This window comes from Callospermophilus lateralis, chromosome 9 (genome assembly GCF_048772815.1).
Source record: "Callospermophilus lateralis isolate mCalLat2 chromosome 9, mCalLat2.hap1, whole genome shotgun sequence".
Classification (NCBI taxonomy): domain Eukaryota; kingdom Metazoa; phylum Chordata; class Mammalia; order Rodentia; family Sciuridae; genus Callospermophilus; species Callospermophilus lateralis.
In genome coordinates, this window is record NC_135313.1 from 79,105,847 (window position 1) to 79,349,639 (window position 243,793).

A 243,793-nucleotide genomic window follows, 5' to 3' on the forward strand; every position below is an offset into this window, starting at 1 on the left:
TATTACCTAGATAGGCTACTATTGTTTTCGCAGGGTAAGGATTAATGGGCAGGTGCTTTGCTATAACCTGCCTGAATAAGAAATAGAGAAATTATACATGATTCATTTTCTTACTTCTCTGTACTGACTAGTATTAATCACTGTGCCATCTTACATTTATAAAACAATTTTCAGTTTCAATGTGTTTTCCTATCTGGGATTACGTTTTCCTGGATCTTTTACCTTTGATGGGTCCTTCCAAATAATACACAACTCCACTGTTTTTCAATTTTCTGATGCCCAAACCCTATTGGGGTGGGGTAGGGCGTTGTATCAGTGGAATACAGTAAGAGGTAGTAAACTAATCTTGGTGTTTGGAGACAGACATGGGTTCAACTCTCAACTGAACCATTTGCTATATGACCTTGGATGAATTACTCTATCAGTTTTGTCATATTTAAAATGAGGGAAATATCAGCTTGTATCAATGGCCTTTGGGAGGACTAAATAAGATGTAACTTGGGCTAGGGATGTAGCTCAGTTGGTAGAGTGCTTACCTTACAAGCACAAGGCCCTGGGTTCAATCCCTAGCACCACATAAATAAATAAATAATAAGATGTAACTTAAGGATCTCATTCCTAGCTAGCACCTAGCAAGTACTCAACAGCTTGAACAGGTATTGATTACTATTACTAGCATCTATTTCTACTCTGCATTAAATATTTTCTTTCCCTGTCTGATTTATTTTATTTAAAATATTTGGATTCCGAAAAGCATGGAGGAAGTGGGAAAATCAAGAAATATCAAAGTTAGCCTCAGAAGGTACTGTATCAGTTCAATCTCAGATACTTTCTATCCTCAGGGCCTTACTTGAGTAAACAGTACACAAAAATCCATCCATTTCCTTTCTGTTGAGTTAGTGTGAAGTTAATAGGACTTTGTATAAATCCAGTATTCATCAGTTGATATTCCAATACTTTAAGCTTCCTATAGCTAAGAAAATATCTCAAACAAATAATGTCCTTTATTTACTGTGGCAGCCAACCTCCACAGGGCCCCCAATAATTCACCTCCTGATATTCAGACCTTTGGAAGTCCCCACCCCCAACACATACACTGAGGCAGAGATGGTCAATTACATGGACAGTTAGAATTAGACTGAAACAATGATGTGTGACTTTGGAAGCTAAGTCAAACTGGAGTTTCTTCCTTGGTCTCTTGGATCACTTTCTCTGGGGAAAGCTAAGAACCAGGAAGAAACCTACATAAAGAGGGACCAACATTCCAACACCAAATGCCACCTTATATATCATAAATCCTCCATCCCCAGAACCCATTAGATGACTGCAGCCTGATCAATATCTGCCTAAAACTGCATGAGAGATTTTGGTCCAGAACTGCCCAGCCAAGCAACTTCAAATTCTTGAATCACAGAAACCATGACAGATAATGAATGATTACTGGGTTTGTTTTTTTTTAACCTCCAAATTTTGGAGTTCTTTTTTACGTAGCAATGACTAATCATTGTGGTAAAAAGGGTAATTTAGCAAGAATATGAATTGGAGTAACTTGTCCCTTCACCATGTAGCTACATAACCTAAAGAACGTGGCCAAACAGTGATGGATGAACAACACAGCCCTGTTCTACAAATGGAAGTAGTTTTAATGTAGAGACCACTCTCATATTCTAAGCACAACTACTTCACACCTGAATAAAGGATCAAAATCCCACACTAATGTCAAAAGTCTTTAAAAAATTATATATTTGGGATTTCATTAAAAATGTAAATTCCTTATATGAAAAACTGTAAATAAACTAAAAATCTAATAACTAATGAAAAAAATTATCAGCAATGTAGGATAGAAAGGGTTACTACTCTCTATGTAAAAATAAAGTATAGAGCAATAAAAAAAAAAAACATTTAACAGTAAGACAGAGAGTAGATGTATCTGAGAGATTCAAATTAAAAATGCTCAGTCCAAAAACTGAGCTCTTGCAGGGCATGGTGGCACACCCCTGTAATCCCAGCTCAGAAGACTGAGGCAGGAGGATGTGGAGTTCAAAGCCAGTCTCAGCAACAGTGAGGCACTAAGTGCACACCTGTAATCCCAGCAGCTCAGGAGGCTGAAACAGGAGAATTGCAAGTTCAAAGGAAGAGTGAGACCTGTCTCTAAATAAAATACAAAATAGGGCTGAGGATATGGCTCAGTGGTTAAGTGCCCTGGTACCACCCACCCCACCCCCAAAATCTGAACTCTAGAGCACTCTAGCATTTAGAATAAGAAAGAGGAGGATTCAGCAAACACCAAGGAGTGGCCACTGAGACAAGAGGAAAATAAGAAAACTCTAGAGTCCAGGAAACCGACTACCAAAGAGAGTTTCAGTCCACTTTCTGTTGCTAGTAACACAATATCACGGGTTTATAACACAGTTATAAAGAAAAAAGGATCTCTCACCATGCACAAAACTTAATTCAAAATGGATCAAGGACCTAGGAATAAATCACAGACTCTGCATCTAATAGAAGAAAGAGTAGATCCTAATCTGTATCACGTGGGATAAGGCCCCAACTTCCTTAGTAAGACTCCTATAGCATAATAATTAAAACTAAGAATCAATAAATGGAATGGAATCAAACTAAAAAGTTTCTTCTCAGCAAAAGAAACAACCTGTGAGGTGAACAGACAGCCTACATCCTGAGAGCAAATCTTTACCCCTCACACATCAGATGGAGCACTAATCTCTAGGGTACATAAAGAACTCAAACAGTTAAGCACCAAAAAAAAAAAAAAAACCACAAATAACCCAATCAACAAATGGGCCAAGAACCTGAACAGACACTTCTCAGAAGAGGATATACAATCAATCAACAAATATATGGAAAATGCTTATCATCTATAGCAATCAGGGAAATGCAAATCAAAACCACTCTAAGATTTCATCTCACTCCAGTCAGAATGACAGCTATTATGAAGACAAACAACAATAAGTGTTGGTGAGGATGTGGGGAAAATGGTACACTCACACATTGCTGGTGGGACTGAAAATTGGTGCAGCCAATATGGAAAACAGTATGGAGATTTCTTGGAAATCTGGGAATGGAACCACCACTTGACCCAGCTATCCCTCTCCATGGACTATACCCAAAGGACTTAAGAACAGTATACTACAGGGACACAGCCACATCAATGTTTATAACAGCACAATTCACAATAGCTAAACTGTGGAACCAACCTAGATGCCCTTCAGTTGTTGAATGGATAAAAAAAAAAGTAGCATATACACACAATGGAATATTACTTAGCAATAAAAGGGAACAAAATCATGGCATTTGCAGGTAAATGGATGGTGTTGGAGAAGATAATGCTAAGTGAAGTTAGCCAATCCCAAAGAAACAAATGCCAAATGTTTTCTCTGATATAAGGAGGCTGAATCATAGTGGGGTAGGGAGGGGGAGCATGGGAGGAATAGATGAACTCTAGATAGGAAAGAGGGGAGGGAGGGAAAGGGAGGAAGCAGGGGATTAGCAAGGATGGTGGAATGTGATAGACATCATTATCCAAAGTACATGTATGAAGACACGAATTGGGTGTCAACCTACTTTATATACAAACAGAGATATGAAAAATTGTAGTATATATGTATAGTAAGAATTGTAATGCATTCCACTGTTGTGTATTTTAAAAATAAAATCAATTTAAAAAAAAGAAAGAAAGAGAAAAGGTTTCTTTAGCTCACAGTTTCAGAAGCTGGAATTTCAAATGTCGTGGAGCCAGCTGTGGTGAGGACCCTGTTGCAGGTGGTAACATAAAGGCAGAAGCACATGAGAGAGGAAGAAATCACAATTATGACTTCTGTATTAAGCCTTAAGGCACAAGATGAGAAGCCAGAGAAGAATGTAGGAGTCAAATTCAGGCTCTTATACCAACTCACTCTTGTGAAAGCTAACTCAGGAGCTCCATGAGAATTTTCTTAATCTTCTAAGGGCAGTGCCCCCACTGACCCAAGAATCTCCTGCTAGGCCCCTCCAACTCTTAGTCTGGGCACAATGGGGAACAAAGCTTCTAGCACATGAATTCTTGGCAGACAAACCACAGCAGAGAAGGTGATAAAATATGCCAAAGCCTGCTTACAACGTCAATAAGATGAAAACTGAAAGCGTATTTGATTTTGCCCCACGAACCACTGTTCATGGCACATGATCCAATTCCTTTTCCTTTCGTCAATGAATGCTTGAGGACCCATCACACAGTACTTCTTGAACTTAGTTTTCATCCTTTTGTGTTATAACCAGCAATATGTTATGACTGCTTATGCAGCTTGTCCAAGTTAAATCCAATAGGAGGAAAGAGTTGAAGAAGTCATATTAAAATCCATTAAGTGTCAGAATATGGCACACCAGCAAATTAGTGATAAATATTAGGACACAGCTCAAAGACTTCTGACTAATAACTACAATAATAATTTTGACTTCTTTGCACCTACAGCAGTCCGGATAGAGTAGGTTGTGCTGTCATAACAAACAACCCCACAACCTCAGTGATCTGACACAGTCTACGTTTATTTCTTGCTTACTCAAAGCCCACTGTGGATCTTGGTACCTGTCCCAGATAACTATCTTCTTTGTGTTGTGTTTGCTCTCCAAACAGCTCTAAACTGTACAAACACATTTCCATAATCACCACAGCAGAAAAGAGAGTCCTAAAGGGTCTCCCACCAGCAATTAAATGGTCTGGTACGGAAGTGACTCATGTTCAACCACAACCCACTGTCCAAACGCATCACCTGCCCAATCTCAGGGGGAATCAGGAGAAGAATCTTCCCATGTGATTAAGTAGATAGTAGATGAGCATGACAAGTCTCCCCACAGCAGGGTTTCAGTTCTTCAAAGGATATGACATCTAATCATACATTTGACCACCAAGACTGCCCAATAAGGTAGACACAGACATTATCAGAATCTCCCTTTATAGAAATTGGGGCATCAAAAGTTTCATCAACTTACCTAATTAGTGGTAATATATAATTTAAATCTCTGTAATGAGGATTGCCTCCCAGTTTTATAAGCTTTCTTTCCACTAGTCCACCTTGACATTAACTGGTAGAAAAATCATTTGGGTCACTAATATCTGAGGTTGTTTTGGCATATACAAAATATAAAGAGAATAGAACACTATATAATTCTCTAAGTACATTGTGCAAAATAGGTCCCTTTGAAATAGCTGAGATCAATCCTTTCAGACATATTCTTGGCAATGACTAGCTAATGCCTCAAATGAAAGTCAAAGGGGCTTAGAATGGAAGAAGGCTTGGGTTTTCCTAATAACACTTGAGTCTCCTGTCTCTGCATCTGTCACTGAAGATTAGCCCTTAGAATAGGTATGTGTGAACTTCCTTCATGTTCAAGATGAACTCTAAGTTTCAACATTCCCTACAGTTCTAATTTGCAGGTTGCTGACAGCCAGTTTTAAGGAGACCAGGCTTTATGACTTCTGTGTTAAGCCTTAAGGTACAATTTCATCCTCCCAGATATGTGGGGTCTTGGTGTGGTTTTATGGCAACAGGAAAAAGCTGCACTGGGAGATTTCTTTCTCATGAGTTACTTCATTCAGCAGCACAAAAATGCCAACACTTTTTTTCCAAAACAATGTATACCCAACCCCTAGATTCCTAGATCAAAATGAAATATCACTTGGAACTGAGATAAAAGAATTACTTAGAATGATAAGGCTTTTCTCCAAAAATGATATATTCAGAAAGAGAGTTCAAAGAGCAATTAGCTAAACTCTTATTTTCTTTCTTTCAATCCTTAAATTCTATACTATAATTCTTAATTTAAAAGTTGCGGGTATGTGAACAAAGTACTAAGCAAGAGCTTCAACTGATATCAGGTCAAATCCTTGAAGTTCTGACCACAATATCCTTTTCCTTGGTTTATTGTTTCTGAGAAGAGAGGGAAAGGAAAGGAATTTCTCATGTCAAGGTAATTGGCACAGGTGGCTGGGGTGTGGCTCAGCGGTAAAGTGCTTGCCTCCCACGTGTGTGTGAGGCACTGGGTTCAATCCTCAGCCCCTCATAAAAGTAAATCAATAAAATAAAGATGCTGCATCCATGCACAACTAAAAAATATTTTTTAAAAAAGGATAAATGGCACATATATCCAAATCTTACAGTAGTCAACCAACTACCATTCCAATCCCAGACATGGACAAGCACATTCAGTTCAAAACTCAGCATGTTCTTCTCCACACTTATGTAGTAAAGACACTTATATTGTAAAATTAACTTAGTCTCCCAAAGAAGGAACCCTACAGCTCATTCCAGGAAGTCCTGGAAACTCTTCTCTGAAAAATGGATAATACTTAGTCTTTGACTAAATGCTGCTATGGTTCTTCCGACCACGTAATAAAAGAATATACCAAAAAGTGTTTATAAAATTGTATAAAACTGTTTCCAAAAACTCACTTTTTGTCTTTGTCAGAAAAAGCTCTACTCAGAGATGTAGCATGAGCCTTCAAAGAGATAAGTTAGGTCACACCATTATCTTTCTTGAAATGTCTAAATGGTCTCCATCTCCTTATTTAATAAGAACTCAAAATTCTTACCATATGCACAAAGCCTTATGTGATTACCCAAACTCCGAATACTGTCTCTCTGATCTTACTTCCTGCTGTTCCTTCCCTTAATTTCTTACCACACCTCATAGCCTCCTTGCTCTTCCCCAAACATACTAAAACCAGACTCTACTCTTATTATTACATAGCAGCATTTATCTTTCCATTTTCCTGTAGTGTCCGACTTACAGATAAACACTTGGTGTACTGCTTCCCCCCCCCCCACTTCTGCTTTCTGCTCAAATGTCACCTTTTCAAAAAATTCTTCTCAGACACTCATATATTATTCTACTCTATTCCATTTTCCATGCTGAGTTTTGAACTGAACGTGCTTGTCCATGTCTGGGATTGGAATGGTAGTTGGTTGACTACTGTGAGATTTGGATATATGTGCCATTTATCCTTTTTTTTTAGGTATTTTTTAGTTGTGCATAGACGCAGCATCTTTATTTTATTGATTTACTTTTATGTGGTGCTGTTATCTCTCCTTTACTCTGCCTTATTTTTCTTCAAAAGCACACATCACTACCTGACACATTACTATTGGTTTATTGTCTGTCTCCACCCATAGAATGTAAACCCCTTAAGAGGAAGAATTTTGTCTTATTTGCTTTTCTACACTTGACACCTATTTCATTGTCCATATTTAAAAAGAAGTCACTGAATAAATGAGGGAAGGGTCTTCTCTGAATACTGGATGATACTTAGTCTTTGACTAAATTCTGCTAAGGTGGTTCTGGCCACAATAATAAAAGAGTACCAAAAAGTGTTTATAAAATTGTTTAAAACTGTTTCCAAAAATTTTAACTGCCTCTAAAGTTCAAGATACATATACAAAAATATCCAGCACTCAACAAGGTAAAATCCACAATGTCTGGCATCCAGTTAAAGATTACAAGGCATAATAAGGAGCATCAAAAACAACCATAATAAGTAGAAAAAAAATGATCAACTGAAAACCCCAGAATTGGCACAGATGTTAGACTTAGCAGACAAGAATATTAAAACTATTATAACTGCACTCCATATGTTCAAAAAGTTAAGCAGAAATATATAAAAATTTTAAAGCCCCAAATAAAAAAAAAGGCTACAAAAGAAAACCAGTGTCTGAGATGTAAAATACAACAGACAGAATAAATGACTAATTAGACATTACAGAACAAAAGATTAGGAGTTTTAACAATAGAATAATAGAAGCTATCCAAAATGAAACAGAGAGGAAAAGAAATTTTAAAATTGAGAAGAGCATTAGTGAACTGAAGGCAAACTTTAAGCAGTCTAAAATACATGGGATTGGAGTTCTCTTTAAAATAAAAGATGGGCAGTTTAATAATAATAATAATAGAAGGGAGATAAGCAGAGCAAGTGGTTAAAGGAGTGGGGAGGATAGGAACAAGGAAGGTAGTAGGAAATGACATTCATCAAATTATGTTATATGCACATACAAATATGGCATGATTAATCCCACTATTATGTATAACTATTATGTACCAATAAAAACAGTTTAAAAAAACTAAGAATGGGGCCCAGGAAATTTTTTAAATTTGATAAAAACTATTAACTTATAGATTTAAAATATTTAATGAACTCAGAACACAAGAAAAAAATAAAATTATAGTGACTTACATAGTAATAAGACTGTTTAAAACCAGTTATTAAAATAAGAAAATCTTTAAAGCAGCAAAAGAAGAAGGGCACATTATACACAGAGGAACAATCAGCAAAAGGACAGCAAATTTCTTTTATCAGGAACAATGTAAATAAGAAAACACACTGAACATCTTTAAAGGATTGAAAGAAAATTATCCCAAAATTTTATACACAATAAAAATTAAATAAAGACTTTTTCAGATATACAAAAGCTTTGAAAATCTGCATTAAAAGAACTATCAAAGGGATTTTTTCAAACAGAAACTGTCACTGGGTGGAAATATGTTTCTACATAAAGAGCACCAGGAATGCCAATTACATGGATAAATATATATGATTTTTCTTATCATCTAACTCTCTTTATTAAATAATTGACATAAAATAATACTAGTGTATTGTGTTTCTTGCATATGTATAAGTAAAATGTAGGACAAAATATTTAAAAGACTGAAGAATGGACTAGAAATGAAATTATACTATTATAATGTTCTCTCACTGTGATGTGACATAATATCATTTTAAGTGCTCTACGATAATTTAAAAATGTACTACAAATTGGAAACTAGCCATTAAATTAAAACAAAAAGGTCTAGCTAATCAGCCAACATAGTAGCTAAAACAGAATCATTAAAAACAACTCCATCCAAACAAAAGCCAGAAAAATACGTAAAATGGGGAGCAAAGAACAAAAGTAAGCAATAGAAAGTAAGTAGCAAGATAAAAACTTAAAAGTAACCAAATTAGCCATCACAATCATTCTAACATGGAGACCAGAGGCTGACATTATTAGCCAGATACAAGAACCAACAATTCACTGTTCATAGGAAACACACTTTAAACATAAACATAAAAAGGTTAAAAACCAAAGGAGAAAAAAGGATATTATGTGATATCACTAGTCAAAAAAAAAAAAAAACTACAGTGACAATATTGACATTAGACAGCATACATATCAGGACAAAAGATATCTCCAAAAATAAAAAAAAAATTCATAAAGATAAAGTGATTAATCATTAAGAGAACATAACAATGCTAAACATTTATGAACCTAAAAAACAAAAGTTTCAAATTATATGTAACAAAAGCTCACTGAACTTCAAAAGGACATAAATTTCTAATTAAATGTGGAAATATAAATACTTCACTCAATATTTAATAGAACAAACAGAAAAACAGTAAGGATACACTATCAACCAACTTGATTTAACTGGCAATTATAGATCACTCCACTCATCAAAGGAAGAATCTGAATTCTTTTAACATACAGTTGGAACCCACCAAGCTAGAATGTATTCTGTGCCAGAAAAGAAACACAAAAACAAAAAAAAAGCCTACCTAGGTTAAAAGATTCAAATCCTCTGTGACTACAATGGAGTTAAATGAGAAACCAGTAACAGAATAACTCAGCTCAGGAAACCCTCAAGTATTTGGAGACTAAACACACTTCTATATAAACTATGGATCAAATATATTTAAAATATAACTAGACATGCAAGTGTAAACAGGAAACATCAGAGTCTGTAAGACATTGCTAAACAGAACTCAGTAAGAAATTTGTAATGATAGAAAAGTAGAAGAAATTGATCCTCAAAATAAGAAGAAAAGAAATTAAGGGTATAGAAGAAACTAAAGAAATAATGAAACCAAAAACCAATAAAGATAAAACTAAAAGTTGGTTCTTTGAGAAGCTCAATCATTTCATAACCTTCTATACAAATTATTAAGAAAACAAGAAAAAAACAAATTATCTATATTAGTGTTTGGCATAATGTATTCTTCAAATATCAAAAGTATAAAAGGGAACAAAATAAATGGAAAAATTCTAAAAAGACATAATTCACCAAAGCTTACTCAAGAAGAAATTAGTAACCTATGAATATATTGTAACCTATAATAAATTGTATTTGTAGTTAAAGACCTTCCCATGAATAAAACATTGGACCCAAAAGGCCTTACACATGTATTGTACCAAAGTTTAAGGGAAAAAAAATTTTTTAAAAAAGTGTTTGTTCTACACAAACACTTCCAGAAAAATGAAAAGTAGAAAGCATTCCCAACTCATTCCACAAAACCAGAATTACTCTAATACCAAAAGCAAAATAATAAATTATAAGAAAACTGCAAACTAGCCAGGTGCACTGGCACATACTTAAAATTCCAGTTACTTAGGAGGCTGAGGCAAAAGGATCACAAATTCAAGGTCAACCTCAGCAGATTAGTAAGACTCTGTCTCAAAATGAAAAAATATTCAACATCTCTAGCAATTAGAGAAATGCAAATCAAAACCACTCTAAGATTTCATCTCACTCCAGTCAGAATGGCAGCTATTAAGAATACAAACAACAAAAAGTATTGATAAGGATGTGGGGGAAAAGGCTCACTCATACATTGCTGGTGGGACTGCAAATTGGTGCAGCCAATATGGAAAACAGTATGGAGATTCCTTGGAAAACTGGGAATAAAATCACCCCACTTGACCCAGCTATCCCACTCTTCAGTCTATACACAAAGGACTTAAAAACAGTATACTACAGGGACACAGCCACATCAATGTTTATAGCAGCACAATTCATAATAGCTAAACTCTGGAACCAACCTAGATGCCCTTTAGTACATCTACTGAAGGGATAAAGAAACTGTGGTACATATACATAATGGAATATTATTTAGCATTAAAAGAGAATAAAATCATGGCATTTGCTGGTAAATGGATGGGTTGGAGAATAGAATGCTAAGTGGAGTTAACCAATCCCAAGAAACCAAATGCCAAATGTTTTCTCTGATATAAGGATGCTGACTCATAATGGGGATGGTGGACATTGGAGGAACAGATGAATTCTAGATAGGGCAAAGGGGAGGGAGGGGAAGGAAGGGGCATGGGGGTGGGAAAGGAAGTGGAATGAGATGGACATCATTACTCTAAGTACATGTATAAAGACACAAATGGTGTGACTCTACTTTGTGAACAATAAGAGATATAAAAATTTGCTATATATGTGTAATATGAATTGAAATGCATTCTGCTGTCATATATAACAAATTAGAATACATTCTTAAAAAAATAAAATGTGCAGAAGGCAAAAAAAAAAGGACTGAGGATGTAGCTGTATGGTAAAGTGCCCCTGGATTTAATCAAGAAAGGAAGGAAGGAAGGAAGGAAGGAAGGAGAAAGAAAGAAAAAAAAAGAAAACTACAAACCAATATACTTCTTCATGAGCATAGATGTAAAAATTCTAAACAAAATACTGTAAGATGATAATACATCACAACCACATATTTAATTGTGATAATACAAGGTTGGTTTAAAATTCACTTAAAAGATAAAAAAAAATACACGTTGTTTACCATACTAACAAAAATTAAAAACATGATTATCTCAAGAGACACAGAAAAGTCATTTGATAAAATTCAACATCCATTTCTGATAAAAACTCTCAGCACACCAGGAACAGACTGAATGCTTTCCCCTCTTATGAGGAAAAAAGATGTCCACCCTCGCCTCCTCTGCTAATCACTGTACAGGAGGATGTAGCATGATCTTGCAACGATTCAAGCCCAAGAAATGAAAGGTACCCACACAGAAGTAAAACTGTCTGCATTAGGGATGCATGATCATCTACAGGAACCCTGAATCCCCCCACAACTGCCAATTTTAATAAGTGATAGTAGGAAGGTTGACAGATATAAGACCAATATACAAAAAAATCAACTCTATTTAAAATTGTCAGTACAAATTATCAGAAATTTTGAAAAAAAAAATCATTTAAATGTAGGCGAAAACCTTGATTATTTTGGTTAGAGAAAGATTTCTTAGTTGTCACACCAAAAGCGAGATCCATTTTTCTCACTGTGGTATATAGATACAATGGACAATTACTCACCCTTAAAGAAGAATGATATTATGGCATTGGCCAGTAAATGTATGGAACTGGAGAATATTATGCTAATTTAAAATAAGCCAATCCCAAAGAACCAAAATAAGCCAATCCCAAAGAACCATATGTTTTCTCTGATATGCAGATGCTAATTCACAATAAGGTGGGAGAGAATAGAGGTATTTGGGGACTAAACAGAGGAGACTGAGAAGAAGGGAGGGAGCATGGGAGTAGAAATAAGTGTAGAATGAATCAGACATTATTACTCTATGTGCATACATTATTACATGACCTGTGTAACTCTACATCATGTACAGCCAGACAAATGAGAAGTTACACTCCATTTATGTATGATGGGTCAAAATACAATCTGTCATGTTTAACTAATTAGAACAAATAAAAATATTCAAAAATTCCTATGAAAATGCAAAGAAAACTAGGGTAGCCCAAACAATCACTTGATTTCAAGTCTTAATGACAGAGCTGGGGCAATCAAGATGGCACAGGCTCATACATTGGGGACCTTAAGGGGTCCAGTAATAAAAATGCATTGGAAATTAACTGAGTGACTGATTTCTGACAGATTTCTCACCATTCAATGGAGAAAAGGACAAATTTCATAGCCACAGTGCTGGAACAATGGGATGTAAATTTGTAAAAAGTTGAACTTAGATCCTTTCTTACCCTCTAAGAGAAAAATAACTCAAAATAGATCATAGACCAAAAGGTAAACCTGAAATTATAAAACTGCTAGAGGAAAATACAGGGGAAAAAAGTCTTGATTACTTTAGTTAAGGGAAGATTTCTTAGTCATCACCCTTCAGTTAGGAGAAATTTTTCTTGGTTGTAAAGCAAGATCCTTTAAAAAAAAAAAAAAGTTGATAAATTGAATTTCACAAAGCTAAAACTTTAGTTCTTAACTAAAAGCTTTTAGTTTTTAGTTACTGCTAAAAGTGTATAAAGACAAAACAAAGACTGAAAGAAAATATTTTCAGAGCACATATCTGATACAGGATTTGCCTAAGGAATACATAATAATGCTCAAAGCTAAATGAGAAAACAATCCAACTTTTCAAAAGGGCAAACACCTCACCAAAGAAAGCATACAACTGGTAAATATCACATGAAGGATGCTCAGCCTCAATGCCCCATTTCAGTGGGGAAATGCAAGTGGAAACCACAGGACAAGAGGTTCACACACCATGTTCTGGTGAAGGTATAGAAAACTGGAACTCTCAACGCTGCTTGTGGGAACATGAAACAGTAACTTGGAAGACAAGGTGGCTGTTTATCAAATAGCTAAGCCAATTTAATAAACTGTCACACTGTTTACACAGCTACCATATGATCCAGCCATTGCACAGTATATATCCATACAAAGACTTTTATACGAACGTTCATGGTAACTTTGTTTGTAATGGCCCAAAGCTGAAAACAACCCCCAATATCCAACAACAGGTGAGTCGCTAAGCCAAATTACAGCATACCCACACAATGGAATGTTGCTTAGCAGTAAAACAGAATGAACTAATGATATACACAACATGCATGAATCGCATGATAATTATGCTATGTGAACAAAGCCAGACACAAAAAAAGTATACACCGTACCCTCAATATAAGCAGAAACCACTTTTGTTCCAGGATAAGGGGGCTGACAGAGAGGGACAGGAGGTAGGGATTTCCAAGGGGCAGAAGACAACATGAATGTGTTCATTCGTATTAATGGTGGTGATAGTTGCACAGATGTATGCATATGTACAAACTTTGCAAATTGTACACTTTAAATATACACAGTTTATTATAGGTCAATTATATCTTAAGAAAACCTGTTTAAAAAATAATAAGATGAGATGGCCTATTTGAGGCTGCCCTTTGGCCAATCTGAATTTTGGCCTCATTGCAAAAATTTCTTGAACAGCATTTAGGAACAGACTGACACTGTTAAGCTTAATGCCCTGTGAAATAGTCTAAACTAATTGCTTCAAAGGCCTGTGGCAGCAGTTTTCTGAGATTATATCAGATGACATGCTTTTTTTCTTTATGTAAACATAAGCTGACGTTGTCACTGGACGCCAAACAATGCTCCTACTGCAGTGATCTCAGCCATTCCAGAATGACAGCTGGATGTGTTATTTCACCAAAGAGGACTGAGAACAACGCCCTGAGCTCCCTGGGTTGGTATTTCACCTATTCCTTTACAGTGTAGCTTCTGCAGGAAAGTGCTCAACAGAGAAGGCAGATTTGAATCATTTGTGGATTGGCTGGTGTGTGTGCACTTGTGAGCGAGAAAGATGGACATAGAAAATGAATGAGATGGAGGGACATACAAAGAGACCCCAAGTCAAGGGGCAATTAATAAACGTATTTCGCTTCTGGAACTTTCTGCCTTTAATCCAGTCATATCTTCATTACAGGGAAAAAAATATATGGGTGCTATTGCCAGACTTTTAAATAGCTCCCTCTCCTACATTTTGCAATCCTACCTCAGGAATCCATGGAGTCTACCAGTCAATTTCTTAGCTTTTGTTAAGAGAACAAGCACACCCAAAAATGTGCACTCTTGTGCATTTAAACAGAAATCCCTCCAATCACAGTGCAAATGATTCCTTTTATATGCTTCTTAACATAAATTATCAGCAACCTATATTACTCCCTTTCTCAGACTCAACAATTCCATCTCACACTGGGTCTCCCTATACTGTATCAGTGCTGCATACATTCAGTCCATTCCAGTGGTAACCTGGATTTGACTAAGCAACAAAGGTGGTCCAGCATTATGATTGACCTACTATTTTTAAAGGATGTTTTTATATATACTCATGTCTTTTTAAAATATTCCTCCACTTCTTTGAAAAGAGAAGAAGAATCCCTTGATAAAGGTAGAAGATAATTCTAAAAAGAAAAAAAAAAGAAAGAAAGAAATACAAATGAACACTACAGCCATAGGTAAATGCCTGCAGAATTTTCTGTAGAAGTCCTAGGTCTAGGCGCAGTTCTCTCTGGAGGCTGGTGTGTCTAACTAAGACATGTCTAGCACTTGCTGATTATCCCTTTTGACAACTGGTATTTCCTTCTTGGCTGGTGAGTTGGGCTAAATGAAAGTTAAGAGGAAATAACTGGTTACATGTTATCATGTGCACCACCTGTAATGATCTCATGTCATGAGAGTTCCTGCCCTCCAGGATCTCAGAGTCTGTCACCTGAGACAGGAGGCCAAGATGGGTTCAGGGTTCACATAAAAGTCTGACCTACTCTGAAGCCTTCAGAGGAAGCATCAAGGCAGGGTGCTCATATGCAAACTAGAAACAGGTGCTCACTCTGGGCAGATGAGCCTGGTCATGAACATGGCATAGAGAGAGAACAATACTTGTGTGATTATTTGACAAAGACCTTCCTTTCCCCAGGCCAACAGAGCCTTCTGCCAGGCAGCACATGAGTTGGATTTTGGCCCCACTTAACCCATTGGCTCAGTGCCCTTGTGCACAAATACCAGTAGTGGTTTGCCAAGCATGACCTAAGCTTTAGTAATTCCACTAGTTACTACTAAATTCATAATTCAGTGACAATTTTTAGGGCTACTTGTGGTGTCCCTTCCCCACCAATCCTAATTCCTTTTCATTTCCAGCTTTTGGGCTCTGTAGTCTCTCAACAGTACTTCTATGGAGATCCACAGGGTAATGAGTATACTGAAGAAAAGAGAGACCTTAGCAGTTCCCTTGAGAATTCCAGATGTGCTCTGGCTTTGGTTCATCTCTTCCTGCCCTTGAAAGGCTGCATGAAAGGCTGGCTCTGATGGAGAGTCCCCTGTGCGAAGATGGCTAGGTTACTGACAGTTGCACTGACACTGAATAGTTGAATAATTAGCCAAATTTGAGATGTACATCTTTTGCCAATGGCAAGCTAATGAATGTGAAGTCAACATAAGTTATTGAAAGCAGCAGAATAACAACAGGGTCTATTGTTTAAGTAAATGACTTCTGACTGTCTGAAGACACACAGCTCTGCCCTGCAAAAACAGAACACCTACCAGGGTTTGTTCAAACAACAGCAGTGTAGATTTAAAATGCCACAGAGAGCTGGGCAGCAGGAGGGCTCAGGAGCAGTATTAGCACAGAGAGGAAGCAGATTTTTATTTGTTTTGCTTCTTCCATTCTGAATGCTGGGTAACTCCCAACCCAGCCTGCATGATCATTTGTAAGAGGATTCTAAGACTTTTAGTAAGTTCAAAGAAGAATTCATTTAACCTCCTACAATAACTCCATAATGCTATCATCTGAAAATATTCATAGTAATAAGACAGAGTTGGTTCACAAACACCAGTGGGAGTTGAGGCAGGGTATGAAGAGGAACTAAATTTGTCCAAGAATAGGGTACATTGACCCTATATTCTTGGATGGGAAATCTCCTAAAAGGTCCTCTAGCCTAGTTGTAGCACCCACTGCCCATGGGTGACATGGCAGGGAGACACAGGGGAAAAAGTAAGGGTTCCCCATGCCCAATCCCTACCTACTAAAGGTCAATGTCCCATCCACAGCAGCAGACCAGCCCTCTGCCTGCAACTCTGGCCATTCTTCTATTAAGGCCAAAGGATACCAACCTGAGACCTGCATTTAGAAGACCCATAGAGCTGCTTTGCAATAGTAATTTTGAAAGAGAGAAAAAAAGTCATCAAAGCCAAAAGCAAATTGGCCTCAGCCGCCCATGAGTCAATGTCAACTGATTAGCAGTGACTGGTTTGTCCCCTGAGTTGAGAAGGATGCTGGACCCAGACCCAGGCCCAAAGGAATGATGACAACTTTAAAATACAAAATTCAGCCCAGTTTAGACTGTGATGTACTCCACCGCAGCATATCCCTCCCTGAAGCTTCCAAAAGACATTAATAATCAACCTTTTCCTAAGAAGAAGTTGATTTTTTTTAAAAAAATGTTCTCTTTAGAACAAAAATGTGAAACTGAACATAAAGAGGACAAATTGCTCACACAGCTCTGAGATAGTGGTATGACCACTCCTGAACACATTTCTACGTAAGGCCTGCATGAATCTAGGGAAATAACTTCTGGCAAAGCCTCTGGCCCCCTGTTTATTAAATGTCACGCTGCTGTACCAAAAATAAGCTTACAAGCAACCTAACGCTAACACAGGAAAATCAGGTGTGGTCTCATCTTAAGTACTAGTTTCTCTTTTAATTTGGGGAAAAATAGGTTTTAAAAGTCTCTGGGTTTAAGACTGTATTCATGAATATCAGCCCACCATAAAAGAAACCACTTGATCCTACACCATGCATTTCCCTTGATGCTACTCACAGAGCTCTGAGGAGACCTGAGATGGACCTGATGACACTCTGATCATTAGGAATCACTTTAACACCCAACAAATATAGCATTTGACACTCTTAGGGTTCCAAGTTAGAGGGATCTTAGAATACCCATTGCCTCCTGCCAGCCCTGCTGTGATCCTACCTTAGGCAGTTCAGAGACCCACACTGTTCTGCAAGAATAGATGGAAGAGAAGTGCTTCTGTTTCTTCTGAAGGGACTAATTTGCCCTCCCCAGTCCAAAGGGTCACAACAGCAAAGCTTTTTTTTTTTTTTTTCTTGTGGATTTCCCTAAGTACAGGCAGAGGATCTTGAAAAGTCTCAGCTCATAACCAGTTGCATGCGGAGGGTGTTAATGGTCAATGGACATCAGGAAACATTTACTTAAGCAATTGTTTTGGCAGCCAGTCAAGAATGCAGGAGGCCTTCTGAGCTACTGATCATTGCTGTGACAGTTCAATATGTGGGAAAGGCATTCCAGCCTTGTGAAAGTGCAGGACGTGCCCTACATCACAGTCCTGTCATCTCACATTTGTCCTAAACTTCCTCAGTAAAGCAGTATGATTAAAAAAAAAGAAAAAAATATATAGCCATACATAAAATATAAAACAACTTTCCAATGTCAGTGGATGAGCTTAACTTTCAGAAGCAATGTGAGAAATCAAACCCCGTTTTTGGTCATGTCCTATACAACTCACACAGGGAAAACAGATTTCAAAAACACAGTTCAATGTCAGTCTAATAATATAAAAGTTAGAGTGACTTCAGAAAATTAAAGTTTTAGAGGTTCATAATGGAATCCAGGATGTACAAACATTGGTACTTACAAGGATGTGCTAAAATCATTCAGGGAGAGCATGGGGCTAGGATTTGCAGCTTCTTGGATTTTCCACCTCAAAAAGCAAACAAAAGACAAAGTTACAGCAAGTAAAAATTTTCAATGTCTATTTGCAAAATCTTTAAAAGATACCACCTCAAAGTAATCAGAAATGCAGTATTCAACTCCTGATTAAATTCATTTTGTTTCTGTGCACTAAAAATCACTTGGAGACATGATAGAATGACCAAATAGCTCAAAAACCCTGCTGATGCTTAAATTCAAGCACACTTGCACTTCCAACTGATGGATCAACAGACATTGACTTTTCCCAATGTTGGTAAAGCAATTTAATTTACAAAAGAGGCTGTTTATATTGCCTACTGTGTAATTTTGTATGTGTCTCTGATGATACCTGATCCAAGAATGCTACCTTCTTTCATTATAGTTATTTACTGTCACATCTACTCTACCTTCTGGAAGAAGGTACAAGGATCCTAAAACAGATGAACTTGTCACTGCTCTGGGAATGACAAGCTTAATTACTGTCCAGCTGAGATCTTTGTGGCCAGACTCTCATTGGATTGCCAGTTCAGAGAATATGGGATGCTCAGGAAAAAAATCTGGAATTTCATAAAAACAGCAGATACTTCTTTGTAAGTTTAATTGAATGTTCTTTCTTTTGTCTGACCACCCAAGGTATTCCTGTATATGATGTGCACAAATGGATGTCCCTTTCTAACATCCTGCTGAAAAGACTGCAGCTGAGGCAGACACAAAGTCCAAGAAGAGTGCCTACATCTGCACCTGTTCCTTGATGGTCTCATACTTGAAGGATTTTCGAAGCAGCCTTGCCCTGCACTTGCAGCTGGAGAGGTTTCCTTGAGGGAGGTTGAGGTAGAGCAGAAGACAACAGTGTCCACAAGACTTTCAGGATTGACCTTTCCAGTAATGCACAGTTCCCATAACACTATCATCATCATCATCATCATCATCATCATCACCCATGTGTTACTATTTTTGAGTAACTGTTTATTTGCAAGAACCTGAAATTGGCAAGCATGATTGGTTGCCTCCCAATTGAAGATGGAGATTAGCTCCATGTTTTGAGATCTGACTCAAAAATACTCCTATGAAAACAACTGGAGTTTTAAAATGACACTTTTTTAAAAATTTAAAATTTAAAACATCTGATCTTTCATCTCTTTCACCTCCAGCACTAAAATATTCAGTTTGCTTCCTTCTCTCGATGGGACTTTTACCTGCCTCCACCAAAGAACCTCTCAGTCAACAACTTGCTATCCTTTTCCACCTGCAGAAAGTCCAAGGAAAAAAGAAAAGAAAAAGAAAAAGAAAAAAAAAAAAAACTAAGAGGGGAAAAAAAAATCAACCACCCAGGGATACAGAGAGGTTTAATTATTGCCTGGAAAGCAACACCCTTTCACAACATCTTTAGGACTGATTTTCATAATTACATACTGATTGAAACTGGGACTTGCAAAAGGGTAAACTCATTTCCATATTAATATTAACTAATGATTAACATGACTCAGGACCCAAGTTCGGGATCTGAAAGCATGGACTAGGTGGAAATTAACGAAATTAAACCTATCAGTATAATTTGCTACCTGTTCTCTCAAATGATTTTTCATTCATTAACTAGCAAATGAACTTACATTGGCTTTAGGGTAACTCACAAGAACAGGAATTCAGGCAGCGACCAGGGAGCCATGACAAACAAGACCTCTTCAGACTCACGGACTCCTTCCTCCCCTTTCTTCTCTCTCTGAGGCTCTCCTGCTTCTTTTACTGCTTTTATTTTCATTTTTATTTTTTTGGCCCATTCTCTCTCCCTCTCCCTCCCTCGTTCATTCCCTCACTCTCTTCCTGTCTCTGTCTCTGCATCTGCAAGTATGTCTCTGTATCTGTGTCTTTGTGTGTCTCAGTCCTGTCTCGCTCCCTCTCTCACCTTTCTCTTTCTTTACAACCAGCTCACCTCTCACCTTCTAGTCACACCTGCTGGCCTGCCTTCACCTGATTCAGAGCTCTTGCTCGGTCCTCTGCTCCCTCACATGACCTCATCCATTGCTGTGCCTCTCTCCCACCCCACAGAATCCAATGGCTTCAGCACCAAACACAGAGCAATAATTAACCAAACTAGCTAAGAGTCAATAGTTTTTTTTTTTTTTTTTTTTTGGTTCAGCCCAAGTGCATACAAATCATTAAGCATGGCTGTGCTTAACCAAGCTCCCATTTAGAAGGCGGGGGAAAAAAAACAGATAAAATCGTGCAATAATTTTCACTGGGAATCAAATGGCTTCAGTTATAATCATCTAGGAAAGTGTCACATTGTACTGCACACTAACGTTTTAAAAAGAAAACTGCCCTTTCAACTTTCACCTTTATCTTAATAAATCAGCTATGATTTTCAAGCCATACTCCTTTTGAAAAAAATTTTTGATGTTTTTTGTGCAATATACAAACATAGTAGTGGGGTCCATTCCAGCATATTCATAAATGGCTATAACATGGGGTCTTCTCCATTTTAATTTCCAGTACTACTTTCTTCCCTTCACTCCTCCCTCCCCCTGGTCCCCTCTTCTACTCTAATGGTCTTCCTTCTATTATTTATTTTTAATTGATGCATTATATTTATATATATAATTAGAATGCATTTTCATATATTCAATAAAAATAATAACTCAATCAATAAATGGACTTCGTTCCCCAGTCCTTCCCCTTTCCCTTCCTTCCTTCTTCCCCTTTCTTCCTCACTTCTACTCTATAGATCTATTTTTATGAATTCCCTTTTTTAAAAAATTTTTTAGTTGTTGTTGCCCTTTATTTTATTTAATTTATTTTATATGTGGTGCTGAGAATCAAACCCAGTGCCTCACACATGTAGGCAAGTGCTCTACCACTGAGCCACAACCCCAGCTTTGGCTTCCACATATGAGAGAAAATGTTTGACCCTTGGCTCTCTGAGTCTAGCTTATTTTACTTATCATCCAAGCTGTATTCCTCTAAAATAAAAATTCTTAGAAGATTTTAAAAATCACATAAGCTATCAACTCAAAGTGGATCCAAGTGGTCTCTAGGGCATTAGACTAGAGACCCTGCACCTACTAGAAGAAAACATAGGCCCAATCTCCATTATGTCAGTTAGGAATCAAATTCCTCAATAAGACTCTGAAAGCTCAAGAAGTAAAATCAAGGATCAATAAATGGGATGGTATCAAACTAAAAAGCTTCTTCATAGCAAAGGAAACAATGAAGAACATGAACAGAGAGCCTACAGAATGGAAGAAAATCTTTACCACCTGCACCTCAGATAGAGCATTAATCTCAAGAAAAGAACTCAAGAAAAACTTAACACTAATAATAATAATAATAATAATAATACCCAATCAATAAATGCACAAAGTAACTGAACAGATATTTCACAGAAGAATAAATATGAATGATTGACAAAAATATCAAAAAAAATTCAACATCTCTAGCAATTAGAGAAATGAAAATTAAAATGACACTGATATTCCATCTTACTCCAGTTAGAATGGCAATTATCAAGAATACAAGTAACGAGGGGCTGGGGATATACCTCTGCCGGTAGAATGCTTGTCTTGCATACACAAGGCCCTGGGTTTAATCCCTAGCACCATTAAATAAATAAATATAAATATTTATAGAGAGAGTAACAATAAATGTTGGCAAGGATGTAAGGAAAAGATTCACTCATAAATTGCTGGTGGGACTATAAATTGGTGCAACCACTCTGGAAAGCAGTACGGAGATTTCTCAGAAAACTTGGAGTGGAACCACCATTTGACCCAGTTATACTACTCCTACTATTTACCCAAAGGATGTAAAACCATCATACTACAATGATATATCTACATCAATGTTTATGCAGCTAAATGCAGCTCAATTCACAATAGCCAAACTGTGAAACCAACCTAAGTGCCCTTCAACAGAATGGATAGAGAAAATATGGTATACACACACAATGGAATATTTCTCAGCCGTAAAGAAGAATGAAATTATGGCATTTGCCAGTAAATGGATGGAACTGGAAACTATCATGCTAAGTGAAATAAGCCAATCCCACAGAGCCAAAGGCTGAATGTTCTCTCTGATATGTGGACACTGACACACAATAAGGGGCAGGAGAACAAAAGTTCATTGGATTAGACAAAGGGGAATGAAAGGAAGGGAGAGGATGGGAATAAGAAATACAGTAGAATAAATCAACATAACTTTCCAATGTTCATATATGAACACACAACCAGTGAAACTCCACATCATATACAACCACTAGAATGGGATCTTAATTAGAATAAGTTATACTCCATGTTATCTATGTCAAAATAAACTCTATTTTCATGTACATATAAAAAGAACAAATAAGAAATAAAAGAATTCTTAAGAAAATTTTTAAACATCACATAAGCTAGAATAATTATATAAAAATAATTTATTATTTGATGGCTATTTTTGGAGCTGCTTTACTTGACATCTGCCTTGTTCTTCTTAAAACCCTTTGATAAGTGACAGAGCAGTGCCAAGCAAGCAAAGCAACCAAAACATGGTGATGGCTTTCAGCTCTCTCATTACAACCAAGTAGCAAGTTAGATGTACCTATTGACAAGATAAGAAATGAAATTAAGGAATGCAAATGGCACTCATCACCATATTTTTCTACAGATGTCTAGTTTAAAATATTTTTAAAGTCAAGTCTTCACAAAGAAGATTGCATCTGAGAGTTGATGAATGCTCTCAAGATCACCAGTCTTATGGGTAATGTGTCACTCTACAGTTCTAACACAACCTTACCCGGAACCTAATCCCCAAAAGGTTAGCAGGGGAGCTAAGTCTCCTTAGTAATCAGGAGGAGTACAGCCTCCTTACCAACTATTCATTTCCCCCAGACTGAGGTTCAGGGTATTTTTCAGACAATCCTTTGGATATTTGGTTTGGCCAATCTAATCAGGATTTTTATATACAAAATGTTTTCCCAAGACTATGCCCATGCCTTGGTTTTCCACATATCACATGGATTTATTCAACTTTTCATTGTGGGAACTAGAATTCCATTATCAAAACGTCATGCAAATTTATTTAGTAAAATTGCATGTTGATATTCAAGGGTGCTTGAGCAATTAAAAAGGAAAAAAAAACAGTTTTACTTTATGTACTATTTAGTATGTCTAATAATATTTATTCATTCACACCAGGGACCAAAAATAACTAAATCAGTACAAAAAAATGAAATGGATAATTATTTCCTTATTTGCTGGACAAAGTCTTCTCATACATTATACATGTTTATTTTATCCAATTATGGCCCAAACACTTTACACAAACTGTAATATCAAAGAAACATTGATAAGAAATAAAAATTTAAGAAAACTCATCATAATTAGACAAAACTGATATAAAAAGTAACTGATAAGAATCACAGATAAAGAGGCAAATACGTCACTAAACTAGTAGAAGAGATGAAAGTATAAGAAATAATTCGAAGTGACCACTTAAATTCAAAGTGGAAAATATATTTTAATTATTTAAAGTGGAAAAAAAATCAAAGCTCACAGCCAAGAGCTGAAGTAGTAAAACAAAATGCAGATTCATGATATATGCAAGAAATGTAAAAGAAAATTCTGAGGGAAACAGAAAATCACAAATTCTTTTTCATAGCCATGAGTGATGAAGAAAATGTGGTAGTAGAATGTACACATAGAAAGAGAGAAAAAAGAGACCCAGTCCTGTCCAGACAATGAACAGTGAACTGCGTGCAGCTCAAAATGTCAGAATTTGATCTTTAAAGGTTTGGTACATGAGCACTTAGAAAAAAATCAGAGCTCTTTGGACATCACCATGGGTCATCCCAGGAAAATGAATGTCAGTATACCCTACTTCCTTTCTGAATAGTGTTCCCAGCCTTATTAGTGGAAATGTTGCTGATATCTGAAAATTTATCATGAAGTCCCGTTAGACCAGAGCCTAATTCTTCCTCAGGCTTCTACTCCAGCAGACCTGTTGTACACATCGTGTACAGCAATGTGTGGAACAATCCAAACTGTATGTGGACCAAGCCAGCCTACACCAAACATCTGCTTGAATCTTTGAGACCAGTTTCTGTCACCATGTGCCGTATCCCCACTTCTTGGATCTCTGTCAAAAATATAAACCCATACCTACCCATTCCCAAACCTTCCCTATCCTTCCTTCTTTGGGAGCCGTCTTTCTCTGTTCCTGGCCCCTCCAAACTTTCCACTATACCCTTTGGCAGCTTTGTTTCAGGTAAAACATCCCTGAAGCATCCATTGGTCTTCTTCAGAATACTGTTTCCAACTTCTGACTTCAATTGAAGTTTGTCTCTCTCTAGAAATACTGCTTCTTCCCCTGCTGATGCCAACTTCTCTCCTCTCCAATCCTAAGATATGTGGACAGTTTGGCTTTCCGTGACAGAATCCTCAAGGTAGCAATGGCTTTGTAAGATAGCATAATGTATTTCTCCCTCACCTACCTTCTGGAGTGGCTTCTGCCTCACGGTACAAGAGGGCTGTCATTTCACAAGAGGGTACAAAAGTACTGAAGTTAGCAAGAAGAAAGAGGGCTTGCTTTTATCCTTAAGGAAGCTGTGTGTCAGTTGCATGCACCGCACCACATCACTTATATCCCATTGCCCCAAACTTAGTCACATGGCCACACCTTCTTGCAGATAGTCCAGGAAATGTCCTACTCTGAGTTTTCACATGCTCAGCTAAAAATCGCATTGGTATTGTCAATATCATGGGCTCCCATTTGGAGTCTCTGCCTCGGAAGTAAATCTTTGACACTTGGGGCTGCTTCCAGAACTGCATGTCTCTCTTGGTTTACAGAGATTGCCTCATCATGTCCACTGACTCCCAAATCCTGTTGTCATCTAAGACACAATCGTATGGTATGTGCAGACAGCCTACTCAGAGCTACAGCAGCATAATGACTTAATGTCCTCAAAGCTGAGACCTCTGCTTCCCCTCCAGCTCTGCCATCTCCTCCTCACCCACAGGCTAGATCCTGTCATCACCCCTGACATTTTGGGCTTACCCCACACATACCACCAGTCCCAACTTCTTAACCTTCTTTCTCATTCTCTACCTGTCACACATCACGACCTCTAACTCCCTGATAGCTACATCTCTCCCAGTCCAGCAGGCTTCTCCCTGTTCCACTCAATCTTTTTTCCCTTCCTCCTTCTATCACCCAATCTGAACACCCCAGTTGCTCACATAAACTATCCCCAGCAGCCCAAGTCCCCACGGAAGCACAACTCACCTTACCAGCACACCTCCATCCTGAATCAATTTTTTCTAAAGCAGCAGGTCCTCAAAATTGGCTTAAATTTGTCATGGTGTTAAAACTATCTTTTCATGCCACTTTCTCCTTTCCTAAAACACAGGCTATAACTTCTCTAGATTTTACCTGAAGAAGTGGAATGGTAATGTGACTCACGAGCAGCACCTCATAAACATTGATTGGTTCATGGGTGAGAAGATAGATAAATGAATTGATGAAAACAATGTAACCTGGACTTAAAATACCTACAAAGATTTGTACACATGGATCTGCTTAGAAAAAAACAAAGAATGAATACAAATTATGATGAATATAAGCCCATGGGATGCTAGTGAAAGGTAGAGTTCATGACTTTATGTTTGGATTTGTCGCACTCAAAAGTAAGAATGAGGAGCTGGGGGTGTAGCTCAGTAGTAGAACACTTGGCTAGCAAGTGTGAGGCCCTAGGTTCAATCTCCAGTACTGAAAAAATAGTTGGGGAGCATGGGACAGGAAAGATGGTGGAATGAGATGGACATTGTTACCCTAAGTACACGTATGACTGCACATATGGTGCGATGCTGCATCATGTACAACCAGAGAATTGGAAAGTTGTGCTGCAATTGTGTACAATGAATCAAAATGCATTCTGCTGTCATATATACCTAATTAGATAATTAATTTATTAATTTTAAAAAAGAAGAAGAATGAGGACATAGTTGTCATGATTATTAAAAATACCAAAGACCTGAAACTTACAGTGAAATAAATATGGTATCCCAAAAATAAGATCCAGAGTCCTCAATAGACCAAAATAATAGCCCAAACCTTTAATCAATTTTCTTTTTTTTTTTCTTGCCATACTGGATATTGAACCCAGGGCTTTGTGCATGCTAAGCAAGTTCTCTACCACTGAGCTACATCCCCAGCTCACCTTTAATCTTTGTATACATACATATATATACATTCCACATAAATAAACTTCATATTTCAGTATTTATATGCAATCTCTTTAGTCTCTTATATAATCTTTAGATATATCAATATATATTTATTATATCTTTAAATACATATATAAATGTTTGTATTTATACATTCGTATATTTAAGTAAGGATAAAGATAAAGTCCTTCATTTCATTTAGGTTCTTTACTTAGATCTGAAAGCCCAATTTCAGACATGGAAACAAAATGGAGTAAACAAAATTATACACATGAAAATACATATATAAGTTTTTATTTCATTGCAAAGTTCAGTATCAAACAAGAACTACCTAAGAGCTAATGCCACTTTGTCCTACCTTAATAGACATATGGCATCAAAAACTGGGACATAATTTATTCCATGTTCAATTATGCTTTGCATGTTTAGTGCAGGGCACCCACATATATTCAGAATAATCTGAATAAGCCAGAACAAATTCCAAGAAAAGTAACCTCACAAAATTCATGGGAAAGATATGTGTATTAATCATTGCTATATCTGTCCCCACACTTAGCCCAGTGACATTGCCAAATACTCTATAGTTTGACACAACTCATGGTTTCAAAATGATCAATGCTTATCCCAAAATAAACACTTTGTTGAAATATATTAAATCATGCAATAAATAAAGACAAACTCTTATTGCTGTGCATCAAGTTTTTAAAGATTTAAGACCCTTTCATTTTGCTTTATTGGGTCCTCTGCCTGAATTATCTCTCCTGGTGGCCTGAAAGCACTTGTTTAAGAATAGGGTATTCTTCTAAACTAACTAAGATATTATAGTATCTCAGTTTGTATAATTTTATAAGCAAAATTTTGCTAAGTCTGTTTTAATATGAATATATTGCATGAAGGAACTAAGAGTATTGACAATATTAGCAAAGATGGTTTCCATTCCTAACAGTCTACGAATTCTTCTGAGCCCCCAAAGAAGTTTACAATGAAAATGTATGATCCAGAAAGGCTGATTCAGTCATATTACTTAAGTACACATTGCTTTCATTCTGCAATAAGTCATAAGTCATGTGATTGTCTGGTCCCCTGGAAATTATATCTGAACCATTCTTAGAAAAGCAGTCCACTTGCCAGAAAAACAATATAACTGCATGTATATCCATGTTACGTTAATGGCTTGGGCTTGACTCGGACCCTGGAGAGGATAAACTCATATATTTCTAGGTACAAAGTCTTTTTTTAAGGATATCACCTGTTATCAGCAATTTCCATTGCAGCACAGTACAACACATAGGAGCACATGGCAGAGGAACCCTGCTCACCTTGTAGTGGCCAGGAAGCAAGGAGAGAAACAAGAAGGGGCTGGGGTCCCAAAATCCCCTTCAAGGGTCCAACTTCAGAGACCTACTTCCTCCATGAGGCCTCACCTCCTAAAGATTCCAGTATCTCTGAAGAGTGTCACAGGTTGGTGAATAAGCCTTTAAAATAGAGCCTTTGGGGGACATTTAAGATCCAAACTATAACCCAATTATTTTGATTTTTTAAATGGATTTATTTTTCAATTCTTTTTATTGAGCCAGTTATGTTTTGAAATAAAACATTTTTAAAAGGCTAATAGCTACAGAGTGAGCAAGGCTGCACAATTAAAACCAACCAGCAAACAAAAAACCAGGAAGTCATTAATAGACAAAAGAAGCTCTCAGGAATTTACTTCCTCTATTTATTCAAAATGAATGCTTTTCATAAATCTCCCACCATCTCCACTGAAGCATAATATTTCTAAGCCATAAATAGAGTGTGATCATCCAAGAAAAAAAAATATATTAAGATCAGATGTAAGAATTTTAATTACTTCACAAATTCCAAGTAAAGTAACCTCACAAAATTCATTTGTTCATATCAAGCACATAAAGGTCTACAGGAAAACATGATTAGATCAAAGAGCTGAGTTATGAGTTGCAGGAGATGACTGGCAAGTACTTGGCAGGCATGATATCAATCTTTTCTCCAGAACCTGTGCAGACACAGAGAAACCCAGCTCTTCTCACTACATACAGAAGCAGCCTCACCATCCTCAACACAAAATGGCAACTGGCCCTTTCCAGTCTGAAGTAAAATATATTAGCCAATCTAGAGTGGGACTCAATAAATGTCTATACTACAGAAGGTGAGTTAATTGCTGGGAATGTTCTCTATCCGTGTTTGTTAACACTTCTTGCCAAATGGCTCTCCTGGTATTTAAAACAATGTTCACAGAATTTTGAATGTGCACACAAGCACACTTAAAATATGCCAGGGTCCTGTCTACATGCTTGGCACACATTCTATCTCTTAGTCTTCACTGCATTAGATGCTGGTATTATCACCATTTTAAGGCACAGGAAACTGAACCTTCAAGAAGTTAAGTAGCAGCCAGGCTGGTTGGCACGTGCCTGTAGTCCCAGCACTCAGGAGGCTGAAATGGGAAGATCCCTTGAGTCCTGAAATTCAAGACCAGCCTGGGCAACAGAGCAAGAACCCCATCTCCAAAAAAGAAGGAGAAGAAGAAGTAGTTAAATACCTTCTCAAAAGATACCCAAGTAGAATTATGTGGTAGCTCTCTCAAGTTCTCACTCAAAAACTGTGCTCTTAGACACTATGCTGAACTATCTCCAGAGCCCTTTGTTCTCAAAGGCTCAAATTATCTATATTATAAAACTACTTATCTTTAACAGAAGAATTTCACAAACTCCTTTTATCCTCATGTTTCTTAACCCTAATATGGTTACTCACTATTGTGAAAATCCTCTAAGTTGTCCACACCATAACACTGTTTAGCTGTTGCACATGGTTCCAACATGAAATCTCTTAACATTTGATCTAAATCTTACTAAACTATTGTATATAATCAGAAGAATTTGTTCACCTAGACGACAAACTTTAAGGAGGATGTCAGGTGGTAGAGGTACAGAAATGATCATGTTCTTACACTGTTAAAACATAATGGGTGCCACCAGCAAGAAGCATGAGATGAGGCAGTGTGACTGGGATTTGCCCATGAACATTAGAACTTTCCATGTAAACACCGGTCCAAAGAAGAAATCCCTAACCAAGCCAAAAAGACAAGAGTGTGCTCACACAGTTAAATTTTGAAACTAAAAAATAAAACATCTTCAAACAAAGGAACATTTATTATATTCATGTATTTGTTCATGTTGCTCCTTCAATCAGCATAACCATACCCTGGGATGGTGAAACCCAGCCTACACTAGAGTTATATGGTAAGCTGTTTTCTAGATGTCTTAGAAGGTTCTAGAAGCCACCCACCATCATAGGGAAGGAGGAGCTCAGGACACACCTAACACCCACAGAGAATACACCAATTCAAAAAGTGGAAGGTAGGGGACATGGGGCAGGGGAAAGCCAGGAGATAAAACAACCTGTTCTTAAGAAGGCTGAATGTGGGCGAGAGATGAGAGGGATAAGAAGTCAAAGCATTAAATTATTTATCTGCAAAGAGAGTTGTGGGGTGACCATTACCACCTACCTAATGATGGTGCAGAATTGCCAGCCCTGCCAATAAAGAAGCATTTTTTAATTCCCTTTGCCCAAGAATCTCCAGAGGCCCATGTTTAAAATGCAAATTGATAGACTTTGTTTCCAAAGATTCTGATTCAGAAGATACAGTGTATCGCCCAGAGATGCATTTTTAAAAGCAATACATGTGATACAGATATGGTGGTACTAGGTTGAGAAGCTATGGAATTTCCCTGGGGCATAGGTCCTAATTCCACCAGCTGCTACCAAGTAACTACCCTAACTATCTGTGGTGAGACTCCACAAATCAGAAGGATTTACATAATCTGTTTGCGAGAGAAGTGTATTATAACCATTAACCTATGGTTGACTGACTTCTCCTTTCTCCACACGCCTAAAACTCTAAAACACTACAGATGAAAAAGATAGCACTAGTTAAGTACTTTCTTTCTTGCTAAACTCAATTATTGTAGATGACATTTTAACCTTACTATTGTTCTTTTTTCTGGTACTTTTTTGTTGCTCATCAGAACAATTTTTAGGAAGTTTGCTTTTAAGTCTAAGGTACTCATATATTTATGATTTTTAATATTCAAAATAAATGTTAGAAAGTCTCTCTATATCTCTTGTTAAAGGCTAAGTTGTATGTCCCAGAAACATATATGCCAAAGTTCTAATCCCTATGTACTCCAGAATATGACTGCATTTGGAGATGGAGTCTGTATAGAGGTAATGAAGTTAAAACAAAGTCATTAGGGTAGATTTTAATTCAGTCTGACCAGTGTCCTTATAAGGTAAGGAAATTTAGGAAAGCCAGTTATAGAAAGAAAAGGATACAGAGAGAACATGACCGTACACAGGTCAAGGAGAGAGGTGGTGAACAGATCCTTCTTAACAGCACTTACAAGAAACCAACCCAGCCAACACCTTGACCTTGGACTTCTGGCCTTCAGAACTATAAAAAATAAAAAAAAATAAAAAACATTTCCGTTGATTTAGCCATCTGGTCTGTGGCTTTTGCTATAGCAGCTCTAGAACATCTCCCCAGACAGAAAGAGAAGCAATTCTATTTCATCTACACCTTCTTTAGGTCAGCATCTGACTGCTCTCTCCTTGTCCTGATTCTGAAGAGCGGCCAGGGTCACTCAGACATGACACCAAGGAGTTGACACTGAGAAAATGAAGGAAGAAAAGAAGCATCTACTTTTTTTGTTGTTGTTGTTATTGCTTTCCAATACTTGAAGCCAATGGCCCCAGCACTTCTCAATTTCCTGGGGCTCCCTTTCTCCTCCTGGGTCTGGAGGGCAGATGGGGTCTTGGGAGAAAGAAGTGCAATATTCACATATCCAAAAGCTGGCCCACTTTTCCTCTTGCTTTTCATATCGGGGAATAGTGGATGGTTGCTTTCATTGTCTAGATGTAGCCCACTCTGGTTTCATTATTAGGAGCTGTGTACAGATAGTGGTGAACAGTTTCCACTGGACAGGCTCACACTGGGGAAGTGTCCTGAGTACAGGAATAGGGGAGCACATTCTAGAAAGGTGATTTTGGGAAGAACATAGATCATGGTCCACCTTGGTCAGAACTCTTCACCAAAGGTACATCCATGTGTTGAAAATGCCCTTGCCTGAGAACAGCTTCCTGGTAACATTCTGGAATTTGATGGAACTGCTTCTACCGGCCCTCTCTCCTGTTGCCTGCATTAACCAAGAGACTGTGATGGCCTAACTTCCCCTCACGGGCAATCCAGTCCCCACAGAGAAGTGGAAAAAAAAATATATGGGAAAATAAATGCGCAATTCTATAGAACCAACTCTTCCCATTCCAATGGGAAGCAGGGGCCAAAGTCTTCCCTTCATCTTTTCTTTGTTCAGGGTATGAGTTCCTCTGTATAAGCTTTACCATCAATCAGGGTAAAAAAATAATAATAATAATTATAATAAGTTAAGTGGATGTGACACACCAAGAGGTCAGTGGTCACACAGAGGCATTTTGAAAATGTATTTTCTAGCTCTGTCCACTGAACAGATCTAAAGTGACTTCATTAGCATGGAGCCCACTAGCATCCTGATCTGGGGTTCTAAATGCATTCTCCACAAAAAGGAACCAGGGCTTCTTGGAGTGATGCCTGATTCCAGAGCTGGGATGGGAAACATGGAAGATGAACAGGGGGCATCTGGTGATACCAGAAAACAAGGAACTATCAGTCATGGGGGGTTAACTTCAAGGACAAGTAGAGTGTCAAAAACAATAATGATCATAATTCATTAAAACACATTAAATAGAAATTGTGAATGCTAGTGAGACTCAGAAAAAGCATGAGCAAAGTTCTTTACAGAAGAATCCCTGCATCTCAATGCAGAAGAAATTAAAGAATTACAAAATCTCCATTGTGCAACTTCAGCAGAGTAGCTGATTCAGGCAGGGATCAAAGAAAGCTTAAAAAGTGGGTTGAAAAGTTGTTGGGAAACAACATACTTGTACTTTGCCAAATACCACCCCACGAACTCTTACTAACTGCAAAGGAAAAGTGTGTTTTCATGGTGGAAAGATCCAACAGTCGTCACCAACGGTCAACCGTTCAGCATCAGCACATTCTGAGAGATCAGGACCTTAGCCATCTGAAGTTCACAGCCTCACCTGTGAGGTGAAAGGTTTAGCCTGAGTCTGTTCTTGACTGTAAGCCTACTTTCCAATCTATGGGAAATATAGGATACATAAATGACACCTGAGGAAACCAACAAGAAACTCAAAATGGGGGGCATCCTCCAAGGAAACTAACCTAGACTTTCTAGAAAGTTAAAAAAAAAAAAAAAAAAGTGTGCAGGCTGTTACAGGTTAAAAGAGATTAAAGAGGCATGGCAACCACATGCAATGAATGAACCTAGTTTGCATTTCAGTATGGAAGAAAACAAAAGATTTTTTGAATGAACAGAGAAATTGGAAAATGCACTAGGTATTCAATGATAAAAAACAATCACTGTCAATTTTCTTAAGTGTAATATTACATAATGGTAATCTAGGGAAAATGGCCTAATTCTTAAGGAGATGCATTCTGTCACAGTTAAGGATGATATGATTTGATGTCTGAAATTTAGAGAAAGAAAGAGAGAGAGAATGCTGTTTACTGGTGCAGCATCCAGGCATGGGATGCATGATGCTCTCTCTTTTTTCAGTAACTGCTCTGCAGGTATGTATGCTCTACTGTGCCATTTTGTTCCTATTCAAGGATACTTTATTCAGTGTCCCATACTGTAGCCCTGAGACGTGTTTCAGTATTGGCTGCATTATGTGACAGCAGGAGCGTCAAAGTCATGTGCTGTCACTGAGTTTCCTGAACAGAGGCACAGCAAGGTGCAGCTGGGCAGTCAGGGAGAACTGTTCCACACCCTGAATTCCTTATTTCCTGAGGGCAATGGGGTAGAAAGGGAGGTCTGACTGATGGCTGTACCCAGCCAGGTTCAGCTGACAAGCTTTTCCGGCTGCCTTACTGCAGGATAATTATCAACCATACAATGAAAGTCTACCCAACCTGGGACTTCCACTGAGACATGAAAAGCCCCAAATAATTTCAAATAATAACAATGACAACCATAGTTCTTGAGGTCTCACCAAGGGACAGACACTGCTCTAAATGTCTTATACATACTCTAACTCGTGGATTTCCACATGGGGTTAATTTTTATCAGAGTATCATTAAGTACAATTATCACGGACTAAACAAAATACATATGCACATAAAGGCAGAAATAATAATTTTCCATATGGTTGACAAAGTTTAAGTCATCTTTGCTTGAAGATGCAAGAGTTCACATGGGAAAGGAGAGGCAGGTTCACTATTTCTCTCCTAAAAACCATTAATTCACACACCCCCAATTCTTGTGAGTCTAGGCATCCATAACCATTTATCATGAGAAAGAATCAAAATCTCAGCTTGCTTCCTGATATGGGTCCTGCCTACCATTGCAATCAAAGCAAGAGAAGTGAAGATATATGACCTCATCCAGCCGTTCCTCCCTGGGCACCCCTAATTGGCCATGCGGCCACTGCTCACATCTCTCTTTTCACACGTAACTGTTAGAAAATTCAAAAGACTAGACCAGCTGCTTCCTTCCTCAAAGTTACTGCAGACAATTATTAGAGAGAGAAAAAAAGCTTCAATATCCTATGGAGATAGAATAAAGAGGGGTGGGGAAACCTTCCAACATCATATGTGTGAGAGCAGTGAATAAATTACATGAACAATTGTGGGGAAAACAAAAGTGAGGAAAAGCCATTCAGAATGCTACTCCAATACTGAACTACACAATGACCATATAGAAGACAGAATTTTTCATTATAAAATGAAAAATTTTATAATGGGATTCCATACAACAGTTGGAATGGATGAACCATCACTACAGGCAATAACATGGATGAAGCCTCAAATAATGTTCACTTAAAAAAAGCCAGACACGAAAAAACACATGTTCTGTGACTATATAGCATTTTTTTTGACATTTTTAACATATTTTTAAGTATGTACATAAAATTTCAACCAAGCCTCTCTCCCAAAATGATGCTGACAGAACTCAGAAGGGTGGGGAGGTGGTAACTAGGAGGGAGGATGACAAACGGATTTACCCGTGAGGTTCTAATCCTTTATACAGATGCCAGTTGAAATGGGTGTATTCAATGTGTGAAAATCCATTGAACTGTATTCTTAAATGTGTATTTTTTCCATATGTATGTTATACTTCAATAAAAAAAATTACTTCAAATGTGAATACAATTTAATAGTCTTATGCCAAGACATCTCTGACTTTTACTTTTGAAATGACCTCAGAAATGGTGATGTTATATAAAATCATCAACCTAAAGACAGTGAAGAGCTCAAGGCAATTTGGAGGCAACATCTAAGTCTAAACGTAAAGTGAAATTAGACACAGCCCTTGCAACAGGGAACAAATAACTCTGCAGGAATTAGCGAGAATTGCTGGGAGAAGTAATTGCAAAGGCCTTTGATCTTCTATTATATCTTCTATCTGGGATCTCAAAGAAGCCAGTAAACAAGCAAGGCCCAGCAGTCCCTGGACAAAACCACTTGCCTCGGCATCTTTTTAGAGCACCAGGCCCAAATCCAGTCACCTTGGTATGGTAGAAGCTCAGTTCAGGGAAGGACCCAGAGATTACTAATGTCCTGATAGAAAAACATCATGACCTAACCAGGATATACATCGATTAACTTCTGTCCCCCTTTTATAAGCAGAATGTCAGTCAGAGGGTAAATCTGTGTGTCCTATGGTGGCATTTTCTAATGTATGAAAGAAAGAAAAGAAGAAACAAACTGCAGAGAAAACAGCCTGTGAACCCCAGACCTCCCAATTCTATTTGACCTTCTTGCCTAGCATGATAGATGAAATAGCATCCCCCACCCCCAAAACGAACAGGCTGAAGTTCTCACCCCCAGAACCTCAGAATGTGACTTCATTTGGAAACAGGTTCTTTGAAGATGAAAGTAGTTAAAATGAGAGAAGGGCAAGCCTAATCCCACATGGGTAACTGCCTTCACAGACACACACACAGGCAGGACACTGTGTCAAGACTGGAGTTGTGTTGTCACAAGCCAAGGAAATACCAGAAGCCACAAGAGACCTGGGGCAGGTCCTGTGTAGTGCCTTCAAGGGAACATAGCCCCACCGGAACCCTGATTTCAGCCTATCCCCCAGAACTGAGACTAGACACTTCTGTGGTGTGAGATCCCAGTTTGTTTCTTTGCTTTGACAACTCTAGCAAGCTGGCATATCTACACGTCCTGTCCTGGCAATGTTAACAGACAAAGCAGTGCCATTCTTACCTTAGTGATTAAGAAACGTGGACAGAGAGGAAAGCAGATTGTCTTAAATCACAAAGTCACTAACTAGGCCTAGAATTCAGGAATCCAGACAGATTCTGCACAAAAAAAAAAAAAAAAAAAAAAGTTGTTAGAAGTAAAGAATGAAAGAAATGATAAGCTCGCCTTGCCTGGAGGCCCATTAACTCCTCTGTCTGACTTGGCTTATGTTGCTTCTGGGTGAAAGAATGGTGGGGGCCAGCATGCGTTCCTGAAGGTGCCTCCCAGCCTTACAATCTAAACCAACACCAGCACACCTTCCCCATAGGCCTGCAATTCCCACTGTGGGAATGAATTACTTTTCAAATACCTGAATCTGCTAAAAAGAATGTGGTTACTGAAAATGAGGCAGGAAAAAAAAAAAGAAGAGAATATGAATAGAAATGGCATTTTAATAAGTAATGAGACTTCAAGGGAGGCTGATAGTTCAGAATCACTTCTGAACTCTAATACAGAATTAATCTACATTGTCTTCTAAAAATGTCAGTCCAGCAAAAACCTTACACAATGGTGTCCATTTCAAACGCAGCCACAGAGAATAAAAGTCAGCTTCTCAACATTAACATGAGGGTGGGTCTATGAGTTGAACTCTGGCATGCATGTGCTGGTTATGGTTGAAGTCCAGATTGCATTAAACATCAATAATATCCACATTAAATTTAATATCAGCTGAAACAGTATTGCTGGGGTTAAATGCTACGAATTGGAAATCCACTCATTTAAAGAATACTAATTAATACCTGCTACATGCAGAATACCAGCCCGAGCACCAAAAGATGGACTGGAGGTGAACAAATACCAGCCGAGAGCCGAGCTTGCAAACTGCAGTTCAGAGGCAGCTGGCACTGTGGTAACACACACAGTTGCTCTTCCAAGGTGAAAACTGAGTAACAATAATCTTAGAAATTTCCATCTGTTCTTTCAAGTTTTGAAAGTAGCCAGAACTCCGATAACTATCTGAAATTAGTACCTGTGGCTGGGCTGGCTCGTCATAGGTGTAGTGTTTGGGAAGAAAGCTCTCTTGGGTTCTGTGTGGCAACCACAGAAGCAGACCAGGTTCAGCTAGAGAAAGCCAAGGTCACTGATTTAATCCTCAAAGGACCAGGTAACTTCAAGAGACTGGACTCTTTACTCTGGCTGACAACACTACATTTTAAGGTATTGGTTTACAGAAAGGGATTAGGTGTTCCACAATGGAGCCAATATATCCAAAGCGTTTCATGGAGGCTGGGGAGGGGGAGGAAAAGTCAAGTGAAGATCTCATTGCAGAAGGAGACACTGGGCCTCCACCAGGAATCATGACACCTTCCTGGAGGAAGGTAGGGAGGGATGGGAAGTCACAGCAGCACTCCCTCCACTGCCACAGTGGGGTGTCCACAGTACTTCAGGGACCTGACACTAGCCTGACGTTATGACACTGTGACCTGACATCAGGAGAATGTTGACTGTTGTCATCATCATGTGAGTCCTGAGACTACCCTTTCCTACGAGAACCTAACAGTTTAGAAACAGCTTCTCTAACAATTCAGCCCTTTGGAAAGAAGTAGCAGGTTTTAACCCAAAGCTGCACCACTAGGACTTCTTTCTCAAGGACACCAGACCACTTTCAGACAAATGACAAATTGGAAGAATAGATGGCCAGAATGATTAACTTCAATCTTTACATGAATAAATTTGAAATCTGTCCATTAAGAAGGTGTTTTGCAGGACAAGGGATTGCACACTGTATTAATGGAGTGGCTTTCATTATGGTTATGGGTCAGCTCAAAAACGGGGCAATTAGAGATCCAAGATGGCAGGCCAGAGGGAGGCAGAATTCTGTGACACTCCATAACCTGGGACTCAGGTAGTGAGAATACTGCTTCTCTGCAGTGATATTCCTGCCCCCACACAGTCACCATGCCTTGCAGGGTTCCAGGCCTCAGTTGTCACAGTGGGTCTCCCAACTCACCCACACAGGACAACCAGGTGCCCAAGTGGAACCATCAGCATCAGCACCCACACAGAATTTTCGGTCACCCACCTGAGCAGAAATCCTTAACACCACTCCACGCAGGACACCCAGCAGCTATCCACACACAAGAACTCCAGTATCCACTCCTATGTGGAACCCCATCTACTAACGTGGGGCTCCTCTGATCACCTCCATCTTGGGACTCTGCAGCAACTGAGATCGTCCCCTGTGAACCGTAGCCTGCCTTCACCTGAGAACTTCACATAGGCTCTGAAGACAGCCGAAACCACATGCTGCATGCCACAGAGCTGTCTCTGAACACATCATCCGCGTCCAACGCCATCAGCCAGCTCCCCCCACCCAATGCGATACCCCATTACTGAAAGCAGCTGCCTCCATCTTCAATCACCTTCATCACCATCTTTAGTGGGGGCAACACCCAGTTTAGAACTACAGCTGGCCAAGGTAAAAAACAATAACGCCTCAGATCCACAGTGCTAGAAGGGAAGACCCACAAGCAACATGAAAAGACAAGGGAAGAAAGTGTCTCAAACAAGTCAAGATACCACATTATTAGAATTCATAGCCAGCACAGCAGCAGAAATGACAGAGAAGGAGTTCAGGATGTACATAATTACAATGTTCGGCAAATTAAAGGAAGATGTAAGAGAGCAAACAAATACAGGTAGTAAAAGATCATTTTGACAAAGAGCTACATAAACAAATACAGGAAGCAAAAGATTACTTCAATAGGGAGATAGAGGTTCTAGGAAAAAAAAAAAAAACCCAAACAGAAATCCTTGAAATAAAAGAAATAATAAACCCAAATTAAAAGTTGAATTGAAAGCATCACCAACAGATTAGACCACTTGGAAGACAGGACCTCAGACAATGAAGACAAAATATATAATAATCTTGAAAAGAATGTAGAACACACAGTGAAAATGGTAACAAATCATGAACAGGATATTTAAGAAATATATAATAGCATAAAAGACCAAATTTAAGAGTTATTGGGATAGAGAAAAGCATAGACTTCCAGACCAAAGAAATGAACAATCTATTCAACGAAATAATATCAGAAAATTTTCCAAACATGAAGAATGAATTGGAAAATCAAATTCAAGAGGTTTACAGGACACCAAAAGTACAAAATCTCAACAGATCTACACCAAGGCACATTATAATGAAAATACCTAACATACATAATAAGAAGAGAATATTAAAAGGTGCAAGAGAAAGGAATCAGATTACATATAGGGGAAAACAATTAGGTTATGTGCAGATTTTTCAAACCAGACCCTGAAAGCTAGAATATCCTAGAACAACTTATATCAAGCTCTGAAAGAAAATGGATGCCAACCAAGAATCTTATAGCCAGCAAAATAAAGCTTTAGATTTGATGATAAAATAAAAACCTTCCATGATAAATAAAAGTTAAAAGAATTTACAGCAAGAAAACCTGAATTATAGAACATCCTTGGCAAAATATTCCATGAAGAGGAAATGAAAAACAACAATGAGAATCAGCAGAGGGAGGTCTCACTCTAAAAGAAAAACCAATCAATGAAGAAACCAAGTCAAGTTAAATAATAAAAACATTTAAAAAAAATGGCTGGAGATACAAATCATGTCTCAATAAAAACCCTGAAGGTTAATGAACCTAAAATCACCAATCAAAAGATATAGACTAGCAGATTAGATTAAAAAAAAAAGACTCAACAATATGCTGCCTCCAGGACACTCATATCATAGGAAAACACATCCACAGATTGAAGGTGAAAGTTTGGAAAAAATCACACCACTCACATGGACTGCAGAAGCAAGCAGGGGTATCCATCCTCGTATCAAATAAAGTAGACTTCAAGCTAAAGTTAATCAAAAGGGATAAAGAAGGACATTTCATACAGCTCAAGGGAACCATACAGCAATAAGACAAAACAATTATAAATATATAAGCGCCCCCAAAATGGAGCATCTACGCTCATCAAACAAATTCTTTTCAAATTCAAGACCACAACACAATAATTTTGGGTGCCTTTAACACATCTCTTTCACCACTTGATAGATCTTCCAAACAAAAGCTGAACAAAGAAACTATAGAACTCAATAATACAATCAATTACTTAGACTTAACTGATATACATAGAATATTTCACCCATCAATGAGCAAATAAACTTTCTTCTAGCAGTAGGATCTTTCTCTAAAACAGACCATACTTTATGCCACAAAGCAACTCTTAGCAAATACAAGAAAGTAAAGATGCTACCCTGAATTCTATCAGATCATAATGGAATGAAATTAGAAATAAATTAAAAAATAAAAACTACTCCAACACCTGGAGACTAAATAATATGCAACTGAATGAACAATGGGTTGCAAAAGCCATCAAAGAGGAGATTTAAAAATTCTTAGAAGTAAATGAGAACACTGATACAACATATCGAAATCTCTGGGACACTATGAAGTACTAAGAGGAAAGTTCATTGCATGGAGTTCATTACTTAAAAGAAAAAGAAGTCAACAAATAAATGACCTAACATTGCATCTCAAAGCCCTATAAAAAGAAGAACAAATCAACACCAAATTCAGTAAAGACAGGAAATATTAAAATTGGAGCTGAAATCAAAAGAAACAACTGAAAAAAATCAACAAAACGAAAAGTTGGTTCTTTGAAAAAATAAATAAAATTGACAAACTCTTAGCCAAGCTAACAAAGAGAAGGAGAGAGAAAACTCAAATTACTAAACATATGTAATGAAAAAGGAAATATCACAACAGACACTACAGAAATACAGAAGATAATTAGATATTATTTTGAAAACTTGTACTCTAATAAAATAAAAAATATTGAAGGCATCAATGAATTTATAGAATTACATTATTTGCCCAAATTGAATCAGGATGATATGCACAATTTAAACAGATCAATTTCAAGTGATGAAATAGAAAACACCATCAGAAGCCTACCAATCAAGAAAAGCCCAGGACCTAATGGATACACGGCCAAGTTCTACAAGACCTTTAAAGAAGAACTAATACCAATACTCTTCAATTTATTTCAGGAAATAGAAAAAGAAGGAGCACTTCCAAACTCATTCTATAAGTCCAATATCACTCTGATTCCAAAACCAGGCAAAGACACATCAAAGAAAAAAAACCTCAGACCAATATCTCTAAGGAACATATATGCAAAAATTCTCAATAAAATTCTGGCAAATCTAATATAAAAACATATCAAAAAATAGGGGCACCACAATCAAGTGGGATTCATCCCAGGGATGAAAGAAAGAAATGGATGTGCTTCTGGTAAAGATTTGCTCCCATACAGAAATCAATAAATGTAATTTATCACATCGATATACTTAAAGAATCATATGATCATCTCAGTTGATGCAGAAAAAGCATTCTACAAAATACAGCACCCATTCATGTTCAAAACACTAGAAAAACTAGGGATAACAGGAGCAAATCTCAACACCGTAAAAGCTATCTACACTAAGCCCCAGGCCAACATAATTCTAAATGGAGAAAAATTGAAGGCATTCCCTCTAAAAACTGGAACAAGACAGGGATGCCCTCTTTCACCACTTTTATTTAACATAGTTCTTGAAACACTGGCCAGAGCAATTAGACAGAAGAAAGAAATTAAAGGAATACGAATAGGAAAGGGAACTCAAATTAGAACTATTTGCCAACAACATAGTTCTATACCTAGAAGACCCAAAAAAATTTCACCAGAAATCTTCTAGAACTAATAAATGTATTGAGCAAAGTAACAGGATATAAAATTAACACCCATAAATCAAAGGCATTTCTATATATCAGTGAAAAATTCTCTGAAAGGCAAATGAAGAAAACTACCCCATTTACAGTAGTCTCAAAAAATAAATAAATAAAATACTTGGAACCAACCTAACAAAAGAGGTGAAAGACCTCTACAATGAAAACTGCAGAATGCTAAAGCAAGAAATCAAAGAAGACTTTAGAAGATGGAAAGATCTACTTTGCTCTTGGATAGGCAGAAGTAGTATTGTCAAAATGACCATACTATCAAAAGCACTATACAGTTTTAATGCAATTTCAATCAAAATCCCAATGATATTCCACAGAAATAGAAAGCAGTCATGAAATTCATCTGAAAAAATAAGAGACACAGAATAGCTAAAGCAATCCTTAGCAAGAAGAATGAGGCAGGTGACATAACTATACCAGACCTTAAACTATACTACAGAGTGATAGTAACAAAAACAGCATAGTATTGGCACCAAAATAGACTGGTGCAGAATAAAGGACACAGAGACTTACCCACATAATTACAGTTATCTTATGTTAGTCAAAGGCACCAAAAACATACATTGGAGAAAACATAGCCTCTAAAACAAATGGTGCTGGGCTGGGGATGTGGCTCAAGCGGTAGTGTGCTAGCTTGGCATGCGTGCGCCCCGGGTTCAATCCTCAGCACCACATACAAACAAAGATGTTGTGTCCGCCGATAACTAAAAAATAAATATTAAAATTCTTTCTCTCTCTCTCCTCTCTCACTCTCTTTAAAATAAATAAATAAATAAATAAATAAAACAAATGGTGCTGAAAAACTGGAAATCCATATGCAACAAAATGAAATTAAACCCCTATCTCTCATCATGCACAAAACTCAACTCAAAGTGGATCAAGGACCTAGGAATTAATTATGAGAGACCCTGCATCTAATAGAAGAAAAGGTAGGCCCACATCTCCATCATGTGGGATTAGGCCCCAACTTCCTAAATAAGATCCCTATAGTACAAGAATTAAAATCAAGAATCAACAAATGGGATGGATTCAAACTAAAAAAGCTTCTTCTCAGCAAAAGAACAATCAGTGAGGTGAACAGAGAACCTACAGGATGGGAACAAATCTTACCACAAGCACATCAGATAGAGCCCTAATCTCTAGGATATATAAAGCACTCAAAAGCCTTAACACCAAAAACAAATAACCCTATCAATAAATGGACCAAGGAACTGAACAGACACTTCTCAGAAGATGATATACAATCAATCAACAAATATATGAAAAAATATTCAACATCTCTAGCACTTAGAGAAATGCAAATCAAAACTACTTAAGATTTCATCTCACTCTAGTCAGAATGGCAGCTATTAAGAACACAAACAACAAAAAGTGTTGGCAAGGATGTGGGGGGAAAGGCACACTCATACACTGCTGGTTGGGACTACAAATTGGTGCAGTCAATATGGAAAACAGTATGGCGATTCCTTGGAAAACTTGGAATGAAACCACCATTTGACCCAGCTATTCCACTCCTAGGTCTATACCCAAAGGTCTTAAAAACAACATACTACAGGGACACAGCCACATCAATGTTTATAGCAGCCCAATTCACAATAGCTAAACTGTGGAACCAACAGATACCCTTCAGTAGATGAATGGATAAAGCAACTATGGTGTATATACACAATAGAATATTACTCAGCATTAAAAGAGAATAAAATCATGGCATTTGCAGGTAAATGGACGGAGTTGGAGAATATAGTGCTAAGTGAGATAAGCCAATCCCAAAAAAACAAATGCCAAATGTTTTCTCTGATATAAGGATGCTGACTCATAATGGGCATGTGGGGGGAGCATGGGAGGAATAGACAAACTCTAGATAGGGCAGAGGGGAGGGAGAAGTAGGGAGCAGGTATGAGGGTAGGAAAGACAGTGGAATGAGATAGACATCATTACTCTAAGTACATGTATGAAGACACAAATGGTGTGACTCTCCATGGTGTACAATCAGAGATATGAAAAATTGTGCTATATATGTGTAATATGAATTGTAATGCATTCTGCTCTCATATATAACAAAGTAGAATAAAAAATAAATTTTTAAAAAATGGGGCATTTAAGCCAGGCATGTGGGTATGCTCCTGCAGCTTCATTTACTTGGGAGGCTGAGGCAAAAGAATCCTTGAGCTCACAAGTTCAAGACCAGCCTTGACAACACAGAGACCCTGTCTCAAAAAATGGTGCAATTACAGTGGCATGTGTGCAAGTAGATATGTTCAGGTCACCAGCTTTAAAGAATAAGATACACAAAAAGGTAAGGATAAAAACCTTCAAAGCCACGCCCTTCAATCACTTTAAAAAAAGGGCTGAAAACAAACACTTCCAAGAGTTGCTCCAACAGAGTCCTAAAGAGATTGTTTAAATTACAGTTACCACTTTCTCACTACAAGCCACACTGCCCTTAAGAAAAAATAAAATGTAAGAAATTAAGATTTCTAAACACAAAGAGCACAAATTTTCAGAGTTAACCTGTTATGTCCAGGTAGCCAGGTAAATCCTATCAGAAACCAAAGCACACCTCCGGAAGCTTCTGGGAAGCTGGAAAGTCTCCCAGTTCTCCAGAGTGTTCTAAAAAGACGTGACTGGGGGCTGCTTGTGCACTGGGCCCACGCCTAGTCAGATCTTTTTAATGAAAAGTGACTTCCTGGGAATTCAACATGAACCTCCAGGGAGCTCTGTGGCATTGTACAGGACTGGCTGCTCAGCTATCCATGGCTGTCCATCCTAGCTGGCTGGCAGTTTGGCTATAGCCAGAAATACAGTTTGTCATTACTGCAAAATACGAATGCAAAGTATATGTGGGGAGCAGGGGCTGCAAACTGTGTTCCTCCTGAGGTAGGAAAGCTTTCACTTCTCCCTCCCCAGGCTCCTCTTCTCTCCCTCCTGCCTTAATAATCAACTCCAGCCCCGGCACAGCCTATCCTTGACCCTCTGTAGGTGAAGAATCCACAAAATCTCCTTGAATGACTTAGATTTAAGATATCCATAATAAAAATCCTCCACTGAACAAAGGTAGCCAAAGTTTTTATCCATTTTCACCCTGGGTCTTTTTTGTTTCGTTTTTTTAATTGAAATGAGGATATTTCCCTACTTTTTAAGGTAATATATCCTCATTATAGCTAATTTATTTGATCCAAAATGCCTTTTAAAAATTTTATCATATACACACGACCACTGATAACATTTCCTTCCTTTTCCATAATTTTTATTCTGCTTCATACCTAATTCAAAACGTATCCTAAATATTCTTATGGTTGTAAAGCAGTTCATTATATGGATGGACTACAATTTACTTATCCATTCTCTTCTTTTTAAACAATTAACTCACTGTCAATTTTTCCTTATTATGATAAGTTACACTTTAATGAGCATCTTTATGCCAATTCTTTCTCTATTTGATGACCATTTCCTTAAAAAGAAATTTCTAGAGCTAGAATTACTCTAGGTATAGTCACTCCAGATAGACAAATTATTTTAAAGCTTTCAATAGTTTACTGTCAAAGAGTTCTCATAAATGTTGATGTTAAAGGCTGACATTTCATTTTCCCATATTTAAAAAATCCCTCTTCCCCTCCCTGAGTTCTTCTGCAGGGCCTCCTCTCTCCTACACCTGCCTGGCTCCTCCCTCAACCTCCAGTCTCAGCAGCAGGGAGCTGGACCCACTTCCAAGACTTAGGGAGTCTCATTTGGAAGACTTGCAGTTTTGTTTCATATTTACTTTTGTTTTCTGTCTATTTTTTCTCAACCTTTAAACCTGCTATAACATACTCAGGAAAGTACTCCATTAACATTGCTTTTTAAATTATGTAGACTACATGATATCTAATCTCACCTGCTTTTTAGAATATAAGACATTTAGTGATTAGAGACATTTTTATTAACTATCTACTCCTCTCCCACTCCCCACACACAAAATAAACCTAAGATAGTGTTGTGACCAACTTTCTCTCTTCCTTCCTTTGTAAAATTTTACGTAAGTTCCCAGTCAAATACAGGTCATATTAAAATTATTCACATTAGTTTACATGAAAGCTTTTTCTATCAGAAGAGCTTTCAATAATTTCTGCCCTCTAGTCCTTAATTTACACAAAACAGTTTCCTTTCTTCTTTTCTCCAAAAGAACTTTTGACAACGTTTGAAGAGTGTAAAATCATGGTTTGCTGGTTTTCAGGATTTTTCCTGCATCTCATTAACTATTTAATTTCATCACTCCAACAGATTTAACACAAACACATACATCAAGTCTAAACTGATTGCTCAGAAATGCAAAGTTAATAAACTGGACACACTGTAGAACACAATATGAAACCACAGCCTTAAACATACACACCCATTAAAATAGAAGTGGTCAGTCCAATTCTGGATTGGCTGTTTCTAGATTTTTCTATTAATATTTGTTTATTCCTCATTCCATTAGGACCAGGGCTGCCCCCAAAAGGAAGCAACAGCAAGTGTCAAAGGTTTAAAAACAATTTAAAGGAAGGGAAAAAGAAGGAGGAAAATTTCTGGTTTTAAAAAAGTCAAATCACCAAGTCCCTTAAGCCCCTTAAAATGTGACTATTCATTAAGAAAAGATCAACATCATGGATCCAGCCACAAAATAATCCTTCAGTAATGATGTGAACAGCAGAGTTCTCCTTCCTTCCTAAACCACCTCTCCTTTCCTTCATTCCATGGGGACCTCACAGTCACTCTGCTACCGCAGGCCAATGATGTGAAATGATGGATGGCAATGGCCTCTCCAACTTACATGTGCTCTAAATCACCTGCTAACTTATAAAATGTTGCTTCTGACTCTGGAGGTCTGGAGTGGGACCTAAGATTCTGCATTCCCATTGGATATGGTCACTGCTGGACACTGGAAGTTTGAGGACCAGACTCTGGATAGAAGATATCTACACTACAGCCTTAGGAATCTTATAATTACAGGTTTATAATAAAAATTTCTAAAATATAGTTATTCATGATTAACTAGTTCATCTTGTTTTATGAAATACAGTCTTGGTACCTAAGGGCAACTGGTTCCAAGAGTCCCCATGGATACCAAAAGCCATGGATGCTCAAGTCCCTTATATAAAATGGTATAGTGTTTGCATATAACCAATGTCCATCCTCCCATATACTTTAAATCCTCTCTAAATTTCTCATAATGCTGAATGTAATGTAAATGTATCTAAGTAGTTGTTATACTGTATTGTTTAGGGAATAGTGACAAGGAAAATACACGTTCAATACAGATGCAATATTTGTTTTTCAAATATTTCCAATCCCTGGTTGTTTAAATCTGTGGATGGGGAACCTGCAGATATGGAGGACCAACTGCACAAGGTCCTTAAAAAGAGAAAAGATATCCTTTGTTTCCTTAAGATGACTAATACTGATTGAGCATACTACATTATAAATTAACAAAATATATTAGAAATTGGTAATACAGATGGTCTTGAAGAAAGAAACCAGCTGCCTGAAAGAGGACGAAGGGGAGGGAGAATTCCCACTATACATTCTTTTACAGCTTTTAAATTTGGAGTCACATGCGTGAATTACCTATTCAGAAAATAAATTGTATTTTAAAATTTTAAAGCAATTTCATAGGCTATTCCAGAAGCTCAGTAAATGTTAACTCAAATTAATCCATTTCTCAGGGAAGTAAGTGGTAGGCCCAGGGAGACCACTTTCCTTAAATAAGTTAACATTTTTCTTCAAAGAGGGATTATCCATTTAGCCACCTTCTAGGATCGTGTCAATATTCTATTTTTGTTATGACATTTTCTCAGGTTGATGACTCGTCTCTGGGACAAAAAGGGCCCAACTGCTCACCCTGACTCACAGGAGATTAGAAAAGCCTCCACATTGTAAGTCAGGTTCCCATCACTGGAAACAAGGGAAAGCCAAGAAGGCCTTATGGCACCTGAATCTCTGCTCTGTAAGTTTGGGAATCCAGTCTGTGCTATAATTGTTCCTATTAATGGCACTGAAGTTGGCATTTGAGCTTTATATAAAAGTAACTGCAACTAAGATCAAAAACCAAAGGAGAGGAAATTTGAGAATGAGAGAGAAAGTGTGTGTGTGTGTGTGTGTGAGAGAGAGAGAGAGAGAGAGAGAGAGAGATATCAGAGAAGTGACCCAACAGCTGACCCCTGGAGTAAACATTAGCCTGCCCGTCTGACCTGACCCATGCTGACCTGGACTCACCTGCACACTCACCGGTCTCCACAACACATTCTTCTTTTCGTAACTTGACTTGGCTCTGTGAGTCTCTGTAACTACTACTTGCATTTGCAATTTTGGAATTAATATTCTTAAATTCTTGAGACTTATCTGGGTTCTGATCTTCTAGTGAGTCACCATCAAGCCAGCTGCACCAGGTCTACTGAGGCTTCCTTCCCCACACCCCTGACTTCGGCCCTCCTGCTCCATTTACACTGCCGTCAGCTGGGGTCCCGTCCTCTCCCCCTCTGGTGGCCTGTGCTCATAACTGAGAGCATTAGCAACCTAGGCTATGGGAGGATCAGAGACAGGCAAGTCCAGGCTGCAGGGGACCCCAGTGCCATCCTCCAGCCCAAAGAGTTTTGACAGTGGTCCAGCACGTGTGCCTATGGGAGCACAGTCAATCATGCCCGCTGCAGCCTCCAAGTTCATTATCCATGGAGACCTGACAGTGGTACCTGATAACCAAGAATACCAGGGATGAAGAAAGGAGGTCCTGGAAGGACAGTGGATCTTCCTGACTCTGCACTCAGCATAGAGCCTCAAACACCCACAGAACACAGCCCAGAACCAACACTGACTCCTGCCAACATGGGCTGGACTTGGGCGGCAAGAACAAGGCAGTTCCAGGGACCCATGAAGCAGCCAAGTGGGCTGCAGATCAGGCCAGGTTACAGTGCAAGCGGAAAGCCCAAGAAGAACCTCAGAACTAGAAGCAAAACAAGCACTGTCTGGGTCAAGGTGAGAGTGCTATTCTGTGCACATGCCCTCTCTCACCAAGGGTTGGAGCCGGTCTCCTACCTGCCAGCCGATGGGGGTATATCTGCCAACATGCCTCTGCCCCCATCAGTGATAGATAAGGAACCCACAGATACTGAGCTGGACCTGTCACTGAAAAGCAAGAGGAGCTACTGTGCTACCACTGCACAGGGCTGGAGAAAGTACTCACAGGTGCCAGCCCGCACTCCCTTGTAATGTCTCACCAGCTTCTCTTGTCCTGCTGTTGTCATCATCATTCTAACCTGTAGTGACATACCTGAAGACATCACCTCATATTATTCTCCAGCCATGCTGGCCCTTTGATGTCCCTTGAACAAACTAGGTAAATTGCCACCCCAGGGCCTTTGCATTTGCCATTTCCTTCCTACAAAGTTCTTCCCATGGGTACTTTCACAGCACTTCTTCCTTAAATCTTCACTCAAATGTCTCTGCTTCCCAGTCTCCCCTGTCTCCAAACTTCCACAATACTGTCTACTCTATGGCAAAACTTTACACTAAGCAATAATGCCAGCCTCTCTGGACTACTAAGATAATATTAAATGAGATAATTTGTGCTTAGAAAAGCTCTAGGATGGTCCTCAGCCCTTGTTGAATGCTTAATAAATCACAGCCATTATTATTATTTAGTATATATACTTCATAATATATGTACTGACTCAAGTCCTATATCAACAGCTAGATTATAAGCAAATTGAGGGCAAAGAACTTCTCTCATTACTTTGGAATCTTCCTGAGTCCTTAATACAGATTTCTAATAATTATTAACTGCTTGAAACAAAGAATTTCAACTTTTAAAAGTTCATTTGAAAGATTCGTTTGAAAACCTTCGGAACCTCTGTTTAACTTCAGTAATTCCAACCCTCTCCCTCTTCTAGGACTGACCTGCAAACACAGCAAATCCCTGAAAATAGCATTTATAATAGGAACTTTGCTATAGCATGAATACCAAAGCCAAAATACTATATAAAAGATCAAACAAATATTGACTCAAAGAATTTTCCCCAAGGCAACTGTTATAGTCTTATCTTGAATAGAATGTTTGCACAGTTAATTAAGTATTGCTATGGACTCAGCAAAATCCCGGGCAGCCCCTGCCAAGCTGAATTCTACATTCCCACCATCTTATCACTATTTACAAAGCCACGCACAAGTCCCTCTCCTCCCGTCCCCTCACCTAGCAGCACTACTAAGCTGGGCGTGGGATTAAGTGATAAGTAAGTCATACACCTTTTATCCGTGGACAAAAGATAATGGAACCGCAGTGCCAAAGATTCCATTTACCTATCCCACGGCAAATATGCTCTGTCATTACCCTCCCAGAAATCAATCAGGCTGCATCTGTTACTACCTGTTGACTTCCTGGAAATGTATGAAATAGCAGAACTGGGAGGAAAGGGGCGTTTACTGGTTTCACGGAACATGCCCCAAGACACCAAATGCTAACGAGCGTTTACTTCCTAGGTGTTGCTAATCATGAAACCTGGCAGAAGACGGGAGCCTCAAAATTCACCCCAAATCCCCAGATCATTCTGTGCAGTGGGTGGACTCACTACTAGCTTATTCTGGGTTGCCTCAATTGTGGAGGAGGTCAATTATAAGAGAAGGAAGCCAGCAAGAGTGATTTACAACCTTTCGTCCAATAGCCCACCTGCCACACTGGGAAAAAGAATTAGATGAGATAATCTACGCCTCAAAAATCTCCAGCAGTCAGATGTGGTGGAGCACACCTACTATCTCAGCAACTAAGGAGTCTGAGGCAGGAGGATGGCAAGTTCAAGGCCAGCCTCAGCAACTTAGCAAGACCTTGTTTCAAAATGAGAAATAAAAAGGGCTGAGGATGTGGCTCAGTGGCCAAGAACCCCTCGGTTTAATCCCCAGCACCAAAAAAAAAAAAAACCCTAAGACAATGCTCAGCCCTTGTTAAATGCCCAATAAATCACAACCATATTAATATTGAGCATATATACTTTGTATTACACATACTGACACAAGCCTTATATCCACCACTAGTTATAAGAAAGTTTCCATTCAGCCATTTTTTCTTGACTGCCTCTGATGGCTCAAGCAGTCTTCCAGCTGCTGGGAATATAATCAGGAATAAAGTCTGCCATACCCTCAGGAAGGGTATATTCTGGTGTGTGTAAGATGAAGAGGTGAACAAGATAAAAAATAGATAAATTTGACATTGTTAGATAATTTGACATTGTTAGATATTGATAAGCACTAAGGAAAAGAGAAAAAATAGTTGGGAAGGAGGATAGGAAATGTCAAAGAGCCAAAAGAAAGAAGTGAAATTATCAATGGGCAGCCTGGGACATCCTCAGTGAGAAGCCAATATTTGAGTCCAAAGGAGGCGAAGGAGCTTCCCCTGCAGAAAAGCAGGCATGGGCATCCCAGGTGGATGAGACTTCCATGCCAAGATCCTACGGCAGACCATCAGTGGCAGATCAGGAGCACTCAGGGAACCAGAATGGGTAAGTCTAGTGTTCAAAGGGAGAGATAAGAAATAAGATGTGAAAGGAACAGGGAATGAGACCATACAGAACCTCGCTTTCAAACTGTACTCATTTATATCAATCATAGAAAAAAAATGTGCATTTACAAATTTTCATTTACTCAGAACTCCAGGGGTTATTTTTTTCCAAGAATTTTATATATACATACTTCAAGAGAACAATCTGCCAGAAAAAAAAAATGTTATACAACAAGCCAACATATTTGCCTGGGGAAAAATCCTAAGCTGCTTTTAATAAAAATGAAAACTGTTCATGCTTTGAGTGTAGACTCGTGCAAGACCAGGAAGAGGCATCAACAGGACAATGCAGCTCCACACCATGGGCAACGGGACAATCAGTGGTGCTGTAGAAAGATGTCCAGTTGGCTAGAAATAATAATATGCAGAATTACAGAGGACTGGAGTGTTGAAATTCACCACAGGGATGTATTTTAAAGTGTGGTAATGCCACAGAGTCTGGCAAATTTCAGAGCCAAGCTGGCTCACGCAATATCCAGACCACACATCTTCCCTGCTCAACCAGCTTCTCAACATAAATAAGATGCTATCAGCCAAGATATGCGACACAGCAAGGTTTGGGGTGGTAGCTGAAGATCTGTTGTCTTCCAATTCATTGTACTCAATCCTGTTCAACCCAGTTTCATAGGCAACGTGGTGAACAGTTTTCCATGAACACACATTCACAACCAACTCCACGGAAGTGACTGCACTGTTCTTTAGGTACACATCATCTGTCCCCAAGGCAACAAGTACAAACTACAGAACACATGGTGATGCTTATGTAACAAATTATTATTATTTTATTATTATTATTATTATTATTATTATTATTATTATGACTCAGTAGCCACAATCCTTCCCCACCAAGCTCTCCCGAGGCCACTCCCCCAACCCACCCACAAGTGGACAAATATTTTTGCTGGGTCTCTTCCTTTGGTTAGAAGTTATCAGAACACTAAAAAAAAGTCAGAAAGGCTAAAGTGATATATGTAAGAAAGAACTTGGATGGGGATGAAGCTCCTGGAACTTCCCAAAGGTGTGGAATGAAGACTAGAATGAGTTCTGAGGAGAGGTGATCCAGAACAATGTGAAGCAAGAGAGAGAGAGGAGAGAATCTTTAGAGTTGTTACTTAAAATTTTAAGACATATACAATGGATCATTTTTAATGTTCTCTGAAAGATGCATATTTTGGAGATATTTGTTGGTTACTTTAGTTTCTGAACTATGCTCCTCTGAGTGGCAAATTGCATCCATTACTCTTGGAACAACTAGACTTGGCAAAAGGGTCTAGTCCACAGACAGGAGAATGCACCATATTCTTCACTTGGCATAATATGTTCTGCATTGTCACAGGCAATGGTGCCTTCTATTAAAAAGCATGGCAAAGGTGCTACAGGGACAATCACAACCAGACCTCTCCTCACCCACCTCAAACACAAAAACCTATTGTTTCACAGAGGTTAAAAATCACACGCCCTCAAACTGCCTAAAATAGGCAGTGACGTCACTTATCTAGCATTTGTGATGGCTGAGTTCAACCCTCAGTACCACACACAAAAAAAAAAAAAAAAACAGAGACTTTGGCAAGCATTCTAACTTGCATTTCCAGTCTCAACAAAGAAACCCAAACAACAAAAATCTGCTAATCTGCTTCCTATACAATGGAGTGTCCTAATCATCTAGTTTCTAGGCAGCTGGCTAAGAAAACAGCACTTTCTGTCAAGATCATCAAAGTCTGATGATCCAGGCCTCCCTCTACCCTTCAGAAGATGATGCATCTGGCAAGTTTGAGAGAAGTGTGGTCACACATGGTTCAAAAGCAAAAGCTTTTCTGCCCTCCAGCAAGGTTCTGGCCAAAGAAGATTCATCTACAATACAGACTATGCCACACCAGTGGGTAGTCAATTAGATTTTTGCCATTGCACAAAGAAGATAATAAGGTCTTCATTCTAAGTGCAAACTAACTATTTGATGATTACACCAGAAATCTTTTTAAATTATTCAAAACTCAAAAGCAAAGATGATCTTTTAAGACAAAGAGTATCTGAATGGAGTTTCTTAAACCAAAGAAAATCATCGAAGACTATGAAAGTGCTATTTTGTGAAATCCAAGGCACTAGGCACAGAGGCTGTTCCATTCTCTGATTCACATGGTTTCCTACTGTCTTGATTTTCTACAAGGATCATAAATGATGCCTACAATCAGGAGGAAAAAAAAGTGCCATCTTTTAAATTATGCACAGAAAAGACAGAAAGAGAATGTACCTTTAAAACATTATTAACAAGTAGTATATCTGAGGGACAAACTGCTCTTTACTATTTACTTTTCCATATTCTGGGAAGCTTTCACAATGAAAATATATTAAATATGTTTATTGGGCTGGGGATGTGGCTCAAGCGGTAATGTGCTCGCCTGGCATGCGCAGGTTCGATCCTCAGCACCACATAAAAATAAAAAAAATAAAAATAAAGATGTTGTGTCCACCGAAAACTGAAAAATAAATATTAAAAAATTCTCTATCTCTCTTCTCTCTCTCTCTCTTTAAAAAACATGTTTATATTATTAAAATATCAAACGGCTAAGAAACTTATTAAGGGTCATAATATATAAATTAAAAAATGTGATCAGGAAAAAGCATTCACTGCTGATGAAGCTGCCTACCCCAGTTGAACAATTTAAATGTTATATCCCAGCCCTTCTCAAACTTGAGCGTGTGTAAGCACCACCTGCATGTTAAGATGCAGGTAGTGGAACCTGAGAATCTGCATTCCTAACAAGCCTGCAGGTGACACTGATGCTGTCAATCAATGGACCTTACTCTGAGAAGCCAGGTTCTATGCAACAAGAGGGGAGCAGAGTCCATCTAGGGTTCTCCCAGGAAGCGTGCCAAGCTCGTTCTAGACTGGGCAGAAAGTAAAGGAAGCTCAACATTCCAGCTCCTTCAGAGTGCTAAAGCAGAAGCTCAATTCATTTCTCTTCAGTCAACCCTTGGTGATTAAATACTTAGTCATGTACTTATAAAGGGGTCCATAAAATGAAAATAATCATGATTCTAGGACTAATGAGCTTGTTAGAGCCTCTTATGGAAGCAGCCTTTGGATCCACCTTGGCAGACTGCCTCCGCCCTCCCTGGAATTCTCCATAAACATCCCCAATCTCTTGGCAGTAGTTTTCAAGCTGTTTCCTGCAAAGACTTTGTTGGATGCCTAAGAATAGGCGATGTCTGCGAATTCAGTGTCTGTCACTCATTAAGGAGACCAAAGAAGACAAGCGTGCCCTCCACAAAATGACCACAACTCACCAGGCAGCTCTGGGAACAGAGGGGTGGAGGGGAGGAGAGGGAGCCTGTGAGTGGTGGAGTCACCCTGCCAACCTTCACTGCCCAGAGGCATCTTGGTCCTCCTAGGAGCAGAGGACAAGAACCAGTCAGAAACTCCAGGAAGCCTCACAAAGAGATGACCACACCTAAGAAATTACCCAGGCCCACACCCATCTTCCACCAGGTGAGTTCACCCAAGCCCTTGAGGGTGACCCTGGTCTTTCCTTTTACCCTAAGGAAGAAGGTACCTGGCTGCGGGTTCTATGCTGTGAGACCCTCAGAGAGAAACGAACTTAATTAACCATTCAGAAGAGCACTGAGAATTCCCACCAGCCACCAGGTCCCCAAACCCACATCTGCTATGTATTCCCAGTGCTGTCATTTCCTGCCTGCCATGAACTAATTACACACAGTGGGAATTCTGGAGTTGCCGGTTCTAATGTTTATCTGCTGTTAACTTGTTGTGTGACCTCAAAGATATGTCTCTCTAGTGCCTTTCCATCTCCTGCTATAAAAGCAAGATAAGGGAATGACATGCTTGACAAAGTGCCCTAACATAATACTGTAGTCACCTTATCCTAGGATGCTCACGGGATGCTAATTAACGTGTCTCTCCACTAAGGCCTTTCAAGATAACTGATGACATGCTGCGAAAAGCGTGGGATCTCATATCATATTTCCTCTTTGGCCAAATCAGGTTTCAGTGGCCAAGGCTACCCCTAAAGCTGTTGACAAAAGCAGTCTCCAGTGTGCTTTTTTGGTAAATCACTCACTTGGATTGACAGGATGCCCATAATTGTAGTTCTAATGACAGACCATGGCTTCGTGAGTGGAAGAGATAAGGAAAAATCCCTTTAGATTTCCATAACTTCCAACTTATTTTTTAAATTTTTTTATAGATGGACACAATACTTTTATTTTGCTTACTTATTTTTTATGTGATGCTGGGGATCAAACCCAGTGCCTCACCTGTGCGAGGCAAGTACTCTGCCTCTGAGCTGCAACCCCAGCCCAACTTCCAACTTCTAGCACTGAAAAGTTATTGTAAGTAAAGCAGGGCTTTGAAACCAGGTAAAAAGTACACTTAAGACTACTTAATGGCATAGACTGGGCTCTTCTGTGAGAGAAGCTGGTTCCAAACATTCTGAATACAGAACAATCAGTATAAATTGATTTAGTAAATTTTTGTGGGCATAGAAAAATATTCAGTAAGTGGTAATGATTATATTACCTATCTTTCAAGACCCCAGCCTTTTTCTTATACATTTGAGTATGCAATATATTAAAATTATAACATATTAATCTTGTATGTGTCACAAATTTAAATTGCCTTAGTCTTTTGCATCTTCATTTGTAGAGAAGCTTTAAATTTTAAAATATACCCATTTGTTCCTCTTTTCCTCATGAATTACCTCTTTTGCTGTAAATTGCTAGAGTTGTTATTCATGCACAAACCCAATTAATATTACAAGTTCCTGCTAATTTTTCTATAATTTGATTTGCAATATTCAACTCTCTGGAGTTTATTTTGGGGATATATCTCTTATTTTGTTTAAGCCAATTATCAATTAACTCATAAATAACTCTTAGCACTGAGCTGTATGTGTTGGGAAACCATTTTGATTCATTTTTTTAATATGAAAATCTAAAATCCTTAAAGCAAAAGCCAAATGTACCTATTTTTTAAAAAGAAATTTTAGCAAGTGATCATGAACAAATCAAATCCTCAAGTCATTTCAAATTCATTGGAGAATCAGCCCACTAAGCAATAATTCCTGTCTAAAATCAGTTCTTCCCATTCAGTAGAAGACTTTGAGAGTATAATTGTAGGGTTCGTAAGTATATGGTAGCTGAGTCACCAACCACTGTTTGAATTTTCTGCTTATTTCATGGGGAGGGGCTACTTCTTGGGTGGTAAAGTTATTCTGAGCCTGAAACCACTGTAAATAATACCCCTTGGTCTAAAAAATATAAATAAGTAAATAAAAGCAGAGAAGTAGAAGAATTCATTGTTTAACGGGGTCAAGATTTAGAGTCATTCTATTGATTTTTCTTCCAGATACGTCAGAAACCTGCTCTATACAAAATGTACTGTATAAATTTGCACTTGCTTTTAGGTTTTTAATTTCAACCTCCTGCCATTTCCATTAAGATAGAAGTTCCTGGAAAGCAAGGGCTTTGTTTCTTGGGGGGAGGGAGTAGGGAGAGAGGCAGGGAGAAGAGGGAGACAGAGAGACAGGGAAGGAGGAAGGAAGGAGAGAAGAAGAAGCAAAGGAACTGATTAATTTGTGAACTTGCAGCTACCTCTTTGCTGGGCCCTGCCACACCAGATTCTCTGTAAAGACTGCCCACAGACCCACTATTTTAGTATTTTAGTCGTAAATGATGCTTAAGGAAAAAAATATATATATCACTGAAGGTTTTCGTCTGAATCCGTGTCCCCTACTGAGAAATATGGACGGCTTTCTGCCATCAGTTCACACCCTGAAGCACAAGATATGATGATCTCTCTCTTCATTTGCATAGCTACGATTCGTCATTATCCAGCCCTATTTTTTACTCAACAAAATAGCATTGCACCATTAAGATTTCAGCATGTCTATTCTTGCAGTGACTATTTTGAATTGTGCCTTTCCGAAGCAATCACTTTAAGGGAAAAAAAAAGAAATCATCACTTCTAAAGTAGACACTTGGCTTGGAATAAGAACGTATACAGTGGGGGGGGGGTCATTTTCTTGTGGCGTTTTGTGCAAGGAAAGGAATGGTTAAGAGAGGTTCCTCTGGAGCAATACAGCCATTGGGGTTCCCAACTTTCTAATCCTTGCCTCTAATCCTCTTCCCCAATTAAGGGACTAGAGAAAACGCATTCATTGTCAATGGCACGATTCATTCATCTCATACATGGCCAATCACACTGCTCAGTGTTTTCCATGTTATTTCCAGGGCTGTGTTTGTTACCAAAAAATTTCTAGAAATGTACTTCCTTTCCATGTCCTGAGACAAATGCTCAATTTAGTATTCTGGCCTAATTATTAAGTGTAATTTTAGAGTTGTTGCTTAATTTTTAATCTAATAAAGTAACTGGCATTTTAAGAAATTTGATGTTTAATCTCATAATATATTCATATTCTCATTACATAAAACAGAAAGGCATAACCTGTAAGAATGTCCTCCTTGTCCCTGCTTCTCTCTTTTCTGCTGAGAAGAATGGGGACATTTGTCATGCAACATTAGGAGCCAGAGACGAGTAGGGAGATTATCTTACATGCTGGCAAAGGAATCATATTTGACTCCTCCCATCAGTGTCCTCACCCCACTCCCATGCCCTGAGGAGTCTAAGGAGAACTGAGAGGTAGAGTTACACACCAATACATGCTAACCAGCTGCCTCTCTGTCTTCTCTCCTGGCATTTCCCTAGGGATGTCCACTGGAGATTCAGGCTCACCTCTTGGGAGGCTCCCAGGGAGCTAAAAGCAAATGGCAAGGCATCTAGAAAAATGCAATGTCCTCAACTCTACTAAGAAAGCGGCATCTAGAAACATACGTCTTAGTCATTTTGTGTTGCTATAACAAAATACCTGAGGCTGGGAAATGTATAAAGATAAAAGATTCATTTGGCTCACAATTCTGATGGCTGGAAAGTCCAAACAGCATAATGCTAGCTAGCATCTGCAAGGGCCCCTGGGCTGTGTCACAGCATAGCAGATAAGCCAAAAAGGAAATGTCAGTGAGCAGAAGGGACCAAGTATGGAGTGTGACTGCACTTTATAACAACCCACTCCCCAAGAACTGACCCAGTTCTACGAGAATGACACTGCTGGTAGAAGTGCCCCATGACCCAGTCACCTTCCACTAGACCTTACAGCTTAAAGGTTCCACCACTTCTCAATTCTAGTACTGGGGACCAAGCGTCCAGCATACAAACTTTTGGGGGGACTAATCATGTTCAAACCATAGCAACATGTAAATAAACACATCCTTTATTACTAAATTTAAACACTAAGACCCTCTCATGACAATTCACAGCCATGGCACACCACGTTTAAGATCACACTGTAGCCCGGTAAGCCTGAGAGAGGCCATGCACAGCCCTGCATCGACTCCTATACTCACCTCCCATTTCTCAACGAATTTCACTGAAATACGTCATACATTTCATAAAATATTACTGGAAGGTCTCCTCACCCTCAGCTTCTGTGGAGACTCTCAATTCAAACACATGTTCTCCCCTCCAATGCACAGTCTCTCCCAAGGACTCGGAGGAATAGGACAAAGAACATCTTTGCTTGGCCCAAAGTTCAGTATTCAGATAATTGGGGAAGGCCGGGCGCAGAGTTTGAAGCTTGCCCCAGGAGAAAGCTGACTGTCACCCAGGGAAGTGCTGCAGACACAGGAGCCACCCAGTGCAGCCTGGGTGCCACCTGCTGATCCGATCCTTCCCCCGTCTCTGAGCCTGTGCCCCTTGCCAGGCGGACTTTGGCTGGTGGGAACCTAGGCCCCGAGCAGCCTTGCAGTTTCCCTCTTAGCCCTGACAGCTCTGCCAATGCCTTGGGAAGAAGAGCCACCCCCACGTCTGCTGCCCTCAACTGGGATCCCACATGGAGCAGATGCGAGACCCAACTGCCTATTTACCCAGGGCTCAGCAAGCCCCAGGCCACTCACAACTTCAGGAGCAATGACACATAATTCTTGTGCTAAGCCACTATGTTTGAGAGCATTTTGTTTAATGTGGCTTTACTATGCCAATAGTTAACTGATACACAGTCCAAGGAACCTGCTCATAGAAAATATATCCCCTTCCCAGAAAAAAAAAAAAAAAAAAAGAAAGCTAAATTTTAATACATGGCCATCATTATAACAGCTTTCAGTAAAGGTACTTAGTTATAGCTCACAACAACCCTATGAGACAGGTAGGATTTTTATCCTACTTTAAGGAGGGAGGCCACAGAGACATAGTAGAGTACACTGTCCACAGCTGGAAGTTGGTCACCTGGATTCTGAGCCTTTGCTCTAACTTCTCTGCTGAACGGTCTTGCAAGCCTCCCAGCTAATGCTGCCTAAAATTTTGCTGTAGGTTCCCAGGCCCTCAGGGAAAAAATCCAAACTGACCAGTCTGTTATTACAGGACTGAGTACAGTACTGAGTATTGAGTTTTACGGTATTGAGCACTCAAGGCCCTTCACAACCTGGTACCTCCTTATTCCATCCGACTCCTGCTCCCCACCTCTGCAGCTGCCACCTAACCTCCTCTTCTTCCTCCTCCTCCTGCCCAGCTTCCCGACACCTCCCTCCTCCAGGTCTGTTCCAACTCTACTGAGCCTACACTAAGCCCACCAGCTCCATCGCATCTTTGTTCCTTGCTGGGACCCTCTAGGTCACCCTTTAGGGGACAAGCCAGGGATGCCACCTGCAGGAAGCATATCCTACCCCCAGACACATGCCTGTTTCCATGCTGTTTCCCAGCCACTAGGAACTTTTTCACAGAGAACTGCCAACTCTGGGCTGCTCCAGCTCCCACTTCAGTGCAGCTGTGAGTCCTTAGGGACAAGACCTGGGTCTCATTCATCAGCCCAGTAGTTACTAAGCTGTCTGATCGCATCATAGGAACTCAATAAAAACTGGCTAAATTGAAAAGCAGGTGAAAGGACAATGACATGACAGAGAAATAGATATGGAGACAGGAGATTTAAATTTTTCATTTTTCAATAGCCAAGTCTTCATTTCTAATAAATGTTAATTAAAGTGCTCAACACCCCTGGGTCTCCAGCTAGGTATTCCTCCATTAGAAATGTTCCTTCATGACAGTTTCCTCTGCCAAACCTTCCCTCACAGGCTTATGTGTTCAGGGCGTCTTGGGACAGATAAGCAAAGACGCAGTATCTCCTTGAAACAGCAGTGGGAATTCAGGGCCGCTCCTTAAACCTTCACCCTGGCAACACAAAAAGACACGTACTGTGCTTCCAAAAGAGAGGGAAGGAAGTTTGTGGCAGAGGAAGGCACATAATTAATAACGTGAAAAGAAAAAAATTCCCATGTCAGGGAACAGTCAGATGAAGGCTCCACGTGGAGGAAAGGCCTATTCACCAGGAGCTATGGTGACTCACCGGTAGGCCCAGATCTCAGAAGCTGACAGGTGGTTATTACCGCCTTAACCTTAGAGACTGCCATTAAAAGGTCAGGGCTCGGTGGCCTCACAGCTCCTGCAGAGCACCAAGGAGAATGCAAGATGGAGGCTAAGGCTGCCTTCAAAGTCTCCGGTCTCCAGACCACCACGTCCAGTCTTGGAGAAAAAGAGAGTGCATCAGGCGGTTCCCAGAATGGGAGACAGAGGTCCTTCCCCACAGACAGCTTCCCAGTCACTAATGAATGGCATTCTGTCCCTGAGGAACACATTCCAGTATTACTAGAGAAAGAGAGGGCAGCCCCAAAATAATGGGCACCCCTTGATGCCTTTCACAGTCAGCCTGGAGCAGATGTCCAAGCTCCAGACAACTGGAATGTAAGAACCACATCACAGCTTTGGGATCTGGCCACCTAGTAGTTTCCAAGTGCCCTGTTTAGACAAAAGCTTATGGAGAAGACACCATTGCTGCTTCTTTTGGGGGACAGGGCCAGGAACCCCAGTTGTTGGGACAGGGTCAACCTCTGAGAAGGTTTGAGAGAGACTTAGGGGTTCCGTTTGGAAATCACATATTTAATCCAAACCTGTACTTTACAGATGTGAAAACTATGGTTCAGACGGGTAAGGTGAGTCGTGCAAAGTCCCACAGTCAGAAGGCAGGAGGACTAAGGACAGGGCTCCAGTTCCTGCCTGCCATTCCAGACACTCTTTCCTCTACATGGTGCCAACACCTTTTCAAGGAATAGCCCTCTACACCCTTCTCTGCCTCTCTCCCCTTTAGCAAGCCCCCAAGGTCAGTATTCAGATAATTAGGGAAGGTCAGGTACTGAGTCCAGGCGCAGGGTTTGAAGCTTGCCCCAGGAGAAGGCTGACTGTCACCCAGAGAAGTGTCCTCTTAGAAGATAAAAAGCTGCAGACACAGGAGTCACCCAGTGCAGCCCGGATGCCACCCTGCTGAACTGATGCTTCCCCCTGAGCCTACGGCTCAGACGGAGGTAAGAAGCTGGGTGACAGCCAGTGTCACAAGCATTTATCACATATAATAGGGAAAACTGCTAAAACCACCCATCCACCACCCACTCTCTCCACATCGGATCCCCAGCATGGTCAGATGATCAGAGGCCTGCGCTGAACTGGAACCTTCTCAGGATCCCCTTCGCATCTCCTTTCCCCATCTGCTGCACTTTTTCCAACACTGAATTAAACGACTGCCTGCGTTGCTGTAATTCTTCCATTTGCTGAATTTGTCCCTACGCAATATTAGTGTTTGGTACTAAAGTGCTGTTTGCTCCACTTTTTAATTTCATTTTAGAAGTCTACAAGGAGAGATGCCAACACTTAATCGTAGGGACTGGAGGGAACTCTACAAACTGCTTACAAGGCACAAACAGAGTGGTTATTTTCCTATTTCCCTTTTGATTGAATTGGCTTCTGTATCATATGCAATAAACAATGTGAACCAGAAAGCATTCTGCAGCTTTATCTCACCTCCTCACATAATCAAAGGAAAAAATACTTTGTAATAAAAAAAAGGAGAAACAAGAACTTCAGTTTCCTTTAAAAGTTAATTAAACTTGAAAGCTTTGTAGAGACCATTCATTTTCTTTTGTAGCCTAAGACCGTAAGGTTTGCCTTCCATTTTACCAGTGGGATGAAAAGAAAGTAACCTGATGTTACTTTCATCATCATCATAAATAGCATATAATAAAGCTTTAAAAAAAAAAAGTCTGTCTTTTTAAATAGAAAAATAAAAGTGGAAATGCACATACCATACAATTCTGAATTGACATATAAAAATACTAGGTAAGTTTTTAAAGATGTGACCTATTTAATTGCTTTAGTTAATACTAGTTTCCTTCTTTTCTGGAGAGATGACTTAATCGTAAGCATGCAGGTATGACTTTATACATCCTAGGTAATCCTCTGAATTGACAAGTTTAAAACAGAGTGTCCTCTTTACAAAGAAAGTTGAACATGCAATTAACCAGAACAGGAACCCTCCCTAAAGCCTTCTGGGTAGCTCAGATTTGGAGATGGATAACGTCCCCCTCCTTGTCAGTTCCAGTCACAAGCATCTATTGGAAGGACAATGCTGAGCAGTCTTTGCAGGCAAGGTGAAGCAGGAATCCTAGACGAGCCACATTGAAGACGATCATGAGGCTGGTGTTGGATTACCCGTGCCAGACACAACAAATGGAGCCAGGAGTGGGCAATGCATGGATTGCCTGCCTTCAAAGAATGTCCTGCATGTGTGTGTGTGAGTGTGTGAGTGTGCGCGTGTGCGTGTGTACGTGCGTGTGTGCGTAATTAAGCATTTCAGAGAAAGAAGAGTTGCTGATAAAAAAGTACAGGAATTGTTAAATAAGGTAAGTAATTCCTTTTACTGAAAAATACAGAGATGGACAAATAGGGCTTCCAAGGGTCTAGTTCTCAAAACTTTTGATTCTATAGATTAGAAGGTAAATGTTCCAACAGCTTATTGAGACCCCAAAGTGCAAATGTGGACTGTTTGCCAGAATATTTAACTTCCTAATCTCTTCCCCATGACCACCCAGGGGTACTGTGTTTAATTCATCTCTGTGATCCCATCACAGTACCAACAGCACACAGTGGGCACCCTGAAATATGAAAAGCAGGTGGAAACACCAGCGTTTTGTTTGTGCCTTTAAATAACAAACACTTACATGTTAGATAATGTCAGTCAAACTCCTCATCATCTAGATGTCACATGAATAGATTCTTCAACTAAAATAGTTTCTTCCTAGTAGCCACTATGCTGCACTCCCCATTGCATAAGTCAAGGGGAATTTTCACTGCTTCCCAAAAGGAAGCAGCCAGCAACTCCTGTTGTAACACCCAGATTCTCAGAAAATAAAAATGGTCATAGAAAAATAGCATAAATAATACTGACCATCGCATGAATCAGGAGCATCTGACGGGACAGGACAAGCTATCTGATCTCCCTGCTTCTATTCAACCCTGTACCGTAGTTTCCAGCAAAGGCAATTGGGCAAAAAGTAAAAAAACAAGCACACAGATTCAAATGAAAGAAGATAAACTGCCTCCATTTGTAGGTGATATGATCTGTATATGAAAAATCCTAATGAATTCACTAAAAACCTATTAGAGCTAATCAATGAGTTCAGCAAGTTTTCAGGATAAAAGATCAAAACACAAGAACCAACTGTATTTCTATGCTCTATTAGTGAAGAACCCAAAAATAAAATGGACATCTTCACTTACACAACATCAGAAAGACTGAAATTCTCAGGGATAAATTTAACAGTGGACATTTAAGACTTGTACATAGACAATTATAAAACATCATTGAAAGAAATTAAAAAAGACCTCAATAACTGGAAAAACATCTCATGTTCAGAACTGGAAAACTTAATGCTGTTAAGATGCAATACTTCTCAAAGGGATCTACAAATTCAGTGCAATGTCCATTAACACTCCAGCTTCTTTTTTGTAGAAATTAATAAGCTAGTCTTATGGAAATGTAAGGAACCTAGAAAAGTCAAAAGATTTTGAAAAAGAAGAACAATGCTGGACAACTTATACTTCCCAATTTCAAACTCCTACAAGACAAAAATAACCAAGACTGCATAGTACTGACATTAAGACAGACAAACTGATCAACAGAGTAGGAGCCAAGAGTCCGAAAGAGACCTAGACATTCATGTCAATTATTTTTTGTCAAGGTTATCAAGACAATTCGGAAAGAACACTCTTCAGCAAGTGGTTCTGGGACAGGTGGGCAGCCACATGCAAACGTGAATGTGGATCAAGGAAATAGTTATAAATCTTATTTCTGACAAGGGTCCAGTACCTTGTGATTGAGATAGATATATATATATACAATGGAAAAAGAAGTCACCCAGCTGAAAAATGGCAAAGGCTTTAAACAAACTTTCTCTCCAAATGATATACCAATGGCTAATAAACATATGAAAATGTGTTCAACACCATTAGTTATTAGTAAAATGTCAATTAAAACCACAAAGAGATATCTCTTCACACCTACCAGACGGCTAAAAACAAACAGAGGCAAATAGGCAGGAATAGGGATGCTGGGTATAGTGACACATGCCTGTAATCCCAGCAGCTTGGGAGGAGTATCACAAGTTCAAAGCCAGCCTCAGCAACTTAGTGAGGTCCTAAGCAACTTGTCAAGACCTTGTATCAAAATTAAAAAAAAAAAAAAAGAATTAAAAAAGGGCTGGGGATGTTTCTCAGTGGTTAAGCACCTCTGGATTCAATCCAGATACCAAAAAAAAAAAAAAAAAAATGAGAACACACTGGAACCTTCACATGTTGCTAGTGGGAATAAAAATGGCATACCTGCATTGTACTGTTTGACAGCTCTTCCATTCCTAATCAGATATCCAAGAGAACTGAAAACATACATCAGCACAAAAAACTCCTACATGGATGTTCATTGACTCATTATTCATAATAGAGTGGAAACAACCCAAATGTCCATCAACTGATAGAATAAACAAAAGATACATATTCATATAATGGAATATTATCCAGCCATAAAAAGGAATGAAATACTGGCTTATGTTGAACTTTGAAATCATTTTAAACCTTAAACTTTAAAAACATGCTAAATGAAAGAATCTGGGCACAAAACACCACATATTGCAGAAAGCCAATTGTATGGTACTAAGGATCAAACCCAGTGCCTCACACATGCTAAGCAAGCACTCTACCCCTGAGCCATAACCCCAGTTCTGAGATTTCTTTTGGAAGTGCCAAAAAATGGTTTGGATTGAGATAGTGATGATGGTTGCAAAACTTTGTTAATATATTTAAAAACCAGCCTGGTATAGTGGTGCATGCCTATAATCCCAGCAGTTTAGAGGCTGACACAGGAGAGTTGTGAGTTCAAAGTCAGCCTCAGCAACTTAGCAAGGCCCTAAGCAAGTAAGTGACACCCTGTCTCTAAATAAAATACAAAATGAGGGCTGTGAGTGTGGTTCAGTGGTAAAGTGCCCTTGGGTTCAATCCTTAGTACAAAAACATTTATATATACCACTGAACTACACACTTAAAAGGGCAAATTTATGATATATATATATGATGTCTCAATTAAATAATGATGGGATACTGTAGGTACTGCAGGTGAGAATGCCCGACTGGTATAATTTCTTGGAAGAGAGTTTGGAAAGGGGTATTAAATATCACCCAACAGTTCAAATTCTAAAAGTTCATCTTTGGTAAATAATCAGGAATATCACAACTTTAGCTGTAAAAGATGTGTTCTGCAATGTTGTCTTAATATCAAAATATTGGAAATATCCTGAAGGCCTAACAGAGACTTTGTTGAACTAATTAAAACTCATTCATTCAATGGAGTGTGATCCAGCCATTAAAATTATGTTTGCGATACACAGTTAACTAGAAAAGAGAGTATACAAAACACAGTATGTAGTACTATCCTATTTTTGTTTTTCTAAAACTATGCATGTATCACATTTCCATTATAGAAACAATAGAACTCAGTTCACATAGCAGTCACTAGTCCTCAGTGGTTATTTCAATTTAAGTTGATTAGAATTAATCACAACTGAAACTCAAGTTCTCACTGTACGCATCACATCACAATCACACAAGGACAGTGGCTACTGTATTGGATGGAACACACGACATTCCCATCATCACAGAAAGTTATATTGAATGAGCCAAAACAAGAAAACAAGTCACATGTGCTTACATGTGCTGGTCATTTTCTTCTCTGTATGTTCAGTTTCTACTTTTTTTTTTTTTTTGGAGGGTGGGTACTGGGAATTGAACTCAGGGGCACACAACTACTGAGCCACATCCCCAGCCCTTTTTTATATTTTATTTAGAGAAAGGGTCTCACTGAGTTGCTTAGCGCCTCTCCATTGCTGAGGCTGGCTTTGAACTCACGATCCTTCCGCCTCAGCCTCTGGAGTGGCTGGGATTACCAGGCGTGCACCACCACATCTGGCTTATTTTCTACTTTTTTGATAATAAGATAAATGTTTATAACACAATAATTTTTTAATGATTGAAGGAAAACTGAAACAGGGGAGGAGGGAACTAGGAAAGCACTCACAGACACAGAAGTGACCCACTAACGTAGAGAGTTCCCTTGGTCTCAGCGGCAGTGGAGGTTGGTGCTCATCTCTGCACCCATCAAGCTGGGAGCAGCCCCCAGCAAGAATACCACAGATTTCATTGTTCTTACTCAAAATTCAGCAGATTTTAAAGAATCAACACTTCCTCGATTGCTGCAGGCTTTGATGAATTACCAGAAGTGATAACATGGCTGTTTCTGTTCATTTTGTCCAGATTTATAGCAGCTCTCTGGAAGAATTTGCAGACCTCCTCACTGGGCCATGACCAGAAGTCCTGCCTCCTCATATAGATTTAAAAAATAATAATACTGTACTGGGGGAAGGTTTGGGAAAAGAGGCATCTCAAACTCTAGGTGGTAAGATAGATTAGCTCATGCTTTCTGGAAGACAACGTGGAAATATATACCCAACCTTAAAAATATTCTATCCCTCTACTCAATTATGTCACTTCTAGAAAGTTATTCAAAGAAAATAGTTGTGGATGTGCTCAAAGATTTAGCTGTAAGAATGTACATGACAGAGCTGTTTATAATAGTAAAAAGCCAATGCAAAAGCTGAAAATACAGCAACAGGACACATCCTCATGATGAAATATACCATCCATTAAAAATAATGCTGCGCAGGAATACTTAATGGGGTAAAAAATGTTTATAAATGTAACGTTAAGTTTTAAAAATGAGTTTTAATACAGTGTGAAAGGTATCGTTTCATTTTTGTAACAAACACGTACATATGTATACATATACACATACCTTCTCAGAATATAAATTAGGATGATTATGATCAAGACATAAATAGTGACTATTTCTGTGCCATGGGGAACTATCTAGTTGGGGTGGGAACCTATTCACCACATTTTTTATGATGAATATATATCACCATGGTGATAAGAGAAAAGTAAAAATTGTTGTCTTTAAAAAAGGTGAAATCACATTAAGACAGGAAATCTTTATACTTAGAACTTGAAATAAAATTATCACTGCAATTTAGTATGTTTACGATTAGCTCCAGGCTTCCTAGCTACCAAGGAAAAAAGAGAAATACAAAGAATTACATAGATCTCCGCTGTTCATCAATTCTTCCCAGGAGACAAACACCATCCTGGTACTGACTTATAGGAGAAATGTATAATATGCATTTCTCAGTAACACCAATGCCTACCCTGGGGTGTGGCCATAGTAGTGAATCACTCCCAGCCCTCATCTTTGTTCCAATTCTTCTTGTAGTTGCTTAAGAACTGTGGTTCCCACCTTGTGCAGGCACAAACACACACAGAGACAGTACCGATTTTTCCCATAGCATTCTTTCATCCTTGTTTCCTACCATAGTAAAACAGCCCCAAAATGAATGAAGTGTTTACATCATGACATCAACAATATCCAGCTTTGACACAATATTTTGACACTGGGGCTATTTCACTATAAACAAGAATACTCAGATTGGCTCACAGATGAAGTGGGTCATGAGAAGTGTCAGATGTAGCATATTTTGAGAATATATAGTAAGGCATCTGTTGAAGGGCCCTCTGAGAAGAGAGAGTAGACAAAATTGAACTAGTGGCTTTGGATGTTTCTTTCAAGACTTGAAGGGAGTCATGAAGAGTCAAGGCTAAAGTGACCAACCCTGAAATGACCCCCATCAGGCTGAGTCTTATCATGATAAGAAAAAGCTTCCAGAATAACACACAAACTACATTTGTCAGAGTCAGAGCCCTGGAAGGCTCTGGCATGGCAGGTGGAGGAGTGAGGGAGTTGAGTCTGTTACCCTCTGTGAACTTGGTCTATAGAAACAATATAAATTAGATTTCCTCTTTATTCCTAATCCAAAATTTCTCTCAAATACTGTGAATCCAGTCACTCCTAAAAAGAGTGATTATAGAACCTGGAAGACTACTAAAATACCTTTCTTCTCCCTTCAAGGCCTACCCACTCCTGAGTACCTTCCACTCCATGTATATGACCCTTATCTTTAAGCCCCAAATCAAGTCTTCTACCTGTGTGACCTTTCTCTCATCTGTGACATCCAAGAGCACGTACCCGCCACTTGACTCAATGATACTCATCTCGCACATCCTGGGTCCCCCATCAGACCGCAGCTGTAGAATATTATTTTACATCTCACCCAGCACCTGCCACAGAACTACTGCATAAACATGGCCAGGACAGTGAGAGGCTGGAAATGCTACTGGAGGAATCAGCATTACAGCAGACCCCAAAACACACTGAGGTGCCAGGGGAGCTGTTTTGAAATGTTTGAAACCATGTCCAGTGGAAGACGGGCTGGACAAGCATTTTTAATTTTGCAAGAAGCAACTTATTGATGTATCAGGAAATTATTTTAGGAATTCAAAACTTACAGTGAGTGTTGTTTCATAAACCACATGTTTGCGTGCACGTGTGTGTGTGTATGTGTGTGTGTGTGTGTCTGTGCACATATGCACAAACATGTATACACATAGTCTGTATCATACCAATGGATTTCTTTAAAATAGTTTGCAAGGAGTAAGTTAGACAAGTTATTTAGTAGCTTATAGAAGAGAACATTTCAATTCAATAGAAGGAAAGCACCTCTAACAAGGAAAACTATCCCACAATGGAGTATATTATTATGAAAGACAAAGAGTTTCCAGACCCTGAAAAACTTTAAGTAGCAATGACTGTCATGGAGGATATTCATATAAGAGTGGAAAGTTAAATAAGAACTCCTTTCCGTTCTATGAAACCATCAGTTGAGATCACAGGCAATTCACTATCACTGAAGGTACAATGAGGGGAGAAACAATTCCACAGGTGAAAGTAAATGGCCTGAAGTTCACTTTTGCCACTTATATTGGAAGATATCCTCTGTGAAAGGATTAGTTATAAGTGATATCGAGACCTGGGCTTCTCAGCCTAAATGAACATCCGAAGCACCTGGGAAGCTTAAAGAAGACATCCATGCCTAGATCCTGACATACATCAACTGAGACTCAGGGCCCAAAATTTGTAATGGTTTTAATGCTTCCCAGGTAAGGGTTGAGAAACACTGATTTTATATGTATGGAAGGCATATGTGATGTTTCATAGAGCACAGAAGGAAGGAAAACAACACCAAGTTTTTGCATGAAGATCCTAAAAAGAAAGAACTTGAAAACAATGAAATCAGGGCTTTTGATTTCTACCCAGGATATACAGAGCTGAAAAGAGCATCACTCCTGTGCTTATGGTGAATAAAAGGCCACATAAACCACAAGTGAATAGCTTTTTCAAATCCAGCTGGGGAGCAGTATAACACACTAGACCAAAATCTAAGGTGAAATCATACCTACCTGCAGGAAGGAGCAAGACATGAGCATTCGTTTCCCCGGGTAGATGCACCTAAGTTGGCTAATGAGCATCAAGTAACGAACAACAATGGAATACTAGAGGCTAAGGTGAAAGAGCATAGAGACAGGCTGCTCTGAGGCACAAAGATAAATAAAAACCTAACGTTGACAGTGGAACAAACATAGGGAAAAGCCTGTTGGTAAACCATTCCCAGTGCTAAACACAAGGCATCACTGGAGGAATTTGAAGTCCAGGGTACACCGAGGTAACTGTAGCAACAACAAACCTTAATTCAAGTCAACTCTGACTAAGCTCATCAATCCTCACAGTAAGTGCATAGTCTAAATAGAAAGGTATGCCCATTTTAAGACTTAAGAACTATTTATCTCAATCGCTAAAATCCTACCAAAATGTCTAGTTCTCAGCAAAAAATCATGGGGCATATGAAAAGCAAGAAAAACTACTCTTTCAAGAGATGTAACAATAAAGATAAGCAGACTCAGACATGGAATACATGTTGAAGCTATCACACAGATTTTAAAATAGCCATAATTATCTGTAAAAGACCCATTTGGAAGGATTAGAAAATATGACTATCATCCATTTGGGAAATGGGTAATTTTAGCAGAGAGAAACTATAGAAAAGAATCAAATGGAAATGCTCTACAGGCTAAACATAGTAACATAAATGAAGAAAGCTTCTAAATTAAGATACAATTAAAATTTGAGAAGAAGAAAAGAAAGTAAATGAGACAAAAGAAATAATTGCAATGAATTTCCCAAAATTAATGAAAGGTACGAAACTACAAATGCAAAAAGCTCAAGAACACCAAGCTGGATAAATACCAAGCATAAATACAATACTAACACACAGTCCTAGGGTTTAAATTTAAAAAGCTGAAAACCAAAGGAAATCTTGAATGCAATGAAAGAAAAAGGAAACATTACCTACAAAGGAACAAGGGTAATAACTACAGAAGACTTCTTATCAAAAGGCATGCAAGTAAGAAAAAAAATGAAGCAGCATCTTTAAAGTATTAAGAGGAAAAAAATTATCAACCTGTCAACCTATAATTCTATATTCAGTGAAAATATTTTTCAATAATGCAGCAGAAATAAAGCCTGTCATATACCAACAAAAAGCAAGGTAATTCACTGTTAATAATGTTAAATGAAGTTCTTTAGGAGGAAGGAATATGGTACCAGAAACTTGGATATATATAGAAAGAAATGGAGATTGCTGAAAATGAAAAAAAAAAAATGAAAGTCAAATAAAATTATTTTATTGTTATTTTTGATACCTATAAAAGCTGACTGTTTACAACCCAGAGTCAAAAAAAAAAAAAATGACCTACGAGTTAAATCTATCCCATTGTCTGTTTTAGTGTGATCTGATAGCTAAGAATCTTTTCTATTTTTAAAGGATAGAGTAAGGAAAGAAGAAAAATGAGTGACAGGGACCATGTATGGTACCAAAGTTTCTGGACCTTTACAGAGTTTGATGATCCCTGGTTTAAAATAAAAATGAGATTTTTGATTATAGCACATATCTTAAAAATGATGACAAACAATAGCACAAATAATGGAAAAGAAGAAACTGGAAATGCACTGTTGTATGTCCCTGGCACTTCACATGAAACAGAATAATATTACTTGAAGGTAGACTCATTAAAGATATATATTAACTCTAGGTAAATCACCAAAAAAATGGGAAAGAGACATAAATAAAATGTTCATAATGGGAATAAAATAAAATCATAATACATGCTTGAATAACAAGGGAAAAGGACCAAAGAACAGATGGGACAAGTAGAAAACAGCTAACAAAACAGGAGATTTTAATTAAACCAGAATAATGTCATAGTAAATGTGAATTGTCTAACACACCAATTAAAAGATGCTGTCAGATTGGTTAAAAAAGACCACTGTATGCTGTTTACCAGAAACCCACCTTCAATATATAGATATATATATAAGCTAAAATAATAGAAACAAGATACGCAATATGAACATTAACAAAAAGAAAATTGGAGTAGCTATACTATTAAATACACCCAAAGTAAATTCCAGAAAAAGGAATATTAGCATGAATAAAGAAGAATATTACATAATAAAAAGGGATCAGTCTTCCAAGAAGGCATGACAATTCTTAATGTTTATGGACTTATTGGTCAAAACATGAAACAAAAAAGGATAGAGAAGAGAAATTTTAAAAATCTACAATTATAGATGGAGGCTCTAACATTCTTCTCTCAATTATTAATGAAACAAGTAGACAGAAAATCATTAAGAACACAGAAGACCTAAACAACCCCATTAAGCAATTTGACTTAATTGATATTTCTGAAACATTCTACCCTACAATAGTAGAATACACATTCTCTTCAAGTGCATACTGAACATTCACCAAGACAGACCATATTCTAGACCAAAAAACAAGCATAACCAAAGTTAAAGGAATAGAACATACAATTTATATTCTGGGATAATAGTATAATTAAACTAGAAGTTAAAAGAATATTCCCAAGTATTTTTAAACTAAATGACATTTTTAAATAACACATGGGTCAAGAGGAAGTCTCAAGGGAAATTTTAAAATACTTTAAAATAAATGAAAATACTCAGATCAAACTTGTGGAAAGCAGGCTAAAGTAATGCTCCGAGGGAAATATGTAGCATTAAATGCTTATATTACAACAGAAGAAATTTTACAATATAAGTTTACTCCTTCAAAAAAATAGAAAAAAAGGAAATTGAACACAAAGCAAGGAAAAGGGAAGAAATTTAAAGAGAGAGAGAAAATTGAAAAAAGAAAAATAGGCAAATGAAATTTTTAAGATCTAAATTTTTGACAAGTTAACAAAATTATACATTTCTATATAGAATAAGAAAAAAATGATGACACAAATTACCAATATCAAGAATGATGAGAGGAACATTGCTAGAAACCCCTACAAACATTAAGTGGATAATAAGGGAACATCACAAATACTGTTATGCCCATAAAGTTGACCACTTAGGTGAAGTGGATCAATTCCTTGAAAAATACAAAATACCGAAACCCATCAAGAAAAAATAGGTGCCTGAGTAATTCTATATCTATTGAAGAAATTGTAGTTAAAAATCTTTCAACAAAGAAAAGTCTGCATCCTGAAGATTTCAGTACTGAAGGCTACCAAACACAGAAAAAAAGAAATAATGCTAATTCTATACAATCTCTTCAAAAATACGTCACAGCCAAGGGGAGGTTAGCCCAGGATTGCTAGGATGGTTCAATATTTGAGAATCAATCAGGATAATTCTCTTAAATATGAAGAAAAATCTCTGTCAACATATGGAGAAAAGCCATTCAATAAAATTTAAAATTCAAACTAGAAACACAAGGGAAATTACTTAACCTCATAGGGCATTTACAAAATTCCTCAGCACCATACTTATTAGAATAGCAAGACTGATTATTTCATCCCTATGTTAAGACACAAGGCAAGGAAATTCTTTGTCACCACTCCTATCCAACACTGGACTACGACTCTTTAACAGCACAATCAAGCAAGAAGAAATAAAAGGCATCCAGATTGGAAGAGGAAAAAAAAAAAAAACCTATTTCTATTCACAGGCGACATGATTGACTATGCAGAAAATCCCTAAACCTACTAGAACAAACAAGTGACTTTAGCAAGGTCACAGAATGTAAAAATTCATTGTAGGAACAATATGAGGTATAACAAAGAAAGTCTACGTGAAAAAAAAAAAAAACATGAGATCAAATTATGTAATGTGTAACTCACTTCTTCCAGGTGAACATCTGTCATTTTTTTGCCCAAATCCATACCCGCTCAGGCTATATTTCTCCACTGGAAATGAGAGATTCCTGGGATCTGACACATAGGAGGTACTCAGTAAGTATTTGTGGAATGAATGACAGCCCAAGGTCTATTCCTGCTTCCTTCACATTCTTCCAGTCATCCTGGCCAGCCCATGGCAGTACTGCTGATGAAAACAGCAAAAGAGCCAGGCACAGTAGCACACCCCTGTAATCCCAGCACCTTGGGAGACTGAGGCAAGAGGACTGCAAGTTTGAGGCCAGCCCCAGCAATTTAGCGAGACCTTTAGCAACTTAGTGAGGCCCTGCCTTGAAATAAAATAATTTTTTTAAAAAGTGGGCTGGGGATGTGGCTCAGTGGTAAAGTGCCTCTGGGTTCAATTCCGTGTGGAAGAAAAGAAGGAAGGAAAGAAGGAAGAGAGGGCAGGAGAGAGGAAAAGAGGGAGGGAAGAAGAGAGGGAGGGAGGAAAAGAAAGAAAGAAAACAAAATATGCTGCCCTCCACCCCTGTTCTAGCGTTTTCGATGCTGTGACTAAAAGGACCCAACCAGAACAACTGTAAAGGAGGAAAAGTTTATTTGAGGGCTCACAGTGTCAGGTGTCTCGGTCCATAGATAGCAGGCTCCATTCCTTCCAGGCTCAAGGTGAGGCAGAACATCACGGCAGAGAGAAGCAGCAGAGAGAAGTGGCTCACTTCCCAATCAGAAAGCAGAGAAAGAGATTCTCCAGATACAAAATATATGCCCCATAGCCACATCCCCAATTAACCACTCCCCCGGCCCCACAGCCTGCAGTTGCCACTCAGCTAATCCCATCAGGAATTAATTCACTGTTTAGGTCAAGACTCTCACAACCTCCGAACCTTCCTGCACTGTCGCACAGGTGAGCTTTTGGGCAACACCTCATTTCCAAACAGTAACAACCCCTTCCTTTAGTCACCAGATCTTTTTTTTATTTTGGTACTGGGATTGAACTCAGGGCTACTCAATCACTGAGCCACACCCTCAGTCCTTTTTGTCTTTTATTTAGAGACAGGAACTTGCTGAGCTGCTTTGAACCTCACTAAATTGCTGAGGCTGGCCTTGAATTCACAATCCTCCTGCCTCAGCCCCCCAACCCCACAGACACCCCACCCCCCATCCCCCAGCCACTGGGATTACAGGCCTGCACCACTGTGCCTGGTTGTGACCAGATCTTCTTGCCAAGTTCTTTGCTAACTAGATACAGAGGGGACAGGATCTTGGGAAGTAGCACATCTGGTTGCTCAACTGAGCACCAAATTTCTAGCACAATCCACCCTATCCAATGGAAGCAGAGGTAGCACTCACTGCATGCTTCAAACGAAAACAGCTAAAATAAGTGACTTAAAAGCAGCTCATGGTAGAGGCTGGTGCCTACTAAACACAACTACTCAGGTGGTCACTCATTGAACTCAGGGTCAAGAAAACTGATTTCTAGTCCAGGATCTACCACTAAGTAACTGCACCTTCACCAGGTCCCAGTCTGTTCATTTGAAGACAGGTAACAATACGGAGACAAAGCCATGATTTTGAGCAAGCAAGTATTTTCAAGAGGGCTGAGGGAAGTTCTGAGGAATGGTGGGCACCCGGAGGCCCAGCAGAACCACCTGGGAGGCATTTTCACGGGTGGTCCCTCTTGACACTCCTCCACTCCATCCCACCCTCGTGAGAGTGACCAGCACAGTGTGAGCAGCTGCTGTTACTCAGAAAGATCTCAAAAACTCAGAAAGTCTTTTCCAGGTTTTCAATGTTAGGTCTTTGAGAAACAGGACCAAGATTTAGGCTTCCTATCCACAGTGCAGTGCAACATCAGGCATTCCAGTCTTCCAGTCCAGCATTTGCTCCTTCCTCCTCTCAGCCACATTCCACAGTTTTCCTCTTGTACTGTGCTTCTCCAGTGTTTCCGTATATGCCATGCCTTTCATCACCTACCACCACCTGTGGGAGACATGGTTGGCTGGCCCCCTAACAGTCCAACAGGCAGTCTTGCTGTCTTCCTTGCTAGCAGAATTTTGACTCTGTTCAGATGGGGAGCCGTGTGTGTTCAGGGAAGGTGAGCCCACCCTCAGCTTCAGAAAGACTGCTGGGTCAAAACAATTATAGCTACCCTCTTTTCTTTTGCCCATCACTGGTTTAAAGGTAGACAGGTGACCATTGTGGCCCATGACACCTGGTCAAAGGCACGGGAAACTTCTGGGAAATAGTCATTTCATATCCAAAGGAAAACTGAGAAATAAGCCCTGTCCTCCCCTCTCTGCTTTAGATGTAACCATACGAAGGCAGGATGGAGTCTCAGTATATTATGGAGGACAGTGCTCTGTACGTGTAATAAGGATTGTAATGCATTCCATTGTTGTTGTGCATTTAAAAAAATAATAAAATCAATGAAAAAAAAAAGAAAGTCAAGAGAGTTTTCTAGAAATCAACCAAAAGCTGTGCCGCTTTGAACCACTGACACACATACCCCCCAGACACTTCCCCTAGACACTTCGTGAGAGACAGTAAATAAGCCTAAATAATGCTACTCACATCAGAAAGTATGCTTACAGATACCCTACCACGTGGCCTAGAAACCCCTCAACTTTTGCTCCTGGAACACCCATACTCATCTCCAATTCAGAGCTCAAGAACAGTTTCCTTGGGAGACTCTGACTACGCCTCAGACACATAGACAATCTGACACTGTGAACTGTGCATCCCCATTCTTCCAACTAGACCGTGAGCTTCTCAAAGCAAGCCCTTTCACCCTCAGCAGAAGCCTTGGCATAGGCTGTGCTCTCGTTAAATATTGCATAAATGAATGAAGGCTTGCCCGGCAGACTAATGGCACTTAGGCTGTCTATACTCTACTCTAGACCTCCTTTAGGTGTTAGTGAGCAAAGGCAGTGATGTGCCATGAACATGTTCTATTTTTGTCTGCGCACAATTCAGACTTTTCCTTGGGAAACTGTCCCCTACCCCCAGTGCCCTGCAGTTGAGATAGGACTATCACAGTGGCTGAACTAATCCTTCCAGGCTCTGGTGGATTTGGTTAACAGGCCCTCTCCTCTTGTGGAAATCTACTCTCTGCTGAGATGGCTTGGGCATATTTTTGACCTGTGAGTGGATCTATAAGATGTGATAAAAGGATTGAGGGAATAGAAAAATCAATCTTTCTTTCTCTCCCCTCCTCTTGGAGCAGTCTGAAGATGAGGTGTTAGTGCTATTTATCATTCCATAATACCATAAGAACCAGTCAACACAAGGGGGAAAGAGCCAAGATGTGTCTGAGAGAGAACTCGCCCTGGAACCTTATATGAGGCCATGGATCTAGCTATACTGGAAATCAGAGCCCTCATCCTTTTTATTTATGTGATCCAGTCAATTCCCACATTGCACAAGGCAATTTTCAAGTGACCAAAATCCAATCCAAAGAATTCTGACAGGGTTGATAATGACAATGAGCACAGACCAGAAAAAGCAGGAGGACCTGGGCACTGGCCTCTCTCAATCTTGGCAGCCTGATGGAGGACCAGCCCCGAGCCAGTCAAGAGTGGTAAAGAAGACCTACCCCAATACACTCCATTGGCACTGTGTACCTCTCTTACGGGCCTTCAGGACCCCTCTTCTTTTCAGAAGGGTGCAGAGACCTTGGGAAGTATTGTTACATTAGCACATGAGCGAAAACGGGGAGAGGAACTTCATCACACGGTGTGCTAAGCAATGTGATCCTCGTGTAACTTAAGGCCATCTTAAGATTATCATACCTATTTTATCTTCAGGAAACAGGCTCAGAGAAGTTAAGTAACTCGCTCAAGGTCACAGAGCTAGTAACTGAAAATGTAAACACCATTCAGGACTTTCCCTACTTTATCACTCTCGGATTGCCAGACCCTGAGAGGTGGACAGTACCCTTCCACCACCGCGAAAACCCACAACGCTGCAGGGCACACAGATCTGCAGCCTTACTACCTAAGTCCCCTGGAGTCAAAGCAGCCGTGGTGTGCAGTCTTTCGGAAGCCCCTGTAACTAGCTAATGTGCCGGTCGGTTATTTAACACCAAAAGTGAAAGGCCAGGCAAGGGGAGCAGCAGCACCCGCGCTGGACCCGGGTAAAGCGCCGCAGAGGGAAAGGCGGGAGCTCGCTGGCTTCACGATCGGCCTTGAACCCCGCACAGCTCTGCGCTCTCCGCAGTAGTTTGGCCCCCCAGCCTCTCTTCTCCCCTCCAACGCCACCGAAGTCACCCGTCGCTGCGCCCTGGGAACTTGCAAGACCGGTGCAACTCGGGCCCTGCCCCACCGGGTCCAGATGTCATCTGCACACAGCGGGGCGGCGGTGGGACCCCGACCCCTCTCCCGCGCCGCAGCTGGGCGAGCTCCAAGCTCCCGCGGCGCGCGGGGCGGGGCGCAGCGCATTGCGCGCCGCAGCCGCGCGGTCCCGCAGGACCCGGGCGCCGGATCCGCGGTCCCCGAACCGACCACCGCCCGCGGCCCGCTAAGCCGGACCCTCACCCCCGCTCACCTGCGCGGTCCGTGCCCGCGGGACCCCTCCGCACCCTCGCTCTGCTCCCGGCCCCGGCTCCGAGCTCGCCCGCCCGGGGCTGGCGCTGGCTGCGGCCGCGCGGGGCGGGGCGCGGCTCCTCCCCGCCCCAAGCCACCTGGGGCGCCCGGTAGGGGGCCGGGCCGGGACAGGTGTGCCCCGCCCGCGAGGGAACAGCCCCAGGTCCAGCTCCGCAGGGAAACCTCAAGGATCCTACGTGGGGTCACAGGGAGACTCAGGCAGCCGCGCGTTAGGTGACACCTGGGACGGTTCCTGCTTCGGAGTCAGCGAGAAGCCTGTTCCCTCCCAGTCTGGCCCGCTCAGAAAATGAACACGGAGACGTGAGTCGGACCCAAGCAAGCACGAAGAGAATGAGTCTAACACCTTGCTTCGTGGGATGTAGAAGTGGAGAGCAAAGACCCTCAGAGGTGAAAATGATGGGCCAAGGGCACAGGAGAGTTAGTTCAGAACCCAAAGACTTCAGGTCTTTCTGGACCATTCCATCCTACCCCATCTACACCTCACTCACCCTTCAAATAACTTTTCCCTTTCCAAAATAATGACATGAAGCTGTAAGTAATATAATTCAGATAGTGATGTTCTTCTCACTCCTGGACTGTAAGCTCTAGGAGTGGCAGGAACCTTGCCTGTCCAGTGTTCAATCTCCAGAACCTTGAACAACCCAGGACAGAGCAGGTGCTCAGTTAATACCTGAAGAACAGCAAGGTGTGGCCCTGTCTTTACAGCCCAGACTCAAGCTGGCCCTCCAGCCCAAGTTTGCTTCCACATCACTCCTTTGGTATCATTTGAGAACCCAGAACACCAGCCCTCTCCATATTGCTTCCTCCCACACACTACCAGTCAGGCACTTGGCTTATGGAAGGGCTATACTCCCAGCGCACCTTTATAAGTGGTCCAGCAAATCTTTAGGTAGATGTCACAGTCAGGGGAACTCTGTCTTGCCAGCTTTGCACTGGTGGGAATGTAAGCCTGAGTTTGGGCAAATGATCCAGGATCCCACGGCTGATATCAGAGCCGAGCCTGGGTCTCAAATTGGCATCTCTAAAAAGAACAAGAGTGACCTGGAGTCCTGAGGAGCTGGTGGGACTCTCAGCCAGGACAACTTGGCTGGAAGTAGAACTTCTACAAAATCAAGGTGTGAGTTTGGTCCTCTGGACAGGTGCCTCTGTCCTAATCGTTCCAGGCATCTTAGGTCAAATGTGATCTAAGCCATTAGCATTTACTGAGATCCTTGACAGGCTCAAAAACAGTTTTTTAAGTGTTCCACTTTACAAGGAAATGGCCTTAATACACACACACACACACACACATACACACACACACACACACACTGATGTGTGATGCTCCCATTCATATATTGATTTCATTTATGGACTCCTTAGAGAAATCCAACCAAGTGTACTACAGGAAACACTGTACAACTTCTAAGTTGCATGGAGAACATTTCTTCATATAACTGTTTCAGGACACTTCTAGGTCTAGATATTAAACCTCCAAGGCCAAAATTGGAGGTTCTCTCCTAAGGTGATGTCAGGGCCAAGCTCTACCCTCCCTCTCATAGGTCCAGCACTTTTAAGACCTGGCCCCTTCTGTCATCAGTGGGTCCCACATCAATGTGTTTAAGATCTGGTGTTGCCTGGCTGGCCAGGGCACACTGAGCAAGGCCAACCTGGATGTGCCCTACCACAGCTGCCACTCCCTGCATTATGGGTGGAGAGGCTGGTGTCCCAGGATGGGGCTGTGGTAGAGCCTACCCTTTGCCACTTGGCACCAGCAGGCGGGGCTGAGCAAGGGAGCCGCTCAGTCTCACCCATGCCAAATGGGCCCAGCCCTTTTTATGTTCTGGTTTCCCTCAATAGAGAGTGTGATCCCCTGTGATTTGGGATCCTCCTACTGTGTGTGTGATCTTGGCTGGGCCAACCTCTGGTAAGTGATGCCACCCAGAAAGGCCTGAGAATCATTAGTAAGACACAGGTTCTGCCCTGGTGCTCCTTGCACACACACTCAAGTTCTCTCACGCTCCCTCTCTTTCTGTGTGTGTGTGTCTGTCTGTCTGTGTGTCTGTTCTGGACTTGCCGAGTCACTTTGGTCATGTTCCTCAATTATTCCCCAATGTTCCTGCTTGGAAAACATGCAGCCACAAAGTCAGACAAGGCCTCTGCTTGAAATTCTTTGCTTGAAAGTGAATTATGAAAGTCTGATACTGTTGTAAGTTTAAGTGGAATAATGCAGAAGTGCTCAAGCCAACTATGAGCATAAAATACTCAATAAACAGTGCTCCCTCTATCATTAATGTGTCCCAGACTGACAGGGCAGAGAGGGCCAGTGTATGCCTACAGAGATTAAAGTGCCCAAAACAGGGACGAAACACTGGTGGACTTCTTAAGACTTTAGGATGAATTAATGAATTCTTGCAAATGACTGTGTTTGTTATTATTCTCTGCAGGTGCCTAAGAAAATGACATTTGAACTTGGAAATCTTCAGTTTCTTTTCTGGTTCTAGTTCTGTGAGGGTATCTGACAAAGAAATTTTCCAAAGAAAATGTAATATATAGCATTTAGTGAACAGCTACTTTGTGCTAGGCATGGTTCTAAATGCTTATATTCATATTCTCGCCCCCCCGCCCCTCTTAATTTTATTTTTAGGTGTTGGGGATTGAACTCATGGCCTCATGATTGCTAGATAAGCACTCTACCGCTGAGTTATATCCCCAGCCCAAAAAAAGATTTTTATTTATTTCATTCCTTGCAGTGCTGAGGCTTGCACCCAGGGGTTTGCTTGTGTTGGACAAGCATTCTACAACTGAGCTACATCCTCAGCCCCTTAGATTCTCTTTTGAGCCTTGACCTTAGAGTAGGAATTCTCAATCAAGGACCCCACACCCTGCAACATGATTGATTATTTTGTATCTACATTTGTTTTTCCTAAAAAGAGCACCCACAGCTGTCCTCCTTGGTTTGCAAAGATGTCTGGGTCTGAAAAGTAGGAGTCACTGCCTTCCAGATTAGCCAGGGGTTTTGGAGCAGAAAGATTTGTTTCAGAGACTATGCAGGCCTGGTTCTCAACCTTGAGGACAGGATCACCATGGCACTGCAGGGACACAGATCCCACCTGGAAATTCTGATTCAAGAAAGCAGAATGGTTTCTGAACGAGCAACTCCAGGGCTTCCCACCTACAGGCAAGCCTGGGAAACCTGGGAAACCATCCCCCTCCTCATTTCACAGGTGAGGACACAGGCCCAGGGATCAGGACAGCCTGAAACTCATAGGCCAAGGACCCTCCTTCTCTCTAAATCCCGCCTTCACCCACTGGAACAGAGGAAGAAAAATGGTACTCATTCTCACAACCGTGCTCTACACAGGGGCACTCTTAAAATCATACTTCTCCAAAAAGGAAAATAAGAATTGCAGCCATATCCGTTAGCCCTTTATAGCTCAAAGAAGCCTAGAACTTTCTTAAAAGAATTACTTGTACTTCAACAGGGAGCATTCTCTCTCTCTCTCTCTCTCTCTCTCTCTCTCTCTCTCTCTCTCTGTCTCTCTCTCTCTGTCTCTCTCTCTCTCTGCACACACACACACACACACACACACACACACACACACACAGCATTGCATCCAGCGTCACTATTTGAACAGCTGAAGCTATTCAGCTAACACGTTCAAGTGACATCCTACAAAAATGTAGATGTTGTGTCCCACTTCCTAAACCCTCAGGCAGATGAGACACTGAAGGGGACTTCCCAGGAGGTCATCTAGTCCTGCAGGCCCCAAGGTGAAAACCACTTCCTTCCAGGCAGGATCTCAGTCTGACTCAGGGCAGGCCATTGCTGTGGTAAGGGTACTTGTCAAAGTGAGTTTTGTGGACACCCAGAAACATCATCTGAGGGTCGATCAGACAGAAGTCCAGAATCGCCTCTTCCTGGCTGGTGAAACTCTCTGGATGCTTTCCAAGGGCAAGAAGGATGTGTGTGTTTCTTTGGAGTTTTGATATTCGCCAATCACAGAGTCCTGATGTAGCAAAAAGTTGTAATAACCTTCCCAAAGTGTTTTGGACATACATCTCACGTAGTAGGCCAGCAAGCAGAATTTCCAAGGTGACATACTGCAGTGGTTCCATTTTTCTGAGAAGAAGACGATAAAAAGATGTAGGCAGACCTCTCTAGGGTCTGTGCTTGACCCTGAGGCTGAGCAGCTAATCAGCTCTTCCATATTTATCCCTTAGTATTATTCTTTACACATGCAAAATCTGTGAACCAGCATGAATCCGCTTGGCTGATCAAAACACATCAGCTAGGGATGTACTTGCCTCTTTGACTTGGCTTTATAGAGCAAGTACTGAAACATGTGCTACCAATTTATGGTGTGCTCACAAAATTACATATTTTAAAAAAAAGTCCAAATGCCTTTCGGTGCTGTTTTTTTTTTTTTTTTTTTTTTAATGTTTATTTCATGGTACAGAAATCAAACCCAGGGCTTTACACATGATAGACAAGCACCCTATGTCTGAGCTACACCCCCAGCCTCTGGTCCTGTATTTCTAAATCTAGTAAAGACGTTTTTGATTATTCCAATTTACTTCTTACTTTCTTTCTTTTTCTTTTTTCTTTTTAACTTCTTACTTTCAAAGGCAACACCAACATACTCATCATCCTCTAATTTGGTAAGCAAATGAAGGATGGTTTTTCCATACCAATGGTGGAGAAAATTCTTTGGGTAAAATCAGAGTTCTGTCAATTACCTCTGGCACGCCAGGCAGAAGCCTTATTCCAGACCTTTGCACCTGAGGTCCCCCTCTGTTTGTGACAGTCTCCAGATCTTGGCATGGTGTGCCTTCATTCATTCTCCTGATCTTCTACTCAAAAGCACCACACACCCTAATTATTTTCTTCACAGCACTTGAATATACTAAATCATCTTAGAAAGTGCTTTTGACTTGTTTATAATTTGCCTCTAAGGAAATGAATGCTCTGTCTTGTCTTATTTCCCACCTTTCCCCAGCTGTGCTGAGTACCAGAGAGTGCTCCAGTATTTGTTGAAATAATGAATGGGCACTAACATTTTTGCACAAGGCAGATTTCAACTGCTCTTTTAAGAGGCGGCTTAGACCTGGAATAAGCTCTGATCTGGGAGCAAAGCAAGATTTGAGCTCCTTCCTCTATGCTCCCGGGCACCCATGGAACCCTGGGAATCTTTAGCCCCATGGTTAGGAAAAAAGACCCTGAAGCCAGCTCCACCACCCACTAGCTGTGATGTTGGGCAGCTCCCTTAACCTCTCTGTGCCTCAGTTTCTTCATCTATGTAAAGGGAGAATAGCAGTACCTCTTATCTATTCCTTTTTAAAGATTCCAGAATGCACATGAAGCACTATTATTGTGAGCTGTCAAAATATTGGTTACTTTATGTCATGGGGTGAGGTGACTTGCTTGAGGTATTTGGTTCATAAGGGAAGAGTGAAGCTCCGGAACCCGTCCTTAAACTGCCTAGGTCCACTCTTGATCACAGGGTTCCTGGCACATAGCATATACTCAGTGAGTGACTGTGGCAAAACATTTCCACACAACTAACTTCAATTCTTGAACTAATTGTGCCAGAAAGGCTTCCAATGTCCTTGAACTTCTGCGTTGTCATTGCAGTTTTGATCTTTGCATGCCAAGGGTTGGCGAAGCAGAATGATCCCTGAGTTGAGCAGGGTCTTCTGGGAGTGGGCTCTTCTGACAGCATGCATGACGTGAGGGGAGCCATTTGACCTCACCAAGTAGAACCAATGTCTCTTCTATTCTCTTTTGTTAACTACCAGATGATTTCTCTGTCTTTTTTGTCCACTCTAAAATCTTGTGATGTACTGTTTCTTTAAGAGCTCCCTAATATATATGTTCAATATGGTTAAGAGAAATCTACTTTGAAAGACACTATTTACTTCCAACAACTCATAGGGGAATTTGAAATAGCACTTGACAGTAGCTTCCAACCTAGACCTTTGAGATGGACAAGCAGAGTGCTATATGAGAAGGAACCTAAGCTCTAGGGTCAAAATTAAAACTGCAACCTCGGACAAGTTACTTTACCTCTTTGGATTTGGGGTTTCTCGTGGGTTTGTGGTCTGAAGTGAGATAATGCATTAAAAGCAGAGGCCATGAACATAGTCATCCTGTATTTCTGAATCACAGGCCCATGGGCGGAGGCCAGAGCTGGCTGGCACCATGCAGTAAGCACCTGCCTCTGGTCTGTGGCCCTGGGAGGTGCTTGCTACAGAAGTTGCTGTGCTTTTGTGTAGGCTTGGCTAAATGGCTCCTGAGCATCTCTAATCTCCCTTTGGGGAATTTGCTAAGCTCCTACAAAGATCCTGCTGGGATTTCATCTCTAACTGTGATTACTGGGCTTCCGCTTTCTCGCGTGGGAATTTTCACGGACTTGGTTCATGATCCAGTGTCAGGGCCTCCAGTTCTGATGAGCCGTCTGGTATGAAAAGCCACAAGGCAGTGTGGAAACTACGCGCTGCAGTTATTCACAAGGTATGGCACACCCTCTACCTGGAAAGAGCCCAAGACCAGCTTTTTTTACAAGAGAAAAGAGGGTGAAGGAATACATGCAGTGGATTTATGTGTCCCCACCCCCAAATCCAGTGCTGAAACCCTAATGTCCACATGGCAGTATAAGGAGTGGGAAGGCGGTTAGGTCATGAGGGTACATCCTCATGAATGGGATTAAAGTCCCTATAAAAGGGACCCCAGAGAGCCCTGCCCTCCCTTCCACTGTGTGAGGACACAGTGAGAAGTCAGGGTTCTTCATCCTTGAAGCAGGTCCTCACCAGAACCCAACACACTGGAGTGGAACTTTCAGCCTCCTCCAGAACCGTGAGAAACAGTGTGCCATTTCCAAGTCCCCTCAGCCCATAGGGCTTTGTTACAGCAGCCCCAGCTGACTGAGACAGTGGGAAAAGGAAGAACCCTCAACAGAGGGCCACCAGGAGATCTGATTTCACTGGGTAGAATCAGGTGATTCTCAGAGTGTCCTCTTCCCTTCGGCACTCAGTATGGGTAGGGAGAGGTATAAGGCAACAGATGGGGTCTGAGATAGAAATACCTTTTCTTAGAAGTTTTTTGATAGTAATAATCTCTTTTATTTGAATAGCACTATTATAAAATGCTTTCCTTCTATTTCTCATTTAATGTCCATAAGATACTATGAAGAATAGAAGGCAGTGGACTAAATCCCCTTAATTCAGGTGTGAAGATGAGGTTGTTGAGTTTCTACGGTTGGGCAACCTGTCCGAGGTCCCTTGGCTGGTGGATGGGAAGCTTAGGGTCAGGTCCAGGTCCTAAGTCCATAGTTCTTCCTATTGTGGAGCTCCTTCGTGGTTTCCCATACTCCAGGGGCACATTGTGGTGTAACATCCCACAAGAGGGTGTCGCAGGGCAGCAAAGATGCTGGTCCTGCCTACCGCCACCGTGGCACTGGCTAAAGGAGTTGACCTCCTGTCACCCACCAGCCTCGCCCTGCCAACCCTGCCTAGCCTGGCAGAAACACCCAACAGGAAAGGCACAGGGGAAGGGAGTCTGCAGCTCAGCAGAGAGGCTGTAAGGGAACCCCACTTCATTTCCACCCCCTTCTGTAGTTGGACTTGCATGTGCATGTGTGGCATGACTGGCATGTTTACTTTTTCTAAAATCTAAAGCTCTAAATTGAGATCTGATTAATCATTATGACAGGGCAAGGAAAGAGTAGAGGGCAGCCCTTACCAACAGGGACCCCTGAGCAGCCTCCACAATGACTCACACATCCCTGGGGATGAGGCGACACCCATCTGATGCCATTCAGACCTTCCCCGAGAGCCTGTTGAGATGGCACAAGAAAGCGCTGATAGCATCTCACTTAAGGAGCAGAGGTGATGTAGTTTAAAATGCAAACATATGATTAATATTCTGAAGACACAAAAAGTCTCATGGACAATACGTTGAATTTGTCCAACGCACCATCGGCATGCTGTGACAGAAGCAACTGCTGGTCCTCTTCAAAGTGTATTAGGTAGGGCACTACTGAAATGCAGGGAGGCCCCTTCAGAAGCCCTGCAGGTGGGCATTATCATCTGCCTTTATTTTTCTTTCCTAGATAATTTGATTGCTTAAAGTAATTCAAATGTAAATGTCTTTGATTCCCATGAAAAGTTGCAAAGATATAAAGTTTCACATTAGTATTATTTCACATTATTTATTTATTTATTCATATTAGGGTGGAACCAGGGGCACTCTATGACTTAACTACATCCCCAGTCCTTTTTAGTGTATTTCGAGATAGGGCCTCCCGAAATTGCCAAGTCTGGCCTAGAACTTGTGTCCTCCTGTCTCAGCCTTCCCAGTAGCTGGGATTACAGTGTGAATCACCACACCTGGCTTTAGTATAAATTCTTTACAAAAGGGTGTAAGTGATTTTGAGGCTGTTTGCTGATTATCACTACACACACACACACACACACACACACGTACTCACACACAAACTTTTCTAAGAGGCAATATTTTAGCTGTTGAGAACACAACCTTAGAACTGGATTGTGTAGATTAAATCCTGGCTCCTACTCTTACTAGCTGTGAGACCTTGGGCAAGCTGCTTAACCACTCTGTGCCCTTTCCTCATCTGCAGAAGGGAGATAATGGTGCCTATCTCCTGGGTTATTAGAAGGATTAAATGGATTAAAACATGTAAAGCACTTAAAACAGTGTCTGGCACACTGCCAGAATAGTCTCTTGAATTAATTGACTGCTTACTGCCACTTTTTGAATATTTCAAGGTTCCAATGCTGTTACATGTCATCAGGAACAAGTCTGTCAATTTCCCTAATTTCATTTACACATTCTGAAGGAATAATATTTTATTGTAGGCAAATCTCTTTGAGAAGATGCTCCGTGAGAATCATTTGCAGTCTGGTCATGGGGAATGGTGAGGGTTTGGAAAGTCTAGAAGGAAGAGGGCATCACCTGGGACTCCCAAACAGAAACTCATTTTGCATAAGAAAGCAGAGAAAATGGAAATTCCAGGGTTTGTCACTTGGAGGCTGCTCCAAGTAGAAAGACCTCAACAAGTAACCTGTGAGTTCTAAAAATTAATTTTGAGTCCAACTAAGCACAGAAATTGATGGTTTCGTTGCAGATTGGATGAAAAAACTACCAATGCCAAAGGGAAAGTTAAAAATCCCATGGCTCAGGATGCCTTTTGTCAAGTGAACCCACATTCTCATCTCATGTGTCACAGGAGATGTCTCCTACCGTCAACGGATTATGCACATAAGACAAATTACAAGACGTAGCCTGTCACAAGTGCTAGAATTAAATCTGCCATACACACGTCACCAGTAATTGCCTTTGCAGATTATTGCTTCAGCTGCCCTTTGTCCCATGGATGCTCCACTCTATGCTTCCAAGTCAAAGCTGGAGCATGGTTCAGAGTTTCAGGGACCAGGAAACCTCAGGAAGGCTTGCAGGAGCTGTCAAGGGGGCCCTTCTGCATTGCAAAGATCTATGGGGGTTGTTCTCATTGATATTGAAATCGTCTTTATAATTGGGTTCTTTCAGAGGCCTGCTTTCTCATCTCAGACAAACAGGCTTCAGCCCGAATACTCATCCACCACACTCGGAATTTACTATGTTAGTCACCTCTAACAATCTTCAATCTGGAAACTGAATCTATTCTTTGGAGAATAATTTTAAGAAAGATGGGTAAAACATCACGAGAGCATACCCTTTGCAGTGCCCTGAATAACACTTATTAACCATTCATTTGGCACCCATCCTTTCTATTTTGAATTAAGGCAGAGAGGTTTATTGTCTGGCTCTTATGCACCATTAACCAAACCAAAAAAAAAAGAAATTGAGAACAAGAATCCTTTACACACACGATGCCACGCGTGGTCACATGATTCCAGTGACCTGAGGCAGGGAAGTCTTCTGGTTGGAGAAATCAGATAAAAAATATAATCCTGTGTCCTGCCATTTGTTGTTCTCAACTTGGATGTCTTCTCATAAGCTCGGGTTCATGCCTTAATACTAAGAATCAGTAGGCTAAACAGGAACACACATGCCCCAATCATTCTCAAAAGTTGCCAGTAATCTCTCAACATATACAGAGCTCCAACTCATTAGATGAAGGATGCCAGCCCTCAAGGATCTACCATTAGAATAAGTGCATTTCTCAGGCAGAAAGAAATTCAGCCAATACATTGGTCTACGGAGCTTTGATTCAATCCTACTTACAAAAAGCTAGTATGAGACTTTTAAAAAATGCATAGCTATCTGTTCAGAATTGAAGGAACAAATGTCAAAAATTCTTAGGACCTCAATGAAAGAAAAAATTTAAAGCATATATTCAAACAAGATTGACTTCCCTCATGCTGCTCATTGGACGGCTACTCTCTTGCAATGATTTTTCTGAGGCCAGAAAATGATTCATCCTAACAGGAATCCTGGTACCTTCCATGAGAGGCCTTTAGGGTGACCCAGATAAGGTAAAACAGACCAGCCAAAGTTTAATTCAGTTTTATTGTCCACTTTTAGTATTTTTCAAATTATACAACATGCAGTCTGCCAGAATATCCATACATCTTCATTTTAGAACCTAGGAGATAACCAAAATTTTCCACGGGCCAGGGAAGGGATACTTCTGGATCTTTTGTGGCATATGTTGTATGGTGTCACTCATTGATACAAACTGCCATCTCCCCCTCAAACCACCAAAACAAGTTTTTCCACAATTTTTTTTTAATGAAAACTACTGTACAGATACATAAAGTCCAAAAAACACACATCTGCAGTACACATGACACACTTTACAAACTAGACATATGTAATTCTACAGAATGCCCTATTCCCCTTGTGTTTGCACACAATGAAAAGTATTTAAAATTGATACACAATTTTTAAGTAAGCACATTTCATGGACTGATGCCTCCTTCAGCAGTTACCTGGCCCTAGTTCAATACTTTTTTAAAAAGTCTAAATTGTAAGTGTTAAATGAAGCAATTTTGGACTATGATAGTTCCTTTCACTTGCTTAAGAAACTCAGAGTGGGACAATGAAGTGAAATCGTCCCCTGACCTCTACCAATTAAAAACTTCCCCAGTGAGTCTTGTATCTAGAATCCAAATGGCTCCTGCCCTGCTACAACATATACACAAAAGAGGGGATTGTTAGGAGCTTTTATTAGCTTTTAGTTATTCCTACAGGAAAGTGGAGCTGAAAAGTTCCCCGAGTCCCAGTGATGCCTTGGTTTTGTTTCAACATGAACATCACTCCCTTATATGCACTTGAGGGCTTCAGCAAGTCACTAGATGCTACATTCCAGAAAAATGTTTCTTCATTTATCCCAATACTTCTCTAAATTCTGATTTTCTTAACCATGATTCTATTTCCTTTTAGAGTCTTAAACACTCTTATTGTCCTGCTTACTACCTGCCATTCAACCAAAGCAAACTAAATAGAATTTGAAGAGATGATACATGTATATAGAATTCTCTAGTAATTAACCAAAGCACATTTGGCATTAATCTATTTTGGTTCCCAACCATCCATCTTGCTATCTCAAACACCATTCCTCTAATTTAGCAATCCACCATCCTGCAGGTAGAAATTATTTGTAGAAACTATCTGTCTATTCTCTTATAGCATGAAAGAGCAAACTTTCAAGAAATAGCATGAAACATAAAATTATTCAATGGAGAAAAACACACACACACACACACACACACACACACACACACAAGCAAAAAGCATGTATAACCAAAATACAATCCTAAACTTGGCTGTTCAGACATTTGGAGTATAAGGAGCAAAAGTCTAAAAGTAAAAAAATTGCATAAATGTAGCATTTTTTAAAGAAGTGGCCTAAGAGTATATGGTCTTGATATAATAACTGGCTTATTACACAAAGTAATATCTAGGGTCCATTTAAATAAACTCTGTAATCCTTTCCACTGATCTGCCTGCCTTTGGGGACTGTGGAGGAAAGTTTGCTTAGCAGTCCTGTAAAGATTGGAGCTAGATGAACTGACTGGCTGATCAGCAACTAGCAGAATTATCTTTAAAAGACGTGAAAGCCAACTTCCCCTGTGAATAAAAGTAAAGCAAATTCTGCAAGACCCTCATAGAGATCAAGTAAAGTGGAAGTACAAGCAAATGTTTCTTTTTGAAACATGAAAGGGCCAAGCAATTCTTCAGAAGTATAAAAGGGGCACCCTGGTAAAAATTACTTTGGAAAGAATCTAAAATAATGTACTTTATGACAGATATTAACAAAGGCACAGAGAGGGAGAGGGAGAGGGAGAAGGAGAGAGAGAGAGAGAGAGAGAGAGAGAGAGAGAGAGAGAGGAGAGAGAGAATGCTCCTGACCCTTGCTCAATTTCCAAACACAAAGAAGTATAGTTGCTTAATGACAATGTTAAGTAACATGTATGACAATTGTTTAATTGGCAATCCTCTCAAAGACCAATGTTTTAGCTTCCAGAGTCAGAGGCAAACATATCAACAGCAAGGTTATAATCTGTGCCATATGTTATTACCTGACAATGTGTGTAAAACTTGCCCTAAAAGGACCCTCCTATCAGACTGAGAAAATTGATCAAGCATTAGCTGGGAAGACATTGACAATGAAACCAAACAAATAAATGAACGAATGCAAAACTGTCATCTTTATGAAAGAAATACTTCAGTAGAATTCATCTTCCTCACTCCCTTCAAACACAAAACAAAACACACAACGACAAACACAACATTGAACAAATAACTTAAGCAGCATTGCTTTGCTAGGGAAATTTTATACATGATGAGATGGAAGTCAACACATGGTCCTTAGCACCCCCCCAACACACACAGACACACACACACATACACACACACACACACACACACACTCACAATCTTTGACCCACAAGACCATGAGAAAGCCCAAAGTCTCCCCTGGCATATACTTCATTCCCATGGTGACAGCTGCAGGGGACAGTGCCAGCCCACACATCTTGGGCATGTATATGGTAGGATGCTTTCACAGAGATTGGTTGGGTCGTCACCAGCTCTCCCCTAAATTTGTCGTAACAAGCAGCAGCACACAAGATCAACTTACTTGAATCCTTATCAGTTCCCCTGAAAATTTGACTACTTAGAAATGCATCCTTTTAATATGCCCAACTGGAAGTTAAGGAAGTCAGTTCTAGATTCGTGTATTTGAATAAACTAAAAGCTAAATGTAAAAAATCCATTTATACTCATTTCTTCTAATTGTGCCTAAAGGAAGATAAAGCTTATCTTTAAGAGAGAATTGAAATAAAGAGTCTGCAATCAGGGGTTGAAATAACAACTTTTTCATGGCAACTTATTCATAGACAGGCACAAATTTTGTCATTTACTCTCCCCTCGTCCCCAGGGCTTTCTTTTTCGGCTGCTGGAATGACGCTGGATTTCTTTGCAAGGCCTCCTCAAGCTTAAGATGGCTCCCTAGGGAAACAGGCCATCCCAGATGCAAGCTCCCCAGAAGGATCAGGGAGGAAGCAAGGGGGGGGGGGTCGCCCCATCTCCACTCATCCAACTTTGCAGCATTTTCAACACTTGTGAAGGAATGAAGTTCAAACCAACTGGGCCGGCAGAGACTAGTCACTGCAGGTTCAATAGCAAGCAGCTTGGAGGTGAATTTATGACTTCTTGCATTTACATAGATGGGTTTGAATGAACAAATTCTACATTGCTATTGTCAGATTGTTTTTCTGCCTTGAAGAAATATGCTTTGCATTTTAACAGGTGCCATACTAAAAGGTGTATTTTACAGATCCAGAGATGTGACCAGGATATTCAAAATGCTCCTTAGGGGTAATTTGTTTTCGGAAAAGTGTTCTGAATGAAAATTTTGAACCCTATAGCAGCATTTTTTTTGTGTGTTCCCTAAAAATATAAAGTCATGTGTTTATTTTACAGGAAACCAGACAGTTGAGGCAGAGTGTAATCGCCTGCCTCCGCGGCACTTGGTTGTTCCCCTCCAGGGAATGGCACATCAGGGTGTTCCGGCGGGACAGTGTACTGCCAGAGGAGGCTGCAGGATGCCCAGAGACCACCCAACGCCCCAGAGGTTCAGGCAGTGGAAGTGGTTTTGAGTAGTAAGTGGATCTTCTGGAATCAGCTTCCGATTTCTCACAAAGAGAAAAATCCAAGCACATGTCTGTACACACAGAAATTCTACACAGCTCAAAATACCTGAAACTGGCATACTGCAGATGGCTGGGGTAAGCAAGTGTAAAAGAAAATGGAAATTGTGTAGGAGGAGGAAAAATAAAGGAGGTGGTGTAGTAGTAGTCCTTGACATGCTACGTGGAATCATATCTGTTGAGAGAGAACCAAAGAGAGAACATAGGAGTTAGAGAACAAAACGTAGAAAGTCACTCCTCAGAAATTATTTTTAATTCTAGAGTTTTAGATCAGAGCTGTCCACTAAAAATAGAGTGGGATCACATATTTAATTTTGATTAAAACTTTAAAATGGAAAGAAACAGGTGAATTATTTTTAGTAATGTGTTTTATATAATGCAATAGATTCAAATTTCAACATGAAATTAATATCTGGAGATATTTGACATGAACAGATTACTCTTGGGACACTGATACTATTTTTCACTTCCAGCACATCTCAGGGCTCATGAATGATTCCAGTGCTCGTAGACACATGTGGCTAATGGCTAACTGATTGACAATACTGCCTCCTATGTCCTGGTTGAGGTATCTTGTTCTGACAGTTTCAACATTCTCTTCCAAGTCAGGATCTGCTGAGCCAACGGCCATGGTAGTAACACAGCGCCCTGCCGAAGGGGAGATCAATAATACTGCTCATCTGCCAGCATTTGGCATTGTCAATCAGTTCAGGCCTGCCCCCTCCCACCTCCCCCACCAGCTGGCTCTGGAAAGAGGTTCCCAGTTCTGAGGAAAGTGGAGTAATCAAGTTCCACCATAGACCAGCCCCTTTGATTTCATTCCCCTTTCCATCAGAGGTCCATCTGGTCAGATCAGGTCTCCTGAGAGTCTGGACCAGTCCTGCCCTGGAGGACAGCCCCAAGTAGCCATTCTCAGCCTTTGGACTTCCTCCAGTAAGCTGGAGATGCTGGAAGGCTCAACTTCCTCCAGCAGCTAAGACCTGAATCTGTGATATGACCTGTGCATTTGCAGCAGAGCTCACAGTGTTCTGAGGGGACAAAGAGGAGAGGACGGGATGGGTGGATAGAGCCTCTTCCTTGACAAACTAACAGAATTGCCTGGTACAGGAGATGCCAGACACTGAGCTCAGCTCCTCCTCTGATTTAAAAAGAGCCCCACAACCTGACACACTGCTCTTCCAGTCGGCCTCTAGAAGGCTTCGCTCATTTATGTATGATACTATCAGAGGCAAACTCACATATTTTGTTTAAATAAGCAGAATGTAAATTATATTTAAATAGACAGTTTCAGGGTATGGAAAGGGATTGTAAAAGTAGACAGGAGCAAAGTGGTGGGCAAAAAGAGAGAGAGAGAGAGAGAGAGAGAGAGAGAGAGAGAGGAGAGAGAGAGAGAGAAAAAAGAAATATACAACAGAAACAGAGTAGGAAAAAAAGAGAACTGCACATTATTTTTAAGAATCTCAATTCCTCCCCAACACAAAAAAATAAATATTTGGGAACCCATTTGGTAGCTGCCACTTCTCTAACAGTATCATCTCCACAGTTCCAAAGGGCCAATTAAGAAGGTTTGAGCAAATTTACATGGTGATATTATGTCATTTTTAGAAGTCACAGAGAGAACGATTTAGTCCCTAGAAAGAGTATGTTTAACATTTAGCCTTTCTGATGCGATTCCATCCTTTTTGTTAGGTCCGGAAGTGAAAAACCTAAAAGCACGGTCATAGTTGTCATTTAAAATCCATCTTGAGCTGAAAACCGGTGGGAATGCTTTTTGAATACCACCACCGAAATCCCCTGTTCACTTCTTTCAGGTTCATTCTTCTGAGCACACTCTCCCCGGGTGAGGGGATGGTCTCCTGCGTGCCTGGGGGCAGGGAGGTGCTGGGCACATACCTTACATTGTTGGATTATGGCTTGATGCAAAGATTGCAGCCAACCCATGTTGACACAGCAAGCATTAGACACACAAACTCCACAGCACGGCCTCAATAACTCCAGCAGACCATGAAGTGACATGATTTCTACCAGAGGCCTTTCATCTGGGTCCCCCACTCTCCCATTGTGCAAGATCCAACATGTTTGGGCTAATAGTCTGAAGGAAATAGGGGGCCACAAAGGAGGCCCCACCTGCTCAGTTTGGTCACCTCAAGGAAAGTGAGAGAGACCTAAGACTGTGACACCACTGGAGGGAAAAACAGGGAACCCACCCAAACAGGGTCCCGTCTCTTTCATAAGAGGCTGTTCCTCTCCATCCCCATTTGAGCATCTTTATAAGTTTTTCTAGCAATGCCCCTCCCCCAAATGAATTCAACCAGGAAACTCCCACCAGCCTTCCCACTTTCTAGATATCCATCTCCTCTGATAAATTCAGGAGAGAAAGTGGATATATTTTGCAAGTTATTTTGTTTATTCCCAAGAGAAACCATTCCTAGTCAGAGAGCCTCTCCCATCGCTTAGATGCTCAGAGAACTCACTCACCCAGTGACAGAGGACTGGACCAAGTGACACACTAGTGGACTGGCCCTGAGGCTCCGTCACGCTGGGGATGACAATTCAGAGTGGCAATGTGTGAGCAGAGTTAGAAGGAAATAAAAAATCCTTTCTTTAGAAGGGGTGGGGAAGGCTGGAGAAAGAAGCTAATCATAGGTAAGGATTTTACAAAAAGTATTTAGAGATTCCAACCCCCTGACTTTAGCTTTTGCAATTGCTTACAGTGGATTTAAGCTTAATCCAAACAGTACATAGTTTTATCTTTTCTTTTGTCTTTCTATAATTCAATCCCCATATTATAAGAATCACCAGTTATACTTTCTCATGACTGCCAAACAGGAGGGGATTTATCCCACTCCAGCTTTGGTACACTCTGCAGTGGAGGAACTGTTAGAGGTGTTCAGAATTTATGACTCTTGAGAAACAGGACATGAAGAAGTATTAAAGTCCGGCAGTCCAGTGCACTGTAGACCAAGTGGGGGACTCTTTCTTCCAGGTGTTGTGCAAGTGGCTCTTTGAATTTAGGACACACTTCAATGCTGCCTGCCTGACCTCTTTCCCTGAAGTCACACTTCATAGGTTTTATTTATTTTTGGTTTGGTTTGGTTTTGTCTCCCCCTACCCCACCGTTGCCCAGTGGTAGTGGGGATGGAACTCAGGGCCTCACAGATGCTAGGCAAGTATTTACCACTGAGCTATGTCCTGAGCCCCTGCTTCGTCTAATTGTAGGTCTGTCCCAGTTGATCACTGCAACATTAGTTAACACCTTAGCATTTGTGAGGGCCTACTTTTTGCCAGGTATTTCTCTAGGAAATTTTTTCTCTCTCACATTCACAGTATCTCATTCAATTTCCAGGCAAGTCTGTGATGTCAGTGCTATGACCCCAACTTCTCCAGGCTACAGTCTTCTTAGCTGTTCGGTAGCCAAGAATGTTGTCTGGAGCGACAAGACTTCTGTTCATGCACTTCCACCAAAATAGCACACAGCCACAGACAGAATGCAGAAGCAGCTAGGAAAACCCAGCTGTTGTCTATTAAGCCAGACACAGAAGACATTTGCAAAAATGTAAAGCAATGCCATTTAGCCAAGGTTTTGAGGATTTTTTTTAATAGTTACTTTTGATTAAAAATAGCATGTATGGGCTTACTATCACTTTTAGATGAATCTTGCAGTATTTTAACATTTAATTTTATGGTGTCTATGGATACGTACAACTCACACATATTAAAGCCTTTTGATGCCATTGGTCTTTTTTTAAGAACACAAAGAATCCTAAGGCCAAGAACTTTGAAAACTGCTACATGACCAGAGTTCTTGGTTCCGGAGCTTCTGCCATCAAGCTGTAGGATCCCGATGGCTCACCCTCCTCTTTGGAATACAGAATTCAGAGAATAGATTAGATATTGCAGACAACCCAGGCCAGCACTGCCTGCCCATCCTGTGCTGGACCCAGTCTAAGCCGGTGTGTTCCTTAATGTGTTCAGTCCTCACAGCCACCCTGTAAGTAGGTACTGGGCACACTTTACAAAGGAGGACACTGAGGTATACGGAGACAAAATAAATCACCTAGTATTTGAGAATCAGGATTCAAACCCAAGTACAGTCCCACTGCACAACCCAAGCCCACGGTTGGCCAGCTCCCCTGCCTGTAACAAAGCCTTCCCTATGTGCAAATTCTTGTACTTCAATCACTGAATGCTAGGATTTTCAAACAGCAGCAGCAAGACGAATGGCCCGATGTTTAGATGTGCAGAATGTGTGGCTGAAGGAACCCTTTGTACCACTGGGGTTCTTGTCAATGAGACTTCTTGGCTTCACTATTTCTGAGGGCTAAACCCGAAAACAACTCCTCATCCACCCTCCAGGTGTGGACCCACGTCAGTGTGTTCCTCTTAGTCATATATGGTATTTACTTGTGATTGGGATGTCAAAACCAAAAGGGTCAAGGAGGACACTGGTGCAAGAGAAGAGGAATTCAGGTACTAAGTTACAAAACAGAAAGACTAAGAGTGAGTCAGAGAGGGAGACAGACCAGGGTACAAATGAGCTAGTACCAGACTGGGAAGCTTAGCCTGAACCCAAGGCACACCAAGGTCCCAAACGGGAAGGGCCTTGACGTTGCAGTAGCCAATGGACTCCAGAGGAAACTGCATTCTGCCTGGGGTGGAAAGAGGAAAGCAGGAGAGGGGGAGGGACAGTGCGGGGTTCAGAGAAGGGCGGGATTTTCTCAGTTCACAGAAGGAAGACACAGCAGATGAAGTGGACCAAAATTCAGGGCTTCAGCTGAGATTAGTGGGTATGCAGGAATGGCCAGGTGCACCCAAGTCAAGGACACCTGAAGTTTAAAGGTTAGGTTACTGAACACTGAATTTCCTATCTCTGCTATACATCTAGAATCTCCCTGACAGCATGGTACTCGCTGTGACAAGACTTCTAGGATTAGAAAGTAATCTGTTCATTCCTAGCACCTGGCCCTAGTGGGGTGTATAGGGTCTTGATTTAACATCTGAGCAGCCATCTTATATGTTAACCACCTTCTTATAAGTTTCGCTTTCCTGTTCTTCCTCTTACCTGAACTCCTCCACCCCTGTTAGTGACCTACCCCATGTACCATAACCCTAAGCCAATCCCAGAAGGACATGACCCCTTGACTCTGGAAAGCCCCATGGTGCCATTGACCTAAGCCAATCCACAGCTACTACCACCTGCCTAGCTCTGATGCAAGCACCCCCATCCTCTCCCATAGCACCACAGCCACAGCTCCAAACCCCCACCCCACAAAAGCTCAACACCTGAACATCTCGAGGCCTCTCTGCATCTATGGAGAAATGTGCCTTTAGTTGTCAGCTTTGACAAATAAGCCTTCGTGTGGATCTCTGCCTGGTCTCCATCCTTCATTCCTTGCTCACCTGTCTCTCACTTTCTCACTTTCCTTTCAGGGTGGACTGAAGATTCTGAGTGCAGCAGGCACTCAGGAAACACAGTGGTCAGTCACAGCTGGCCGTTGTGGCAGCAAAAGGGAATGGTGGTGAACACCCACAGATCTCCATGACATGTCTGTTTTATCCCACCATTGAAGAAGTTAATGATGCTATTCATATTAACCACTGACAAACATGTTGACAATAAAGATCCTGAAGAAGTAGGTCCTGAAGGGAGAGTCATCCTTCAGTGACAGTCATTGGTCCAGGGAATGAACACCTGAGTTATCTACTTGACCCCTTTACTACAGCCAGGCGTTCATTCCCAGGAACCTATGGCACCATTTGCTTTTGCTGTAACTGAGTTGGCACAACTTTCCATGACTTGAATCACCTTCAAGCAAAAGAGGAAAGAACTGGACTTGGTAGGAAAATGATGTGTTCCAGCCATGTGAAAACATGACACAAGGGCATGCTGTGATTGTGCAGCAGTTTTAACAGGAAAAGAGTGTGGGAAAAAAAATGGTGTGATGATCCACAGAAGTAAGGGCACACCAAACTCTACAAGAAGCAACACAGCCCAGGGTCACATTGCACTTACCTCTTAAATTTCAGCAAAAGATCAACTTCCATTAAGTTATGTTAAGGTGGGCAGTTTGAATATTTGATCTTATTTTAATCTAATTTCTAAATCTGTTTTAACTTTATAGTTGTATGAGATATGTAAGAAGGAAATGTAGACTATTTAAAAATTGCAAATGTTTAAATGTTATAATAAAATAATTTAAATCAACTCTGGGAAACTAAGAGAATTTATGTATTTATTTGTTTTGGTAGTGAAGACTAAACCCAAGGGCAATGTGCTACTGAGTTACATCCCCAGCCCTTTTTATTTTTTGAGATAGGCCCTTGCTAAATTGCTGAGGGTGGCTTTGAATTTGTTCTCTTGCCTCAGCCTCCCAAGTCACTGAGATTACAGGTGTGCATTGCCACTCCCAGTTGAGAATTTATTTCTTCAAATTACTCCTTTAACTTCTCAAGTTTGAGACATAATAGTCTAGATATAGAAAAACCAAAGAAAAAAGAGAGTAAGAATCTCTTAGTCAAGGTTTCAGCGATGCCCTCCTGGCGCCATCTGGTGGACATGTTTGAACTTGTCCCCGTTGACTTGTCAAAGCTTGCCAGGAAAGGGAGCCAGTCTCCAGGGCTCTCAGAACCAGGGAGCTGGACAGATATTTAACTGGGTGTCTACATCAAGTGTGGGACCTTGAACAAGCACTCAGCCCTACCTGAAAGACCCATTTCACACCTTCTTTCACACCTTCCTTTTCTCAAGCCTGCAGACCTGCCTCCCCTCCCAGCTGATAACCTGGCTTCTTACTTGCACCAGAAAATAAGCGGTGAATGTTCAGACCTCTCCACACACCCATCTACCACCTTCCTGCACCTGCACTTTCTCCTCTTCCTTCTCTGCTGGATCATTATCATCAACCTACAGATAAGCTGTAATAATATCTCCCAACTTACAAAAGGCACCCATCTCAACCTTTCGTCTCCAACTCTCTACTCTCCTAATAAGACTCCAGGAGTGTGTTTGCACACAGTCACAGACGCTACTTCCTCACCCCACTCTCTGGGCCATGTTAACTGGGCCCGAAGTCTCCTCCCTGAAACCACCAAGGTCACTACCATCTGGCTTTGCCACCCAGTTCCTGTTATCATCTGATTCAAGCTCAGAGCTGACCGACCACTTTCCTTTTAGGACCAGGGCCCTGCCTCCTCATATTCTCCTCAGACTCCTTTACTGGGCCCACCTCCTCTGACTTTCCCACTTGCCAGTCCCCTGGATGGTCTAACTCTCCCCTCCCTTCACTCCTCTCAGCTCCTTCTTGCTTCCTCTGGGTTACCTTCTCCATACCCAAGGTCTTAGGAACTCTTAGTCCTAGACTCTCCTGAGCTCAGACTCCTGGGTCCAACTGCCCATCAACACACCCACTTGGATGGGAAGCACAGTTGGACATCAAAGAGGCAGAGGAAACCAAGCTTTCCCCACAAAACCTATGCATTGCCCAATTTCCCTATCATGGTTAAAAAGGTACCATTATTCACCTAATTGTTGGGGTCCAAGCCTAGGGGCATGAATTCCATCCCTTTCTCCTCCTCTCTTCCTCTTCCTATTCTCTACCTTAATCAGCCCTAACAGTGAATCTAGCTCTAACACCTGCACCAACTCTGACCACTTCTCACCCTGGCTGCCACTACCTCAATCAGTGCCACAGGTGTCCTCCAAAGTGGACACCTACAGCAGCCCCTACTCTTACTCTCAACCTACACCCTTTCTCCAGAATCCAGCCCAGAGTGGCCTCCCCCAATCATGAACCAATTCCCACCCCTCTTATACCCAAAGCCCCCCATTTCCCCGGCAAAATTAGACTGTAATCTAAACTGCTCACCTTGGCTTCAAAGGCCTCATTCATTGGGACCCAATCCCTTCCCAACAGCTCTAATTAGGATAGTCTCCCAGGATCACTGGCTCCAGCCCTACCAACCTTCCTATCACTCCAAAATACAGTTCATTGATTCTCACCTGGATGGTTCCAACCATCCATACCACTTTCCCCCAGGTTATTGCATAGCTGCCATTTTTCCCCATTCAATTCTCAACCTCTTCTTCTAAAATGGTAGCCTCCATCTCTATTCCATTAATCTGTTCTTATTATCTTCAGAGCACTTAGAACCATTTGAATTACCTGGTTTCTTTTCTGTCCCCCAAGCAAGAATTGAATAAGGACATTGAATAAGGACAAAGTCTTCTATATCTCCTCCACTGTTAAACCAAACACAGAAAATGTTCTAGATGCCCGATCCCAGACAAGGAAACTAAGGCTAAAAGAAGCCAAGCAACTTGCCTAATTGAAACACAGGAGTTACACACCAAGGCCAAGACTGGAATCTAGGTCCAGCCAGTTATAAATTGTATATACTTAGTTTGCTGCACTATACTGTCTTAAGTCCAGATCTGAGGCTTGGAAAATAACCGTCCCCATGGGACAGCCCCGCCCCCCCATTGGAACCAGATGAGACCAATGCCAGCATGACCATGGATTCTTTGACTTTTTGCACGTTGGCATCTCCAGTGGCTCTGAAACCTTGAGGATAGTCTAAAACACTTGTTCTGACTACGTCCCTTAAACCCTGAGATGAAGCAGAAGGGAGTCCCAAAGATCTCCAGATGCTACTCAAGTAAGAATATAACACTCTGGCTCTAACAAGACTAGAAGAGCCAGCAGTCAAGGTTACTTTCTGCCAGGGAAGAGGCTTTGGAACGACATATTCCAAAGATCAAGAAAGACAATCTCACAAAGGTTTTGATCTTATCTAGGCACAGAATACCATATTTCTAATTATTTTGTAAATGATTTAGCATTTCTTCACTTCTAGTTACAATTCCCCATTCCATTGGTTATGAACTTTTTAAATCTCTACTGACAAATTCCCAGTTATTTCTTTAAAAATGGATGCTGTCCCTCATAGCTTTTATATAGATATTACTTTTATAGATCTTCATATCTGCTCACAGCACCAAATAGATGCTCAGTTAGACATGGGCCTTCCCTACTCAATGGTTATAATATATTACTAGAGAGATACAAAATCTATTTTGTAACAATTAGATAAATTGAAGACTATGAAACTAAAAAGAAATATTTCCTGTAGGTCCCTGGTTCTTAAACTCCTAACACCCTTGGAATGGCTTAATCAATCAGTGAAATTTGTATGCTAATCCCATAACTGATGGCTGGGTGGGGGCTGCTCCTCATTAATCTCAGAATGAGGGCTGGTTGCCAGAGAAACCACCCATGAATCAAGCGGGATGGAACTGACAGTCCTCAGGGAGGAAGGACTGCAGATAGAGTTGTCCACCAGTGGCCAATGATTTCATCAATCATGCCCATGTCATGAAGCCTCTGTAAGAACCCAAAGGGTTTGGGGCTCTTCTGGGTTGCTAACCACACAGGCCACCTGGGGGTGGTACACTTGTTGAAGGCATGAGAGTTCCACACACACCAGCCTTCCCCAGTGCATTTCAACCATCTGTAACTTTTCTAATACCTTTTAAAACAAATGGGCAGATGTAAGTAAAATGTTTCTGTGAGTTCTGTGAGCTACTCTAGCATATTAACTAAACCTGGGAAGGGGTGGGAACCCCAATTTATAGCCAGTTGACCAAAAGTATAGGTCACAACCTAGAGCTTGCCATTGGCAAGTGGCGGGGCGGGGGCAGTCTTGTGGAACTGAGCCCTTAACCTATGGGGCTCCATGCTATGTCCAGGGAGTTGGTGCCAGAACTGTATTGAATTAAAGGATGCCCAGTTGGTATATGCTGGAGAGCCTGGTAGCAACAGTGTGGAGTGGTTGTGAGAACAGGAGAAACACTTTGGATTTTCTTATTTCTCATAAAGGAGAATATAAACCAACATTTATCAACCAATTATTGTGCACCAAGTTCTGCACTGCTCATCTACACTAGCAACAGACATTTTTATTGAGCACTTCTATGTGCCATATAGCTTCCAAGCAGGACCTCATCTAAGCCTTTTATTACTGCCAACCACCCAGGTAAAAAGATTCTCCCCATTCCAGGTGAGAAAACAGACTCAGGTTAAGATACTTGAAGGAAGTAGAGGATAGGACACTAAAGAAGTCAGGGCCCCCTGTCTGACTCCAGCCCCCTCAACCACGCTGCCCTCCCCAGCACGTTTGCTCTGTGACACTGGGAGAAAGCATCTGGCTACAAGAGCTGGATGGAGATCAAGTGTGCACAATTCTTAAAAACCTCACATGAGGGCAGATAGTAAATATATGAGAATAAATATTATCTGGGTCTTTCAATTCAGTTCCTGAGACTTAAAGCCACCTCTCTCTTCTCTTAGCTTAGTGTAGCTCTAATTTCCATTTTTCTTATTTTGATAGACGTTGAGCATCTTTTTCATAAGTTTAAAAGCCACTTGTACTTCTAGTTCTGATCCCTTTATTCTTGTGTCCTTTGTCTGTTTTCCTAAGGGGTTATTGATTTTTATTATGGAAATATGGACTTTTGATGAAAACAGATTTTTATTATTAGTTTGTAGCCTTTCCCTTTCTCCCTTTTTCTCTTTGTGATATGTATTATTTATGTTTTCCTCAGTTAGTCATTTGTATATAAATAACTTTGATGTGCCTATTATTAAACATTTTGTAAAGTTAAATTTACCAGTTTATTCACTCAACAAATAACTTATTGAATTAGTACAATTCTTAAAAAAACCCTGCTTGAGGTCAGACAGGTTTGAAGGATGAATATTATGTGGCTCTTCCTTCATATTCAATGCCTGAGACTCAAAGTCACCTCCCACTTCAGTCTGCTCTGGGTAAATGCAGTTGACAAACAGGTAAGGTCCTTGTGGATGTTCATCTGCAGAAGGGAGTCCCAGGGGTAAAAGGCAGCTCAAGTGAGTCTTACCACACCTCACCTGTCCATGGAAGTGATTAAGCCAGGCCTGACTCAGAGTCACCTGCCCCAGCTGGCTCACTAGAAGACCCCAGGGCTCTAGACTGAGGAGAGGTTAGGCCCAGGCCTTTGCTCACCTGGAACCCCAGGGCCTATCCTACAGCAGAGTGGAACTCTTTCCTATTAAATGTCCATTTGCATGTGGCTGAGATGGTAGGCCTGGGGCTCTGGGAAAGCAAGATGGCTGTGCTTCCAAATATGCCCCAGGGCTGCTCTAAAGAGAAACCACCCCAGACAGCAGGACTCACTTTATTTATTTCTGGTAGTGAGTGGAGTTTGAAGAGCTGCCTCCTCCCCCTCGGATAGCATGGACGGCTGTTGGAGATGATGCTGGGTAGTGTCCAGGGCGGATGGGCTTAGCTATATCCAAAGAACAGAAAAATAGAGAGAACAGACACTCAGTTCTTTCTGTGTATCTGTGACCCAGATACCTAGGGTCACAGGGGACAAAAGTCAAAATGCTCATCGACATTACAATGACATTACAATGCTCATCCACCACCTTTCTGAAAAGGGAAATTGGCTCTCCAGCAGTACAGTTAGCCAATCCAGGACAATCATTCAGGAGACAGAGAATTTACATATCAATTAGCTTAGTTTTAAATTAAAAAAAAAAAAACTAAATAAATTGAGACAAAAATTAGAAACAAAGGACTTTCACTTTTATCAAGGTAGAGCCATAAGTTCCCCCAGGGATTTCATAGGGATATGCACAACCCTGAAACTGGAAGCAGAATTCCATCTGTGATGTGTTATATGGAGAAAGGAGTCATAGTTTTCAGTAGATTATCAAAGGACATGAAATGCAACAAATGCAACAAATCACCAATCAAAGGTATTTTAAAACTAGAAACAAGAAGTTGCTCGTTCATAATGTATCTGCACAGCAATATCTAATGGGAAATCACCTTACAAGGTAAGAGAACTGTTCCAATTTTTAAAAAAGAAAAATCCCTTCTTTAGAGAATATCCCTAAATCCCTTTTATTCCTATGGCTTTAACCTGGCAATTATGACTCAGAGACTACACCCTTGTTTCCTGCGGGAGGCAACGTGCCCAAATCCATATAGGTCTTAAAGGGCCCCCTGCAGGATCCTAAACACACCCTGCTCACTGGTGCCAATCTGGCTCTTTCCGGGTTATTTCCAAACCTGTGCTTGCAAGTAGGCAGCATTCCCTAAGGCTTCCTGCCACATACAGAATCCTTCCTGGTTCTGCCTGTAGAACACAAGGGGCCTTCAGGCCTTTCTGAGAAATAGTCATATATTCCAAAATTCCTAAGAGCATTCCTCTGTTTAAAAACAAAGACCTTTGCCTATAGCGCAGACTGGCTTCTGATCCAGCTGGGAAGTTCTGAATACCACAGCAAGTGTGGGAATAGCTCAGACTTGGGGAGCGGCTCTGACATTCCCACTCTACCGGGATGAACTTGGGGTGCTGTGAGGGCCAAGGCCTGCAAGCTCCATCACAGCCTTTCAGATCAGCAGGGTCCTGGATGAGTGTCCTCGGTTGCTCCCTATCACCGGGTACTTTTCAGCGCGCACTCACCAATCTGCGCCGAGTGCGCTCTCCTGGCCATGTTCTTGGCTCTCACTGCCTCCTTGATGCGATCCACCTCCTGCTGGTAGCGCTTGCGGTCCCGCATGGCGTTCTCCTTGGCCTCTTTCAGTGCGCTCTCCAGAGCCTTGACACGCTCCGCGGTGGCGCGCAGCCGCTTCTCCAGCTTGGGCAGCTCACAGCGCAGGTCCGCGTTGTCCCGGACCAGCTGCAAGGAAGGAGGAGATGGGGGCAAGTTACCAGGGGGATTTTGTTGCTCTCTGGAAGGACAATCAAAAAGACTAGAAGGAAGAAAAGCCCTGGCAGCTGAAACCACCACCCTGCTAGGTAGGCTTTAATAGTTCAAATGACCATAAACTTAGCCAGCAGCAAAGGAAAAGAAAAATCTCATGCCCTGGGATTCTAGTTTGTTAAATATGATTCATGGGCTGCAAGGAATTTGGGCGCGGTGGTGGAGGTTGAGGAATTAAAAGCCATTTCCAGCCATAGAAACTCTAAATATTAGGCAAGATTTACTTCCTCTTTTACTTGAATGTATGTTTGTGCGGGTAGGAAATAGTATGAAAAATTTTACTACTAGTATATTAGCAGGAAAAAGCTGAGAAATTTAGTCCATTCAAAAGCACTTAGCAAAACACATGCAGGTTCTAAAGCACTCTGAGGACCGCCTTCACAACAGGATCCACTGGCACCCAGTTTGGACCTAGCTTTTCAGTAGATCCAGAGAATAACAGGAATCAGGAGGGTTTTGCTCTTTTCTTCTTACCTAAGACCCACAATTAAGAAGCAACAGGCTAGGCCGGGTGAAGAGTGGGGGTAACAACCCTATTATTTGCAGCCATCTAGCTTGGTTAAGTCCTTTGACCACCAGATTTAACAAGAAAACTACTCAATATGGCCATCACTGGAATCCAGGTGAATGGAGAAAGGTTTTAGAAGTCAGAAAGTGCTTAATCAAAGGGAGCTACAGCTGGGTCTGACCAACTTTGTTTATCCCAGCACCAGCTCCACTGTCTGGCAGAGTGGGTTTTTAATCAATATTCATTGAATTCATGAATAAAATAATGAGTTGCAGAGAATCCTATTTCAAGTTGCCTGGTGGTTTCTGCTTCTATATTTCTCATCAGCAATTTGCTTGAATGACTTTCACCACATTGATCTGTCATCACCAGGTTTTGTTGAAAAAGATCCAACAAGTCAGAAATGACATCGCTCAGCCATGTGCTCCAAACAGTGGGACAATTTCCATCACATCCCAAATCCTAAGAAGGGAAAACAGTTGTGGACATGCCAGCATTTAGAAACAAAGGATCAGGGCTGGGGATGTGGCTCAAGCGGTAGTGCGCTCGCCTGGCATGCGTGCGGCCCAGGTTTGATCCTCAGCACCACATACAAACAAAGATGTTGTGTCCGCCGAAAACTAAAAAATAAATATTAAAAAAAAATTCTCTCTCTCTCTTAATAAAAAAGAAACAAACAAACAAAGGATCAGAGACAAACGACCTGCCTAAATCATTAGTGTCTGGATTGGTTATCACTGTCACTTGGGACAAATTCCAGGCCACAGCAAGGATCTGAGAAGGCACCCAAGATCACCAGGAACAGGGAAACAGAGCCATAAAAATAAGAGCCCTGAACCAGCTCAGTGGGTCCACTTGACATTCCTTGGGGCCTTCCGGGCCACAGAGGTACCTCAGAGGCATTATGAGAGACGCCAAGGTCAGGTGGCATCCAAGGTTGTAGTGGAAGGGGGGATGAAGAAACAGGACTCTGAACACCCAACTTCTCAAATCCTAGGGCACTTCCTCTCAATTCTCTATTCTGGTCTCAATCAACTTAAATCTTTCATATATAAAGAAAGTCACTGAGGACTGAAGGATTTTGGATTTCTTCTTCTTCTTCTTTTTTTTTTTTTTTAAAGACAGAGGCTCCTGACGGTACCCAGCTCATCTGGAACTCCTGGGCTCAAGTGATCCTCTGGCCTCCCCAGGCCACCAAACCCATCAAAGACTAAAGGATTCTTAAGGACCTTCCAGTGTGTTCATTCTCCTTTTATCTTCAACATCAGAGCCTTCTCTGATGATGCGGTGGCCAACCTGGTGAGACTGCTTTCCAAAAAAGCGAGGGAAGCAGAGGGAGCTGGCGGAACTCTCCTACCTGCTTGTGCACCTTGGTGAGCTGCTCCAGGTTATTCTCCAAGAAGGAAATTTTCTGCTTCTGAGCAGCACTGCCCCCTCCATCGTCACTGTCCAGCTCTACACTCTGTGTCAACACCGAGCAGTTAGCGAGGTGGCCTGTCACACCACCCACCCTCCACCCCAATATAATGTGCATCATGCATTTTAAACCTTCTTAAAAGGAAGAAACCCCAATCCCACTGAGAGCAGTCTGAAAGCAAATATAAAGAGAAGCTCTAAAAGTTTTGACTGAACAAACTTCCCAATTAATATCCTTGATTTACACCAAATGTGACTGATCTGAGAAGGAGCTGTTCTTTAGAAGGCTGGGGTGCGGGGGAAGCCCTTCGGATCTGCTTTCAAAAGTTGCAGGTGATTTTTTTTTTTTTTTTTTTTAAGGAACTTTATCTCTCCCTTCAGGTAGGAAAATAGAGATTCTTCTTTTCAAAAGAAAAATGTTCCAAAATTTATTAAGAACCAGTGTGAAGGCATAAACCCAAGGTTCAAATTTGCTTCAACCACAGGATGGGTTAAGTAACCAAGCTTGTAAGCAAACGTCTATGCCCACTAGGAAGTCCCAATGGCCTCTGCCTGTCCTTTCAGCTTCCAACTCTACGCAACTCCTCAATGAGTCAGTCTCAAACTTAGTCACAGCATCTAGGTGCTGGGTAAATCCTTGAAATTTATCAGATCTTGAAATTGGCAAAAACATCGCCCTCCTGGCAAACAGAGTAGCACAGATGAAATGGGAGATGCGTGTGCAGACACATTCTAGCCTTCAAAATCATAGAGCGTGTCTGCTTCATGTGATCATAAATGACATCACTGTCCTTCTTCTAAGGGTAACGGCTTTATGACCATCTCTTCAGGCTATCACAGGGGTTCTCAAATTTGAGCCTGCATCAGAATCCCAGGAAGAGGCTTTGTTAAAACAGACTGCTGGGCCCTGCCTCCAGTCTGATTCTGTGGATCTGGGATGGGGTCTGAGAATTTGTGTAGTTAAACAAGTTCCCAGGTGCTGCTGACACTGCTGGCCAGAGGATCCCATGTTGAAAACTGGAGGCTTGACCATAGGCTATTCCTAGAGAGTTTCATCATGAAGTCAGCAAAGTCAGAACTCAAGCTCTTAACCCTTCCTCTGTCCAGAGCCTCCTATGGTCAGAGCTTGCAACAGACTTCCAAGACTGTTGTCTTTTCAGTCCTTGTCCTCAGCTCTGAGCAGGTGCCTGCCCCATCTCTAGTCTATCACCTCTGCACTGGCCTCACTCTCCTACCTGGCCCAGGTTCCATGGGCATACGTATTTTGTTGATGATAATCATGGTGCACCCCCCTACCTACTTGACCACTGCCAATCAAGCCTTGAAAGCTCCCATCATTCTCTCCTTCTGTCTGTATTTGCATTTCCAAGATTCTAAACTCACTTCAACTATGCTATCAGGCAGTATGCCACCCATGCTGTGCCCCTCAGCTGGACACTCACACCACTGCTCAGCAACCTGTTTTTCTGTCCCTAGCAAATGCCCTCTACAGCTGCCTGACCCTTCTAATCTTCTTGGACTCCCCATTCTCTTTCCTCCTTCTCCACCAAGAACCGAGCTCCCACATTAACTGAGGATCCAGTTCTTTCATCACAGAGTTCTCTGCAAATGCTTCTAGCCTGATTCTCCACACCTCCCTCTAGGAAGATGAGTCCCTTTTCCTTATCAGGCCTAGTATATGCATTCATGTTGTTAATTCTGTCCCTCTCAGACCTGGTTCCATTACTTGCCTTCTCATTTTACCATATTGGACCTCTTTCCCTTTGATCCTTCACATAGACAAATATGTATGCACAAGCATGCATACATATTTACACACACACACACACACACACACACACACATACACACACACACACACTCATTCCTTAATACTGTCTTTCAATCCTGCCATATTTCTGCTATGGCCCAATACTCCCCATTGCCTCCTTCTAAATATTTTTAAAGTGACCCCTGGCTGTCTTCACCTCCTATTCCTCATTAAACTTCTGCAAGCTGCCCTTGGGGAGTCATCAATATGGAATTTCCCCAAGATCAGTTTGCAGCATGAGATCAAAGAAACTCAGGTGCAGAGAGCCCGCAGATCTGGATCCTAACCTAATGCTGCTTTTCCCAAGGGTACAATCTTGGGCAAGTTATTTAACATCTGAGCCTATTTCCACATCTGCAAAACAGGAGTACTAAGCACCAATTATATGATTTCTGGGGAATGTAAATAAGATAGTCACAAACTTTGACCTAGTCCCCAAAGGCCTCCTGACATCCAAGCAGGAGGCTCTTGCCATCTCCCGGTTGCAGGGCAATGCTGTTGGAAGCCAAGCCCACTCTGGATTTTCCTGCACCAAGCATAGTGGCCTTCATGCAGCAGGAGCCAAATAAATATATGTTCATTTGAAATGAAGGCCAGGGAAAGCATGATGATTTCCTTTTAGTAAGAAGGAAAAATCAGATGGGAAAATGTTCCCAAGTAATTTTTGCCTCTAGCGCATTCTTTTAATAACATTCTCTGGCATGAAGTAATTAATTTTTAAGCACAACCAGCCCCAATTTAAGCAAGTGATATTTCAACTGAAAATGATTCTTCCTGGCCATCTTTTATTTTCTTCTCAGAACCATTCAGGGAAAAAATAGAACTCACTTTTTTCACTCGGGTGGTCAGATCCTGGACGAAGAGCTTACGGAGGTTATGAAGAGTCTGCAGTTCTCTAGACTAGAAGAGAAAAATTTTAAAATGCCACTTCAGTGAAGGGACACATTCAATTTATGACACATTTGCACCAGGTCAATAAACACAGACATTGCCAACATTTTTTTTTTTTCTTTGTAGTACTTCGCCCACACCCTTGCGCTACACCCCCAACCTGTCTCCAACCTGTCTTTTGAGCCGGTCCATGCCTTACTGTACCTCTGAGGACTTGTCCACCATGCCACACCACACTGCACCCTTGACCCAGGTTGGCATCAGGAACCCCTGATGGTGCAGAAGCTGGGAGACCAGGCGACAAACAATACACTAGAATAAACCTGCTCCTCTGCTCCCTTCTCGGTGGAACCATTTGTTTCTCAACCACAAAAATTTTAAAGTTTGCTCACAAAAAATTCCTAGTTAGCTGTGTTGCATCAAAATGGATTCCCTTCTCCTTTTGTTTTCTTTTTATTTATTGTGTAAACATTAAATATAATACAACAAGTTTAAATTAAAAGTCAGTCCCAATTTCCCTCCCTCCAACTGACTGGTATTTTCCATGTCTCTGCATCCTCTCTGGCCCAAGTTCACTTGTGTGTTTGGTTATGTCAATGAGCTCATGGGTGAGGCAGCTCTTGGACTTTGCACCTGTGTGACCCTAGGCAAGTTACCTAGACTCTCTGTGCCTCGGTTTTCTTATTTGTAACATGAGGTTTCCCACTCCAACATATAGGCACAAGCAACTGCTTCTCTTTTAAATTTCTTTTTTTTTCTTTTTCTTTTTTTAAGAGAGAGAGAGAGAGAGAGAATTTTTTAATATTTATTTTTTTTAGTTTTTGGCGGACATAACATCTTTGTTTGTATGTGGTGCTGAGGATTGAACTCGGGCCACACGCATGCCAGGCGAGCGCGCTACCCCTTGAGCCACATCCCCAGCCCCGCAACAGCTTCTCAATAGGACCCTACAACTCAGGAAATAATGCCAAGAGTCAATAAAAAGGATGGTCTCAAATTAAAAAGCTTCTGCACAGCAAAGGAAAGAAGACATAGAGAGCCTACAGAATATGAGAAAATCTTTGATAGCTACTCTCTGGCAGAGGATTAATATCCAGAATACATAAAGAGCTCAAAAAAAATACAACACTAAAAGACCAAATAACCCAATTAAAAAATAGGCAAATGACCTAAACAGATACTTCTCAAAAGTAGAAATACAAATGGCCAACAAAATGTTCATCATTAGCAATTAGGGAAATGCAAAGCAAAACTATACTGAGATTTCATCTCACTCCAATCAGAATGGCAATCAACAAGAATACCAATAATAAATTCTGGAGAGGATGTGGATAAAAAGAAACATTCTTACACTGTTGGTGGGATGGTAAATTAGTACAACCACTATGGAAAACTGTATAGAGATTCCTCAAAAGACTAGTCATGGAACCACAACATGAGCCAGCTATACCACTCCTCAGTAGTTATCCTAAAGAATTAAAGTCATCAAACTATAGTGATCCGTGCATACCCATGTTTATAGGAGAACAATTCACAATAGCCAAACTACCCAGCTATGGATGAATGGATAAAGAAAATCTGGTATATTTACACAACAGAGTTCTATTCAACCATAAAGAAAAATAAAATTTTGCCATTTGCAGGAAAATGGATAGCAGTTGAGACTACTATGTTAAGCAAAAAAAAAAAAAAAAAAAAGGTCAAACTAAGAAGGTTAAGGGTCAAATGTTTCCTTTCAGATGTAGAAGCTAGAGAGAAAAAAGGGAAAGAAAGTTGATGGGATTTGGGACCTCATGAAAATCAAAGGAAGATCAGCAGAGGAGAAGGACCAGGGGGTAGGGAAAGGAGAGGGGAAAGGGAAATACTGGGAAATGATATTGAACAAATTGTATTTTGATATTGTGAGAATGAACAAATAAATATGTAACAACAAATCCCACTGTTATATACAACTATAATGCTCCAATAAAAAGTATGGGGAAAGAACAGTGGTTGCCTTATTACACTGGTGTCCTGACTAAATGAGACAGTTCTTACAGAAATCTTAAAAATATTTACTCACACATAGTAAGTTTTCAATAAATATTAAAATGAATTTATTGATGTGTCATTTCATATCATAAGACCCACTTCTTCATTAGGTTTTATAATTCCCTTTTGCTATTGTTGCAAATCACACCACAATAAACTTCTTGGGGGCATTTTTTGCCCTTCATTTTGGATTATTTTCTATAAATGAACCTTAGGAATTAACATTGCTGAGATGAGGATCTGAACCAAGGCTGGTGATCTTTGCTAGCAAAATCAGAAGATGAAATAGTTCTTTCAGTTCAATTCTCATGCATTTACTACAAGAGATATGCTAGTTCCTTGAAAAATATTTTCCTTTTAGGGAAGGAGGGGAGAAACTTTTCAATATAAGCATTTCAATTCATCTAAATTGACCTACTTTACCATAGAATGTCAATGGAAGCAGCTTTTACAAAAACACACACACAAAAAAAAAAAGAAAAAAGAAAAAGAAATAAAAAAAATAAAGCAAGCCACAAATCTATGGAAACACTAAGCTTTTTGGAATAAAGGTTTTCTGTTAACCTAAGGTCTTAGTTACTAGTTCCACTTCTGTGTTGAAATAAGAAGCACCTGAAGTCAATTGCAACCTCAGATGAGGTAAATTACTTTCTACAGGAAGCCAAATGGATCTGTTATTATGAATAATGTGCCACAGTACCTGTCCGAGGCTGAGCCACCCCTCTATCCATGCAGGTGCAGGGGTGCAGAACAGTGCTACCCATCATGCACATGTGCTATCCCACACCGCTGCCAGAGGGGGCTCAGCCCTAAGACCCCTCAATGCCTGCAGCCCCCTACCAGCTGTCCCTCTGCTTCGATGGTGATTATATTAGATTTAAATGCAATCACAGTTAATATTTTTCCAAAGAAGTACCATCCTACCAAAGGAAAATGAGAAAATATGTAAGCACCAAATTTTAATATAGAATCCTGAGAAACAAGTTTCTCTTGTTTTTACGTGGGTTCAACATTAAACACTTTGGGAGAGGCATTTTAAAACATTTAAAATAGTTCTATTCACGCACTCTGTGCTTAGGCAACTATCATTTGGCTTCCTGCAGTGAATCTTCATCACATTCATTATCATGTCCCCACTTCCAGATTCACTTTCTCCAATTTCTTCCCATCATAGGCTGCTGCCCTCCATGTGAAGGCTCATGGCTCAGCTAACTGTCACAGAGGGCAGGGAGGAACTACAGCAGGAACCAATGTAACAGGTGGTGATGGGGAGGGTCCATTCCTAAAGTCCAGGCTACTTTTGAGGCAGGGTGCTGCCTGGACCCCAGGGACTCCTTGTAGTCCCTGGCCTTTGCCACTGTGGTGCTCAGTAGTGGGCTATCCAGACCAGTCCCTGGATGGAGACTCATCCCTACCTACTCCCAAACACCCAAGGAGACAGAGCAGGCCTGCACCAGAAGGCACATGTAGCAGAGGACAGCAGGGCTGGCACAGAGGAACACTTGTGGCTGAGAGAAAGCAAGGGTCTAAGTCAGCACAGGACACAGGATTCCAACCTTGAAATTTAAGTGTGTTGGGCAGGGGGTTAGTGAAGGAGAAGAGGAGCCACCACATTGTGTCAGAGGAAATGCCCTTGGTGGGCTGGACGTGTGCAAGTCAGGAGCAGCCTGTGAGAGTGAATGTGTGCAGGCACATCCAGAGGAGTGTGAGGTGTGGGTGTGTGGGGAGAAGGGACAGGACCAAGTGGACATGAGGGACCAATGAGGGAGACACATCAGTGTAGACAGCCCAACATCCAAGAATGCAGGAGAACTTGCTAAGTATCTCCATCACACTCAGGAATACGGGAGCAGGAGAGGAGGCTGGCACTGCGGGTGTGTGAATGAGCCTGGTGTGACTGGGGTGAGTGTGAGAAGGCACGTGTGAGTGAGCAAGAGTAGCCATTTACACACCAATGCACGTGTGTGTGCCGTGTGAGTACCTGAAGTACTTGTGTGGTGTGACTGCAGGAGTATGGTGTGTGCCGAACACAGGTGAGTGTGTCATGACGTGTGTACACAAGTGCGTGAGCAAGATGTGGGTGGGAGGGAGATAGAAGAGGTAAGAGACACCGCATGAAGGCGAGGGCGAGGGCAAGGGCTGGTGTGGGTGAAGGCAGAGGCACTCTGAAGCATCCCCCACCCCCCGGTTAGTGGGAATATAGTAAAATTGTAAAGCTCAATATTTTCCTGGATTTCTATAATTATCCTTAATTCCGGGCATCACTTCTCTGGTAAAGCAGACATAGAGGTGGCTCCGTTTCAGGCTCCCTGCGGCCGCCCTCCCTTAAGACTTCGCAGCTTCCTTCAGCGCCCACAGCCCCCTTTCCTCCCAAATGGCTGCGTCCCTATGCCTCCACCTGGCTTTGAGGGACAACAAATACCAACGAAGGACTCAGAGCAAAGCCAGACACGGGCTGCTGTCTGCCCGCAGCTTGTGGTCACCAGGACGTGGCACGGGCTTGGTCCCAGCCAGGTCCTGTGGCACAGCAATGGGAGCAGCATGGACAACATCTGGACAGCCTTCCTTCACTGCACCCTGAGCAAGTCCTAGCATGTTTCAGCAAATGGGGCCGATGTAGGAACGCAGGCTGTGGGGCAAAACCAGTGCTCACTCTGAGGTGTTCCCCCGGCCCTCAGAGCCAGGCAGGCAGCCTGCAGAGCAGCAAAAGCTGGCCGGAGGAGAGGAAGCCCACAGAGGAAACCAGATGCAGGACAGAGGAAACCAATGGGGATTTCAAGTCATAAACCCCCTAAAGGGAAGTGGGGTCTGCCGCTCCTGTCTCTACCCACAACCCTATAGGTCTCTGGTCTGCACCCACTCTGGCCTTTTCCTCTTTACTTTGCCTTCACTTAGCCTCAGCCACAATGACCAGGTCCTGCTGGTCCTCCACATACCTGGCATGGGCCACCTATGGGCCTTGGCACAGCGGTTGCCTCTGCTTGGAAGTCTGTCCCCCAGGCAGACCACATGGCTCACTTCTTCATCTGCTCATAAGCTCCCTTCTCAGGGTGCCTCCCCAACCCCCACCCTCTGCACTTTCTAAATGGAACAGTTACAACAATACCTGTAATGAACTTTCCGTGAGTATCTTGACTCCTCAGGCTCTGCAGTGTGTTCACACTGGTCCACCAGGGTAGATTGTGTCAAGTGAAACCCCCCTGGGGCTGCTGGACATGATTTTCTTCTTTATTGTTTCTTGTGTCTCTTCCAGCTAAAGGCAAGCTTCCCAAGGGCAGGGATCTTATCTACATTGTTTTTTGTTTCTTTTTGTTACTGGGGATTGAACCTAAGGGCGCTTTACCACTGAGTTATATCTCTAGCCTTTTTTAGTTTTTATTTTGAGAAAGAATATTACTAAGTTGCTGAGGGTCTGGCTGTCCTCAAACTTGCAATTCTCCTGCCTCAGTCTTCCAAGACTCAGATGACAGGTATGTGCCACCACACACAGCTATGTGGTATATCTGAGCACCTATAAGAATGCCAGCACTTAGTAGGAGCTCAATAAACATCTGTTGAGAGTTGAAGAGAAGTAAATCACAAAGTGTAGAGGCTATTAACCTGCAGGTATTGATTTGCAATTCAGTTTAATTCTCATTCAGGGGCTTCAGGGTTATAGCTCTAAGGATTTACTGATTGATGATTGATTGATTGATTGATTCTCTGTAGAGCTAGGGGATAAATTATATAAATACTACTTCACCACAGAATGCTTTAGTCTAAAATGATATACAAGAAAGGCACATAAGATAAAATTTTAGAATAAACAATTCAACATATCACAAATGAGCCAGGTCTTTGAGACAGAAATGAGTTTGGAAGGGTCTTGACTCACCACAGTCTCCTCCAGGCCCTTGAGGTCCTCCCTGGCTTGTTCCCGTTTATCATTGAGCAACCTGAACAACAAAAAAGGCATCATAAACCACCAAAGGGGAATTGAAATTAGGAGGATGCTATTTGCATCTACAGATAAATCAGGAAAACAAACCAAGGAGCACACAAATAGCCAGTCTGTTTCTAAATTAACCTGAGTATCTGGGTATCTGAATCACAGAGGCAGGGTTGTTCAGACCTCCCAGGCATGAGGGCAAACAGGAAGTATTTGAAAGGTACTCACAGGAGCTTTTCCAGTTTCATTTCTCTCTCCTGGTCCTCTATTTTCAGCTTGTTATAATCAGAACTGAGCTTCTCCTGTTCCAGTTGCAGTTTCTGATTCAAACTGAAATTGAGAGGGAAAAAAGCAATATATTACAAGTCAGTCTGAAATTCTGAGTCATCTGGCTAAACTGTGGTTCTGTTCCAACCCCATTAGCTCTGTGCCACAGAGGCAGCGGTTCGGGAGGATTTTGAGGGATCAGAGAACTGCCTCGCAGCTTCCTCCCTACCCAAGTGAAAACTAATTTCTGGGAAGCATCTAGAAAGCATGAGACAAGGGCTTTGAGGATGTATTTATAATTTGCTTGTGTGCAGGAGCTGCAGGGAAAAAAATAATGACATGGGAAGATGGCTGATATTTTAAAACAGAAAGAAAGCCCCCTTAGACGAATGTGGCTTGGTCCACTGCAGAGAGCAGGCACACATGGACAGCCTCGGGTGGACATTTCGACCTTCCTCCTCTCCAGGGAGCGCTCTGAAGACATCGCCCAGGTCCAAATGCCTGGCTGAGTCTGTGGCATCCTTGAGGGGAGTTCAGAGAGAGGAATTATGAAGAGTAGAGACTCAGGGCTTTGCAGCAGACGGAAATCTGCCATCTGGTTGGGGGCATTGGGTCAGCATTTACATCAGCCCAGTGCTTAGAAAGCCTTTTGTATGGGCAGACCCAGGCGACTATGGGAACAGATTAGACACCACATAAAGGAAAGCCCAGAGGCTATTTGCAAGGCAAAACCTGGGAAGCCCCCACCTACTCACTCACCCACCCACCCTCCTTCCTTCCTTCTCGCCTGCCTTCCTTCCCTCTCTGGAGCCCCCTCTTCCAGCTGATCATTTTGAGGGTGATTAATCAGAATAATGAACATGAGACAAGCACAACGTGAGTGACAGCATGGGGGTGGCCCAGAGGAGAAGGGGAGAGAGGTTGCTGAGCGCTTCCCTTAGGTGGCCCATGTGCAGAGCGCTGGCGTCATTTAGACTGTGTCAGTTACCATTCTCCTCTCCTAACATGCAAATGCTCCGCACAAGCAGCTCGCAGATGCTGAAAAGAGATTTGGATCAGTAGTCTGGAGAATTAAACTCTTAACTTCAGTCTGACTCCTATTTAGCAATGTGACCTTAAGTAAATAATTTAACCTTGCTTCCCATATAGAACTCGTTTCTTTATCTACAGAAAGTGGATGGGGAGGGAAACTTTAAGGGGGAGGGGTGTGGGGCAGTGGATGGAACTGTACATAATATAGTTGTTTTCTTTGTAACCCTATGGCTTTTATTTGGAGCATTCAAAAACATTTTTCTCCAAAGGGGTTTGTTCAGAGACTGTGGAGAGGATCCACTCTGCAAAAACTTTAAGAGCCCCCAGGACAGGACCCCAAAGGCACCTTCTGGCTGGGAGACTTCTGTTGCAGATGAGGGGGAAGGTAAGGGAGGAAGATGGAAAGGTGGATGGAGCAGGGGGCTCCCCATTGGCTCTGACAAGGCAGGAGTGCAGCTGGCCATGAGGTGGTGTCCCCAGCGAAACAGCAATGAAGCCATCCTGATGATGGTGCCACAACTCACAGGCACCTTGGCCAAGCAGACGCGTGACAGTGTGGGTCCAGGAAGCTGCAGCTGCACAGAGGGCAGGTATGTTCTGGGCAGAGGAGGCAGCATGTGCTGTCTTCTCGGAGAGCTTATTAACCTATGGGAACCCCTAGGTCAAGATGAGTTTTTATTGGGGTTGTTTTATTGAGTTTTATTGGAGTTTTTGGTTGGGGGTTGTTCTGGTACTTCCATACAGAGAGTCTTCCCATTTCCTGGGGCATGCATCTGCCCAGCTGAGTTGCCAACAATGTGGTCCTATCCCTGGGGGTGTGGTGATAGGAGGGGCAGACTGGCCTGCCCACCATCTGCCCCACCAGAGTCCTAGGAAGCTCGGCTCCAGATGGGAGAACAGACCTCAAAGCAGCACGCCCAGGCCACTGTGTCAAGGGCAGAGCACAGAGCCCACGGGCGAAGAGAGACCAGCCCTTGGCTAAAAGCCATGTCCTTCCTAATTGGCCCAAGAGGACAGAGCAAGGCACCCTCCCTCCCCCACAGCCCACAAGCCCTAACTCACTCCCGAATCTCGTCAATGATCTTCTGCTTCTCCTCAATTTCATCTCGAAGTCTGGACAGCTGCTTCTGGTGAGCTTCCCGGTGGCTCTCCATCTGCTGCTCCAGCGCCTTCTGCAGCCAGGCCAGGAGAAATATGTCATTCACTTGTTGGCACTCAGCCCACTCTGTGACAAGCCCTGGAACCACGTCTACCTCCCTCTGATCTTAGATCCCCAAAGTAAGGGTGTTTCTGGCTCTTGTGCCTCCAGGACCTGACCTTGCTATATTGGGACAACAAAGCCCAGGGATCTATAATCAAACCAAGTGGATCCTGGGAACAAATTAGTCCACTGGTTAAAGAGAAAATTCTCAGTTGGGCGCAGTGAAGCACACTTGCAATCCCAAAGACTGGGGAGGCTGAGGCAGGAGGGATGCAAGTTCAAGGTCAGCCTCAGCAACTTAGGGAAATCTGTCTCAAAATAAAAAAAGGGGAGTAGGGGGAGGCCAGGGAGATAGCTCAGTGATAAAGTGCCCCTGGGTTCCTCCCCAGTATTAAATAAATAAAAAGTTCTCCCTTGATCTTCTACAGCTCACCTGGGTTACATGGCTTCTCTAGCCAGGTCAGTCAGAAGGCCTTGACCTCTTATTACCTGAGTGGCCTCAGACAAGCTAGGTAGTCTGTGTGGGCTGTACTTCCTCACCAGTCAAATCAAAATCACACACAAACACACACACACACACACACACACACACACACACACACTGTCCACTGCCGATTTATGGTGATGTTTGGGGGAGACTTTTCCACCAAAGCCTCTGAAAACAGGAGAGGGACTCAGGAAGATCAGGCATAATTTTATTCTGTTGGCTGGAGCAGGGCCACGTCCTGGGCATTGCTTCAATTGTGTGTGGGCTTTTGCTCCATGAGGCTCAGAGTTTGCCTAAAATGAGCCTACATTCTATTTCTTCTCACATTTCATTTTATTTACTCAAAAGTCTTATTTCCTAGTCACTTTTCTTACATTTTCCTTTTCTGATTCAAATATGACCAATAAAGATCTGCATGTTTAAGATGGAAATTCAAATTTGGAGTGTTTCTTTACAAAGATTAAGGGGAGAAGTTTTCTATCACTTAAAGGAAAGGCGAACCCTTCTTCAGAAGTGAACCCCAACAATAATGTGCCCATGCAGTGACTGCTCTCCATCAGGAATGGGGGAGACCAAGGCAGGACTGCAACATAACCATCCTCTACAGACCTGAGGTCCTGGGCAGTCCCAGAGTCATCTTGAACCTGCACCAGCCCACACTGAGAATGGCTCTGAATGTCCAGCAGTGCCCCACCCCCACCCCCCCACACACAATTGCCATGCACAGGTCTGAAGGGGACAGACTTTTCTAGAACAAAAAAATGCAGTATAAATGCACCAATGCTCGCCAGGCTTGGTGGGAGGGACAGCTATACACACCTTCATCTCCTCAGCGTCCTGCAGCCGCGTCAGGTGTTCCTTTTCCTTATCCTGGAAACTGACTTCGTGCATTTTTTCTGTTTTGAATTTTAAATGATGATTTAAGATTTAACAAGTAGGTCTCACACCATAAAGAAAAAAATTAAAACACACACACACGCACAAAAAAATGGCAACAGAGTAAAATATCAGATTATATCACTAATTACAACCATGGCAAAAAGAAAATAAGCTCTCCATAAGGGAGTCCTGGCTGGAGCCAAGGCTGACCCCCTCCCACAGGGTGTCTGGATCAGAGCCCTGAAGAAAGCAGCCATCAATGGGGTGGGGGTGGGGGTGCTAACTGGAAGCAGGACACCCCCATTGCAGCTGCCTCTAATCACCTCACACCTTGGAAGGCTTGTTCCCACCTGGGCTCTGCACACAGCCCCTGAGGTCATGTACATAAACGCTTTCTACAGATTATAAAGCACCCTGTGAGTGTTAGGTGGCATTTGGATTCATGCCACTGGTAGAATTCCAGAAAGAGCTCATTTACCTCCCATGGGTAAACTGTTTATTTTCTGCAAATCTGGAGCAGAAAAACAATCTAACGGGGAGAATAAGGGAAGTAGGAATATGACACAACAATTCCAAGATTAATCAGGAGGCCCACTGGGGGCGGGGCTGTTGTGTGGCCCTCCAGTCTCAGTATTCCTGGTCAACGGGGCCCTGAGGGTGTGGTGCAATGGGGAGTGGGGGAGGGAAGGGTGCTGGGGGGCCCAAGGCAAAATTATTTAAGACACTGACATCTAGTGCATGATTTCTCTCTAGTCGTTTCCACTTTAGTTCAGGTCTCACTTCTATTCAATGGCATTACTGCAGAAACCATGAATAAAGGGGACAAATGTTTCCATGTCCAGTTTTTGGTGACCAACTCTATTCCTACCACATTCACTACCACATAAAGAAAATGTTACCAGGTTACAGCAGAGTGGGGATGCCCTCTTTCTTTTATGAGTTTGCCTTTGCATTTGAGACAAAATACATTTACTGAGCACATAACTGCCCAACCACAACAGAAATAAAAGGGATGAAATCATCTCCAATTCTACTACCCTGACAAGACCATTTTTGTTAAATATTAATTATTAGAAACACACACATCCATTTGTTTTAAACAGTTATAACCACAACACAGATAATATTTTACAAATTATTATTTTTTTTTTTTTGGAGGAGGGAGACCGGGGATTGAACTTGGGGTCCTCAACCACTGAGCCACATCCCCCCGGTACTATTTTGTATTTTATTTAGAGACAGGGTCTCACTGAGTTGCTTAGGGCCTCACTAAATTGCTGACACTGGCTTTGAACGCATGATCCTCCTGTCTCTGCCTGCCCCCAGCCGCTGGGATTACAGGTGTGCACCACTGTGCCCAGTGCAAGTGACCTTTACCATGGCATGGCACATCTCATGGAGTTCATCTCCAGTGTGGAAACAATGTCCTATTAGAGTTTATTTAACTGTTAAACGTTTAGGTGGCTTCTTTTTCTTTTTTTTTTTCCTTTCCTTTTCTTTCTTTTCTGATCTAAAAGTCTGCAATGAATATTTGAGGTTTGAGGATCAAAAGGTATGAAGAAATGTTACAACTGTGAATTCCACTAGTATGTGTAATTATAATGTATTAATAAAAAACTTAAGATTATCCAAATCACTTTCTGAAAAGACTAATAATTTTCATTTCAACCTGCAATATGTAGGTTTGGTCTCACATTGTACAATGCATACATTCAGGCAGCCACCCTTGAATTTCTCCTATGTATTCATGTTTACTAAGTGCTTCCTATGCCGGTCCAAGGGAAGAGCTCATTCAAGGGCAGAGAGAGCACCAGGTTAGCCATGGTGCAAGTTCATGTTTTACAACAAATACTGTGGAAGGGTGAGATGCATGGATTCAGGCACAAGACAAAAATTTTCTTTTAAATCATCCCTGGGGATGTAGCACAGTGGCTATCTCAGACTGACGAATAGGGCCCCTTAGTAGTAGACAGAGGTAGCCACAATCTTTAGTTATCCTGGACAGTGGCAGTGAAGACAGAAATCAGCAGAGTCAGAGGGGCACCTGGCAAGTTGAAGGGACTTGGTGACTGTCGGGGGCTGAGAGCAGCGTGACTGTCGGGGGCTGAGAGCAGCGGAGGCAGAGAATATTCTGGCTTGGGCGACTGGGCAGAACGAGGAAGAATAGAAGACAGGCAGATTTGGAGTGAGGGTACACTTCCACAGGTTTCCCCATTTTTTCTTTTTCTTTCAGTGATGCTATTGTTTTCAGTAGAACTAGAAACACTTTAATTGAGCAAAACTAAACATCATGACTCCAGCCAACTAGAGACTGTCTGATTGAAGCCAAGCATTTGACACCTGCAAAGTCGTCAAATATTTACCTTGGGCTCGAAGCTTGGCCAGCTCTTCGCTGAGCGAGTCCTGGGACTCCTCCAGCTGCCTCCTCTTCTGTTCCATGTTCTGCATGTAGTCTGTCAGAGATTTGATCTTGGCTTCGTGCTTTAAACAAGAAAATAGATCAAAAGGAAGAGTGAACGCCTAGCAAGCGCTGCTCCAGGCTTGCCTGTCTGATGAGAAGCTACAGAGGAGTTTCTGGTGTCCCTTTTCTGAGTTCCAACACCAAATGACACATGTTCTGCCCATTGCCGGGATTTGGAATTGAGGATCAGGACAGTACCATTTCTTCCAGGTGCTTCTCTGCTTCCCACCCCACAGACGCTACTCATGGCCCTCTCCCTCCTCCTCATCCACCTAATATGGAGGCCAAAGTCCACCCTGGTGTTCCTCCTCCCCATGGAAAAGAGGGTAGGAGGGCTGGGGGTGAGCTCAATGGCAGAGCACTCGCCTGTCACCCACCAGGCCCTGGGTTTAATTCCCAGCACCACAACAAAACAAAAGTGTGTTGGAGAGGAAGGAATTAAGAAAGGGGCACAGCTCTGAAAGCCTTCTTCTTTGAACATGCCCTCTGGATTCCATCTTCAAATATTAGATCTTTTAAATCCTTCAAACACACTGACTCCTGTGCCAGGGATTTTGCATTTTATGGTTTCTCTATGAAGCTTCTCTCTCCCCAACACCACCCCCAACCCCCACCCAGCACAAACTGTCCTGGCTCACTCCCTTATTACTTAGACCCCAGCATCTTCTTCCAAAACTTACTGCTATATGATTTATCTTATCTATTTTTTTAACTTGCTATTCATGAAGGCACAAAGTATATGCTTAATAAATCAGGGAAATAAATAAGGGAAAAAATGAATGAGTTAATAGGAGCTCGCTGACTGAATAGGAATAGTAACTTCTAGGCACCTAGATCTGAGGAGCTCACCTTTGGGCAGGAGGACCCTGCAGGTCAAGCTCCATGACATAATTTCTCCAGAAAACACACCTCAGCTGGAGCAGTTATTTTTAAAGGAGAGATTTTGATGAAGAAGATGTATGTAAACAAGAATGGTAGCATTTTCAGTTGCCAATACTCTGTCAGAGTCTTTAGAGCGCATCCGAAAAGTGTCAAGTTTCATTTCCTTTTGAACCGAATAATGACTGAACCTTCAGGGTTGTGTTAATCGTAGCCGAGTATAAACGTTTCATCTAATAGAAAACTGTGCATTTTGCTACTAGAAAGAACTTTCTACACATAACCCCAAAACATCCTAATCTTCTGGTCTCGGATCTCTTATACTAAAGTCAGTGTCAGTCTAAGATCTGGACACTTGTCCTCATCCATTTTCACAGAGTACAGCTGACACAGTTCCAATGGTTAGATCAGTTCACAGAGGGCACAAAAGGGACTTGGGCGTGGAGCTGGTACATCCAGCTGGAAAGAAAAAATGCTGGGCTGCAGGAGATGGGGCCTCTGCTTGTGGCCTTGCCTTGGCCCCGTCTGTTAGGGGCAGGACGCCTTGAAGCACATGCTGTCGCTATCAGAAGTGATACAGAAACCGAATTTGAGTGCCACCATTCTCAAATGTTTACCGTTTTTTCTTCTCCATTTTTATAAATTATGAAAAATATCTTTTTAGAAGAGATGATACATAATTATAAAAATTATAAATTAGAAAAATATATAGCATCCAGTAAAGGTGGCATAAATTTTGCTCAGAAACCCCTCTAATTTATCAACTATTTCCCTTTCATAGTCCTAGTGTTAGCTGTAGGGACATATACTTTACAAAGTTGCAAAGCATAACAAAGATCTATAACTCAGCATTTTCATTTTTCACTTAACTTTATATAATTATACTTTCCAAATGACTAGGTTTTATGGATTTTCGTAAGAGGAGCTGCATAATATTCTTCCATGTAACTTTGTTATTAGTCTACCAACAGATAGTTGGGTAATTTATTTGATTCTAATGTAAAATAATGCTATATTAAACAGCTTGTGCATAGCTTTTAATATTTTTAATCAGGAAGTGCTAATATCATACGAAATGAAAAATCTTCATTTTCATTATCAATGAAAATTAGTAGAAGTAAAATTATTGGACCAAAATATTCTTACATTTTTATGGTTTTTGTATTTCCTGAGCACTTTCCAAATGCACTAACCAAATTATACTTTTATGAACAATGTATGAGCATATCAACCTCACTGTCATCTACCAGCACTGAGAAATCTTTTCTAATACAGTTTTGTCTATTATGTTAGTTATAAAATGGAACCTGGTGGAGCCATTCAGACAAGGAGTTGGAGATGTTTCCATGATTACATATTATTATGCTTAAAAGCACACCAGAATGAAGCATGCTTCTGTCTGTCCCTCAGTACTATGGGAGGCACCAATCTTTGTTGGTATGACCGGCCATTTTCGTGCCTAGCATAAGGCCATGAGCCACACACAACTGGACCGCTCAGAGAAACCTCAATCCCCAATAGCAAGCCCAGACATCAGTGGCAGTCCAAGAAACTAGGTTACTGTTTTCTAAAACTACCTCACTAGAACAAAAATGCCTTTCCAATAAGACAAAAAGTAGCCTTGCTCATTGAGCAAATGAAAAGTCCTGAGACGTGGGCTTTGGGTTCAAAAACACTTTGGTTAGAGTCCCCAGCTCCACCACCATTTACTGGCTATTTGTGTTTGAAAATACATTTAATCTCAATCTCAGTATTCTTATCTGAAAAAGAGAAACAATAATAAATTCTGCCTACCAGGGAATTTTTGAAGATCAATTGAAAAACATGGGAAGTGCTTAGCACAGTGTACAGCACACAGTAAATACTCGATGAAGTGCTACATGATACTATATTAATATTAATAATAGCAGCAGCAGTAGTTTCTGCTTTCCCATCTTAAATCATATATGTTATAGAGACTAAAGGATTCAGGAATTTTGCACTGATTGATAGGAGTTTTACAGATTCCACCCAATCTTGTCCAAACATTTATATGCCTACTTATCTAGCCATCTATAGATAGATGGAGATAAAGACATACATCCTTTAAAAAGAGAACAGTCTCAAGGGGATTCATGTAATTCACAGAATGAAATCTAGTTTTAAGAAACCCAAGCTGCTTTCAGGGCCAGCTCCTATAGTCCCTGCTCCTGCAATTTGTTGTCCTTCTCTTCTTTCCAGATGTTGCAACCTCTTGTTCCTAAATCCCAAACAACTGGTTTGGTGGCCATGTCACCGTTTTGTAAGTAAAAATATATGTCAAGGGTCACTGAATCTCTTAACTAACTGTAAGCTGCTAGTATTATTCTGCATTTTTAAAAAAGAAACAAAGTTTGCTAATCATTTCTGGCAAGGAGAAGGAGTGGGGGAAGGGGCAGGGGAGGGTGGGAAAGGGGTGAGGAGGGACTGGGCTCCTGGGCTGTCATTGCCCGGGGAGGTCCTGGTTATGTAAAGCAAAGTGCATCAACAGTCACCATTATGTCCCATCGCACCAGTAAGGGCACGGAGGGGAGCAGATCTCAAGAGGACCAGGTGTGAAATGAGGAGGAAAGGGTGGCCTACCTGGGAGATAAGCAGCTGGCAGGCTGCCAGCTCCCGCTCACTGGCGCTCATCTTCCTATTGGAATCCATCTGGGCACTCTCAAGCTGTTTGCTGCGGTTCACCAGGGACTTGACCTCTGACTTCATCTTGCTGATGTATAGGCGGGCCATGGTGAACTCCTCTTCAATAACTCCATTCACATCTGCCAGCTGAGCACAGCAGGGAACACACTCAAATATCACTGCCATTTCCAGAGGCTCATGGAATCCCCTGAATCCTGACCATGGATGTTCAAGATGTCCATAGATTTCTGGTTAAGCATCTTTAATCATGGAGCAAGCTGAACATGTTCTCTGGAAAGTACTACTCGTTCAACCCCAAGTTCTCTGAGACCTCAGGTGAAACATCCAATTGAAAACCTCTGCTAAATATAATCCTCAATTAACCAGGTTTTTCATTACAATTGATCTTTAAGATAAAAGAGATGACATCAGGAGAAAAGGCACTGAAGGTTTCAGAAAGGAGATAACTTCAGAACTGTGCAGTGTTCTGTTTAATGCCCTACACCTTGTCTCTCTATAATAACAGTTGGGCCCAATGTTCCTACAGATGACCTTTAATGACTATAAAAACACAAATCAAAATTTTGATCATGTTCTCCGTAGTTTGCCTATTCAGTTAGAGAAGTAGTCTAATGCCTTCAATGTTTCTACAAGCAACGACAGAAAAGGACTTCCTAGAAAGTCCTTGACAATGTGAATTCATTTTAAAGTCTCCTCTTGAAGTTTTCGTGCATGACTTTTCATGGCTACCAATCAACTTTTCTTTGCCTTTTCATGCCAAGCAGACAGTAATCTGAGAACAACAGTTGAAATTTACCATTAGAACAGAAGATTCTGACAGTCAGCATTCCCCCGTGATGTATATTTTCTAAGTTTCAAATTTCTATTGGAAACAAAAGTTGTAGCAAGATATTTGAGATAGACATGCAAGATATTTGCATCTGCTAAGACGCAAACAGGTCTGTAAGGGCAATTGGCCAAATGAACAAGAACTGTTTGTACTTTGTTAACCACCAGAGGGCAGCCTCACACCTCAGGAAAAGACAGTGCCATCCAGAATCCAGCAGGTAAACATTGGCTGCAACTGGGTTCAGGACTGACTCAGGTATGTTTTTTTGTTGTTGTTTGTTTTTTGTTTATTGTTGTTGTTGTTTGCTTGCTTGCTTTTTTTTTTTTATATTCCACAGCACACTCTCACCACCCACTTGTCATTAATTCAGTACATATCTACTTTTTAAGTCAACGTTTAAGAGATGGGAAAATGAAATTGGCTATCAGCTCTGAAAATTAGTAGCTAATATGAAATATAATAATTAGTTCTGAGTGCCTGTACCTTGGTGTCAGCTTTCCCATAAGAATTCAACAACAGACCAGGTGCACTGGCAAAAGCCACTAATCCCAGCTACTCAAGAGGCTAAGGAGGGAGGATTACAAGTTTGAGGCCAACCTGGGCAAATCAGAAAGACCCTGTCTCAGAAAAGACTGGGGACATAGCTCAGTGGTAAAGTGCCTCTGGATTCAATCCCCAGTACCAAAAAAAAAAAAAAAATCAATAACAATACAGTGCTTAATAATGACACCACCAACATCAATCAACACAAGGCAGAATCTACGTTAACAGGATTAAAATCTACAAGTACCAGTTGTAACTCTATCTTCATGGAAGTTCTTGCTCAGCTAGTTGTATTTCTAACTGCCAAAGATTTGCATACCAACACCACCCCTCATTACATTCCTTTATAATCCAAGAGCCTGGAGATGTTAGGTGAGAAAAGCCTACAGTATTTAAGTTCAGTTTTATTTTTCTGCCTATGTCCCAGCATGGAATAAGAATGCAGAACATCTTCCAAAGCCCAGCCAGGTGTACCCATGCATCGCCCGGCTCTGTAGACGGGCACAGAACATCGTGTCTTCCAGGTGGAACTCAGAGCCTACACTAGCTTCTGACAGGAGATGCTGCTGAGCCAGCAGCTCGAGCATCCTGGGAAGAGAACACACCCCTCTTATCCCCTGGGTCTGTCAAAATAGGACTCTTGGTCTTCTGTGCCCAGGTGTTACCGAGTAGCATGAGGTACCCCCTTAAAGCTCATGTGTGAGATAAGGCAGGAATAATCGGAAATGACATTTTATTAGATGATGATAGCTGTGAATAGTCCACTTGGTGGATTAATCATTTGAAAGGACTAGGGCACTGGAAGAAGTATGTTCCTGGGGACATGCCTTTGGGGTTTATATTTTGTCCTTGGCACCTCAATCTCTCTGTTTCCTGGCAGCCATGAGCTCAGCCTCTTTCCTCCACTGCAACTTCTGCCATGAACCTAGGAAACCGAAATAAAGTCCAAAGTAAACTTTTCCTTGTATAAGCTGTTGTCGTCCAGTCTTTTGGTTACAGAGAGAAAAAGTTAACTAACATATCAGGTAAGCTGGGGAAGAGTAAATATATACACATGATAGGCTTGCTGCCAACTGACAGCTGAACATTTCTTTCCCCAAACAAGACTTTGAAGATTACTCTTGTCCGAGGAGATCTGAAAGGAGATTTTGAGTCTGTGCCTGATGTGACAAAAGAATACCCCAAACAAATGGTTTTTAACTATGAGGCTTCTTACCACTACAGAGGGCATATATTTAGTAGTTTGTGTTTAAGAGTTTGCAGTAATTCCAACACACTGTTATTTCAAAAAGAGTAAACCAGGGCTTGCTGCTAAAATGTTATTTATTTTTAACTCTCTCAAGGACTGACAATGCTCCCATCAGTATATACTAGACCGTATGGTCCTGTACTAATGACCAATCCAGCTAGAAAGACTGCACCATAGTGAAGTTAAATGGGAAGTAGAACCTGCCCCTTCTACCTGCCTAGAAATGAGTCAACCCCACAACCACCCTAAGTCTCTCAAGCATGGAATGACCATGGAAGGGGAGAAAGTATTGCCATTTCTAGACCAAGTGAAAGTGAAGTGATTATTCACATTCTCAGAACCAGACTAAAAGAAATCAGTGTGGGAAAAAGAAATTAGGTGGTCAACCCAGTACAGTTCATTTGCTGTACCTCCACTTTCTTCCTGTTTTAGTCAGCTTTTGTGTCACTGTGACCAAAATACACAACAAGAAAAACTTAGAGGAAGAAACATAATAATTGTACATATCATTTTATCTTTCTATTCAGTTTCTGTCTAGACTCCTAGACATCTTTGGTTAAAAAAAAAAAAAATGCCCAGCAACATAGATAGTGGGTTCTAACACACCTGGACAATTAAATCTGGCTCATCTTGTCATTTACTAGGCTCATCTTGTTACACTGACAAAATAATATTGCCTGGACTCTGGGAATGTTTCAAGACACCCTGACATAGGGAAATATGGTAGTGTTTTTATTTTTGTTTGTTTTGGGTTCCATGGATGTTCAGGTCTGTCGCATCCTGCAATGAGGGCCGAGGGAGATTCCCACACCATCTGTTCTCCTACCATACAGCCCTACCAGGAAAGACCTCCTGAGTCTTTTGAGTCTATGATGGGTGCCACAGCAGCTATCTTGCTACCATGATGCAATGAATCGTGAGAACTGAGAAGGGTCTTAGAAAGAAAATAAAAGATCACTGACACAGACATTCTTGATCAGCCTATTTTCCTACATCAAAATAACTACCATATCAGTTGAAAGTCATAACCAATAAGAAAAATACCTGTACCTATAATGATAAATTTAACCAGTATGTGTGGAAGTCATGTAACGTCTGAGCTCACAATCTATGAGGTATCTGGACTCATCTGACCATTTTACAAATTAGGAAAAAGAGGCCAAAGAAGCACAGCAACCTGCCCAAAGTTATGCAGCCTCTATCAGCTCTCATTGCCCCAATGATTAAATTATAATTATAAAGAAAAACTAAAACCAGGAGGACTAAGAACATAATGATCTGTAAGCAAGAGTTATCAATGAAATTAATTGGGGCATCCAATGTCTGGAATCCAAAAATAAACTCCAAAGCATCCAAGTGAGTATTTAAAAATAATCTCAATCATACTTCAGATTCCCAAAGGTAAGGACTTTCTTTTTAATGCCAAAGCACCCAGACACTCTTTGATTTCATTAGCATTTTCATCAGCTCTATTTTAGAACTTAGCATAAAAATACCTTCCTTTATCGTTATCAGCAGCAGGCGCCAACTTCTCATAAATCAACTCTGCCTTCATATTGTGAGGGCCATTTAATCAACCCAATGTCAGAATTTTATTGCTCAACACCAACATATGGTTCTAAAAATTAAATCCTCAAATATAAAACCACCAAACTGGAACTTAATAGGATTAACCCTACAGTACCTGAAATTCTGTGCTAAAATTAGGTTCATTCACAAGGATCCATGAAACGGTCAATTACAACAGAGGTTTACGAATCAATGACGTTGACCAGAGGTTGTATACCCTAAGCCTAGACCTGTTCCACCATCCAAGGGCAACTTTCTGTTTCCCAAAAATAGTCTATAAATGGAAAACTTGGGAGCCTTTTCTAGTATTTAACAATCCCATCTCACAGCCAAAGTGTTCCCACTAGGCATTTTGACATGAAATTCAGCCTTTTAAAGAAAAAATGGCTAAACTCAAAAAATTCCATTTTAGTGATTTGTGGGGAGGAATCTCAGGGGTATAACATCATTCCCCAGCTCAATAAAACCAACACATACTTATCAATGAACACTCTGCATAGGTGCTGTATTATTTTAAATCTATGATTATCAACATGTTGTGGTATTGGCATGAAGATCAGATCAACGAAACAGAACAGACCACCATTAGCCTCACATGCTTTGCAGACCAGTAGATATGTTCATTCTCTTAAGGATTGGTGATGGCTTCAAGTCTGTACCCATCAAAACTTCTCAAACTGTACACTTTAAATATGTGAAGCTTACTTTATGTAATTTATACCTCAATAAAGCTGATTTTTTAAGTGTCTCTATCCTGTTTCTTCCAGTTAATGACTATAATGGGCTCTCTCTTTTACTCCATTGACATCAGGAACACCAATATACCCAACCCCAAGGGGTGGCTGATGCTTGGTTTAGGCCAATTGTGTAATCCCATAATTCTCCCTGATCTCCCAGCTTCCCTGGCCTTGTGATTTGGGGTAGTCATGTGATCCAATTCTGACCAATGAGGTATAAGGGAAAGTGTGCTGGGGGCTTCTGGGATTATTTCCCTCCTGATGAAAGTAGTCAGGCTTTTCAGCCCACCCTGTTTGGGATGTGATTGAGTGAGAACGCATTGGTGGGTGCCATAGCAGCTATATTGCCTCTATGATGCAAAATCCTAAGGATATGAAAGCAGAAAGCAGAAAGGAAATAGAAAGAATGAGTTCTTGACATTATCAAGCCACTTCACTGAACCAAAATATGCTTCTCAAATCTTAATCAGCAAAAGAATCTCATTAAATTTTTATTCTGTAGTTCTGAAATGGGGCCAGATCACACTGAATAATAAGATTCCTGACTTCTCATAGTGTGGATAAATAAATGCAGTTTTATTTCTTAAACCATGGTTAGAATCCTATTACTTTCCCTGAAACATTTCCTAATTCATACTGATTAGATGGAGAATTTTCACTGCAGTGGGTTCTTATGGAAAAGGAGAAATACTATTCTGAGAGTAAAACTGTGGCTTAAGCCATTTGATTCCAAACTTCTGTGATATTGGCAAATAAGTCTAAGGAATAAACTAATTTGCATAAGGCCAACTACCATTTGAAGACCTTCCTAGATTTGAAAAGATATTTTTATTCTCCTCACAGCAACACTCACTCATTCAAATATTTCCCAGCACCTTGTGGATGCTAAGCATTGGATGCTTAAAAGAATTATATGCAGAGGCTGCTAACTCACAACCACACTATGAAAAAGGGGTAGAGAATAAAAAGAGGGCTGACTTACAGTCTTCACGTCATTGGTGCCAATAATTCCACCTATCTCCCCCAGATCCTTCAGCAGCAGATTCAGGATCTCAGTAGCCCTCTTTTTCTGGTGGTTGCTAAGCTCTTGTAGCTGGCTCAGCTCTCTCTGCGTGGTTGTCAATGTAGTCTGAAAAAACAAAATCCGACCACAAGTTAAAAGAGTTGCCCATCAATTTCACGCACGCAACCTTGTAAATAATAACAGCTTCATGTAAGATGGAGCTCTTTTATCGTTTCTTGTGATTTCAACATAGAGTCTTTTCGAGACAAACTGTAACACAACAGTGTATTCTTTGATAAAAAGAATTTTATATCAATAAGTTATATCACGTGGCCTGATCATATGTCTATATGTCAGACAACAACTCCCAGGTCAGTGAAATCAGTTATTGAAAAATAAGTAAAGCTAAAACTGGAACCCTTGGGTTTATAACATTGAATCACTTCTTCCTACCACCAGATGTTTTTTTTCAGGGTTCAAACAACCTACACGTGTCCCCACCTCCACTCCCTAAAAAAAAAAAACCTTCTCCTTGGACCACTTCCACATTCCCACCTACTTTATAATAATAGATAGGTCTGGATGAGATGGCCCACAGGAACACTAACGAGTTTGGAAAACAATTTAGAAAAATCTCCAAATCTTCACAGTGAAGCTGAATTAAACACTATTTATTTATTTTTTCAAAATTAGTTAAATTCAACAAGAGATAGATTCTTAATAAATAACAAATGTTCTATTTTCTTTCCAAACTTTAACAAACTCTTCTCTTTCCCATCCTTCATGTACATATCCTTAACTAACTGCAGACATCAATAGAATAGCCATATTTTGGTCTCTTGGTATTAACTCAGCCTACAGAGAAATAATTCCCCTACCCCTAAAGCTGTGGAGGCTAATTCAAAGACATTTATGCAATTCTCCCACAGGCAGCTATTTCACCAGAGAATTTTTTAATGATCTGACTAAAAATAGTGTTCTAATCCAGTCTAACAGTACCTTGGTTTGACAGAAAGTTAGAATTTTATTATGGAAACTGTTCCATTGTTTTGAGAAGGAAATAATGCCAACGACTAGTTAAAAGAATCCTGGAGAAAACAAACACTAGGCAGAGAAAAATTAAAGCCTCCGTTCCTAAGTGACTTCTGGATGCGTTTGCTTAGTTTGGTTTGGCATTGCTGCCAACTATTTATTTCATCTTGTTTTTAAGATCCACAGAAGCAGGGTCCCCACGTTGGGAAGCCACTAGATTGGTGTCTCTGTGCAGCTGAATGTATGGGGCGAGTAGCATTTCCTGTCAGCTTTGCAGTCCTAGGATCAGCACTTTCCTGTGCCATCTGCTGCTCCTCCTGGCCCAGGAGGACTGGATGTTTTCCATAGAGCAGGCGGACCACAATCGCATGATACCCGGTCATTAGTAAAGGTGCCAAGGGCGGCAGGTGATAGCCACTCAGCTTCACCACCCATTTTCTCAGTAGAAAAGGACACAGCCCACCACCAGCCACTTCATCAGCTGTTTACTGGCCCTGTTTGCCTGCACGTAGCTCATGCAAAACCCACAGCATCCTTTCACTGGGAGAATCTGAGAATAAGGAAACTTGCCGACTGAAACACTGGCTAAAATTGGACAGCAAACAAACAGAGACAGCTTAGTTCCAGGCTTCTGAAGGTAACAGCTGAGAGAAATAGCTGAGGGGAGGGAAGGGATTTCATTCAGGAAGGTATAAACAGGAAGAATGCATTGCAGGTCTCCCAATTCTTGCCTGTTAATAACAATGCTGTGAGGTTTACTTACTGATCTTGTAGAATATGCACAGATTTCTGAAAAGTGCTTTACATAAACTCACTAATGCCGACAACCTACAAGGAGCATGCTGTTGCCATTTTTGTACATAAAGGAATGAATACTCGAGAAGCTTAAATGCCTTGACCAAGGCCTTTGAGTTGTAAAGACAAATTTTAACCAGGACTTGTCAGGCTCCTAAGTCTATACTCTCTTGACTATTTTCAAAAGGTGTCCCTGCTAATGCTACAAATTCCTGGGATATAAAATAGTTGGGAAAAGCAGTTCCAGGATGAGTCGAAAAGTCACTTCTATAAAGTATATCAATGGTTGGAGGGACCTCGAAGAATGCATCTAACACTAAATAAGCATTTGGCCAACTGCCTTCCTGGGCACTGTCTACAAATGTCAATGTAAGTACAAGAATGGCAGCTGAGAAAGTCCCACCCCCTAGATAGAAATGCTCCAACCGTTTTCTGGGCCAGTTCATCTGTCAGCTGCTCATTGGCCCTGGTCTTGTCCTCCACTTCCTGCGACTTCTGGTCATAATTGACAGCCAGCTCCTCCAGGGCCTGGAGAACTTCTTTCACCTCATCTTTGGCTGCCTCATTTTCGATCTGGAGTCGGGTCAGCTCCTCCTGTATCTTCTCGTAGTCTCTTCTCGTGGAAGCTAAAAGCTGGGAAATAAGACCGCATGGAACTTGTGAAGATACTACTCAAATAGTTCTGATCTTTGTTTTATCCAAAATAAAGTAATATTAAAGCAAAATACAGGAGAACACGTTGGAAAAGCTCAGGATGACAGGAAACTCCACTATATGTTGCAGATGCTAAATATTTTCTAAATGTTATTTTGAAAATCTGTTCCCTTTTTCTTTGTTCATTTAAAGCTGTGTATACTTAAATCAAAGAATGAATGACACATCAAAAATCACTGCACATTGTAGTTGTCCGGATATTCCACATTAAACCAAAAATGGGGGAATCATTTCTAAGGATTATAATAATACGTATATAGCTTTTACAACATCATCATATTTTTTATGGTAAACAGGTGGATTTCAAAGTAGACCAAAACTGTATTAAAGAGGCAGTCAGTAAGTTTTTCTTAATGTGCATCAGAATGCACAGAAGGATATACCCTGAACATCCACACTGATTAAAAGAGAATGTCTGGGTTTGTCAGCATCTTTGTTCCTGTTGTTATTTTCTGATTTTTCCTATAATGAATAGATAATGTCTTGATAGTATAGAAAAATAAAAATGTTAGAGACTGAACTATAGCAAAAAGGAAATTTATCCCAGGCAGCTGTCCCAATGTTGGGAATGACAAGGAATAGCCTAGGAGGTAGAACACAGGAAACACTGGGCCAGTGAAAGACCTCAGCTAGAAAGATAGAAATCAATTACCTGCGGTTCATTTAATTACAAAGGCATAGACTGTCTCCCTGAGGGAAATGTTTGGGCAGAAGGCATAAATCATTGCACTGGAGAGATGAAAAGAAACAAAGAAGAAGAGGAAGGAAATGGTTACAGAGATGATGATGTCTGTGGAGGGCTGGGACCTGGGACGTCAACCCCTGCCACCTGCTGTCAATGCACCGTGGGTCCCAGCTGCAGCCTTCTATCAATGAAGCAGAAAGCACCTTAAGGCACCAAAGACAAAAAGTACTCAGGCAATCCTCAGCAAGGGAATTACTAATGGTCTGTGTCTGATAGAATGGCTGGCTGTCCTTTGCTTAGGTTCCTGTTTGTAAAATACTTGGCAAACACAATGCAAAAAGGCATTTACTGCAGAATTGAATGCTATCAGGAAGAGACTGAAAACAATCTGCCTCCTTTTTAGGTGTATGAAATATATGCTAACACAGCATTGGGGCTCCTTTTCTGTTTGCTTTCCCTTCCTCTACCTTCTACTTTTGATTTTGTTTTTGCTTTTGATTCCCTACAGGAAAGCAGGAAAACAGGGTCTACACCTAAGACCCAAGCCAGCTGATATGCAGATTCAAAATAGCCTAAAATAGCAGGACCCCTGAGTGCTGGGTCCAAGCAAAGTAGAACCACCCTTGCCGCGTAACTACCAAGAGAGAGAACTCTGCTTTTCCAGGACCGATGGTAACAAGCAGTTACTTATTCTCAAAACCCCAGAGCTCTACAAAGTCAGACATTTATTTTCTAAATTTAGCCCAAATCAGCTTTTAACAGACATCAAAAGGAAATATACCAAGAAATTTCCACATGATTCAGTGATTTAAAAATAAAAATTCTTTACAAATTAAATTTCTGGAACAAACATCAACAACAAAGAATAATAAAAGAACTCTATATAAAAGAATTTATTGTAGTCTTTACCTCATCCTGATCCAACATCTGTTGCTTTAGCTTTTCAGCCAGCTGGCTCTGCTGGTTAATTTCATCATCCTGAAACAAAACATTATGGTTAATTTTTTTTTTTTTTTGGTTAGTTATGTCATTTTTTTATATCCTGGTTTCCCGATGACAGTCGGACACCTGATGCCAACCAGGAGCTTGCTAATAAGATGTGGAAAATGGTGCTGGGACCTTGGAGAATTAGAATACTTCTTCCACCTTTCCCAGCGAGGTGAAATATCTGAATAGTCAGAGAAGTACGAGCTCCTATGCATTCAACCCAATCCCTGCTCTCCCAGAAGTCAGAGAAACTGGGGCTTGGGAACAAAAAGGAACTTTGGAGAAATCCTTCCTGGCACAAATATGTTGACAGTGAATTCCTAATTCAAACAATAAGGGAGTGAATCTCCAACCATCGGCACCATAATATATCAATGTCCCAAATCTGGTCAAACACATCAGTGACCAGGAAAGCCGCCATGCCACAGGGAGGAAAGACCAGCATTTTCACATCTTTTCACATGGAGGCTTTTACTTAAGACTTTAAAAACATTTACTAGCAAGTTCATCTTGGGCACTAGCAGACCTCCCCACTTGGTTGGAACTTGTTTTTCCTCAGTTTTAAAAAACCCTGAAGGCAGCTGGGGATCCAAAGGCATTGATGCTTGTTTTCCCAGGCTGTCACTGGTGAGAAAGGCATCTGGCTCTTCTCACTTGCATTTCCTGCCACTAGGTGTTGCTGCCACAAAGGCAAGGCCACCCACTGCCACCCCTCAATGCTGCACAAACACCTCTGCTGTCCCTAGACGCGGTCCACCCCCAGTGCAGGCGAAGCAGCCAGCGATGACGCCTGACTGCAAAAGAAACTGTCTTCATGGGCTATTTTCATGATTTCAAAGGAAATTTTAAGCACAGCCTGTGAAAAACGACAACCTGGCTCCATATTTGCCTCTCTCTTAGGAATAGGAGAAAAATCCTATTTGATAACACTTCTTTGGTCTATCCCCAGAGTCAAATCCAGTTCAGTATTATTAGATTTCTCTTGGTACCAGGTCCCACCCCTATGTGCTTTCACCAAAAGCCCATTAAAAAACAAAACAAGATTTTAAAAACACCCTGTACTATGCTTTCTGCCTTTTCAGAGGTGAGGCAAAGAGGGGTGAACTGGAGTGCCTGGGTCCTAGAACCTCAGTTTTCCATGGAAATTCCCAGCCTGTTTGTTGGGGTCAATGCATCTGTGTAAATCAGGTGAACTCATTGTCACAAACTAATGCTTTCCAAAGAGCAAGAACATTTCAAAATCAACAGCATAGACTCTGCATCTCCTTTTTCTTTGGTTTTCATCTTTTGGTTTTTCCTCCACTACTCAAAAAGACCCTGTTTCCACTAAGCTTTCTATATCCATGTTTCATAGTGGTTCTGTAAAATCCTAATGACCTTTCTCCCCAAACCAGATCACTGGCAGGAGAATTGGGGAAATTATACCAGGGTGAAATGGCCTCAAAATGGTACTTCTCCAATTAGCAGACTATTTTGTAGGACATATTTTCTGTTCTACCTTATAAATTTAGCTTGTCAGTTACCAGGAGCAATTGTATCTGTGCTCCTCCGCACATAAATATTAAACAACTTAACATAAAAGACCCCAGGAGTTTAACATCAGGGAGCCGCCATCTCTCCCCCAGGACAAATAAACAACACTCCAAGTGATAGGAACAACAAAAGAAGCAAAGCAGGGAGTGGACGCTTTGTTCTTAGACTGTGCTCATCTCAAAGATGAGACGTGCTTGTCTCAGATGCAAACTTCCTTCCTCACAGGTGACAAGCTGGGACACTGAGACTTTTAAGGTACGAAGAAAAACCTAGGGCCTCTAGGCCCTACCTGGAAGGCTGAAGAGCAAGGATTATTATAAAGGACATGCATCATTTGCACTAGAGACATTTCCCAAACTACATTTACACTTTACTAAGGCAATTTTCTAAGAAATTGGTGTAGTCAATTGTGATTATTTTTTAAATGACTCAAAACTTTCAGAATAAGGTTTGCTGTGCATTTGCTCTACAGTTAAGCATATCTCTCAGGACAGTAAGCTCACTCCGATCTAGTCCACAGAAAGCAGATTTCAAAGCACTTTTCAGATATTGAATTTTCTTATATATGAAATGACACTTAGAGCCCCACAAACAGGGAACTGGTTATGAAAAGGTCGATCATGGTTATTAAAAGGTCACTGGTCACCTAAATTATAAAGATATTTTCCCTGCAATGGTAATTAGTGTAATAAGTAATCAAATTACACTTCTGCTCACACTTATTTCACCTCAGCACAGTAAGGATTGGAGAGGTGACTAGGAACAAGGAGGATGCCAACTCCAATTTGTTCTGTTGTAACTGCTCTCGATACCCCTAGGCATCACCACCGCTTCAATACCACAGATGATGTGGCTTCTCCCTCAAGCAAACAAAACCCAGAAGACCAAAATAGAAGGAGCTAATATTTACAGAGTGCCTGCTGCGTGCCAGAGACTTGAAATCCCCACTGCTAGCTTTGGAAGCAAGAGCTAGGGACCCTGTGTTACAGATGAGAAAAGCACCCTTAGGAGGGCTTTGTCCTAGGCCTGATGGGTCGCAGGCCAGATGCCTCAGTGTGTGCTTTCCTACCACCCAGCACTACACTGGGGATACCTGTCTTTAGGTCCCTAGAGGCACAGCACAGGGGGACAGAGGGCAGCCAAGAGGAAACTAGGTAGTCTTCCTCCCAGGTAGTCTTCCTCCCACTGTAGCCTAGACAGATTCACCGGGATTGACCAGTTTCTCATTTAAAGGACTCAGGCCAAAACGAGATGAGCACTGGATTAGGAATCAGAAGATGCATAACCTTGTTCCAGCTCCACCACCTGTAGGTGATATGAACTTGGATAAATCATATAACTACCCTGGGTTAATGTCTCACCTAGACCCAGAAAGTTTGAGTTCTACTATTTAATGTTCATAAAGATGCCATGCCCCAACTCATGTATTCTTAAGGTATTTAACCACTTTCATCATCGGAAGCTTAAAAATATCTTGAGAGGTCACGTAAGAACAGCAGTTGATAAGCCATGATCAGGCAGTCCTGGCCCAGAATTACGAGGGCAGACCACTAGCCTTGGTCCCTCTAAGGCTGAGGCTTTGGGGCTCGGTTTGCTCCCACGTCTATCAGTACCATCCTACAGTGGACCACAGGTGCTATCCTCACATTGTGTGCTTTGCCAGGCTATCAAGGCATGCGCTGTAGGCAAATGACATATTAGAAAATGCCCTATGAAAACCGGATATCCATATGTAGAAAAATGAAACTAGATCTCCACCACTCACCCTAGACAAAAGTTAACTCAAAAATAGATTAAAGATCCAGGAATTAAAACAGAAATTTTGCAAATGTTAGAATAAAACACAGGTTAATGTTCCAACATGTTGGCACCAACAACTTTCTCAATAAGACTCCTAAAACTCAGAAAACAATACCACGCATTACTAAACAGAAAGACATCAAATTATAAAGCTTCTGCACTACAAAGGAAACAATTAAAAGCATGAGAGAGAGTCTACAAAATGGGAGAAATCCACTGGAGGATTAATATCCAAAATACAAAGACTCAAAAAACTTAACATCAAAAATACGAATAACCCAATCTATAAATGGGCAAGTGAACTAAACAGACATTTCTCAAGGAAGTACAAATGACCAACACATATATGAAAACCCATGTTCAACATCTTTAGCCATCAGGGAAGTGCATATCAAAACTACACTGGGATTTCATCTCACTCCAGTTAGAATGGAAATCATCAAGAATATAAATAATAATAAATGCTGGCAAACACATGGGGGAAAAGGGACCCTTACACTGTTGTTGGAATTGTAAATTAATACAACCACTATGGAAATCAGTATGGAGGTTCCTCAAAAGACTGGAAATGGAACCACCTTATGTATGTCCCAGCTCTACTACCCCTTGGTATTTATCCAAAAGAATTAAAGTCAGCATATTATAGCAATGCATGCATACCCATTCCACAATAGCCAAGTTATAAAACCAGCCTAGGTGTCTGTAAGCAGATGAATGGATAAAAGGAAATGTGGCATATACACAATGGAGTTTTTTTCAGCCATTAAAAAAAAAATGTCATTTTCAGAAAAATAGATGAAATCGCAGAACAACATGTTAAGCAAAATTAGTCAGGCTCAGAAAGTCAAGGGTTGTATGCTTTCTCTCAAATGTGGAAGCTGGAGGGCATAAAAGAGAATCTCATAAAACTAGAAGGGAAACCAGTAGGACAGACAGAGAAAAAGACCAGTGGAGAGGAGGGAAGGGAAAAGGCCGATACCCAGCAATGACACTGACTAAATTATGCCATAAGCAAGAATTAATATGTCACAGTGAATCCCACTAATATACATAAATATTATGCACCAACAAAAATGTAAAAAGGAAAAAATGAAAATGCCTTAGGCCAGCCATAAGGAGAGAGAGATCCTCGAGCCAGTTCTCTGGTCACTAAGTGACTGTCTCAGACATAGCATTTTCTCATCTCTGGGCTCAGTTCCCATGGCTACAGGACAGATACGCTAATCAATGAAAGCTCTACAGCCACCAAGGCACACTACGCCGGTTCCAGTCATGGCTGGCATCTATTCTCAGAAGCCTGGAACGCAGAGTCAGGTCCTCATCTCATCTAAGATGCTCTGTGGGTTCCTAAAACTACCCCTTGAGCCCATTAATCATAAAACAGGAAAAAAATATGCACATAGTCTAACTTTCTTGGCTATTTAAACAGCAGAAATTCTTAGGAGAAATCAAGAAATTGCATAAACTTTTAACTCACTGGTTATCTCCATTTTGTCTTTCAGGTTTTACTTTAACTGGGTAGAAAAGGAAGAGGACTGTATGTCCAAACTATGAAGGGCGAGTGACCCCGCGCTCAAGGGAGTGAAGATTTTATTAAGACTGTTCTCAGAAGGGGTAGGGGAAGCACCTCTGTGGTGCAATGGATATAGCACATTGGACTTCTAGCCAAACCTGCAGTGGCCATTCCAAAGGGAAGGGGTGACCCTAGTTTAATGCTGTGGTTATGATGCAAACTCCCACAATCACAAATAAGCAGAACTAGCTTCCTTCGGGCAACCAGTCACATTCAGCTTGTAAAGGTGATGACAGGCTCTGAGCTTTACCCCAAAGAGAGAGACCTGCCAAGATTAATGGCGACTTTAACATAACAAAGCTGTTTCATCCAAGCCAGAGGTGTCCCCAAGCACTCTGAGCTGAACCACAGCAGAAAAGATTAAATCAGACTAAAAATATCAGCAACCTTGATGAAAAGAACTGAAAGGATTTAGAATATTCCAAGGGCAATAAGCCAAGATCACGTGAAATGCCAATTTCATTTCCTATGCCTCTGGGATTTCTAACTCGACCTTTATTGGGAATGAATGATCCATGTTCTTCAAGGTGTCTTTTCCTCTATTCCAACTTATGCATTTACATGACGATTTGAGTCCCAAAAGTTTGTCATAAAATTAAACATCCCCAATGAGCATGTACAAACTACTTCAATGAACTGCCTCTGAAAACAGCTTCACAGATGAAGTAAACCATCAGTCTGCACTCAGCTTCCCATCCCAGGGCCTTAGAGGTACGATTAAATTCACTGTTGAGCCGCCATCCTTGATCCTAGTTGGAGGGCAACTGTTGAGGGATGGGCCAAGGGAGGAAAGAAAGATACACACAAGCAAAGGCCACACACACTCACCCACCCCTTCTCCAAGTCCAATCTCTGGAGGCGAAGACTAAATAGGTCCTGCCTGTGTCTAAGCCAACATCCTGCTCTTTCAATTAAACTCCCATTTCACAAGAATCAGACTCCCTGAGCCTGTGCGATCCAGAACTAGGAAGTATTAGGAAGATAAACATCAAGATTGGTCTGTAACCCTACACATTTCCACAGGAGTTGACGCTGTCTGGGATCTTTACTCTCTGCACCTGCGTGCTGTAAACCTCTGGCTACAGACCTTATCATCCAGTTGTCTGTAGAGACTGGAGATCTCCTCTTCATACTTCTCCTTCTCCTCTGTAGAGATGCCAGCAACAACAGGAGCGATGTTGTCTATGATGGGCGTGTTATCACAAGGCTCCAAGTTCTTCTGGTCCTTGGCACTGATCTGCTCATCCTCAGGCACAGCTTCTCCTGCAAAACACAGCCAAGGAGCATTGGACATGAAAGAAACTGAGCCTGCAACTCTCCAGGAAGAGTTCTAAAAATAGTCATTCCTGGTGAAAAATTCACAGAGGAAGAGCTCTAGTATAAAGTTAGTCTGTGCTCTTTCTTTGATAAGAAAGGTCAGAGTTAATTGACCAAAATTAGTCTGAGGAAGAAGACTACCCCTCCCCCTTGATGCATTGCCTACTGGTTCCACAGACCACACAAGCTCTTAACTAATCCAATTTGCAGCAATGCCTCAAATTTTTTGCACATACTTTGCTTTTGTTGAGAAATATGCTGAGGCTTTACTTAGAATCACATTCTCTCTAGTGACGGATTCAAAGGGAAACAGACCTCTGAGGCATGCTAATTACCAATTAATTATGTTACTGTTCCATTAGTAGAAACAGCCAAATCAAGGAGCACAACACCATTGTTTAAATAGAACACTGTAGGCCCTAAATCCTCCCAATCTAAGACTCTCTGAGCCTACCAGAAGAAGAGGGGGCTTCGACTAGCACTGTGGGAACACACTTTCCACCGCTCCACTCTCCCCTAGGAAGTCAGAATTAATTGGCTCTGCTAGAGAGTTCAAGCAGAATAGTTTCCTGTGATGTCAGGTAGTCCAGGGAAAGAAAACAGCAGCCAACCCAGAATATGGTACAAAGAACCTTCCCACCACTTCTCAGTCTGCACAGGAGTGTTTATTGGGGCCTTCAGAAGAAGCACTGCCAAATTTGACAATGCAAATTGAGGAAAAGGTACAATTCTTAAGCTGGTCAATGGCTATTACCAACAAGAAAATCACCTTGCAAAGACAGATTGCATGGAGACAGATTCAATGAAAACCGCAGAGCTCAACTGTGTCTCTCAAGTATCTACTTGGAAAGCAAACCCAAAGCAAACACTTCTCCATCACAATGTTTACCACCAACTTCACACTCATTTCACTACAGCCAGTGAGTGTCTGTGATGTTCTATGCCTCACCCAGGTTCTCAGCCCATAAAATCCATCTTGTGAAAGTTCCCCAGGAAAACTCCCCTGAACCAGAGAGAATTAAAGACAAACAAGTAGAACAGATCCTAATCTGTGCCTTCAGTAATGCTATGTCTCATGCCTCAAAGAACCCACTTTACACTTTACTTCAACATAAACAAAACACTGTGTGATGGCTTAGTTTTGCTGCTTTCCATTCCATTACTTCACTTGATAATGACAAAATGGTATGTATGTAGGTCCCAATGTCTGGTAAAATTAACCCCATGGTTTCACTTTTGTATCACAGATCCATCTGAAGCAGCAATTTGAAGGAAAAACTATTGCTTTGCTGAATATGAACCTGAGTCAACTCTTTTTCCCTTTTGAACTAGACTGCACCATACCTGAGAGTTTTTCTAAAATTATTGACCTGAAACAAAACCAGAATATAAGAGTAGCCTTTGAACTGAACCTGAACCAAATCAATATTTCATTCAGTTCCAATTCCTGACTTAAAACATCCATCAACAACCTTAGTGTGTGCAGACTGGATTTCATCCAATTAAACATCTATATTCTCTACAGTCGGCTAAATCCATGGGCCATAAAAAGCAGTAAGGTGGATGGATGGATAGATGGATGGATTGATGGATTAAAGGACATTTTTTAGCCACACAAATAATTCAGGACACATTCTCAACATAAACAACTCAAGCAACACAGAACTTACATTAAAACTTTAAAGTCCCCTTCCCCCTCCCTTCTAATTCGGATCCTTCTCCCACTAACATTTTGGCAAATGTGCTTCTTCTACTTAGTTCCTGACTGAACCTCTAACTTTTCAGGTAGAGCTGCTAAATTTGGGGACAGGGAAATCCACTGCACTATGACTTTGATCTTCCCATGTAAGCATGATGAAGGTGAAAATCTTAACTGTACTGGACCAGAAACCAGCCAGACCATAAACATATTATCCAGGGGCCAAGTCACTCCATGAAAGAGATAACAAAAGCATCTGGAAAAGACATATTCCCATATTCCCTGTGTTCTTTGGTTCCAAATGGCTGAAGATGCTTTGATATCATGAGGCTGGGGTGAACTAAAGAGCTGTCAGTGTGTTTTTTGACTCAATTGGGCAGACAGGGGTCAGGGATGAACTCTGTGATCTTAGCAGCATGTGTAACCTATTCGGGCCAAAAGTCATAGGTCTAACTCTCCCTAAAACTTCACTCTTCTCCATTGAGGAATTAGATTACTGAGGTCCAACAAGCTAACCAATGCAGCTACAAGACCCTGGAAGTGATCAATGAACACTCATAAATACCTCCAGTTCTTTGGCGGCTGCTAAAGCTACAGGTCTAATGACTCACAAGCCAAACTTCTGCTTAACCTCTTGATTGCTTTTTGCATAAGAGACGTAATAATAATGCCTTCATCACAGTTGTTCTAAAGATAGATGAAGTCAGTATATATAAAAAGCAGAAAAGGTGTTATTGTTTAAAGTCCATCTCAGACCTCCTCTTCTTCCTGACAAATGTGCAAAATTTTAGGCTTGGCAGATAAATTATTATTTTTACTTATTTTGAGATTAATGTTTCTAGTGTTTTCACAATACCTTTGTGGTCGAAGCTCAGTTCCAAAAAGGAAAAAAAAAAAAGCACACAATATAGTTATGCAAGTCTCTTTCAGGTTTATTTTTATTGTTATTAAAACAATATTTGAAGTCCATACTAGACTTTCTGGTTTCTCTTGAACAGTTCTCTGAATCAAAGCACCAACATGTCTCCCACAAAGCTACATCTAAACAGCAAGCTCTTGCCAGTCTGTATTCTAAAGGTCAGGCAGTCAGGATTATTTTTGCAGCAGCAGCCGTTCAGACTGCGAAGAACAAAGCAGCAACACGCACAAACAAAAGCAGCACAGCTCCTGCCCAAAGAGGAACCAAGAGCTGGTTTCCCAAATACCACTGCCCTTCAAAGGACCGAGAAAATGACTTCCAGAAGCACCCCTGATAACTGCACTGTCCAGCTCACAAAGACGTCGGGGACTGTAAATTCCCAACACCGTGCAAGACCTGACACCAGGCAATCTGTCTCCATGGCAATCTCACCATGTTAATCAAGAATATTCCCTGCACTGCAGTGGACCGAGTCTCCGGAGAAGCCCCCGCTAGGTGATTACGGAATAACTGATTGTAATGAGGAAGACAGCTGCAAACAAACCCTGGAGGAATAATGCCCTGAAATCTGCTAGTGGGAGAAGGACCACCAAATAAAAATTAGCACTTATTTTTATTCTCCCTCTGCATTAAAGGTTGATATCTCTTAGCCTAGACCCTCAGGCGCATGCCTGCTATCTGTAAGGAAAGAGCTTATAATACTGTAAAGCATCTGATTTTCTACACTGAAAGGCTTCCCCCCCACCACCAGAAACCTTCCCCTTCTTCAAATAAGCATTCTGGCATTTACTACTGTCAGATGTAATTACCTTTAAGGACTAAAAAGATTTGTGTTTACACAGGAGCACTCATTTGGAGCATACCTATAAGGCTTCCAGAGCATTCTAATTATAAAAAGAAAACCCCCAGAGAGGATAAATAATGTTTCTACAAAAAATAGAAATCCATCAATTGCAATAGACGAGAATGATAGACTAATCAAAAATTCTCATTAGGTCTATTAGTTAAAAATTCTAAAATAGGTTTTTTTTTTGTTGTTTTCTATTTTCTTTCCAAAAAAGAAAATCATTAGACTGCCAGGAATTCATTAAAATTTCACACATGAAATAGCAACAAGCTAGTTATCCTTTTCATAAGCTGAGTCCCTAAAACCTCGGGAGAACATAGAGAGGTAATTGCATTCTCTCAACAACTCCAGGGCAGAGATTTGCTGGTCACTCACAGCTTCCGCCAGAAACCACTGCAGATCTGGCAAACGAGTTGTTTCGTTTTAATACCAATTAAACAGGCCAGTAGCAACCCTAGCAGTAAGTAATTTCTATATCAAAGAAACTAAAAGGAAACCTTGAAGTTGCCAGATGGGTAGGAGCAGCTGGCTACAAGATGTCATTATATAATCGTGAGGTGTTTTTTTTTTGTTTTGTTTTGTTTTGTTTTTTTTAAAAAGCACTCCTTTAAGAGATTATTTTGCATACAAATATCATCCCTCACCCTAGTTCCTAAAAATACTGTAAGTAGCTTAAGACATCCTCTAATCCCTTCCAAAGTAATTTTCTAATAAACTGATCACCTGGGACTCCCACCCTCTTTACATTCAGGGCCTCTTGAACAGGCCACAAGGTTCTCCAAGCGGTCAGTATTTTTATTACAATTTGCTTATGCTCTCAAAAAGAGAAAAGAGGGCCTGGCAAATTAGGTATCTCAAACACAATGCTGATTTCTATGGATCCACTATAATCATAATCTGAGAAGGCGGCCAGCGTCTTCTACAGATTTAATGCTGAGAGAGCAAATAGCATGCCAACAACTCTGGTCCCAAAGCTCCATAAAGCCCCAAATTGGACTAGAAGTTACAGATTTATCTAGTTATTGAACCATGCCTGTTGGTATGGCAGGTTTTAAACCTAGAGAACAAATCGACTTTCGAGATGACCGGTTCTTCCACACCTTCTCAGCCTGGGAGGAAATCATTTATTTGCATGATTTCTGCAGATAGGGTAAAGCTACCTCCACTCTATTATTTAATCTTACATTAATTATTCAAGAGAAGAGGCTCAGCAGATGCACCAGATTGTCAGGTCATTTCCCTGCTCTCTTGACACCTGGATTTTCAGGTCCTTCTTTTCCTGACTTCAACTCCTACTAAAAAGTTCCTCTTCCTTTACTTTCTTTTTTAAATGCCAATTCAGTGTATCAGAGGTGAGCATGATAAAGTCTGATCTGGCAGCCCAGGGAATGATGGACCCAACCACTTCTGAACATCATGCCCCTACTCTTCAGCCCTTCTTCCCCATCCTCCGGTCAAGAGTTTTCTTGATGGATGAAGGGGAGATAGGGGTGACCAGGAAGCCATAATTCACTCTGAATCCAACTATCTACATCTATCCCCATATTCAGGATTGTTCAAGTCCTTCCCACACATATGATCAACAAAGCTTTAAAAGGAGAAGTCCATTTTTTGGCAACTGTCTCGCCCCATCCATCTGTTCCTTAAGAAAGTAGGCAAGCATATTTCCTTGAGGATCAAGTGCCAACAGAGCCTCTAGGTCTGATGAAAGACTGGCCCACGAGATGTCACTAGCAAATTATAGTGACCATGTGCTGCTTTTCAGTCATTTGACATCCATTCTCATAGCAGCACCTCAACCTCTTTCTGAGGAATTACTCCCTGGATTGCATGTAGTCTCTATCAGACAATTTATCAAAGTACCCTATCCTTCCCCAGCCAAGCCACCACCAAGCGCAGAATTCCTCTTCTATCCAGGGTCTCTGTTCCTCCAACATTATACTACAAGCATGGGAAAAAAAACAGCTGGAGAGGATTCATTCCAGGTGCGGCCTGGCCCCTATGGGATCTGCTATGTGTACCAAGCCCAGCTTCTGCTTGTGGAACCTGGTTCATCAGCTGATCTTTGGATTTTGTGACTCCCTCCTATTCTTCTAATGCTGTCTCTTTTTGCTTAAGCTGGGATAGGGTCAATTCCTATGGCTTGCAATCTAAGGACCTTAACTGGCACGCTGCAGAATTAAACCAGGCCGGTGGCGTAAAAAGCCTGCATAAAAACAGAGTGTGGCCTCTCCTTAAGCCACCATGCACATGCCCAGAGCTATCTTGCCTTAAGAGACAATGTCAGAAATGAATTCAGGCTTGTGCAGAATATAGCCTATGAGTCATAAGTCCTGGTCTGAGAATCAAGGCTCAGCTGTGCCCTGAGGAAGAAACTGCCCTGCCTGCATTCTGAGTTCCCCAGTCAGAGCTGCTGTGACAAAGTAGGATGCAGATGCACTTGGGGCTTCTAAACACCAGAAATGATTTCTCACAATTCAATAGCTGGAGGTCTAAGAACAGAGTGCCAGCATGGTCAGGTTCTAGTGAGGACCCTCTTTCAGACTTGCAGAAGGCATCTTCTCATTGAACCGTCACATAACAGAAAACAGAGAAGCACAGTCTCTCAGGACTCTTATAAGGGCCCTAAATCTTGGGAAATAGTCACTTCTCAAAGGCCTCTTTCCCCAATATTAATACCTTGGAGGTTAGGATATCAACATATGAATTTTTGGAGGATACAATCTATCATACCCATCAAGCTACGAGGGTACAAAATTGGTACTGGTAGAGGTGGGAGTGGGGAGAGAAGCTGAGACCAGTCTCCAGGCATGTAACAGTAATATTTCACATGGGCAGTGCCTGCCCCTCCCCTGGCACAGTCCCATCACTGTCCATTTGATCAGACATGTCTCCCTTCTTTATTTACATTCTCTGCAACTGATTCCTGCAACTGATTCCCTCCTCCCTGTATTGCTACCTCATTATCTGTGATAGCAAGTAGGAAAAGGTGAACACACACACACACACACACACACACACTCAATTGCAGTCCTTCCTGGCTCTCACAGATAGAATGTACAGGGAAGCTTTTGAATAGTGAATGCACCATGCAAGGAAAGATGGCTCTTTCCCAGAGAGAGGACACACAATGGACAAGATGCCCCTTACTTGTTCAGACCCCAGTGTGGAAACATCAATACCTGGGAAACCTTAAGGGAAATTAGTGGCTGCTTCCTACGGGTTTAAAACCAATGTGTGTGTCAAATTTCAAAAGAAAGTTGGCAATATCCTGCCACTCTGGCTTGAGTGGAGGGTACTGCATCTCCTGTACTCCCTATCCCAGCTTTCTAATTTATGCACACCAGCCACACCTTCAGGACTTCAGGTAGGAAGAATTAGGACTGATACATGGGACACCAAAGGGTTTCCAGGCCCTTCTTTCTTTGGGGTGGTACTCTTCACAATCGTCTCACTGGCCTGGGCACAAATCACTAGCTAGCTCCACGTGAAAGCAGCACCAACAATACAAATAGCTTGAACTATTCCAGATCCTCCAGTTCAGATCCTGGTCTACCAGAGACTGAGTCCCCTTGGAGGGAGCTGTCTAACCTGTCAGCACCTTAAGGGCTACTGCTTGGGAATTCAACACCCAGCCCCAGGGACATAATGAAAGCCTGGCTTGGTTTGTGAGTGTGAAGTCCACTGACACATCACGTGATGTGCTGTGAGTGCTTGAGATAGCTGTGCACTCATAGTAGGCCCACAGCCAATTCCCACCAATCCCTGCTAACTTTCCACCTAAATACCTCTTGGGTCCATGCATTCCTCTCCCTTCCCCATCCTCCATTCTAGCTCATTCCCCTACACAACCAATGGAGCTTCAAAAACCCAGATCTTATCATATACTCTACAGCTTAATACCCTGAATGGCTTCTCACTGCTTCCAAGATCCAGGACAATTCTTTTCTGGGAACAGCACCACCTACCCCCTCCAAGCTCACCTCAGACCAGTGCATCCCTTACCTCTCCACTGGCCCTTCTTCTCAAGACCCTTATAAATTTGGTTCCCTCTACCCACGCCCCACCCCCACCTAACACCTTCTGTTTCAGCCACCTAACTGCTGTTTCTCTCAGATCTATTCTCTGTACTGCTTATTCCTGGAAGCCCACATGGGCTTCTCAGCCTCCATCAGGCCCCAACGGTAACAACTCCTGGCTAAATGCAGTTTCCCTTCTTGAAATGCACCATAGACCATCACCACATGTTTATTGACGGTGATCTCCAGGCAGAAGAGAGATTGTGCCCAATGGCCCACCCTCCTTTAATCTCCAGCACCCTCATTAATACACGTTTACTTAACAGGCCTTTATTGCAGATCTATTATGTGCCAGAAATCATGTCTTCCTTTTCTGAAATTATGTAACTTAAAGGCTTATGTAGGATCTCGACAAAAGGCACCAAAAATGGTAATTTCTGAGTAGATATGCAGTGTGGATGAATTGGGGTACCAGATAGAATGATGCTAAGTGGAGAGGCCAAGAGCAGGATAGAGCGTGCAAAAAGATGCTGGCACTGGGGAGCCAGGCACATGAGGCTGAGGCGGATCCTAAGGCAGCACGAGAAAGGGTGAACAAAAACCAGGTTAACTGCCCAGGTGACAATGTTTCCAAGCCCTGTCCCCCAACACTTTACCAAAAGGCTTTACTGAATGTCCCAGTCATCCAACAGAGAACTGACCCAAGAGGATTCCAGAAATAAAACAACGCTTCATAGGGCTACTCCCCATTTTCCCTTCCACCCCTCCCCACTCTCCTACTTCTGCCAAACTGTAAGGAATCATCCACCAGGTGCTGAATTATTCAATTATTCTAGCAGCTTTCGAAACACATGCACAGCTAGAAACGCTCCTGAAAAGAGAAGCAACCCGTTATTTAGGCTACTAGGTCACTTTTTGATCCTTTGTTGAATCCTCATTTGCCACATAATTGTTTTTGATTAAACAGCAGCTCACTGACACCCCACCCTTACTAGCAAAAAGCAGAAGCAAACATACAAGCATGAGATGATCTGCTGCTCGCTCGCTTGGCAGTTACAAACAGGTGCACTACCTCCTGATCGGGCATGACAGCCCCCAAGCTCCAACACACCCAGAGCTCAGGTCTGCTGTAGTGCCCAAAATAAATGCTGGTGACGGCAGCAGAGGGTCTGAGGAAAAACTTCCAACCATCTGCCATCTCCCTGCATGCACACACACCAACCTGCCTCATTTCAGTTAAAAAAAAAGAAAGAAAAAAAAAAAAGAAAAGAAACTCTTCTACTTTCTAACCTCCATCACAGTGTTAAAAATCACTAAAATAACCTGTCTACACATGGATCTGGAAACCCCTCTTAACGCTTCACCCACAACCCACCCACCCAATGCACGTCAGCTCCGTGAGATATTTTCTCCCAGTAGAACAAACCACAGAGAATGTTTTGGGGGGGAAAGGAAAACTGGTCACGAAACAAGACTCCATCTTAGCACAGGCTGGCTTCTTTAGGGGCCTCTGTTTCTGCCTTTGACAAAGAAGAGCATGATGGTGAGTTAAGCAAAAAAAAAAAAAAAAAAGACCAATGTTTGCCAATGGTGGCTTTTAACCCCAAAGGAATGATAAAATTCATCAGAGAGGAGAGGAGATTTTTTATTGAGTCCAAAGCAATCTGAGCCACAAAGTCTCAGGCACTACCCGCCTCAGAAATGGCTCCCAGAATGGAGAGCAGCAGCAGTCAGGGTGTCTCATTGGAAACAGATCAGGCCAAACTTGCCAATGGCCACCTAGCCACACTCACAACGTGTGCCAGCCAACTGACAGGATGCAGGTGTGGATCTGGGCTAGGAAATCAGAAAATATCTGCTTGCTCACAGAGGCTGTTCCCACTGGACCAAGCTCCGCCATCATGCCCTTTCCCAAGTGCCTCCCAGGAGCCCAGCAGTCGGGGAAAGAGAAAGCACACACTGGCCCCCCTCCTTCCTCTCCACTCCTCCTTACCATTCCTCCACCTGTTCAGCTCCATCTCCAGATGCTGAATGACATTCTTCAAAGTCTTGTTTTTCTCTTTCTCTTTTTCGTATTTCTTCTTCCATTCTTCTGCTGTCAACTCCAGGTTCACAGAGACTGTGTTCTTTATGGTCTTTGCTCTGGGATTAAAAACATGAGGGGAAAATCCTGAGTATGGCTACTAGCATTCACTGAATCAATACAACTAAATCTTGGGCTCCTTTCAGGTCCAACGGTCTGGACTGGGAGAGCGGGGGAGATCCTGTCATTTTTACCTACCACCCTCCTGGCTGGAGATTAATGGCACTGTGGCTCTTTTAGTTCAGACTCATTCTTTCCTTCTCTTCTTTACATCCCACCAATCTCTTAACCCAACAGATTTTTATTTGAATTGTCACTCAAGGTTACCCCTTACTGCATTCTCTGTGCCAGCACCTCACTCTGTGTCCTCCGCCCTACCTAAGGTTATGTCTTTCTCCAGCATTCAGCCTTCCCCTTAAGTGTCCTGCATGTCACCAGTTTCATCTTCCTAGGTAGAGTTTCCTCTCAATTCAACAAACGTTTATGAAATACTGGGTATATACCAAGACAAATAGACAAGTTCTCTGGCCTCTTGGAGCTTGGGGCTACTGATATCAATGATAAACAATGAAACATCAGTTATTTCTCTTATTCCCATTTGGCACCTAGAAGTATCCCTGATGTGTTGAACACATACCAACATATGCCTCATAGGTTGGTTGAGTCACAGAACCCAACGAAGCTGGCCAGGTGACAATCATGGTTCCCAACTAAGCACATGCCCCCATCACAGCCATTTGTCACCATACTAGAATAAAGGACCCACTTTTCTCAGATCATCCATTTAAAAAAAAAAAAGTCATAAATTGAGATATTTTTATTTGTATTTTCCAGTTTAAGACAATTTTTAAAAATAAATAACACGAGGACAAACATGTTTGTTGGCCACCATTTTGCTCCTTCTAGTATAAGGGGCTCTGTGATCTCCTAGGGTATATGACCTGCAGGGTTGGGATGCCCCATGAATGGTAGCTGGACAGTAACTTAAGGGAGCAGCTGGAGGAGAGCTACACTAGTGATCATGAAACCCAAAATCACAATTTACCTAGGCACACACAAACCGGAACACATAAGCAGTCCTGTCCACTAAAATGTAAGCTGATCATGGCAGAATTCTACTTATTACTTACCTTTTAAAGAAGGTAAAACTTCATTTAAAACTATTTGACAAACTGTTTTACTTGCTATTGGCATTTTCATTTTAAACACCAAACCATCCTTATACCATCATATTTGCCTGTATGATCTGATGTGTGATCCAGGTTAATTACTACTGTCATCAAATGACATTCTGGACATGATTTCTATTTCAAGCTGACAGTACTCATTACCAGCACTACCGATGTCATTCCAAAAATTAATTCCTAAAGCAGACAACTAAATAACCCAACTGTCAAAAGAAGAGTTAAAGGACTTCAACATAAGACTCACTAAAGAATTAGTATAATTCTCTCTCATTCACAGTAGCTTGAGGCTGCTGTCCCCAGAAATGGTTCAATTCTAATTTTTCAAATAGGAGCAATTCTATTACTACTTTAAAGACTGTTTCAGCTTGACACTCTCACCTTGTCTTCGAACATCCTCAGGCGGTACTATGGATGTTTCTCAGACTGGAGTACAAATACTGCAGCATCCATTAGCAACTTAGTCAGGAAGTGAAAAAATAACTCATGCTAAAACACTGTTGTCATTTACGGGTGCACTCTGAGACTACTAATCTTACTTTTTAAATCATAAAGTGTCACTTAGTGATTCCAAATGATATCAGAAAGAGCAAGGCCGAGCTTCTACTCTACGCCTAGGCAGTCTCAGCCAGAGGTGCGTGTTGCCAGCAGACCCCCCGCAAGGGCATCACTGGTGCAACTGGTCTTCATTCTCCGAGCTCTTTTAAAATCTACTCAGCACATTCTTTATCTTCCACTTCTGTAGTAATCAGGGTCCTGGCAGGAAACAGATGACCTGCTCAAACTGCATTATTTGGAGAGAGTTTAACAAAGTGATTAAAAGGTGCTGGGAAATAATGTGATAATGTGGGAGGAGCCATCATCACCCTTAGACTGAAGGGGCCAGAGGGAGGAGTCAGAAGAGCAAGGTTACTTGATGGGAAAGGTAACAGCCTTTGGTGGAGGGCACAGAAGTGAAGCCCCTGACCTCACATTCTTCTTTCGATGACCTGTCCAGGTGCCTTCCCAGTGACTGAACCTGACTAGAAGCCAAAGGTAAAGGAGCCCATTTGCAGTGATCCAAGCCTTCCCAGAGCACAGCACAATGCAGAGAGGAGATTCAGAGGAGTAGGAATGCATCCCGACTCCCACCTGGAACACAAAGCCCCAGTGGAGCAGGACAGCGGGCCTCTTTATTCTCCAAAGGCCGAATATGAAGAAATCAGCTCAGGCTGGGGCTGGGGATGTGGCTCAAGCGGTAACACGATCGCCTGGCATGCGCGGGGCGCTGGGTTCGATCCTCAGCACCACATAAAATAAAAAGATGTTGTGACCACCGAAAACTGAAAAATAAATATTAAAAAAAAAAAAATCAGTTCAGGCTGACAGGGAAAGAAGCCAATGCTCTGAAAATTGCTCTGCAGATTTAAAACAATATACCCCCAAATCCTGGAAGGGCGTGTGTGTGTGGGTGGGTGTATAGAAAATTGGCAAGTTGGTTCTAAAATTTATAGTAGAAATGAAAAAAGCCAAGAATAGCAAGAATAATTTTGAAGATCAAAGGACTAAATATCAATACATAAAAAGCCACAGTAATTAAAACTGATTACATAGAAACTTTGAAGTAGAGATAGAATAGATTGTCTAGAAACAGACAAATACCCAGTCATCTGATTTATGATGAAGGCACCATACGGGACGCGGGAAAGGACAGTCCTCTCAATATATGGCACTAGGGCTCCAGTACCATATAAAAAAATTCTACTCCAGATGGACTATAGGGTAAAACAATAAAGCTTCTAGAAGAGAATGTCTTTAAGACCTTGGGGTAGGCAAAGACTTCTTAAGGAGCACATAAAACAAAAATAAATTTGACTTCATTAAAATTAAAAACCTCTCTTCATTAAAAGTCGCCATTAAGAGAATTAAAATGCCAGTCGTAAAGTGGGAAAAGATAGATTAAATACATACACCTGACAAAAGACTTGCCCAGAACAACTCCTATAAGTCAATAAGAAAAATCTAGGCAAACACTGGAATAGGCATTTCATAAGAAAGAAGAACAAAACAAATAGCAAAAAAGGCAAGTAAAACTACAGATACCTTTACACACCTACTAGAATGGTCAAAAGATTTTTAAATGTCAGCTATTGGGAAAGAAGGGCAGTAACTATAACTTTGAATTACTACTAAAGTCAGTGTAGATTATTTCTATCATTTTGGAAAAGTACTTGGTAGTATCCACAAAATCCGAACACCTCATACAGGAATCCTGTTCTTACCCAACAGAAATGAGGATGTATGTTCACCTAAAGGCACGAGAACCAGGATCATAGTTGATTTACAGCAGTCCCCAAATAAAAACATCCAAATTTTCACCAAAGGAACAAATGCATATATGCTATAGAACTGTAAAAAATAACTACTCCTATGGACATTGGTACCTTCAGTACACGTATGGTGTGACTCTACTTTGTGTATAACCAGAGATACGAAAAATTATGCTCTATATGTGTAATACGAATTATAATGCATTCTGCTGTCATATATAAAAAATTAAAATAAATTTTAAAAAATAACTACTCCTAACAATTTTGATGAATTTCACAGATAACAATGAAAGAAGCCAGATATAAAAAGCACCATGTGATCTCCTTTATATAAAGGTCAGAGACAACACCAATCTGTGTTGATCCGAGTCAAGACAGCAGCTACTCTTGAGAGCTGGGCATGGACTAAGAAGGGGCAAAAAAGAGACTTCTGAGACACTGGACAGCAGTTATATACATTTATAAAAATTTGTAAATTGTACATTTAAGTTGATGCTTTTATTACATTTATATTATAGTCAATAAAAATGAGTTAAGAAAACTAAACTGCTATAGAAAGGAATCATATCAGATAGAAGAATTTCCAGATTGTCCAATAAACTAGTTACTAAGAAAGAGATTGAATTTCTGTGCCCAGGGGGGTTTTCTTAATAGAACAAACATCCTCCTGTCTAGGATGTTGAAAACAATCTTGCAAAGTGGAATAAAGAGGGTCTCATTCCCTCCTTCGCAAGAAGACCTGGAGCAAAAGGATGAAGAACATCTACCATTGCTTTTTCTTTTTACCATGGACTTTAGCAAATTTAGAGAATAAAGGCCTCTAAGGATCATTAGCTCCTACCTAATTTTGCCACTGAAAATGTGCTTCCCTGCTTCCTGAATATTTAGCTAGCTGTCATCCATGTAGTTACACGGTGATCTGCTATTTGGTTCCTTTTTTTGTACATTTTAGAGCATGTCAAAAGCTTTCATGGGCTGGGGCTGTGCTTAGTGGCAGAACACTTGCCTAGCAGGTGTAAGGTACTGGGTTTGATCCATAGCACCGTATAAAAGTAAATAAATAAAGTAAAGGTATACTGTCCATCTACAACTACAAAAATTTTTTTTTCTTCTTTTTTAAAGGCTTTCATTTCCTGGCTGTCTTATCTTGGTGTTTTCCACGTGTTTATTGGCTGTAAGGCTGTAATCACAGTGAATAGTACTGTATCGAGACTCTCACACATGGTGAGTAGACAGGGACCCTGGGCAAAAGAGCACGTGTGGACGTATGCAGGGCTCTTGCTCAGCCTCACACATGTGCCTGTGCCTCTACTGCGCAGTCTGCTTCTCAAAGAGTTTCAGGTAGTATACAAGGTAACATAAAACCAACAGGAGAGCAGAAAGTAGAAATGCTCTTAAGGCAGGTTTTATAATTTTGTGTAGCCGAAGATACACGGTCATGCATTGCTTAATTCCAAGACACAATCAGAGAAACACCTCAGTAGGCAATTTCATCATAGTAAGAATATCAGAGTGTGTTTACCTAAACTAAGACGGCTATGGGGTGCTGACATAACCTCTTGGGACCACTGTCATACCTAGCTAGGGTCCACTGTTGCCCAAAATACCCTTCTGCAGACTGTAAAGCAATAGAGATGCCATCCAGTTGTGTAATACTGGGTCCTTACCTATATGATATAGGAAAACAAGGCAATGATCTGTTGGAGCCTTATTCTAACCACTTCCTACTCATTTACCATCTTTAAGGCTCAAACTATGATACCATCTGATTAACCCAAAGTGACCTAATCATTCACCAAAAGCACAAAAATGCCTTGGTCTTCATTTCCAAAACCTCTCAGGGTTTTTACAGAAGCTCCCAGTGCACACATAGATATAAATGCTACTCCATAGATTAGACCCATAGCAGACCCTGATTAAAGTCCTAAAAAAGGCTACCTGGGGAAGAGCCTTAATTCAATCTGGAGTTTACCCTAGCAGTACAATCCACTTAGCGGAATGAGCCTAACTGTGAGGGTGCTATTATCAAGGCACCTGTTTTGCAGCTTCTCTGTGTTTTGGCTGACTTTAGATTCACACAACACTTCAGTAATTTATGATCTGGAATGGCCCAGATATAAAATCCTTCTCCCCCCAGGAGGTAACAAAGGCCAAGTTTATAAAAGACCTCAAAGCTAATGAATGTTAACCCCCCTTGGAGAAGGCAGACCAACCACAGTGGAAAGAGAATAGAGGCCACAGTACCCCTTCCACCTCAGTGCAGGATGCAGAAAAGATTCTCTTGGACATATTCCACTGTGGAATGCAAAGAGGACAGCTGCCTCCCACTTTTCTTCCAAGAAACACTGAATCCCTCGACCATTCCATGTGCAGCTCACACATCCAGAAGCACATGTTCAGACTTCTAAGAGGTTTGATAATGTCTGTTTTATTTGGTCACAATTCTTGGTTGGTCTTAGAGATTGTTCTTGGATTGCTTCTTTTTTTTTTTTTAAGAGAGAGAGAGAATTTTAATATTTATTTTTTATTTTTTTCGGCGGACACAACATCTTTGTATGTGGTGCTGAGGATCGAACCCGGGCTGCACGCATGCCAGGTGAGCGCGCTACCGCTTGAGCCACATCCCCAGCCCTCTTGGATTGCTTCTTGATGATCCCTTCTAGGGGATAATTAATTTCACTTTCTTTACCATCCCAAGCTAAGGACCCAGACCTGATACTTTGAAGGCATCCTCATAATTTGGCACTTGAACAAAGCCTTCATCTGATAGAGGAGAAGACCTACAACCACTAGCTCAGAACGCTGCATGTGCCATCCACACCTATTTCCCCAATGTCTTCCTGTAGGTGTATTTCCTGGTCACTGTCAGTTCTAAAAGCTGTGTGCACTGCCTGTTGCTGGAGTTTATTCTAGTTACTTTGGCCTCCTTGGAAGAACCAGGGAGATATTTGTTCTTGGTACCTTCATACTTCCTGTTTCAGCATTTTCCTTTGCTCTCTGGGTATCCAAGAGAGTATGAGCATTTGTACTCTAGACAACCTCACACCTTCGACACAGGGAATAATCTGTAATGTGTGATTATTCCCCATGAATGCTGTGTATGAGACAGAGACTGAGACCTCTGTGAGGTAGGAGGGGGCCTCCAGCATCCTTGTCTATCAGTCAGGGTTCTCCTGAGAAACACAGCCAACAGAAGGGACAGAGGGAGAGAAAGATTATATATTCTATTATATATATATATATGTATATATATATATATATATATATATATATATATATATATATAAATCCTATTATATATACAACATGATCTTCCTCTTATTTATTTATTTAAAGGAACTGTGCATGCCCAGTGACTCAGGAGGCTAAAGCAGAAGAATCACAAGTTAGAGGCCAGTCTCAGCAACTTAGCAAGATTTTGTCTCAAAACAAAAAATAAAAAATGCTGGGGATGTACTGCAGTGGTAAAGTACCCTGGGTTCAATCCCTAGTTATAAAAAAAGAAAGAAAGAGGGAAGAAAGGAAGGGAGGGAGGAAGGGAGGAAAGAACGAACAAGCCAAGGCAAAGAAAAACTGGGAACGCAAATCACCCAAATATCTTGGTCTACATGATTGTAGAGTACAGCAGGCAGCCAGCAAGCTGGACACCCAGACAGGAGTTGTGTTACAGTCCTGAGGCAGAATATCTTCTCTGGGAAACCTGGATTCTTGCTTTTAAGGTCTTCAACTGATTGGATGAGGGCCACCCTCATTATCCAGGGCAATGTACTTTACGCATTGTAGATGTTCACTAATTTTACACATTAACCACCAAATACAAAATAGCTTTTGCAGCAACAGCCAGACTATTGTTTGATTAAATAACTGGATACTATAGCTTAGCCAAGCTGACACATAAAAATAACATCAAAACTTCTAATCTATGCTGAGTCCCATTCCCCCATGAAAACCCTAAACCTTCAGGAAAACCACTGCTCCAAAGCACCTTCCCAGATCCTGAGGAGCCATTTCCCTGCTTGTGAGAGAAGAGGGTCAGGAAGGAGAAATGAAAATTTTAATGACATGGATGAGGAGTTGCATCTCATTAGCATCCAGTTCCCCACCCCGGCTCGGCTCCTCCTACCCCATGTCTCACACCCGAGCCCCACACCCTGCGCCCCAGAGCAAAAATTAACCCTGTTGGCATGTCAGCAGCAGGTCCTCCAGCAGGGAGGATTTAAGCCTTTTTTAGTTTTATGTCAAAAGTGTAGCCAAGTGTGTGCCTTGGCCAAAGTGCTCACTCCACCTCTGCAGGTAACTTGTTCCCATGCTCTTACAACATGAATTCCGCACGCACTCTATTCAGGCTCTGCCTAATCCAGCTGCCACTGAAATGGCAGGTGGCACAATTAAAATAATGGCATGATATTTTTTTAAACTGTGCACAATAGGAAAAGAAGACTATTAATTTTCCTAAGTTATCGATTCTTCCACAATCAACATACAAATAAAGCCTTTGAATTATTCATTCTGGATCAATCCGAACTCTAGGTGTCCAAGACCTGCTGACTCAGACCTTTCTTGGCCTGCCCCTCGGGGCTCCCCTCCCTTCAACACCACCCCAAACCAGGGAACATTAAATACCCTTCCCAGAGAATTGGGTGATTTGAGTTCCTATTTCAAAAACTTATAAATATCTTTTTCAAATAGTGCTGTAAAATTCCTTTAGAAGAGTAATTAAAGACTGAAGAATAAAAGGCTGGGGGCCAGAGAGAAAAAGAAAAATCAATGAAATTGCTCTAATTTGAGCTGGTCTTTTTGACTCTCAGCTGCCTGGGAATTAAAATTGCTGCCTCCTCAACTGGCTTAAAGTTCTCTGAGCTACAGAAGGCAGCTTCTGCCTCTTCACTAGCACAGTGCTGGGCACTCAGGGGACCAAAGAGACAAACCTGACCAAACAAAAGGCCCAAAGTCATCCGTGACACCACACACAGAGATGGTGAATCTTTCCCTTTAAGCCCCCAGCACCTAATCTAGAGTACTTCCCAAGGACAGGCCAGCAGGGTAGGGTAAGGTGCCCTGCAGCTCCAACTCATTTTACTGCTTCAAAGCACACACTATGGCTTTATTCAGAGCATCAACTAGTACAGCTTTGCGGGGACTGGGGCGGGGGGTGGGGGGGAGCACACTTTCCTCACATCCTTGAAAGAACCACCTAGGAATAACTGAAGAAACTTACACTGTCCTAAGGTTTGGCCACTCTTGCCACGGAAATAATGAACCCTTGTTACACTGAATTTGGGATGTGCCTGGCAGCCTTTCTGAGTTCAAAGTGCTTAATCTCATTAGCTATCAGATACCATGTCTAATCCGATGTTCAGACTCGTGTCTGCTGTATAATTGGGTTCAATGAGTGTCTTTAACCATAAAGTAGATATAGGCCCACGGAGGAGTTCAGTGTCCTTAAAGAATCAATTAACTAACTTGGGAATAGAGGGAAGGGAAAAAAAAAAACATCTCCAACATTCCCAATTAAAGAATGGAAGGTAAGCCAGATCCAAACCAACCCAACTCCTGGGTACAGGGCACTACACTTCACTTGTGATAAGCTTTGGGTTCCGCTGTTCGTTCATTTGATGAGCATTATTTATGGGACATCCTCTTGTCATGCTAAAGGTGTTTGGAAAACCGATGCCACATTCCTGCTGCCATGCAGCTCAGAAACTAGAGGATTGATAAAGAATTAGACCAACCTATTTCATCTGCAAAATAGCTGGCATGACTTTTTATTTCCTGGAATACTAAATTGTAACAACAATTTTTATTTTTCCTCATTTATTCCAGAAATGTAATTTTAGTTCTCCTGACCCTTCTATCACCATGCTGTCCCTTACACTAGTCTCACCCATTGCCAAGACCTTCCCAAGCCTCAATAATGTCAAACTGCTTACAACAGAGGAAGGTAAACCTGCCAGTATTGAGCAGGGTGGAAATTGGAGAGACTCATATAATCTTCTCAAACATGCTCCGAAGGAGGCATTATTATGCCTCCTTCTACAGGTGAGAAGACCTGAGACTCAGAGAGAAGGATATGAGAGAACGGTCAAGGACAGCACTTAGCTTCAAAACTGGATTCACTAAACCAGAGGGCTGTGCTCAGCCACTGTGGTGTGCTCATCCAGGATGCCATGGTGCAGATATGGTTTCAGCATGCCCCCTAAGGATTCATGTGTTGAAGCTTGGTTCTCAGAGCAGGATGAGAGATGGTGAAACCCTTAAGAAATGAAACCTGGTACAAGGTCATGGGTTATTAGCATTGCTACCCTCAAAAGGAAATGAGGTAGTTCCCATGAAAAACTTGCTAGTTCTCATGAGAAGGTCATTATTAAAAAGCAAGCCTGACCCCTCTCTAGCTTCTCTGGCTCTCTGTCTTATCACACAGACTATTGCCAGTGTAGTGCCATCAGTCATGACAGCCTCACAAGAGTCAAACTGATGTCAGCACCATGTCCTTGAACCTCTAAAACTAGTAGCTTAAATAAACTTCTTTTCTTTATAAAGTACCCAGCCTCAAATAATTTGTTATAAACAATGGAAAATTTACTCATACAAGGTTTTCCTGATCAAGCCACGCACATGTGAGAAGCTGTGGATCAAATACTGTAGTCTGCATTCTAGGACATGCTACATGTTTAGTCATTTACTGAGTGGGTGGTCTCAGGTAAGGTAGCTAATGGCTTTGAAAGCCTTAATTTCATCCTCTGTACAAAGGTGAGATAATGTCTACCTGCAAGAAGTGCTAGTAGGATTCGACATGTCTAACATATATATTGGCACTAAAAAAAAATGTGTTAATGATTACTACTGATGGCTTAAGATCAGAAGAAAGACAATAATCACTTGAAATGATACTTAATATGCTTCCTAAATACAGAAGCAAATACCCACTAACAGCAACAGCTTTCAGTTACAGAGCCCAAGACCCCAGGGGGACCTGGCTTACAAAGATCCAGAATAGTTTTTGCTTTACACATGAAACATTTTTAAAAGAAATAATTCCTTCATAAATGCATTTGGAGTTGGTTTGCTCAAACATATCTTTAGAGGAAACTGTTAAACTCAAGTCCAAGACACCGGGTGAGAAAGGGGGGTAGGAGCAGGATGCATTCCGTGCTTCTCATAAGCAGAAGCTGATTTATAGGTATCCAGAGACCTTTTAGCAAAGTAGGTGTTATCCTACCACAATCCCACTGACCTGAGCATTTGGCTAATCAAGGAAGTCCTTTGGGAGGAAGTAAAGAACCCAAATCCAGTTTAAAAGATATATTAGTTCTACAACATTTCAACATTAATTATTATTTATTTAGACATCCCACAGGTGCCACAACTGTGTAATTCTATGTTCTGTTGAGGTTCTCAGGAAATGACTGGGGCTTAATGCAGTTTAAACAGTCATAACAATCTCCCCTACAGAATGCCCACCCCCTCCGTCTTTTTTCTAGCATCCGAAACCATTTCTCAGGCGTAACCACATAACACATTCCCCCAGCAGGAAGGCAGGGGCACCAGGGACATCCCTTTATGAAGGAGGCAGCCAAGTCCCACAGAGAAACATTAAGTTGTCTAAAGATCACAGGATAATAGAATCCACACCTTCCACCCTCAGGCTCAGCCCACTGGGCACGAAAGATGCTCAGATCATCCAAATCAGCAGCGCCCCTAGCACTCAGGGGGGTTAACCCCAAGGAACCCAACTGAGAGAATGAGGCCTGGACACCAGAACCAGGGAAACAGGACTGAAGGAGGTCAGCCTTGGTCCAGGAGAGGAGGTGGGGAAAAAGAAAATGGCTAGTAAGGATAGGAAGAAAAGAATCCAGCCACACACATGAAAGTGAATGCTAGAGACTGGGGAGGTCTCACCTGGGCATTTTGAAGGTGAGAAGATGGTTGCTGCTAGCCCCTTCCTTAGCATAAACTCTGTCCCACCTACTATCAGGTAAGTGTGGATTCCTTTCCTTCCCTTGTCTATTTATGCCACTGCTCTATATTCATTTATGTTTCTGGTTGATTTATTATTACTAGGACCTTTGCCATGGATCCTAAATATGAGAGTTAAAGAGGTTATCAATCCTGAGGTTTATACACTTGAAATCATAGGAATCTCAGTTAGACTTCAATTCTACAAAGAACAAAATTGATACTCGGCTCTATTACCAATTTGCATCTACAATTAATTTGGGTGTTTTATTTTATTAGACATCATACTTCTGACTGGTATATTTCTACCCATTCCTTAAAAACATAATCATCCCTTTGGCCTCAATAAATTGTGTCTCAAGTTTACAGATCATCTGCTAGATGCCCTCACGTTGTTACTCTCCAACGTGAGTCCCATACCACTCAAGGCTAAGACTTAGGAGCCAGCTCAGAGCACGGGTCCCCAGAGACCACACGCACCTCTGTCCAAACATCAGCGTGGACTTGGTCTCAGCCTCATTGAAGACAGAGGGAGAACAGCAAATGACGATGGTAGTTCTACAGTTCCCACCCAGAGAGTCCTGGAGGATCCGAGTCATCTTGCTGTCCCGGTATGGCACGTGTGTTTTCTGTTTGGGAAACAATTAGTATTGGTTTTGACAGCTCTTTGAAAGGAAAAAAAAACACAGAAGCAAGCAAGCAAGCTGGGTATGTAGACGCTGAACTTAGAAACATGTGTTTCTAAGAATTTGTGGCCAGGTCGCTGGATCTTGCAAAAGTTTAGAATGCCCATAGGAAATCAGCATCACCATTCACACTTTTTAATGGACTGGATCTCCCAGCAACAGGCGTCCACAGCCAGGATTCCCTCTCTCTTTTCCAAACAGGAAAACAAATGACTCTCTGGGGTGTATGAAAAAGAGAACAAGGAAACCCAAAGGCGACTTCTGGTAATAGTATTTAATAGATGGAGCAGGATCACTTACTGTCCCTTCTGCCAAGGCAGAGATCACATTTCCAAGGGCGGACAAAGACTTATTGATGTTTTTAGCTTCGTCGAGTACAGCTCCCTCTGCACCAGTTTTGCTGACCTACCGGAGAGAAGAAAAACCAGTGAGCTGCACAGGACACAAGAGCACAAAGTGGAGATCTGAAGTCCACACACAAGGGCAAAGGGGAAGGCCCTCCTGGAAAGAAAGGAAAAACAGAGGTAAGTAAGAACCACATTGATAAAACCATCCCTGAGGCCTGAGGCTGGGGATTTGGTCTCTCCTGCTGTCATTTTCCTCTCGATTAGGTTTTAGTGGAATGGCTGAAATGCCTCAAGTGGGAGAACTGCAGATGCTTCCCCCGGGGATATCCATCCAGGGAAATCAGGCTCCAGAAGTTTTGTCACCAGGGTAAGCTCAGGCCCTGGGAGACCAAGCCATAGCCTCCATACCAGAGGATGTCCACAGGGAAGCACTGAGAGAAAATGCCATCTAGAGCCACAGCGAAAGGGACAGTGGGGGAAATGTAAATTATAAGCCATCAATTCAGGTAAAGGACCAACAGCTAATCGGGAGGTTGTCCCAACTCTGTTCCTTCCCAGCTTACTTCCATAGCAAAGAAAAAGAAGAAGGAAAGGAAAATAAACAATATCCAAAGAGCAATGCCCATCTGAGAGGCATAAAAAGTCAAGAAAGGGTGCATTACATTGTAAATTCGTCTTTTTTTTTCCCCCTCTGCAGCCAGAAGCCCCATGCACAGTGCCTCCTCTGCTGTGTTATTGCTGGTAATTTCATATTTACAGCATTGGCTCTGGGTAGAGAGCCGTTTATAGAGGCTGCAAAAAAAAAAGAGGACTCAACATGATTCATGTCTCTGTTGCCTGCACAAACGGTGCAGGGTGAGCAGCTGCTCTCTAAAGGAAAGAGGAGAAATAATTTTAAACTGCACAAAGATGGGTGTCAATTACAGTAAAGGAGAAGCCCTTAAGATACAGGTGAATGCATATTCATTCAAATAGGAGAGATTCTCATCTGTCTTGGAATTGTGGGTATGGACACCTCTGCTTACAGACAGATCAACTGTGTACCTGATGGGTCACAAATGATAACAGCCTACTCACACTATGGATTTTAAGGTCCTTTTGTATTTGAGTATCTTAACTCCATGAAATACACAAAACAGGTACTATTTATCACCTTCCTTTACAGACAAGGAAACTGAGCTCCAGAGACGCTAAACTGCCAGCCTCAGGAAGAAAGCCATTTAAAGGAGATGAGAACAAGAATGCAGAGTTCTGTTCTACAAGTTCACACCACCAGTCATGTGAACACATTTAGGGCAGAATGAACAAAAGAAACTATACGAAGGATACTTTAAAACATCTCATAAATATCATTAGCAATAAGCACCAACACTGTGCAGAGACCGGCCTCCCCTCAGATCTGCCAGCTACTAGTAGGCAGTTTTCAGGAGTATTTAGACCCTAAACACTCATCTCTGCACTCAGCGAGAGTGAAGGGGCCACTAAGCTCTTTGTCTGGACTCATAGCTGTCATGGCAGTAATGTCATGGTCAGTCTAGAACTGTACCCTTACTCCATGGTGGTGAATATCTGCTTGACCAAATTACCAGCCCACACCAGTAAATTTTCAGATTCCAACCAGGAACTTCTAAATGGTTTTATGCACACTGTTTTATAAATGCAAATGAAAGGGCAACCAAAGCACCCATGACTTACATGGCTGTCAGTTACCATTACTGGGAATACAGGAACTCTGTGGTGTATGCAGCAAGTGGGGGTCAACTGTCCAATTAGGGAGAGTGACCACACCTCCAGACTTGTCCTGATGTGGACCACCAGCTGATGTCACTGATGATGGGGGAAAGGCATTATGCACTTGGACTGGCTCTGTGACGCTGCCCAAGGGGGTCTGGGAAGCTCACAGGCTAGAGATTCTGGCTAGATTCAGGTTTCAGAAGCTGGAGAGTAGCCCCGGGAGGGTTAAGATCAGGGAACAGAGGGCAAGACAGGATCCGTACTAAAGCAGAGTACAGTCAGAGCTCGTGGCTAGGACTGACAACAGCCTCATAACCTGAAGGAGCCAAAGCCACCCTTGTCAGTACTCAGTCCAGACCACTGCCAGGAGAACCAGGGGACACAGGGACAGGTCTAGGGTCTAGATCTCCTATCAGCAAACGAAACATGCAGAGGCAGGGCTACCACCCTCCGACCGCAAAGCCCTTTCCTGGCCTGTTTGAGTCTGGCTCCTCTCGGGGATCTTTCCTGTCCTCAGGCTTTCCAGTCCCTCCCACATCTGTGAGAGCCGCCTTTTTGCCAGGCTAAGTTCAGACCAACACTTGCCAGTGTCATCATCAGGGCCTAAAAGGCACAAATCAGAGAGCATTCCATGTACCTGTCTGTGACACAAACAGGAGACTTCAGGAACGGAAAGAAAGAGCAGGAAAACAAAGGTTGAATTTAATAACACCTTGGCACAACACTGGAAACTTTAAAAGCTCTTTAAAACCAGGGAATACAGAGGCACAGAAATTATACCATTGCACACTGAAGCAAATGACGGAGAATTACAGATAATACAAATAAAGAAGCAATTACCTTTTCGCTCCCAGCCAAATCAACCAAATAAAGCTTCCCACTGAGTTTTTTTTCAGTCTCTACATTCTCTTGTTTAATATTAATCAGGAAGATACTGTGACTTCTAGAGCTGTGTTCATTCATGTCTGAAAAGGAAAATAGTTTACTGCTCTCCAAAGAATTCATGAACATAGGTAGCAAACCCTGCTCTTAAAAGCACAGCAAATCATGCCTAACCCACTCCACGTCTTTGAAGTGAGTCCAGACAATTTTCAAAAATCATCTCAGACCACAGTTTCTCCTACAAACAAGGCTCATTTTAGAAATGGAAGATTTTAAAATATCTTCAACTAGCAAAGAAATTAATCTAAAAATTTTGGTCAGCAGTTTGAGAGAACAGATCTTCCAGCTCTGCTGGAAGCCCCTGTCCTCCAACATCCTCCTCACCTGACTCTCCAAGAAGCTCACAGCCTCCTCCCCCAGCTCACTTTAAATCCCTCAGACTTAGTACCTGATGTATTCTGCCTTGGTCATGTGTGTAAGCCTGGTCTTATCGGGAATATCATAAGCTGTCTTAAGGAGGGATTAGGACTTTCTTAAGGAAGGATTAAGACACACACTTCTATAACCCATGCTAAGTGCACAGGAGGTTTCCAAGATTAAATATGCCTCATTAGGATGGGGTATTGGAAATAAAAAGCTGTTCCACCCCTGGTCTTTGTCCACCAAGCATCACAGAGACCCCAGCAGCTGATTCATTCAAACCTCACTAGCAATCATTTCTCAAAAGTATCTAACTAGATTATATGTGAAAAACCCTGAATATCCCATTTTCAAAAATGCCATAAATAATAAATTCAGCAACATTGCATGAAACAAAATCAACAAGCAAAAAATCAGGTGTATTTCTATATACTTAAGAGCAAAAAAAATCACAAAGGAAATTAAGAAAAAAATAGACAAAATTTTTTAAAAAACAGGTAAAATGCTTAAGAACAAACTTAACCAAGAAAATAAAAGATTTAACCTACAACCTAAAAACTATTGCTAAAAAGATATTAAAGACACAAATAAATGAAAACACATCCCATATTCATTGTTAAAAGATTTAATATTTTTAAGATGTCAATACCTCCCAAAGAAATCTACAGTTTATATATATATATATATATATATATATATATATATATATATATATATATATGTACTAGGGTTTGAACTCAGGGGGGCCTCAACCACTGAGCCACATCTCCAGTTCTATTTTGTATATTATTTAGAGACAGGATCTCACTGTGTTGCTTAGTTCCTCACTTTTGCTGAGTCTGGCTTTGAACTTGTAATCTTCCTGCCTCAGCCTCCTGAACCGCTGGGATCACAGTTATGTTCTGCCACACCCAACTCAATAATATTTTTATAGAAATAGAAAAATGTGCCCTCAAATTCATATGGAATCGCAAGAGGTCCTAAAATACCAAAATAATTTTGAAAACTAAGAAAAAAGTTGGAAGTTTCCCACTTACTGATTTTCAGAAGTCACTACAAAGCTATAATAACTAAAATAATGTAAGGCCTTTGTGGTGGCACAGGCCTGGCATCCCTAACATTCAGGTGGCTGAGGCAGGAGGACTTCCTGATCCCAGAAGCTGGAGGACAGTCCCAGCAACACAGTGAGACATCCCCACAAAAAAGGAAACAACAACAGCCAGGCACAGTGGTACATGCTTGTAATCCCAGCAGCTCAGGAGGCTGAGGCAGGAGGATTATGAATTCAATGCCAGCCTCAGCAATTTAGCGAGGACCTAAGCAACTCAGTGAGACCCTGTCACTAAATTTTAAAAAGTACAAAAAAGGGCTTGGGATGTTGCTCAGTGGTTAGGCACCCCTTGGTTCAATCCCTGGTACCAAAAAAAAAAAAAAAAAAGAAAGAAAAAGAAAAAAACAATGAGATGCTAGCATAAAAACAGACACATAGACCCATGAAAGAGAATGGAGAGCTCAGAGAAATCCTTGTTGATATAATCAAAATAATTTTTGACAAGATGTCAAGATCATTCAATGGCGGAAGGACAATCTTTTCAACAAATGAGGTTGGAAAAACTGGATATACACACACACAAAAAAAAAATTGCACCCTTAGATTTTATATAAAAATTAACACAAAAAGGATCAAAGATCTAAATGTAAAAGTTAAAGCTAAGAAACTCTTAGAAAGAAAAAAAAAAGTGAAAAGCTTCATAGCCTCCAACTTGAAAATGATTTCTTGGCTCTGATACCAAAAGCACAAGTATTGAAAGGAAAAAATACATTCATTGCACTTCTCTGAAATTAAAATGTTTTGCACATCAAGGGACACTATCAACAGAGTGAAAGGCAATCCATAAAATTCGAGAGAATATTTGCAAATTATGTATCTGACAAGAGCTGGATATCCAGAACATATAGAGAACTCCAAAAAGTCAATAACAACAACAACATAATTTTTTTTAATGGTAAAGAACTTGAATAAGCATTTCTCAAAGAAGATACACGAACTAGACAATAAGCATATGAAATGGTGCTCAACATCACAAATCATTAGGGATATGCAAATCAAAACCACAAAGGATACCAGCTGACACCCATCTGCATAGCTAATACCCCCAGAGAGAGAAAATAACCAGTGTTGATGAGGATGTGCAGAAACTGAAACCCTTGTGCACTGCTGGTGAGACTGTAAAAGGTGCCCCTGCTAGGGAAAACCGTACTGTGGTTACTGAAGAACAACAAGTAGAATTGCCAGAGGATCCAGCAATTAATTCCACTTCTGGGTAAACAGCCAAAGGAAATCAGGAAGTCTGACAAGTATTTGTATATCCATGTTTATTGTAGCATTATTCACGGCAGCCAAAAGGTGGAAGCAACCTAGAGTCCATTGATGAATAAATGAATAAATAAAATGTGGCATGCAATGGGAGATTAGTCACTCTTAAAAAGGACTCATGCTATAGTATGGATAGCCCTTGCAGACATTATGCTAAGTGAAATCAGCCAGTCACAGAAAGTGAAATACTGCAGGAATACGCTTGCATGAGATACCTTATATGAAATATTTTGTCATGAGACAAAGTAGAACAGTGGCAAGGGGAAAGGGGAACGGAAGATAGTATTTAATGGATACAGATAAAAGAGTTCTGGAGATGGATGATGGACACAACATGAATGCCCTTAATATCACAGAACTGTACACTTAAAATGATTTAAAAAAAAAAAAAAAACTTGGCAGAATGATAATAGTAATGTTCTGAACCAGCAGTTACGAACCAGGGACCAAAATGGATTTGGAATGTCATGAATGTCAGCTATGCCATGAACAGCTTATGAAATAGGGAATAACTTATTTCAGGTACATGTATGTTTGAAGCAGGAAGTGGAGTTTGACCTACACTGTTTACAAGTCCAGGCTCACCTATTAAATTTGCACCTATTCAAATATCATCTGATACCGTGTTGGTACAGAGAAAAGGTGAGAATTACAGTTCTGGATCACACAATTAAAGAAACTTGGGTATAAGAGACTTCCAGAGCCTAAACCAGTCAACCAACCTATGCATGAATCTCTTCTACAACATGACTGTGACCTCACTACCTTTCCAGGTAGCAAACCTCACCAAGTAGCAGGCTTAGGGTGTTCTCCTGTGGTAGGTTAAATCCTGCCTCCCAGAGCCTCAGTCATCCAGGTGGTACACACGCTGAGACTGAGATCAGAAATAGCAAGCTGACCCTCTCTGTCAATGTCAGTACCTTGATCATGTTAGGATACTCTGCAATGCCCATAATTCCTCTCTAGATGTTTTTTCTCCTATAAGTTAGAGATCCTTCATTCCTTCAGCTTCATGTGAAATCTCCCTCATTTGTCCCACAGATAACTCATGGAACCTCTGATGCTCTAGCAACCCTGTGGCTTCCCTGATACACAACATACATGCCGAGGCGGGACAGCCAGGCAAGTGAGCTGATCATCTACTGTTGATTTTTTTTTTTTTTTTAACTGAGCAATAAATACCATGGTTAAAATGAATAACTTAGAAGCTGACTTCTCAGTTTGTTTTCCTCCAACATTCAGGCTGAGCCTGTTATCAGGGTTCATAAGTCTCACCCAGAGTTTTAAACACCTCAGAGTTTCGAGTACAGTGAGGACATTTCTCCTGACAGGCCTGGGCAGGCTCATGCTGCATGTGGCCGGGCATCTGGGGCCACTGCTCTTCTGTAGCCTTACCCTGCTTTCCTGCATCTGCACCTCATCACCACCCACCATGTCCCTCATCACAGGAAGGAAACCACCTGGTGCTTACTTGTCACTGCCACATGCCGGTTGGCTTTGCCTTCATCTATCACATCCATGACCTCCTCGGGGCTCGACACAAACCGCTCGGTGCACCCCTGCAAGGGAGTCGGAAGCAAGTCGGTTGGTCATTGGAAGAGTCGAAAAGCAACAATATTTTGAAGCAGCTAAACACACTTTCCCATTTCTTTTTAGAGGTACAGATAAATAGAAAAGCTGCAATGTTGATCCAACAACTTCTTCTTGCCTAGGGCTTGAATTCTACATTAAAGAGAAGTGTGAGCAAACCCTAGGAAACCTAGGAGAAACCATAAAAGAAATGCTGGATTCTCCCAGGTTTTTGAGTACATACTCATGTTCAATAGCAGTATTTTCAGGAGACAAAACAAAAGAAAAAAATCGATGAGAAGAAATGCATGAAGTATAATGTTGCCTTCCATCTTTATTTATTTACTATTTTATCCATCAAGAGACACTTTGAAGTTCTATGCATAATGCTATGATGGATTTCTGACTACAAAGTATCAACTATTGCGCTTAAAGCTGAAACCTTTTTTTTTCATCCTGTAGTACCAGGGATGGAACCCAGGGGCGCTCTTCTACTGAGCTATATCCCCAGATCCATTTTTTTCCTCTGATTTTTTTTTTTTTTTTTTTTTTGAGACAGGGTCTAGCTAAGTTGCCCAGGTTGGCCTTGAACTTGTGATCCTCCTGCCTCAACCTCTTCAAATGAAAACGATGCTGGGTGCAGTACTGCATGCCTATAAGCCCAGAGATTCAGGAAGCTGAGGCAGGAGGATTGCAAGTTCAAAACCACCCTCAGAAACTAAGACCCTGTCACAGAATAAAAAATTTAAAATGCTGGGGATGCAGCTCAGTGGTAGAGCACTTCTGGTTCAATCTTCAGGACCACAAAATAAATACACATATAAATAAATAGATATTTTTTAATGTGACCAAATTAAATAATTTCTAAATAATACTAATTTACATAAAAAGAGCTGGGGTGTAGCTCAGTAGTAAAGCATGTATGCTTAGAATAGTCATGTGAGGTCTTGAGTTTGATTTATAGAACAAAAGAAGATGATAATGATTTATATAAAGGAAAGATATAATTAAAGAAATCAAATACTGATTTTTTCAAAACCAAAGAATATAAGAAATGTGATTAAATAACTATATAGCTTTTATAGATAATATTCTGGGCATCTTATGTAATAATTATTTCTACAGTGCCTGGACAGAAATCAACCACACCACCCATCAAGTCTTCCTCATACCTTTACATACGGAACTCTGTTTTTATCTTCATGAACAGCCAAGTTGGTCTTGGACACTATAGAGATGATAATGATGACATGCGAAGAAGAAAATAAAAGTTAAAGACCCTCTATTGGGAAAAAAAATAGAAATTGTTGCAGAAGATAGGTAAATCTAATCTTTTTGCAATTTGCAAGTTGAAGCTGTATCTATGAAAAAGCATATAGCCTAAAGGCAAGACAAGATCTCTATAAATTTTCATCAGTTCCTCAAGCGGAAGTGCTGTAAATCGTTTCAACCTCCTGGACTTAAGTTAAAACAGCAAATAAAGACAAGCATTCAGTTACTCACCATCAAGTAAGTCCCTTATCTTGTCCAAGTAGATCTCGAAATAGGAAACCTGGTTAAAAATAAATTGAATTTGGAATAGAAATGCCACACTGTATTTCAAAAACATCATTATTTAGAAGTCATAAAAGCTTCTGTTGTGCATGGCTAAGAAGAGTAAGATGCCTTTGGCATCTCTGCTAAGTGTGGATGGTCTCCCTCCCCACACATGGCAGATCCCTTGGTCTCCTCTGGTGTCAGTCAAACCAATGTGCCAGAGGCCACTTACGAGAGAACTCCAGGCTGTACCTTAGATGAGCACCAAGCAAACTTTTATGTATAACAACAGCCAGGATGGAAAACATTCTCTGCAAGTGATTTTAAAAAATTAGTAGGCCTCAGCTTATTGCATGATACTGACAACCTCATCAGACTCTGGGAGAGCACAGGGAAGGACATGGGCAAGGAACTTGGAAATACAAGAGTTCAAAGGGTAACTGGGAGAGAGCTAGTGATGGCCAGTCTAGGAAAGATTTGGACAAATGTGGTTGAATAAAAGATGATTAGAAGCTGGGCATGGTAGCACATGCCTGTAATCTCAGCTACTCAGAGGACTAAGGCAGGAGGATCACAAGTTCAAAACCAGCCTGGGTAATTTAGCAAGGCCCTATTTCCAAAAAAAAAAAAAAAAAAAAGTGTAAGGCCCTGAGTTCAATCTCCAGCAAAATACACACACACACACACACACACACACACACACACACACACACAAGTGAAAGGAAGAGAAGGAAGCCTTCCAGATAATCAATCTCAAATCTCAGCCCAAGAGCCACTTACATCGGCATCACCTACAGAATTTGTTTAAATTGCAAAGCCCTGAAGTCCTACTGAATTAGAATCTCACAGAGACTACACAAGGGCCTAGGAGTCAGCTTCTAAATTCCCCAGGAGATACTTTACTAGCTGATGTTTAAGAACTCTATAAACGAAATATGTGGTCTTGGGCATTTAATTCACAGGCAGCCAAGACCCTAGGCCTTCCTTTTCCCATCTGTCACAAAGCCATTAGACCTTATGATGTCAAAAATTCCCCCTAGGAGTCTATACTCTGTTTACATCTGACTTCTGCCTCTCAGATGAATTTTTTCTCCTCCATGTTCATAAGTGTTTTTGAAATCTAAACAGGGAAATAACCAAAAAGAAAATATAGTCATACACCCTAGAATGAACTGTGTTTACAATTTGGTCCCATCAGATTATATTACCTCCTGACATCGTGGCTTCCTGAGTTTGTGTAAATTTACTCTATAATGCTCACGGAATAACAACATCACCTAACGGAATAACAACATTGCCTAACGACGCATCTCTCAAAATACATCCTGCCATTAAGCTCTCATGACTATAGCTATAGAGTTGTAAAGCAAGGCTGTGATGAGCAGGTGAGCTTCACCCCCATGTCCCAGCTCGGGACCAGTCCTGCCTCTACCTCAGGGAACATGAAGACTCCCTACCTGGTCCAAGTCCCTACCCCAACTCAGCCCTAGCTTATCATCTTTCATGTGCCTCAGTCTGGAACCATCTAACTTCCCAGTGACTGGGAGACTTGGGGTCCTGACTTTTAACCTTGAAACTTGTAGCTGGGCCTGCTCTCCTGGTTGTCTGTATCCCTAACAATATCCAACTACCTGAACATCTTTGCAACCCCCCACCCCCACCCCCTCACTCCATCTGTCATGGACACATAAATGGTTTTGCTTACTTTTTGGCAGTACTGGGAACTGAATCCAGGGCCTGTACCACTGACCTCCACTCCTGCCCCTCACTCCTGATACACTCCTGCAGCCCTAATTCTTAGGCCTATTTGACCTCCGATGCTAAAATGTCTCTAATCCGGACCCTCTGGCGGCCAGCTCCACGCTGGTGCCAACCCATGCTACTTATTTCAGAATTGTTCGATTTCCGTTAAGATTTTCTGTTACCTCTGAGATCTTAAACATGTGGCATTATATCCATACATTTTAGAGAATATCAGTTACATCTAAAAAGCAGTCACAAATTAGATATTGTCAAATCTGACAATTAGAATCCTACTTACATTTAATAAAAGTAGAAGCAGAATTCTGGTTTATTAATTTCTGCTTTAGGTGGGGTGGGGGGGTCTAATGTTGTTAGCTTGTCATTTCTAATATTTTGTGAGACCAGGAAGAAGGAAAATAGGCATTGTTTGGCATTGAGCAAGAACATGTTCAGAAATCATGTTTAAAACATCTGTGGGATTCATTTCAAGGAATAGATTTTCAATTTTGCCTTGATCTGATCAGCCCTCTTTCTTTGGATTTAGTCTGTCAATACTAAGTTCAAAACACAGAGCAGTCAGCTGCTAACTTATCTACTAATAATTATTTCTTATGAAATAAGAAACATAACTGTTAATGCAAAAAAAGGAACCTGAACTATAAAATTCAGCTATAGAGACTTAGTGTTGTTCGTCTCCCCCTACCCACTCCTTCATGCCAGGGCTGTTTTTATCTTATTAAGATTCTAACACAAGGCACTATTTCCAGGGCAGTAATTGGTTTAACATCTTATTCCAGGATTATCACATAAGAACCCTGCAGTAGTTTAAGGTATTTAAATGCAAACAGTCTTAGAAAAGCACTAAGCTTCTAAATCTTGATCCCATCAAAGCAACAAGCTTCTGTATCCTTAGATATACCAAAGCTTGGGCAAGAAGGAGAAGCAGGCTTTAGTCAACAAATGGAACTATAAGGAAAAGTGATTTGTTGGATGTCATTTATAATTGGGCAAACAGTTGTTGCCTTCTTTTCATGTAATTTTGGAAAGGTATAGAGCAGACATAAGGGACCAAATTTAATATAACAGATAAGGTACTGCAGGTGGAGTTGGTCCATTCTAGGGTTATTCTTGCCTTGGACCATCTAACTTTTGCATATTTGAGCTTCAGTGTCCTTATCTCTAATAAGCTCTTAGGTCCAGTTCACTAAGTCCCAGCCTTCAGGAAAATCTCTCAGCTGACCTGATGGGCTCCATGGCTTCTTAAAACTGCTTCTTCTTGTTGGGCACGGTGGTGCATACCTGTAATCCTAGTGGCTCACGAGGTTGAGGCAGGAGGATCACAAGTTCAAAGCTAGCCTTAGCAATTTTAAGGCTCTAAAGCAGCTTAGAGAGACCATGTCCCAAAATTAAAAATAAAATAAAGAGATGTATAAAATAAAGGGATGTAGCTCAGTGGTTAAGCGTCTCTGGGTTCAATCCTCTGGTACCAAATCAAAAAATGCTGCTCCTTCTCCTCCCCTTTCTCTTAACCTGGTCTCTAGTAATAGGGATGGAAACCCAGATACCATGTGCATCCTGGACACAGCTAATCATAGCAAGAGACCACCTACTCTAGCCTTGGCCAATGAGCCCCTTCCCAGTGGAATGTGGAACTGTAATTAAAGCATGCAGAAAAGGAGCTACCACATTGCCCAACTCTCTCCCCAACAAAGACAGAAAGACGGTCTGGGAATAACAGAAAGAAAAATATCAGGGACTATCATAGGTTATGAAGTCACTTCTGAGAGTGATGAAATGTTCTGGAGCTAGATCAGGATCACGACTGTACAATTTTAGATTGTGCATTTTGAAAGGATGAAATATATATATCACACACACACATATATATGAATTATATCTCAATTTTTTTAAAGTGGAAAAAAAAAAGAAAGAAAAGCAGAGCTTGGATTTTCTGCCCTCCACAGCCCTTACTCCATGCCTGCCATCAGATCCTTAATCTTGTAATGATTTCCTCAATTTGCTTAAATAAGTAGCCTTTAGTAATCTGCAAACAAAACAGGTCTAATACCCCAATACCAAGTTTTATGTATTAAAAATAATAAGAGAATAGAAATCTCTTTTTCAAATCAAAGTTAAGTCAACCAGAGGTTCTAGTTTAAAACAAAAACAAAGAGGAAGAAAAGAAGGAGGAGGAGAATCTCTTTCCCCAATATATCCCAAAGTATGCTCCTAAAACACCAGCCTGTCACACCATAAGGGGGATAAATGTGTCCACAGGAATATGTAGCATAGCACATTTCTCCTTTGCAGAGAGGCATTTCCCAACATTTCCCATTTCCCAACTCCTCCAGTCCTTGGGTGGAACCCAGGGCCTTGTGCATTTAAACTCATGATAAATTTGACAATATTCAACAAATCATTTTCTCAGCTTATGTCGCCATATAACCCTTTACTGTGGTAGCCCACCTGTTAATAAACAAGTGGTTACATTCCAAGGAACACACTTTGGGGAATGTTCTTCAATGCCAAAGAAACATATTTCAGTTCTATCCCCAGGAATCCTCAGGTTAAAGGGCAGAATTCAGACAACTATCAAGATGATTCTATCCCAAAGAGGACTTTTACTTTCATTACCTCGATATTTCAAGCAAACCATTTAGATGGCTAAGTACAGGCCTATGTCTTTAAATAATAAATAGGGCTGTGCTTTCCACCAGAGTGTCATTTGAAATAGATAAGTTCATCTTTTACATCTAAATAATAAGGAGACTGAGAAACACGATTTGGGGCCCAGTGCCTTCTTTTGGTACTGCATCTGTAGCACTTACCTTGATGTGAAACTCCAGGTTCTCATCCATGGAATAAATATGGTCAAAGATATCATGTGCAATCCTCGGGATGATCCCCATGAGTTGAGGGTCATGCAGCTTCCCCTGGTGGGTGGAATATACAAACATGGGCAGTTAAAGAGTGCTGGGAAATATGTGCTAGAAAGAAGGGCTCATCCTGGGTTTCTTCAACAGAACTCCATGGAGAAGGGAGTACCCACACCTAGGCTGTCGGAACCCTTTGGAATCTACCTGAAATGCCAACACACCAAAAGCTGGCAAAATAATTCAATGTTTAGTCTTTTTATCCAGGAAAGGTTTGTCCTCTCAAGTCATGAGGCCCCACAATATTCCCTCTTGCTGTAACTCAGGACAGCAAATGTGTGCATGTGGATAGTTGCAGGTGGGGCAGGGGGAGCAGAAAAAGCAATGAGAGGATATGGGTTTTATTTGTGAATATTTACAAATTGACCAGAACCTACAAGTTCAAGTAAGTTAACCTCCTGGAATAAAATCTCCTTAAGAACTGAAAGACCTCATTTCATTAAAATCATCCTTGCTCAATAATTTCTAATAACCTTATTCTCAAAATATCTTCAGTATCATTTTACAGACCAATCAAGAAAATCCACTTCTGTAATTCCCAGCCTGAATTATTCCAGATATTTTTTTGGCTGTTTCTAATACTTAATTCACATTAATTAGGAATATTATCATATTTTTTTGCACTTTTATTCATATACCCAGGGAGGTAAGGAATCGATGAATTTTTCTGCTATTTGAACTATTACTAAATCCTATTTTTCTGCCTAGTACTAAAAATTAAACCTAGGACCTTGTATGTGCTAGACAAGAATTCTACTACTGAGCTACATCTCAACCTTTTTGATTTTGAGACAAGTTCTAATTAGCTATCTTGGTAGGCCTTGAATCCTCCTGCCTTACCTCCCAAGTGGCTGAAATTTCAGGTGTGTACCACCACACCTTGGCCCTAAATCCAATTTTAAGACCCAGAACTTTGCATCTCCGAAAATGTTCAGGAGATGGCATGGGGGCTGGAGATGCAGCTCTGTGGTAGAGTGAGTGCCCGAAGCATGCACAAGGCCTTGGATTCCACCCAAGGACTGGAGGAGTGGGGTGTGGGGCAGGAGGCCATAGGATCTGACAGCAACTCCTAAAGAAGGGTTCCAGAAGCACTGAAAGCAACAGCTTAGTGTGGCTCTAGGTATGCAGCCTCCAGTGAGCCTTCTCAGGCTGCAGTCGTAGGTGATAAACTACCCATTAGTGCACAAACACAGAGTCCACAGGTCTACAATGATCATGGAAAATGAAAACCCAGAGAATTTTCTAGATCTTTAGGAAGTTATAAACCCTAGGAATAAATGGAAATGAAAGCAAAGCACAAAACTCAATTTTCCATTCAGTCTTTCAGGGATGCCCAATAACCTTTACAATTTTGACCCATCTCCTTGTTCCAAATAGGCCCAGTGCCTGGAAGATCAGCTCTGTTTTCCTCATTTAATCATTTTTTTTCTCTGCAGGTTTTCACCACAAAATATCTCTCTGAAAATGACTTGCAAGTCAACATTTGTGTTACCAAAAGCAAGAACTTTGAAGGTCACCAAGGAAGCACCTGACATTATGGGTCCTCCTTTGCACACCTGATTCTGACACTCCCATCTATTAAAAGCAACAGAAAAGTTGAGTGCAAATATGTTTGGCCTCTGGCATTACTCTTACCTGGGAAAATGGGTACTCCTCTGGAATGCCCTCAGCTATTATAAATAATAAGTCATTTGATGAATTTATATTGCTTTTTAATTTCGCTATATTATTCCTGAAGATGGGGATGGCCAGGACATTAATAATTCCACCTACCACTCAGGGGACTTAGAACAGTACTTATTGCATAGAATTAGTGTGGAGTTTAAGTTACATAGGATATATAAAGTGCTTAGTGACACAGGAAGGGCTCAATAAATGTTAGCATTGTAACATTCAGTTCGCAGAAGGTTCTCAGTGAGCAGTGGTTGGAACTCAATCAAACTGAAGAGTCTGAAGAACACTCCTTCCCAGACCGTTACTATGTAATTACTATGTATCCGTTATGGTTTGGATGTGAGGTGCTCCCCAAAAGCTCCTGAAGGAATGCAGGAATATTCGGAGGTGAAATGATCGGATTGTGAGAGCTGTAAACTAATCAGTCTGTTCTAATTTGAATGGACTGAGTGGTAACTCTAGGCAGGTGAGTTGTAGCTGGAAGAGGTGGGGGCATGCCCTGGAAGGGTTCCTCTTCCTTGTGACTCCCTTCCCCTTCTCTCTGCTTCCTGATGCCATCATGAGTGGAGCTGCTTTCCTCTACTGGGCCCTTCAGCTGTGATGTGCTGCCTCACCTGGGCCCAGAACAATGAACTCAGGAGTCTGTGGACTGCAACCTCCAAAACCACGAGTTCCAAATAAATTTTCCATCCTCTAAGTTGTTCTTGTCACGTATTTTGGTCACGGCAACCAAAAGCTAACACAATATCTTAGGAAAACACAACATATGGACACTGAGAGTTAGGGACTTTAAAATTGCAGAGGCCATCATAAACATGCAACTCATCACGGCCCACACGCTCTGGACTGCGGAGACTTGGCAGAAACAGTACCTATGGTGAAAACAGACTTCTTTCTGGTCACATGTCAGGACTCCATACAGCCAATCAAAAGACCTCTCTACACAAACATCCAGAGCTCTCTGATAATTCAAGTCAGTCTTTTAGCTTTTCCCATGGTCCGTGACCAAAGAATGAGTAGTAATCTAAAATTTTTCTACCTGACTAAAATTTGTTCCTTGGGATATTTTCTCTTTCATCAGATTCATCTTCTAATTGATTCCTGGCTTAAACTGAGCCTGCCAAAGCAGTGTGTGTGTGAGAGAGAGACGCTTGTGTGTTGGTGTGTGGTATTACATGTGGCTTGTGTGCTATATGTATATGTGTTATGTGTCTATATGTGTGTTTCTTTGTGTGTGAACGTGATGTATGTGGAGTACATACAACTGTATGCATGTAATATTATATGTATGCCAGGGAGTGTCTGGTGGTGATGTGTGTGATGTACATGATGGGTGTGTATGGTATATATGTGTGAGATACATGGAGTGTCTCTGTGTACTGTGTGTCAAATGTGTGTGAGTATAATATACATGAGGCATGCACATGTATTTGTGCGTAATCTAAGTGTATGCTGGGGGTATCTCTGTGTGACATATGTCTCTGTGTATGATGTATATGGGATTGTGGTGTGTGTGTGTGTAATGTACGTGGAGTGTGCATATGTGTCTGGGTGTGTATGAGAGACAGAGATCTTCACTAATCCTCTGCTGCCTTGCAGATGAAATACACACACACAGAATGCACAATCACCTCAGGCCATAAACAGTGGCAAAAAAGCAGAAAGCTACAGAAATTCAGGAAACAGAAAAGCCTTTCCAGCTGGGGTGATAAAAGTAGGCTTCTCTGGCACCAAATCTTGAGGGATGGGTCAGATTAAGGACGGGCAGAAATAATGCAGGCAGAGGTGAGACCAGGTATAATGAAGCATGGGAACCGAGGAAGAATGGTGCCCATCTATAGAACAGCCTAGCTGGAGGATTAGGCATGACCTTGAGGAGCAAAGAAATGAACTGCTTCATCCTCTTGTTCCTACCAGAGAGCAAAGAGGAGAAACATTTTTATAACTGCATCCTGTATAATTCCCTTCAAAAATTTCCCCCACTGAATGTGACCTTCTAGGAGCTGGTATGAAAGAAGAAACAAGACCTAGGCCGTTGGCCACTGAACAAGACTCTCTTTGTTCCAGTGCCAGAGGCCCCCTCGACCTCCCAAGCAGGACAGAGTTTCCTGAATCACTTAGGATGGGAAAGCAGGCAGCCAGAAGCATGCGAGCATTAGGCACTCTGCGTGGTTGTGTTCAACATCGCTCCAAGAGCCCGGCTCCACGGCAGTGGAGCCTATACCATCCGGATGACCTCCAGGCGTCCCTCTGAGCAGGAGGAAAAACACAAGGTGTTTCCAACAATCTCTACCAGTGTGCTGCAGAGGGCCACAAGTGAGGCACAGAGCTGAGAATCCCTTCTGCATCACACACGGAACAAAGAAGAGGCCCTGGCTGCAGCCAGTGCCCCCAGCATCCTGGGTACCCTGGGTACCCTGCTGACAAGTCCATAGCCCTCACATGATGGCACCTCCCAAGCTAGGCAGCAACACAGTCCAGTGATTCATATTCTTACTGAACCCCCTCCTTAGATGTTCCATCATGAGAAGCTAATATTTCCAATTTTATGCAGGTTTGTGTTTGTTCCCCTCAACAGAAGATAATGGAATCACCACTGGATATCAGACCCAAAATTAGAGGGATTAAAATAAAAAACAGCTTTAAAATGTGACATCTCTGTTCATTCAGGAAGTTAGCATCCCCCTTTTAAATGCCTCTGAAAAATCATAACGCAAATAATAATTCTGAATACATAAAATCTTCCTTTTAGAGGATGCAGAACCTGCAGAGCTTTTTTGACTTAATTGCATTCCAGGGTCCTGGATTTCTTCATCTCTTACAGGCTCTGTAACTCCAACTTGCGATTCCTCCTTTCCTCTGCTTTCCTCTTGAAATATCCCCTACCTTTCTTCAACCTATAATTACCCTACAAAAGAAGAGGATTCAGTGAGGGGGGGCTGGGTGGCAGAGGAAAAGGACTCATCCACACCAACTCCTTTCAACTGCAGGCATTAGTGTGTGATCTTCAGAAGTCACAAGAAAGAAAAGCAACTCGTTGCCATCATCTTTTTGAACCAATGATTCAGGGGCAAAAGAATTTAGGCAACTGGAGGTGAAATCTATAGAGAATCTAGTTTCCTTCAGTTGGCCATGAGTGCTCTCTGGGCAGGAGAGCAGAGTTGACATGGGGAGACAGAAGCACCGAGGACTCTGATTTAGCAAAATGCCTCCCATACTGTTATGAAAGGGCTGGTACAGCTCTTCCCCATCACCCACACCCATCTACTGCCCCCACCTCCAGTAAGATGTTACCCTGGGGAGCAGTCTCTCTCTTACTGTCTTATAAACTTCTGACATTTAGTAAATACTCTGTATTTCCCAAAGATGAATGAATCACAAAGCTTAAAAGTGATTCTCGTAAGCATTCCCTATGAGTTGGGGGATTTTAAATATTGAAGGCTGAGGCCATAGCTCAGTAGCAGAGAGCTTGATTAGCACAGGTGAGGAAATGGGTTTGATCCTTGGCACCGTATAAAATAAACAAATAAAATAAAGGCATTCTGTCCATCTACAACTACAAAAAATAAATAAATAAATATTGAGAATCTGTTTTTTGTATTGTACAGTTTGGTAATTTTCAAAAAAACTAATAGATTGCCTCACAAGAGGCTCTGACTCCCTCTCGTGTGCCCTGAGACCTATGAAGCATATTCTTCCCACTGCAGTGAGTGGGCCTCAGGAAATGTAAAACTGCAGCTTTTTTAGAACCTAAAAGGTGAAGGGTTTGGGGCCCAGAAAGAGAGAGAGGGTGAGGGCTGAGGCAGAGCATGGAGACAGGAAGGCTGGTGTTACCCAGGGTCACTGCTGTGGGGTGTGAGAGGTGGAGACTTGTCCCCTGGGCAGATACAGCTTGTGTGTCAAGAAACAGTCCTGCTCAAGAAAAGGTGGCAATAAACCTCCTATTTCTTTAATCTGCACAGTCTCTGAACCACTTTGTCTCTAGCAAAATCGGTGAAAGAGAGTCAACACCACAGCAACGAGATCTCCCACCCCCACTCCCATCCTATCCAACACCTGAAATCAGTGCATGCAGAACATCAGAGCCCTGAGGATTTTAGCCCTGTGCCTTTGAAATCTCCTCTTCAATAGGAATGATTCATAAGCTAACCCTGTTCTGCAGCAGCCGTCTCCATGCTGTTCCCAGGAGGGTAGGTAAATGAAAACACCTTAGCTGGAAGGATTAAGGATTCAGCTTTCCCTGCTGCTTGTAAGCTTAATTCCCCAAACTTGCTCTGTGCAGTTTCTTATAATAACCACTCTCTCCTCCTCTCTTCACCTGTCAGGTGGCCCTAGCCTTCAGAAGAATTATCCAGCCCTGAAGGCCATACAGGAGTCCCTGGTAAAAAGGAGGAAGAGGGGTGGTGCAAGGGGCCAGTTTGGTCCAAAATGTGCCTTCTTTGGAAGACAACTTGAAGTCACAGAGCTCTACAGCAAGCAATGTGACCTGGGGTCACTCCCTTGGATGTCTACAGGGGCCAGATATGCAAGTTAGCAAGGAAGTATGGTCAGTGTAAACTCATGTCACCCTCAGTGTATGTGAATTACGGTAGGGTCTGCTGGAGAGCCCAGCCCTATGAACATGGGGTGGCCAGGACTACGATGTGGGTACTATTTTAATAAATGTTTTACGGAACCTTTTCTCCATAACAGCTGTTGTTCCATGCACAAGAAATGTTAATGGAAAAGCCAAGGAGACAGTAAAGGTCTCTGCTCTAGGGAAGTCTACTTTTCATTTGTGGGGAAATTCACCCATTGTGGTGAGATCTTCAGAATGTTCAACCTATGGTAGAAAAATCAGAACTGTGTGAAGTCATCCATTTTAAAAACTGTCTGCAATTTTCTTTTAAACCACCACACAAGCCAAACAATAGTATGTTTGTGGGCTGCTTGTGGTCTACAGGCTAACTTCTTCACCTCCCTGACCTATAGTCTGCACTTAACTCTGAAAAGTAAGTAAAGCTCTCTCCCGTGCAAATGACTGTCCAACAAACTCTATGGGTTAGGCTGGGCCCCAGTTCATAAGGATACTCACGCCACTCTTCCTTTATTGATTTGTTGGTTGCAGTTTATTGCAGTGCTAGTGATCGAACCCAGGGCCACCCACATGCCAGGCATATACTGTATCACCAAGTACCTCCCAGCCCTGATGATTATGTTTTAACATAATTTATTTCTACAGTTCAGCAGAGCTATCAACAAAGAATTGTTTTTATTACTGCTATTTCAAAACTCCTCAAGGACAAAATTAATTGGCCAAACATAACTGTCTCCATTCTGCAGTAAAGAAAGCCACATGTCCCTCAAGTTTTGCTGCAGCATCAGTTCTACTCGGTCACTGCAGAGACGGGCGGCACAACCAGCTGCAACCTTACCTCCATGGTGTGGGTTTTCCCTGACGAAGTCTGTCCATACGCAAAAATGGTCCCGTTGTAACCTTCAAGGACATCTGTGAGCAAGGAAAACAAATTAAAATTAACTCATTACTTTGGTCCTTTGCTGGTATTGATGCATATTTTAAAACTGCAATTTCCCATTGGCCCGTCTCGTTTTTTCACCCAGATGTGTCAACTCCATGTGCATTTTAAGGAAAAATGTGAAATCAGAACAGAAATGAGGGCCTCCACTGTTCCACAAACAGAAAGAAATGGGCTCACATTTACACAGAGCTCATTAATGAAGAGGAGGCAGACACACTTTCTCCCAGTAACATCAAACTTAAGACACAGATGCCAAGCAGAAAACTATTTTTTAATAGAAGAATACTTGAGTTTTCCTTCCATTGATCTCTTCAGAATAGTTGGGGGGAAATGTTATCTGTGCTGTAAGTCTCTGGAGTGAGGTTAAACTCAAAGGTCTTGCCTGAAGATTTTGATTTGGGTCAGACTAAACCCTGGCCCAGGCCAGCTCCTCAGGGAGGTTTCTCATGTCGACCCACCAGAGCTCTGTCACAACAGACCAGCTGGGGGAGGAAGGAGGCCTCACGCTGTAAATTGACATCCAGTCCGCCTAGAAACCAGCAGGCCCTCACTTAAATTTAATGCCTCTGTTTTTTCAGTGTTGGGGCTAGCAAGGAGGCCCAGGCCCATCAGCATCAGGAATTTCTTTTAATTACACAACCAGCACACTATGCAAGCCCACACACACACACACACACACACACACACACACACACACACACACGGCAGGCCACTTCCATTTCACGTAGGGAGGAGGGGAGGCGTGCTGAACAGAGCTGCTTTCTGCTGCAGAGCTGAAGATTATCTGTGGGAATTCTTTCAAAGCAGCAGAAGTGATTAAAATATATTCCCTCCTGCTTCCCCCCTTCATCCACACAAACATCACCGAAATGGAAACAATGCATAATTAATATCCCTGACCCGCCATTCTGCACAAGGGGAGGAATTCTTCATGCATGCAGACAGTGAGGGCAGGGAGAGGAGACCCATACAGAGGTGTCCTCTTCAGGGCCACGTGAGAAAAGCAAATCAGGCGATCCGCTCCATCCATCCACTTCAGAATGAGAGAGAAGAGAGTGCTCTCTGAATTTTATGAGGCTGATTTGCTTTTATTTTGCTTTGCCAGGTTTTCTGAATTTCTTTTAATATAGACTGATCTGAGGTTGTTGGAGTGTGAACTGAGATCAGAAAAGAAAGAGGATTTTCCTTTAGGAAGCTAAAAAATAGAGAAAAATTAAGCGGTAATAATTTTTTTTTTTTTTTTTTTAATCCTAGCAGCCCTGAAGAGTTTGTGTCAAGCCGTACTGAGAAAGACACAAAGAGAAAAAGAGAGAGAGAAGAGAGGAAATGTTCACACTTATCAGACTGCTGGAAATGGTTTCCTTGGTAACAGCAGAAAGCAAAAATTTGAAAAAGTCAGTGTTAGGGTTAAAGGTTCAAGTTTCAGTTTTCATGAAAATGCCAACTTGCTCAGAGTAAAGATTTTTCACGCTGGGTACGGTGGTGCATGTTTGTAATCCCAGCTACTCGGTGACTGAGGCGGGAGGATCCCAAGCACAAGGCTGGCCTGAGCAACTTAGCAAGACTCTGTCTTAAAATAAAATAAAAAGGGTTGGAGATGTAGCTCAGTGGTAGAGCACCACTAGGTTCGATCCACAGTACTACCCAACAAAGATTCCTCAGCCCTGATGGCTTCCTCTCACCATGGTGGCCAGAGCAGAATATCATGAATACGATGTGCTCTAAGGGACCCAAAGGAAAGAGTCCTCACCCTTCAGGTATGCTTTCAAAATCCTACATTCATAACACAAACAACTCTAGACAGTTGGAACCCTGACCACAATTACAATACTAAACCTTCTGTTTATTAAAAATTAAGCATTTCTCCCCAGACTGAAAAGGGCTTCCCAGTCATTAGCCCTGAGCTGAGTATTAGCACAGTACTGAAGAGACCAAACAGACGTAATGCTCCCTCTCCTTCTCCACAGGGTGGCAGCCTCCACTGGCGCCCTACAAGTGTTCAGGCACACAGGGGGCCCCAGGGAATGACTCTGAGAAACCTGCCGCACCTTAAAGGAAACAGTTCAGAGCCCCTGGCCCTGCCCACACTAAGAGAGTCCAGTCCAAGGTTCCTCCTCTGCATTCACCCCTGAGGCCACTCTAGCCAAGCACAGGGCACAATCCTGCTAACTGCTGGCTAGCAGCTGCTGCTCCAAAGCTCCTGGATTACATCTATGAAAAGGAAAACTCACTAATGGTATATCAATTGTTTTGGAACAAGCGCATGAGACTGTACTGGAACAATCCTTTCTCTCTAGTATTTCAACAATGAGCACAAATTCTTTCTTTTTTTTTAAGGAAAAAAAGTGGAAAAAAAAAAGAAAGAAAGAAAGAAAACTTAAACTCTGATTGGCCTTTAAAGTATTTACAATCATGTTACAATTGATACATTGTTGGAGAAGCTCCCTAGCGTTCAAGGTTGAGCAGAGTTGACATTGCTCTCAATTCTGAAAAGAAAAGACAAAGGTCTTTGAATCTCTATTTTCTTCTAAACTCCAGGCTTGGGGGGCCTGTTTATTCAGTCTGTTTTATTTTTAGTGGAGAAGAAAGGCAGGAGGAGGTCAAGGACAAACAGTGTGTGGAGGGGCTGGACCACTGAGACAACAGGAAGAGGAGGGAGCACAGGATCCACTCGGGAAGACAGTGAGAGAAGGCCTCTGCTCAGCACTGCACAGAACACACACCGCCCCGCTCCACAGAAACAGCCCACAAAAAGGCACTTTCATCACACTGAATGGCAGACAGTTCCTGGGCCTGAGGAACGCGTTTGTTTTAGCCTCTGCCAAAACAGAGTGACTATTTCTACACAACAGCCATGCTCTGCTGGACAGAACCTTTCTTTGTGATGGGCTCTGGTGTGATATGATCTAAGCTCACACCACACAGCCTGTTGCACCCCTCAAGCCCAGCATACATCCATCCAGCAACCAGGCAAACCCCAGAGAGCATCTACTGCAGGTGCCAAGCACCTTCTCGTATCCCCAGAGAAGAGGGAAAAGAGTAGGATATCTGAAAATCTACATTGCCTCCTTTTGCAGACTTCAGAAGCCCAGATGTGCGTACTTCCTTTTGCTCAGTTCTGAGCTAGGCTTTGCTTGGACAGAATGAGTTCCATTGTTAGGTAAGAATTTGGGGACCTAATCAGACCTACACATCAGGATTCCCAAGGAGGCTATTGTGGCTTCCTACCACTTCTTCAGGTGAAATGGAGACCTGTCAGGGATAGTGGCTGACAGGTCATCCCCAGCTTCCTAATCTTTCACCAGCTAATCAAACTGTTCAAATAACCCATGAGTGTAGAGGCTATCTGGCCAAACACCAGTGGCCAAGGAGAATGCCCACCCAGCCTGAAGGACAGTCACTGTGCCCAAGTAAAGGCATGCTGGGTTTCAGAATGAAATTACACCTCATGATTGGCAGACTGCCAGGGCCACCCCAAGGCTCAGGAACCACAATTGCTATTCTCTTTCCTTTACTCTCCTCCCATACCCACTCCTATCCCTGTCTTTTTGCAATGCTTAGTTAATAGTCCATATGGCCTGAGAGAAAAGGAACTCATAAAATAATTATTTTATGATTGTTTTTAAGTGCGCATCGTGCACCTACCAGAAAACTAAGGGCAGGGTAATTCAAAAGAATAAAATCAGTCGAATAAACCAGGTTTAAGTTCCAGCCCCATGCCTTCCTAACTGACTTGGCCAAGTTATGTTACCTCTCTGAGCCTCAAATTTCTCTTTGGTGTTAGAGAATTAATAATGCTCACACCAAGTTAAGATTTAAGACACAATAACATGTTAAGTGCATAGGGGTACATGATAAATGACAGATAAATAAATATATTTATTCTTAAGAACCATATAAAATATAATAGTAAAATAGGTCTGAGTATATCATCCTAAGCTTACAACTTATGGCTCCATACTGCCTCCAGGATAAAGTCCATTAATCTGAATTTCCACCAAACTCGGATCTGATCTAACTTTTTCAGCCTCGTTTCTTGTCATCCCCTCTGTACCTTGTGTCACTCCAAGCTGTCCAAGATGCCCCAGGACTCAGTCTTTACACAAAGTTTTCCTTAATTCTCCATTCCCTTGTCCCATCCACAAAAATCAATACAAAGTGGCCTTCTTCTGTGCTCCCCTAGCATTTTGCACACACCCATCTTAAAGCACATAATGTCTACATGTCTGATAATTATGTATGTGTCTGCCTCTTGCCTTATACTTGCAGATAGTATTATGGATCTTGGTGGCTCTATCACCGGCAGGACTTAAACTTACATGGTAATAATTGGCTAATACTATTTGCATAAGTAAATGAATGAAACTTAAAAGAAATCAGAACTGGAAACCACCTTCTCTAGCATCTGGATATTCCACATCTAGCTAATTTGGAAAACAAATGCCCAGGTGGCTTTTGTAGGCAGGAACATTTTTACCAGGACTTCAACAAAGTATCTAGTAACCATGGTATTTAATTCCTAGGCACCCACAGGCACCTTTCCTATTGCTGTCCCAATCATCACAAACCCTACAACCTCTTCTCAAAGAAGCATTCTACATATGTTTCCAGACAACAGTTTGAAAAGCATCAAACAAAGGTGGGAGCATGGGAGATGTCAGAACTCTACAATCAGAAATATTTAAAAACCCAGCAAAGTTGTAAGGAATTAAAAAACTCAGAAAGAATAAAGTCATCCAGTTAAATGGAGTCTTCCAGCTCCTCAAAATCATCATGGATTTAGATAGCCCTGGAAGCAAAGCTCACCAGTCCACCTCATTATCATGAGTCAGGGAACCTTCCAAATCACTCAATTCAAGTCCTGAACTCTAGAAAAAAACACCATCTCCCAAACTTAAGTAGGGCTCTTTATGGCAAGTGATACCTTAGCTACACTGTATTCCAAGTGACCCTTGCTTACATACCTTGTTTTTACCTTGGCAATGCAGAAATGCACAGCAACTTCCTTCCCTTCATATTCGTCTCAGTGAATATTTTTAAAAGTTTAATCTGGCTTCATTACCTCCTCCCTTAAAATCTCTTTTGAAAGGGTAATAAGGTATTCTTCGTTAATACCAAATGAGCATGCTCATATCATGTTTATGTTGCCTTAGAAATGTCTTTTTATCATATCATGTGAGAGCCTGATTTTATTCTAAATGGTTTTCTTTGTGGCTCACCATTTATACAGGGCCTCAAGTTATCCACAGTTTGAATTGTATCTTCACAAGACCTTCCCAGGGACTGCCTATTTCTTTTCTTCTTCTTAATTTATTTTTAACTGATATATAAAAATGTAGAAATTGTACATGTTAATGGAAAACTGCCTATTTCTGACACTTCAAACTATAGAAAAATCCAAACATTGAAAGAGGCCCAAACATCTAGTGAATAAAGACTCAAAAATTATTACTATTGTTTGTGAATCATAGGCATTTTTAAAAAATGGAATCCATCCATTTCTAATTACATTGGCTTAGAGGGGGTGGGATTATTTAAATGGCCTTCATGCTTAGCACAGCGTGTAGCAAGTGCTATTTGCTTCTGGTAATGAAATGAGAGAGGAAAAAAAAAAGGAAATTCTGCCATATATGTGATTAATCTTACTTTAATAAAAATAGGTATAAGCTTGGGCTGGGGTTGTGGCTCAGCAGTAGAGCGCTCACCTAGCATGTGTGAGGCCCTGGGTTCAATCCTCAGCACCACAAAAAAATACATAAATAAAATAAAGGTATTGTATCCAACTAGAACTAAAAAATATTTTTTAAAATAGGTATAAGCTTTATAATAAATGGAAAACAGGGCTGCATAGAAGCAAACCAAGAAAGATATGCTGCGAAAACAGGTTAGATAGGAGGAGAGGTGGGGATAAAGGGGTCAAGAGAAGGAAATATCAGAGTAAGTTATATGCAAGTGTGAAGTTGTCACGATGAAACTTATTGCTTTATACAATTACTATTCACTAAAAATTACAATAAAGAGAAGCAGGAGAGTAAAGTAGAAAGAAGCAAAAATTACCACCAGATATAAGCCCAAACTATTAATTCCAAAAGAGCTCAAATACAGACATATTTTTTTCTCTTCCCTTTTCTATCATAATCTCACTGAGGAGACCTTCAAAATTAATTGATGTCTGCAACAAGAATGTGAATAACCATACATCTCAGCAAGGAACACTACATACTGACGTGAGTCTCCCACGCAGGTATCCAGGGTCAAAATTAATCTAACAGATGTACCCAGGGCTGATTTTCATGAATTTCAAATAGTTCAGTTAGTCAGCACAGCTTCTAAAAACAAGCAGATCTAAAATGGCACGGTATTTTTTTTTTTTTAGTTTTGTTTCTACCTTTTGCTTTTTAAATCCAAAGCTACCTGTAGAGGTGGCAGCATCAAAGACATTTGGAAATGCTATTGCCATTGCATTCAAATTTGAAGGCATGGATTCAAAGATGAAAAACAAAGTAGCAGAAGATGTCCCCCAGCTTTGTCCAGATGGCCCGCTCCTCCAAGGCAAGCTCCAACCTGCCCCTGATTTGAAAGGGCAAGGTAGAGCAACGTGTAAATTGCTTCATCTCCCTGCTGTTATTTTGACACAAATCCTCCAGAGCCAAGGCCAGTCCCACAGAAAAGGACTGATCTCTGAGACATAAGTGTAGGCTTGAGGCTACCTGTTTGGAGGAACAAATGTCAGGATCTGGGTAGGATGGCTGAAAGTGGGTTAGATGAAATTATAATTAAAGAACGCTGAAGAGCAGGAACAGCTCGATAAGCAGAAGTATAATATAATTTTATGACACAGGAAAAAATTCTATGATGGCAAGAAATTTCCACTCTTAAGACTTCTTCCAGAGAGATATTAGTATAAAGGAGGCAGATGCACAAATAAATCAGATGAAGATATACAACTGGAGTGTTTGGAATAGGTATTTTCTCCTGCAAAGGAATAAAGATATTCTTCTACATTTGCAGTAGTTAAAAACCATTATGGAAAAAGTATCACTATAGCCTACCTGGCTTTTAAGCTTTTAGATAATCAGAATAGCTCTACAAAACGGTGACAAAAGAAATAAAGAAAGGAGGTATAGAGAGATTGAATAACTCGCCTGACATCACAGCAAATCGGAGCCAGAGCCAAGGCTGTCATTCAGTGTTTCTAATTAGCAGGCCTCTGCTGACAGTCAAGGAACATTGATTCCTAGGCTGCAAATATCACTTAATGTTTTCCATTACTCTGAAAGGCCCAGGAGGAAATAAAGAAATAGCACTTACCTTTGACAATTTGCTTCGCACACGCATTGTAAACCTGCTCTTGGGTTGTGTTGGGCGGCAGTACTCTGTCAAAGACATATGGCTTCCCTTGCTGAAAAAGACAGACAAAAGAAAGAAAAAGGGCAGGGAAAACGCATTAGTAGTTTAGGAATGAAAAGCACTAATATTAGTAGTTAGACCATGGGCGCCAAATCAACCAACCTTATTTTTTAAAAACAGTTGCATACCTTACTGGGAAGTGTTTACAGCATGAACCACATATACACTGTGTGTATGTCTATTGTCTGTTGCAAATCTGAGCAAAAAAGAATACGTTCTTAAAAGTGAAACTTTTTTGATGAAAGGTAGGCTGACACTTATTTGAATATAGATTTATCAACAGCTTACACTGAACTAAATACTGAACAACTAGGAAACAGTCTTGCCCTTGTGAATTGTTTAGCTAAGTATAGCAGATAACTAATAAGCGAGAAGGCAAACAGGAGAAGATAAATGCCTAGGTACAAAATGATGGAGCCGGATGAGGCCGTGTCAAGAAAGGCCTTGCTGAGGTGGTCTCAGTTAAGTGGATCTTGAAAGGATCACAAAGATACTTGGGAAGATCTGTGGAAGAACCTAGTAGACAGCAAAAGGATTGGTGAGTTCAAGAAACTGAGGTATGGTACAGAGGAGGTTGGCAAGGAAATCAGGAGCCACCAATTCACGCAGGGCACTGCAAGCCAAGGTCATATGCTTGGGTTTTTTTTTTAATGGGAAGACAATATGATCAGATTTCAGAGTTGCTCTCAGTAGTTTTCTTATCCCAAAGAATGCAAGTGTTTTATACGCAAAAGTGATGCCTTAGCCAGGTTGAGGCTTCTCAGACAAATGGGGCCCAGCCTTTCTCTCCAGCAAAACAAGAGATTTCCCCCATATGGGGTTTGGCATCTGGTTTGATGCTGCACCACGTGCAACTCAAGGAGATAACCAGGAGAGGGGAAAGGAAGAAGCCATAGCATAGCACTACACAAGCACTGGCGCCCAGTAACTCAAGGTTCAATAAGGAGTATTGAGCACTTCTGGCCAGGCACGGTGCTAAGTACTGGGAAAAGGCACTGGGGAAAGGCGCCGGGTGAGACAGGTCCAAACAGCACCTCTTCTCCACCAATACGGCCCAGGCAAGCGGCAACCCTTCCCTGCCCTTCCCCAAGCCCAATTCACCCAGCAGGGCCTTCACCTTTCACCACAAACAGTAACATTGGGGAGATGGAAGACAGGGAAACCAAGAGCCTCCTTCATTCCCAGCAATACCTCCTACGAGTGCCCCGGACACTGAGAACCACCCAAGGACAGTCTGACTCCTGAGAAGATAACTGCTCTCGAGGGATCCAAGTGCAAAACTTGTTACATCCTATAACCTTCTCACAAAGGACAGAGCTGTCAGACTGTCTTACGGGTTTCCTCACTTATCACTATGGGAAGAGCTGACTGCAGGCAAAATCCCTGTGCTTCAGCTCTAGTCTTGGAAAACAGGACTGAGCCAACCCAGGAAACAAGCTTCTTTTATTTGGTCTTAGGAAAATGCAGAATCTTCCAGTACCGTAAAATTTTGTTTTCATGCTCAGTGGCAGAACCAGAGTCTTTCTGCTAAAATTATGGAAAGGGGTCATTTTCTGATGTTTTATTCCCAGCTCTGTTCCCTTTAATCACTGAACCAAGTTTTGGTTGAATAACCCAAAAATATTCCTCACCACAATCTACTGCTAACTCTCAGTCCACTACATCCTTACTAGTTTTATATATTTGTAAAATTCAACTAAATGTCAGTACAGCAAAGGGTAAGAATAAAAATTTACAGTTTGCCTAAGTATTCATCAATCATTGAATCTTCTGGGAGGAAAAAGGTAGCTTTGCTTAATTTTAAACCAATCCACTATTTCTCTGAGCTTAATGAGAATCATCAAAATAAACCATCTTGTTTACAGCACAATCCTACTTGGAGTTTTAGGGGAAAAAATGTACTTAATACAGCAGGAAAAAATACCTGTTAAAACATATATGGTACAAAAAGGAGGATACCCCAATTCTACCCTTCAACTTAAGGTGCTTATTGGAATACATTATACTTTGACTTTAATAAAGACAGAACAGAATTTGTTGTTTCTCCTTTAAGCAATATCATTTATCAAGTGACAAACAGATAATACAATGCTTTTCCATGACCTAAACTTAACTCTCAACAGAGACTGACTTCAAGTCATGATGACTGAATTGATGCTAAGAAAAGATAAGATTTAGAAAATGATTTGTTATGAGACCTCTCTTGTCAGGATTAACATGCTAAGTAGGGACAATGTAAACATTTTTATGTGTCTTTTCATGCACTGCAAGTCTTAGAAGAGATTGATTAGAATTTAGTTACTGAATATTTTCAGAGAACTAACTTGTACCAGCTGTATATACAATTGCCATTTAAAAAAAAATAAAAAGCCACACACATTCTAGTTCCTCTTTGTTTCCCCAAGGAAACAAGAGTCTCCATTTCTAGTGCCAGAGTAGCTGAACATTCTGTAGGGAGACACTGGGCCCAGCTTGCTCTTGTCATCATGAATTCACAGCTACACAAGAAACTTTTCCAATTACACTGCTGTATAGGAACTGGAGAGCAGCAATGGATGATGAGGCCACCATTTGCCATGCTCAGGAGACATCTTCCTTTTTAGGTGTCTGCTCAGCACATGGTCCTCTCCAACCTCTCTGGCTACCTTCATCAGGATTCTTTGCTGGTACCTTTCAGGTTTCTAAATGATGATATATTCAGTCCCAAGCCTTGTCTCTGCTGACATCCTTGACCTTCATACCTATAAACTCAGCAACTGGGGAGGCCAAGGCAGGAGGATGATAAGTTGAAGGCCAGCCTGGGCAACATTATTAGACTTTATCTCAAAATTCAAACGTTTAAAAAAAGGTCTGGGGATGTACCTCAGTGATAAAGCACCCCTGGGTTCAAACCCCAGTGTAGGGAACCAAAAATAAAAGATAGTCAGCCTTCATCTCTCATCTGACATTTAGGTTAATATGCCTACTAGATATTTCCACTTGGATATCCATTAGCCATTCCCAAAGAGAACCATCAAGCCCTCCACATCTGAATGAGAACTGTAACACCAATCACCTAGATACTCAGCATCATGCAGCACAATCAGGTTGATGGTGCCTACCTGTATCCCAGCTACTTGGGAGGCAGAAGCAGGACTATCATAAATTCTAGGCCAGCCTGGGCAACTTAGTAAGACTCTATATGAAAATTTGAAAAAAGGACTAGGGATGTAGCCCATGGTAGAGCATTCCTGGGTTCGATCCCCAGTAACCCCCCATACACACACAAAAGGAATCACTCAGTATGCACCATAGATTCCATATTCACAAGGTATCCTAATACCTATCCCTTCTTGCTAGCTATATCACACAACTTCAGTCAGCATTTCTCCATCAATCTATTCTGTACAATAGCAAGAGCCTCCCAACATGTCTCCCTGCCACCATTCAATCCATTTCACTTAGCAGCCAGAGTGAGCATTCTAAAACAATTAATCAGATGATATCATCTCCTCACCTAAAACCCTCCAATGGCTCCTATTATACTTAGTCTGGACACTCTTTGCCCTTAGCTCTCTGCATTCTCCTCCTCTCAAGACAGTGTGGCACACTGGACTTCCTCCCATACCATGTTTGTTTTTTGCTCAGGACCTTTGCTCTTAACCCTTCCTTCCTTTTGGAATTCTATGACTTCTCATCTCCATTTGGCTCACCACAGCTCTTCATTTGGCTTATCTCCATACCATCCTTCAGATCTCAAATTTCTCCTCCTTCAAGGGCTTCCATGACCTTAACTAAAGTAGACCCGCCCCCACCCTGGCATCACTATTACATGACTATTTGATTTGCTCTGTAACAATTATATGTTATATATTCTCAGCCAACCAAATGGAACACTACAATTAAAGCATTTAACCAGCTAAAAGAGAAGCCATATAACTCCCAAGACCTTATAAAGGGACTCTGGAGGAGACACCCACACCCAGCATCCTCTACTAATGACAATAAAGTATGCCAGCATTGCTATGAAGCGTCCACATAGACCAGTGCTAATTGCATACGAGCAGTGTAACTAAAATTAATAACCTACCAGGATCACATACAAAGAATAACAGCAGATGGTTCTTACACTTTCATAGTTAAAATTAAAAACAAAAATCATACCACCAGAAATTTTATCAAGTTGTTGAGAGCAAAATGTCTGTGAACCATATGGCCTGCCTATTAATATACTTGACCTGTTACCCAGCAACTGCTCCCCAGCCTGGAAGGAACACTACCGTGGGAGACAGAAAAACAGACTCATGTGAATGTTTAGAATAGACGAGCACCAGGAGGGATGTTGAGAAAAGTTAAATTAATTATTAAGAAGAGCTCATGGAGAAGTAATCCAATAACAATCTTCAAGAACGACCAAGAGTTGTGACCAAAGGTTGCCTAAGATTTGAATGATATTTGTCTATCTTTGTCAAGAAGTAGGAAAAAGACTAAAATGTACACAGAGAGATTAAACTCACTCTATGGAATTATCTCCAGACTCTGAGGAGTATTCAATAGAGGAACTGATGACTGAGACATTCACTAACTCTCTGATCCAGATGTTTATGTGACTTCTTTTTGGGAAGTGCAGGAGGCTGTGAGTTCCTTCAATACAAGCTGACCATTTTCTCACCACTGTCCACCAACACCATCCAATCCTCTGGTCCAAACCCTTTTTATTTTCACTCCCTGAATTCTCTCAGTAACTATGAGGTAGACATTACCATTCACATTTCACAAACTGGAAAATTGAGGACAAGCCGTGTTATCAGCTCTATTACTCTGAGGCAATAACTTTAAGGCTCTGATTTAAAGTGTTCTTTCTTTGTACAGTGATCTTTTTCTAGGAAACTCAAAAAAAAATTTTTTTTTTTTTTGAAAAGCAGAACACATACAAAACAGCATATGCTAAGACTAAAGACTGAAGCAAAGTGGCTAATGGGTAACAAAAGATAGTAATCCCCTACTGCTGCCTAGAGCAGTTAGCCATGAATGTGAGACTGATAAGAAGCCATTAAAACTGGGGGAAAGGGCAGAACTGGTGAGAAAAGTAGTGCGAATTCACATGGTAAGCATTCTTTCCACTGAAGGAATGGATAATAGGCAAAGGCTGATGGAGGCTAGAAAAAGATAGATCGATATTAGGCTTGCTGGTGTTATTAAGGAAAATCCTAGAATTTTTCAGACCCAAAGGTCCTTTAAGGTCAATCCAACCCAACATCTGGTTTACAAAGACTGGGAGAGGGTAGGTGACTTGCGGCCGGCTAGGTAAACAGTGGACATGCTCCTGGAATCCAGATGTTCAGGTTCCTATCTAATGCACTGCAAGTTCTGCTTTAAGATCACTTGCTCTCTCCAAACATCAAGGGAACAAGCATGAGCCTCTGGCTCTCCACCCCCCCTGCGCCCTGCCCCCTTTACTTCCCAATCAATTCTAAATGATTTCCAAATACAAACTAATTAGTTCCAATGAACTAAGAGTAGTTTCTATGAGAGCTGAGGTAGAACAGCGGGAGAATTAGAACCCAGCCTCTTAGAGTCGACATGAACATCGTCAGCCACTGGACCTTGCTCATCGTCCACCCCTGTGAGCCCTGAGAAGGGATCAGGCACTCACTCGCAAGTGGACTAGCAGTGACTGTGAGAAAGCCAAGCCATTAAGCTGATTTTAAGCCTGCTTCCTTGAAGCGGAAGGCCTGACGCTGTCCTCCAGGACAAGACCAACAAGGCAGGGCATAGGGTGGCACCATGACTTTGTTTCAGTTTCTTTTTCCTTATCTGAAACAGAAAGAGACAGATGTACTTGCTTCCTAAAAGTTGTACAGATTTGTTTTGACGTGAAGGGCTCCAAAGATGCCAAGGTCAGGACACCAGCAAGGAATCATATTCGTCGGCACAAGAAGAAATTAAATAAGATAAACCCATACACTAGGAAAGACTTTGATAACAACATGAAAGAATGTTTCCAAAATGTTAGCTCAAAAGTATTGGTACTTACTTTTTACCAACACTAAGTTTTGGTTCTTGTTTATCAAGATATAATTCACATCCCATAAACTCTACCCCTTTTTAAGAAAATTGCAATTCAGTGGTTTGCAATATATCTGCAAGGTTCTGCAATCAGCATCACTGTCTGCTGCCAGACATTTCCATGCCCCCAAAAAGAAACCCTGTATCCATCAGCAGTTGCTCCTGGTTCCCTCAATCTCTCCTGCTACAGGACAACCACTAATCTCCTTTCTGTCTTTATAGATCTGCCTGCTCCAGACACTTCATATAAATGGAATTACACAGTGTGTAGCCTTTGTGATAACTTTCCTATGTTTAGCCTCATGTTTGCAAGGTTCACCCATGTTGTATCATATATCAGTACTTCATTTTTGTGGATGAATAATACTCCATTGAATGCATATATTGAATTATATGTATTCACTCATCAACTATGAGGAGACATTTCAGTTGTTTCTACTTTAGGGCAATTATGACTGTGGCTCTGAACATTCATGTACAAGCAAGAGTTTATGTGAACATGTGTTTTCAATCTCCCTGGGTATGTATCTAGCAATGGAAGAATGGCTGGGTCAGTAACTTCATGTTTAACTTTCTAAAGAACTGCCAGATGGTTTTCAGAGAGGCTACACTATTCTACATCCCCACCAGAATGGGTTCCAAGTTTTACACATCCTTGTCAACACTTATTTTTGACTATGAGGTAGCATATCAGAAGTTTTTATTTGTTTGTTTTGTTTTATTTTTTGGCACCAGTTACTGAATCCAGAGGGGCTTAACCACTGAGTCACATTCTCTTTTTTATTTTGAGACAGGGTGTTACTGAGGTGCTTAGGGCCTCACTAAGTTGCTGAGGCTGGCTTTGAACTCACAATCCTCCTGTCTCAGCCTCCCAAGCTGCTGGGATAACAGGTGTGTACCACTGTGCCCAGTGGTATATCAGAAGTTTTATAAATTGACAATATGTCCTAAAACTCATTTTAACATACATTATGTATATACAGATATTCCAGGCCTTGTAACGGACTATTTTGATAGTGATAGAAGCATCATGGGGAAGCTGCAGAGCCCATCTCTCTGAGCCTAGTTTCCTTATCTGTTAAATGGAGCCAATAATACCTACAATTCAGGCTTCCAGTGAGGATCTGTTGTAACCATGCAGATAAAGGAGCTATTGCAGTGCCTGTATCTTGAAGATGCTCGAGGTGGAGTCCGTGTCATTCTATAATACAGAGTTTGGTGACCAGTACAATGACTCATACCTGGCCCTCATATTACACCAAACTTCCTGAGCACTGATTACTTAAAGAAAGGGACCCGGGAAAGTGAATCACTCACAGTTTACCAATTCAGAACTTGGCATTCTGTTGTCCTTATAAAACCTAAGGGTCGAATCACTTCCCAGACTCCTCCAGGTCCCCAAGTCTGCAACTCCCAAGTTCAGCTCCACAGAAGGTGGGGCCATATCATTTCCAAGGGTCTCAGCAAAATTCATTGTTTCAGGACCATCCTCTGCATTCTTCCAAAATAATTAGAAATTCCATGTTCCACATGATGCCCATTCAGGAGCTGAGGAGCTGAGATGGGAGCAAGCATGTACAGACTCACCAGCTTTGCTGCTACCACTTTGGCGCCTTCTGGAAACCTGAGTGAAAGTACCCACTGCAAAACTGAATCAGATGCTGTCAGGGGCCTGGCTACTAACCCTCTCTCCCACAGGCAGTTCCTGCTTCTCTTTGCCTGGGGGTATGCTGGTTGCTGGAGCCCTTCCTGTCACCTGCAGAAGGCCAGGGGGAACCTTCCAAGCCACAATTCCAGGATTCTAAGCCATTGGCTGACAGGAAATGGAGTCACTCACCTGGGGGTGTGGGTGGAAAGGAGTGACTCTGAGGCATGTATTCCAGACGGCCCCCAGGACCCCCCAGTGCAATGAAGCTGTCACAGCCCATGGTGGCGACTGCCAAGATGACACTCCTAGTTTCCTTCACTTGCCCACGTCACTTCGCTCTTCACTAGTATTTCCTGAAACAACTTGCACTCCAATCTTTGTCTTGCACATGCTCTTGGAAGGGCCCACAGAGCCACATCTACCCCAAGGATGACCCATTTCAAATTTACACAAAGGAGCTCAACCAGCTCTGAAGGCCCTGGCTAACCACAGACATTGTGCTCCTAGACATTTTTGTGTCCTAAGGGATCTTCCATTCAATGGGCTTAGAGAATCTGGACTCATGGAATCACTATCAAACATGGGGTCATTGCTTTGGGAGATACCCAACAGGGGGAGTAGAAATTGATATTCTTGTTAAAATTCAACAAGCTAAGCCAGGTACAATAGTGTGCATCTGTAGTCCAAGCTATTCAGGAGGCTGAAGCAGGAAACTCACTTGAGCCCAGGAGTTTGTGACCAGCCTGAGCCACATTGCAAGACCTTGTCTCATAAAGAAAAGAAAAGAAAAAAAAATTTCAACAAGCAGTAGTCCTAGGACACTGCCCTAAAAAAGGGAGTGCCTTTTCCTACATAAAAGGGTGCTAGTGAATCGCCAAACTATGGGCCCACAGAGCATTTATTACCAGTTTCTAACATATGCAAAGTAATACCACCTTCTGAAGGCCCTGCCCTAGCAGAATGCTTTGTACATGATGGTCCAGGGCAGGTGCTCAGCACTTGCTGGCTGGTGATGACAACTGAAACTTGCAGAATGGGCACCAGGGAGGCTAGAGGCGGGGTCCCAGGACACCATCAGATGGTGTGAGGGTGCAGGTGTTTCACCCTGTCTCCCTCCCATGGGGCAGAAACTTCACTTGGTGCTGACCATGCTCCAATGGAGTTGCGCTGCGTTGCATCCCTTGACCCCTATTTGTCCCCACCCCCCGCCCCGCGCCACCACCACCACCACCTACCTCTCTTTTTTCTAGATCTGGCCTGCAAAATCCTAGGCAAAACATCCCCCACCTGGCAGTAACCATCAGCTCTTCCCATCACTGCTCAACCCTCTCCCAGGCCCACCAATCTCAAGTGTAGCCACAGACGGGGACCAAACTGACTTCTCCATTCCAACTCCACATTGCTGTCTCCTCTCACTTCCCACCCCCACCCGCACTGGGACGGTGCTGTGACTGGGAACGTAAATGCCAGCCAGAGCAGCCCAGACATTGCCCTGCCCCTCCCCATACTGGCTTTATGCCCCAAGGAAGACGGCTGGTGCCAGTTCCGGCCAGAACCATGCTGCTCCCAGGAGAGTCGGCAGTGAAACAGACGTGTGCAAGCCACAACCGCTCCTGATGGAGTTGCCAAGGCAATGCCATCCGCTGCACAGATCGAGAAGGCATAAAGGCGACACACACGGGGGCATCTTGTAAGCCTCCTTCCTGTGGGAAACAGGCTACAATTCTCTCCTTTCTGCCAAAATTCCCAGCGTGTGGACACACAGGCACTGTCAAGATCGCAGACAGCTATGAAAGCCATTCTGGGAAGGCAAACTGCCCGGAGTGATAATGAATAAGTTCAGAATTCTTGCCTGGCGAACAAGTAAAACGAAGACAGAAGCAGTACCTCCCTAAAAGAGAATAATTTCACCTGCATTTCAAAATAAGCTCTTATTTGTATGTAACTTTTACTTCAGATCAAATTGAAATGAACTCCCTTCTCTCACATCCCCAAGTTCTTCTCCTTTTAACTGTTCTGTACCCTAAAATGCCTCACACAAGACCAGAGAGGTCAGGACAACTGGGTCTTGTCCAGGATCTTGCCCTCATGTACTTTGTGACTTTAAACGGCTTACCTATATTTTCAATAAAGATGTGATCTCTCTGGTTCTAACATTCTATACCAATAATGAGCAGCATCGGAGTTCTGTGACTTTTGCATCAGAGTGGCTTCTGCCTTGAGCACACACAGCCCAAGAGGTCAACTTAAAACCGTAGAGAACTCCATGTCCTACAGACTCAGAGAAAGGAAGAAAAATTGCTACTGATTATTTCAACAGATTCGGTGCCAAGTCAAGTCTGAAAAAAAAAAAAAAAAAAGAAAAAAGAAAAAAGAAATCAAAGCTTCTTCACCGGAAAGGAGGCAAAAATGTCATTTCACTAAAAGTAGGATGAAGGATTCATTTTGTCAAGTAAATAAATGAGAGCAAGGATGATGCCTGGGCATTATCTTTCTGGGGCACACTGCCCTGGGGGCAGCTTCCTGGCACAGCACAGTGTAATCCAGTCAAACTGCCATTCAATAAACCTCTCCCAGTTAGACTGAGGCTTGCAGGAACACGGGAGCCACTGGTGACACGTGTAAAGTTCTCTTCCCTCTCGTCTTTTTGACTACAACCAAAATATAAGAGCTTTTAGACCTTTGCTTGGCTAACTATGCTGAACACAGAGGCTACTGGTAAACATATAATGCAAATTACTACCACAAGCAGAATTAATATTCTATAGAATTAATATTCTATTAATATTTTTTTTCACTCTCTGGGAAACAGCTTACATATTATAATTATCTTGTGACTGGAACACATTATATTTTCATAGTACATTCAGGTCCTCATCTCCGTTCCATCCTCAAGATTTGTGGGTAGGGAAGGAATCATAGTGGCGCCCCCTCCTCCACTAAAGAATCTTAATTACACTTCTCCATAGACCCTCGCCATAATTGCTCATATTACCAGAATATCAGCAAAAATTTCTGCAGAAGAACTCATTGTGGTTAGGATTTCCTATTTCCTGTTGCTCTGTCTTGCAAAAGCTGAGTTTGGCCGCAGACTTAATGATGTCACTTCTGCTTTTGTTGTAAAACCTCTGACTAATCCAAAAAATGGGACGATAAGTACTTTCTATGAACTTAAAAACAAATTACCTCTATGTAGACTCCTGTAAAAATGTAAACCTCCAAACCTCCCTCCCACCCCACCCCCTGCACACCCACACACACACACTGTGTATAAAGTTCCAAGAATTTCCAGACCCACGGCCCAGAGAAAAAATTTTTAGGCATGAGCCTCACTCTGGACCACTGTAGCCAATAAACCTGCTTCCTACCAATTCCTCAGGTGTCCAGCCTCATCCGTCCTATATCAGAATATTGGCTTCCCTTCTGGGATTGGAGAATCCCATCCCGTGGCTACGTGGAGGGCAATAACTGGAGCTCAGACAAGATCCAGAATTTCTGGTTCCAAGTCAAGCCTCTACCCATAACACTATATCACATCTCCAAGAACATACTTATTCCTCAACTACATATTTTCTAAGAATTCTGCAAAATTTGGTCAAATTTGTGACCTTAAACAACTAGTCACAAATATTTTCTGAGCCTCTTCCTCTCTGGAAAAAAAAAAAAAAAGATGGAATCTCTCTGGCTCTAACATACTATAATAATAAAACTTGTCATGTTTGGGACATAATACAGTATAACTCAGAGTGTAATAGTTTAGTTCCACCAATTACAGAAGATTACAGGAATAAGGAGTCTCACAAAAGGGAACGATTACATTAAACAAAACCAGCAGTAGTCATTAAGTGCAGGATCGCTATGTCCCTATTGGTATCTAAGGAGTCACTCCCACTCAGTTATGGTGCGTGTGCACTATAAAGGGAAAGCTACTGTATACAAATTCTAACTAGGTCTTCTAACTAGCCAACTGAGTCTAGGATGGATGAGCTGGAACTTGAGCTACACAAAGCTCATGCACCCCAGGGCAGTGAGACACTGTAAAGACAGGATCTTTGGCCCATGCAGGCAGTGGTGGAATGCCCAATTGGCAGATGAAGGCAAAGGAAAAAAAAAAAAAAAACGCTTTATAAAGTTTGGTTGTTGCTGAATTCAATCACAAGTTTCTACTCTGAAAATCTAAAAGAAGAGGTTGTAAGTTTAGCTGACACATCAGCTTTTTACCTTTTAAAAGATTTTTAACTTATCTTAGTGATTGGGACACCTTATTTTTCAGTGCTGGGTAGCCACACACACATGGAATTTGAAGAGGAGAAGCTTCCAGCACTTTCTCTGCCTGCCCCTGCCCCTGCCTCCTTCCTAACTTGAAGTTCCATCATTTGAACCACCAATGGGTTAGATAACAAAAGCCTTTGGTTCTAGAGGACTAGCTGTTACCAAAAAAGCTCTCCAGTCCTCGAGTCCTCTGCCAGGAGCAACAATTACCCTGTCAGATTCATCAGTTAATAGAATCGAGATAAAGCAATTGTTCTGTCTTTCTTTTGGTACTAAGAATTGAACCCAAAAGTGCTTAACCACTGAGCCATATCCCCAGCCCTTTTTATTTTATTTATTTATTTTTTTTTTTAATTTTGAGATAGGGTCTCATTAAGTTGCTAAGTTCTGAGACTGGCTTTGAATTTATAATCCTCCTGCCTCAGCCTCCCAAGCTGCTGGGATTATAGGACTGTGGTACCACACCCAGCCCAGTTGCTCATTTCTGAGCTTCAAGAAGAGGGAGGTTCCCCAAGCTAAGCAGGGATCCGGGTGATGAGATAGAATATACCAATGTCACCTCCTTCACTGCCAGCCTGGGATGACCCCCAGATCACTGCGTAAGCCTAGTATCCCACGTGGCTTTTACTCAACCCTCTAGGTCGTCAGTGCTTAATACACACCGAGACTCAGGTGCTGAAGGTCTGCTTGTTGGCCCCCTCCCCAGGAGAAGGGCTCTGGAGCAGTGCTTACCTGTTCCCTCCCAATCTCTTCACCAACACCTTCCTTCTGATGTAAACCGTGCTTAATGTTTTCCTCATCTATCAATTTTTTTATTAGTCCTTCCTCAACTCCACCCTCTCTCTCTATCTAAACTACTGGAAGATTGGACTTCCACCTCCACTTCCTTACTCCTCCACATCATGTCTAATTTTTGCTTTCATTCAGCTGTTTTCTTAAAGCATTGCATGGCCTCCTAATCTTTGATTCTGAGACCCTTTTGAAAACCTGCTACACCCCAAAATTTACAGACTGCACCCCAGCCTGGCCTTGCTAAAACCCTGAGCTGCCTGATGCTACACGCACTGGCCCGGCTTCTTTCTTGTTTGACTTCTCCCTCCGCCACTAGTTTTCCTTCCTGCCAATTCCAAATGTCAGAACGTCACTAGTGAGCTCTCCCGCCCCCCCCCCTTCTGTGCACCCCTCTTCTGTACTCTCTCCCATATTAGAGCTCTGATGCTCCCGTAGATTCAGCCATAAACCGTGTGCAGAAGATTCACTAAAATCTATCTCCAACTCTGAGGCCCAAATTCACATTACTAACTGTCTGAAGAAAACAGCTAGCTGAGAGTCCCCTCCTGCCCTAAACAATATATTTGGCCCTCCATTTCTGCAGGTTCCGTATCCATAGAGTCAACCAACCACAGATCAAAAAATATTTGAAAAAAAAAATTTCCTCTATATTGAACATGCATACTTTTTCCTTGTATTCCCTAAACAATACAGTATAGCTATTTACACAGGATTTATTAGGTTATTATAAGTCATCTAGAGATGATTTAAAGTATAAGGGAAGGTGTGTGTAAGCTACATGCAAATATCATGCCTTTTTACGTCAGGAATTTGAGCATTAAAGGATTCTGGTATCCATGGGGTGTCCTGGAACTAGTCCCCCACAGATACCCAAGGACAACTATATGCTGAAGAGAGAGCTCAACTTTCCTCCTCCCCTCCCCTCACCCCTCCTTGTTTCTCTCACCATTTCTGGTCATCTAGGCTGTAAAGCTCAGAGCCATCTCTCCCACAGTTCTTCACCACACCAGTTGTCAGAGTGGTCCTTCATTTCCTTGTTCTGTGTCTTGTTCTGCGTCTCAACTATTCTTAACTACTTTTCACCAAGACTCCGGCAAAAGCCTTCTAAATAGCCCACTTGTCTCTCTTCCCTTTAATGCATTCCACATCCTTTGCCCAATCCATCTGCCTCTGGCTCAGCTCCTAAAAAATGGTGCTTAACAACTTGCTAGAACGTCTGCTGGGTATAAGTGCCTTGGAGAGGCATCTTCCACCACACGGGACGTACCAACCCTGGCAGGTGGTTCCTTCCCTAGCAAACACTCAGGAAACATGCTCAACATCATTCCTGCACCCACCTCAAGCCCACACCATTCCCTCCAACTGCAATGCCATCTCAAAACCTTGACCTTCTTTCTGCCAAAATAAATATGTTCTTCAAGTCTCATACCAAATGCTCTCTTTCCCAAGATATAGCCTTTTCTTGAGCCTCCCAATTAGATGTGTGCTCTCTCGTTCCCTCCCCCACCACACACAGACACACCCCTCTTCTCTTTGGACAGGCTTGGCACTTTGAAATTCTTCCAGGAGATCTCTGATCACAAATTACAGTCATCCAGACCACCGTGTCACAGAAAGAATACGGGATCCAACATTAGGGATTGATGTGGGAGACAGCTCATATATTTGAGCTAGTATACTAGGCTCTTTGCTTTACCTGGGGCATAATATAAATTTATAACAACTACAATCTAGTGTAAGTGCTATTCTCCATACTTTACAAGTAACAAGGTCAAGTTCAGAAAGGCCCCTGGCTTACACAGACACAAAAACCCATATTATATCTGTTTCAGATGTTGATTTTTGAGAATCTGTAACTGAGGGGAAATTTAAATAAAAGCTCTAGCTTTACTTGCTTTTTGGTTGACTTTCTTTCTTTTGCAGTACTGAAGATCAAACCAGATGCTTTACACTGAACTATATATCCCAACCCCCACCCCACTTTTTTTTTTTTTTTTTTTTGGAGACAGGGTTTTGCTAGGTTCCTGAGATTGGTCTTGAATTTGTGATCCTCCTTCTTCAACCTCGCAAATTGCTGGGATTACAGGTGCGCACCACTGCTCCGAACTTAGTTGACTTTAAAAATCACTAATTCTGAATGTCACACAGCTGATCAATACATTATTAGTCTCCCAACAGCTTGGCTCTAGATAACACCCCTGATTTGTGTGTCAGGATGAGAGCCATGTTCTAGGTTATTTTTCAGAGACTTTAAGGCTTTAAGTCAGTGGTTTTAGTCAAACCACTGACTCTTCACTTGGGCTTATACAGGTGTCTAATGAGTTACTAGAACAGGTCTGGGGACACCAGGATGCAGATGACTGAGATATTTCCAAGATTCTCAGGGGCATCGTGACTTTGTGATTGATTACATGTATCACAATGTCCCTTTCCAGACCAGCGGAGCAGCACCTAGAAGTCCCTAGCCATCAGTCCTTCCTAACCTCAGTGCCCTCCTTCCCCCTTGCCTGAGGATAAGAGGAGCTTGAGACGTGTGCTGAATTAAGATGGCCATTCTGGACATTAGTCCTCCAGCCTACTATTTGGCTGGCATTTGACTAAATCTTTTCCCTTGATCCAAGTTGTCCTCGATTCACTGGGTCCCTGATGGAGCAGCAAGAAAAATGAACTTGGGTTCAGTAATAAACCAACTAGTCAAACTGATCAAAGGCATATTGCAAATTGGAAAACATTTTATTAGCACCACAAATAAATCTTTTAGTTATTTAAAGACATATTTCCTATCTTATACATCTTTGGATTCCCTGCAGCATTTGCAGCGATGATTAAGATAATATAGTTGTTCAATTAAATTGGATTTCTGATACCATGTTTTGAATTAATAGAACTTTGAAAATGTCCCTTCAAAATAGATATGGCCAGTTATTAAGCAGGTCCATGTCAGGCATCTCCACTGTGAACCTCCAAGGTCAGCACTGGTATCCCCATTTTACAGAATGTCACACAAGTAAGCAATATATTATTGGTCTCCCATAAGCTTTACTCTAGATAACACCTCCGGCTTGTAAGTCAGCATGAGAACAATGTTCTAGGTTGTTTTTCAGAGACGTTAAGGCAGTTTCTGTCAAAACCACATCATTCCTGCACCCACCTTGAGCCCCCACCATTCCCTCCAACTGCAATGCCATCTCAAAGCCTTGACCTTCTTTCTGCCAAAATAAATCTGCTCTTCAAGTCTCATACCAAATGCTCTCTTTCCCAAGATATAGCCTTTTCTTGAGCCTCCCAAATAGATGTGTGCTCTCTCGTTCTCATTCAGAGGGGGAAATCAGAGTTCAGAAACAATCAATACCTAAGTAACAGAAGAGGAGGGGCCAATTTCAGAGCTCATGATTTTCCACTCCTGACCACAAAGATCCAATCTGCTGTATCTCAACCCAACAACACTTCTCCATCAGAGATGATTCTCCTTGTTTGTGATCAGTACATTATTTTCCTATTCATAGAGCATCGAGAGAGCTCCCTGCAGCCTCTACCCTCACAAGCGCCCGTGCCACCAGCACTCCGCACCACACACCTAGACACATTTCACATGGTCTTGCAGATTCGGTTTCTCTTCTCACTGCTTTATTCAGCAGATACTGCCAGGGAATCTTCCACATGCCAGCTACTGCTTCAAACAGTGGAAGTGAAGCGAATGTCCTGGTCTTTGTGGAGCATTTATTCTGAGTGGGAGGAGACAGACAATCTTAACAGAGAAGAATATTTGCTAGGGCGTGACATGAGTGTCAGGCAGGATGGACATTCTTGGGGATGTGACACTGGAGCAAAGGCCTGGAGGCTTGCCAGCCACAGGAAGAACAAGCAACAGAGCGATCCAGGTAGGAGTAACCAAAAGAGAGTACCTCGAGTTAGGAAGCACTCAGTCTGTTGGAAGTCGACGTTCTATTTGGAGAGAGTGAGGGATTGGATGGTATGAAATGGTGGCAGAACAGCCAGGCAGATTTCCAGTGCCAGAAAGCCCTGTAGTAAATACATCTGTAACGTACTTTTAAGAGAAGGAATGGCCTGGTCTGGTTTCCGTTTTGGCTGCTCTGTGGGGACTTGGTGTTTGGGAAGGGATTATTTAGGAAGATAAACATGAAAAACAACGAGGAGGCCAGAAGTCCAAAAAGACATGGGGCTTCCTGGAGTAAGAAGTAGGTAATGAAGATGGAAAGAAGGGAGTAGGTATGGGGTTGAGTTGGGAGGTGAGTCCAAGATGACAAAGAACCACAGGATAAGCTCTCGCAAACGCCCAAGGGTCTGACTCATTGGTTTCCATGGTGAGCCACAGGCCACATATCACTTCCTGAGGTCAGCCCAACATCAGTGCTGACTGGGCCAGGAAAGACGGTTCATCCTTATTCTCAAAACACTCTTCAGAGACTGCCCATCCTCCTTCATCCTCCAAATTCAAGCATGCCAAGTTGAATCATCCAAATAGTCCAGAAAGAGAACCCAAGGTACTCTCTGTCACCACATTGCATTGCCACAATAATCCCATGTGACTGGTGCTGTCACCAGGGAGAGTGTACGAATTTCCCAGTCACTCAACTGTGACATGGTAGATCCACACTGCAGACCAGCTCTGACTCCAATGCCTCGAACCACACCACATACAAAATCCAAAAAGACTTCACTGCAGAGAGAGTGGCCTTCATAGTGGCTACAGTGACCATGAGCTGACCACATCCACTCTGGATTCCATTATTTTACTTCAGTCCCCCACCACCACCACCCACAGGTTGGTTTTCTGTTTGTTTGATTGTTTCCCAAAAGTTTCTAGGTAGAAATAGCCTCCCTTATGTAACACAGGTTACTGATGCTCCCTGGTCAGGCAACCTGGTATAGAGAGGAAGATACAGTCCCCAGGCACCAGGGGCTCAGAATCTAAGGAGGGAGGCAGACAGAAGCAGGAAAGGCAGGTGGTTTTTCTCTCCTAGGTACTTGAAAGCTCATAAATGCTCAGGGTAAAAATCTGGCTGGAATTTTCAGGGACTTCATTGCTTTTGTGCCACACTGGCCTCATTATGCAGATAACTTCACAGATTCCTTCCATTTTATTATTCTGTAAGAGTAGTCTAATAAAAAATGTGTCAGTTTAAAAAATGCAAAGTCTCACACAAAGTAGCTCTTTTCTATTTTAAGCCAGCATTTAGAATGTTAGCCTTGCTAGTCAGCGCCTCACTCGATGGTTATGACTGATGCTAAGCACAAAGCAAGGAATGGGAATCATGGAGGAATTTTTTTTGAACAGCTTCTGGAACCAGGCACCATGGGGTGCATGCTGCCAAAATTACCTTGCTAAACACACAGGTGTCTGCATGGAGTAGATAACGTTAGGCGCCCATTTTACAGTTGGAGAAATGGAGGCTTAGGTGGTTGAATTCCTGGCATAGTTTACAAAGTGAAATGTGGGATGGAATAAGAGCCCAGTGATCAACCACTCTCCGATTCTGCTAAGGCCAGAGTTGGCCTTTAAGGTGGCTCAAGAGTTAGAGATAAGAAACAGGGTTGATGAACATAGCTTTATTTCATCTGGAAGAGAGGAATCTTGTAGGGTGATTAATTAAAGCACATTCATGATATTTTTAAATTAGACTGAGACAGATACTCTTCATCTCCTCTGGTGATAGGAGAAAGGGACTTCACACTCTGCCTGGCAGGCGAAGGTGCTAAAGAATGCCCAGAAGTGGGCTCTTGCTGGACCCTGGAGAGCTCTGGAGTCTGTTTGCCAAACCAAAAATGCCTGCACTCAACATCATCTTTCAGCACGTCTGCTTTAAAGTCTTTTTCTGGCTATTTCTTTCTGAGAGTATGCCTTACGACTGTGGACCCCGGAGAGAGAGGCAAGGATTTCCCTCTCTTTTCACCCCTCGTGCATTTCTTTAGAAAATGCATATAGATAGAGTTTCTAAAGGTTATCGTCTGAAATGCCTGGAAAGGTCTACTTTCAACCCTGGTAAATACTAAGATGTCTTTCCCAACCAATTGCACATCGTGATTGTGGACGGGGCTGAAATAAGAGAAAAGCCAGGCAAGCCCAAGTGTTCCTGTCAATGGTGGCAGCAGCATAGAGCAGCCTGGAAAGATTTGAGAAGGGGTGGCGGGGGTGGGGGTGGGGAGTGTGCAGGCTCCAACAGGGACTCCCAGCCTGGAAACCAAGACAGCGTTCCTGATGAAACAAATGACATAATCAGTTTCACCTTGGGAGTCTGCTGAGGAGCCCAGAAGGATGCATCTCCCAAGTTGCCACCACCCTGACTGCCCTGAGCCACAGAATAAGGTAGAAATGGGACACATGGCACTCTCTTCTCCTCACCCCGCACCTTCTTCCTGGCCTCAAGGGCAGGTTCTATACCAGCGATTCCTCGGGTGTGCTCACACCTCCTTCTCCCCGCACACTGAGGCCCACAGGCCTGGATCTGAGATCAGGAAGCTCTGGACTTGGAGCCACAGCCTGAAAGTCGTTTTCCTTTCTCGCTAGGTTAGACTTTCTCCAAATGACTCTGTTTCCACATGTTCCATGACCCTACTCACAAGATACAAGGGACACGTGAGTACAGCAAGCCAGACAAGAAGGGTCCTCAGCCTCTGAGGCTAATGGGAACACTTGGGGCTAGTCCTGCAGTGAGCTGGATGCTTTTCCAGCCATGATTCCACACCTGGCTGCCTTCTGCCACCGTGTCCAAAGCCCAAGGCCTTCATAACAGAGTGGACACCTTTGGTGAAGCAATAGCTGGCCATCCCTCCAGGCCACATCTTTGAGGAGAATGCCATTCCTGTGACATACCTGGAGCTGAGGTCACTTTCCCCAGCCACACATCAGCCACTGCTAAGGGAAAGGGTTGCTCTGCAGTGCTTCCTTCATGAAGCTCTGCAAGGTCCCCAAATTTCAGGCCCTTCCCCCCAAGCAGTCTGAAGAGCAGGTACTACCTTCATCATTCTGGGGACAAGGCGTCCTGAGCCAAGCTCTGCCCTGGGTAAAGCCTGTCAGTTGCCAGTGCCTCCCTCCCCGGGACACCCATACGACCACAGGGTCAGTATTTGCCACGAGTCCCCTCTCCCTCTGCACTTTCACGGTCCTGTACTTCCTCCAGGCTCTCATCCTTTCTTTCCACTCTCCTTTTCCACTGAATTATTTAGACATTAAGAAATAGTAAAAATGTACTTGCAGAATTTACTGGTGGGAGAAGAGGCGCCTTCTGCCTTCTCATCCACCTCTCTTCCCTCTAGCCCCAGGGAAATCTCCCTCTTCCTCTCCTCCCCATCCATCCTCAGTAAACCTGCCCTCCGCCTCCCTGATCTGACTCTTTCTAAATCCGCTCACATGCATCTTTACTATCTCCTTCTCTATGATCTAAAAATGTGCACACAGTTTTGCTATCCTGAAAACTAAAAAACCTCTTACCCACCTTGGTTTTACCCCCACTCACAGTGCCCTCAACACACGCCACACCCCTGGGCAAAGAGTGCAGCAAACTCTGCATCCTTCCTCCCACTCACTCCTGGGCCAGTCCTTTGCCAACTCCATGTCAGCAAGATCCACAGCTGTCCCTGCAGAAAACCCACTGCCTGTCTCTGCCACTTTGTCACCTCTCCAATGCATGTGCTTTGTAGCCTACCCTCCCTTCTGTGATGGTTCCTCTCGGGGGTGCTGCATCTTCCTTAATTTCCCTTCTTTTTAGGACTTCCCCGGGATTAGAGGAAGAGCAAGTACTACCTTGTCCCTCTTCCCTCTCCCAACTAGTGTCTCCCAACTAGTGTCTCCCAACTCTGGGGTTTGCATAACACCAACACAACTTCTGCCACAGCCGCACCATCCATTTGATTTAGCATTTTTTAAAATCATTTTTCCTTATATATACTTTCAATGAAAGTTTTATATGACTATTATAAGTAAAAAAAATTAGTATTGCATGCTATAAATGGAAGGTAAAAAAAATAAATACAATTAAAACAAAGCAACATTGAATAGTTCTAGCTGGATATTATTGCCACCAAGGACTCCAAGCCTTAACCCTGATCTCTCCTTTTGTTAAGAGGGAAATTCCAAAGAACTGGAGACTAAAGACCCGCAGGAACTGGGCTTTCTCTTTGACAGACTCAGAGTTATTGAAAGAGAAATAAAAACAAAGTAACTTTCGCTATGTGACTCAGTGTTATCTAAGGCCATGTGTATGAACTGCCTAAAACGATCAACTGCCAAGATAATTTTCCCACTATATACTAGGGAAATCTCACTCCTTCCAGCTTTCTTCAAGGGGCTTAATGGTTGTAACCTCTTCATTGATTGACCATATTTCTTAGTTCCATTCCATCTGTCTTTCAAAAATGAAATTATAGGAATAAAATTGAAACAAAATAGATAATGAACACCTTCAATGTAAGAACTAGTTCAGAATAGCAGCATTCCACCCAGGCCGGAAGCCCAGATCCACCCAGGCTGGGGCCCTCCATAGGGACAGAGCCTGGAACGTGTCCAGAGCCCCCCATCCTCAACAACCCATCAATACCAATGAACATACGATGGCCAACACTAGAGGGCTGCATCTCGGCTGTACCATCCACTCGCACGCTGTTGGTCCATTGCCCCTCATAGGCTGCTGCCATTATTGTTCTCAATAAGAGGGATCCACATTTAGAGAAGTTAAGGAACTTGCCACTTACTTCTTATAAGTGGCAGATTCAGGATTTGCACCCAGTTTGTTGGACTCCAGCGCCCGTGCTCTTAACTCTTATGCTGAGACACAAAGCAATTTTAAACCTCACAAACCTCAAAATAATAGCCTACTGCTCTTAAGTGCAATTAAGACAATGGGTTGACACAACAGGAAAACCATTCAATATGTAATTAAGCATAATTACTGGTGTCCTCTAATTGTTTGAGAAAATAAGTCTTTTGCTCTTGACAAGCTATAATTCTGGTGTGTGCTGAGAAGATTCAAGTCTTCACTTCGATTTGTATACCTCCAGCAAATGCACATATTATTCGTCAAATATCATGGTAAGCACTAGGCTGGCTGGAGGATCTTCAATATGTAACAGAATTAAATAAGACAGGCCTTGAAGGGATCTAAGCTATCTTGCCCATCCCTTCTTTTTACAGATGGAGAAACAAACAAACAAACAAAAAAATTGCAACTGCTCGAGAACATGCAGGGCTCTATCTCCTAGCCAAGTGTTCAGGGCACCTCAGGGACTAGACAAGTTGAGTTCAGACTGCCTAAGGCTGAAAACCTGGCTTCAACACTTAGAAGCTCTGTGACTTTGGCCAAGTTATTTAACCTCTCTGTGCTCAAGTCAGGATGATAATAATAGTAACAATCTGGTAGTTTTTTTGTGAGAATTCAATGACTTAGTACATATAAGACACTTGGGACAGTACCTGGGCACAGGGCGTTTAGTCCATACACTGAGCCATTAATACTGCCGCTTCAAACTGTAAACCACACCTTGGCGATGGCCAGAGAGACACATGAAGGCTCTCATCAAGGCTGTTAAGAACAGTGATAAAAGTGGATTCTTATCTGCTGAGGGGATGTCAGAGGAGATCAGCAACATCTACCACAGAGACATCAAACTATGAAGCAAACTAGAAGGGCACAGCAATCAGAGCTGTGTACCTTTCTTGGCCAATTAAACTCTGCCAGAACAAGCTTCTGCATCAGTAGCCATGCTCCTATGGGTAGACTTGTTGATTTAGATACTCATGCTTCCAGAAGAGCATATCAAACAAACATTGATTGAACCAAATATATTTTGCATCTGGTGCAAAAAGCACCAGGTGTTGTAGGATAGACAAAAAAAAGTTCTGGGTAGAACTACCTTGCAAGCTTTGGAAAACACCTCAAACCCTGCCCCTCTTCTTTCTTGGACCCCATGGCAGACATCATTCATCAATCGCCACACAGTTGCCCACAGAGCCCAAATGTAGCTCCAGTCCAGGCTTACAATTCTCAACTCCTTGCCTCATGAAGCCACTGTCAGTCTACATGTTGAATTGGTGGGATGAAAGGTCTAAGCAGGCAACCAGAGAATGAAATATGGTACTAAAACAGCAGCATCCAAGAGTTATTTTTACTTAAGTTCTTTTGGCAAGACATTTGAGTTTAAAACATCTAAGGACACAATACATAATGCACTTGTATTGCAGACAAAAGGTCCAAAGGTCCCAGTGATAATTCACATAACCAATGTGAAATGCTCCTGCTAGAGTACACAGAGTGACAAAACATTCTTGTTCTCTCCAAATGAAAATTAGCAGCATCCTTATTTGGAAAACAAGATGAGAAATAACAGGGACCACGTACAAGGTACTGTAAAAAGATGTTCCTGGCACAGTGAGGCTGTCTTGCCCTTGGCCCCTACAGGGGACATTCAGGGGGAGAAGCAGGAATCAGAAATACAGACACACCAGAGAGAGAGAATCTGAAACGTAAGTCGCACTTATGCTGATGGTTCTATCACAAAAGGAGCTGCCCACTCAGTGTCTAGAAAGGAGGCATTCAAAGGAGAGGAAGGAGAGGGTTTCTGTCCTGTCCTGAGCCCAGTCCTATTAGATCCCAACCCAGCACTCCAGAAACCACGTGTGCTTCGTGAAGAGGTCTCCCCCAGGCACAGCTCACTCTCCGGAGAGCGAAGTCAAAAATGGTGTTTGAAAAGCAAACTTAACATTTGCTGCAAGTTTTCTGACCCCGACCAAGGACACTGACCTTTTCAGAAAAGGCTGTAACTGCAAACATGTCTCACATAGGCCATCTTCCAGATTCCTTAAGAGACAGCAAACATTGTTTCCTCTAAAATGTCAAAGAGATCAAGGTCTTGCAGTGGAAGGAGTTAGGAAGGCGCAAGCGCACACACTGCGAGCGGAGCGCTATGGAGAGAACCGCCGCTAGGGTGCGCTCTACATGGGGGGGCACTTTGGCCCAGTTGGCCGCCAGAGCACTGTTGAGAGGAAGCTGCTTAAAATCATATAACGGGGTAAATAGCTTCTCATAACGAATAATTAAGACCACTTCATGTCTTGGTTTTAAACCTCTTTAGTTCTGTTTCAATGTGTGGGTTTTTTTTTTTTTTAATTTTCTTGAATGAGAAATAGATCTACATGGTTCAAAATCAAAAGGCAAGTATAAAAGTGAGACTGCTCCCCACATCTCTGCACTGTTTCCACACCTGCCAGCTCAGTGCTGCTACTGGTTCCTCCTATCTTCCCTGAGTTCTCCTGCATATAGAAGCAGTTAAAAAAATATCCTTAATTTTTCCAATTTATGTCATATAAGGAAGCATGTGACATATACTGCCTCTGCCTTGCTTTTTTCACATTATATATCTTGAAGGTCTTTGCATGTATAAGTGGGTTCCTCATCTGTGAACTACCAACCTCAGATCAAAAATACAGTATTTTTTTAAATTGTATTTGCACTACAATAGTTTAGATCTTAAACACTCCCAAAAGTCCATGTGTTAAAGGCTTGGACTCCAGATAGGTACTATTAGAAGGTGGTAGAAATATTAAGAGGTGGGACCTAGTGGAAGGTTTTAGGTCATTAAGTGCCTGCCCTCCAAGGGGATAATGGGATGTCAACTCTTCTCTCTTTTGCTTCTTGACATGAGATGAATGGGCTTCCTCTATATTCGCTTCCACCTTGCCACAGACCCAAAGGCAACTGGCCAACAGACTGTGGACTGAAACTGCTAAAACTGTGAGCCAAAATAAACCTTTTATCTTTTTAAGATGATTATCTCAAGTGTTTTGTTATAATAATGGAAAACTAACACATGTACAGACTTTTTTTTTTTTTTGTCATTACTGCCTAAACAATACAGTGTACAGCTATTTACACAGCATTTGCATTGTGTTAAGTATTACAGGTAATCTAGAGATAATTTAAAGTATACAGGAGGGGTCCAGCATAGTAGTGCATGCCTGTAATCCCAGAAGCTCAGGAAGCTTAGGAGGAGGATCACAAGTTCAAAGTCTGTCTCAGCAATTTAGCAAGGCCCTTAGCAACTTAGCAAGATCCTATCTCAAGATGAAAAATAAGAAAGGCTGGAGATGTGGCTCAGGGTTTAAGCACCCCAGATTAAATCCCTGGTACCAAAAATAAATAAAAGTGTATGGGAGGGGCTAAGGGTGTTGCTTAGTGATAAAGCACATAACCAGCATGTACATTAAACTTTATGTTTAATCCCCAGAACTAATAATAATAATAATAATAACAACAACAATAACAATAAAGTATATGGGAGAATTGTGTAGGTTATATGCAAATGCTACACCATTTTATATAAGGAACTGAAGCATCTGCAGATTTTGGTACCTGAGTTGGGTAGTCCTGGAACAAATCCCTCAACGATTCTGAAGGAAGACTATGTTGATACAATGAGAGCTTTCTTATTATTGTTTTTTTTAATTTACATACAATGCAAAGATCTGAATTATTTCACCAGATGATTTTGACTGTAATATACCCTTGGATAACAACCACACAATACAAAGCATTCCTTGCTAGTCAGTCCGTCTCGGCTGATTTCTGTCACCATAGGCCATAGGTTTTTGCTTTTAATAATGATATAAAGATATCCTGTTCCTGCAATGAATGTTCCTGGGATATTTCAACCTGCATGAAGAATCCTCCTTGCCTAGCCCCACCTGCCCTCTTTCACACCAGTGTCCTCTTTGTAGTCACGCCTTTACTTGACCTTCAACATGGAGCCATAATAACCTTTGAAATGATCTTTCTCCCCCAGTCTGAAAGCTTGAGCTCCATTTCTTGGTCACCAATGCACCTCTAGTATCTACGGAGAAAGCACCAATTAAATATTTGTCAAATCCTTTCCCAAAGACAGTTTGTAATTAAAAAGTAAAAAAGTGTGGATTACCTGACCCCTGTTGCTATGGAAATGACCAAATGCAAACTTCATTTCACAATGAATTGTCACAAAGGAGACAGGAAGCTTGTAAAGAGGCAGAGGAAGGTAGCTGAGATGGCAAAGAGCCATTCTCAAGGTTCACTCTCGGACAGGGAAGGGAAGGAGTATGTCAGCTGTCTGCTTCTACTGATAAAAGGAGAAGATGAGGAACATTTTAAAGAGTCAGTTTCCAAGGTTCTGGGGGGTGGGGGAGAAATATGTATATATCAGAGGCTTTTCTTGGGTTGAGCATGAAACTGTCACAAATAAGGCATTCCCTGCATGAGCAGATTGCTAGCCTGTAAGCTCTAAATAAAAATGGTGAGGCAAGGCAGGTTACTGAACAAAGAGTGTCCACAGTGATTTGGGTTTGAGAATGAGAGGAGATAAATTATCAAGAAAACCATCTGCTCCACGGTCTGAAAAGTAGAAGGCCCTGGCAAAATGGAGACATCTTTGGGGAATACTAAAAATTAGCTGCATAGAAGGTAAATGGAGAAAGAAAGAAAAAAAAAAAATCACAAAATCAGCAGAATAGCTTTCCAAGGAACAAATCAGGTACCTGAAGAGCAGAAAAAAATGGTTCGATAAAGCTGAGCGAGCAGCCTGATTCTGGGGCAGCTGCAAACCTTAATTGTCTCTGCACTGGTGTGAGCCAAGTTGGAAGTAGTGCAGGGGACTATTACCCCACTCGTTTTCCAGGAGATCTGAAATCATCCTCCTGCCTCCATGGTCCAGGAACCTCCTGTGTTCAGCTGTCAAAGCAGGAGCTGTACCTGAGGGTCATGGGGAACAGAGAAGATCTGACCATAAGGAATTCTAGAGGAAGAAATTCCCATCATTTGGGGAAGGCACTCTGCTGAACCTGCTTTTGGGGAGGCTATAGGTAATCAGGCTGTATTAATTATCCAGTTTTTTCCTTCTGCCAAACACATGCACATCTAGGATAGTCTCATTCAAGGGAAAAAATAAATCCTTTCATAATTTGCTTTATTTCACCTGGTTCCCATTTTTTTGCTTACCCAAAAGCCAAAACTATCAAGGGAATTTAACAGTAAAACAGCAAATAGTTTTGAAACCTATATAAAATCTAAAGGAAACAGCAAGAGACACTTTACATGTTTTGTCATTGAAGCTTTTTTTAAAATATTTTTTTCAGTTGTCAGTGTACCTTTATTTTATTTATATGTGGTGCTGAGAATCGAACCCAGTGCATCACACATGCTAGGCAAGTGTCTACCACTGAGTCACAACCCCAGACCTCACTGAAGTTTTTTTTTTTTTAAATTAAAAGGTCTTCTCTATCAAGAAAAATTATATAGGTCAATAATTATTAATTCTGAAAAGATAGTATTTAACTAATATTTTATATTTCAAGTACTTAATATAATTCTTTTATTTTATAAGCAGGAATTGTATACATAATGCCCCCCACCACCACATAAAAAGTCGTTAATGCAAAAATGGGCCCTTCAAAATAATACTTTTCCTCTCATATTCATTTCTAGTAAATATACATGTGTTTGCTTTGTAAAAAAATTAAATAATACAAAGTGGTGGGGGTGACATATTTGTTTCCTATTGCTGCTGTAACAATCTACCACAAGTTTAGGTTATTATAACAACCCAAACTTATCATCTTTAGTTATGGAGATCTAAAGTCTGACCTGGGTCCTGCTGGACTAATACCAAGGTGTCAGCAGAACGTCTTTCCTTCCTGGAGGCTCTAGGTGAGAGGACATTTCTTGCCTCTGACAGTTTCCAGAGGCTGCCTGCAACCCTTGGCTCATGTCCCCTTTCATCTTAAAAGCAATAATGGCCTGTCAAGTCTTCCTCATGGTGCCATTTATCTGGTTCTAACTCTTCTGCCTCCCATGTTCCCATTGCATTGGGCCCATGTGAACAATCCAAGATAATTTCTTTATTTGAAGGTCAACTGATTTACAACTTTTGTTCCGTGCACCAACTTCATTCCTGCCAGTCCTATAACGTAACAACGCAGGTTCTAGGATTAGGAAATGGACGTATGTGGGCACCATTATTCTGCCTACTACAGAGGGGATGGGAACTGTGTCGCACAAAATGTTCAGTTCAAGGCCCTGTGACCTTGTGCATCTGATAAATGGCTGGGTGGGAACATTCACGGCGGGCTAGCCCATTTGACTCTAGGAAGATTGGCAAACTTTTATTTTTTTCAGACTGAGAAGATCTGCTCAATCTCAGACTTTCCATCCACTATCTAGATGCCTGCAAGATTCCATTCCTAGGTCAACTGAACTAGACACCTGATAGGAAAAGCAAGGAGAGAGGCTGAGTTGCACTCAGCATCTACAAGCACAAGGTGCTACAGTCCATGTGTGATGGGGGGACACATTGTGTACCCATCCTACTGACTCAAACCCCAGACTTTCCCCACCAGCTTAGGTCACCTCTCCCTGGAGCACACAGAGAGCTGATGACTAAGTGATTACTTGTGATTACTTTGCTAGTGTCTTTAATCTTCCCTCCCCCACACCCCACTCCCATTTTCCTGAATAACAAGCTAAAATGAACAATTGGTCATCCCTTAAAAAAAAAAAATGCATTGGTTGATCTAAAATAATTTTGAGCCTCAGGTGCTGTGGATCAGTATTAATTTATTATATATATTACACATAAATGTATTCAAAATGTAAGCTTTGGCTGAAATTAGCCCACACTCTTATGAAATGAAAATAGCTATAGGGTTATAATAGTGATTCAGTCACTCTACAGCCTTGTTATTAGGAAAACACCAGGAAACAGACTCCCAAGGAAAGAAGTCTCTTATTTCTTTTCTTTTCAAGGCAATTTAAGTAAATTATAGACATTTTCCTTTCAGAGCTAAGAACTATCAATAGAATTTTAAGTGTGTTTCATTTATACTAATGTCTTCAATTTAGAACTTCTTGGACCCTTCTTTCTTTATGGTTCCAGCTTTCAGTTCAAATTAAAATAATTTTATGAGACTACTAAGTTCCAAATCAAGAGAAGGGTGTTTTGTGTGTGGCTTCTACATTTTGGTACAAAAGAAAATCATTTCAAAGCAATCATTTTCTATACTTAATGAATCTCTAATTCCTTTCCTTTTGGCTCTATCAACTGAATAGCTAAATAGGAGGTAAAAGGATTTTGGATGTTCAATACAAAACAATTTTCATTCTTTGGAAAATAAAATCACTTTGCAAAATCTGCCCTAACCCTAAAGGTATTTCACGCTCATTAAACCCTGCATTCTGTTCACTCACTTGTCAGTGATATTGCCTCTGTTGTGTGTGTGTGTGTTTCCCATGTGTCTGGTATTTTTCTCTCTCCTACTAGACAGTGAGTTGTTTGAGGGTAAATAAGTTAGTCAGCTTTCTGTTACTATAACAAATACCTAAGAAAATCAGTTTAAAAGACAAAAGTGTTATTTTGGCTCATGGTTCTGGAAGTTTCAGCCCATGATTAATTGGCCATGTTGCTTTTGGACCCGTGGTGAGGCAGCAAATCATGGTAGCAACATGTGGCAAACCTCATGGTCAGAAAGCAAAAGAGAGAGGAAGAGACCACACTCTTCTTCAAGAGTACATTTGCAATGACCTAAAACTTCCCACTAAGACTAACGTCCTAAAGATTCCACCACTTCCCAATAACACCAAGCTGGGGACCAACTCTTTCTTTAGCCCATGGACCTATGGGGGGGGTCTTTCAGATCCAGACTATATCACTGAGACAAATGAACTGTGCTCCCCAACGAATGCCTGCAAGTGCAATGAATTAACTTCTCAGAAACAATACGTAGGCAGCAACTTTAGTCCTCAAGTAGGACAAATGAGAGATGAAAAGGTAATGAGACTAAAAACAGTCATAAGAGGGAGAATGAAGGTGCTGCAAGAAATACTCTTTCAGTTATTCATTCGTTGCATCATGTGCCCACTGTGAATCACATGCTAAGGATATGAAAAAGATTTAATCAGCCCAGTACAATGGCACACACCTATAATCCCAGTGATTTGTTCTTGGGAGGTTTTTGTTGTTGTTGTTTGTTTGTTTTTGTGGTGCTTGGGATTGAACCCAGGGCCTTGTGCATGCGAGGCAAGTACTTACCAACTGAGCTATATACCCAACCCTATAATCCCAGAGATTTGGGACGCTGAGGCAGGGGGATCACAAGTTCCAGGCCACCCGAAGCAACTTAGTGAGAGTCTATCTCAAAATAAAAAAAAATAAAAAGGTGTGGGGATGTAGCTTAGTGGTAAAGCACTCCTGAGTTCAATCTCCAGTGAAAGAAAGGAAGCAAGGGGAACAGAGGGAGGGAAAGAACAGAATCCAACACTTACCCGAGAGGAGCTCACACACTAAGTGGAATAATTCCAAGAAGGGAGGGACGAAAGACAAAAGGAAATACTTCACCCAGAGTTTCTAGGTAAGAATGAATTTCAAGAGGCACACATTGATGGAAAGAGGGAACCTTATCAATAAAGGCTTAAATGAGTGAGTTTGGGATACAGTGTATGATTAGGTTTGAGAAAGGCAGAAGCCTCCAAAGCAATCGTATAATCAAGGCAATCAAGGCAAAAGGCAGATGGGAACTGGGCTGGAATGCAGGGGAGAAAAGCATCGCTGAATCACAAAAGTCGACTTGAGAGCTCATTTGAGGAGTAAAGAAGGGTCATTTAAAATTTTTGTGCAAAGAATTACCATGATCTGAACACTGCTTTAGAAAAAAGATTTTAGCTACAGTGTTACAAAGAGAGTGGAAATGAAGCAGGGAAATGTTTTCCAAGACTATTGCAACTCAAGCAAAAATCAATCAAGGTTTTCAAGACCCATGTGTGGATTAAAAACAAAACCAAAAAAAAAAAAAAACTAGGTAGATGGTACTTTCTTACCTTTGCAGTGTACATCTAATGCAACCTACTGCAAATATTTTAAGAACAAAAACAACCCAAAGGACTTAAAATCCGCACACTACAGTGGTGCAGCCACATCAATGTTTATAGCAGCTCAATTCACAATAGCTAAACTATTCAACAAACCTAAATGCCCTTCAACAGATGAATGGATAAACTAAATGGGGTATATATACACAATGGTATACTACTCAGCCTTAAATAATGAAATTATGGAAATGCAGATAAATGGATGGAGCTGGAGAACATTATGCTAAGCGAAATAAGCCAATCCCAAAAAACCAAAGGCCAAATGTTTTCTCTGATATTCGGATGCTAATCCATAATGGGGGTGAAGCTAGGGAAGAATGAAGGAACTCTGGATTGAGCAGAGGGGAATGAGGGAGGGGAAGGGGTGTGGGGGTGGAAAGGATGGTGGAATGAGACTGACATTATTACTCTATGTACACGTATGATTGCACGAACAGTGTGACTCTGCATCATGTACAGCCAGAGGAATAAGAAGTTGTGCTCTATTTGTCTACAATGAGTTGAAATTCAGTCTCCTGTCATGTGTAACTAATTGGAACAAAAAAAATTTTTAAAGTAACAATTATTATTTTATATATATATATATTTTAGTTGTAGTTGGATATAATGCTTTCATTTTATTTATTTTTGTGTGGTGCTGAGGATCGAACCCAGGACCTCACGCGTGCTAGGTGAGTGCTCTACTGCTGAGCCACAACCCCAGTCCCTGGAACAAATTTTTTTAAAACAGTAAAGAACAAAAACAAGACAAGAATTCCTACTATGCCTGTTTTTATCTTACATTGTCCTAGACATCATATCCAATGTAGCAAGACAAGAAAAGAGAAATTAAAAGCGTGCATTCTAGATATCTTTTAAAATCTACTGATAATTTTTTTAGAAGACAGCTTAGCAATGTGCTTGAACACAAACAGATGGCCTTAGAAATTCACAAGCAAAAATAAATTTTTCTGGTTTTAAGGCTCAGAAGAACCCACAGCAAACACATTTTTACAAGAAATGTATCATAATCCTTTCTTTGAGGACAGGTCCATGTACACCCAAACATTCAGAAGCTGCCAAAGAGGTGCCCTAGCAAATGCACCAAATGCTGAGGAATGACACTGTGTTCTAGAGAAGAGCCTGAACAGCCTTTCAGATAGAAATGAGAGAGAAACCAATTCTGACTTCATATCTAATTTGAGATCAATGCAATGACAAACAACAGAGAAGGGAAGAAAATGTGTAGCCCAGATTGACAACTACCTTCTCCTATAGTAGTTCCCAAACTCATCAGAGGTTGCTAATGGGAAACAATAGAGTTAAAAATGTTTATTTTATTTACTGCAGGATTGCTGGTTCATGGGAGAGGTTTCCAAGAGAGAGAATGTGGGCAACACTTCCCACATGTGATTGGCAATCACATCAAATTTTTTTTTTATCAAGTAATAGCTCAAAGAACTCTGATTTACAAAATACTGTGAACCTGACATTCTCAACTCAGTAGGAAGCAAAGTTTGGGTGCGATATAGCAAACAGTTAGAAACAAAGATGCTGGAGCCACACCGCCTGGGTTTGAATCCAATCCACAACTTTTTCCTGTGTGAATTTGGGCAACTTACGTAACTTCACCATGTCCCATTTTCCTCCTCTTCAGAATAAGAAGGAGAGAATAACGATGGCACTTAGCTCACAGGGTTAAACTGAACACTGAAATAAATGGAGGAATATATGCAAAGCACTTAAGTGAATGTAGTCAGTACTCTGTTAGAATTACAATATTTTTGCAAGCAAGCAGGAAAGACTAGAACCTCACTGAACTAAGAAAATTACTCTTCATGAAATGATCCATATAAGTCTGTGACAAGAGCAATAGTACATGCATCATCTGCAGTTCTGCTACTAGAGATGCTACGTTGTTTTTTAAGGTATTTATTTTTTTAGTTGTAGTTGGACACAATACCTTTATTTCATTTATTTATTTTTATGTGGTGCTGAGGATGGAACCCAGGGTCTCGCATATGCAAGTAGATTGCTCCACCGCTGAGCCACAACCCCAGCCCTAGAGATGCTATGTTAATTGGTATTTATACGGAATACATTGATACCTCAAGTTGTGTTTGGGACAGGGTGGAGGGAATGTGGGGGGGAAGCAATCTTTAATCTTAAAAGATTGAAGAATTTCTTCTAAATACAGTCCTCCTAAGTATCCAGGCTGAAAAGCATTTTCTCTCTAACTTTCAACACTTTCCAGACTAAGTCAGATCTTTTGGAAGGAAATTTAGCTCTAAAGAAATTCTGCCAGCATTAAGCCATCTTAGGGGAGTATATTTTTTTTACCATCTTTTCCCTCAAAATGATAGAAATGACCAAGAAACATGAAATACTGTTGTATAGTGTGGAGCCACATTCCAAACTGGACTGTTCTTAGCTGTGATGCAAAACCCTCCCCAGAACAGCCTATACCATCGGAAAAGAAAAAAGCTAAATATGATAAAGGTTACGCATTCTTTGCTCTGTCAATTCCTTGAAATCTGGTGATCTATATACGCAAACCAGTAGCAAGAACAACTTCATGCCCCAACTTTGGGGGTTAAATGAGATACACTAATCCTTTTGGATGCTAAATCAAGCACCCATAACAATTGAAAATCATTCTGGATGGATGAGAACTATATGCTACCCGCAGCAGAATTGTGAAAAGCAAATGCCAATGGTATCTACCTTCATGGGAATCTGCAAAGTGTTTTTGGAGGCCAAAGGAGATGCATCAGTGAAGGAGAAATGTCTCATGGGAGTGTTTCTGAGTCAGCTATAGCGTAACAAGTCACCTAAATCCAATTTAGGTTTCAATAGCCCACTTTCAAGATAGGCCTGCCTAACCACCTTACACACACATTTCAGGAAAGTGGCTCCCAGGTTCCTATTTTGCAAATACAGTGTTCATATTGAGCACCTTTTCTCTCCCATAAAATTTCTTACTCCAGCCTTCCTTTCTCTTTATTTCCTTCTTGGTGTGTTTCATGAGTTGTATACAGTGAGTAGGACTTAATTAATCATTTTTTAAAAGCTATGATTTAACCAAAGTTATAGGTATAATTTTCACAAACCAATTCATTTAAAAAAAATAAATAACACTTGATGTAGTTAAGGCACCAAAAAGATCCCCATGTTTGAGTGACTAAACCTATGCAATAGAGAGCAGCATTTTGTATTCAAAGGAAATTCTGTAAGAAAGGAAATGTGCCATATCTTCTGCAATAAGACAAGACAAACACCCAAGAAGGGGCGCCCAACACTCCTTTCCTCTCTTTTTGCCCCTGGACTGGATTTCGCCTTCATATGGCCTTTTGGAAGATGCTGTCTACCTAACTCAGTTTCTCCTGCCCCAGATTTGTCAGGAACCACAGGGAATGATGAGGATAGGTAGGCTGTTCCAGAAGTAAAACATGCAAGTCCCTGGATACACGCAGCTGTCACAGTGGACAGACAGATGCAAGTGGTGGGAACATGAGGTTAAGGGAGAAATTCTATAAAATGGGCCCACTGTACTGACCCCCACATGCTTCCTTTTCCAAGAAGCAATTTATCTGTACCTCTGCCTGACTTAATTGGGCATGCTATGTCACATTCCTCAGCAAACTACCTGTTATCTGCAGGGAAGTGCAGGCCAGAAATAATGTCAACAAAAGTAACCCAAGTTACCCTGAAAGGGAAGACTTTCGTAACCCATTTCACAGACCAAATCCTGGGAGTCAGGGAGATAAGGATAATTCCTCCTAACCATAAAATCTCTAAGAATTTATGGTCAAGAACCCAAATGGAACCAGTCAGCATGGACCAAGTGACCTAGAGTTGAAAGTCTGTCAAGTCAAAAGTCAAGAAGTGGACCTGGCTAGGACTCTCTGGAAACTACTCTGGGATCATCAATAAAACTGGAGTGCAGGAAAGGCATGCTGTTGTCCCTCTCCTGAGAGGGTTCATTCTCTCCCTTGAAAATGTCCCCTTGTCCCCTTTCCCAGCCCTTCTAATAAATTCATTGCCGATTACTCTGAGTGACATATCAGAAATCTTTCTGACTTGATCACAAGAATAGGAGGTTGAAGGTAGGGGGAGAGAGGGATTCTTGCTGCCTCAGTTTCCTGGAAGGCCTCAGCCCTGTAACAAAAGCAAGAAGTAATGCTTTCAGTGTGGAGTTACCACCTCCTAGAAGAAAGACATTCCTACCATTAACAGTCCAGCATAGCTCCAGGCTATCTAACAAAATGCATTCCAATGGGTGCTGCTGTTAGGATACCGGCCTAACAAAAGTCATTCAATGCAGTTGCAGAAATAACTGTATCTGTGAACACCGTGAGAAGAGCCCAAGTTAGTCCCAAGTAAAAATCACCATTTGCAATCAACTCCTCTGCCATCTGGATGTGGGATTGGGGGCCTCCCTGCACTCAAGTCCTTTCTTCCTCTATAAAACTCAGAAGAGTCCTATCCCTCCAGCCTGACCTTGGGAGTATCCACTGGCAGCAATGTTCTAAATTAAATATTTAGTAAATACTTATACAATTCACTTCAAATCCAGATGAATCAAAGGACAGCCAGGAAAAAAAAAAAAAATCCCTATGGTAACTGAATCTTAGACCACTACTCTACAAACCACCTTTTCAAATGACTCATCTCCCCTTTACTTCAAAAAATGGGTTCACTGCCAAACGGGACATTCATACATCCCTGGAAAATGTAGGAATTAGTACACCCTTTATGGAAAGCCATAGGATAATATTTAATAGGATCGCATTAAAATGTTCACATTAAAATGTTCACAGCATTGGGCCCCGTAAATCTGCTTCTGAAGAATTTATCCTCTAGAAATAACTCAACAAAAGAAAACAGCTCTGTGCATGTAGACGGTCACTCATCTACATCACCCAATAAAAGGGAGGTGGAGATACAAATGACCACCAGGAAGCCCCGTTAGCAAACTGTTCTCTGTTCACCCAGTAGACATATAAGGAGTCATTGTGAGGTAGAACTATGAAGATATTACATAACATGCAAAACTGTCCATGCAGTAAATGGGGGGGGGGGGGGGAGAAAGAGGCAGAACTGTGTATGATGCACATTTTAAAAACCGTTAAGTACCAGCCTAGAGAGGAAGGAAACACAGTGGGGGAGAAAAAAGAAAGGATGGTGGGGGGCGGTGAGACTAGATTCGCTTTGGTGCTGCTGTGCTTTCATGTTATCATAGCTGGTTTTGCCATTTACAAAGGAGGAAAAAAAAAATCAATTCTGCGCCAACGGACAACAGGGATGTGAATAAGGGCGGGGAGGAGAGCTTTTTCAGCACCGACTCAAACGCCTCCAAGGAGCGGTGTGGCCTTCACCTGCGAGACCATCTCTTCCACGCAGAGATACCAGGACAAAGAGGCACCTGCGAGCCACCAAGGCCGTTTCCTTGGTTTCCCACTCCGCAGATCCGACCGACCCCCTCCCTCCACCGGGCCTCCTAATGGGCACTTTCTGTCCCGCAGGGCGGAGGGACCTCATTAGAAAGCGCTAGGACTAAAGGGAAATGCATTTCCAGCACAAGAGGCTTCGTCATTCCTGGCGTTAGCGACAGAATGGTGACAGAAGGTAAGTGGCAGATTTGCAATCACTGCGGCGCTTCTTGCCTGGAAATTGAAAACAGCCCTCCCGGGGAGGCGACACCGAGGAGCTGCCGCGGCACCCGGAGGGGCGAGACCCCGCGACCTGGAAGCCCCACGCACGCCGGCTGATGGCGAGACCGAGGCACCTTTTTGGTGTTCTCCAGGTCACCCACGTCACCCACTGCAAACACAGCGCAACCCCGCGGTCCCAAATGGCTTGCCCTTAATTAGAGGGCGCCGGACCGTGGGGTTCCTCCCAGGTGTGCTTGGCGGTAACAGTGGTACCTGCTGGAGGTGACAGGAGAGGAAAGGGCCAGCTGGGCTCCAGCGCTCGTCCCTTCTCAACAGTCCTCAAAACTGAAATGTGTAAAGCAGCTCTGTAGAACTGCAAAGTATCTAAAGCAAATTTTACATTTGTAAAGTGGATTCCTACCCCAACTTCAAGGTTAGGAACCAAATGGTCCTGCCTAACTCTCCCCCCTCCCCAGAAGAGAATCGAGTTGTCCCTTTCTGTAACCCCAATAAGGCTTTGCTTCCACTCCACTTTAAAGGATTTTTGCTAATTATTATTACTATTCCTTCATATTGATGGCAGGGATCTTTCGTGCCTTAAGCAGCCTAGCAAATCCACAAGGCTTAGAACTAAGCTTGTTAGACAGTAGGCCTCCATTATACAGAAGTGGAATTCAAATTAACAAATGCAAAATCAGAACACGGCATCTATATTTTAGAACAGTGCTATCCAAGAGAAATATAATGCCGCCATAAATGCAAGCCACACATTACAATTTTTTCTACTAGTCACATTTTTTAAAAAACAGCAAAGAGGAGGTAAAATTCATCTTATGAATGTTACTTAATTCAAAACATCCCAAATATTATCATTTCAATATATATAAATATGAAGAGTATGAATATGAGTGTTTGACAGTCTTTTTGTTTGAGTCAAGTCTTCAAAATCTGGTGTACGCTTATATCCACCAAACATCCCAATTTGGACTACATGCATTGCAAGTACTCAGTAGGCAAATGTGACTGGTGGCCATCAGATTGAACAACTAGAGGAAGCTCCAAAACCTTGACAGTGCATAAAATACCCCTTTCAAAAAGGAAACCATTGTTTGTAGTAATAATAAGCTCATTTAAGGTAAAGTTTTCCATTAATCCATATTATCCCTTTATACTTCTTTTTAATAGAACTAAGGAAGGAAGTATCAAATAAGTGTGTGTTTTCCCTTTGTAAACTCTTCTGGCTAAATGTTTAAATCACAAAATGCTATTTAACATAGATCCTCAGCCAGGGGTGGTGGCTCATGTGTATAATCCCAGCAGCTCAGGAGGCTGAGACAGGAGTATCACAAGTTCAAAGATAGCCTCAGCAACTTAGCAAGGCCCTCAGCAATTTAGTGAAATCCTGTCTCAAAATTAAAAAATAAAAAGGGCTGGAGATGTGACTCAGTGGTTAAGCCCCTCTGAGTTCAAACTCTGGTCCCAAAAAATAAAAAGAAATAAAATAAAATAGATCCTCAAGCCAGTCTTTACCAGGAACCACACTTACTAAGGGAAATTTAACAGCATGGTAAGCAAATATTGTTACTCAGGGAAATAGTGCTTTGGGTGTTTTTTTCCATACTTGTTTGAACACATAATTAGTAGGTTGTATTGTTCTCTTAAATAGTTATTACCAAAGGGCTCAACATTTCCTTTCTAAAGTCTACATTTCACATATGTTACATAAACAAACTATTAGTACTTAGAAGGATTTCATAGTATCATGATGGAGCAGGGACCTAAGAATGCCTCAGCCTCCCCTAACAGTTAGCTGACTCCTCTGCCCTTCCTGCTGGGAAGATAAGTTTGCTCTTCACAGGAATAATGACACACAAGGTATCCAAGCATTTTCCAGGTAAGGCCCCTGCATCCATCATCTCAATACAGAGCCTGACCAAAGACCCAGATAAGGAGGCTCAGATGCTCTTTCTACTTTCTGCACCTGGGCATCCCACCATCCTACAGCCCAACCTGTCCTGAACTTGAGCTCAGCTCAGATGAGCCTGAATCTATGGACCCAGTCTAATTGATCCACCGGCTGCATGCAGAGAGGAGGCGGGAAACAACCCCTGGAGACCAGCCCATAAAGCCAGACTCTGGGGAGGTCAGCTGACCACAGAGGCCAGCCACAGGACGCATGGACATTTCATTCTGGATCCTGCCCATCAGGAACCAGGACCAAGGGAGGTTTCAACAATGACCAATCAGACTAGCTTTTGTCCCTCTCTCTGGGCAGGAGATAGATTGTGAAAGGGAAACTGAAGTCCCTTCCCCCATAACTATCCAAAGTTTCCAATGTCAAATGGAGCTGTTATTTACCCAGGTTCCCCGGTGAAAATCAATAATCTCTAAGGAGTAGGGTGCCAGACAGGTCGTTTTTGAGAAAAACTATGATACAATCTCCTCAGAGAATTGAGCAGACTGTTCTGCGTTGCCACAGGAGGCAAAAGGAAAAGCTGGAAATAGAAAAGATCACTCATGAGAGAGACTGGGGAAGAGTCCCTAAGATTTGTCAATCCAGAGCCATGTAATGCTTCCAAAATAATATTATTTATCTGTAGCTGTCAACACCATACCCTACAAAGTGTTAAAACATAAATTATTGGGATTTGTTTATTTGTACTTTTTCCTTCAACCCTACCTCCTTTTGAAGGTTGTTTTTGGTTTTTGGTTTTTGTTTTTAAAGAGGAAAGGAGTAAGAAATATGAAAAAAAATTCACAAACTTTTTTCCCTCAAGTATTCTATTGCACTGAATTCTGTTCTTCCTTCCATGTTTCCCCCTCATCTCTGAGATGTATTTTCCAATATTCAATTCACATCAAGATAGACCTTTGCTACCTGAAAAGGCCGTACAAAAATCACCTAGGCACACCTAAAATAATTGCTCCAGGTTCTTTCAGATTGGTAGCTGCTACCTCAGGGTGCATCCTGAGGTTTGAAGGCAAATGAAATACATCTGCCTGTTTCCCTAAACATTTGCACAAGCTGACTAAGGCCAAGGGAAACAGCAACAGGGAAGAGCCATAAGGCATGAAGCTCTCAATAGCTTTCCAGGTGACTCTGCAACGCTGACATGGGTTGATTAAAAGGATAACTGGGACATGATGCTATTGGGGAGATGGTTGAGGAATCCTGATTAGCCCTGATGGCTCTGTGAGTGTTCCCACTGCCACAGCCACTACACAGAGGAGTCCATCAAGAGAAAGCCATCTCCTGTTGTTTCAAGGTTAATGTGCATGAGCATTTCCTTCTCCTCGCTGGAAATCGATAGTACCTGGCATTCAGGTTTGAACAAACCCACTGCAAGAGGAAATTTGTGAGGCAATGGGGACTTGTCAGTAAGGAATCATTGTTAATATTTTAGTTATAATAATGTTTTGTGGTTATGTTTAAAAATAGATTCCTGACATTTTAGAAACACATATTGAAGTGTTTTGGAACAAATGATGTGATATGTGAGATTTTTGCCTCGAAGAACTCTAATGAGTTTGGGGGAAAGAAAGGAGAATAAGAAAAGTTAGGCTGCCCATTTGCTGATCATAGCTAAGACTGGTTGATAGGTACATGGGGTACATTTTGTTATTCTTTCCACTTTGTGGTACATTTCAAATTTTATATTACTTCTAAAGAGTACCTAGAAACCTAGGCGAAAGGAAAACAGCAGCTCTCTCTCTCGGAGAGGGTATTTTATCCCTCAGTTCCTCACTGCCCAGATGATTTAATGTCAGCACTGAGAAGAAAAGGTGCATCCACACTATTTTTCTTTAAAACTACCGTCTTGGCCTCTATTTCTGTCAGCCTCAAGAGAGAAATTTAGCTTTTGATCACCTCCAAGAAACAGCAACCTTTGGGATATTGAAACTGACAAGAGACAGCTTACAAAATCCTATGGTTTACATTAAAAGTCTGAAGGCATCGTGGTGTTCTGGATCTAGGGGTTAACAGTGCATGACGAAGCACACGCTCTTGGTAAGAATTTAATTTAGCACAGCAGTGGATGCCTTATGAGACAAACTGGCAGTGATTCCACAGAGTGAGCAGAGAAGTGCGATTATAAAACAGAGGACAATTCCCCATCTCTAAGTTGCTCCCTCTCAAAACTGGGGATGCCTTAAAATCATCTATAACCATTTTCCCAGCAATTCGAAGTCTAGAAATATATTTAAGAAAAAACTGGGAAATGTACAAAAAGGGGTGGTGCACTTATGTTAATCACAGGAAAAAAAATACAGAAAAAACAAATGCCCTCAGTGGGAAACAGTTAACTAACGTCTTGATTAGATATAATGAAATTATAAGAAACCTTTAAAAATGTTGTCTAAAATATAAACCTTTAGTAACATGAATTTTAGAATTTATAAAATCATATATGTTTTAAAACAAAATGTGTGTGGTAAGAATAGAAAAGAGCTGTTTCTTAATAAAATATTAGCAGTGGTATTTTCTGGTTGGTGATACCACATGTTTTTATTTTCTTCTTCATGGTTTTCTACCTAGTCTAAATTCCTTTATTTTCCCCCCAATGAGTTTGCAATATATTAGGACACACAGCCCCATCCCACCCAAGAAAAAACTTCGTGTGTGTGTGTGTGTGTGTGTGTGTGTGTGTGTGTGCATGTTGTTAGGGATTGAACCCAGGGCTTTGGGCATGCAAGGCAAACACTCTACCAACTGAGCTATCCCCAACCCATAAAAGCTATTGTCTAAAGACAATAACAACAAAACCATGAAGACCCTTAAAGTAGGAAAGACCAGTTGCCAGAGCAGACAGAGGTCAAGGTGGAGATCCAAGCAAATAACCTCAGGCTAGGCAGCCAGAGGGGCAGCACTCTCATTTCTTTCCAAGGACATCTTGTGCTAAGCAACTATTCCCTTCCAGGCACTCCCTGTTCCAGGGCTCGGAGAAGGAATAAATGGGACACAATTTCTTGCCCTCAAGGGGTTTTCAGCCTAAATGAAGAAAAGGACACATTTATCCAAATAAAGGAAATGCATTACTGGGGGGAGTACAGGGGAAGGGCTGACCACTCACTGGCAGGAGGTGGGGTGGAAAGGACTACTGGTCAGGAAAAGACTCAGAGGAGGTGCTGAGGGAAGAGATGGATGAGTAATGGATGCCTGACATGCAGGGGGACTTTGAAGACCATCATCCCAGGCACAGGAGCCTGGTATGAGCAGCTGGGGGAAGGGGGCAGGCAATGGACATCCTAATCTTTGGTGGGGAACCGAAGCACAGATAAGAAGACATGGGGTAAGGCTAGGGTGGCCTGGAGTACCAAAGGCCTAGAAGACCCCACAGAAACATCTGGGGGTACCAGGAAAATGAAGGAGGGTCTGGACCATCCCAAGATAAGTCAATCTGACAATATGCAGAGAACTCACCATAGGTGGGTCTTACATTTTCTGAAGGCCTCTTGTGGACCAGCCTCTATGCTCAACACTCTGTGTAGTTAGCTGTTTAAACATCGCAATACCCTAGAGGGAGACTGCTGTTATCCCAATTTTACAGATGCAGAAACTGAAACTTAGCGTGGTTTAAGAATTTTCCCTAGTTCATAGAGCTAAGAAACAGCAGAGCTAAGAGTTCATGATGGACTATCTAACTCATCCCAGGTTTGATGCTGGAGAGATGCTAAGATGGACTCTATTTTCTCCCTGGCTCTCTGTGATTTTTTACAAATTCACAACTCAATTCCTCTTAAAAGGAAGTTGGATGATATACATCAAGGACAGAGCTATCTCTGCCAAAAATTAAAATAAAATAAGACTTTATGAAAAAGCCTGGGAGAAATAAGGTGAAACTGGATCAGCTAAGGGGCTTTTTTTTCCCCCCCAATTCAACAGAAACCATTAGGGAGTAGGTCGTTTTGTTTTTGCTTTTTTAATAAGTAGACCCAGGTGAGAAATTTAAGAACCAAAGGGAAACCACAGGTGGGGAGGGATCCAATTTTAAATAGGAGAGAAGAACTGAGAATGTAAAACATTATCATTAAGTTGGGGAGATGTGGGAGATACACCCAGGTGGAGGCAGAGGGAAATCTCCAGTGATACCCACGTTATTTAAGAAAATGCAGAAATTAGCATCTATGAAGACTTGATGCCAGGGAGCAAAAATAAGAACCGTAAACCAAGATTAATTTACTAAGCAACTATACAACTATAGTAAAATAGACAAAAACATTAAAAAAAAAAAAAAAAAAAAAAAAGCTATGGCCCAAGAAGCTTCTCTCTTATGTGAGGAACACACTCAATTTTATACATGAGCATTGCAAATAAAAGGAACAGCTAATGGAGTCTAAAACTAAATGTAACTAAATGAGCTTTGCCTTCAATGTGGCAAATAAAATTAAACGAGTGGCTTATTCCAAGCTGGAAAACAGGGTGAATAAAGCCTAAGAAATATTCAGAATGCAAGAAGGATTTCCAGAGGACAGAGTAGGGTTGTAATTTGGAGAACAAAGCTAATTCTGGAAATGAGGATAATTTATAATTAATTATTATAACAGGAAACATGGGAAATAATTAACCCTTATTGAGCATCTTCTCTGTGTCAGACACGGCTTGACCACTTCATTTATTTCATCCTGATGACCCTGTGAGATAGGTCATTATCTCCACTATAAATATGACAAAAATCAAGGCCCAGAAAAACACTCTTGAAAAAAAGCCCCACAGCAAGCTAATGGACCCATACTCAAGACTTTTCCACCTGCTTCTATTTTCCCCCTCATTTATATGACTGTGTGCTCATTGTGAATACTGCATGGTCACCAGTAATGTGTGCCTGATTATAGCAACTCTATTGTGTTCACTCATTCCAGGATTTGAGGGTATAACTATAGGAAACCACGAATCCATTTACAGGGTATAGAAACATCTCTGAATTTAGGGCACAGAGGAATGAAGGACTGATATATCTTGACACTACTAAATTAGAATGTACATCAAAGTGACTGACTAAACTATTTAAAACTTTGGCTTAAGATGTTACCACTTTTAGATGAGAAGGCAAAATGGTACCACCACTTTGGAAAACAGATTGGCAATATCTTATAGAGTTAAGCACATAGTTACCATATGATCCAGCAATCTCACTTCTGGGCATTTACCCAAGAGGAACAAAATTTTATGCTCACACAAAATCTATACACAAAGGTTTATAGCAGCGTTACTCATAATCACTCCACAATGGAAACAACTCAAATGTCCCTCCACAGGGGATTGGACAAATAAACTGTGGTATGTCTGTATAGTAGAAAACTACTATGTAAAAATAAATAAGTAAACAAGTAACACACAAGTAAATCTCAAAGAATCATTAAGCAAAAGAACCTAGACTCAAAAAAGATACTTCTCAATATATGATTCCATCTTATGACAATCTGGAAAAGGCAAAATTATACAGAAAAGAACACATTTGAGGGCTTTTGGGGGGTGCGGGAGGGGGAGTCAATAGAACTGTTTGGTATCTCAATTATGATGGTGTATAGTAAGCCCCAAAGACATCCAGACCCTCTAGGCTCCAGAATTTATGTGTATGTTAATGGTACATGGTAAAAGGGACTTTGCACATGGAAATACAGAAGCAATTAAGGTTGCTCATCACTGACCTTAAGACTAACTCAGATTATTGGGGGAAGGGGCTCAATGTAATCACATGGGATCTCAAAAATGGAAGAGAGAGGCAGAAGAGTCAGTGACAGGAAAGGTTCAGAGAATGAGGACTCAATCCACAGTTGCTGGTTTTAAAGACGGAGGAAGAGGGGTCAGGCAGCTAGGACAACGTTGTGGCTTCTGGATGCTAAGAACAGCTTTTAGCTAATATTCAGCAGGAAAAGGGATATCAGACCTACAAGGAAGTGAATTCTGCCACCAACCTGAATGAGCAATACCTAGATTCTCCCTAGACCCTCCAGAAAAGAACACAACCCTGCCAACACTTGGATTTTGACCTTCTGAGATGCAAAAGAGAGAAGCCAGCTGCCCTACTGACCTATGGAGACTATGAGATAATAAATTTTGTTATTTTAAGCCCCTAAATGTGTGGTCATTTGTTAGAGAAACAATAAAGCACTACTACAGGAGAGTTGCCAAACCCTGGGTATATATCAAAATCATAGAGCTATACTCTAAAAAAAAAATGATATTACTATACACATTTTAAAATTTAATTTTCTTACTTTGAAAGACCTGTAATTACCTGTATTTGTGGACCAAAAGAAAAGTTCTAGGATGTAGCCATATGTCTTTACTTTTTTAGTCCTTAATCTCCAAAATGCTAATCATGCCTGATTTGGTCTCTGTCCCAGGCCCTCCCTTCCCTGTCCATCCTCTGCTGAGAACTAATCTAAGCTTCCTGTGACCAAAGTCACTGTCCTTACCACTGTCCAGTTCAGGGTTGGGTCTAATATTTTGTTGTAGCTCTCAAACAGGTCAGAGCTTAGATTGTCTCAGGAGGAAGCACTAGACATTAGCAAGACTTGGAGTCTCAGGACTGCAAACAAGAGAAAAACCCAACAAGAAAAAACTGAAATGAGAAAGACTACTTCAAAGAACTACTGGGAACTCATCAAGTCAGAGATCTTCCATCAACACAGTCACTTCAAAACCACTAGGCAGAGCCTGAAGTATTGGATGACTTGCCAGGACTTTTAGCAGCTAATAGAGGACTACTCTGAGGAATGCTATAACCCTAATACTTTTCTCTGAAGAGTTGATATGTTACAGAAAGGAGCTCCTTCCCTAATGGCCAGCCCACCCCACCCTCCACTTCTAGCTCACCGTCAGTGCCATTAACTCTCCTAATTTTTAATAAAGCTGAATGCAGTTTATTCCCAATTTTCTTATAACATTTTTAGTATAATGTTATTTTATCAGACCTACTCAGAAGAATGGCATTTCTCTTTAAAACTGTTATAACTACTTCCCACAGCCTACAATCAATCAAAAGTTCCATAAAGTAAGTATGTCAAAGGGAAGATTTCCAGAATCAACAAACAGATCAATAAATATTTAAGTGCCTTCTACGAACAAGGCCCTGAGAAGTACATAAAAGCACAACATGAGTAATCCTTATCTCTACACATGGCTTACAAATAATAATCAATAATTGAAGGGGGAAAACTGTGAGATGATATACAAAATAAATACTTCAGGGGTTAAAAGTGGGTGAGATTAAATGTCAGGGAATAAAAGCTTTTGCACAGGAATGGTGGAGGTGATTCCTCCAAGAAAGGCCATTTTCTTAAAACAGAAATCTAGAATCTCCACTTATAAAATCTCTCCTTCGGCGTACACTTCCATAACAATTGAACAGGACTTTAAAGAAAAAAGTGAACTGGGAGGGGGGGGGGAGTGAACTTAGTTTCAAAAATAAGGAATTTCTGTGGTTCTGAATTCGGACTAATAGCTAACTCCACCAAAATTCATTCTTAACTGGTCTCTCTACTCAGTGAAAATGGGTACTTTTCAGAAAGAAAACCTGGGACAGGTTCTAACTGAACCAACTTAGTGTCTATCTACCTGGAGTATAAAACACAATACAAGCTTCCAGAACTGTCTTTAGATGCATGTTATTAATTAGGAACGGGAAAGTTTCTAGCATGAGCCAATCCAAGTTTCAACACACTGTAGCATCTGGCAATCTTCTGTTTTATACTCTAACTCACCACAAAAAAAAAAAAAAAAAAAAAAAAAAGCATACAGTAACATTTATAGCAGCACTATCCAGACTAGCCCCAAAGTGAAAACCATCCAATTATCTATAAATAATTGATGGATAAATAAATAGATTTATATCATGGAATACTACAGAATAAGGATAAATTTGTTGAGAATAATGCTGATCACAATGAACATAAAAGGGAATATACTATAGAATTTTATGTATATAAAATAAAACTAATCATAAGTCAGAATAGTGGTCACCCTAAGTCAAGGGAAATTAAGGACTGGAAGGAATAATAGGCATTAGGGTGCTGAAATGTCTGTTTCTTGGTCTGTAAAGCGGTTATAGGGAGCATTTACTTTGTAAAAAGTCATCAAGCTGTACTCTTAGTGATAACCTTTTTCTATATGAATGCTTTATTTCTGGGACTGGGATGTAGCTTAATGGTACAACACCATCCCCACCACAATCATCCAAAAAATGAAGGCTTTATTTCAACAAAAAGTTTTCCTTTAAAAAAAAAAAAGAAAAGTGTCCACTTTATTAAAGTATTATACTAGGATGATCAATACTTGCTTTCCAAATGAAGAGCAACATGTGTATTTGCATCAACAATTTTTGTTTATATTTCTCATTTATGTGGGAGTCTAATTTAGTCAATACCATGCATATTTATATGGGAAAAAATATATACTCAATGTCTTAGTATTAAAGAAAGAACTCTAAAATTAACCATTTCTGCACACACAGATCAAAGACAATGCACTTTGTGGAATGGGGAAGTAAGGCAGAATAGGAAAAAGGGAGGGGAAGAAGCAGCAGTAGGGAAGATGGTGAGAACTTTAAAGCCTCTGATGGGAAGGTGACAGGGTCACCAGAGCATGCATATTTAAAAAAAAAAAAAAAAAAAAAAGATGTTACAAGGCAAGGGGCAGGAACTAGATGTCCCCAGCAACTCCCACTCTATGTGAAATAGAGGATCAGACTGGACACACTCTCATTGAAAGCTTCTAACCATATCACTAACCCATATATGCCATTAACTGTAGAATTTCCTTCTGTCAATAACTGTAGCAAATACATTTTTTCTACAAGTTAACACTAAGCAGAGAGAAAATCCCTTCTCCTGCCCTCATAGGTCAAGTCTCAAAATGAATGTCCATCCACAAAGCATTTGGAGGTCAGGACTTCCAGATAGCTTGAAAATGAAGAGGGAAGGGGTATTCAAGAGGAACTGTGCTCTTAGACTAGGTATAAGTTAAAACCTCGATGCCAAAGCCTTGCCAAGGGACCTCTATTGCAGAGAGCGCCCATTTACTGTTACAAGCCAGCACCTGCTAGTCCCAGGGCCTTTCGCAGGACTGCAGCAGACAACCTTGCCAAAGATTCTGGGTAGAGCCTGGACGGGTAAAAGTAGGCCTCTAGAGATTGAGAAAGGCCAGGATTCTTCCTACCCTCAGAAAATTGTCACCTGTCAATCACTTGACCTAAATACACTAGTCACTTGGGGGGATAGGGGGGAGGGGGTTAGTTGGAGCATGCTCAGTGATCGGGATGACATCACTTAATCAATGCTAGGGACGGGAAGGCTGCATCAGCAGCCTGGAGCGGGCTGCCAGGAACCTGTCAGCAGGGACCTAGTGTCTCGCATTAACTCGGTCCCTACCCACGCGGCTTCTATACAAAGGGGGCACCGTCAACCACTCACTCTAGGGACAGAGAACCGGGAACGGGAGAAGAGGCTAGGCAGATTTATTTCGTTTGACATATTCCTTTAAGAACTAAAAATCACTGGTATTCCTCACTACCACCAGCAGCCCGAGCTGCAAAGAGGGAGCGGAGTTGGGGGAGGGGAAATAAGGGAGACAAGGTGATCAAGACAGAAGGGGCTCCAGCAATACACAGTAACAACTTCTTTAGCAGAGAGGGGCTATTTGATTGCTCTCTGGACTCCCTCTTTGCACCGACTCCTCTCCACCCAGCGCAACCCACATCAGAGGGTGTGTGGACACCAGGTGTGTGTGGGGGGGAGGGGGGGAGATCGTCCCTGCAGGGAAGGCACACATACAGGGCAGCCTGGAGTGACAGGAAGCAGAAGGAGGCACACCAGGCCTTCCGAGGACATCAAGACCACCAGTGTGCCCCTCCACCCTCCACCTTCAACTCGCAGAGCAAGGTGAAACATCCCGGGCAGCCACGACCACAAGACTGCGGAAGCTCCAAGTCAGCCAAGGCTAGGATTTTTCCTTTTTCTTTCTTTTTCTTTCTTTCTTTTCTTTTATGCTAAGGTCGTGCAAAGAAACAAAATGTTCGCTAAATCGAACTGATGCCTGGAAGCATTTGTGGGTTGCAGAGCTTATACTTTTAAGGGGGGGCCTGGGCACCGGGCTAGAGGGCAATCCGAACACGTTACCCACGCGGAGGCGAGTGTGGGGAACAATAGGCCCACCCGGGCCCCCACCCCGTGAACAATGGCGGATCTGAGCCCTTCCTCGCCCCCCACCCCCACCCCCGCCACCCAGGGCCCGCCTCGCTGTCCCCAGTATCCCCTCCACCAGCCAGAGAAGGAACCATTGGGTGGGGCAAGAGGGGTCTCCCGTCGTGTCCACCCAGGAGGGCAGCCCCGCAGGAATGTCCGAAGGGGCGGCCCGAATTCTCCGCTCCGTTAGGGCGTCAGGGCGCCGGGCTGCGGCGGGAAGAAGGGGAGGCCAGACGCCCGGACCACTTACCCCGATCACCACGGTCTCGTCGCCTTTGAATTTGGGGATGAATTTGTCCCCCCGGAGGATCTCCGCCTCGTTGAGGGGCCGGAACCGGCACATCACTTTGATGCTGCATTCGGCTGGATCCGCCATCTCGGCCGGCCGCAGGGAGGGGGCGCGGGAATGGGTGGGGGGTCGGGGCTGGGCACCACAAGCGAGGAGGCCACGAACCGCACCGCCCGCAGCTAGGCCGCCTCCTGCAGCCTCCCACGACGCTTCTCAGCAGGTCATCGCGAACTCGGCCAGCTGGGCAGCTCGGGTCGCTCGGAGACCGGGAAGGTGGGCACCCTATCAGCTTCTCGCCCCGCTGGCTGCAGACCGCCTGCCCTAGGCCTGCCCTGCCGCTGCCCTGCGCCCCCGGCCCACCTGCCCGCGACCACGAGGAGGGCGGACAAGGCGATGCGCAGGGAGCGAGCCTCGCCCGGCTCAGACCTCCCGGGCTCCTGCGCGCTCAGCCATCCTGCATCAGCACCAGCGCGCTCCACCGCCTCCCGGCCCGCCCCTCGGCCCCGCCCTCCCCCTCCGCCCGCCCCAGGAGGGTGACATCAGTGCGAAATCCGCTCGCCCCCGCCCGGGTCCTGAGCCCGGCGCATTCCGGGACTTGTAGTCGTTCTATCATCACTAGGTCGAAGGATGCTTGGGGCTACCTTGTGGGGACAAGACTGTGCCTGGATGCGACTTGAGAGAACTGCAGGTCTGGTCTGGCTGCCCAAGCCAAGAATAGGATGGAACTCATATCCAATATTCCAAGTTAAAATCTCTATAAATAACCAACTCTTCACAAACATGATCCCAAAAAAGAATCACTACTTAAGACAGTATACAACCGAACAGTTACTGAGTATTTTCTCTGTGTTAAAGAGTTTTGTAAGAGGTATGAGGAAGCAGGGCGTGGGGGGAGGGGGCGATGAGATTTGCATGGGTATTTGGAAACCAGTTAGACCTGAAAATGCCTCTTCAGAAAGAAGTTCATAATATATTTTGGCTCAGGGGCTCCTTTAATAGCTGGTGAAAGTTAGAGACCTTTGCCAAAGTAAAAAATAAAATAATAATAATAAAATAAACCTATGCACATCCCACAGATTTAACAGACTATTTCGAACAGTTGAAGTACAACTGAAGCCTGCCAATGAATCCCAAGTTTAAAACATCTCTCTATTAATTATATCAATTTAGTGAACCTCTGCCTAGTGGTTACTAAAGGAGTATAAGCAGAATGTATATAGAATTGTGTCTAAATTTCTATACAGAATGTGCCCAGACCCCTATCATCAAATTTTATTCCTACTTTATTTAGCTTTATCTCTTGCCACTTCTTGTCATGATGTTTATACTCTGGCAAATACCAAACTACTTGTATCTTCCTGCATTCACCTCTTGCTCTTCTTGCTTATGATATTCTGTTTAGGCCAAATGCTCTCCTGGAGTCACCCATTCCGTCGCAATTAATAAGTATATTAGGGGTTTTATGGGAACCCAACTGGAGCTATTAATGCAAAAGAAGACCTTGTCAGAAGAACACAAATTGATCTCGATTATTCAAGAAGTGATTAAACAACTGAACCAGAAGGCAGGGTACTGTCAGGTAGCCTGTTCTCTCAGCCTCACTCTTTCTCACTCAAGACTACTCCTTCACATGTCAGAAAACCCAGCTGCCAGTAGCCTCTCCCCTTCTCCCCATACTGGGGATGGAACCCAGGAGCATACTACCTCTAAGTTCTGCTCCCAGTCTTTCTAAGTTGCCCAATGTAAAGAGCAACTGTGTTCTGCTCTGAGCCTTCATTACTCTGTTATGTAAAGCAATAGTTTGCCATAAGCTACTCCATTCTGAGTTTAAGTGCTGAGGTAGAATGCCTCTACACCTTGTTTGTATAAGTAAACAACTACCATCTGCCTGGCACAACCAAAAGGCATAATCTGATACTCATGCTAATAAGAATGACCACCTGTGAACTTATCAAATTAATCAGCAGCATGTGGATGTACAGTATATCAAACTCATCAGAAAAACCAGTACCATGAGTTTACTGAACATAGCAGATCACCAAATGATATAAACCCCTAACTCAAGACCTATAAAAGGAGTATCACCCTAAGACTGAACATGGTAGCGCCCTGACCCTGTCACATGGTCACTCCTTACCAGCCTTGCCCAGGAAAATTGCCACAGTGGCAAACTTCCAAATCTCTGTCCTCAGGCTTTAGCAGAGTGCAATTTCTCCTGCCCTTTATGACCACAGTCAAAATTGACACTGTGAAACTGCCATCTAGACCTTGACCTAGAAGAAGTTCCTGCAGTTTGACAGCACTGCAGCCAGAACAAGTTATTTGGTTGGTTCTTAATATTATCTGACCACCCGCAGTGACTCTACATTCATATCTGCTCTCTGCCTTTGCTCTCAATTCAGCCTTTTGACCCTTGCCTTAACGTTTTCACAGCATTTCTGCATGCGTGCGTGCATGCATGTGTCTTTAGTGTTATAGATATTAAAAATTAAGACTGGAACAAAAGAACCTGTGATTGCCCTGCTTATGACTACTAGGTGACCCACAAATATTCAGTGAACTGAAGCTGATGAAAATGGTGTAACCTGGGAATTTGTCATTCCATAAATTCTGACATTATGAAAAGACACAAATGTGTTAATCTATGTTAATGATATAGCACTCTCACCACACACTGGGCTGGCCTTGAACTTGCTATCCTCAATCTCCTAAGTAGCTGGGATTGCTAGCAGGTACTACTGCATGAGGCTCTGGTATCATTATTCAACATCTACCACTAGATACAGTTAGATGTTTATTCTGAATTTTGATTTGAAGAATCCTAGGAAAAGTCTATGAATGGCTTAGGCCCCTAGACCACTCAACTAGAGTCATGGACTTTATAATATAATAGAGGAATCCCATAGTGGGAAGTTCCTAAAAGAGTCTGAGTGATAT

At 41.6% G+C, this 243,793-nt stretch overlaps 1 protein-coding gene across 1 annotated transcript; it reads right to left on the reverse strand.

Annotated features, from left to right (window-relative positions):
• Positions 1-103,826: 103,826 nt before the first annotated feature.
• Positions 103,827-240,943, reverse strand: Kif5c (kinesin family member 5C). Its single transcript, XM_076866131.2, has 25 exons — positions 240,818-240,943; positions 191,990-192,080; positions 184,574-184,647; positions 177,381-177,485; positions 172,777-172,825; positions 172,446-172,501; positions 171,176-171,263; positions 166,866-166,990; positions 164,245-164,349; positions 163,739-163,887; positions 151,720-151,868; positions 142,013-142,188; positions 135,942-136,010; positions 134,060-134,266; positions 131,786-131,932; positions 125,814-126,002; positions 122,236-122,353; positions 119,813-119,889; positions 118,368-118,477; positions 116,235-116,336; positions 115,953-116,013; positions 109,985-110,056; positions 107,288-107,392; positions 105,122-105,338; positions 103,827-103,933 (listed from the first exon to the last, which is right to left on the reverse strand). Exons 1-25 carry the CDS (start codon positions 240,941-240,943, stop codon positions 103,827-103,829), a joined length of 2,874 nt encoding a protein of 957 aa, XP_076722246.2.
• Positions 240,944-243,793: the final 2,850 nt, after the last annotated feature.

Coding starts and splice junctions, on each gene's coding strand:
- Kif5c (XM_076866131.2), bottom strand. CDS start 240,943: ATGGCGGATCCAGCCGAATGCAGCATCAAAGTGATGTGCCGGTTCCGG. Junction 192,081..240,817: donor ACGAGACCGTGGTGATCGGG/GTAAGTGGTCCG, acceptor TGTCTTTTTCAG/CAAGGGAAGCCATATGTCTT. Junction 105,339..107,287: donor TCACCAAGGTGCACAAGCAG/GTAGGAGAGTTC, acceptor CCTTCCTTGCAG/CTGGTCCGGGACAACGCGGA.